Here is a 287,880-nt window from a genome sequence, read left to right as displayed (position 1 = left end):
TACCTTGACATGCAAAATGAGCTCAGAGGAAGATGAGAAGCCGCTCTCTGCGCTGTGCTGATGAATATGATTCGATGTGGACCCCACAGGGATATTTATGTTCACATCTTATTGGGGCATGTGCTGTTTATTGCTGATATACAACAGTCTTATGTTTAGATAAGATTAATTTCACCTATCAAGTGGGGCAGGGATGGGCAACTGTGGATGGTGTTGTAAATTAGAAGATGACACCTGTAGTTCCATTAATTTTGTTTGATGTTTTATATGCCAATATTAAACATTGAATACTGCATCAAATTGTAGTGCGTTCATTAAAACATACAGCCTGAAAAACAGGGCACAGGACAACATATGACACAATATAGCAGACCATGGAGAAAGTGTGAAGTGTGTTAAATAAATTAAAGTTTGGCCAAAGCCCTTGACTCATGTAGACTACAAACAGCAGGATAAGCGTGAGACACAGGTGGGCAGGTGGGTGTTGGAACCAGGTGACTGGGAAAGGTGTAAATGGCGAGTTGCATGGAAATGCAGAGGCCTGGAGAGTGTGTGAGAGTGTGGCTGAAGGCAGGGACAGAGGCAGGATGGGAAAAATAAAAACCACTGAGGCAGCTGTTGTGACAATAGCAGCCCATGGAGAAGTTTCCTTCTCATAATTAGGTATTATGGTCCCATTTGGAGAATTAGACCACCTTACTCTGTGCTGACTGTCTAGCTGGTGGACAAATTCAATTACGTTTATTTTGCAAACTGTAAACACACAAAGAAGAAACAAATGATGTTGTTCTTGCATCTGAATTGAGTCAGAGGCATCATTTCGTTGTAATTTTTCACCTTTTCGTCCATTATTGTTTCCCAAACCAAGCTGAAAGAAGAAGAGAATGCAGACTGAAAGGTTTTTTGACTGTCCACTGATGTTCTCTGGCAGCTTTCTGGTTTGTGTGCAGTTTGAAATGAGCCACATAAGTAACTCCAGTGCACCATTTGTTTTATGATCCTTTCATACCAGGGTGATATAACTGGACTTGATGAGGAAAAACGGTCTATAAATGACAAATAAGCCTTTATAAAGAAATATAATGCTGCTTAATACTAACTTTGTCTTTGATAACTGGCTGCTCTGCCAGGATACGTATTCACCACCTGCGTTCTATAAACACACCATCAGTGGCCTTGAATGGGCTGCGTGCCATGTATCCTGGTTGTTGTAGGATTTCCCCCTTTAGAGTGATAAGGGAAGTACTCCTTCCATGTACTCCTCATTAACCATCTTGCTCTTACATCTTTACATATCCCGTATTTGTGCTTTTTTTTCTTTTTTTTATATTTTAATGCATTCTGTGAAGCTCCTTGAATTCCCCTTGTGTATAAAATGTGATATGCAAATAAACTTGCCTAGTCTCACCATACAGGATCCAGGATCAGGTTTGGTGCCTGAGTGCAAAGGCACACAGCAATATTGGCAATCTGACAGAGGACAATAATAAGTGGGCAGGTATATTTACACAATGGAGTGATAATGAAGTGATCAGGAAAATTAATAGCATGTGTGCTGGCAGATGACAAACAGGTGATGACTGTTGCAGGTACAGGGTGATTGGAGAGGTGACTGGGAAAGATGGGAAAGTACAGGGTCATCTGGAGGTCAGGTAATTAATGGACAGGTGATGAATGGCAGGGAATGGTGAGTTCCATGGACATGCAGGGGACTGTGCATGTGAGGGTGTAGCTGAAGGCAGGACGGGAAAAATAAATACCCCAGAGACAGCTGTTGTGATAACAGCAGTCTATGGAGAAAGTGTGTATTAGATCCATTGAAAGTTTATCTAAAGCCCTCAACTCACGCAGACTGCAAACAGCAGTAACATATGTGCTATTCTTGAAGGGTCAATCCAGCATTGTTTGCTGGTTTAGAAAAGTCCTTTAAAAGGAGAAGGCTGGTCAAATTCTGTACTTTTCTTATGACTCCACTGTGTCAGAGAATAAAGTACTGCTTAACGGCCTTGAAGCAGTTTCAGCGTAATTCAGCATAATATGGGAATAAAAATGAATTGCCTGAGGCTTGGAAACATGCAAAAACACTGCCTACAACTGCAGCAACATTCAAATAACATGAATTTGGTTTAGGCTACACAAAATAATGTAATTCTGCACACCTGACATTTGGCATGAATTTGAGTAGTAGTTGCAACTTGACTGGACTTTTCATGGGGCACCAATTTCAAAAATACTTGTACATTTCTACTACATAGATGACGTTGTTTAAAGAAATCGTGATATTTGCAGCAGTGAAAGTCCCCTTCCACTCAAAAATGTGTTTTTCTTGTTCCATCAGTTGGATATTTGTGCGTCACTATGCAGAATGTCTCTCTTGCATCTGAATTGAGCCAGAAACAGCATTTCGTTGTAGTTTTTCACCCCTTCGTCCATGATTGTTTCCCAAACATCCACTGATGTCCTCTGGCAGCTTTCTGGCTTGTGCACAGCTCTCTGTAGGTATGCAATGAGCCACAGAAGTAACTCCAGTGCACCATTTGTTTTATGATCCTTTCATACCAGGATGATATAACTGGACTTGATGACGAAAAACGTTCTGTAAATGACAAATAAGCCTTTATAAAGAAATATAATGCTGCTCAATACTAACTTTGTCTTTGATAACTGGCTGCTCTGCTAGGAAACGTATTCACCACCTGTGTTCTATAAACACACCATCAGTGGCAGTGGTCTTAGACCAGCTGCATGCCATGTATCCTGGTTGTTGTAGGATTTCCCCCTTTAGAGCGATAAGGGAATCTACAGCCTTTTTCTCAGTTTTATCTAGTCATAGGGCACCAATTTTGAAAATAATTGCACATTTCTACTACATACTGTAGGTGACCTAGTTTTATAAATCATCATATTTACAGCAGTGAAATTCCTCTTTAAGTACTCCTCATTAACCATCTTGCTCTTACATCTTTACATATCCTGTATTTATGCTGTTTTTCTTTTTAAATATTGTAATGCATTATGTAAAGCACCTTGAATTCCTCTTGTATATAAAATGTGATATGAAAAAAAAACTAGTCTCGCTATACAGGATCCAGGATCCAGGATCAGGTTTGGTGCCTGAATGCAAAGGCACACAGCAACATTGGCAATCTGACAGAGGACAATAATAAGTGGGCAGGTATATTTACACAATAGAGTAATAATGAAGTGATCAGGGAAAAAAAGAGCATGTGTGCTGGCAGATGACAATCAGGTGATGACTGTTGCAGGTACAGGGTGATTGGAGAGGTGACTGGGAAAGATGGGAAAGTTCGGGGGCACCACGTCACTTTTTCTATGCTACATATTGTTGAAATGTTGAAATGATATGTATTGAAACATAGAGATTCAACGTATCCATGGTTCGCAGAAACGTACAATGTCAATATTTTATTCTGCCAACTGGGCTGATTTTGGAGCCAGTTGTGCTCCAGTATGTAACTTACACAAGTGTGATGTGGCAACTTGAGGCATCCAGTGCACATACACTGAGAATGGACTTTACAGTGAAGTAGGAGACATCTTGTGTCCAAAAGTTAAACTTTTGAAATGAACAACATTTGCATATTTATAGATTATGGAATTTTTAATGATGGAGATGCCATTTTAAGGATTTTAATGTAGTAATTATACTTTTTTTGGTGGAAATTTAATATCAAACATACATTATTGTTCCAAGTAGAGTATTTTTATATGTCTTTATAAATGTCTGATGGGGATCTTTAAACGTCTCAGAGGACATCTGGTCGGGGTTAGAGATAAGTTTGGGTTCAGGTTAAGACAAGAGGAAACTAATATCGAGAAACAGTCTTTGACAAAACACTGGGCCCATACCTCTGGTCTTTCACCAACCATACACTGACAGCTACAGTTCATTCAGGTTAACATATAAACAGAGTGGACAGAGATACTTCAGGGATGAGGGTTATTATTCATTGTCCTTTGCAGTCTTGACAAAGAGTTTCAACTCAGCATCACACCAGTGTTCTTGCACTGATGTTGCCTCTGTGTCTGACTTCTGACAGGCCCATATTAGATAAGACCTGCCTTCTTTACATTCAGCAACCAATCAGCACAGATTTCTTCTTTAATTCGGTGTCACAAATAATTGTGTTAAAGGATAGGTTCACAATTTTCAAGTTTGCCTTCAAAACAACAGTCAGGTGCCCATATGAACACTGAAACAGGTTTTGCTTGCTACATTCATTCCTCCTGTTCATACTGGCTATTAGAAGATCCCCCCAAATCTGGACAACATCCAGTCCTCAATCTATGCAAAATTGTATTTAAAAGTTTATCTAAAGGGGGAAATCCTACAACAACCAGGATGCATGGCATGCGGCCCGTCCAAGGCCATTTATGGTGTGTTTATAGAACGCAGGTGGTGAATACGTTTTCCAGCAGAGCAGCCAGTTATCAAAGACAAAGTTAGTATTAAGCAGCATTATATTTCTTTATAAAGGCTTATTGTCATTTATAGAACGTTTTTCATCATCAAGTCCGGTTATATCATACTGGTATGAAAGGATCATAAAACAAATGGTGCAATGGAGTTACTTATGTGGCTAATTGCAAACCTACAGAGAGCTGTGCACAAGCCAGAAAGCTGCCAGAGGACATCAGTGGAAAGTAAAAAAACTTTTAAGTCTGCATTCTCTATTTCTGCTTGGTTTGGGAAACAATCATGGACGAAGGGGTGAAAAACTACAACAAAATGCTGTTTCTGGCTCAATTCAGATGCAAGAGGGACATTCTGCACAGTGACGCACAAATATCCAACTGATGGAACAAGAAAAACACATTTTTGAGTGGAAGGGGACTTTAAAGAGGAATTTCCCCGCTGCAAATTTCATGATTTTTTTTAAACTAGGTCACCTATGTAGTAGAAATGTACAATTATTTTTGAAATTGGTGCCCCATGAAAAGTCCAGTCAAGTTGCAACTACTACTCAAATTCATGCCAAATGTCAGGTGTGCAGAATCACATTATTTTGTGTAACCTAAACCAAATTCATGTTATTCAAATGTTGCTGCAATTGTAGGCAGCATTTTTGCATGTTTCCAAGCCTCAGGCAATTTATTTTTATTCCCATATTATGCTGAAGTACGCTGAAACTGCTTCAAGGCCTTTAAGCAGTACTTTACTCTCTGACACACTGGAGTCATAAGAAAAGTATAGAATTTGACCAGCCTTCTCCTTTTAAAGGACTCTTCTAAACCAGAAAACAATGCTGGATTGAACCTTCAAGAATAGCACATATGTTACTGCTGTTTGCAGTCTGCATAAGTCGAGGGCTTTAGATAAACTTTCAATGGATCTAATACACCTCACACTTTCTCCATAGACTGCTATTATCACAACAGCTGTCTCTATGGTACTTATTTTTCCCATGCTGCCCTCAGCTACATCCTCACATGCACAGTCCCCTGCATGTCCATGGAACTCACCATTCCCTGCCATTCATCATCTGACCACCAGATGACACCAGACTTTCCCATATTTCCCAGTCACCTCTCCAATCACCCTGTACCTGCAACAGTCATCACCTGATTGTCATCTGCCAGCACACATGCTATTAATTTTCCTGATCACTTCATTATCACTCCATTGTGTAAATATACCTGCCCACTTATTATTGTCCTCTGCCAGATTGCCAATGTTGCTGTGTGCCTTTGCACTCAGGCACCAAACCTGTTCCTGGATCCTGGATCCTGTATAGTGAGACTAGACAAATTTATTTGCATATCACATTTTATACACAAGGGGAATTCAAGGTGCTTTACATAATGCATTAAAATATTAAAAAAGAAAAAAAAAGCATAAATACAGGATATGTAAAGATGTAAGAGCAAGATGGTTAATGAGGAGTACTTAAAGAGGAATTTCACTGCTGTAAATATGATGATTTATAAAACTAGGTCATCTACAGTATGTAGTAGAAATGTGCAATTATTTTCAAAATTGGTGCCCTATGACTAGATAAAACTGAGAAAAAGGCTGTAGATTCCCTTATCGCTCTAAAGGGGGAAATCCTACAACAACCAGGATACATGGCATGCAGCTGGTCTAAGACCACTTTATCAAAGACAAAGTTAGTATTGAGCAGCATTATATTTCTTTATAAAGGCTTATTTGTCATTTATAGACCGTTTTTCCTCATCAAGTCCAGTTATATCATACTGGTATGAAAGGATCATAAAACAAAGGGTGAGCTGGAGTTACTTATGTGGCTCATTTTAAACTTACAGAGAGCTGCACACAAGCCAGAAAGCTGCCAGAGGACATCAGTGGACAGTCAAAAAACCTGTGATCTGCATTCTCTATTTCAGCTTGGTTTGGGAAACAATTATGGACGAAAGGGTGAAAAATAACAACAAAATGCTGTTTCTGGCTCAATTCAGACGCAAGAGCGACAAAATTTGTTTCTTCTTTGTGTGTTTACAGATTGCAGATGTATTTTTGTGGTGGATGTGCTGGCACTGTAGTACTGTGCTTTAACTGATTTAAACTGAAACCCAAAATACACGTAATTGAATTTGTCCACCAGCTAGACAGTCAGCACAGAGTAAGGTGGTCTAATTCTCCAAATGGGACCATAATACCTAATTATGAGAAGGAAACTTCTCCATGGGCTGCTATTGTCACAACAGCTGCGTCAGTGGTTTTTATTTTACTCATCCTGCCTCTGTCCCTGCCTTCAGCAACACTCTCACACACTCTCCAGGCCTCTGCATTTCCATGCCACTCTCCATTCACACCTTTCCCAGTCACCTGGTTCCAACACCCACCTGCCCACCTGTGTCTCCTGCTTATGCTGCTGTTTGCAGTCTACATGAGTCAAGGGCTTTGGCCAAACTTTAATTTATTTAACACACTTCACACTTTCTCCATGGTCTGCTATATTGTGTCATACGTTGTCCTGTGCCCTGTTTTTCAGGCTGTATGTTTTAATGAATGCACTACAATTTGATGCAGTATTCAATGTTTAATATTGACATATAAAACGTCAAACAAAATTAATGGAACTACAAGTGTCATCTTCTAATTTACAACACCATCCACAGTTGCCGATCCCTGCCCCACTTGATAGGTGAAATTAATCTTATCTAAACATAAGACTGTTGTATATCAGCAATAAACAGCACATGCCCCAATAAGATGTGAACATAAATATCCCTGTGGGGTCCACATCAAATCATATTCATCAGCACAGCGCAGAGAGCGGCTTCTCATCTTCCTCTGAGCTCATTTTGCATGTCAAGGTATGTGGCAGTTTGGAGGGTTATTTCATTTTTATGTGTGTTGTTGGTTACATATAATTACTTAATAACCATTAGTCATCATTTCATTTTTATGCACTTTGAATATTCAGGTTCTGGAACAAAGCATGAGATTGTTGGTCAGGGATAAACTTCATGAAGATGACAATGTAAATTTCTTCAGTGTAATTCTATTATTGTCTCTGTAATCTGTCTCAACCAGAACAATGGAGCACGGTTCAGTTCTGCTGTTGTTGCTCCTCCTGGGGACGTGCTCGGCTTCTGCCCATCGTAAGTATGATCTGGCCATGTCTGTGATATAAAATTCTGCTGCCCTAAAATGGATAATTAGTAAATAATAAAGAGATGGTGGAGTGATATTGAAAGATTAATGTGATGTTGGATGTGTTTAGATTTGATTCCAAATTTTGTTAATAACAGTGTAATCTCTGGTCTAAAGCTTCAATTACAAACTAAACAAAAGTCTAGAAGTGATAATGTAGGGTCACCACACCTCACACAAGTTTTTTTTCAGAGAGAAGTGGTTATGTTCATGTCACTTATGGATGTTTAGTTTTATGTTGAATACATATCAAACAGAATGTTTTCTTTAGTTATTTGTGTAAAGCAGTGAAAGGTGACAAACCTTATGGCCAACAGTGATTTTTTCTAAATTAATGCATATGCTATGGAAAGAAAGTAACTATTAAGCAGCTTATTGACTGATACATTTATTTAAGCTTAAAGTTGCTATAATCAATATTTTTAACAATGTGACAATATGACAGAGGTCGCTTGTTGAGACTCTGCAGCTCCCCTCAGTTTAATGGAGCTGTATAGCAAATTTTAGCTCATTTTTCAGCTGTCCAGCTGCAACTTTACTCTTTTGGTTCACTGTCAGCGCTCACAGAACTTAATTTTCGGCAGCAGCAGGCAGCTGTTTTCAGAGAAAAAGCTCTAAAACCCCACTGTAGACTACCTGCTCAGCACCAAACGACAAAAAGACACAGTTAGCAACTAGCTGGTGAACATAGTAGAGCATTTAGCAGCTAAAGAGCCTGATATAACAGAGCTAAAAGAGTGAATATTGGCCTTACACCAGGTGGACAGAAACAAGACTCCAAATGAATGATAATGTAGCTCTGTACCTGCTGGATGTGGAAAAAAGCAACTGTTTGTAAACAAGTTTTCCATTTCAACTTAATGATGATGATAAGTCATTGTTGTGTTCACAACTTGTCACTGCTGCCTGCAAGATTTTATTTTTCGTCACAACGATTGCGAGGTAAACAGCATAATTACAACGGCAGTCTGGACCAAAATGGTGGACCAAATGTCCCTATGACCACACTGCTGACGTGGCTGAAGACAAGGCATTCCAATCACACTAACGCAGACCACATGATGGACACACAGAGTTTCTCGGGTGTGATGTAAATTCCTCCACAGGGATAACCAACATTAAGCAAAGAAAGAAAAAAATGTGTGTTTCTTTCACAGAAAATTTGGCCTTACGTGGCAAAGCAACTCAGTCACGCCGCGTCCAGGGAGCTCCTTACTATGCTTATGGGGCTGCTGACAACGCCATTGATGGAAACCGTGACGGTGATTTCACGTCCGGTTCATGCAGCCACACTGATCAACAGACCAACCCCTGGTGGAGGGTGGACCTGATGGACTCTTATGTGATCACCTCTGTCGTCGTCACCAACAGAGTAGACTGCTGTGTAGACAGGATCAATGGGGCAGAGATTCACATCGGCAACGTCAAGGACAATGTTACTGCAAACCAAGTGTAAGTGAACACACAGTAATTAGTCATTAGATACAGGACTTCTCCCTGGAAAGTGTTAAGCAGACATTGTAAACACCACAGATCCTGATGTAACCCGTCTACCCTCTATATATGTAGATGGCACCCTGAGTACTTTATCCCAATTAACTTTGATATGGTAACTCTGATTAACATAATGTTATTTATATTGGTTCACTCTTGAAACCTTATACCTCCCGGATATAACTAAATATTGTGAGACTACAATATAGCAAATAATTGAGTGTACTAGCCCTTTAACACAGCATCCAAGCACTGCAGTCTAATGTATGTAAATGTCCTTTAACCTCTGAAATAATAAACACACCCAGACACCATTTTAAAATTAAAAGAAGTAATTTCTAATAAATCTCCCACCGTACTTGTGAAACAATTTTCTGCCATCAGCTGTTTGTTGTTTTTGAGGGATAACATGTTGCTTAGTAATGCAGGCAGCAGAAATTCTACGACAAGTGAACTATATTTCATTTATAATAAAAAAAGATTAATAATCTTATAAAAGTAATTGAACGATTGAAGTTTTGTTAATACATAACATTAAAGTACTTAAGTTATAAAATGTATTCATGCATTTTATAACTCTGTTTCCTCTCTCTCTTTTAGGGTTGGTGTAATTCCTAGTATCCCAGCAGGAGTGTCTTATACAGTGAATGTTACAGAAAACGTGGAGGGACGTTATGTGACTGTGGTTTTACCTGGTCCAAAAAGGATGCTCACACTCTGTGAAGTGGAAGTCTACGGGTACCGTGCCCCAACTGGTGAGAATTGAATGTGTGGCTGAAGCCACACAAATTTAATTTGCTAGGTGATGCTGGCGTCTCAAATTCTGCTGTGACTACAGCTGTAAAAGCTGTAGTCACAGCAGAATTTGAACAGCATTCATTTAAATGAAGAAAATGAGCGAAATGCATTTACTTCCTGCTGCAAATAGATCTCTGCTTTGCAAGGTGGTATCAATTTGAACTGAGGCTCCATTTACACCTGGCTGAGATCTGATCACAATGCAAGCCCAGCCACCTCCGAATATTATCTGGCCAAATCAATCACATTACAATTACAATGTATTCTGAGTGCATGGACACCTGCATTAACATGCGTTTTTCTTTACCCAGATAACATCCAGATACAGATCACATGTTAATGCCAGGTGTAAATGGGGTATAAATGTGTCTTAACTCGAACATGCAGTTAAAACATTTACACCTGATATTAAAATGCCATCTGTATCTGGATAAGGAAAACTGTGGGCTCAAATTAGGGTCATAAGTATTGTCGCTGTCTATCACCGTATCTGAATGTGTGAAAACATTTTGTATGACTACATTCAAATGTGTAAATGTGTAAAAACGTCTTGATCAAATGAATTCAAATGTTACAACGTGTAAAAAATATCTGAACAAATAGATTTAAATTTTGAAGCTGTAAGGAGATCTGTAGCTGTGCACGACATTTTGTGAGCAAATGAAAAAGATTTACACAAAGGTTTGCTGTTCCAAAAAAACATTTACAGTTACACATCAGGTTTGCAGCTTGTGGGTGAAAAAAGTTCGGACAGAACTCAATTGTATGTGTGAATCCCAAGTTTACATCTAGGAGTGAAATCTCCGAGTACAAATCAAACCTACGAGTACAAATACTTTTGTCCTACCTTTGACGCTTCCTCTTGAATAGCTAGTGGGGATGCTCTGAAACACTGTTGGCATGTCCACTGAGGGCGCTGAAAGCACTCCCCCAACTGAACAGCCTCTGAGCCTCTGAACTTATAAACATGTATACCAAACTCCCTTATAAAAATACACAATTTAAAAGGGCTTGTTTGTTGGTGTAAAACAAGCAACATGGATGATATTTTAAAAATAAAGAAACGCTAGGAGCCACTGTTTAATTCGGCACCTATTTTGTAGGTAAATGTGATCCATCACAAATCATTATGTTAAATTGTTTTTTTTTTAGTGGAGTTCAATGTCAACGTTATTCACTTCTCTGCTGAAAAGTCGCAAGTTACCACCCTTACTTACAAGATAGTTTTATAAACTTTAATCAGAGACAATTAGGATTCACGGGTAATCCGCTGTTACTGGTGAACGTGGCCATTTTTGTCAACAGTAGCACTGAGGAAATTATTTCAAACCCAGCTGAAGCGTCCATCGTCGGGTAGAGTCAGAAAGCAGTGCTGGCCACCGCCTCCAGCTTCAGTTTCAGCAGTGGCTGTTCAGATGGGACGCCCCCAGGCAGAGGGAGAGCATTTGCTAGAAAGCACTTCACCAAAAAGCATGCCGTGAGAGGCTTTTACTCCAAGGGTTACAGTCAAAATGAAGCTACAAAGGACTCTTCAGCAGAGAAGTGAATAATGTTAACACCAAACTCCATTGAACTCCAAATACAAACCTTTGATATGTAACTGCAAACCTTTGTGCAAATCTTATTTATACACTCATACATTGGAAATTATTTGTGCAAAATTTCATTTGTTCACAAAATATCATGCATAGCTCCAGATCTTGAATTCATTTGATTAAAACGTTTTTACACATTCACACATTTGAATGTATTCATACAATATGGTTTCACACATTCAGATATGTATATGACACACAGCTACAATATTTATGAAGCTATTTTGATTCCATCGAAAAATGCTAAAGCAGAACACATTGTCATTGGAATGCAATTGGATTGGTAAGATAACATTTGGAGGTTGTCAGGCTCGCATTGTGATTGGATCTCAGCCAGGTGTAAATGTAATCTGTACATTATGAACAGTTATTTAGAAAAGAATGGCGTCTGTTCGTGGCCACAGTTACCTGGGATGCAGATGTTTGTTGACAAGTTTGCCAGACAGGCCTAGCTAATTTGCATATTGAAATCTGATCACAATGTGGGCACAACTGAGAGAATGATTCAGAACACCAGTTAATACCAGGTGTAAATGGGACCATGGTGACACTCAGCAGTACCTGGTCTGCTGGTTTATTTAGAAAAACAATGAACATCTTTTAAATTAGTCTTTAGTTTCTTAAATGTTACTGGGATTCTGGGTAGTTGCCGAAAAATCTTTTGCAAATGTGTTGAATATCAAATAGGAAAAATAAACACTTTAGATTCTGATACACAACATAAAATCTGGCACATTTTCTACTGCCAACTGCTGGTGCATCCTTCAAGTTTTGCAAGAATCTGCACAACTATACATAAACTCTCAATATTTCACTGCAGTTTCCCACTACTGGAAAGGACAACAATGTGAAAATAGTTGTGACTTTTAGATTCAAGACATCCGCAAATTGGAGCCACTTTGTTCTGCAGATAACAAGGAAAACTATGTATCAGTGCTGATGTTTGCAAATGTGTCCTTTCCTACAGGAGAGAACCTGGCACTCCAAGGAACAGCCACACAGTCATCACTGTTTACACATCTTGGCAATGCATATCATGCTATTGATGGGAATCGTGCCAGCAACTGGAACAGGGCCTCTTGCTCTAGCACTATCGATGAATACCGTCCTTGGTGGCGTCTGGACCTGCACAATACCTATAAAGTGTTTACTGTTAAGATAACCAACAGAGATGCACACGCATCACGACTCAATGGAGCTGAGATCCGCATTGGAGATTCTCTTGCAAGCAATGGCAACAACAATCCCAGGTAGTTTAAAGTTTGTCATTAATGGATATTCGTCATTAAGTTTGTTAGCAGTAACTCATATTTCTATCCATGCATTAAACTAATCATTCAATAAGTTAAGAAAGTAATTTCTTTTTCTCCTAGGTGTGCTGTGATCTCACGCATCCCTGCAGGTTCTACCCAATCGTTCCAGTGTAACGGGATGGACGGTCGCTATGTTAACATAGTCATTCCTCGAAGAAAGGAGCTCCTGTCCCTGTGTGAGGTGGAGGTGTATGGCTCTCGACAGGATTAGATCTGACAAGGTTCAAAATGTATTACAATGACAATTTACATAGCCCGTACTTAGCTGATGCTTTTTTTTTTTTTTTTATTCTGGTTAAAATCATAGTTTAAGTTTCACTTATGACATTGACATCATTAGAGACAACATATGGTTAGATCACATTAAAGTTGAATTAATAAATGTTTGACCACTTGGGGGCAGAATAATTCCAAAACAACCTGACAAACACAGACCTGACAACATCATCTAGCTGAATAAAATTGTTGTGGCTAATATGTTAGCAAACAGTTGCCCATTTACACATCCTGTCAACAAAAAAACAATATTAACATTCATTTGGAGTCATGTATCTGCCTGCAGGATGAATGTGAATCCAATATTCAGTCTCCTTTTAGCTCTAGTTTGGTGTCCATGACTCCTGAGAAAAATATCTGTTCTATAGCTACTAGATACTATATGAAGAGCTGAATTTGTCAATTTTTGTCAATGAATTCCTGTTCAACCTTCTACCCAATAAGAAACGTACATCTATCCTAAAGTGACTACATATGTGTGTTTTCCTTATGCCTTTGTCCTCTTTGATTCTGATGAAAACCCAGTACTGTTGAAACATTAGTCTGCTTGCATTATTAAAGGCTGCATATCAATCAGTGTGCTCCTGTCTTTTCTCTCTGAAGTGTGCTGTGGGTTTATCCGACCTGTACAAATGTGTAAAACCAAAACAAGAAGCAAAAGAGGCTAAAAGGCTCTTTTGGGGATAATTATGTGTTTGTCACTACGAGTGACACTTTTCACATTACGCATAATAATGTCATTCAGTGTATTATAAATATCAACATTGGAGCTGGCTGTACAGACTACAGAGTTGTAGGCAGAAGGTGAGGTGTGGACTGTTTTGACAAGATAAGATGCACTTTTTTGTCCCCATGGGCAACTTTGTTCTGGACAGGGAACTGCAATTTCACACCTGATTGTCACCTGCCAGCACACCTGCCCCTCATTCCGATGGTCAGTCAGTTGTGTATATATATACCTGCCCACTTACCTTTGTCTCTGGCCAGATCATCAACGTTGTTTCAAGCCTTTTCATTTGGCAACCTGGACCTGATCCTGCACATAAATATCCCTGTGTGGTCCACATCAAATCATATTCATCAGCTCAGCACAAACAGCGGCTGCTAATCTTTCTCTGAGTTTATTTTGCATGTCAAGGTATGTGGTTGAAGCTGAATAGCCATGTTCTCAAATACACAGTTTGGAGGGTTATTTCATTTTTGTGTGTATTGTCGGCTACACATAATTACTTAATTGTCATTAGTCATTCAATTTGCATTTACTTAATTTCATTTTCACAACCTTTGGATATCCAACTTCTGGAACAAATTTCTGGTCAGGAATAAACTTCATACAGTAATAATGATGACAATGTATATTTCTTCTTGTAATTCTATTATTGACTCTGTAATCTGTCTCAACCAGAATAATGAAACATGGTTCAGTTTTGCTTTTGCTGTTCTTCCTGGAGACGTGCTCGGCTTACATCTAGTGTAAATATGATCTGGCTATGTCTGTCATATCTGTGTTATAAAACATTAACCAGGTAAAATTGCAAAAAAAAAAAAGGTAAAAGTAAAATTGCAAAAAAAAAAAAAAAAAAATCCTAGTGCCCTAAAATAGATGATTACTTAGTGAGAATAATAAAAAGATGATGGAGTGATGATAAAGATTAATGTGGCTTGGATGTGTTAAGTAGATTTGATTCCCAATTTTGTTCTGAAGGAAATGAAAAAAAATGCACTTACTTCCTGCTGTAAGTAGATCTATGCTTTGTAAGGTCGTATCTACTTGAACTAATTGTCTTAACTCAAACATGCAATATAGTGAGACTTAGCAGGATTCAGCAGAAGGAGCTGGACTGTTTAGAAAAACAATGACCATCTTTTAAATTATACATAGGAGACAAGAACTGATAATTTGTTTGAAGAAACAATTTCTCCAAAGTTTGGACAGTTGTCAAAAAAGATTGCAAATTTACTTTGGATACTGACTCGCAGTAGTGGTGCATCCTTTAGGTTTTAATTAATAAACATCTGCAAAATTTCCCATGAATTCAGTTTTATCATTTAACCACTGCAAAGGGCAACAATGTACAGATAGTTGTGACACAAATGGGAGTCACCTTTTTCTGCAGAGAGCAAGGAAAAGCTATCAGTGCTGATGTCTGCAACTGTTTCCTTTCATACAGGAGACAACCTGGCACTCCAAGGAAAAGCATCACAGTCATCATTGCATTCATTTGGCAATGCATATAATGGTATAGATGGAACTGGGAAGAGGCCTCTCGTACTCACACAAAAACTACTTCAGTCCCTGGTCCCTGTGGAAAACCTATAAGGTGTTTTCAGTTAAGTTAACAAACAGAGATTCTCTCTCAGAATGACTCAATGGAGCTGAGATCCGATTCCTTACAGTAACAATATTATTAAAAGTAATTCAATTGGAATTTAGTCAGAGCTTAGCACATTTGTGCTACAGGAGGGAGATTAATTAGCTCTATCAAATGTTCCTGCCAGACTGGTGCTGAATACTAATTTATCATATTGGAATTAAATATTGTGATGCCTTGGTTATGACACCATATCTCCAATCTTTACAGTACAGCAGATTGTATGGAAATGAAGCTAAATGCAAATTTCCCTTCTATCATTAGCAAGCCCCTAATATTATAATTGTATGTCAAGTTAGACATGTTTGGTAACAAAGGATTTTACTACTTTTTCAGCAAACCTTTGCAGAGTTAATTATAATTATATGATTATAGTAATTTCTGCTTCCTCTGCCAGGTGTGCTGTGATGACAAACATCCCAGCAAGTGCTGTTGTTGAATTCCAGTGTAACAGGATAGATGATCGCTACGTTAACACAGTCGGCCCTGGAAGATAGGAGTACCCTGTGTGAGGTGGTGGTGTGTGACTCTAGAGTAAAAGTTTAAAATGTACTTCAATGCAGATACTGTTATATGTACTCCAACTAATCAGAACTATAGATTAAGTTTCAATTTGATTGTCAGCCTTATGATTTTAGACAGACAATAGCACTGCATCATTTACTCATTTTAATGAGACTTGTGGGAACAGAATTCAGGGTTGTTCCTTCATTTTAGAGTAAGTTTTGTTGGAGGGATCAGACAACAAGCAGGACCACAACAGTGTATGAATAATCTACAACAATCAAGTGTGAAATAGGCCTCACTATATTAACTGTAACCAAAGTGTGTTTTATATTCTATCTACAGTACATTTTGATTTCTAATGCCATTTTGAGCTGTTTTCTTAATACTATATTGCTGAATTATTGGAGAGCAGCCTGTTTCTAATTCACAGCTCAAGACTGAAGGGCACCGGGCTTTTGCAGTCAGGGCCCCTCAGCTCTGGAACTTCCTGCTTGGAGATTCGAGGCTGGCAGAAACAGTGACATCTTTCAAATGTTTTGAAAAGTGTTGTGTAAATAAAGTTTATTGTTGTTATTACTGACCTAAGAGATCCCCTCCAAATGTGTTTACAAAGCAAATGATGGGGAATAAAATCTTTATTTGAAGCTATTATGAGGCTTCAGCCATCCAAATTAGTCAAAACAATTCAATATCTTTCAAAGTTACTATAAAATTACTATACTACTATAAAAGTTACTATGTCTTTATTACGCTATATTTCCTCTTTCTGTTCCAAGAGTAACAAAATAACAACATAAAGTAACAACCTTTTCTAAATGACTGTAACTGTGGAAGATATCCACTTTATTTGACTATCTCAGATGGCTGAAGGCTCATGTTATCTTCAGATAAACTTTTAAATACGATTTTGCATAGATTGAGGACTAGGAAAAGGGAACATATTACACCAGTATTAGCGTCATTGCACTGGCTACCTGTAACGTTGAGGATAGATTTAAAAATTCCTTTACTTGTTTTTAAAGCCCAAAAAGGTCCAGCACCTTCATACCTCTCAGATTTCTTGTCAAAATATGTTCCAAACCGTTCATTTAGGTCGCTTAACGCTGGCTTGTTAAATGTGCCACAAACAAAATGCAAAAAATATAGTGAGGCAGCTTTTTGCAGCTACGCACCAAAGATCTGGAACAAACTCTCGCCATATATTAGACAAGCATCCTCTGTTATATTTTCAAGAAGCACCTCAAAACTTATATTTATGGTCTTGCTTTTAATTAACTCAACCTTTTTATTTGCCTTTTACTGTTATCAGCTTATTACTACTTGTTTTTATCTTTTTTATCTGATGATTTTACTTCCTTTTATCCTCTTATATCTTTTTATCAGTGTAGTTTTTTTATTGTTTATTGTATTTATCTTTCTCCTTTCTTTTAATATTTTAAAATATCTTTTTTTTGCTTGCTTGTTTGTTTGTACCTCTTTCTGTAAAGCACTTTGAGTGGCATGTTATGTTATGAAAGGTGCTATATAAATAAAGTTAATTATTATCATCATTATTATTATTATTATTATTATTATTAGTAGTAGTAGTAGTATTAAAACAACAGTCAGGTGCCCATATGAACACTGAAACGGGTTTGCTTGTTGCAGTCATTCCTCCTGTTCATACTGGCTATTAGAAGATTCTCCCAAATCTGGACAACATCTAGTCCTCAATCTATGCAAAATCGTATTTAAAAGTTTATCTAAAGGGGGAAATCCTACAACAACCAGGATGCATGGCATGCGGCCCGTCCAAGGCCATTTATGGTGTGTTTATAGAACGCAGGTGGTGAATACGTTTTCCAGCAGACCAGCCAGTTATCAAAGACAAAGTTAGTATTAAGCAGCATTATATTATATTTAAGTTTATCTGAGGCTTCAGCCATCTGAGATAGTCAAATAAAGTGGATATCTTCCACAGGTACAGTCTTTTAGAAAAAAGTTGTGACTTTATGTTGTTATTTTGTTACTCTTGGAACAGAAAGAGGAAATATAGAGTAATAAAGATATAGTAACTTTTATAGTAGTATAGTAATTTATTATTTTCACTAAGTAATCATCCATTTTAGGGCACCAGGATGCTGTTTTCTTTTTTTTGCATTTATACCTGTTAATGTTATAGCCACATCATACATACAATAGATGTAAGCCCAGCATGTCCCCAGAAATAACAGCAAAAGCAAAACTGAACCATGTTTCATTATTCTGGTTGAGACAGATTACAGAGTCAATAATAGAATTACACTGAAGAAATTTACATTGTCATTATTATGACTGTATGAAGTTTATTGCTGAAAAACAATCTAATTCTTTGTTCCTGAAGTTGGATATCCAAAGTGCAGAAAAATGAAATTACTTAAATGCAAAATTAATTATAAAAGTAATTATATGTAGTCGACAATACACAGAAAAATGAAATAACCCTCCAAACTGTGTATTTGAGAGCATGGCTATTCAGCTACAACCACATACCTTGACATGCAAAATAAACTTAGAGAAAGATTAGCAGCCACTATCTGTGCTGTGCTGATGAATATAATTTGATGTGGACCACACAGGAATATTTATGTTCAGTATCAGGTCCAGGTGGCTAAACGAAAAGGCTCGAAACAATGTTGATGATCTGGCCAAAGACAAAGGTAAGTGGGTAGGTATATATATGAACAACTGACTGACCATGGGAATGAGGGGCAGGTGTACTGGCAGATGACAATCAGGTGTGAAACTACAGTGCTGTATCCAGAACAAAGTTGCCCACGGGGACAAAAAAATGCATCTTATCTTATCAAAATAGTCCACACCTCACCTTCTGCCTACAACTCTACAGCCGGTGCAGCCAGCTCCAATGTTGATATTTACAGTACACTGAATGACATTATTATGCTTGATGTGAAAAGTGTTACTCGTAGTGACGGACACATAATTATCACCAACAGAGCCTTTTAGCCTGTTTTGCTATTTGTTTTGGTTTTACACATTTGTATGGTTTAGTCTCACTACTCAAAAGGCTCTGATAAACCCACAGCACACTTCAGAGAGAAAAGACAGGACCACACTGATTGATATGCAGCCTTTAATAATGCAAGCAGACTAATGTTTCAACATTACTGTGTCTACATCAGAATCAAAGAGGACAAAGGCATAAAGCAAACACATGTATGTAGTCAACTTAGGATAGATGTACATTTGTTGCTGGGTAGAAGGTTGAACAGGAATTCAAACACATTGGATAATAGATTAAAAGGTGGGAATTGCCAGAACCAATGTCCAGGTGCCAAACCCATACATTAAAAACAGAAAAACAAGAATTATGTGAAATCAAGTACAAAAGGTTCATGTTTTGCAGCAGACATAATATCATGAACTGGAGGAAGTATGATAAGTTCAGCTCTTCATATAGTATCTAGTAGCTATAGAACAGATATTTTTCTCAGGAGTCATGGACACCAAACTAGAGCTAAAAGGAGACTGAATATTGGATTCACATTCATCCTGCGGGCAACTGTTTGCTAACATGTTAGCCAGTTAAATGATGTTGTCAGGGCTGTTTGTCAGGTTATTTTGGAATTATTCTGCCCCCTAATGGTCAAACTTTATTAATGCAGCTTTAATATGATCTAATCATATGTTGTCTCTAATGATGTCAATGTCATAAGTGAAGCTTAAGCTATGATTGCAACCAGAATCTATAAAAGAACATCAGCTAAATAACAGCTATGTAAATTGTCATTTTGAACCTCGTGAGATCTAATCCAGTCTAGAGCCATACACCTCCACCTCACACAGGGTCAGGTACTCGGTTCTTCCAGGAATGACTATGTTAACATAGCGGCCGTCCATCCCATTACACTGGAACGTTTGGGTAGAACCTTCAGGGATGTGTGTGATCACAGCACACCTAGGAGAAAAAGAAATTATTTTCTTAACTTATTGAATGATCAATACATGGATACTCATATTTGCTTTTAAAGGTTAATATAAATATAAGTTACTGCTAACAAACCTAATGACAAATATCCATTAATGACAAAATGTTAGTCATAGTAGTATTTTATTTAATGGACTGTAAACTACCTGGGATTGTTGTTGCCATTGTTGGCAGCAGAATCTCCAATGCGGATCTCAGCTCCATTGAGTCGTTGTGCGTGTGTATCTCTGTTGGTTATCTTAACAGAAAACACTTTATGGGTTTTCTGTAGGTCCAGACGCCACCAGGGACTGAGGTTGTAGTTTGTGTGAGAGCAAGAAGCCTCATCCCAATTGTTGGCATGATTCCCATCTATAGCATTATATGCTATGCCAGATAGATACAGTGATGACTGTGTGGCTTTTCCTTGGAGTGCCAGGTTCTCTCCTGTACAAAAGGACACAGTTGCAAACATCAGCACTGATACCTAGTTTTCCTTGCTATCTGCAGAATAAGGTGTTTGTCAATTTGTGGATGTTTGAACTTAAAAGTCACAATTATTTGCACATTGTTGTCCTTTCCAGTAGTGAGAAGTAACTGCAGTGAAAGATGGAGAGTTTATGTATAGTTGTGCGGATGCTTGTTGTAAATCTTGAAGGATGCACAGCGGTTGGCAGTACAAAATGTGTCAGATTTCATGTTGTGTATTTAGGGGTGGCTGTGTCTCAGAGGTAGAGCGGGTCGTCCACTAATCAGAAGATCAGCGGTTCGATCCCCAGCTCTTCCAGTCCACATGTCAACATGTCCTTGGGCAAGATACTAAACCCCAAATTGCTCCCGAAAGCCATGCCATTGATGTGAGAGTGTGTGTGAATGCATTAGATACTCCTCCTGATGAGCACATTGGCACCTTGCATGGTAAACCTGCCATCAGTGTATGACTATGTCTGTGAATGGGTGAATGTTGGCATGCAGTGTAAAGCGCTTTGAGTGGTCGGAGGACTAGAAAGGCGCTATATATCTGCAGTCCATGTATCAGAATCCAAAGTGTTAATTTTTCTTATTATCATTCAAAACATTTTCAAATTATTTTTGTGGCAACTATCCAGAATCCCAGTAACTCTTGTGAAATTGTTTTTTTTCATACAATTAATCAATTCTTATCTCCTATGAATAATTTAAAAGATGTTCATTGTTTTTCTAAATAAACCAGCTGACCAGATACTTCTGAGTATCACTATGGTCCCATTTACACCTGGTATTAACATGTGTTCTGAATCTGGATCCATTATCTGAATAATGACATTCAATTCATGAGTCTTTGCATTTACACTTGGTATTAAAATGTGTTTTCTCAGTTGTGCCCACATTATGATCACATTTCAATATGCAAATTAGCTAGGCGCATCTGGCAGACTTGTCAACAATCATCTGCATCCCAGGTAAAGTAAACTGTGACCATGAACAGACGCCTTTCTTTTCTAAATCACTGTTCATAATGTACAGATTGCATTTACACCTGGCTGAGATCTGATCACAATGCGAGCCTGACAACCTCCAAATGTTATCTTGCTGATCCGATCACATTCCAATCACAATGCGTTGAGAGAACACAATGAGAACACATTTTAAAACCAGGTGTAAATGCAAAGACTGATTGATTGGATTTCAGTATCCAGATAATGTATCCAGATAGGGAACACATGTTAATACCAGGTGTAAATGGGGCCTCAAACGGAGTGTTGTAAAGAAAATGAGGCGCCAGCATCACCTAGCAAATTAAATTTGTGTGGCTTCAGTCACATATTCAATTCTCACCAGTTGGGGCACGGTACCCGTAGACTTCCACTTCACAGAGTGTGAGGATCCTTTCTTGACCGGGTAAAACCACAGCCACATAACGTCCCTCCACGTGTTTTGTAACAGTTACTGTATAAGACCTGCCTGCTGGGATACTAGGAATTACACCAACCCTAAAAGAGAGAGAGAGGAAACCATTTTATAACTAAAGTACTTTAAAGGTTATTTTATGTATTAAAAAAAAAAAACTTCTATTACTTTTATAAGATTATTAATATTTTTTTATTACATATTAAATATAGTTCATGTGTCTTAGAATTTCTGCTGCCTGCATTACTAAGCAACATGTTGTCCAGCTAAACAACAAACAGCTGATGGCAGAAAAGGGTTTCACAGGTACGGTGGGAGATTACATGACCTGAAATAAGGACTACTAAAAAGGTGTGATGTCATTTGAAATGAAAATAGAGAACACTCTTAAGGTTTAAGTTAATATTATTTTTTTTATTTATTTTTGCCTTACAATTAAAGTAAGATGTTACCTCTATACTGTGTTAAAGGGCTAGTACACTCAATTATTTGCTATATTGTGGTCTCACAATATTTAGTTATATCTGGGAGGTATACATTTGCTAGAGTGAACCAATATAAATAACATTAAGTTAATCAGAGTTACCATATCAAAGTTAATTGGGATGAAGAACTCAGGGCCCCATCTACATATATAGAGGGTAGATGGGCTACATCAGGATCTGTGTGGTTTACAACATCTGCTCAACACTTTCCAGGGAGAAGTCCTGAATCTAATGAGTAATTACTGGATGTTCACTTACTCTGGGTTTGCAGCACCATTGTCTTGTAAAGAGTTGCCGATGTGAATCTCTGCCCCATTAATCCTGTCTGCACAGCAGTCTTCCCTGTTGGTGATGATGACAGAGGTGACCACGTAGGACTCCAGCAGGTCCACCCTCCACCAGGGGTTGGTCTGTTCTATAGTGTGGCTGCATGAACCGGCAGGGAAATGAGATTCACGGTTTCCATCAATGGCATTGTAAGCAGCCCCAAAAACATCCCGCGATCCCTCGTAGCGGTATGACTGAGTTGCTTTGCCACGTAAGGCCACATTTTCTGTGAAAGAATACACACATTTTTTTCCCAAAGCTTAATGTTTATTATTACTGTGGAGGAATTTATATGACACCTGAGAGCCTCTGTATTCCCATCCTGTGATCTGCATTAGTGTGATTTGAATGCTTTGTTTTCAGCCATGTTAGCAGAGTGGCCATAGGGACATTTGGTCCACCGCTTTGGTCCAGACTGATGCTGTAATTCTGCTGTTTACCTTGCAATCGTGCGAAAAATAAAATTTTGCAGGCAGTGGTGACAAGTTGTGAACACAACAATGACTTATCATCACCTTTCAGTTGATATGGAGAACATTTAGCAAAAAGTTGCTTCTTGTTCAGTCTTGTTGCTGTTCACCTGGTGTAAGGCCAATATTTCCACTTTTACCTTTGTTATATCTGGCGCTTTAGCTGCTAAATGCTCCACTTTATTCACCAGCAAGTCACCAACTTTTTTTTTAGTTTGTAGTTGAAACTTTAGACCAGAGATCACAGTGATATTAAAAAAAATTGAATAAATCTACTTAACACATCCAATCTTTAATATCACTCCACCATCTTTTTATTATATATACAACTAATTATCCTTTTTTTTTTTTATTATACTTGTTAATGTCTTATAACACAGATATCACAGACATAGCCAGATCATACTTACGATAGGTGGAAGCTGAACACGTCCCCAGGAAGAGCAGCAACAGCAGAGCTGAACCGTGTTTCATTGTTCTGGTTGAGACAGATTACAGAGTCAATAATAGAATTACACTGAAGAAATTTACATTATATCATTATGAAGTTTATCCCTGACCAACAATCTAATGCTTTGTTCCAGAACCTGGATATTCAAAGGGCATAAAAATGAAATTACTTCTCTAAAATGAATGACTGATAGATATTAAGTAATTATATTAACCGACAATCCGCACTAAAATGAAATAACCCTCCAAATTGCATATTTGAGAGCATGGCTATTCAGCTACAACCACATACCTTGACATGCAAAATGGTTAGTGGTTAATTGTTGAGTCAAACAAATAAAACTCTGTTTTCCATTTATTCTGTAACACACTTACAGCAAGAAACAGCAAGGAACTTTTGCCCATGGTCTTAAATGAAAACAACATTTAAGATGTCCAATGTTTAAACAAAATAAAATAAAATATAGAAAATATTCAATGCTCAATTATTGCAATAGGAGGCATGATATCTTCCTCTTTTAAACACGATAGTGAATGAAACAGCCTCTGTCCACATCACCAAAACTTGATGATAACTTAGAAACATGAACACACGTCTTTTCCTGCAGCTTGTTGAACGAGCCACCAGACAAACATTGATTGCTAACGTCATTTAGCAGCTAGATGCTAATCAGCTGCAGCACATCAAACAGCGTGTAAACATACAGATGTCACTTCAGACCCGTTAGATGCTGGTTTGGTCGTTACCCTTCAAAATCCCTGTTAGCGACACGCTGTGTGCCCATGACTTGTGCTTACAGCAGTTTGTTGACTTTGTCTTGGATGAGACATTAAAGTTTGCAATTAAACCAAAGTCCATATACCAGCTGAACCGTGGGGGGGCGATCCGTACGGATCACGAATCAACTACAATCATTTACACCACTAGTTAATTAACACTTGTCAGGGACAAAAATATTTTAGCCTTAAACTTATTGGCATAAACTGTCACTCAGTTTGGTGTTTAAGAATAAGTTCTGAAGTTCTTAGAGAAGCACAGCTTCTGTATTTAACATTAACTGATGTCAACTGCCGGTGACTATATGAAAAATGCATTTGTCTTGTTATGTAATGTATATTTTCTTTAACAGCATTAAATAAAACCTAATGTGATGTAAGGTAAAGGTCTTTACTTGTATGTTAAAAAAACTTAACTCTGGAATTCTTTCACATAAACCGCTTGTTCTTTTAATAGTGTTTAATGCTACAGTAAATCAGAGGCATGCATACTGGAGTTAATAATCATATATCATTCTCAAATTAAAAATTACATTATGCTGAAATCACAATAGGCAGGATCTGATTTCCAGATATTTCCATGATATTTATACTCACTCTTGGCCTCTGTGGAGGATGTCAAGCCAGTCAATGATGGCATATTTCTTAAAACGAGGATAACAAAAATAAAACAAGGACTAACTATCCATTCAAATATATTAACTCTGTATGAGAAAAGCAGAGGTGTGTTGCATTGCTAACTACCAGCTGCTAACATATTGAATGTGTATGTGCTAACCAAACTAAAGCATAGACTGTATGAGATAAAGATAACTTAGATGATTTGGCCGTGATAGTTATGTATAATTTCAATAATAATGAAAATTATGTTACTTGCATTTTTAGAGATATAGTATGTCAAGATGTGTGACTTTTTAAATGTGACTACGTGGTTAATTATTGGATTCACCTTATTGTAACAAGCCTTCAGTCGTAGTATTTGGAAAGCAATCAAAAGTCCTTCTTTCGACTGAACACTAAAAACATTCACAGATCTAAAAGTGTAGGTTCACATCAGAAAGTATTAATACATGTTTCAAATACATGACTTACACACTCTTATCTTATGTGCACGACATACACAATATAGTCTACAAAGCTGACATGTTGACACTAGGGGTGCAACGGATCACAAAACTCACGGTTCGGATCGTATCACGGATTTGAGTCAAACAAATAAAACTCTGTTTTCCATTTATTCTGTAACACACTTACAGCAAGAAACAGCAAGGAACTTTTGACCATGGTCTTAAATGAAAACAACATTTAAGATGTCCAATGTTTAAACAAAATAAAATAAAATATAGAAAATATTCAATGCTCAATTATTGCAATAGGAGGCATGATACCTTCCTCTTTTAAACACGATAGTGAATGAAACAGCCTCTGTCCACATCACCAAAACTTGATGATAACTTAGAAACATGAACACACGTCTTTTCCTGCAGCTTGTTGAACGAGCCACCAGACAAACATTGATCGCTAACGTCATTTAGCAGCTAGATGCTAATCAGCTGCAGCACATCAAACAGCGTGTAAACATACAGATGTCACTTCAGACCCGTTAGATGCTGGTTTGGTCGTTACCCTTCAAAATCCCTGTTAGCGACACGCTGTGTGCCCATGACTTGTGCTTACAGCAGTTTGTTGACTTTGTCTTGGATGAGACATTAAAGTTTGCAATTAATCCAAAGTCCATATACCAGCTGAACCGTGGGGGGCGATCCGTACGGATCACGAATCAACTACAATCATTTACACCACTAGTTAATTAACACTTGTCAGGGACAAAAATATTTTAGCCTTAAACTTATTGGCATAAACTGTCACTCAGTTTGGTGTTTAAGAATAAGTTCTGAAGTTCTTAGAGAAGCACAGCTTCTGTATTTAACATTAACTGATGTCAACTGCCGATGACTATATGAAAATTGCATTTGTCTTGTTATGTAATGTATATTTTCTTTAACAGCATTAAATAAAACCTAATGTGATGTAAGGTAAAGGTCTTTACTTGTATGTTAACAAAAAAACTTAACTCTGGAATTCTTTCACATAAACCGCTTGTTCTTCTAATAGTGTTTAATGCTACAGTAAATCAGAGGCATGCATACTGGAGTTAATAATCATATATCATTCTCAAATTAAAAATTACATTATGCTGAAATCACAATAGGCAGGATCTGATTTCCAGATATTTCCATGATATTTAAACTCACTCTTGGCCTCTGTGGAGGATGTCAAGCCAGTCAATGATGGCATATTTCTTAAAACGAGGATAACAAAAATAAAACAAGGACTAACTATCCATTCAAATATATTAACTCTGTATGAGAAAAGCAGAGGTGTGTTGCATTGCTAACTACTAGCTGCTAACATATTGAATGTGCATGTGCTAACCAAACTAAAGCATAGACTGTATGAGCTAAAGATAACTTAGATGATTTGGCCGTGATAGTTATGTATAATTTCAATAATAATGAAAATTATGTTACTTGTATTTTTAGATATTTTATATTTTATATTTTTTTTCTGTAAAGCACTTTGAGTGGCATGTTATGTTATGAAAGGTGCTATATAAATAAAGTTAATTATTATCATTATTATTATTATTATTAGTAGTAGTAGTAGTAGTATTAAAACAACAGTCAGGTGCCCATATGAACACTGACTGCTTGTTGCAGTCATTCCTCCTGTTCATGCTGGCTATTAGAAGATTCTCCCAAATCTGGACAACATCCAGTCCTCAATCTATGCAAAATCACATTTAAAAGTTTATCTGAAGATAACATGAGGCTTCAGCCATCTGAGATAGTCAAATAAAGTGGATATCTTCCACAGGTACAGTCTTTTAGAAAAAAGTTGTTACTTTATGTTGTTATTTTGTTACTCTTGGAACAGAAAGAGGAAATATAGAGTAATAAAGATATAGTAACTTTTATAGTAGTATAGTAATTTATTATTTTCACTAAGTAATCATCCATTTTAGGGCACCAGGATGCTGTTTTCTTTTTTTTGCATTTATACCTGTTAATGTTATAGCCACATCATACATACAATAGATGTAAGCCCAGCATGTCCCCAGAAATAACAGCAAAAGCAAAACTGAACCATGTTTCATTATTCTGGTTGAGACAGATTACAGAGTCAATAATAGAATTACACTGAAGAAATTTACATTGTCATTATTATGACTGTATGAAGTTTATTGCTGAAAAACAATCTAATTCTTTGTTCCTGAAGTTGGATATCCAAAGTGCAGAAAAATGAAATTACTTAAATGCAAAATTAATTATAAAAGTAATTATATGTAGTCGACAATACACAGAAAAATGAAATAACCCTCCAAACTGTGTATTTGAGAGCATGGCTATTCAGCTACAACCACATACCTTGACATGCAAAATAAACTTAGAGAAAGATTAGCAGCCACTATCTGTGCTGTGCTGATGAATATAATTTGATGTGGACCACACAGGAATATTTATGTTCAGTAAAAGGTCCAGGTGGCTAAACGAAAAGGCTCGAAACAATGTTGATGATCTGGCCAAAGACAAAGGTAAGTGGGTAGGTATATATATGAACAACTGACTGACCATGGGAATGAGGGGCAGGTGTACTGGCAGATGACAATCAGGTGTGAAACTACAGTGCTGTATCCAGAACAAAGTTGCCCACGGGGACAAAAAAATGCATCTTATCTTATCAAAATAGTCCACACCTCACCTTCTGCCTACAACTCTACAGCCGGTGCAGCCAGCTCCAATGTTGATATTTACAGTACACTGAATGACATTATTATGCTTGATGTGAAAAGTGTTACTCGTAGTGACGGACACATAATTATCACCAACAGAGCCTTTTAGCCTGTTTTGCTTCTTGTTTTGGTTTTACACATTTGTATGGTTTAGTCTCACTACTCAAAAGGCTCTGATAAACCCACAGCACACTTCAGAGAGAAAAGACAGGACCACACTGATTGATATGCAGCCTTTAATAATGCAAGCAGACTAATGTTTCAACACTACTGGGTCTACATCAGAATCAAAGAGGACAAAGGCATAAAGCAAACACATGTATGTAGTCAACTTAGGATAGATGTACATTTGTTGCTGGGTAGAAGGTTGAACAGGAATTCAAACACATTGGATAATAGATTAAAAGGTGGGAATTGCCAGAACCAATGTCCAGGTGCCAAACCCATACATTAAAAACAGAAAAACAAGAATTATGTGAAATCAAGTACAAAAGGTTCATGTTTTGCAGCAGACATAATATCATGAACTGGAGGAAGTATGACAAATTCAGCTCTTCATCTAGTATCTAGTAGCTATAGAACATATATTTTTCTCAGGAGTCATGGACACCAAACTAGAGCTAAAAGGAGACTGAATATTGGATTCACATTCATCCTGCGGGCAACTGTTTGCTAACATGTTAGCCATAACAATTTTATTCAGCTAAATGATGTTGTCAGGGCTGTTTGTCAGGTTATTTTGGAATTATTCTGCCCCCTAGTGGTCAAACTTTATTAATGCAGCTTTAATATGATCTAACCATATGTTGTCTCTAATGATGTCAATGTCATAAGTGAAGCTTAAGCTATGATTGCAACCAGAATCTATAAAAGACCATCAGCTAAATAACAGCTATGTAAATTGTCATTTTGAACCTCATGAGATCTAATCCAGTCTAGAGCCATACACCTCCACCTCACACAGGGTCAGGTACTCGGCTCTTCCAGGAATGACTATGTTAACATAGCGGCCGTCCATCCCATTACACTGGAACGTTTGGGTAGAACCTTCAGGGATGTGTGTGATCACAGCACACCTAGGAGAAAAAGAAATTATTTTCTTAACTTATTGAGTGATCAATACATGGAAACTCATATTTGCTTTTAAAGGTTAATATAAATATAAGTTACTGCTAACAAACCTAATGACAAATATCCATTAATGACAAAATGTTAGTCATAGTAGTATTTTATTTAATGGACTGTAAACTACCTGGGATTGTTGTTGCCATTGTTTGCAGTAGAATCTCCAATGCGGATCTCAGCTCCATTGAGTCGTTGTGCTTGTGTATCTCTGTTGGTTATCTTAACAGAAAACACTTTATGGGTTTTCTGTAGGTCCAGACGCCACCAGGGACCGAAGTTGTAGTTTGTGTGAGAGCAAGAAGCCTCTTCCCAATTGTTGGCACGATTCCCATCTATAGCATTATATGCTATGCCAGATGGATACAGTGATGACTGTGTGGCTTTTCCTTGGAGTGCCAGGTTCTCTCCTGTACAAAAGGACACAGTTGCAAACATCACCACTGATACCTAGTTTTCCTTGCTATCTGCAGAATAAGGTGTTTGTCAATTTGTGGATGTTTGAACTTAAAAGTCACAATTATTTGCACATTGTTGTCCTTTCCAGTAGTGAGAAGTAACTGCAGTGAAAGATGGAGAGTTTATGTATAGTTGTGCGGATGCTTGTTGTAAATCTTGAAGGATGCACCAGCGGTTGGCAGTACAAAATGTGCCAGATTTCATGTTGTGTATTTAGGGGTGGCTGTGTCTCAGAGGTAGAGCGGGTCGTCCACTAATCAGAAGATCAGCGGTTCGATCCCCAGCTCTTCCAGTCCACATGTCAACATGTCCTTGGGCAAGATACTGAACCCCAAATTGCTCCCGAAAGCCATGCCATTGATGTGAGAGTGTGTGTGAATGCATTAGATACTCCTCCTGATGAGCACATTGGCACCTTGCATGGTAAACCTGCCATCAGTGTATGACTATGTCTGTGAATGGGTGAATGTTGGCATGCAGTGTAAAGCGCTTTGAGTGGTCGGAGGACTAGAAAGGCGCTATATATCTGCAGTCCATGTATCAGAATCCAAAGTGTTAATTTTTCTTATTATCATTCAAAACATTTTCAAATTATTTTTGTGGCAACTATCCAGAATCCCAGTAACTCTTGTGAAATTGTTTTTTTTCATACAATTAATCAATTCTTATCTCCTATGAATAATTTAAAAGATGTTCATTGTTTTTCTAAATAAACCAGCTGACCAGATACTTCTGAGTATCACTATGGTCCCATTTACACCTGGTATTAACATGTGTTCTGAATCTGGATCCATTATCTGAATAATGACATTCAATTCATGAGTCTTTGCATTTACACCTGGTATTAAAATGTGTTTTCTCAGTTGTGCCCACATTATGATCACATTTCAATATGCAAATTAGCTAGGCGCATCTGGCAGACTTGTCAACAATCATCTGCATCCCAGGTAAAGCAAACTGTGACCATGAACAGATGCCGTTCTTTTCTAAATCACTGTTCATAATGTACAGATTGCATTTACACCTGGCTGAGATCTGATCACAATGCGAGCCTAACAACCTCCAAATGTTATCTTGCTGATCCGATCACATTCCAATCACAATGCGTTGAGAGAACACAATGAGAACACATTTTAAAACCAGGTGTAAATGCAAAGACTGATTGATTGGATTTCAGTATCCAGATAATGTATCCAGATAGGGAACACATGTTAATACCAGGTGTAAATGGGGCCTCAAACGGAGAGTTGTGCTGTGACCACAGCTGTAAAGAAAATGAGGTGCCAGCATCACCTAGCAAATTAAATTTGTGTGGCTTCAGTCACATATTCAATTCTCACCAGTTGGGGCACGGTACCCGTAGACTTCCACTTCACAGAGTGTGAGGATCCTTCCTTGACCAGGTAAAACCACAGTCACATAACGTCCCTCCACGTGTTTTGTAACAGTTACTGTATAAGACCTGCCTGCTGGGATACTAGGAATTACACCAACCCTAAAAGAGAGAGAGAGGAAACCATTTTATAACTAAAGTACTTTAAAGGTTATTTTATGTATTTAAAAAAAAACTTCTATTACTTTTATTAGATTATTAATATTTTTTTATTACATATTAAATATAGTTCATGTGTCTTAGAATTTCTGCTGCCTGCATTACTAAGCAACATGTTGTCCAGCTAAACAACAAACACCTGATGGCAGAAAAGGGTTTCACAGGTACGGTGGGAGATTACATGACCTGAAATAAGGACTACTAAAAAGGTGTGATGTCATTTGAAATGAAAATAGAGAACACTCTTAAGGTTTAAGTTAATATTATTTTTTTAATTTATTTTTGCCTTACAATTAAAGTAAGATGTTACCTCTATACTGTGTTAAAGGGCTAGTACACTCAATTATTTGCTATATTGTGGTCTCACAATATTTAGTTATATCTGGGAGGTATACATTTGCTAGAGTGAACCAATATAAATAACATTAAGTTAATCAGAGTTACCATATCAAAGTTAATTGGGATGAAGAACTCAGGGCCCCATCTACATATATAGAGGGTAGATGGGCTACATCAGGATCTGTGTGGTTTACAACATCTGCTCAACACTTTCCAGGGAGAAGTCCTGAATCTAATGAGTAATTACTGGATATTCACTTACACTGGGTTTGCAGCACCATTGTCTTGTAAAGAGTTGCCGATGTGAATCACTGCCCCATTGATCCTGTCTGCACAGCAGTCTCCTCTGTTGGTTATGATGACAGAGGTGACCACGTAGGACTCCATCAGGTCCACCCTCCACCAGGGGTTGGTCTGTGGTATAGTGTGGCTGCATGAACCGGCCATGTAATCAGATTCACGGTTTCCATCAATGGCATTGGAAGCAGCTCCAAAAACATACCAAGGCGATCCCTGGTAGCGGTATGACTGAGTTGCTTTTCCACGCAAGGCCACATTTTCTGTGAAAGAAATACACACATTTTTTTCCAAAGTTTAATGTTGATTATCCCTGTGGAGGAATTTATATCACACCTGAGAGCCTCTGTATTCCCATCCTGTGATCTGCATTAGTGTGATTTGAATGCTTTGTTTTCAGCCATGTTAGCTGGACATCAGTCTGGACCACTTTGGTCCAGACTGATGCTGTAATTCTGCTGTTTACCTTGCAATCGTTGTGTGAAAAATAAAATTTTGCAGGCAGTGGTGACAAGTTGTGAACACAACAATGACTTATCATCACCTTTCAGTTGATATGGAGAACATTTAGCAAAAAGTTGCTTCTTGTTCAGTCTTGTTGCTGTTCACCTGGTGTAAGGCCAATATTTCCACCTTTACCTTTGTTATATCTGGCGCTTTAGCTGCTTAATGCTCCACTTTATTCACCAGCAAGTCACCAACTTTTTTTTTAGTTTGTAGTTGAGACTTTAGACCAGAGATCACAGTGATATTAAAAAAAAAATTGAATAAATCTACTTAACACATCCAATCTTTAATATCACTCCACCATCTTTTTATTATATATACAACTAATTATCCATTTTTATTTTTTTTTTATTATACTTGTTAATGTCTAACAACACAGATATCACAGACATGGCCAGATCATACTTACTATAGGTAGAAGCCGAGCACGTCCCCAGGAAGAGCAGCAACAGCAGAACTGAACGTCTCATTGTTCTGGAGACAGATTACAGAGTCAATAATAGAATTACACTGAAGAAATTTACATTATATCATTATGAAGTTTATCCCTGACCAACAATCTAATGCTTTGTTCCAGAACCTGGATATTCAAAGGGCATAAAAATGAAGTTACTTTTCTAAAATGAATGACTGATAGATATTAAGTAATTATATTAACCGACAATCCACACAAAAATGAAATAACCCTCCAAATTGCATATTTGAGAGCATGGCTATTCAGCTACAACCACATACCTTGACATGCAAAATAAACTCAGCGGAAGATGAGAAGCCGCTCTCTGCGCTGTGCCGATGAATATGATTTGATGTGGACTACACAGGGATATTTATGTGCACGTCTTATCATGGCATGTGCTGTTTATTGCTGATATACAACAGTCTTATGTTTAGATAAGACTAATTTCAACTGTCAAGTGGAGCGGGCATGGGCAACTGTAGATGGTGTTGTAAATTAAAAGATGACAACTGTAGTTCCATTGATTTTGTTTGAAGTTTTGTATGTCAATATTTAAACTGAATACTGCATTAAATTTTACAGTTACTAGGAAGATGTTATAGTGCGTTCATAAAGGCATGCAGCCATAAAAACAGGGCACTGGACAACATATGACACAATATAGCAGACCATGGAGAAAGTGTGAGGTGTGTTAAGTAAACTAAAGCTTGGCCAAAGCCCTTGACTCGTGTAAAGAAATATAATGCTGCTCAATGGTAACTTTGTCTTTGATAACTGGCTGCTGTGCTAGGAAACGTATTCACCACCTGCGTTCTATAAACACACCATCAGTGGCCTTGGACCGGCTACGTGCCATGTATCCTGGTTGTTGTAGGATTTCCCCCTTTAGAGCAATAAGGGAATCTACAGCCTTTTTCTCAGTTTTATCTAGTCATAGGACACCAATTTTGAAAATAATTGCACATTTCTATTACGTACTGTAGGTGACCTAGTTTTATAAATCATCATATTTACAGCAGTGAAATTCCTCTTTAAGTACTCCTCATCAACCATCTTGCTCTTCCATCTTTACATATCCTGTATTTATGCTGTTTTCCTTTTTTTAATATTTTATGCATTATGTAAAGCACCTTGAATTCCCCTTGTGTATAAAATGTGATATGCAAATAAACTTTTCTAGTCTATACAGGATCCAGGACCAGGTTTAGTGCCTGAGTGCAAAGGAACACAGCAACATTGGCAATCTGGCAGAGGACAATAATAAGTGGGCAGATATATTTACACAATGGAGTAATAATGAAGTGATCAGGAAAAAAAAGAGCATGTGTGCTGGCAGATAACAATCAGGTGATGACTGTTGCAGGTACAGGGTGATTGGAGAGGTGACTGGGAAAGAGGAGAAAGTACAGGGTCTTCTGGAGGTCAGGTAATTAATGGACAGGTGATGAATGGCAGGGAATGGTGAGTTCCATGGACATGCAGGGGACTGGGGAAGTGAGCGTGTAGCTGAAGGCAGGATGGGAAAAATAAATACCCCAGAGACAGCTGTTGTGATAACAGCAGTCTATAGAGAAAGTGTGTATTAGATCCATTGAAAGTTTATCTAAAGCCCTCGACTCACGCAGACTGCAAACAGCAGTAACATATGTGCTATTCTTAAAGGTTCAATCCAGCATTGTTTGCTGGTTTAAAAGAGTCCTTTAAAAGGAGAAGGCTGGTCAAATTCTGTACTTTTCATATGACACCAGTGTGTCAGAGAATAAAGTACTGCTTAAAGGCCTAGTAGCAGTTTCAGCCATAATTCAGCGTAATCTGAGAATAAAAATAAATTGCCTGAGGCTTGGAAACATGCAAAAATGCTGCCTGCAACTGCAGCAACATTTGAATAACATGAATTTGGTTTAGGCTACATAAAGATAATTATTAATCATTAAAATCAATAGAAATTAAAGCTGCAAGCAGCAACAAACGGGCCCTCGTGCCTCCACGCATGTTGAGCTGCGGTGCAATCGAAGGGCTTCTGTCACAGGCATGTAGATGTCGTCAGACCCGGGCTGTTTTCAGAGAGTGCAAGAAGGAGATAAACATCACGTCCTTTGTCCACTATTTTTCCTGCTGCTGGGGCTGCTTCGCTGAAATTTCGTAGGGAGCACTATTCAGCCAGTTTGCATCACTGATGGAATATTGGCATGTAGACGTGCTCAGGCCGGGAGTCTTATTAAACATGTAAAGTTTGGTGCAGACTAGAGCATTTACAATAAAGTTATAGCAACTTCCTCTGTCATAGCCAAATATCAAATCTCAACGGTGTAAGGATGAGAATTTTCTGCAGGGTGAGACATTTCTGTCTTGCTCACACCTGTGTCATCAAAATTATGTTTTGGGCCCATTCACTTGAATTTCAATTAATAAATTGAAAACTCTTGATGAGTTTGTGTGTAAGACAAATTAATTTCCTAATTTTCGTGAAGTCTATTTTTAGAAAAGTAAAGACTTTTAACCCACATGACCTGGTCAAAGTTTGATTGAAATATGCACTGTCAGGTGTGGAGAGACAATAAGTAACTGCACTGGACACAGAAAAACACTCATACATTTGAATGGAGAGTGTGAGCGAACTGCTAGGTTCTCAGGGCCTAATAAAGGAAAAACTGCAGTACAGAGCTACAAATTTTAGTTTTAATTGTATTTTTCTACTGCACTTTATCACTAAACTGACACCCTCACTCAATTTTTTCCCTTCCCCTCATAGGTCATCCCCACTACTGAATTATACATATAAGACCTATAATTATTGTAAAATAAATGATAATAACACTAAACTTCATACAAAGTTTGTATATAATCTACTGTATGTATACAGGCCTTTCTGCTGTATCCTACAAAAATGAGCTGCATTCAACCCCCACACCAGTGGCGGCTGGTGACTTAAAAAATTTGGGAGGACAGGAGGAAAACCAACATGGAATCTTACAACAAACCACATCAAACTATATCATTGTCCCCCACTTGATGAAATCGGAGGGGTGGGGGGCTATTTTATATGCCAATAAAACAATTTGCTTTTAAAAACAAAAACCCCTGAGTGGTGTAAAGGATGCTTCTTTAAAGACATTTAGCATATACATTTTGTTTCTAAAAGAAGAGCTCATTTTAGCCATGGAGTGGCTCAGATGTGTGATTTTACCAACAAAGTGAAATTCAAATTTATAGTATTGTTCTATTGTGACAACACATTTATGTTCTCATCAAAAACAGACAAGATATGACATGATTTACACATGTTTCCTATGTATTTTCTTAGTATACAGATGAATACGCTGAATGACATTATTATGCGTAATGTGAAAAGTGTCACTTGTAGTGACAAACATAATTATCACCAACAGAGCCCTTTAGCCTGTTTTGTTTATTGTTCTGGTTTTACACATTTGTATGGTTTAGTCTCACTACTCAAAAGGCTCTGATAAACCCACAGCACACTTCAGAGAGAAAAGACAGGACCACACTGATTGATATGCAGCCTTTAATAATTCAAGCAGACTAATGTTTCAACACTACTGGGTCTACATCAGAACCAAAGAGGACAAAGGCATAAGGCAAACACACATATGTAGTCTCCTTAGGATAGGTGTACAGTTGTTATTGGGTAGAAGGCTGTACAGAAATTCAAACATATTGGATAATAGATTAAAATGTGGGAATTGCCAGAACCAATGTCCAGGTGCCAAACCCATACATTAAAAACAGAAAAAAAGAATTATGTGAAATCAATAGCAAAAGGTTCATGTTTTGCAGCATACATAATATCATGAATTGGAGGAAGTATGACAAATTCAGCTCTTCATGTAGTATCTAGTAGCTATAGAACAAATGTGTTTTTTCAGGAGTCATGGACACCAAACTAGAGCTAAAAAGAGACTGAATATTGGATTCACATTCATCCTGCAGGCAGATACATGACTCCAAATGAATGCTTATGTTTTTTTGTTAACAGGATGTGTAAATGGGCAACTGTTCGCTAACATATTAGCCAAAACAATTTTATTCAGCTGGATGATGATGTCAGGTCTGTTTGTCAGGTTGTTTTGGAATTATTCTGCCCCCTAGTGGTCAAACATTTATTAATGCAGCTTTAATGTGATCTAACCATATGTTGTCTCTAATAATGTTAATGTCATAAGTGAAGCTTAAGCTATGATTGCAACCAGAATCTATAAAAGAGCATCAGGTAAATACCAGCTATGTAAATTGTCATTGTTGTACATTTTGAACCTCATCAGATCTAATCCAGTTCAGAGCCATACACCTCCACCTCACACACGTGCAGGTAATCGGCTCTTCCAGGAATGACTATGCTAACGTAGCGACCATCCATCCCCTTACAGTCGAATGTGTGGGTAAAACCTGCAGGGATGTGTGTGATCACAGCACACCTAGGAGAAAAAGAAATTACCTTGATAACTTATTGAATGATCAGTTTAATAAATGGATAGACCTATTCATTTTTGGTTTTAAATGTTAATATAAGTATAAGTTACTGTCAACAAACCTAATGACAAATATCCATTAATGACCAACTTTTATTCATAGTAGTATTTCAATTAATGGACTGTAAACTACCTGGGATTGCTGTTGCCGTTGTCCACAGCAGAATCTCCAATGCGGATCTCAGCTCCATCAAGTCGATGTTCGTATGCATTTCTGTTGGTTATCTTAACAGAAAATACTTTATGTGTTTTCCGCAGGTCCACTCGCCACCAGGGACTGGTCATGTATGTTGTGCAAGAGCAGCAGCCATAGTCATAGTTGCTGTCACGACTCCCATCTATAGCATGATATGCATCGCCAAGATATGAATACAATGATGACTGTGAGGCTTTTCCTTGGAGTGCCAGGTTCTCTCCTGTAGGAAAGGACACATTTGCAAACATCAGCACTGATACATAGTTTTCCTTGCTATCTGTAGAACAAAGTGGCCCCAATTTGTGGATATCTTGAACCTAAAAGTCACAACTATTTGCACATTGTTGTCCTTTCCAGTAATGGGAAACTGCAGGGAAAAATTGAGAGTTTATGTATAGTTGTGCAGATGCTTGTTGTAAAACTTGAAGGATGCACCAGCAGTTGGCAGTAGAAAATGTGCCAGATTTCATGTTGTGTAACAGAATCCAAAGTGTTTATGTTTCCTATTTGATATTCAACACATTTGGCAACTATCCAGAATCCCAGTAACATTTAAAAAACTAAAGACTAATTTAAAATATGTTCATTGTTTTTCTTAATAAACCAGCTGACCGCATTATGATCACATTTCAATATGCAAATTAGCTAAGTGTGTCTGGCAGACTTGTCAACAAACATCTGCATGTCAGGTAAGAGGAAACTGCTGCCAAGAACGGACACCATTTTTTTCTAAATAACTAAATATACAGATAATGTATCCAGACTCAGAACACACCAGGTGTAAATGGGGCCTCACTTCAAATGGATACCACTTTGCAAAGCAGAGATTTATTTGCAGCAGGAAGTAAATGCATTTTGCTCATTTTCTTCATTCAAATGAATGCTGTTCAACTTCTGCCGTGACTGCGGCTCTATGGGAAATGAGGCACCAGCATCACCCAGCAAATCAAATTTGTGTGGCTTCAGCCATATATTCAATTCTCACCAGTTGGGGCACGGTACCCGTAGATTTCGACTTCACAGAGTGTGAGGACCCTTCCTGAACCAGGTAAAAACACAGTCACATAACGTCCCTCCACGTGTTTTTCAAGAGCTATTATATGAGACCTGCCTGCTGCGATACTAGATATCACAGCGACCCTAAAAGAGAGAGAGGAAACAATGCATGAATGTATTTTATAACTAAAGTACTTCAAATGTTATTTTATGTATTTAATAAAACTTAATACAATTACTTTCATAAGATTATTAATGTTTTTTATTATAAATTAAATATAGTCTTAGAATTTGTACTGCCTGCATTACTAAGCAACATGTTGTCAAGCTAAACAATAAACAGCTGATGACAGAAAATGGTTTCACAGGTACGGTGGGAGATATTATATATATATATATATATATATATATATATATATATATATATATATATATATATATATATATATTTCTGACTGATTTTTACATTTGGTTTGACCACTCACATAGACAATCTGCATGGGGGTGAATCAGTGAGAATCGATTATTCTACACAGCCGTGGTATAAATTTAAAGTTAACAGGCTTGTGACTGGACTCAGGTTAAAGGATTGATTGCATTAATAGCAAACTTATGAATATTAAACAGATTTGAGCTGTAATTGGGGGGGTGGTTTAAAATGTCCGCTTATCACTTCCCAGGGAGAAGTCCTGTATCTAATGAGTAATTATCTGTAGGTTCACTTACACTGGGTCTCTGGCATCAGTGTGATGTAAAGTCTTTCCGACAAGAATCTCTGCCCCATTGATCATGTCTGCACAGCAGTCTCCTCTGTTGGTGATGACGATAGCGTTGACCACGTAGGACTCCAACAGGTCCACCCTCCACCAGGGGTTGGTCTGTTTTGTAGTGCTGCTGCATGAACCGGCTGGGAAATTAGAATCACGGTTTCCATCAATGGCGTTGTAAGCAGCCCCAAAAGCATCCCCCTTTCCGTCAGAGCGGTGTGACTGAGTTGCTTTGCCACGCAAGGCCACATTTTCTGTGAAAGAAATACACACATTATTTTCCAGAGCCTAATGTTGATTATCCCTGTGGAGGAATTTATATCACACCTGGAAACTTCTGTGCGCCCATCCTGTGGTCTGCGTTAGTATGATTTGAATCCTTTGTTCTCAGCCATGCTAGCGCTTTGGCCACAGGGACCAAATCATCCTCCTTTCCCTCAGAGTGGTGTGACTGAGTTGCTTTGCCATGCATGGCCACTTTTGCTGTGAAAGAAATACACACATTTTTTTCAAAAGCTTAATGTTGATTATCCCTGTGGAGGAATTTATATCACACGTGAAAACCTCTGTGTGTCCATCATGTGGTTTGCTTTAGTGTGATTTGAATGCTTTGTTTTTCAGCCACATTAGCAGCGTGGCCATAGAGACATTTGGTCCACCACTCTGGTCCAGACTGATGTTGTAATTTCATTAAGCTGAGGCGAGATACAGAGTTACATCAAGCAAGGTCATTCATATTGTCACGGGGGGGGGGGATTTGAATGTGAAAATAGAGAACACTCTCAAGGTTTAAGGTTCAATATTATTTTTTATTTATTTTTGCCTTACAAAGTACTTCTTTTAATTTTTTTAAAATGTTGATTATGTTGTAAGAATAATGATCATAGCAGCTTTAAGCTTAAATAAATGTATCAGCCAATAAGTTTTGTCATAATTAGCATATACATTAATTTAGAAAAAAGTCACTCAGTTTTTAAATAATGTTGCCAAAAATTTTGTAGATAACTCTGCAGATGTGCAAGGCCATATTTTCTGCAAATTAGACATTAAATGCATAAAAAAGTAGTAGAATCTACTGCATCAAATATATCAAGGGTCTTATGACCAACAACCTTTCACTGCACTACATAAATAACTAAATATAACATTTTTATTTGATTTGTATTCTACATAAAATTAACCATCTCTAAGTGACATAAACATGAACATGTGAATCTTTATTATCAGTCCACCATCTTTGTATTGTTTATATATAACTAATTAGCCATTTTAGGGCACCGGGATTTTTTGGCAATTATACTTGTTAATGTTTTATAACACAGATATCACAGACATAGCTAGATCATACTTACTAGTGGTGGAAGCTGAGCACGTCCCCACGAAGAGCAGCAACAGCAGAGCTAAACCGTGTTTCATTGTTCTGAGACAGATTACAGAGTCAATAATAGAATTACACTGAAGAAATTTATATTGTCTTCATTATTAATGTATGAAGTTTATCCCTGACCAACAATCTAATGCTTTGTTCCAGAACTTGGATATCCAAAGTGCATAAAAATGAAATTACTTCTCTAAAATGAAAGACTGATGGATATTAAGAAATTATATGTGACCAACAATACACACAAAAATGAAATAACCCTCCAAACTGTGTATTTGAGAGCATGGCTATTCAGCTACAACCACATACCTTGACATGCAAAATGAACTCTGAGGAAGATGAGAAGCCGCTCTCTGCGCTGTGCTGATGAATATGATTCAATGTGGACTACACAGGGATATTAATGTGCTCTTCTTATCATGGCATGTGGTGTTTATTGCTGATATACAACAGTCTTATATTTAGATAAGACTAATTCCAGCTATCAAGTGGAGCAGGGATGGGCAACTGTAGATGGTGTTGTAAAATAGAAGATGACAGCTGTAGTTCCATTGATCTTGTTTGAAGTTCTGTATGTCAATATTAAACATTGAATACTGCATCAAATTGTAGTGCGTTCATAAAAACATGCAGCCATAAAAACAGGGCACAGGACAACATATGACACAATATAGCAGACCATGGGGAAAGTGTGAGGTGTGTTCAGTAAATTAAAGCTTGGCCAAAGCCCTTGACTCGTGCAGGATAAGCAGGAGACACAGGTGGCAAGGTGGGTTTGGGAACCAGGTGACTGGGAAAGGTGTAAATGGAGAGTTGCATGGAAATGCAGAGGCCTGGAGAGTGTGTGAGAGTGTGGCTGAAGGCAGGGACAGAGGCATGATGGGAAAAATAAAAACCACTGAGGCAGATGTTGTGACAGTAGCAGCCCATGGAGAAGGTTCCTTCCCCTACTCTATTCAATTCAATTCAATTCAATTCAATACAATTCAATTCAATTCAGTTCAATTCAATTCAATTCAATTCAATTCAATTCAATTCAATTCAATTCAATTCAATTCAATTCAATTCAATCCAATCTTATTTATATAGCACCAAATCACAACAAAAGTCATCTCAGGGCACTTTTCACATAAAGCAGATCTAGACCCTACTCTTTAATTTACAGAGACCCAACAATTTCCCCCATGAGCAGCACTTGGCGACACCGGTAAGGAAAAACCCTTTAACGAGAAGAAACCTCAAGCAGAACTGGACTCTTGACTGGTTGGGTTGAGAGAGAAAGAAAGAGGGAGGGGGAGAGGGGGGAAAGAGAGACATAGAGAAGCATAATAACATTTAGAGAATTAGACCACCTTGCTCTATGCTGACTGTAATATTTTATCATTAAAGAGGAAAAATGGTGAAAAAACAGTGCCAGCACATCCACCACAAAAATACAGCTGCAGACTGTAAACACACAAACAAGAAACAAATGATGTCGCTCTTCGTTGTAGCATTTCGTTGTAGTGTTTCACCCCTTCATTCATGATTGTTTCCCAAACCAAGCTGAAATAGAGAATGCAGACTCAAAGGTTTTTTGATTGTTCACTGATGTCCTCTGGCAGCTTTCTGGCTTGTGTGCAGTTCTCTGTAAATTTGCAATGAGCCACATAAGTAACTCCAGCGCACCATTTGTTTTATGATTCTTTCATACCAGGATGATATGACTGGACTCGATGAGGCACAACCTTTTGTAAATGAAAATATGCCTTTATAAAGAGATATAATGCTCCTCAATGTTAACTTTGTCTCTGCCAACCAGCTGCTCTACTAAGAAACATATTCGCCACCTGCTTTCCTTAAAAACACCATCAGTGGCCTTGGACAAAACCACTTGCAATGCATTCTCCTTGTAGGATTTCCTCCTCTAGAGCGATAGGGGAATCCACAGTCTTTTTCTCAGTTTTATTTAGTCATAGCATTAATATTTTAATGCATTATGTAAAGCACCTTGACTAAACTTGCCTAGCCTCGCTATACAAGATCCAGGATCAGGTTTGATGGCTGAGTGCAAAGGCACACAGCAACATTGGCAATCTGGCAGAGGACAATAATAAGTGGGCAGATATATTTACACAATGGAGTGATAATGAAGTGATTGGGAAAATGAAGAGCATGTGTGCTGGCAGATGACAATCAGGTGATGACTGTTGCAGGTACAGGGTGATTGGAGAGGTGACTGGGAAAGATGGGGAAGTCCGGGGGCATCTGGAGTTCAGGTAATTAATGGCAGCGAACGAAGAGTTCCATGGAAGTGCAGGGGACTGGGGAAGTGAGAGTGTGGCTGAAGGCAGGATGGGAAAAAATGAATACCACAGAGACACCTGTTGTGATAATAGCAGTCTATGGAGAAAGTGTGAGGTGTATTAGATCCATTGAAAGTTTATCTAAAGCCCTCAACTCATGCAGACTGCAAACAGCAGTAACATATGTGCTATTCTGGAAGGTTCAATCCAGCATTGTTTGCTGGTTTAGAAGAGTCCTTTAAAGGGAGAAGGCTGGTCAAATTCTGTACTTTTCTTATGGCCCCAGTGTGTCAGAGAATAAAGACCTAGTAGGAGTTTCAGCTGTAATTCAGCGTAATCTGGGGATAAAAATAAATGGCCTGAGGCTTGGAAACATGCAAAAACACTGCCTACAACTGCAGCAACATTCGAATAACATGAATTTGGTTTAGGCTACACAAATGGCTAATGTGATTCTGCACACCTGACACTTGGCATGAATTTGGATAGTAGTTGCAACTAAACTGGACTTTTCATAGTGCATCAATTTTGAACATAATTGCACATTGCACAAGAAATAATCATTTTTACAGCAGTGAAAGTCCCCCTCCACTCAAAAATGTGTTTTTCTTGTTCCATTAGTTGGATGTTTGCGCTTCACTGTTTGTTTTCACATTCATCTACTGAAAGGGGAAAGTTTCTCTGTTGAAAACTGAAAATACAATTTTAAGTGGCAGGCCTACGAGCAGGATTTGTGACTTCACTACTAGTTTAGAGCCAATTATGCTCAAGTATGTAACAGTGCACATACACTGAGAATGGACTTTACAGTGAAGTAGGAGACATCTTGTTTCCAGAACTTAAACTTTTGAAATGAACAATATTTGCACATTTATAGATTATAGAAATATTTTCTTTATAGAATGTATCAGTTCTTATGTCCTATGAATAATTTAAAAGATGTTCATCATTTTTTCTAAATAAATCAGCTGACCAGATACTGCTGAGTCTCACTGCGTTCCCACTTACACTTGGTATTAACATGTGTTCTGAATCTGGATACATTATCTGAATTAAGACTTTCAATTTATGGGTTTTGCATTTATAGCTGGTATTAAAATGCATTCTCGTTTTATCAGTTGTGCACACATTATGATCAGATTTCAATATGCAAACTAATTCTAACTTTTTCAGAGATCATGTCATTAGGTTCAGCACCATGGACAGCGGTCTACACTGCTGATGGACTGATTTGGGCTTAACTGAAAATGTTTGTTGTCCTGTTTCCTCAATCATTTTTTTTGTAAATGTATGAAAAAATATATCACATGAACTGAAAGAACATCTTGGTCCTGAATCTGTAACAGGCTGTCTAGCCTACATGGTCCATAATAGCATACTGACTATTCATGCCTGTCCACATCCTTGGAAAATAAAATCCTTGCAATACTTAAATCTGCTGTGGGTCTTGTGAGACCTGCAGACTGGACAGCCCGATATCAACCACTGATCTGTGAGTATATAGCGACTGATTAGTTGAGAATAAATACCAGTCACATACACTTCATCTATACAAAATAGTATGGCTCAAGTTCTCACCAGTTGGGGCACGGTACCCATAAACCTCCACTTCGCAGAGTGTTAGAGTCCTTTGTGAACCAGGTAGAAGCACAGTCACATAACGTCCCTGCACACGATTACTGAAAGTCAGAGTGAATGAATCCACAGCAGAGATTTCACACCAGAGAAATTACACCAGCCCTAAAAGAGAAAGAGATACAGCGGCTCATTAATTATGTTCTGTATCTACTTGGTGGTCTGACTGTGTCACTTTTCCATGCAAGGCCACATTTTCTATGAATGAGACACATGTCCCCAGGATGAGGAGCAGAGGGAAAATGCTGAGTTTCATCATTCTGGTTGAGACAAGTGACAGTCCTTAATACACTATATTTAAGAAATGTACACTTCTTATTCTTTATTAATACTGTTAGTAATGTTGCAACAAGAGAGGCCAATTTCACAATTCGGTATTCAGGTTCTTATATTATTCAAATTATCATTTTTGCTTCCTTATGCTGCTGAGATATGTGTATACATGCAGTGTAAAATGTTTTGTAAAGTATTATTCTCAGGCAGTGAAAAGTGAGTCAAGAGAGCCTGGATACTTAGAACTTGGTCTACTAAGATGATCTGATGCAAAAAAGAAATTATAGGTGTTGCCTGGAGACGACAAAACAACACATTTTCTGTGCTCTCCATATGCATCTTTTTTTTCTCCTCTTCATCAGTTGAACCATATCCAATCAATCATCAGAAATCAGTTCATATTCATCTCAACAGTGTCCCATCATGTCCCACTGGTTTACTCCCATGTGCATGTATTTCACTTCCCTATTTGTGAATTAAATATGAGAGGTTATCCAAGTTGATGGCAACAAGTATGCCGAAGATCACACATTACAAACCAATTTTCTTACCAATAAAGAGTATATAACTTTGACAAAACCAAATTAATACAATAACTCTCACTCACTTAGTGGTGTTACTGGGTGCTGACCTCAACCGCTGCAGAATAGGGTTTGTTAAAAATTAATTATTTAAAAAAATTTTAATTTAAAAAAGTATTGATTTGATATGCACACAAAGACATTCACATATTAGAGAAACACTTACCCACATACACTCAGCTATACATTAATTTAAAGTGAACAAACACTTGATAATAGCTTCTACAAAACTCTTCTAAAAACTCAAGAAATGTCAGACATAATGACGGTTGGAAAGGCCACTACAAAACCAAAAAGAAGCATTCAGAAAATGCTTAGTGGCAAATTTTTACTTTGCACAATTTCCACACTTTCTGGTACTTCTTTGTTTTTTGCTAGTATCACTTGAATCTTTGGGTGTTTCAACATCTTAATGTTCTGCTATTTCCCTTTTTTATGATCTGAAAACATGCAAACTCATCAAATTCTCTAAAATGTATTTGTATCTGTAATTATGAATATTATGTCATTACTGTTAGGGCTATACCTTATTCAAATTATGGACCATATGATGATTAGTATTGATGTAAATGGAAAGGCTGTGAATGATTGGACAAAAAGTCTTTGCCAGTTATATTTGGCAAAACTCTGGTGTTCGGCTGTCACTTGTGCTATGCAAGACACAGCGGTTCTAAGTTTGACCTCTAAGATTACTTCTTTTTCTGAGTAGCTCTGCTTCAGTGAGCTAGATTTCACATCTCTCTGTAGCTAGAAAAGTCTAGAAAGGACAGAGATGAAGCTCCCTCCACAATATTTTGTTACATCTATTCTCAAAGCTCCAATCCTGATATTTACGCTACACTGAATTACATTATTATGTGTAATGTGAAAAGTGTCACTCGTAGTGACAAACATAATTATCACCAACAGAGCCTTTTAGTCTATTTTGCTCATTGTTTTGGTTTTACACATTTGTATGGTTTAGTCTCACTACTCAAAAGGCTCTGATAAACCCATAGTACACTTCAGAGAGAAAAGACGAGCACACTGATTGATATGCAGCCTTTAATAATGCAAGCAGACTAATGTTTCAACATAACTGGGTTTTCATCAAAATCAAAGAGGACAAAGGCATAAGGCAAACACACATGTGTAGTCAACCTAGGATAGATGTATATTTGTTATTGGGTAGAAGGCTGAACAGGAATTCATTGACAAAAATTGACAAATTCAGCTCTTCATCTAGTATCTAGAAGCTATAGAACAGATGTTTTTCTCGGGAGTCATGGACACCAAACTAGAGCTAAAAAGAGACTGGATATTGGATTCACATTCATCCTGCAGGTAGATACATGACTCCAAATGAATGCAACTGTTTGCTAACATATTAGCCATAACGAATTTATTTGGTAGATGATGATGTCAGGTCTGTGTTTGTCAGTTTATTTTGGAATTATTCTGCCCCCTAGTGGTCAAACTTTATTAATGCAGCTTTAATGTGATCTAACTATATGTTGTCTCTAATGATGTCAATGTCATAAGTAAAGCTTAAGCTATGATTGCAACCAGAATCTATAAAAGCGCATCAGCTAAATACTAGCTATGTAAATTGTCATTTTGAACCTTGTGAGATCTAATCCAGTCTAGAGCCATACACCTCCACCTCACACAGGGTCAGGTACTCGGTTCTTCCAGGAATGACTATGTTAATGTAGCGACCATCCATCCCGTTACACTGGAATGTTTGGGTAAAACCTGCAGAGATGTGTGAGATCACAGCACACCTAGGGGAAAAAGAAATTACTTTTACATGGATACTCATATTTGGTTTTAAAGGTTAATATAAATATAAGTTAATGCTAAATAACCTAATGACGAATATCCATAAATGACCAACTTTCAGTCATAGTAGTATTTTAATAATGGGCTTTAAACTACCTGGGATTGTTGTTGCCGTTGTTTGCAAGAGAATCTCCAATGCGGATCTCAGCTCCATTGAGTCGTTGTGCGTGTGCATCTCTGTTGGTTATCTTAACAGAAAACACTTTATGGGTTTTCTGCAGGTCCAGTCGCCACCAGGGATTGAATTCACAGAGAGTGCAAGCACAAGAGGCCTTGTTCCAGTTGCTGGCACGATTCCCATCTATAGCATAATATGCATTTCCAAGATATGAATACAATGATGACTGTGTGGCTTTTCCTTGGACCGCCAGGTTCTCTCCTGTACAAAAGGACACATTTGCAAACATCAGCACTGATACATAGTTTTCCTTGCTATCTGCAGAACAAGGTGGCCCCAATTTGTGGATGTTTGAACCTAAAAGTAAAACTGCATATTGTTGTCCTTTCCAGTGGTGAGAAGTAACTACAGTGACATCTGGAGAGTTTATGTATAGTTGTGCAGATGCTTGTTGCAAAACTTGGATGCACCAGCAGTTGACAGTAGAAAATGTACGAGATTTTATGTTGTGTATAATAAAATATAAAAATGATTTTTATTTATTATTATTATTCAAAACATTTGCAAATATTTTTTCGGCAACTATCCAGGATGCCAGTAACATTTGAGAAATTGTTTCCTCATAGGATTTATCAATTATTATCTCCTATGAAAGTTTAAAAGATGTTCAATGTTTTTCTAAATAAACCAGCTGACCAGATACTTCTGAGTCTCACCATGGTCCCATTTACACCAGGTATTAACATGTGCTCTGAATCTGGATACATTATCATTACTATTATTATTTTTTGGATTACTGCTATCGTTATTGCTAGTCATATCTCTATTATTGTATATTGTATTGTATAGAATTGAAAATTTAAATTTCAATATGCAAATTAGCTTTGCATATTATTTAAGCATGGCTGGCAGACTTTACAACAAACATCTGCATCCCCAGTAAAGGAAGCTGCTGCCACAAATAGACACCAATTTTTTCTAAATCACTGTTCATAATGTACAGATTGCATATACACCAGGCTGAGATCTGATCACAGTGCGAGCCTGACAACTTCCCAATATTATCTTGGCGTTCCGCTCGCATTCCAATCACAATTCGTTCTGAGTGCGTTGACACCCTTCTTTAACATGCGTTTTCCTTATCGAGATATAGATCGCATGTTAATGCGGTGTAAATGAGGTATAAATATGTCTGAACTCAAACATACAATTAATACATTTACACCTGGCATTAAATTAAATTAAAAATTCAAATGCCACCTGTACCTAGATAAGGAAAACATATGTTAAACGCGCTAAGAACGCATTGTGATTGGAATGTGATCGGATTGGCCAGGTAACATTTGGAGGTGGTCGGGCTCGCATTGTGATCAGATCTCAGCCAGGTGTAAATGCAATCCATACAGCATGACCAGATTCATAAGAAAAAAATCATACCAGTAAGTTTAAAGGTCATCTCGCTCTTCCTGCCTACTAAAGCAAGTTCTGTAAAAGCTACACGTAGCTGTAACTAGAAGTCCTCCTTCACAAAAAAGTGAATGACGACAGTTTCCTTGACCTGGTACGCAGTATGTTTACTGACAAGTCCACCAGCTCCGCCTAGAAAATTTACATATTAAGATCCAATCACAAGGAAAGAAAAGCTGAGAAAATGAGAACACATTTTAAAGCCAGGTGTAAATGCAAAGACCCATTGATTGGATGTCATTATCTAGATAATGCATCCAGATTCAGAACACATGTTAATACCAGGTGTAAATGGGGCCTCAGTTCAAATAGATACCACCAGAGATTTATTTGCAGCAGGAAGTACATGCATGTCACTCATTTTCTTCATTCAAATGAATTCAGTGTAACTCCTGCTGTGACCACAGCTGTAAAGAAAATGAGGCGCCAGCATCACCTAGCAAATCAAATTTGTGTGTCTTCAGCCACATATTCAATTCTCACCAGTTGGGGCACGGTACCCGTAGACTTCCACTTCACAGAGTGTGAGGATCCTTCCTTTACCAGGTAAAAACACAACCACATAACGTCCCTCCACATGTTTTGTAACAGTTACTGTATAAGACCTGCCTGCTGGGATACTAGGAATTACACCAACCCTAAGAGAGAGAGAGAGGAAACAGTGCATGAATGCATTTTATAACTGAAGTACTTTAAAGGTTATTTTATATATCTGAAAAAAAAACTTAACTTATATAAGATTATTAATATTATTATTATTAATATAGTTCACGAGTCCTAGAATTTCTGCTGCCTGCATTACTGAGCAACATGTTGTCCTGCTAAACAACAAACAGCTGATGGTGGAAAAGGGTTTCACAGGTACATTGCCTGTGTAAAAGGGCTAGTACACTCAATTGTTTACTATATTGTGGTTTCACAATTTTTAGTTATATCCGAGAGGTATAAGGTTTCTAGAGTGAACCAATATAAATAACATTAAGTTAATCAGCTTTACAATATCAAAGTTAATTGGGATAAAGAACTCAGGGCCCCATCTATATATATAGAGGGAAGATGGGCTACATCAGGATCTGGGTGGTTTATAATATCTGTTTAATGATTTCCAGGGAGAAGTCCTGAATCTAATGAGTAATTACTGGATGTTCACTTACACTGGGTTTCTGGCACCGTTGTCTCGTAAAGAGTTTCCGATGTGAATCTCTGCCCCATTGATCCTGTCTGGACAGCAGTCTCCTCTGTTGGTGATGATGACAGAGGTGACCACGTAGGACTCCAGCAGGTCCACCCTCCACCAGGGGTTTGTCTGTGCTACAGTGTGGGTGCATGAACCGGCTCTGTAATTAGATCCACGGTTTCCATCAATGGCGTTGTCAGCAGCCCCAAAAGCATCCCACGATCCCCTGTAGCGGTGTGACTGAGTTGCTTTGCCACGCAAGGCCACATTTTCTGTGAAAGAAATACACACTTGTTTTTTCTCCAAAGCTTAATGTTGATTATCCCTGTGGAGGAATTTATATCACACCTGAAAACCTCTGTGTGCCCATCCTGTGGTCTGCATGTGATTTGAATGCTTTGTCTTCAGCCACATTAGCAGAGTGCCCATAGGGACATTTGGTCCACCACTCTGGTCCAGACGGATGCTGTAATTCTGCTATTTACCTTGCAATCGTTGTGCCACAAAATTAAATCTTGCGGGCAGCGGTGACAAGTTGTGAATACAACAATGACATCTTTAAGTTGATATGTAGAACTTGTTTGCAAACTGTTGCTTTTTTCCACATCCAGCAGTTATGGAGCTACATAATCATTCATTTGGAGTCTTGTTTTTGTCCACCTGGTGTAAGGCCAATATTCTCTCTTTATGATCTGTTATATCTGGCTCTTTGGTTGCTAAAATTAGACATTAAATGCATAAACAAGTTGTAGAGTCTACTGTGACAAATACATTTAGGGTTGTATGTCACCTTTCACTGCATTAAACAAATAATGAAATATAATATATTCTGTTTTAATTTGTATTATACTTAAAACTAACCATCTATAAGTGATATAAGCATAACCATAAACACCCCACCCTAAAAAAAAAACAAAAAAAACCAAAACTTGTGCACGGTGCTAAAATCTATATAAAACATCCAAGCCACATGAATCTTAATTATCAGTCCACCATCTTTTTATTGTTTACACGTAACTAATGATCCATTTTAGGGCACCAGGATTATTTGGCAATAATACTTGTTAATATCTTATATAATATAACACAGATATCACAGACATACCCAGATCATACTTACTGTAGGTGGAAGCCGAGCACGTTCCCAGGAAGAGCAGCAACAGCAGAACTGAACCGTGTTTCATTGTTCTGGTTGAGACAGATTACAGTCAATAATAGAATTACACTGAAGAAATTTATATTGTCATCATTATTAATGTATGAAGTTTATCCCTGACCAACAATCTAATGCTTTGTTCCAGAACTTGGATATCCAAAGTGCATAAAAATGGAATTACTTTTGTAAAATGAATGACTGATGGCAATTAAGTAATTATATGTAGCCAAAAAATAACCCTCCAAACTGTATAGTTGAGAGCATGGCTATTCAGCTACAACCACATACCTTGATACGCAGTTTGTGCTGTAAAAGGGTAAAAGGATGTTCAGGATCAGGTTGAGGTGGCTGAATGAAAAGGCTCAAGCAACGTTGATGATCTGGCCAAGGGTAAGAGTACAGGTATATATATACAACAGAGTGATGTGCTGGCACATGACAATCAGGTGTGGAACTACAGTGTGATCCAAAACAAATTTGCCCATTGGGACAAATATGTATCTTACATAGGCTTACCAAAACAATCCACACCTCACCTTCTGCCAACAAATATACACCCTGCACTTGCAAATAAATAAGCTAGTAATAACTTTATTTCACCATCAGAGGCGAATACATGTATCTCCTTTGAGTTTAGAATAGAACAGAACAGAGTAGATCTTAATTGTCCACCAGGGTGGAAAATTGTCTTCAGCTCACCAAAACATGAAGATGCACTACACATGATTCTTACAACATAGAGACAGCGAAGCAGTCAGTAAAAGAAACACTTAGACAAAGTCACATTACGCATAAAACACAGTTCATGTCTGAGGCTTAGTTCTCATCAGTCACTTTGCAGAGTAAAGAACACTGATGGCACTTGAAATGAAGGACTTCTTAAATACACTTTTAGTTTTCAGAGGCACTCTTTAGTACCTCCGGGAGCTAAGAGGCTAAAACTGGCTGAATAGAGGATGGGAGTATGGAAGAGGATTAGAGAATATATAAAGAATTATATATAATATATAAAGAATTAGTCAGAATTCTGACTCAGAACTGAAATAAAATTTTCACATCTGGCCCTAATCCTCTTCCATATAGGAGCTATCTGCCAGGATACTCCTGGTTTTCTTTCTCGTCCTTTCCGTAAACAGTTGAATAAGGACTTTTGGCGTTTGCCAACTATTCTGCCGGCCAACACAAAGTTTCATCTGTGATCTGCCCCATCTCCAGTGCATTGAAATATCAAATTAGCAGGTAAATTATTACAGTATTAGGTTTGTTTTGGAATCTAGCAGCCAGTTTATAATTGGCCAAATTTAGTTTAAAGAAGATGCTTCTGAGTTTGAGTCACATGTTCATCGAAGAGAGAGCAGGCGACTCTCTAACAAATATTTTTTTCCCAGCCCAAGAGATCTGAAGCTTCCAACCCTCAACAACCTACAATTTTACCTTTCTGGTGAACCTTTTTTGATGATGGAGATGGTGTTGTCCACTTTTGAGAAGAGGAGACGGTATAAACCTGTTGCACCTCCTGGCCTTTGACAGCCAGTGGCAGAAACCCCCCCTCTGTAATGAGGCAAGCAGGTATAGGATTAAGGGAAATTTACTTAAAGCAGTGGCCAGGCTAACAATGGGATGGCAGTCTGGACAGTCAAACTAATCTAAAAGGGCACGACAAGAGAGCAGGTAAGGAATAGGCAGATCTCAAAGAACAGGAAGTGGGATGTTTTTCGGACTGTCAATCAGTCAAGAACCGTTTGGGCTTCTAAAGCTAAGCCAAAGGGTCTTTTGGGTGGGCATTTGAACATAAGAAGTATTAAATCTAAAAGTGATCAAGTCCATCATCTTTTATTGGACTTTAGTTTAGACTTCCTTTGTTTATCTGAGATTTGGCTTCACAAAAACACTACATCAGCAGCATTAAAAGTCCCTGGTTTTAACATTTACAGGAGAGATAGAGTGGGCTCAAAGAGAGGCAGAGATATGATGTGAAGGATAGTATCCACTGTAATGAAATCCATTGGTCAAACTGTAAGGAACTGGAATGTATTGGTATAAATATTATTTTGTCATCACAAATGTCCTTTGTTCTTATTTCAATTTATCATCCTCCCTCTTCCACTAGTAGTTTCTATGGGAAATTTGAGAAATTATTAAAAGAAATGTAATTTCAATAAAGAGGTAATGATTATGGGAGAGTTTAACATCAATTGTGAGGACAAATCCTTTAGAAAGAATCTCAAACAGATAACTGATAACTTGGGCTTAGAAAAATTAATCCATACTTTAATTTCCAACAGATTAGATTAACTAAACACATCACACAAGTTCTCAGGTCTCAGTGCTGGATCAAACTTCCAGAGGATAGTAGACTTGCTCTGACTTGACCATTTTTAAACCCAGGTTGAAAACTGCATGTTATATGTTCTGCACCTCCTTTAACTGAACCTTAATTATGAAGTTTTTGTATTTCTTTTAAGGTTTTTATTCTTTTAAATCTGCATTTTAGTGTTTTATGCTGTTTTATGAAATGTGATATGATATACACTGACTGAAGCAGGTGAAGAGTGATTGGAGAAAGAGACTTGGATGAGCAGGCAGGGAATCAAAATTCTGTACTTTTCTTATTGGCTCCTAGTGTGTTAGAGAATAAAGTACTGCTGCTTGTCTGTAGCCTAAACCTCTGCACTGTACTCCTGGTCAATATTTGTACATCTCATTCTTTTCAATTTGAAATTTAAACCTGTAGCAGCTCTTCTCACCTGGAATATATTTTCTTTCAAAAATTGTAAATTCTTTATTTATTTGTTTGTTATTTAGGACTACTGTACTTAATTTTGTTTATACAACACAACACCAAGGCAAATTCCTTGTAGCCTATATGTGCAAACCTACTTGATGACCTACATGATTTAATGCATTATGTAAAGTACCTTGAATTCCCCTTGTGTATGACATGTGATGTACAAATAAACTTGCCTCACGTAGCCTTACAGGATCCAGGATCAGGTTTGATGGCTGAATGCAAAGGCACACAGCAACTCCAGGATCAGATCTGATGGCTGAATGCAAAGGCATACAGCAACTCCAGGATCAGATCTGATGGCTGAATGCAAAGGCACACAGCAACAGTGGCAGTTTGGCAGAGGACTGTGATAAGTAGGCAGATATATTTTGCACAATACAGTGTTTTGGGAAATGAAGGGCATGTGTGCTGGCAGATGATGATCAGGTGATGATGACTGATGCAGATCTATTTTATTCTTCTGTGTCATTATCATTGTCATGTCATTGTCCAAAAAATGAAAAACATATCATTCATTACCATGAACACACACTGTAGTTCATTTTGAGTATAACTTGAGTAATACTGAAAATACTCACTAGTGCACCATAGAGTCCCCAACAAATGTACAATTTTGTGCAATTTGAGTAATGGTTTTAAAAGATTTACATCTTTAGTGGGAAGTAGGAACTCAAAGACTTGGGGCTACAGACATTGTAGGGGAGTCAGAAAGTACTGAGAGAGACTAATGGATTGGTTTTTTGGTGTGTGTTTGTTTATTTGTTTGTTTTTGGTCTTGCTGGTTCTATTTTTGATATGTTTTATGGTTGGTGGTTTTTATTTCTTTATTTATTGTGGACCTTCAGCGTGGAGTCCAAAACAAATGTGACACACATGGGAACAAATGGAGTGTACCTTATCTTACATTACCTTGTTGTCAGAAAACAGTCCACTACTCACCTTCTGCCTGCAACTCTACAGCCTGCACTCACCAAAATGCAACTAATTTTTTTGGATATATTTTTTCAAGTGATGTTAAAGTCACGATACATGCATACCAGTTCTGTTTTTATTGAAAATATGGTCAACTTCAAGTATGAAACAATATATTTTCTGGAGTGGAAAACTAAAAAGGGTTGCTACTTCTCAGTATATACACAAGGCGAATCTTTCCCAAATACATAGTGTCATAAATATTAAAGAAAAACACACAACATATTGAGAGAAATAAAGCTCCAGTGATGAGTTAAAACAGTTTTAGAAGCAGCAACAGATGGTGCAGAAGCAAATTACTGCTGTGACCACTTGTATTAACAGTCAACACATGAACTCTTTAGAATACAATCAGAGACTTTGCTAAGAGTAGAGCTCTATTGTCGACGAGACTGCTGTAATCACTGCAAACTGTTTTGTTTTGTTCCGTTTTGCTTTCCTGTGAAACTCCAGATGACAGTTTACATGGATTATAATAGTCCTATAGTCATTATAGCAAGACTGGGAGGGACCTCATCTTGTCAAAACAGTCCACACCTTCTGCCTACAACTCTACAGCCCATACGGCCAGCTCCACTGTTGATATTTATAATACACTGAATGACATTGATATGTGCAATGTGAAAGTGTCACTCTTAATTATCACCAACAGAGCCTTTTAGCCTCTTTTGCTTATTGTTTTGGTTTTACACATTTGTATGGTTTAGTCTCACTACTCAAAAGGCTCTGATAAACCCACAGCACACTTCAGAGAGAAAAGACAGGACCACACTGATTGATATGCAGCCTTTAATAATGCAAGCAGACTAATGTTTCAACACTACTGGGTCTACATCAGAATCAAAGAGGATTAAGGCATAAGGCAAACACATATGTAGTCAACTTAGGATAGATGTACATTTGTTATTAGGTAGAAGGCTGAACAGAAATTCAAACATATGACAAATTCAGCTCTTCATCTAGTATCTAGTAGCTATAGAACAAATACGTTTTCTCAGGAGTCATGGACACCAAACTAGAGCTAAAAAGGAGATTGAATATTGGATTCACATTCATTCTGCAGGCAGATACATGACTCCAAATGAATGCTAATGTTGGTTTTGTGTTGACAGGATGTGTAAATGGGCAACTGTTTGCTAACATATTAGCCATAACAGTTTTATTCAGCTAGATGATGTTGTCAGCTTGTTTGGTAATTACTCTGCCTCCTGGTGGTCAAACATTTATTAATGCAGTTTAATGTGCTCTAACTATATGTTGTCTCTAATAATGTTAATGTCATAAGTGAAGCTTAAGCTATGATTGCAACCAGAATCTATAAAAGAGCATCAGGTAAATACCAGCTATGTAAATTGTCATTGTTGTACATTTTGAACCTCGTCAGATCTAATCCAGTCTAGAGCCATACACCTCCACCTCACACACGTGCAGGTAATCGCTTCTTCCAGGAATGACTATGCTAACATAGCGGCCGTCCATCCCGTTACAGTCGAATGTGTGGGTAAAACCTGCAGGGATGTGTGTGATCACAGCACACCTAGGAGAAAAAGAAATTACTTTGATAACTTATTGAATGATCACTTTAATAAATGGATAGACCTATTCATTTTGGTTTTAAAGGTTAATATAAACATAAGTTACTGCTAACAAACGTAATGACAAATATCCATTAATGACCAACTTTTAGTCATAGTAGTATTTTAATTAATGGACTTTAAACTACCTGGGATTGTTGTTGCCATTGTTCACAGCAGAATCTCCAATGCGGATCTCAGCTCCATCAAGTCGATGTTCGTATGCATTTCTGTTGGTTATCTTAACAGAAAACACTTTATGTGTTTTCCGCAGGTCCACTCGCCACCAGGGACTGGCTATGTATGATGTACAAGAGCAGGAGCCGTAGTCATAGTTGCTGTCACGATTCCCATCTATAGCATTATATGCATCGCCAAGTTGTGAATACAATGTTGGCTGTGAGGCTTTTCCTTGAAGTGCCAGGTTCTCTCCTGTACAAAAGGACACATTTACAAACATCAGCACTGATACATAGTTTTCTTTGCTATCTGTAGAACAAAGTGGCCCCAATTTGTGGATGTCTTGAACCTGAAAGTCACAACTATTTGCACATTGGTGTCCTTTCCAGTAGCGGGAAACTACTGAAATATGGAGCGTTTATGTATAGTTGTGCAGATGCTTGTTGCAAAAATTGAAGGATGCACCAGCAGTTGGCAGTAGAAAATGTGCCAGATTTTATGTTGTGTATCATAAAGTGTCTATTTTTCTTATTATTATTCAACACATTTACAAATGTTTTTCGGCAACTATCAAGAATCTCAGTAACTCTTGAGAAATTGTTTCTTCACAGGATTTATCAATTCTTATCTCCTACAAATCTGTATAGATACTTCTGAGTCTCAATATGGTCCCATTTACACCCGGTATTAACATGTGTTCTGAATCTGGATCCATGGAGGGAATAATGACATTCAATTCATGGGTTTTTGCATTTACACCCGGTATTAAAATGCATTTTCATTTTCTCAGTGTGTTATGATCAGATTTCAATATGAAAATTAGCTAGGCATGTCTGGCAGACTTGTCAACAAACATCTGCATCCCAGGTAAAGCAAACTGTGGCCACAAACAGACGCCATTCTTTTCTAAATCACTGTTCATAATGTACAGATTGCATTTACACCTGGCTGAGATCTGATCACAATATGAGCTTGACAATCTCCAGATGTTATCTTGCTGATCCGTTCGCATTCCAATCACAATGCGCTCTGCTTAAACATGCGTTTTCCTTATCGAGATACAGATCGCATGTTAGTGGTAGCTGTGAATGTATTAATTGCATGTTCGAGTTGAGACACATTTATAATCCATTTACACCTGGTATTAACATGTGATCTGTATCTGGATATGTTATCTGAATAAAGAAAAACGCATGTTAATGCAGGTGTAAATGCACTCAGAATGAACGTATTGTGATTAGAATGCAATCAGATTGGCCAGATAACATTTGGAGGTGGTCGGGCTCCCACTGATCTCAGCCAGGTGTAAATGCAATCCATATCCGTACAGCGTGACCACATTCATGAAAAAAAAATTGTCCCCTTGATTTTAAAGGTCACCTAGCTCTTACTGCCAGCTAAAGCAAGCTCTGTAAAAGCTACAAGTAGCTGTAACTAGAAGTCCCTTGCAAAAAAGCAAATGATGTCTCTTTGTGGCAGCAGTTTCTTTGCTGACAAGTCCGCCAGCTCCACCTAGAAAATTTACATATTAAGATCCAATCACAAGGCAGGAAAAGCTGAAAAAACAGGAAGACATTTTAAAACCAGGTGTAAATGCAATGACCCACTGATTGGATGTCATCAATGCCAAATAATGAGATCTATTTGCATCAGGAAGTGAATACATTTTGCTCATTTTCTTCATTCAAATGAATGCTGTTCAACTTCTGCTGTGACTGCGGCTCTATAGAAAATGAGGCGCCAGCATCATCTAGCAAATCAAATTTGTGTGGCTTCAGCCACATATTCAATTCTCACCAGTTGGGGCACGGTACCCGTTGACTTCCACTTCACAGAGTGTGAGCATCTTTCCTGAACCAGGTAAAAACACAGTCACATAACGTCCCTCCACGTGTTTTTCAAGAGTTATTATATGAGACCTGCCTGCTGCGATACTAGATATCACAGCAACCCTAAAAGAGAGAGAGGAAACAGTGCATGAATTCATTTTATAGCTGAGGTAGTTTAACAGTTATTTAATGTATTAGAAAAAAATGAAGTCATTCATTCACTTTTATTATTAATGTTTTTTATTATAAGTTAAATATAGTTCACTTGTCTTAGAATTTCTGCTGCCTGCATTACTAAGCAACATGTTATCCCTCTAAACAACAAACAGCTGACTGATTTTTACATTTGGTTTGACCACACACACATAGACAATCTGCATGGGGGTGAATCAGTGAGAATCGATAATTCTACACAGCCATGGTATAAATTTAAAGGTAACAGGCTTGTGACTAGACTTGGTTAAAGGTTTGATTGCATTACTCGCAAATTTATGAATATTGAAAATGTTTAAGCTATAAATGAATATAATGCTCAGTCAAAACTACTGTTTGTAGAAAAATAAAAATGATAAGACTACCTCTTAAACACTATGGATCTCAGGGTTTCCTTAAACTTAAGGTTTAAGCTGATATTTTTTCTTAATTTTTGCATTACAATTAAAGTAAAAAATGACTTCTTTTAATTTTAAAACGGTGTCTGGGTGTGTTTATTATTTCAGAGGTTAAAGGACATATACATACATTAGACTGCAGTCCTTCTATACTGTGTTAAAGGGCTAGTACACTCCATTATTTGGTATATTGTGATCTCACAATATTTAGTTATATCTGGGAGGTATAAGGTTTCTAAAGTGAACCAATGTAAACAACATTAAGTTAATCAGAGTTACCATATCAAAGTTGTTTGGGATAAAGAACTCAGGGCCCCATCTACATATATAAAGGGTAGGAGGGCTACATACGGATATACATAAACATCTGTTTAATGATTTCCAGGGAGAAGTCCTGTATCTAAGGAGTAAGTACTGTATGTTCACTTACACTGGGTTTGCAATACCATTGTCTCGTAAAGAGTTTCCGATGTGAATCTCTGCCCCATTGATCCTGTCTGCACAGCAGTCTCCTCTGTTGGTGATGACGATAGCGGTGACCACATAGGACTCCATCAGGTCCAACCTCCACCAGGGGTTGGTCTGTGGGTTGGAGTGGCTGCATGAACCGGCCAAGAAATTAGATTCACGGTTTCCATCAATGGCGTTTTCAGCAGCCCCAAGATAAGCCTGAGATCCCTGGAGGCGGTATGACTGAGTTGCTTTGCCATTCAAGGCCACATTTTCTGTGAAAGAAATATCAGCCAATAAGTTGTCTAAGAGTTACATTCTTTCCATAGCATATGCATTAACTTAGAAAAAAAATCACTCAGTCGTTAAAAAATGTTGCTGAAAATTGTTGTAGACAACTCTTAAATTAAATACATAAAAAAGTAGTTGAGTCTACTGCAACAAATACAAAGAGGGTCATATGTCCAATATGGGTTTGTTACCTTTCACTGCATTACACAAATAACTAAACATAACATATTCTGTTTGATTTGTATTATACATGAAACTAACCATCTCTAAGTGACATAAACATAACCACTTTTCCACAAAAAAAATCAAACTTGTGCACAGTGTTATTAACAAAATTTTGAACAATTCTACTTAACACATCAATGAATCTTTATTATCAGTCCACCATCTTTTTATTGTTTACATATAACTAATTATCCATTTTAGGGCACTGGAATTTTTTGGCAATTGTACTTGATAATGTCTTATAACACAGATATCACTGACATAGCCAGATCATACTTACTGTAGGTAGAAGCCGAGCATGTCCCCACGAAGAGCAGCAACAGCAGAGCTAAACCGTGTTTCATTGTTCTGGCTGAGACAGATTACAGAGTCAATAATAGAATTACACTGAAGAAATTTATATTGTCTTCATTATTAATGTATGAAGTTTATCCTTGACCAACAATCTAATGCTTTGTTCCAGAACTTGGATATCCAAAGTGCATAAAAATGAGATGAATATTAAAATGAATATTAGGGATATTAAGTAATTATATGTAACCATCAATACACACAAAAATGAAATAACCCTCCAAACTGTGTATTTGAGAGCATGGCTATTCAGCTACAACCACATACCTTGACATGCAAAATGAACTCTGAGGAAGATGAGAAGCCGCTCTCTGCCTGTGCTGATGAATATGATTCAATGTGGACTACACAGGGATATTAATGTGCTCTTCTTATCATGGCATGTGGTGTTTATTGCTGATATACAACAGTCTTATATTTAGATAAGACTAATTCCAGCTATCAAGTGGAGCAGGGATGGGCAACTGTAGATGGTGTTGTAAAATAGAAGATGACAGCTGTAGTTCCATTGATCTTGTTTGAAGTTCTGTATGTCAATATTAAACATTGAATACTGCATCAAATTGTAGTGCGTTCATAAAAACATGCAGCCATAAAAACAGGGCACAGGACAACATATGACACAATATAGCAGACCATGGAGAAAGTGTGAGGTGCGTTCAGTAAATTAAAGCTTGGCCAAAGCCCTTGACTCGTGCAGGATAAGCAGGAGACACAGGTGGCAAGGTGGGTTTGGGAACCAGGTGACTGGGAAAGGTGTAAATGGAGAGTTCCATGGAAATGCAGAGGCCTGGAGAGTGTGTGAGTGTATGACTGAAGGCAGGGACAGAGGCAGGATGGACAAAATAAAAACCACTGACACAGCTGTTGTGACAATAGCAGCCCATGGAGAAGGTTCCTTCCCCTTATTAGGTATTCGGTCCCATTTATAGAATTAGACCACCTTGCTATATGCTGACTGTTATATTCTATGAAAGAGGAAAAATGGTGTCTAGCTTGTGGACAATTACGTGTATTTTGGGTTTCAGTTGAAATCAATAAAGCACTTTGCTAAATTGCCATCACATCTACCACAAAAATACAGCTGCAAACTTGTAAACACGCAAAGACGAAACAAATTATGTTGCTCTTGCATCTGAATTGAGCCAGAAACAGCATTTCGTTGTAGTGTTTCACCCCTTCGTTCATGATTGTTTCCCAAACCAAGCTGAAATAGAGAATGCAGACTCAAATGTTTTTTGACTATCCATCGATGTGCTCTGGCAGCTTTCTGGCTTGTGTGCAGCTCTCTGTAAATTTGCAATGAGCCACATAAGTAACCCCAGCACACCATTTGTTTTATGATCCTTGCATACCAGTATGATATTACGGGACTCGATGAGGCACAACCTTTCATAAATGGCAATAAGTCTTTGTAAAGAGATATAATGCTGTTCAATGTTAACTTTGTCTCTGCCAACCAGCTGCTCTACTAGGAAACATATTCGCCACCTGCTTTCCATAAACACACCATCAGTGGCCTTGGACAGAACGACTTGCAATGCATTTTCCTTGTTGTAGGATTTCCCCCTCTAGAGCGATAGGGGAATCTACAGCCTTTTTCTCAGTTTTATTCAGTCATAGCATTAATATTTTAATGCATTATGTAAAGCACCTTGAATAAACTTGCCTAGCCTTGATATACAGGATCTAGGCTCAGGTTTGGTGGCGGAATGCAAAGGCAGAGGACAATAATAAGTGGGTAGATATATTTACACAATAGAGTGATAATGAAATGATCGAAAAATAAAGAGCATGTGTGCTGGCAGATGACAATCAGGTGATGACTGTTTCAGGTACAGGGTGATTGGAGAGGTGACTGGGAAAGAGGAGAAAGTACAGGGTCTTCTGGAGGTCAGGTCATTAATGGACAGGTGATGAATGGCAGGGAATGGTGAGTTCCATGGACATGCAGGGGACTGGGGAAGTGAGCGTGTAGCTGAAGGCAGGATGGGAAAAATAAATACCACAGAGACAGCTGTTGTGATAACAGCAGTCTATGGGGAAAGTGTGAGGTGTATTAGATCCATTGAAAGTTTATCTAAAGCCCTCAACTCATGCAGACTGCAAACAGCAGTAACATATGTGCTGTTCTTGAAGGTTCAATCCAGCATTGTTTGCTGGTTTAGAGGAGTCCTTTTAAAGGAGAAGGCTGGTCAAATTCTGTACTTTTCTTATTGGCCCCAGTGTGTCAGAGAATAAAGTACTGCTTAAAGAGCAAGTAGGACTTTCAGCTGTAATTCAGCATAATCTTGGAATAAAAATAAATTACCTGAGGCTTGGAAACATGCAAAAATGCTGCCTACAACTGCATCAACATTTGAATAACATGACTTTGGTTTAGGCTACACAAAATAATGTAATTCTGCACACCTGACATTTGACATGAATTTGAGTAGTAGTTGCAACTTGACTGGACTTTTCATAGGGCACCAATTTCAAAAATAATTGCACATTTCTACTACATAGGGGACTTAGATTTAAGAAATTATCAAATGTACAGCAGTGAAATTCCTCTTTAAAGTCCCCCTCCAAAATCAAAAATGTGTTTTTCTTGTTCCATTAGTTGGATGTTTGCGTTTCACTGTTTGTTTTCACATTCATCTGCTGAGAGGGGAAAGTTTCTCTGTGCTCAACGAAAACTTTAACATGTGTAACAACAAATATGATTTGTGTTTCAACTAGTTTGGAGCTATTTGCAGGAGACATCTTGTGTCCTGCAGTTCAACTTTTGAAATGAAAGTATTTGAACATTCATAGATTATGGATTTTTCAAAAATGGAGAAAGAGATGTCTAATTTCTAATTAGGTAATTGAACTTCTTTGTGGAAAAGCCACATCAGACACATTATCATTCAAACCAGTCTTTTAATACATCTTAAAAGATGTATGGGGGGATCTTTAACCTTTTATACACTACATTTATCACCAACAGTCCTTAAGCATAAATTAACACTTGTTTGATCCACTGTATGCTATCAGCTTTAACATGAGACTACTTGCAGATAAAAGGTATGTTGACTGTTGACTGAGAGCTTAACTACTAACCAAAACCATGTTTCAAATTCTGTTCCACCTTTGAATAGTGATTTCCTCCTGTTAAAATATGTTTCCTGTAGCACCCCCCTCTGCAGTTGGGGTAAGGTTGGGGTTGGATTTTGGTTAGGCGTAGCAGAGATAACTGGTTGGTTTAGGGTAAGTTTGGGGTCAAGTTAAAGTCCCCCTCCATTCAAAAATGTGTTTTGTCTATTGTTACTTCACTTGGATGTTTGAGCTTATGTGAAGTGTCACTCATAGTGACAAACACATAATTATCGCTAACAGAGCCTTTTAGCCTGTTTTGCTTCTTGTTTTGGTTTTACACATTTGTATGGTTTAGTCTCACTACTCAAAAGGCTCTGATAAACCCACAGCACACTTCAGAGAGAAAAGACAGGACCACACTGATTGATATGCAGCCTTTAATAATGCAAGCAGACTAATGTTTCAACAGTACAGTGTCTACATCAGAATCAAAGAGGACAAAGGCATAAGGCAAACACACATATGTAGTCACCGTAGGATAGGTGTACAGTTGTTATTGGGTAGAAGTTGAACAGTTCAAATATATTGGATAATAGATTAAAAGGTGGGAATTGCCAGAGACAATGTCCAGGTGCCAAACCCATACATTAAAAACAGAAAAACAAGAAATGACATCAATAGCAAAAGGTTCATGTTTTGCAGCAGACATAATATCATGAATTGGAGGAAGTATGACAAATTCAGCTCTTCATCTAGTATCTAGTAGCTATAGAACAAATATGTTTTTTCAGGAGTCATGGACACCAAACTAGAGCTAAAAAGGAGATTGAATATTGGATTCACATTCATCCTGCAGGCAGATACATGACTCCAAATGAATGCTAATGTTGGTTTTGTGTTGACAGGATGTGTAAATGGGCAACTGTTTGCTAACATATTAGCCACAACAATTTTATTCAGCTAGATGATGTTGTCAGCTTGTTTTGGAATTATTCTGCCTCCTAGTGGTCAAACATTTATTAATGCAGCTTTAATGTGATCTAACTATATGTTGTCTCTAATGATGTTAATGTCATAAGTGAAGCTTAAGCTATGATTGCAACCAGAATCTATAAAAGAGCATCAGGTAAATACCAGCTATGTAAATTGTCATTGTTGTACATTTTGAACCTCGTCAGATCTAATCCAGTCTAGAGCCATACACCTCCACCTCACACAGGTGCAGGTAATCGCTTCTTCCAGGAATGACTATGCTAACATAGCGACCGTCCATCCCGTTACAGTCGAATGTGTGGGTAAAACCTGCAGGGATGTGTGTGATCACAGCACACCTAGGAGAAAAAGAAATTACTTTGATAACTTATTGAATGATCACTTTAATAAATGGATAGACCTATTCATTTTGGTTTTAAAGCTTAATATAAGTAAATATAAGTTACTGGTAAGTATAAGTTATATAAGTTAAAAACTTAATGACAAATATCCATTCATAACCAACTTTTAGTCATAGTAGTATTTTAATTAATGGACTGTAAACTACCTGGTATTGCTGTTGCCATTGTTCACAGTAGAATCTCCAACACGGATCTCAGCTCCATCAAGTCGATGTGGGTATATATTTTCGTTGGTTATCTTAACAGAAAACACTTTATGTGTTTTCTGCAGGTCCACTCGCCACCAGGGACTGGCTATGTATGATGTACAAGAGCAGGAGCCATCTGCATAGGTGCTGTCACGATTCCCATCTATAGCATTATATGCATCGCCAAGATATGAATACAATGATGACTGTGAGGCTTTTCCTTGAAGTGCCAGGTTCTCTCCTGTACAAAAGGACACATTTGCAAACATCAGCACTGATACATAGTTTTCCTTGCTATCTCTAGAACAAAGTGGTCCCAATTTGTGGATGTCTTGAACCTGAAAGTCACAATTATTTGCACATTGTTGTACTTTCCAGTGGTGAGAAACTGCACTGAAATATGGAGCATTTATGTATAGTTGTGCAGATGCTTGTCACAAAAATTGAAGGATGCACCAGCAGTTGGCAGTAGAAAATGTGCCAGATTTTATGTTGTGCATCAGAATACAAAGTATTTTTCTTATTATTATTCAACACATTTTCAAATCTTTTTCAGCAAATATCCAGTATCCCAGTAACTCTTCAGAAATTGTTTCTTCATAGGATATATCAGTTCTTGTCTCCTATGAATAATTTTAAAGATGTTAACTCTAAATAAACCAGTTAACCAGATACTTCTGAGTCTCACTATGGTCCCATTTACACCTGGTATTAACGTGTTCTGAATCTGGATGCATTATCTGAATAAAGACATTCAATTCATGGGTTTTTGCATTTACACTTGGTATTAAAATGTGTTCTTGTTTTCTTAGTTGTGCCAGCATTATGATCACATTTCAATATGCAAATTAGCTAGGCACATCTGGTGGACTTGTCAACAATCATCTGCATCCCAGGCAAAGGAAACTACTGTCATGAATGGACGCCATGTATTAATTGCATGTTTGAGTTAAGACACATTTATACCCCGTTTACACCTGGCATTAACATGCGATCTGTATCTGGATATGTTATCTGAATAAAGAATAATGCATGTTAATGCAGGTGTAAAAGCACTCACAATGCACTGTGATTGGAATGCGATCGGATTGGCCAGATAACATTTGGAGGTGGTCGGGCTCACATTGTTCTTGGATCTCAACCAGGTGTAAATGCAATCCATATCTGTATAGTGTGACCACATTCATGAAAAAAAAATCATCTCATTAAGTTTAAAGGCCACCTAACTCTTACTTCCAGCTAAAGCGGGCTTGTAAAAACTACAAGAAGCTGTAACTAGAAGTCCTCCCTTACAAAAAAGCAAATGATATCTCTTTTGCAGTTTGTTTGACCTGGGACGCGATATGTTTGCTGACGAGTCCATCAGCTCCACCTAGAAAATTTACATATTAAGATCCAATCACAAGGTAGGAACAGCTAAAAAAAGGAGAACACATTTTAAAGCCAGGTGTAAATGCAAAGACCCATTGATTGGATGTCATTATCCACATAATGTATCCAGATTCAGAACACATGCTAATACCAGGTGTAAATGGGGCCTCACTTCAAAAAGATACCACTTTACAAAGCAGAGATTTATTTTCAGCAGGAAGGAAATACATTTTGCTCATTTTCTTCATTCAAATGAATGCTGTTCAAATTCTGCTGTGACTGCGGCTCTATAGAAAATGAGGCGCCAGCATCACCTAGCAAATTAAATTTGTGTGGCTTTAGCCACATATTCAATTCTCACCAGTTGGGGCACGGTACCCGTAGACTTCCACTTCACAGAGTGTGAGGACCCTTCCTTGACCAGGTAAAACCACAGTCACATAACGTCCCTCCACGTGTTTTTCAAGAGTTATTATATGAGACCTGCCTGCTGCGATACTAGATATCACAGCGACCCTAAAAGAGAGAGAGGAAACAGTGAATGAATGCATTTTATAGCTGAAGTAGTTTAAATGATTTTTTATGCATTGAAAAAAAATTAAGTCATTCAATTATTTTTATAAGATTATTTTTTGTTATATGTTAAATATAGTTAACTTGTCTTAGAATTTCTGCTGCCTGCATTACTAAGCATTATGTTGTCCAGCTAAACAACAAACAGCTGATGGAAGAAAAGGGTTTCACAGGTACGGTGGGAGATTTAGTATTCTGACTGATTTTCCCGCCTTGAAATAAGGACTACTAACAAGAAAACAGTGTGATGTCCTTTGAAGCGAAAATATAGTTTTTTTTTTAAATTTATTTTTGCATTACAATTAAAGTAAGAAATTACTTCTTTTATTTTTAAAATGCTGTCTAGGTGTGTTTATTATTTCAGAGGTTGAAGGACATATACATACATTAGACTGCAGTCCTTCTATACTGTGTTAAAGGGCCAATACACTCAATTATTTGGTATATTGTGGTCTCACAATATTTAGTTATATCCTGGAGGTATAAGGTTTCTAAAGTGAACTAATATAAATAACATTAAGTTAATCAAAGTTACCATATCAAAGTTGTTTGGGATAAATAACTCAGGGCCCCATCTACGTATATAGAGGGTAGGAGGGCTACATAAGGATCTGGGTGGTTTAAAACATCTGTTTAATGATTTCCAGGGAGAAGTCCTGCATCTAATGAGTAATTACTGTATGTTCACTTACACTGTGTCTGTGGCACCATTGTAATGTAAATTCTTTCCGATACGAATCTCTGCCCCATTGATCCTGTCCTCACAGCAGTCTCCTCTGTTGGTGATGATGACAGAGGTGATCATGTAGGACTCCAGCAGGTCCAACCTCCACCAGGGGTTGTTCTGTTTTGCAGTGATGCTGCATGAACCGGCTGAGAATCTAGATTCACGGTTTCCATCAATGGCGTTGTAAGCAGCACCCAAAATACCCTCATTTCCATCAGCACGGTGTGACTGAGTTGCTTTGCCACGCAAGGCCACATTTTCTGTGAAAGAAATACACACTTGTTTTTTCCAAAGCTTAATGTTGATTATCCCTGTGGAGGGATTTATATCACACCTGAAAACCTATGTGTGCCCATCCTGTGATCTGCATTAGTGTGATTTGGATGCTTTGTTTTCAGCCACGTCAGCAGCGTGGTCATAGGGACATTTGGTCCACCACTTTGGGCCAGACTGATGCTGTAATTCTGCTGTTTACCTTGCAATCGTTGCAATGAAAAATGAAATTGTGTGGGCAGTGGTGACAAATTGTGAACACAACAATGACTTATCATCATCTTTAAGTTCATATGGAGAACTTGTTTGTGAAGAGCTGTTTTACAGAGCTACATTATCATTTATTTGGAGTCTTGTTTCTGTCCACCTGGTGTAAGGCCAATATTCATTCTTTTTGCTATGTTATATCTAGCTCTTTAGCTGCTAAATGCCCTACTATGTTCACCAGTCTTTTTGCCGTTTGGTGCTGAGCAGGTAGTGTACAGTGGGTTTTTCAAGTTTTTTCTGTGAAAACAGCTTCCTGCTGTGGCCGAAAATGACACTAATAGTTACTTTCTTTCCATAGAATATGCGTTGATTTAGAAAAAAGTCACTCAGTTTTTAAGAAATATTTCTGAAAATTTAGACAACTCTGCAGACGTGCAGGGCCATCATTTCTGCAAATTAGACATTAAATGCATAAAAAACAGTAGAGTCTACTCCTATGACCAACAAGGGTCACCTTTCACTGCATTACACAAATAACTAAATAAAACATATTCTGTTTGATTTGTATTAAACATAAAACTAATCATCTCTAAGTGACATAAACATAACCACTTCTCCATAAAAAAACAAAGAAAAGAAACTTGTGCACAGTGTTATTAACAAAATTTTGAAACAATTCCACTTAACACATCCAAGCCACATGAATCTTTATTACTACTCCACTACTATCTTTTTATTGTTTACATATAACTAATTATCCATTTTAGGGCACCAGGATTATTTGGCAATTATACTTGTTAATGTCTTATAACACAGATATCACAGACATAGCCAGATCATACTTACTGTAGGTGGAAGCCGAGCACGTCCCCAGGAAGAGCAGCAACAGCAGAACTGAACCGTGCTCCATTGTTCTGGTTGAGACGGATTACAGAGTCAATAATAGAATTACACTGAAGAAATTTATTTTGTCATCATTATTAATGTATGAAGTTTATCCCTGACCAACAATCTAATGCTTTGTTCCAGATATTGGATATCCAAAGTAAATAAAAATGAAATTACTTCTCTAAAATGAATGACTGATAGATATTAAGTAATTATATTAACTGACAGTACACATACACATGAAATAACCCTCGAAACTGTGTATTTGAGAGCATGGCTATTCAGCTACAACCACATACCTTGACATGAGGAAGATGAAAAGCCGCTCTCTGCGCTGTGCTGATGAATATGATTTGATGTGAACCACACAGGGATATTTATGTGCACGTCTTATGGTGGCATGTGCTGTTTATTGCTGATATACAACAGTCTTGTATCTAGATAAGAATAATTTCGGCTATCAAGTGGAGCAGGGATGGGCAACTGTAGATGATGTTGTAAAATAGAGGATGGCAGCTGCAGTTCCATTGATTTTGTTTGAAGTTTTGTATGTCAATATTAAAGATCAAATACTGCATCAAATTTTGCAGTTACAGGAGAAAGTGTGAGGTGTGTTAACTTTGTGTTCTATGAGAGACAGTGGCTGCACCAGAGTTGGGTTCTTGAATACATCTCAAACTTGGACCTAAAAAGTGGGGCAAATAATGTTCAGAAAAGACTCTAAAGAAAAGGTAACAGCATTAATCAGCAAAAACAGAAGAGGAACTATCATCTTTGGATATATTTTTTAAATCAACAACAAACAACTAGCTAGTTGTCAACTGCTAACTGCTACCTGCCACTGTTACCAACATTCAAAAGGAGAAACTGCACTGCAGAAGCTAAACTAAGAGTTATTTTGTAAAGACAAGAATAGAAATTAAGGGGTCCTTGTCAGTGGTATTCTCTCCCTCTCTATGAACTGGTGTGATGGCGGCACAACCGTCGTTGTTGGTGGCCTCTCCTAGTTCCAATTTTGCAGTGTCTTTGTCCATGTCTATGTCTATGTCTGTGTCATTGTGTGGAGTGCAAGGGACATATGTCAATGATCGTCAGTTTCTTTTGGACATTCATAACAAAGACTTTTGCTACAAGAAATACTGTCTGGGAGCTAAATCAGCTGAGTGTGCTTGGTCTGCTAAGCCCAGTGGACCCAAAGGAGACCACGGTCTCGCCTGGAGCTGCACCAGAGAGGAAACATTGAAAGCGATGTGACAGGATGTGGAAGCAGGGCAAGCACGGAGGGATGCAAGCTAGGCTAACTGTTAACTCATACAAACATACAGCAGTTCCAACAATCATGCTGCCTAATGTTCTCTGGACAGCAAAATGGATTATATAACTCCTCCATCATTGCTGGTTGCTCATTCACATGCAATAGCTGTCTACATCCAACTGAGATATGTACTTTTCTCTCTAAATGCACTTTGATGCACTGTGCTGCTAACTGCTTGTTCTTTTTTGTTTTGTTTTGGGTTTTTTTCTCTTGGGATTTATATGTTTTTATCATTTTTTAAAGGGAATTTTTAGATATACAGTATATCTTTATCCTTTCTGTTGTTGCACTGTTGTGAGCTGGGAGGAGCAGCATTTCATTTTTTTGTGTATGCAAATACAGCAGAAAATGACAAACTAAATCTTGAATCTTGAATCTTGAATGACTTTAAGCTTGACCAAAGCCCTTGACTCCTGTAGACTGTATACATCAGGATAAGCATGAGACTCAGTTGGGCAGGTGGGTGTTGGAACCAGGTGACTGGGAAAGGTGTAAATGGAGAGTTGCATGGAAATGCAGGGGCCTGGAGAGTGTGAGAGTGTGACTGAAGGCAGGAACAGAGGCAGGATGGGAAAAATAAAAACCACTGACGCAGCTGTTGTGACAATAGCAGCCCATGGAGAAGTTTCCTTCTCATAATTAGGTATTTTGGTCCCATTTATAGAATTAGACCACTTTACTCTGTGCTGACTGTTATATTCTATGAAAGAGGAAAAATAGCATCTAGCTGATGGACAAATTCAATTATGTGTATTTTGGGTTTCAGTTGAAATCAATTAAATCAATTTGCTAAATTACCAGCACATCCACCACAAAAATACAGCTGCAAACTGTAAACACACAAAGAAGACACAAATGACATCACTCTTGCGTCTGAATTGAGCCAGAAACATCATTTTGTTGTAGTTTTTCACCGTTTCATCCATGATTGTTTCCCAAACCAAGCTGAAATAGAGAATGCAGATCAAAGGTTTTTTGACCGTCCATCGATGTCCTCTGGCAGCTTTCTGGCTTGTCTGCAGCTCTCTGTAAGTTTGCAATGAGCCACATAAGTAACTCCAGCGCACCATTTGCTTTATGATCCTTGCATACCAGGATGATATAACTGGACTCAATGAGGTAAAACCTTTTGTAAATGAAAATAAGCCTTTGTAAAGAGATATAATGCTGTTCAATGTTAACTTTGTCTCTGCCAACCAGCTGCTCTAGTAGGAAACATATTCGCCACCTGCTTTCCATAAACACACCATCAGTGGCCTTGGACAGAACCACTTGCAATGCATTCTGGTTGTTGTAGGATTTCCCCCTCTAGAGCGATAGGGGAATCTACAGCCTTTTTCTCAGTTTTATTTAGTCATTGCATTAATATTTTAATGCATTATGTAAAGCACCTTGAATAAACTTGCCTAGCCTCGCTATACAGGATCCAGGTGGTTGGTGGCTGAGTGCAAGGGCACACAGCAACATTGGAAATCTGGCAGAGAACAATAATAAATGGGCAGGTATATTTACACAATGGAGTGATAATGGAGTGATCGGGAAAATGAAGAGCATCTGTGCTGGCAGATAATCAGGTGATGACTGTTGCAAGTACAGGGTGATTGAAGAGGTGACTGGGAAAGATGGGAATGTCAGGTGGTCAGGTGATGAATGGCAGGGAATAGAGCAGCCTAGTCGCCCGAATAAAACATTGGCATTGTACGTTTCTGCAAAATACGTTGAATCTCTATGTTTCAACACGTGTAATATGTAGTATATCAACGTTTCTAGAATATGTATCATATCAACATTTCTAAAGTGACCTAGTTCACATGAGATCTATATGAGTTGACTTTCTTATTAGGAGGAGGAGGGGGGGTCGGTGGATGGCAGGAAAGTTAGTTAGATGGAAGAAAGTTGGAGATCAGCAGAGAGCATGGTTAGAAACTTGACACCAATACCTGCTTCCTGTTTCAACCGATAAGACTGGGTGTTTTCAGTGAGATGTTGGGACATTTGCAGCTGTTTTTTTTTTTTTCTTTTTAACCTGAATCATGATCTTTAACAAGTCCCTAACAAGTGGTTTTTGTGCCTAAACCTAACCAGACCTTAACCACAGCGTTGTCACATCATAAAACATAATTATTTAACTGATAATGGCCAACATTGAAACATAGACATTAATAAATTAAACACTTGTAAATTAACACTTGTTTAATCCACTGTCTGGAGTTCAAATATATTGGACAAAAGATTAAAAGGTGGGAATTGCCAGAGCCAATGTCCAGGTGCCAAACCCATACATTAAAAACAGAAAAACAAGAATTATGTGAAATCAAGCATAAAAGTTTCATGTTTTGCAGCAGACATAATATCATGAATTGGAGGTAGTATGACAAATTCAGCTCTTCATGTAGTATCTAGTAGCTATAGAACAAATATTTTTCTCAGGAGTCATGGACACCAAACTAGAGCTAAAAGGAGATTGAATGTTGGATTCACATTCATCCTGCAGGATACATGACTTCAAATGAATGCTAATGTTGTTTTTTTGTTGACAGGATGTGTAAATGGGCTGTTTGCTAATGCACCTGAGGGGTGTGATATAAAACAAAGTAGCCAAGTGATTAATTTTTTTGTTTTTTATTGGTGAGATTGATGAACGGATGATACACCGACCCATAACACATCCAAGCTGCATTAATCATTATTATCAATCTGCTATCTTTTTATTCTATATACAACTAATCATCCGTTTTAGGGCACAAGAATGTTTTTTGCAATTACACTTGTTAATGTTTTATAACACAGATATCGCAGACATAGCCAGATTATACTTACGATAGGTGTAAACTGAACACGTCCCCAGGAAAAGCAGCAACAGCAGAACTGAACCATGTTTATTAAGGATATTAAGTAATTATATGTAACCAACAATACACACAAAAATGAAATAAACCTCTAAATTGTGTATTTGAGAGCATGGCTATTCAGCTACAACCACATACCTTGACATGCAAAATGAATTCAGAGGAAGATGAAAAGCCGCTCCCTGCGCTGTGCTGATGAATATGATTCGATGTGACCCACACAGGGCTATTTATGTACACGTCTTATTGGGGCACTTGCTGTTTACTGCTGATTAACAATAGGCTCATATTTAGATAAGACTAATTTCAGCTATCAAGTGGAGCAGGGATGGGCAACTGTAGATGGTGTTGTAAAATAGAAGATGACGGCTGTAGAGTTGCATGGAAATGCAGGGACCTGGAGAGTGTGTGAGGCAGGGACAGTATACAGTATATCTTTATCCTTTCTGTTGTTGCACTGTTGTGGGCTGGGAGGAGCAGCATTTGGTTTTTTTGTGTATGCAAATACAGCAGAAAATGACAAACTAAATCTTGACCAAAGCCCTTGACTCGTGTAGACTGCAAACAGCAGGATAAGCATGAGACTCAGGTGGGCAGGTGGGTTTGGGAACCAGGTGACTGGGAAAGGTGTAAATGGAGAGTTGCAAAATAAAAACCACTGACGCAGTTGTTGTGACAATAGCAGCCCATGGAGAAGTTTCCTTCTCATAATTAGGTATTTGGTTCCATTTAGAGAATTAGACCACCTTACTCTGTGCTGACTAATATGTGCTGTAATATTTTATCATTAAAGAGGAAAAATGGTGTCTAACTGGTGGACAAATTCAATTACGTGTATTTTGGGTTTCAGTTGAAATCAGTTAAAGCACAGTGCTACAGTGCCAGCACATCCACCACAAAAATACATCTGCAAACTGTAAACACACAAAGAAGAAACAAATGATGTCGCTCTTGCATCTGAATTGAGCCAGAAACATCATTTCATTGTAATTTTTCACCCCTTCGTCCATAATTGTTTTCCAAACCAGAAGAATGCAGATCAAAGGTTTTTTGACTGTCCACTGATGTCCTCTGGTAGCTTTCTGGCTTGTGTGCAGCTCTCTGTACGTTTAAAATGAGCAACATAAGTAACTCCAGCTCACCCTTTGTTTTATGATCCTTGCATACCAGTATGATATAACTGGACTCAATGAGGCAAAGCCTTTTGTAAATGACAAATAAGCCTTTGTAAAGAAATATAATGCAGCTCAATACTAACTTTGTCTTTGATAATTGGCTGTTCTGCTAGGAAACGTATTCACCACCTACGTTCTATAAACACACCATCAGTGGCCTTGGATGGGACCGCGTGCCATGTATCCTGGTTGTTGTAGGATTTCCCCCTTTAGAGCGATAAGGGAATCTACAGCCTTTTTCTCAGTTTTATCTAGTCATAGGACACCAATTTTGAAAATAATTGCACATTTCTACTACATACTGTAGGTGACCTAGTTTTATAAATCATCATATTTACAGCAGTGAAATTCCTCTTTAAGTACTCCTCATTAACCATCTTGCTCTTACATCTTTACATATCCTGTATTTATGCTGTTTTCCTTTTTTTTAATATTTTAATGCATTATGTAAAGCACCTTGAATTCCTCTTATATATAAAATGTGATATGAAAATAAACTTGCCTAGTCTCACCATACAGGATCCAGGATCTAGGATCAGGTTTGGTACCTGAATGCAAAGGAACACAGCAACATTGGCAATCTGGCAGAGGACAATAATAAGAGGGCAGGTATATTTACACAATGGAGTAATAATGAAATGATCAGGAAAAAAAAGAGCATGTGTGCTGGCAGATGACAATCAGGTGATGACTGTTGCAGGTACAGGGTGATTGGAGAGGTGACTGGGAAAGATGGGAAAGTCCGGGGGCCTCTGGTGGTCAGATGATGAATGGCAGGGAATGGAGACTTCCATGGAAATGCAGGGGACTGGGGAAGTGAGAGTGTGGCTGAAGGCAGGATGGGAAAAATAAATACTACTGAGACAGCTATTGTGATAATAGCAGTCTATGGAGAAAGTGTGAGGTGTATTAGATCCATTCAGAGTTTATCTAAAGCCCTCGACTTATGCAGACTGCAAACAGCGGTAACATATGTGCTATTCTGGAAGGTTCAATCCAGCATTGTTTGTTGGTTTAGAAGAGTCCTTTAAAAGGAGAAGGCTAGTGAAATTCTGTACTTTTCTTATTGGCCCCATTGTGTCAGAGAATAAAGTATATAAATAAAGTAATAAAGTAATAAATCGCCTGAGGCTTGGAAACATGCAGAAATGCTGCCTACAACTGCAGCAACATTTGTATCACATGGATTTGGTTTAGGCTTTTGGTTAGGTTTCGGAATCTACAGCCTTTTTCTCAGTTTTATCTAGTCATAGGGCACCAATTTCGAAAATAATTGCACATTTCTACTACATAGGTTACCTAATTTTAAGCATTCATCATATTTACAGTAGTGAAATTCCTCTTTAAAGTCCCCCTCCACTCAAAAATGTGTTTTTCTTGTTTCATCAGTTGGATTTTTGCTCTTCGCTGTGTGTCATCACACTATGTGTTTCCACATTCATCTGATGAAGAGGGAAAGTTTCTCTGCACTCACTGAAAAGTTAAAGACGTGTACCAACAAGCATGTTTTGTGACATAACAACTAGCAAGCAAAACAAAGTTTATTTATATAGCACCTTTCACAGACACCAATCACAAAGTTCTTTGCAGCCAAAGAAATAAAATCAAATACAATCAAATCAAATTAAATAAAACAAAGACACCAGATAATATACAGGGATAACAGGCAAGAGACAAATTAAAACAAAGAGTAGCCCATGCTACACAAATGCTACCCAAACTAGTTTGGAGCTATTTGCAGGAGACATCTTGTGTCCAGAAGTTCAACCTTTGAAATGAGAATATTTGCATATTCATAGATTATGGGTTTTTCAAAAAGGGAGGAGGAGAAGAGCCACATCAGACAGAAATTATCATTCAAACTAGTCATTTTATATGTTTTAAAACATGTATGGGGGATCTTTAACCTTTTATACAGCGCAATTTATCACCAACAGTCCTTAAGCGTAAATTAACACTTGTTTAATCTACTGTCTGTTATCAGCTTTAACATGAGACTACTTGCAAAGAAAAAGTATACTATTGACTGAGAGCTTAACAACTACCCAATCGCCAGAATAAAATGTTTACATTGTACGTTTCTGCAAACCATGGATGCATCGAATGTCTACGTTTCAATGTTGACTTTTCCCATTAAATGGCCATTACCAGTTGAATAATGATGTTTTATGATGTGATAACGCTGTGGTTAAGGTCTGGTTATGTTTAGGCACAAAAACCACTTGGTTAGAGTTAGGCAAAGATCATGGTTTGGGTTAAAATACCCGATTTTTGTTGCAAGAAAAATGGCTGCAAATGTCCCAACGTCTCGCTACAAACACCCCTTTTTGTCAATTGAAATGGGAAGCGGACTGTGGTCTCGAGGTGGTTTCCAACAGTGCTCTCTGCTGCTTTGATGCTTTTCCAACTTTCTTCCATCTAACTCTCTAACCAACCACCCAACCTTTCCTCCTCTTAATAAGATAGTCAGCACATGTAGATGTCATCTGAACTACGTCTCTTTCTCTATGCTACGTATTGTAGAAACGATGAAATGATACGTATTGAAACATAGAGGTTCAACGTATCCGTGGTTTGCAGAAACGTACAATGTCAAAATTTTATTCTGCCAACTGGGCTGAGTTTGGAGTCAATTGTGCTCCAGTATGTAACTTACACAGGTGTGACGTGGCAACTTGAAGCCACCAGGGCACATACACTGAGAATGGACTTTACAGTGAAGAGGGAGACATCTTGTGTCCAAAAGTTAAACTTTTGATGAGGGAGAAGGAGGAGATGCCATTTTAATGATTTTAATGTGGTAATTATACTTTTTTTGGTGGAAATTTAATATGAAACATACATTATTGTTCCAAGCAGAGTATTTTTATGTTTTTATACATGTCTGATGGGGATCTTTAAACATCTCAGAGGACGTCTAGTTGGGGTTAGAGGTAAGTTTGGATTCAGGTTGAGGCAAGAGGAAACTAATATTAACAGGGAAACAGTCTTTAACACAAATACAAACAATTTTTATTTATATAGCGCCGAATCACAACAAAAGTCATCTCAAGGCACTTTTCACATAGAGCAGGCGACCATCCATCCCATTACACTGGAATCGAATCTACTTGACACATCCAAGCCACATTAATCTTTGTCATCACTCCACCATTTTTTTATTATTTACACTCATTAATTATCCATTTTAGGGCACAAGAATTTTTTGGGTTTTTTTGCAATTATACTTGTTAATGTTTTATAACACAGATATCACAGACATAGCCAGATCATAGTTACAATAGATGTAAGACGAGCACGTCCCCTGGATTAACAGCAATAGCAAAATTGAACCATGTTTCATTATTCTGGTTGAGACAGATTACAGAGTCAATAATAGAATTACACTGAATACATTTACATTGTCATTATTATGAAGTTTATCCCAGACCAAAAATCTAATGCTTTGTTCCAGAAGTTGGATATCCGAAGTGCATTAAAATGAAATTACTTACTAAATGTAAAATGAATGACTAATGACAATCAAGTAATTATATGTAGCCAACAGAACACACAAAAATGAAATAACCCTCCAAACTGTGTATTTGAGAACATGGCTATTCAGCTACAACCACATACCTTGACATGCAAAATAAACTTAGAGAAAGATTAGCAGCCACTGTCTGTGCTGTGCTGATGAATATGATTTGATGTGGACCACACAGGAATATTTATGTTCAGTATCAGGTCCAGGTGGCTAAACGAAAAGGCTTTAAACAACGTTGATGATCTGGCCGAAGACAAAGGTAAGTAGGCAGGTATATATATACACAACTGAGTGACAGTACAGTACAAGAGTGAAGGGCAGGTGTGCTGGCAGGTGACAATCAGTCGTGAAACTACAGTGCTAAGTCCAGAACAAAATTGTCCATATGGACAAATAAAGTGCATCTTATCTTGTTAAAACAATAAACACTTCACCTTCTGCCTACAACTCTACAGCCCGTGCAGCCAGCTCCAATGTTGATATTTATATTACACTGAATGACATTATTATGCATAATGTGAAAAGTGTCACTCGTAGTGACGGACACATAATTATCACCAACAGAGCCTTTTAGCCTGTTTTGCTTCTTGTTTTGGTTTTACACATTTGTATGGTTTAGTCTCACTACTCAAAAGGCTCTGATAAACCCACAGCACACTTCAGAGAGAAAAGACAGGACCACACTGATTGATATGCAGCCTTTAATAATGCAAGCAGACTAATGTTTCAACACTACTGGGTCTACATCAGAATCAAAGAGGACAAAGGCATAAGGCAAACACACATATGTAGTCACCTTACGATAGATGTATGTTTGTTATTGGGCAGAAGGTTGAACAGTTCAAACATATTGGACAATAGATTAAAAGGTGGGAATTGCCAGAACCAATGTCCAGGTGCCAAACCCATACATTAAAAACAGAAAAACAAGAATTATGTGAAATCAAGTGCAAAAGGTTCATGTTTTGCAGCAGACATAATATTATGAATTGGAGGAAGTATGACAAGTTCAGCTCCTCATCTAGTATCTAGTAGCTATAGAACAGATATTTTTCTCAGGAGTCATGGACACCAAACTAGAGCTAAAAAGAGACTGAATATTGAATTCACATTCATCTTGTGGGCAGATACATGACTCCAAATGAATGCTAACGTTATGTTTGTGTTGACAGGATGTGTAAATGGGCAACTGTTTGCTAACATATTAGCCACAACAATTTTATTCAGCTAGATGATGTTGTCAGGGCTGTGTTTGTCAGCTTGTTTTAGAATTATTCTGCCTCCTAGTGGTCGAACTTTACTAATGCAGTTTTAATGTGCTCTAACTATATGTTGTCTCTAATAATGTCAATGTCATAAGTGAAGCTTAAGCTATGATTGCAACCAGAATCTATAAAAGAGCATCAGCTAAATATCGGCAATGTAAGTTGTTGTATATTTTGAACTTCGTCAGATCTAATCCAGTTCAGAGCCATACACCTCCACCTCACACAGGGTCAGGTACTGGGTTTTTCCAGGAATGACTATGCTGACGTAGCGACCCTCCATCCCCTTACAGTCAAACGTTTGGGTAAAACCTCCAGGGATGTGTGTGATCACAGCACACCTAGGAGAAAGAGAAATTACTTTGTTAACTTATTGAATGATCACTTTAATAAATGGATAGACCTATTCATTTTCAAAGGTTAATGTAAATATAAGTTACTGCTAACAAACCTAATGACAAATATCCATTAATGACCAACTTTTAGTCATAGTAGTATTTTAATTAATGGACTGTAAACTACCTGGGATTGCTGTTGCCATTGTTCACAGAAGAATCTCCGATGCGGATCTCAGCTCCATCAAGTCGTTTTGGGTATGTAGCTTCATTGGTTATCTTAACAGAAAACACTTTATGTGTTTTCTGCAGGTCCACTCGCCACCAGGGACTGGGCGTGTATTTTGTGTAAGTGCAGGAGCCGTCTGACAATTTACTGTCACGACTCCCATCTATAGCATTATATGGATTGCCAAGATATGAATACAATGATGACTGTGAGGCTTTTCCTTGAAGTGCCATGTTCTCTCCTGTACAAAAGGACACATTTACAACCATCAGCACTAATACCTAGTTTTCCTTGCTTTTGTAGAACAAAGTGGCTCCAATTTGTGGATGTCTTAAACCTAAAAGTCAAAATTATTTGCACATTGGTGTCCTTTCCAGTAGTGGGAAGCTGCACTGAAATATGGAGCATTTATGTATAGTTGTGCAAATGCTTGTCACAAAAATTGAAGGATGCACCAGCAGTTGGCCGTAGAAAATGTGCCAGATTTTATGTTGTGTAATAGAATCCAACGTGTTTATTATCTTATTGTTATTCAACACATTTGCAAATCTTTTTCAGACACTATCCAGTATCCCAGTAACTCTTGAGAAATTGTTTCTTCATTGGATTTATCAGTTCTTGTCTCCGATGAATAATTTAAGATGTTCATTGTTCTTCTAAATAAACCAGCTGACCAGATACTTCTGATTCTCACTATGGTCCCATTTACACCTGGTATTAACATGTGCTCTGAATCTAGATCCATTATCTGAATAATGACATTCAATTCATGGGTTTTTGCATTTACACCTGGTATTAAAGTGCGTTCTTGTTTTCTCAGTTGTGCCTGCATTATGATCACGTTTCAATATGCACATTAGCTAGGCGCATCTGGCAGACTTGTCAACAGTCATCTGCTTCCAAGGTAAAGGAAACTGCTGCCATGAATGGACTTCATTCTTTTCTAAATCACTGTTCATAATGTACAGATTGCATTTACACCTAGCTGAGATCTGATCACAATATGAGCCTGACAACCTCACAATGCATTCTGAGTGCATTTACACCCTGCTTTCACATGTATATCCAGATACAGATGGCATTTTAATGCCAGGTGTAAATGTACTGATTGCATGTTCGAGTTATGACGCATTTATACCCTATTTACACTTTGCATTAATATGCGATCTGTATCTGGATGTTATCTGGGTAAAGAAAAACACATGTTAATGCAGGTGTCCATGCACTCAGAATGAACGCATTGTGATCAGAATGCAATCAGATTAGGCAGATAACATTTGGAGGTGGTCGGGCTCCCACTGTGATTGGATCTCAGCCAGGTGTAAATGCTGTACGTATCTGTAAAGCGTGACCACATTCATAAGAATAAAGTCATCACAGTAAGTTTAAAGGTCACCTAGCTCTTCCTGCCAGCTAAAGCAAGCTTTGTAAAAGCTACAAATAGCTGTAACTAGAAGTCTTCCCTTGAAAAAAAGTGAATGACATCCATTCATGGCAGCAGTTTCCTTGACCTGGGACGCAATATGTTTGCTGACAAGTACGCCAGCTCTGCCTAGAAAATTTGCATATTCAGATCCAATCACAAGGCAGGAACAGCTGAAAAAATGAGAACACATTTTAAAACCAAGTGTAAATGCAAAGACTGATTGGATTTCATTATCCAGATAATGTATCCAGATTCAGAACACACCAGGTGTAAATGAGGCCTCAGTTCAAATAGATACCACCAGAGATTTATTTGTAGCAGGAAGTACATGCATTTCACTCATTTTCTTTATTCAAATGAATGCAGTTCAACTCCTGCTGTGACCACAGCTGTAAAGAAAATGAGGCGCCAGCATCACCTAGCAAATTAAATTTGTGTGGCTTCAGCTACATATTAAATTCTCACCAGTTGGGGCACGGTACCCGTAGACTTCCACTTCACAGAGTGTGAGCATCCTTCCTTTACCAGGTAAAACCACAGTCACATAACGTCCCTCCACGTGTTTTGTAACAGTTACTGTATAAGACCTGCCTGCTGGGATACGAGGAATTACACTAACCCTAAAAGAGAGAGAGAGGAAACAGTGCATGAATGCATTTTATAACTGAAGTACCTTAAAGGTTATTTTATGTATTTAAAAAAAAAACTTCAGTCATTCAATTTCTTTTATAAGATTATTAATGCTTGTATACTGTGTTAAAGGGCTAGTGCACACAATTATTTGCTATATTGTGGTCTCACAATTTTTAGTTATATCCGGGAGGTATAAGGTTTCCAAAGTGAGCCAATATAAATACCATTAAGTGAATCAGCTTTACCATATCAAAGTTAATTGGATAAAGAACTCAGGGCCCCAACTACATATATAGAGGGTAGATGGGCTACATCAGTATCTGGGTGGTTTATGTCTGCTTCCAGGGAGGAGTCCTGTATCTAATGAGAAATTACAGTATGTTCACTTACACTGGGTTTCTGGCACCATTGTCTCGTAAAGAGTTACCGATGTGAATCTCTGCCCCACTGATCCTGTCTGCACAGCAGTCTCCTCTGTTGGTGATGATGATAGAGGTGACCACGTAGGACTCCAACAGGTCCACCCTCCACCAGGGGTTGGTCTGTGCTGTAGTGTGGCTGCATGAACCGGCCTTGTAATTAGATTCACGGTTTCCATCAATGGCATTGGAAGCAGCTCCAAAAACAGACCAAGGCGATCCCTGGTTGCGGTATGACTGAGTTGCTTTTCCACGCAAGGCCACATTTTCTGTGAAAGAAATACACACATTTTTTTCCAAAGTTTAATGTTGATTATCCCTGTGGAGAAATTATATCACACCTGAGAACCTCTGCTTGCCCATCATGTGGTTTGCGTTGGTGTGATTTGAATGCTTTGTTTTAAGCCACGTTAGCGGCGTGGACATAGAGACATTTGGTCCACCACTTTGGTCCAGACTGATGTTGTAATTCTGCTGTTTACCTTGCGATGCAACAAAAAATAAAATCTTGCCGGCAAATGGTGACGAATTGTGAACACAACAATGACTTATCATCATCTTTAAGTTGATATGGGGAACTTGTTTGCAAACAGTTTATTTTTTCCACATCCCGCAGGTACGGAGCTACATTATCATTCATTTGGAGTCTTGTTTCTGTCCACCTGGTAAAAGGCCAATATTCACTCTTTCTGCTCTGTTATATCTGGCTCTTTATCTGCTCAATGCTCCACTATGTTCACCAGCTAGTCACTGGCTACTAGAATTTAAAAATACTTAATTACAAGTAAAAGTCCTGCATTCATTTTCCTACTTAAGTAAAACCATAGAAGTATTACCAGCTAAATATACTTAAAAGTACTTAAGTACAAGTATTCATTTTGCAGAAAATTGAGTTGTGACTGATATATTAAATACATTTAAGTTAATGTATGAGCAGCATTTTATTATTGTAGCTGGTCGAGGTGAAGCTAGTTTGAACTGCTGTAAGGGTCCCAAGATAAATCTGAGGGGTCTTAAGTTGATAGATTGGATAGAAGAGAAGAAAAAACATAGTTCTGCTACATAAATTTGAATTCATTTTTCAACCACAACATACACATAATCATTTCTCCACAAAAAAAACAAACTTGTGTACAGTGTTAACAAAATTCGGAAACAAATCTACTTAACACATCCAAGCCACATGAATCTTAATTGTCACTCCACCATCTTTTTATTGTTTACACAGAACTAATTAACCATTTTACGGCACCGGGATTTTTTGGCAATTATACTTGTTAATGTTTTATAACACAGATATCACAGACATAGCCAGATCATACTTACTGTAGGTGTAAGCCGAGCACGTCCCCAGGAAGAGCAGCAACAGCAGAACTGAACCGTGTTTCATTGTTCTGTTTGAGACAGATTACAGTCAATAATAGAATTAGAAGTGCATAAAGATGTAATAACTTTTGTAAAATGAATGACTAATGGCAATTAAATTATGTATTTGAGAGCATGGCTATTCAGCTACAACCACATACCTTGATACGCTGTTTGTGCTGTAAAAGGGTAAAACGATGTTCAGGTTCGGGTCCAGGTGGCTGAATGAAAAGGCTCAAAGCAACGTTGATGATCTGGCTAAGGGTAAGTGTACAGGCATATATATCCAACAGAGTGATGTGCTGGCACATGACAATCAGGTGTGGAACTGCAGTGTGATCCAAAACAAATTTGCCCATTGGGACAAATATGTATCTTACATTGGCTTACCAAAACAGTCCACACCTCACCTTCTGCCAACAAATATACACCCTGAACTTGCAAAATAAATAAGCTAGTAAAATAACTTTATTTCACCATCAGAGGCGAATACATGTATCTCCTTTGAGTTTAGAATAGAATAGAATAGAATAGATCTTTATTGTCCACCAGGGTGGAAAATTGTCTTCAGCTCACCAAAACATGAAGACACACTACACATGATTCTTACAACATAGAGACAGCGAAGCAGTCAGTAAAACAAACACTTAGACAAAGTCACATTACACATAAAACACAGTTCATGTCTGAGGCTTAGTTCTCATCAGTCACTTTGCAAAGTTAAGAATAATGATGGCACTTGGAATGAAGGACTTCTTAAATACGCTTTTAGTTTCCAGAGGCACTCTTTAGTACCTCCGGGAGCTAAGAGGCCAGGATACTACTTTCCTTCTTCCTCGTCCTTTCCTTAAACAGTTGAATCAAGGACTTCTGGGTTTTGCCAACTATTCTGCTGGCCATTAACACAATTCTGGAAAGTTTCATCTATGATCTGCCCCTTCTCCACTGCACTGAAATATCAAATTAGCAGGCAAAATATTACAGTATTTGGTTTGTTTTGGAATCTAGCAGCCACTAGCTCAAGACAGTCACCCTGGTATGATTTATAATTGGCCAAATTTAGTTTAAAGAATTTACTTCTGAGTTTGAGTCTTATGTTCATCAAAGAGAGAAAGAGTGGGAAATTCAGTAACAAATATTTTTTCCCAGCCCAAGAGATCTGAAGCTTCCAACCCTCAACAACCTACAATTCTACCTTTCTGGTGAACCTTTTTTGATGATGGAGATGGTGTTGTCCACTTTTTAGAGGAGGAGATGGTATAAACCTGTTGCACCTCCTGGCCTTTGACAGCCAGTGGCACAAACCCCCTCCCTGTAATGAGGCAAGCAGGTAGGATTAAGGGAAACTTACTTAAGGCAATGGCCAGTCTAACGAGGTTAGAAATGGGACGGCAGTCCGAACAGTCAAACTGATCTAAAAGGGCATTACAGAAGAGCAGGTCAGGAACAGGCAGTGAGTCACAACACAGGTAGCATAATACAGATTACCCAGAAAAATAAAACAGGATCAGGATTCAAGTAACAGGCAGGGACAGGACACAAGGTGCAGGGGGTTGGGCTTTCAGACACAGTACTAAAGTGGTTCAAGTCCCATCTTCAGGACAGGAACTATTTTGTCTCAATTGGTAATTATGCATCTGGGTGGACCAACATAAGGTGTGGAGTTCCCCAAGGCTCAATTATTGGTCCTATTTTATTTAACATTTACATGCTTCGTCAGCACTTATCTCGACTCAGAAAACCAAAAACCAAGTCAGAAATCTTCTTGACTCAGAGTTAAACTTTAACAGCCACATCAAATGCATTCTACCATCTTGAAAACAAAGCAAGAATCAGACGATCCACACAGGATGGATTAGAGTATAGATTAGAAAAACTAATCCATACCTTCATTTCCAACAGGTTAGATTAACTAAACACATCACACAAGTTCTCAGGTCTCAGTGCTGGGTCAAACTTCCAACTTTAAATCCAGGTTGAAAACGAAGGTTATAATATTGTAACTCTAGTTCTATAAGCACAGGCAGAGCCATCTACTGGACTCTATGGGTAATACTCCTCTCCAATCACACGCACGCAATCGCTCACTGAAATTTGCATGTACATGGCCGGCCAATAAGAATGCGCATACTGATTACGTGGGTCCCAAACCCTATATTAGCAGTGTCTCACTGCCGCTCACCAAAAGCACTTCAGTGGACGAGGTGGGAGCAGCAGGGTCCATCGGTAGAGGGCTCCCCTTGTGCTTATAGAACTAGGGTTACAATATTGTAACCTTCGTTCTATCTCACACAGGCTCTGCCCTCTACTGTACACTATGGTTACAGTAGGTGGAGCCCAATGAATGTACGCCCTGCCACGCCATATCATCAGACTGTCTCACTAGGCCCGGCCAGCCAGAGGTTAGTACTACTACCTTCTACCCACCTACTAAATGGTAAATGGTAAATGGACTGTACTTGTATAGCGCCTTTCTAGTCTTCCGACCACTCAAAGCACTTTTACACTACAAATCACATTCACCCATTCACACACATTCATACGCTGAATGGGTGCAGAGGTTACCATGCAAGGTCCCAACCTGCCCATCAGAGGAATCTTACCATTCACACACATTCATACACTGATGGTACAGCCATCAGGAGCAATTTGGGGTTAAGTATCTTGCCCAAGGACACATCGGCATGTGGACTGGAGGAGCCAGGAATCGAACTGCCCATCTTCCGATTAGTGGATGACCCGCTCTACCTCCTGAGCCACAGCCGCCCCATACTACCTACTACTTTATAATCCCAGCAGCTTAGCATGGCAGTAGGGGGCCCAACTCAGTCCAGTTAACATGGACCATAGCAGGGGGACAAAAATGGCCTAACCTCGCAGGGGTCATAGGTCATATACCAAACACCCTGCACACCCCATTTCCAGAGTCATCTTGGATCACAGGAGAATGCCAGTGTATAATTGCCCAGGAGGGTAAGGTGAACCACAGCTGACACACACACCACCCTTTTCAACGTCAAGACTGCAGCATATCATTCGCTGTGCTGAGAGGGTGCAAACTGCCATCCCTCCAGGACCTGCACACCTCCACTGAGGCAAGCAGGAAAGATTATGGCCCACCCCTTCCACACCAGACATAAACTTTTTGAAACACTCCCCTTCAGCAAGAGGCTGTGATCTGTCAAGACCAAAACCTCACGCCACAAGAACAGTTTCTTTACGGCTGCTGTCGGCCTCATCAACAAGGCTTTTTGAATACATTTTTTACACAAACTGTGGATTTAGTCCCCCATCACTTACATTGAAAGCACATTAAGAGGGTTATGAACAGGAGGAGTGATTACAGAAAGAAAAACCTGTATAAATGGTCATAGTGTCACCTGACTGTTTTTTTAAGACAGACTTGAAAATTTGTGAACCTATCCTTTAAATTCACTGTGTAAAGGCTGCTAGGAGTCCCGGAAGATGACCTGATGACCTTGCCAGCAAGTACGTAAAACTCACAATCTTATATTTGCACTGTGATGACCTTTGACGACGGCTGTGGCTCAGGAGGTAGAGCACGTCATCCACTCATCGGAAGATCAGCAGTTCAATCCCTGGCTCCTCTAGTCCACATGTCAAAGCGTCCTTGGGCAAGATACTGAAACCCAGATTGCTCCCAATGGCTGCGCCAGCCTGCGAGAGTGTGTGGGTGAATGTGCATTAGATTAGATCCTGATGAGCAGGTTGGTACCTTGCATGGCAGCCTCTGCCATCTTGAGTGGTCGGAAGACTAGAAAGGCTCTATATAAATGCAGTCCATTTACCATAAGATGGAGTGTTACATTAACGCAACTTGTATTATTATTGTTGTTATTATTATTATTATTATTATTATTAATTGCACACTGCATATACTGTTTACTCCTAGTCAATATTTTGTACATCTCATTCTCATTTCTCTTCAATATAAAATTTAAACCTGTAGCAGCTCTTCTCACCTGATATATATTTTACATATTTTTTATTATAAATTCTTTGTATTATTCAGGACTACTGTGCTTAATTTTGTGTATATTTTTGACTGATATGATATGATATGATATGATACACGATACCAAGGCAAATTCCTTGTAGCCTATGTGCAAACCTAATCCGCAATTTATCTGATTCTGATTTTGATGTTTTATGCTGTTTTTCTTCTTTAATGTTTTAATGCATTATGTACAGCACCTTGAATTTCCCTTTTGTATGATTTATGATGAACAAATAAACTTGCCTCATCTCACCTTACAGGATCCAGGATCAGGTTTGATGGCTGAATGCAAAGGCACACAGCAACTCCAGGATAAGGTTTGATGGCTGAATGCAAAAGCACACAGTGCAGTCTGGCAGAGGACAATAATAAGTGGGCAGGTATATGTACCCAGTGGGGTATTTCGGGAAATGAAGGGCATGTGTGCTGGCAGAAGATGATCAGGTGATGATGACTGATGCAGATCTATTTTATTCTTCTGTGCCATTATCATTGTCATGTCATTGTCCAAAAAATGAAAAACATATCATTATTACCATGAACACACACTGTAGTTTATTTTGAGTAATACTTGAGTAAAACTCAAAATACTCACTAGTCTACCATAGTGTTCATCCGTGGCTTAAAATAGTCCCCAACAAATGTACTCTTTTGTGGAATTTGATTAATTTGAGTAGTTTTAAAAGATTTACATCTTTAGTGGGAAGTAGGAGCAAAAGGCTTGGGGCTACAGACATTGTAGGTGAGTAAGAAAGTACTGAGAGAGACTAATGGATTGCTTTTTTTTTTTCTTTTTATCTTTTCACAGGATTTGCTGGTTGTATGTTCTCCATTTTTTATGCCACAGTATATCCACAGTGACACTTCTCTCATATCATACTAAATACTCTAGCTTACCATACAAATGTAGGTTACATTTGTTTAAAGCAGAGATGTTCTGCACTCAAATATATTGAAATTGTTTTACTCATTTTAAAGTAGGTTTACTGTTGCCTAAGTATGCAATGAGATGCTATGTTAGCAAAAAACAAACAAATATATATATATATATATATATATATATATATATATATATATATATATGTATACTAAAAAATAAATATTTGATCTGACTGGTGATGGTCATATGTCACAAGAATACAACAATAAATAAAAACAGCAATCAGTACAAAAGAATACACAAGAACACAGGTTAACACCAACATCACTGCTGTCATTGTCACCAAAATCATCAGAGAAAGCAACAGAAGAGAAGAAGGCAGAAACTAGGGCACAGCATGTAACACCCACAGCTAGTACGTAGCAGGTTGAACCACATTTTGTTTAAAAAGCTGATGAAACAAAAGACCTCATGTATCTGTTCATGTCACCTCTAGGGAGGTAAATCCTCTGTCCTGATGGAAGAATAGTAATGGATAGGTTCACAATTTTTCAAGTTTCTATCCCTCCACTGCAGATCAACAGGGAAACTCTGTCCACAGAAACAAAAAAGGGAAATTTTGTACTAAAAATACTTTAACTTTGGAAGATATCCACTTTATTTGACAGCTGAAGTCTCATATGAGCTTCAAATAAGCTTTTGAATACATTTATTGCACAAAGACTGTGGATTTTGTTCCCCATCACTTACATTTAAAGCACATTGGAAAGGGTATGCAAGTTTTTGTTTTTCACAATGAGATTGCTAACCATCAGATCACAGCAAATGTGAGAACTGACTCAGTGAAAGAAGTATTGAACATTTTCAACAGAGACTTGTCAACACTAAAGCTCTGGATTTGGGGCTCCTGGGCCTGTGTTCGTGGAGTAATACATCTATGTCCATGCATCCATGTTCATGAGGAGATGATGTGACTGCCAGTGGCACAAACTCTCTCCTGCCAGGAAGAATCTGACACCAGTTGTCGTGCTCTCTCTTATGTGCACAAGTTCAAGCCAGTCATAGCAGAACAAGCATGCAGCAGGAAAAATAAACATCATCAACAAACACAGCAGCAAAGGATGCTGCAAAAACGCATATAAAAGTTGATCTGAAGCTCATACGAGGCTTCAGCAGTCTGAGTTAGTCACATCAAGTGGATATCTGACATATTTACAGTCTTGTTAGCATCAAATTCCCTCTTTGTGTTTCCCTGTTGAGCTGCAGTGGAAGTATAGTAACAAAAAGAGGGACTTTGGCACCAAAAACACTGTAATATTGAAAGATATCTACTTGATTTGACTTAACAACGACTTCTTAGGATAAATGAAGACATTTATTAATAGCTAAATGTCTTGGGGATACATGATACGGCATAACGATAATAATGAAAAAGAATAACAAGGCCTTTAAATGATAATAAAAATAAAATAATAAAGAAATAGTTTGGAAATAGTGACTCATGGTTAACATATTGCAAAGGGTATGCTAAAGAAAAGCTAACTCAACTTCTCTAAAGAAATTATCTTTTAATTTTAAAGTTATTCAACATCAACCCTTGATCACAAAGCCACGCTATGCCCTACTGTTAACGAGTTTCGTTGCTGCAGAGATGTCGTCTCGGCAGATCCGGGGTTGTTTGGGTTCAGCTAGAGTCAGACTGTAGTTATACAGCGATGCGGTGCAGCCCGGCTTGGGCCGTGTTACAGATGAGTCCTTGTGATATAGCAGTGTTGAACCACTGATGAGGAGTCACGCCGTGTTTCAGGCTGCTCTGTGAAAGAGTTTTTCTGTCGGTTTAACTCCCAGTGGCCATACGCTCTCAACAAGCAGGCTGAGCTCCAGTTTAAGCGTCGCTGTCTTCTTCAAAGCGACGTTTTAGTTTGAGTTGAGGATTCAGGCTTTGGCCGGCTTCTTGTAATCTTAGTTGAGTGCCGAATAAAGTTTCCTGACTACATTATAATCTTTATTCAGTAGCGGTGTAAACTTCAAAGTGAAATACTATATGTGGAAGCACGAGACTTAATGTTACAAGTAAAATAGAAACAAATTGTTTCAATAAAAGATTAAAATACGCACACACTTGGTCAAAAAACAAAGAAAAGAGACGTCTTAATAGAGGAATTATGTCTTGGTTCATGAGTTTCTGGAAACCAGCTCAGAGAGAAATCCCCCTGAGGTTGTCTTATAAGTTTGGATATAACAGGCGGAGTTTTGGGTGTGTTTTAAATGTTTTCACACTCAATTGTTGATGAATATTCAATTTCCTTGTTTCAGGGGAACTCTTAAGGTGTGGCTGACTTTGACTTGACATGGCAAATAACTTTTCTTACACTGCTGGGGAATTAAGTTTTGAGTTTTAAATGCATATTCACACTTCAGAGTCACTATGTTTGAATACTTCATATCACCTTATACCATATATTGTAAAAACCAATTAGAAAAAACAGTCCAGCATTATACATTCATTTCATAATAAGTTAATCCTTCCTCATCAACATACCAAACATTAACATTCATAGTAATGCTTCTCCTGATGTTTAGACATTCAGCCTTCATTGATTCAACCTTCTCAAACTATCTACACTGATATAAAGTTTAATACTATGTGAATGAAACAATTATGTTACTAGATTAAACTTTCAGAAACATAATTTCAAATATGAATTCAACATAACTATTATTTCATAATATAAAAACATTCAATATGACTATTATTTCCTAATAAAAGAAAATGTTCAGCCTGAAATTCTTCACACATAATTTCTTTACATGCCTGTTACCTCAGAATATTCATTCTTTCAATACAGCTACCTATCTAATTTAACTATTAAAATATGGATGTCTATGAGGTTAATAGATCAAAAGTTAAAATTTTGTTTAATTTGGTTAGTATCATGTTGTCAGACCCCCATTCGGCAAAGAGGTCAGTTCAGGGGTCCAGGGATGGGGCGGTTTTCCATGTCTGTGGAATTCACTCACCTCCTCAATTTGAAATTAAAGAAAGGCTGTTTATCCCATGAAATTAAAGACAAGGTCCGAATGTGTCCTACAGTGCAAGTGGACTGAATGGGCCTCCAAAGACTGTTACAAAGTAGTGTGCGCAACCATCACACTAACTAGTGATAGAAGTTGGAAAATGTATACATGTGTATGTGTTTTAAATAAACACATAAATAAAGTAAAAAAAAATTTAAAAAGAAAGAAAAAGAAAACAATAGCCTTTAAAAACAAATAAATAAATAAACAAAAGCGATCCTAGTGATCCTCCAGCAAATACTTTCAGTTCTTATTATGTTATGAGGAGAGACTTTTAGTGCACTAAAAGTTGGAATATTATATATATTATTATTCATTGAGACAAATCTTCATCTGAAAAGTAATGAAAGCTGTCAAATAAATGCACAATATTTCCCTATGAAATGTAGTGGAGTGGAAATATAAATTAGCATAAAATGGAAATACTCAAGTAAAGTACAAGTACTTCAAAATTGTACTTGCTTACTTTCCACCGCTGGAGACTTGTTTTCGTTTTATTAGTCTCGATAAGGACAAGAACGTGTAATGTATAATGTATGTAAGTACTAACAGAACAAACTTCCTGTTGGCGCCTACATGTCCCATAAACCCTTTTTATATCGCGACTCGCGAGACTTGAAAAGTCTCGACACGTTTGCGGCTGCGCAATATCATTCGAAAACTTGCACGGTGGGCGACGCGGTGGAGGAGAAAGACAACGCAGCGAACAAAACACACAATGGCGACGGCGGCGACAACGGCAGGCGGAACGGGTTCGGGCGGACCGGCCACCGGCCCGGTCGGCGGTGGAACCGTAGTGGGACGAAAGAAGGACGGCGGACCGTCCACGAAATTCTGGGAGAGTTCAGAGACGATATCTCAACTGGAGACGGTGCGGCTGTGGGTCGGAAAGCACTACAAGAAGGTGAGCGAGCTGTGCGGCTCCATTGATTCCTATGAAGGCCCGCGTCCCGCTGGCACAATGGAGCGATGCTAACCGAGCTAACGTTAGCTGTAGCCAGACAAAACTAACTATTTTGAAGGTTGTGGCTGCTTTCTCAGACGTTTACTGTTGTTTGCGAGTATTAGGTGATACGCAGTTGTTCGTACTGGTGTTAAATGTGCTACAAAACAGACAGGCGCGAAATTTACTTGAGCCAAGCTGTTTATCTGATAGCTAGCTCACCGTTAGCTCACTAAGTGCCCATTCAGTAACGTTACTAATAACACACACGCACGGGGGGATGTTTACAAATGAGCGGCAGATTGCAGCTTCTGTTGGTTAGTTGTTCAGCTTAGATTTGCAACTTTTTTCATTTCACAAAATGTTAAGTGATTCTCCTTTTATCAGCATTGCAAAAGGCCCGAGAAGCTAACCAAAATGTTAGTCACGGGACACCATGCAGCTAAGCAACATACAGTATACTATTAAGAAGATAAGACCTAGCCTGCCTTTTTATTCCCACTCAAACGACTGTCTAGTCATAAAATAACCATCCGATCCCTCTGTGCACTTTGCAAGCGCAATTGTATTTTGTGCAGAAGAGTAAGCAGTGTTGAGTTTTGTCAACACAGCAGCATACCAGACTGTGCAGGCTCCACTCGCCCACAAAGTTAGCCAAACAAAGAATGGTCCTCCTGTCTCTTCACGCTCTCGCTCAAACCCACAGACACACATTGGGTTTGTTATGATGAAGAAAATAATGAATGAACAAACATAATTTATAAATGAATTAAATAAACATAGATGAGGGATTGTGAGTGCAGCTTTTGATACAAAGCGACGTTTTAAACACGGAAATACACTTTAAACTAAATATGTAAACTTGGCTTTTTTACAAAGACTAACCTAGGAGCTTGGCTTGAGTTTGTTTATATCTAACCACTGCAAAGATTACACCAACTTTAAGGCTAAAAGTAGGTCTCCCTGATATTGACCTTGTTATAAATATACCCGCTCTTTTGTTAGCTTTTCTCCTTTTTTGTGTGGATTGTCCTATTTCCTCATAACCAGACCTTGTGCCATTGTTTCCCCTTGCAACATTATAGCTCAATGCCATAGCAAGAGTGAAAATGTACCTGAGGCAAGGAAAAACTGTTATGTGTATGTGAGATTTGGTAGATTAACCTTTAGCTTGAAGCACCTCTGACCTCTTCTGTGAAGGGCAGCAAGTGAAAGCACACAGTTCAGTGGTTGCTTTAAATTAAGTCCACCACTTTCATACATGCACAGAAACATGTACTAATATGAGTCAATACATAGTTCTCCTATAAACATAAACAACTTAAAATCTGTGTCAACTCATAACATTTGTTTAAGTCTTACTGTTTTTGTATTGTTTATTGTGTTGTCTGTATATTTAGTTAAATCTTATGTCTGTCTAATTGGTCACCTTTTTGTACCATGTGTGCAATTGGACATGGTACAAAAAAGTGCACCTGTTTTGCCAATAATGGCAACACTAAATGTTCATTTATTGAAAACTCCAGCAACATTAAGTTTTGTCACTTGGAGTAAAATTTTTAAGCACAAATTTTAGGGCATTGTTTGGGTCCTTACTTGTAAATGATAGGGGTTGGGGGGGGGGGGGGGGGTTCTCAGATGTATCACGATGCAGGCGTGGACAATTCTGCATCGATTTTTGCAAATGTCAGAAATCGATTTTCTAAATGTTAGTTTATAACGTGATGTTGATGGAACGAAAAAGGCAGAACTCAACTGCAAGGGGAGTGCCGCACTCGGACAGTATACAGCTCGCAGGCTAGAGTTTATCTTCACAAAAGGCAGTGGTTGCAAGCATGTTTTGATTTAATGTCTAAATAATTACTTTTGCAAGACCAACATGAAGTATATTTTGAACACTCTACGCTGCTGCTGAGAGACTAACGTTAGCGGAGCGGCGAAATCCAGTAGCAACAAACAAGACCAGTTGACGAACACACACTGCAACATTAAACAACTTGAACCAACTATGAGGTGAAGAAAATAACTCGATGCTCAGACCGCTTCGCCTCAAAAACCCTGCGCCTGTTCAGGGTGTCGGACAGCGATGGCCTCCCTCAAATCTAACTGTGCAGCGGAGAGGCTGTTCACCACTGCTGGAGACATGACTTTAATAACACAGAGGAGGACTCTGCCTCACATACAGGCAGGAGACTGTAAGATGCTTTCAAATTAATTAATGTTTTAATTAATGCAGTTAACTTTTTAAAAGAAAAAGGCTGTGGACCATTTATCTTATCTGCCAGTTATGTTTCATATTGTACTTCAGTGGAACCAGTGAATGTTTGGCACACAGTATACTGGAGCAACAGACTGAAAATTGTGCCCCCTTTTCTATTCATTCAATCGATTCTGAATCAAATTGGACACCAAAGAATCGGAATTGAATCCAGTCATGAGATTCCCAAAGATTCCCACCCCTAGTAAATGGTATTTGTCTGTGTTTTTGATCAGATGGTTATTCGATGAATCAAAAAGTAACTGACTGAACTAATTTCGCAGCCTTACTCAAAGGTGAAATTTCCACTCTTGGTTGTCGAAACTAAAATTGTGACCCCGTGTGTACGTGAGAAATCGTGCGGCCCCAGATGTGTGTGTGTGTGTGTGTGTGTGTTTATAAGTTTTACTGATGCATGTTAACGAATGCATTTCTCTCTGTCTCTTCCTAGTATGTCCAGAACGACTCCCCTTCCAGTAAATCCTTGGCGGGCCTCGTGGTCCAGCTGCTGCAGTTCCAGGAGGACGCTTTTGGACGCAGGGTCAACAATCCTGCTCTCACCAAGCTGCCTGTAAGCACAACACAGACATTTTGTATTTCTATTAAAACCACATTCTGGCATGTCTCGGTTTGTGGTATTTGTCCTCATCGTTCCTCTTTTATCTTCAAGGCCAAGTGTTTCCTGGATTTCAAAGCTGGGGGCGCTCTCTGTCACATCCTGGGGTCGGTCTACAAGTTTAAGAGCGAGCAGGGCTGGTGAGTTTGTTTGTGGTTAACTTCAGTAGACCCTTATTTAAACCCGAATAGTCCTGACTTGTAAACCAGGTAGCTCCTTCTCTTGTGGCAGAGTAACCACTCCTACAAATGTACAAAGATATTTGTTTCCTTGAAAATTAAGAAATCTGCATCCGTTCTCTCCATGATTGCTGTAAGATAAAATAGGATCTGATACCTTAAATTCCATTTTTCACCCCAGAATGAACATCTTAACAGTTGTTGGAAGGTAACAGTCATAGAAATCACACTTCAAGTCACTGATTAATGACATAAAAGTCATTTGATTTGCATGAGTAGTGCGCTGGAACACTGCAACCACATCTCACTGAATGTCTTTCACCATCCCCAGGCGTCGGTTCGACCTGCAAAACCCCTCCCGGATGGACAGGAACGTGGAGATGTTCTTAAATGTAGAGAAGAACTTGGTCCAGGTATGACCCGTACTCTCTACACACAGGCCGCTGGTTGATGAACAGCTCACAGTATAACCTGACTGGTCTTAGTGGAAAAGTTCTGCACTTCTAAACTGGTTGTATCATTTGAACTAAGCTTCATTTTATCCAGTTATTAAAGCTAGAAGTTTACTGTTTTAGTTAACTGACATTAATCTGCTTTTTTGAGGTCTTTTGATCCTGATTTAGTAATGGTATTGATTAGAGCTACAGCAATTAGTCAATAGACAGAAAACTAATCCACAACTATTTTGATAATTAATCGTTCTGATTCATTTTTTAAAGAAAAAAAAGCTAAAATTCTCTGATTCCAGCTTCATAAATGTAATTTTTTAAGTCTACTCTGATGATAAACTGAATATCTTTGGGTTGTGACAGTTGCTCAGAACAAAACAAGATGTTTTATGTGGCATCTTGTGCTTTGGGGAACATTGAACGGCATTTTTCACCATTTTTGGACATTTTATATATGAAACAACTTATCAGTTAATTGAGACAATAGTCAACAGATTAATCAGTAATGAAAATAATCATTTGTTGCAACTTCTATGTTAACTGCTTGGACGGATAGATGAGCAGTCGTCGTAATCTGATTTTAACTTAACATTTCTGTACTTCCAGAACAACTGCCTGACTCGACCCACTGTCTTCCTGTCACCGGACATTGAGCAGAAACAAGCCAGTAAGCTCAAAGACACCATCAAAAGGCACCAGGTGAGGAGAAAAGGGATGCTGTCGGTTTGTTCCTCTTTTGTATCAATCTCTTTGATTGATAGATTTAATTGTTTTGTTCTTCTCTCCGTCTTCTTCAGGGCTCCATCACTGAGGATAAATCTAAGGCCACCCACCATATTTATCCTTCTCCATCTCAACAAGAAGAAGGTAACTGTTATTAGGTCAATTCATAATCATAAGACATAACATCTAGGGTTGATTTCACTGGTCCCACTTTCACTATCTCTAAGACTTAATATACCATAATTTGTTTTATTTCTTATTGCCATGAAAAAGATCAATTTTTGCACATGCTTGTCTTGTTATCTTGTTGTTAATGATTTTGTAATAATGTATATGTTTTTTTTTTGTTCATACAATACTCAATATTTCATAAAGATTATAAGTTAATGTGTGTGTGTGTGTGTGTGTTGCAGAGGAGTGGCTGCGTCCTGTCATGAGGAAAGACAAACAGGTGTTGGTGCACTGGGGTCTCTACCCGGACAGGTGAGCAGAGAAGACACAAACGGGCCTCCACCACAGCTTATACATTTCTGTTCATTCATCATTATCTTTGGTGAACTAGTTCTGAATTAACATCTTTGTTATGTCACCAAAAGCACATACCTTTGTTTTCGTTTTAAAGTGATTAAAGTTAGTTGGTAAAGGACACAAATGGATGCTCTGGGTCCAATATGTAAATTTCACGCAGTGTATAACTAACCTAAGAGAGATCAGCAAGAGCGCTTAGAAAGATCTTCACTTTTCTGTATCTTTATTTCCTTCTAAGTTGTCTTTTTTTGATTTTTAAACTGATTTTTAATCAAATTTCTCTAAGTAATTCAAAAGCAGTGCCGTACTAAGAGCGCTGTAGAATATTTTAGTGTATTTTTAAATAGTGAAATAATTATCCTTTTCATAATTTACAGTAAAATGTATCTCAGGTCTGTTTGAGTAACTGTTCTAGTCTGTTTATCAATGTTGTACTCATTACTGACCCGTGGCTGTTTGTTTTTATTGTGTTAGCTATGATACCTGGGTATCAGTCAGCGAGGTGGATGGTGACGTGGAGGAGCCGCCCAGCACTGACAGGCCGTGGAAGGTGAGCAGCGAGGAGTCAACACTCACAGCAGAGTTCAACATCTTTAAGCTAAAAATGGACCGTTTTCTTTTTTGAATACCAAAGAAACAATTAGCCGCTAGTGTCAAGTGAGGCCATCATTGTTATTTTTTTGTTTTATGATGGCTTTTAGCTCCAAAGAGAAGCATGCAGGAAGCAGCAGCAGCAGCTGTGGCAACTTAAGCTGCCATGACCAACAATCCATAACAGATATGTAGATGATGCCCTGATTACAGTTACTGTTATATGTCATTAAAGAAAACATTTAAAAGTGCAGCGCATCATTCTAATATCGACACGAAAAAGTTCTACTAATCATCAGGCTGCAACACTGAGTTCAGTCTGTTGGGAGACGACGAGGGAAAGCGTCTGTTAGAAGAACGGCGTGATTGCAGTCGCATGCAAGCAGGATAAGTTACACATAATATGTCATTGACTGTCCCCCCTCAGGTCCATGCTAAGTGGGTTTTAGACACTGATGCCTTCAACGAGTGGATGAATGAAGAAGACTACGAGGTGGACGAGAACAAGAAACCAGTCTGCTTCCGCCAGAGGATCTTCCCCAAGGAGGAGGAGGTAGATATTTTGTGTGTGTGTGTGTGTGTGTGTGTTTGTTTGTTTGTTTGTTTGTTTTTCTCCTAGTGTTCCCAAAAGTTTTCCAGACCTGGTTCATCAGTACAAATTGAAACTATTGTACAAGTCAAAACACTTTCCCATTCATTTGAATGAGAACTGACTGATGCTGTATGTTGTCAACAATGTCAACAACAAGTCTAGAGTGATACTTGTTAAAACTAACCAATAAAAGACACTGAATTTGTTCTGTACTGGATGGGAACTTGGATATGGAAAATTTTGAGTGATAAAATAAATGTGAATGCTGGTGTCTGAGTGTGTGTTTGTGTGTGAGAGAAGTCTTTGCTGCAGATTTGTGCTCGTTGCATGAGGTGGATTGTGTCCTCGTGGATCGTGCGTCGTCCTCCTTCCGTCTGCGTCTGTTTGTTGCCCATCCTTTCCAAACCTTTCCTCACACTTTCTCTCCTTCTGATGTATTTCAGGGTTTCTGTTCATGTTTGGAAAATTATTTTGAAGGATTAAAAAAAAAATCAGACAGAGAGAAGCTAAACTGAAAAAAAAAAAAGTTTACTAGCCACAAATTGCTTTACGGATCAAAAGTTTTCACATGATTGTGATTAGATACCATGTAAAAGCATGGAAACACCTTCAGTTTCTGCTTTAATATTAAGCTAACTGGCCATGTAGATGTTTCAATGCTGCCACTTAAATTTAGACGAGTAAAATTGGCAGCTAATTGAAAGTGTGTTTGATTCAGAGGTGTTTTTTTTACTTGTGTTTGGCACAGAGTGCATGAAAAAGAAACTATTAATGATTTGTTTGGAAGATAAAACTTTCTTCACAATGCACAAATCAAGAATTGGAAGTTTGGGTAAAAGAAGAGATATTTTAGAGAGGTCAGTATACAGGAACCCTGGTCGTCTCCTCCACCACCACAGCATCCCCCCTTCCCCCCCTCCCTCCCTCCCCGCCGTCGTTCTCCCACTGCTTCCCCTCCTTGTGTGTGCAACCGTTCCATCCTCTCATTCTGCGGCTCTTTCTCTCATCCTCCATCCCTCGCTCCCTGCGCTGCACGGGCTTTGTCTGATCAGTCTTCCCGTACACCCGATCGCAAGGAGCGCAAGGCCAACTCCGCCGGCAAGAAGAGGAGACGCTCGCCCTCACCGCCCAGCACTCCCGCCGAGTCCCGCAAGAAGGGAGGAAAGAAGGGGTAAGGAGGCCAATTTTTGTGTTTTTGAGTGTGTGCAAAACATTCAAAACATAAGGATGATGAAACAAGTATCTCAAATCTGCACCCTCATCTTTTTAAATGTCACAATGTTAAGTTCCATCCACAGTGACTCGACTTTTGTCAGGGTTTCCAGCTGCGGTTAACTGACTGTGACTCTGCCCTCTCTGTGTCAGGAACCCGGGGCCTCACTGGAAACGACGGGGCCACAGAGGCGAAGAGGAGGACACGGAGGAGGACATGACTAAGGACATGGACGACTCCTCGGCCGGCGCCAGTATGGAGGAGGGCAGCATGTCCAAGAATGGTATGTTTGCCACGGGTCGGGGCCGAGCTGGGAGGGACACTCCCCTTTTTTGATTATTTCATGATCTGATTAAACAATCAGATGAAGGCAGCGGTTTGGTTAAAATGTCGACCAAAGAAGAGCTGCGCTATTGATCGTGTTGTAATTGAGATCACTGTTGTGACTACCGAAACAAATTAAATTGATCAGATGCAATCATGTGTAGCTTAAGGCCAAAGTAGGAATGATTCCAATAGTTACTTTCAGGAATTGATTCATCTTTCTTTCACTAATCCTTTCGATTGATTGTGTCTAGAAAGTTCCAGAGCCCAAAGTAATGTTCTCACATCACTTATGTCTGACCAACAGTCCCAAACTTAATTCACAATAATAATAAAACTTAAATTATTTAAAGATCCCCTCCAGACATGTTGTCTGTCATGTCATGATGTATATAAAATACTCTGCTTTTAATAATTATTTATGACTGATATGGTTTTTCCACAAAAAAAGTTAAATTATCTTGTTAAAACCATTAAAATGACATCTAATCTTTCTGCCTCATTTAAAATTCCACCATCTATGAATATGCAAATATTTACGGTTGGATACAAGATTTCTCATGAACTCCATTTGTATTTGCACTGGAGGCTTCAAGTTTCCACATCACACTTGTGTGTGTTGAATACTGGACTACAATTGGCTTCCAAAGTATTTGTGATATCTTACAACTGGATTTTCAATGAGCTCCTCCAGCAGATTAATATGAAAACAACCATCCAGTGTCAAACTCTTCACTTCCGTCATTCTGCACTGTGAAGCTCAAACATCAAACTGAAGGAACAAGAAGAAGAAAACACATTTTTGAGCGGAGGAGGACTTTAATGATTCATTTATTATTGAACTTGTAGATCAGTTTTCTTTTCTGTCTATTAATTTGCCTTTCTATTGATTGTTTCAGCACTCGAGGTTTGTATGTCAGTGCGAATGATTGACAGAAAGTTGGCAGAACTGTGTTCTAAGTTTAGATTTCCCCAGTGCCGTTAACGCCTGGTGAGCCAGAAGCCCGGGGAAGAACAATTTGTCGTTGAACATTAGGAACACCAGAGACTTTCTTTTGTTCAGACTTGTCTGAACAGTTTGTCTTTAGTCAAAAAAATACTGAAAACGCTGGTGTAGCTTCTGTATCAGATTACTGAAGAACAGACATGGAGATGTAGAGGAGGGAAAGAAGAGGTCGTCTACACGCTGAGATGTTTAAGCTTCCAAAAAAATGTATTGATGCAACATTGAGACCTACAAGGTCGAGCAAGCATCATCCAAACACCTTCTTGTCTTCCATAGGCTGCTTTATGTTTTCACCTGTACTTAACGGAGGTTTGAGGTGTACATCATCCACCTTCTTCCCTTTTAGAAGTGAAGCAAACTACCATCTATAAGGCTTACCCATGAATGTAACATCATTAGTATTATTGTAAGCTTTTGAGTTTCTGTTTTGGCAAAAATTTTAGAGAGACAGAAAGATTCTTGCTGCCAGGTTGAAGGAATACAAAAAACTATATTTACAGGAGGTTGTTTGACTGCAGTCAGCTTCACACCAGACAGAGAAATGTCAAAAAGAGCATTTTAGCTCCTTCACCTGGTTCATCATGAAGGGTTTTATAGTTGTATGTTTGGCTTTGTTGTCTTTTCTTTCTCACTATTTTGACACAATGTTGTTTCAAATAAATGGAAAAAGAATCTGTTCATTTTATTTTTAGGCCAGTCATCACAAAGTCTTTACATTTACTGTCGTTCTGAATCCTGTTAGAAAGTTTGTCAACTTAAGTTGCTCATCAGTTGAAGTGGTGATTTCCTCACAGGAGACTTTTCCAATCTGTCTTATTAAGTATTTTATCACGCAAGAATTTCATACATTTGCTCTTTCTTACTTCTCAAATATGAATATTTGCAGGTTTTCTTTGCCTTCATTGTAAATTTGTATGTTTCGGACTGTTGGTCATACTCAAAAAGGTATTTGAAGATGTCGTAATATATGAGCGAGCGGTCTCTATTTTTGAAACCATAATTAACAGACCAGTTTAGATCTGTAGTGGGTTTTTATGACTCCCTGTGCGCTCGTTGCTAAATCCCCTCGGCGGCACTGAAGTCCTCTGACTCTTCCACAAACAGACGCACATCATGTTCCAGTCAGAAAGGTAGGAAAACAGCCTCAGGATGTGTTGTTGGGTTTTTTTGGGGGGTTTTTTTGGTTTTTTTTGAATAACCAATGATGAATTGAGCTTGATCTGTACTCTCCTTGAGGATTGTCTTTTAAAAATTAAACTCACAATCCTTACTAAAAAATGCTCTTTTTAGACCAAGTCCCATCTGCGATGTCCCACTTTTACAAAAATCTCTCTTCTCTCTAACACACACACACACACACACACACACACACACACTCGGTCTATTTTAGTGTCCTCTTTTGCAAACCAGAGTGCCGATTAATGCCTCCATGCCCAAGGCTGAGTTATAAACTGTCTTCCTTTTACTTCAGTGCTCAATTCCTCATCATATATCTTTTTTCTTTTTTTACTTTTTTTATTTATATACACAGCAAATTCAAAGAAAGACAGTGAGAATACTCCAGTGAAAGGAGGGAATGTGGCTGACTTGGGTATGTGTCTATGACTGAAATGATCTGTTTAGTTGTGTATGAATTTAAATTAATCAACCATTTAGAAAAAAAACAAAAACTTACTGTGATCAGTAAGTTCTCAGTATAGACCATGCCACAGTGTGATGTATCTCAATTAAAACGTTTGTTGTTGTTTTTTATTTATTCTTCCAGATGACATGGAGGATGACTCTGTGCTGTCTGGTGGAAAGGTAAGAAGATGACTCATTGTCTGCTTATGTCATCAAACCAAACACTGTAGGTGTGTGTGTGAGTGAGAGGGAAGTAAATAATATATATTTTTAGCTGTATAGAACGTCACACATCAACACTCTTAAGTTATTAGAGTGTAAGTCAAAGGTCGTGTAACAGTAGCTCAGTTTTCTAAAATAAATGCCACATAAACAAAAAATGTCTCTGCCTCAACCCACTGCATAAGATCACATAGGGGGGGATGTATTTTAGAATAAAAGGTATTTATTTTTCCATGAAATGAACCCCACAATATACAAGAAAAACCTCATGATAAACAAGGTATAAATGACTAATCATGACAAAAATGACCCTTAAATTCAATCACACCTTAAAGCCTTTTCTTCCTAACACATCAGCAAGTGAGATGAAGAAATTATTATGAATGAAGGGAATCCAGAAACATGTCTGAGGGATAAGAAAATGTTTAATTGATTTTAACTTTTCAGATAAATAAGGCGTCAGTGCCTATTTTTTACATGCCATTAATTAATATTAATTTGGGTTGAGTGTTGGAGCTGGACGTATTAAAATGTGAAACGATTTTTCTCCAAAATAATATATTACTCCAAGACCATCTCAGTTTCTTTGCAGGCAAAGGTTTTTGGAATATGGGGCCGTAAAAAGAAATCAAAGCATCTTATTTCCATTGCAAACACCTAGAAATGTATTATTATTTATTTATTTTTTCTACTATTTATTTGTTCTCTATGTAATGCTGCAATAAACACTTTATTGATCTCCATAGGGGGAAATTCAGGTGTTTTTAAATGTGTTCTCTAAATAAATCGACTGCAGGACGACGAGGATCAGGGCAAAGCTGAAATAAACAGACTGATAGACGCGAGCGAGGACAACGTGACCGAACAGACGCACCACATCATCATCCCCAGCTACGGCGCTTGGTTTGACTACAACTGGTAAGAGCTGGGTCAGGATGTACGGAAGCCCGGAGGTCACAGGAGAAGGCTTGTGTTAGAGTGTGTGTGTGTGTGTGTGTGTGTGTGTACATTTGGCTCAATCCAGATGCAGCAGCAGCAGCGCTCAACTATTAAATTTGTTTCTTTCTCTGCCAGCATTCATGAGATTGAGAGAAGAGCCCTGCCTGAGTTCTTCAACGGAAAGAACAAGTCCAAAACTCCAGAGATGTGAGTTTAGAGGCACACCCAGCATCTACACACACCTGCATATTACAGTAACGTCCCGCCCCGCTAACGCTGTTCTTCCCGACTCCTAAACAGATACCTGGCTTACCGTAACTTCATGATTGACACGTATCGGCTAAACCCTCAAGAGTACCTCACCTCCACCTCCTGCCGCAGGAACTTGACCGGGGACGTCTGCGCCATCATGAGGTGAATTAAGTTTCTCTTTTTCTGCCAATACAGAGTTTTCTAATTCCTCTTTGACAAGCTACTTGATCCAAATACTGAAAGTTCAAAAAAATTAAGTTTTAAAGCGAAAGTTCAATTGGGAGACAATTGAAAGGACATATTACTCTTGTTGGAGTAACACTCTTTGAAGAGTATAATTACAAACATAGGCTTGCAGAGAGCACACAAACCAGACAATGAGTTTAATTTTGGTCTGTCACAAAGTTACTCACAGAATTAACATTAATTAGTGACAGCTGATATGACCTTTTGACTGGCGAAAGCGTTGGTCAGTGCTACTTGAATGTTTTCTAAACTGCTTTGCTAATGATTATTAGCGTCTGAGCGTAGTGAATCCATGTATTTTTTTCAACCTCCGTGTCTGAACTGTCACTAAAGCAAAGCAGCACTTAAACGCTAGCAGGCCACGGTGCTCATCTTTATGATCGGGTTCGCTCTCTCTACTTTATTTTTATGAATGAATTTAAATAAACCATAAAAATGCTCAAACGACATATAATAAAATGTCATCTCTGTGTGTCTCCAGGGTTCATGCGTTCTTGGAGCAGTGGGGTTTGGTGAACTATCAGGTTGATTCAGACAGTCGCCCGTTGCCGATGGGTCCTCCGCCCACACCCCACTTCACCGTGCTGGCCGACACACCCTCGGGCCTCATGCCCCTGAACCACAGACCTCCTCCGGTAAGGATGACTAAAGTGAGCAAACTGGAGTGATGGATGGAAGGAGAAATGAGAATGTAACGTGTTGCTCTCTCTGGATTTCTGATGCCTTTTTCTGCTATTTCCAAGAAATGGATTATTTTAAAAACTCAATGACAAACTGATATATAGGTTGTCTGGTTGCTTAATGTGACATGTTTCATCCCTCCAGATTCCACCTCCGCAGCAGATGCCCAACTTCCCAGACAAAGGCAAAGACAAACCCATCGACCTGCAAAACTTCGGCCTTCGGACCGACCTCTACAACAAGAAAAAGGTCAGCACACAACACCAGACTTAATATGTTTTTTTTGCGTTTATGATTCCTGATTTTTAAAATAGTAAATTAAGAAGGGTAAACAGCAGTATCAACACATGTATAATAATTAGTTTTTTCACCTTGTGCTGGAGGTTATAATGAAAATGTGTCTGCTATCCCACTTTAAATACTCCTAATACACATTCCTATTATATGATCCCTATCTTAATGTGATTCTTAATGTGAATATATTGGTTTTGGTTGCCTGTAGGGTAAAGGGGTGAACTCCACCAGGGAATGGACCGAGCAGGAGACTCTACTGCTGCTGGAGGTGAGTCCCACAAGGACATAGGAGAGGACAAATCTGCAAAAAAAAAAATACTGTAAATTATATTTTAGCTGCTCGGTCTCTTCCTCTATCCAGATGTCATAAACACTGATGGACACATAATAAGGTTTTCGCACTTGTTGCATGTCCTCTATCTGTCTCTCTCTTCCCACTTGTTCCTCATTCTTCCAACTTTTCCTGTAAGCCCTGCACCTTTTTTTTTGATTTATCTGACTGAAATTTTCCTTCCTTGCTCACAGTGACCTTCTCTCTCTCCTCTTTCTATTTGCTTGTGAGTTAAACTCCTTTCCACTATGCAAAACCCTCTTTACCTCCACCTGTCATCTACCTTACACACCTTAAATCTGTAGCTCTGTCCTCCCTCGCTTCAGTTGCTTTCATATCTTCCTGCGTTTCTATATCAATATTGCTCACACTGACAAAGTGTTATGACCACTAAGACTCATATTATGAAGACAGTGTCTGGTTCCAGCTTCTTAAATGTGCAGATTTGGTGTTTTTCTTCTATCATATGACAGTGAATTGAAAAGCTGAAGGTTTTGGATTGTTAGTAGACAAAACAAGTAAATTAAACACATCACAGTGGCCTCTAATAAACAGTGAATGCAATTTTTTCACTATTTTTTTTTTCAAAGTCATAGACTATAAGATTCATCGCAAAATTAAGATTATTCTTCAGATTAATAGATATGGAAATAGTTGCTAGTTGCAGTCCTAATGTTATAACTCCCCTCACCTGCTAACAGGCCCTCGAGATGTTCAAAGACGACTGGAACAAAGTGTCGGAGCACGTCGGTTCACGCACCCAAGACGAGTGTATCCTGCACTTCCTGCGGCTGCCCATCGAGGATCCGTACCTGGAGAGCACCGAGGCCTCCCTGGGCCCTCTCGCCTACCAGCCCATACCCTTCAGCCAGTCTGGAAACCCCGTCATGAGTACTGTTGCCTTCCTTGCCTCTGTGGTTGATCCCAGAGTGGCCTCTGCTGCCGCCAGGGCAGCTCTAGGTAAGATTAAACTGTTTTGACTGTTAAATTGACTGATAATGACATCCAAAACGGTTCAGCAGTCGTTTTTTTGCAAATAATGCAAGGCAGTAGCATTTTTCACTCTGGACACACCTTGAGAGTATCATATTAATGTCGGTCATGAACTGAAAATGGAAAATGTCCTCCGTCCGCAGAGGAGTTCTCCCGTGTGCGTGAGGAGGTGCCCGCTGAACTGGTGGAGGCCCACGTGAAAAAGGTGCAGGAGGCGGCCAGGAGCACGGGCAAGGTGGACCCCGCCTTCGGCCTGGAGAGCAGCGGCATCGCTGGCACCGCCCCAGATGAGCCAGAAAAGACGGGTGAGTTACACCTAACGAGGGCTACAAACGGCAGCCGAGGTGTCAGAAACCCACGAATGAAAGTATAAAACTGTGTAAAACTCAGTTACAAAGTGCTTCACATTAAACAGCATCAATAAACAATAATAAAATTGTTACAAAACAGAAATAATAAAAAAACAAAACAACATCAGTTTAAAAAAGCGAGGGAATATATGTATAGCAGTTATAACCAGTAAAATTTGATCCACACAGGGTTCGGTAGTTTTGTGTGTTGTAATGTCTGCAGCCACTAGAGGGCAGCAGATAATCAGTTTCACTAGCAAGCCATCTAGCAGGAAGAGACATCTGTGGTGCAGAATACTGCTGTGTGTGTGTGTGTGTGTGTGTGTGTGTGTGTGTGTGTGTGTGTGAGAGGACATGTTAAGGCCAGAGGAAGAGTGGACAGTGTCATCACTCTGTCCTGTACTCTCATCCTTTATTTTTCCTCCAACTTTTAACACAAAAGATTGTTTTCACCTGAATATCAGACAGAGATAATCAGGTCTTGACATTTGAAGTCGGTGCACCTCTCAGTTTTTATCAGCAGAGGGATGAACAATGCATGAGTGTGTGTGTGTGTGTGTGTGTGTGTGTGTGTGTGTGTGTGTGTGTGTGTGTGTGTGTGTGTGTGTGTGTGTGTGTGTGTGTGTGTGTGTGTGTGTGTGTGTGTGTGTGCATACATCCGTAGTAACCAGTGGATTAAAACAACGGTGGCAGATGGGGCAGGGGGAGTGGGAGGAGGGGGAGCAGAAAACTGGGTCATCACACTCTACCATGTGCTTATCTCTTTCTCTCCTTCTCTATTTGCCTCTGTGCTTTCTTAAAAAAAATTCTCTCTCTCTCTTTCACTTTTGCTCACTTCTTCCTCTCCTCTACACACACACTCCCACACACGACGCCACAATAATCTGTTACACCTGAATAAACGCCCTCTAAGAGCCACAGTTGCAATCAGTAAACTTTAAATGCATTCGGTGCCTCGACCGGCCCGAAGCGCTCGACCGACACACGCGTCACACGATCAATATTCAGACCTTTAACACACGCTCAAGTGCACCCGACACACGGTTTAACACTCATTGTACACATGTGTTCACCCGGTCACGTGCGTGTTCACACTTATACTCACACTCCACACTCTTCCTGTTAGGCCTGTTCGCTAAAAATGTCCTTGGCCTTAATTTCCTCTCCTGATGTCTTTCTCTCAAACACTTGTTTATGATGGTGTTTACCCTCAGAGAGTCTTAAAATGCATTTAACATAAAACCTTTGGATTTGACACTGTTGCCTCATTCTGTTGCCAATATGTGGAAAATTAATCTCTAATCTGTGTGTGTGATTATGCATCCGTGAACAGAATCTCACCCTGATTTTTACTTGTTTTTAAAGGTGCAGTATGTAAGAATTGACCACCTGATCCAAACAAATAGGGGACAGCATCACCCCACCACCATTATCACTCACTGACTATAGCTTAATGTTTACAGTGAGTCTGTGCGGAGGCTTCTAGATATCAAAATGCTACAGAGACATCAGAGCCAGCGGTAAATTACAAAATAGTTGCACAGATCAGAAAGCGGTTTCACCACAGAGATGAGTTACAACGTAACTCTGAGTAACAACTGAATAGTTACACACTCGCCCCGAGGGCAGGTGTAAATCATAAAATGTCATAACAGCGCTTTTTCTACCACACAGCATCATTTTTTTTTAAATTAATTGCTGCCATTTTGCAACATGATAATCCAGCACCTAATTTATTCATGATGTTTCAATATCGATCTAACTTACTACAATGTGCTACGATGCCAAATGCCATCATGCCAGTTTACACATAGCTGGTGCAACCCGGTGCAGGTTCACTGGATCATGCAGCTGAGACGGCCAGCTGATGTCTCACCCGGCCAGCGTCTGCATCAGCAGACGTCGTCGGTGTTATTTGGATCTGGCCAAATCTTACATATTGTATCTTTTTTTTTAGACAATTCATTTGGGAAGGGATTGAAATGAAAATTTCGGCTACAACATAATAATCAGGATCAGTTTTAGTCTGTGACGTGATGTGACATTTCTCTGCCCTTCTGTCACTTACAGAAACCACAGAAGCAGAAAAGACTGACACGGACACAGACTCCCAGCAGGGTGATAAGGTAAGAATACTTCATAAAAGAAATAGCTCAAAGTTCAGGCTAAGTCACTTTATATGTGTATATATGAAGCACAATTAAGAACAGCACAGGTTGACCAAAATGTTAAACACTTTTCATTAGTTTTGTTGTTATCAGTGTGACGTCTCCAGCAGTGGAGAGCAGCTTCTCTGCTACAACGCTGATACCAGGGAAAACTATGGTTATCCAAAAGAAACCTGTACAGGAACAGGAGCTTCTGAAATGAAACGGACTGAGTTGTTTTCTTTGCTCAACCAGAGTTGGTTGAAGTTTTGTATTAAGTGCTGCAGAGTGTGTTGGTCAGCTGGTCTCGATTGTTAGTGCTGGACTTCTGTGCTTCTCTCTGCTAATGGTAGTCTCTGACAGTTCACAAAATACTGAACATCTGTCTCGATAAGCTAATTATTAAGTTATTAAATCCAAAATGCACCTGAACACTTGTCTTTTTTTTTTGAAGATGAAGCACAAGATAACTGTAGCGGTTGCTGCACTGCCCGTGCAGATGAGTTGCACCCCAAATATCAGTGCACATCTTGCAGAGTAGCACTGCAGTCGTTGATGTAATCTATAGTGTTCACTTTTCATGAGAGACTTTTTATTTTTTCCCCCCCGACTTTAACCTTTCAGGCAACGCCCCCTCTCAGGCAACATAAGTATCCCATAAAACTGCTCCCAGCCTGGAGAGAAGTGCTGTCTGAGGAACAAACACGGGGAACAAAAGTCTCTTCTCTCGCTGTATAACTCCATAACCTGCAAGCTTTACAGACACTATAACCCCACAACCCCAGCATGTACACCAGGGTTCAAAATTAACTTTTTTGTCCAGCAGCCAAATGACTAGTGAATGTTTAAATTTTACCAGCTTCTCAATAGATCACTATTGTTTTTTTCTGGCTAGTGAATGAGGTAAATCTACCAGCCACTTGCATATATCATCAGTATTTGGTTGGTGCTAATTTTGTGCCTTGATATACACACTGTGTGAATCAAAAAAGTTAAGCATATCCAAATGCAAAAGAATAGAAATGGCCTTAAAGCTTTCAGTATTTTACTATAAATAGCTACGTGCAATGACGGCAAGGCACGATCTCTTTAATTTTTAAATCAAATCAGGTCATCTGTTTGCATATCTCCAGGCATCATCCTACATGTCATGCATTTATGAATGAAAATGCATGTCAGGGTCTGTTCTTAGTATGAATCTGACCTCTCCGTGGATCCACAGAAGCACTCATTTGATTATATTTTAATATCAGTCGTTTTAAAAGTGACTAAATTGCCTGGCGCATGTCTGTTTTTTGTCAGCCGTCCCATTGCTGTTCTTCTGTATTCGTCCTCCCTCTGACACTTTTTCTCTCTCCCACCTTGTATTTGATTCCTCTACATTTAGACCATATAGTTTGGAAAAGGCCCAGCGGGTGAATGTAACGGCAGTTAACGTTGTCCACGCTCTGCTGGGCAGCTTTGTGCCTGATGGCTTCTTCATTAGCATCCATTATCCAGTGTCAGACACTCTGTCCAAATCACAGCGATTGTCCTCGGAAAGTGAATAGGGGTCATGATTCGACCCAGTATTCTGTTTCCCTTTAATACCCTGTGCATCACAGCGTTTACCAGCTGTTACTGGCCACATAGATTTAAATTAGAATGACCCCTCAAAATGATCGTATCCACATTTATTTTAGTTGATGATCTCCTTTGATACTGTATGTCAGTCATTTGTGTGCTTGTACTTACTTTATCATCTGTCCGTGTCCTCGTCGTTCAGGCGGAGTTGAAGGACGAGGCTGAGAAGCCCAGCGAGTCTGCGGAGAAGAGCGACAAGACAGAAACCACGGAGAAGGTGAAGAAGGAGGGAGCGGAGACGTCGGAGCGCGAGGAGGAGAGCGAAGAGGGAGGCGAGGCGAAGACCGCTCCAGCAGGTAACACTGAGATTCATGACAAAAATACTAAAATATGTCCCAACACACTTCTAGTTCATGAGCTCGCAACTAGAACCTGTTTTAATCCAGTAAGGATCTTTCTCAGGTCTACATATCAAAAGATTTGTTCCTCTTTATGTAAAATCAGAGATGTGTAGGATTTTATTTATTTATTTATTTGTTAGTAGTAGTAAAGTAGACCTGCAGCGATTTGTCAATTAATCGATAAGTCAATCAACAGAGAATTTATCTGCAACTATTTTGATAATCATTTTGATAATAAGCAAAAATGTGAAACTTTTGCTGGGTCCAGCTCGTCAAATATGAAGATTTGTTGCTTTTTTTCTGTTTTATCTAATTGTAAACTGAATTTCTTTGAGTTTTGGACTGTTGGTTGGACAAAACAAGACATTTGAAAACTTTATCCTGGGCTGCAGGAAATTATAATACACATTTTTCATTATTGGGCCTTTAAAATACAGACGGAACAGCACAAAACACAAACAATTGCAAACCATGATGGTTATCCTGTAATGCCACTTGTGGCCACAGGAGTCGCTGTTCAGCAAAAGTTAAAGCTTTGCTTTAAAACTTTTAGTGTTCAGAAGGACATTTTTATGTGATTGACACCGTCTGCTCTGCTTTCTGTCTTCGTCCCCGTCAGACAAGGACAAGGAGGAGGCTATGGAGACGTCGTCCTCGGAGCAGGAGAAAGATAAAGAGGAGAAGGCAGCTACGGAGGAGGGAGAGGACAAGAGGAAGAAGCTGGAGCACGACATCGGAGAGGGAAACATCGCAACCGCGGCCGCCGCTGCCCTGGCGTCTGCTGCCACAAAGGCCAAGGTGAGACTGTGGCGGTGCTGACTGAGTCATAGAAAACACACAAGTTTCATGTTTCCATTGTTCACCTGTTATTTGGCTACAATTTTACTCAAATATGTGTAATAAAGCCACAGTACTCAAGGATGTAGCGCCCTGTCAGGATTGGTTTAGACATAAAGCAACAACTTGTGCTTTTTCTTGACTAGAAACCTCTGAATCTGCTAATATTCATATGTTTGCCGCACACGTGGAATACTGAATATTTTCTGTGGTTTGTTCCTGTAAAACATAGGAAATGTATAAAGAAAGGGTTACACCACCAAGGTGAAATTCTTGTCACAGTTTAACTTCCAGAAGGAGCCAAACATCAAGTCAAGATATCATGATGATGTAACCGTCATGTCGTTGTTTGACATTGATCAGATATTTACGGTTTGTCTCGTCTTCTCCTTCCTCTCAGCACTTGGCAGCGGTGGAGGAGAGGAAGATCAAGTCCCTGGTTGCTCTGCTGGTGGAGACCCAGATGAAGAAGCTAGAGATCAAGCTGAGGCACTTCGAGGAGCTCGAGACCATCATGGATCGAGAGAAAGAAGCCGTAAGTTGTGCTGTGGGAAGGATGACGGCACAGTATTGATTATTGAGTTCCAGCTGGTGTATTTCACTTTCACTCCCTGTACGCTCAGTAAGAGCTCTCAGCTAGCTAGCTAGTCACTGATAACAGAAGCTCATCATGCAGTTTTAAGTCACAGCCACTCCCTTAAGTGTAAATGTAAATATTAAACATTCGACGAGAGCTGTAACAATTAGTCAATTAATCAAATAGTTGATCAACTCAAAAATGAATCGGCAACTCTTCTGAGTCATTTTCAACCTGCTTTTCTTTTTTTGTCATACGTGACAGTAAATTAAAAATTTTTAAGGTAACGATTAATCGATGATGAAAATAATCGTTAGTCAGCCCTATGTTGGACAACATGAAACACATTTACAATCTTCCCACATTCACATGTAACAGTCTGATGGTTCAGTATCATAACTGTCAGAAAGTGAAGGAAACACTGTGCAGCATATTTAGACCAAAATTGGAGTCTAAGTGTTTAATCTGAATCCTTTCAAACCGCTTATTGAATCTAATTATATTTAGCGTTTCAACAATTAGGAGAAAAAAGTATGCATTCAAAAAAAAAAAAAAACTTAAAACAGGTGTTCTGCTGAACAGGAGACATGTTTATTTTTGATCAGTCAGAAGAATTTCTGATTGATCTGAAATGTAATCACAACCCAGCTGAGGTAAAAAGGTACTTTGTTCAGTCTTCTTGGATTTAGATTGGTACCAAATCGCTCATAATAGTTAATATCTTCAGTGTTTATACAACTAAAACAGTTGTATAAAGCCTGTTTGTTTGTGGTTCCAGAGGGAAAACAAATAAACATCGGTTGAGGATTGAAAATGACAAAAATCTAAAATGATGGATAAATAATTTCAGAATGCCAGTGTATGTAAAAATGATGATGGTGATTCTGGATGATAAAGACGTTGGAACAAAGAAGTGTACATGGAAAGCACTGAATTAAAATACAGATTTTTGGAATTATTATCCAAAAATGACCAATATTACTCAGTTGTGTGGTTGCTGAATTGACATTAGTAGCCAGTAAATATTTGAAGTTCATCTGCCAGCGTTGGCCGCTGTACAAGTTGGCTTCCCACCTGGTCCAAGTCCTCCACCAAGACTGAAGAGGACACGCCGAATTACCTCTTTGTGAGGGGAGATGAATTGCAAATAAAACATTTTGAGAGTAAAGCGGTTGTATAGTCAGGCAAGTGAGACTGTTACCTGCTTCTACAGGGTAAATGAATAGCCCTCTGTGTGTGTGTGTGTGTGTGTGTGTGTGTGTGTGTGTGTGTGTGTGTGTGTGTGTGTGTGTGTGTGTGTGTGTGTGTGTGTGTGTGTGTGTGTGTGTGTGTGTGTGTGTCCTGCCGCTGGTCTATCCCCGGAGACGACCAGCGAGAGTGTAAAACTGTGTTCTCCTGTTGGAAGCATCCGGACCGTAGCCCAGTTTTCACAGCTGTAAATAGTGCATGAAAAGGACTGTGGTTTATATAAGCTTTCTCAAGACTGAAGAGAAACCAAACCTCTGCTGCTGCTGCCATCGGCTATAAAACACTTAGCTTCTAAAAAAAAAAAAAACAACAAAAAAAACAAAAACAAAGATCCACACAGTTCAGCTTAGAGACACAAACACTGAATCAGTCGGTGCACCGTCTCCCGTGCAGACGTGCAGGCAACCACAAACCGTAGCTGCAGGGACAACAGAGCTTTCATATGATGTAGTGTTTATTATTGTTTTTAGTGCTTGATTGCATTAAATGTTCTCTCTGACAAAACCTCAAACCGCACATCCCCCTCTGATGAGATTTAGTCAAACATTTGTTCAGAAGATTTTTGTTTTAAAGAACCAGAGTGTTTTTATTAATATTGAAGATAATAGTTCAGCAAAGAAACCCTCTAAACCTTCTTCCACATTCTCTTGTGCTAATATTTAAGGATGAAATGGGGACAGTTGTCAAATTTAAATCCAACTGCCCTCCACCGTGACCGTCACCCATCAGTCATTAGTGTGTCGCTGTCAGTTGTTCTCGCTGTTGGTCGTCTTCATTTAATCATCTTTCTTGGCGTTTCCTCCATCTCTCTCTCTCTGCAGTTGGAGCTTCAGAGGCAGCAGCTGCTCACCGAGCGTCAGGCGTTCCACATGGAGCAGCTCAAATACGCCGAGATGAAGGCGAGGCAGCAGATGGAGCAGCAAGCTGCCGCAGCCGCCGCCGCCGCCGCTCAGGCTCAAGGACAGGGACAGGCTTCAGGCCCTGGACCCCACTCCGGGCCACCTCCTTCAGGCATGCACCCTGGAGGGCCCCCGCCACACCACGGAGGACCTCCTCCTCACCATGGAGCACCACCACCCCACCACGGAGGGCCCCCGCCCGGTGCCGCCATGCACCCCGGCTACCCCCCGATGGGTCACCACCCCATGGCTCCTCACCATCCAGGACAGACAGGTGAGAGACACGAACGCAAAGCAGGTGTGCTGCTGGGTCATCTGTTGCCATGGTTACACATTGTTTTAAATTAAAACTCCACCAACCACAACCAATTCTTGATTACATTTAGTAAAACAAACAATACCTCCCAGTGTCTGAAGTTTTCCCTCCATACTTCCTGCACTACAGGACCAATGGGACCAGGCCAGCCCATGCCAGGCCGTATGATGCCCGGCCCGCCCTCCGCCGGCCCCCCTCCTGGCGGCATGCCTCCCATGATGCCTCCACGTCACCCCGGAGCTCCCAACGGCATGTGTGAGTACAAACCTCACTTCTGCAACATTCACTCATGATGTTTGAGCTGTGTGTGTGTGTGTGTTTACATGTATAAACTCGTATGTTTGTGTACATCAGATTTATTAAGGGGATTTATTTTTGGGTGCTGAGTACACCGTTCAATTCACCAGAGCCAGCGTACTTTAAACCAGTATTTACACCACAAACAACCGAAGAGAAAAATGTGTCTGGAAATCTAAATATGGCCGTGACCCAAGAGCAGACAGTTGGTGTTTAATATGAATATCTGCTGCAGCTAAACGCTTTATTAGCATCACATCACAGGCCAAACCAGAACCTTGTTGATCCTGCAGCTCATCAGCAACTGAAATCATGATGACATGTTTTTATAAGTAAAGCAAAGACTAACATTTAAAAAAAGTTAAATCAGTCTGTTAACTTACTTAAATATCACTATACAAATATCTAAAATAACTTAACACGATCAAAAAACAATAGGTCCGAATATATTTCATGTAAAATTCTGTCAACACATTTAACTGTAGCTTCAGTTTGATCATAGACACTTTAATAATGTAATGATTTTTCCAATTTTATGTTCTTGGATTACCATAAATAGACGTTTTCTGGCACTTTGATGATGAAAACAGTTTAGCAGACTGATGAGAGCTCGTCAGACAGGTGCTCTCTGTTTTCCCACAGGAATCAAAAGCCTCCTTCAGTCTTTGTAGTTTGTAGGTTTTAAATCCCAGAAAAGAAACAACATTGAATCTGGATTATTTGATTAGGAGCCAGTTTCTATACATGAAGTCTACTCCAGCTATTTTTAAACTTTTTAAAAATTTGTGAGCCATTAAATCAAAAATATGTACATTTGACTACCTTTGCCACAGTTGTACGTCTACGACCTGTAAGCAGTTAAACCAAAGTGTTTTTCCCTTTTTTTTATTTTTTTTTATTTTGCGTTTTCTTTCCTGACCTGTTAAACATCTCATAACCCCTGAGATTTACATAAGAACTCTTCCGGTGGATCCAGGAAAGATCAAACCTGTGGTGCATATGTGTTCTTTGTAAAAGAAAACGTTCGCTCTGGTCACTGGTTTCGACCTCACAGGGTCTTCATCAAACAGTGGAAACAGATTGCTTACACCTGGTACTCTAAACAGACAATACAGTAGAAATAAACAATATAACATCACATAATAAGATCAGCAAAAGATTCTTCTTCTAAACTGAGCATCTTTCCTCTCCTCAGACCCTGGCCCACCACCTGCACAGCCTGAAGCGATACCTGCAGCTCCTGTTGGTCCTCCAGCGCCCACGAGTGGACGTGTGGCTGACAACTAAGACCTACACACACACACACACTCACACACTCAGATACACACAAAAGCACACACACACACAAACAAACACAAACAAATCTAACTCTGTCTCTGAACCTCAGCCCCCCTTTTTTGATGGCCTTTGCAACTGGCTCGGTATTTTTTTCCCCCCACAACACCCAAAACAACCATAAATTTCATCTAAAGACACACAAACACACACTCAGGGTTCAGTGGCAAGGGTGACCCAATTTCTCACACACACACACACACACACACACACACACACACACACATCCAGACTTCCTCTCAGGGCACAGCGGCAAGGTTCGTCTAGTAATAAACACTGTTTTCTGCTCTGTTGGGCCAGATGGAGGCTGGAGAGAGAATGACTCTGTGTACAGAAAACAAAACAAGGAGACAGAACAGATGAAAAAGCTCCGTCTGTCTCACCTTTCTCTTCCCAATGCTGTTTTAAATGACACTGTAACCCCCCCCCCCCTCCCCTTCCCCTTCCCGTCTCTTAACACACAAAACCACACACACACACACACACATCTTCCTGTCTGGTGCCTCTTTCCTCTAAGCCAAACACTAGGGGGAGCTAGTGAGACCAGAGAGCCTTCAGACATGCAGGGGTGTGTTTGTGCGCTGATCAGCCTGAGCTGTAACACACAAGACGATGAATCAGACATTAATATGCTCACACACACACACACACACACACACACACACACACACACACACACACACACACACACACATAGAGAGAGCACCCAGCCTGCCCTCACTCTTGTCTTGTCGAGTATCTACCTCTCACTCCTCTTTAAATGATACACTGTAGTTCTGTGTGTGTGTGTGTGTGTGTGTGTGTGTGTGTGTGTGTGTGTTCAAGTCAGAGGGGTGTTTTGATGGCGGTTCACTCGTCTGCTTTGCCTCCTTTGACCGGTCTGTGCCTCTCATGTAACTGTCGCGTAAAAGTTTACATTTGAAATATTTTAAAAGAGGCGGGTAAAAGGACAAAAAGCAACGTTTGACAGGTTTTTTTTAAGACTCTTCTGTCTTGTCATGATTACAAAAAATCCACAGTGAAGAGCAACGCTACCTTACTCATCTAGTTGCCGTGTGTGGGTCAAGCAGTAGAGACGGACCTTGTGAAACAGCTTAAAACTAACTCATTGTACATAGAAGCAAATATTCGTCACTACAAGATGGAAGAGTTTGAAGACGACCTTTTAAAATGCTATAAAACCTGTAACATCATTCCCCAATATGACAAGAACTGTTTGTTTTTTTATGACTGAATCTAAAATATGAGGCTGGATTTTTATTTTCAACAAATCGCATGAAAAGACAAAACCCTCTGACTTTCTGACTACTCTGCTTTGACTGGCACTCTTAAAGGAGCTTTCGAAACACCTCACAAATGTATAATTTCATTTTTAAAAAAAAGGCTAAACAGTTGGCCTCTGTTGAGTTTAAGAAATGTTACTCAACAGGATTGATTAGTGAATTTGGACTATTTTCTGCTGTGAATTAATACACGTCAGCCAGTGCAGCAGTGTTGCTCATCGATGTGTTTATAATAACTTTGGACAACAACAGAGATCTACGACACAGAGGAGAATCAATACATTGATTCTAGTTGTTGACAATAAGAAAAAAAATATGAAATATAACCAGACTTTTAAACTTGAATGCACAAGATGTGAGAGATGTAAAATCTTAGTACATGACTGGCACAAACTGTTCAAGTTAAACTGTTGAGGAAGGACAGGAAGCTAAAACACCCGTCATTCCTCCTCCTGCTCCCACCACCCACACCACTGTAACACACACACACACACACACACACACACACAGAAACGTAAGCTAAGCTGAGGCTCACACTGGAGGCTGCATGCACACACCGACTTGGCCAGACCCTGCCACAAAGCACTGGACAACCACACACATACACACACACACATATACACACACACACACATACATATAATCTCCTGCTGACCTTCACACAGCCTTTTACAGAGAGGGAGACGCTGTGATGCGGCTCGACTGAAACATCAGAACATGAACGACGCTCTTCCTCAGCGCAGTGGGCTTCTAGATGTTTTTTAGGTGCTGATACTGTAGCCAATAAACCCGCCTCCCCCACCTCCCCCCCCCCCTCCTCTCTTCTGCTCGGTTTCCTAACGCCTAGTGCTGCCTACCTCGCTAACCCCTTCCTACTCCACTTCATAACCCGACCTCACACACACGCGCACACACACACACACACACCTTTGTGCATTGCTTTTTAGCCACTAGCCATGGTAACGGTTAGCAATATCCTCATTCCTGTGTGTTAACACACCTGAGGAACCACCTCAACGTCCTCAAGTGTTAACAAACAAGGAGAAGCAATCGTGATTTCAGAGTTTAGTCATCAGATCATTTTGTCCTGTGATGTTGCAGTAAATCTAAACAAGGGGAACAACCGCAAATATAGGGCTCCAATGAACATTTATTTTTTTCCATTATGGTTAAATCGATTAGATAATTAAGTGTCAAAATATGGAAAATCGCCCAGAAAATTTAGAAGAGTCCAAGGTGACATCTTCAGGTCGCTTATTTCATATAAACAGCTGTTTATTTAAAGAAAACATTAACAGCAAATACTGAGATTTAAAGCTGGAACCTGCAAATATTTTTTTTGATTGCTTATCAATTATCCAGATTTCCTGTTGATTCATCATTATTGATCTCAGAAGAAAAAGCAGTTAGCAAAGCGATCTCGCCACAAAGTCTCTATTAGCAGCAGCTCCAGAGCTTTTGATCATATCATAAAGGGCTGCAACTAACAATTATTTTCATTATCAAATAATCTGCTGATTATTTTTTTTATTTTATTCATTGTTTTGTCAATAAAATGTCAGTAAACAGGACAAACACACCTGCTATAATTTCCCAAAGTCAGTTGACATCTTTGAATGTCTTATTTTGTCCGAACAGTCCAAAACCCAAAAGATATTCAGTTCACTATCATGTTTGACGAAGAAAACCATTAAATCTCTATATTTGAGATTGAGCTGAAACCCTTCTTAAAAACTTACTAAAGTTGCTGGTTAAATTTTCTGTTGATCAACTAATTGTTAGCTGTTGTATCACATGATCTTCCTCAGCAGATGAAGTTCACCCAGTTGTCATGGAAATTGTAGAAATTGGGCGCTCTGAAATCTTCTCATCCAGTTTTGTCAGCTGCTTCTTCCAAGATCAAGAATGAAGTCGCAATCTCGACTTTAAAAGTTAAAAATCCTCTGAGGAAAAGAAACACCAGAACACCTACTAAAGTACTTTGTGACGAGATTGTTTTGCCAACTAATTGTTTTTAGCCTTTAAACAAATCTAAAATAAAGTCTATATTATATTTATAGTTAATTTCCCTTCAGCGTGACTTGCATTCGCTTGATACATTTAGTTTAACATGAATGTTGGCTTCAAATATAGAATTATTCTAACAAATAAAAGGGTTAGTAACCTTAATATACTAAAATATTTCGCGCTCGTCATCCTTCATCTCTCCACAGTCGACACACAGGTTAATAATAAGCTCAAATAAGGTCTTTTTTAATGTGAAGTCTTAACCCCAAACGACTCCCCCCTCCCCCCCCCCTTCGCTAGCACTGTTAGTATCTCTGCTACCTCTTCCTCGTTCATCTGCTAGCTACCTCTTCTAGAAATCTTCCTCTTGCTATCTGCTACCTCTCTGCGCACCCCTTCGCTACCTCTCGTCGCCATTTCCTTTCGTTTCCTCTTTTTTTTTAATCGTTTCTTTTCTTTCCCGCCCACACGACTGCTGCATCACTGACTGTTGCCCTCTTCTCCCAGCCTGTTGGAAGAAGACAAAAACACACATCTCGACTCACGCTCTCGTTCACCGCTCCCTCCTTTTCGATCCATTCGACATCTTACCAGGCTTGTTATGTAATGTCACTTAAATATGACGGGAATCCCCTTACATATATTATCTTTAATCGATACTTTTTTGTGTTAATGGTAATGTATTTTTAAGGAGAAGTTTTGTGTAGATGGAAGTTATCTCTGTTCTTTGGAAGTTTGTAGCATTTTGTTTTTCCTTTTTTTATTTTGTATGGGGTCTGTTGGTACTTGGACCTAGACACTGTCGAATAAACTGTGTTTTGTATGAGTTTGATGTCTCATTTCTTGGTTCGATTTTTCTTCACTGCTTCTTGACACACACACACAAAGACACAAAATTAGCTTTTCATAAGCCATGCTGAATCTCATAAGCTTCAGGTGTTACTGTGAAATACCAGTCTGGAAAATATCCACCGGTAATAAAATGAGCCCAGCAGGTGGAAGCTGGACTAGTCAATAACTACGGGATCATATGCTGTATTTGGTCATCAGCAAAGTAATTTTGGTTTAGACTCATACATGGCAAAAGGAGAAGTTCATAATCTTTCAAGTTTGTCTTAAAACAACAGTCAGGTGTCCGTATAAACCCTAAAGAAGGTTTTCCTCGCTGTAATCATTCCTCCTGTTCATACTGGTGATTAAAAGATCCCCTTCAAATGCACTTTTCAGTGAAACCCTTAAATGCATTTTGTGCAAAAATGCATTTAAAGGTTTATCTGAAGCTTATGTGAGGCTTCAGCAGTCTGAGTTAGTCATATCAAGTGGACATCTGACACATTTAGTCTTTTAAGCATCAAATTCCCTCTTTGTGTTTCCCCGTTGAGCTGCGGTGGAAGTATAGTAACAAAAAGAGGGACTTTGGCACTAAAAAGACTGTAACGTTGAAAGATATCTACTTGATTTGACTCATTTGGACAGCTGAAGCTTCATATTAGCTTCAGATGAACTTTTAAATATATTTTTGCAAAGAGGGACTCTGGATTTTGTCCCTCATCACTTACATTGTAAGTGCATTATGAAGAGATCCTCTAAGTATGAACAGGAGGAAATTATTGTTTAAAGACAGACTTGAAAAATTGTGAACCACGCCTTTTAGTGCATGACAGACCTTTCTAGACCAGTAAGTGAAGTAAAATTGGCCACAGTTAAAGGAGCAGTGTGTAGAATTAAGTGGCATCGAGCAGAACAGACTTGGCAGAGCTCGCCATGTTGCACTGCCATGTTTCTACAGTAGTCCAGAATGGACGAACCAAACACTAGAAAGGCTCTAGAGAGGGCCTTTCATGTTTTTCCTGAGTGTCGCGGCTTCCGTAGGTTCTCCTACATGCTTTGGAGGGGGAGGGGTATTCAATTGGTTGCAATCTGCAACCTCACTGCTAGATGCCACTAAATCCTACACACTAGTCCTTTAAGACCAACACATGGTTAACATCAACACATTGATATTAAGTAATAAGTGTGGTATATTATAATTTGAGGTACATTTTTATCCAGTTGTAGAAGTAGTTTTTAAGTAAAAGTTGCAACCACTGTGTATAAAGCTGCAATAATCAGTGGGTCAAATGACTGTAATGTGATTGATGGGTTGTTTATATTTCATATAGATGAACCCACAGAATGATCACCCAACTATGCTGTTCTCCTCAGCTCAATGTAACGTTTTACTGTCTTTCAGCTTTTTGTTTTCATCAACCTCGTTTCCAGCAGCAGCAGGAAGCTGTTTCACCAGAAAAACCTCCACTGTACACTACTCACTCACTACTGAGCAGAACACAGAAAAAGTTAGCCACTAGCTGGTGTACATAGTGGAGCATTTAGCAGCTGAAGAGCCAGATATTTTCCTTCAGGGTTGGTGGAAACCAAAGAAGGAGAGTGAATATTGGACTTATATTTGCCAGTTGGAAGGGAAAATGACTTCAAATGTTAATGCTGCTGATTGTCTCCTGGATGTGTACAAGCAACGCGTTGACCACATCAGCTTTATACAGTTATAATTTGTCAATGTTGTGTTTACAGCTTGTAACAGAAATCTATTAATGCTACTTTAACCTGTTGTAGAAGTTTTCTGATCATCAAGATTATTCCAGTGATTTAATACTGCACTTTAAAGACAGATTATAGATTTATAAGAATGGTCAAAATCGTTGCAGTGGCAGAGATATCCTGACTTTACACTTCCTATAATGCAACTCAAGCTGAAACACCTGGTTGAGCTACAGAAGTCATTATACAACTGTATTTACAGGCTGTGAAGTACTTCCAGTGACTCGTAAATTGACTGAGACATGGAAAATTGGTAGAGTGTCCCTTTAGATAAAAGAAAAAAAAGTATTGGCACCAAAACATACCAGAGCTTAAAATGTATCAGAGGATAACAGCTCCTTTAAGAGGTTTAAGTAATTGATGCATTAAACTCTGAACAGTATCTCATGGAAAGATCACTGAATCTGATGACTTCCTTATACTGTTGGACAATTAAAATAAAAACAATATTTGACAAACTTCTCATTTGACTGGAAAATCTTAATCTACAAAGTAACGACAGCTGACAGACAGAAGTCAAACGTTTCAAGTGCAATGTTTCAGAGATTTAGTGGAGAAAAATATAAAATCAAGCAAAATGGAAATCCTCAAAGTACAAGAACCTCATCAATTATACTGAAGTGCAGTACCTCAGTCCACATACTTCCACTTCATACATGTGGCCCATAAAGTAGTTATACTGATAAAACCAACGTTACAAAGTGCTTCACATGAATGAGACAAAACCAACAACATAAATAAAACACTAAACCAGATTATATATTCAATGAGCCAAATCTAGGATGCAGAACAAGATGAAAAATAAGGCATCAAACTTTAACTTTTTCTAAGGTCGACTGATAAAATTTAGTTTTAAGAAGTGGTAAAACTGGTATGAGTCCTGAGTATTTGAAAAAGGTTACCTAGTAAACTATACACTACTATACTATATACTATGATATTAATTAATAAAGAAGAAACACAGAAGGCAAGTAATCTCCCCAAAACCCAAAAGATATCACGTTTCCTTGTGAATAAAGGATTTGTAGACTAAAAAACGAGGTTTGTTACTGTATTTTCTGCCATTGTGTCCGTGTTTTTCACAAAGAGCAGCTCCAGGAGGAGAAACTGGATTATCTGTCGCCTTTGTGTCGGGATTAGGGACGTTGCTACAAAACATCTGCACATAATTCATTCACAGTGTGTAAACTGCACAGTTTGTAGTGACATCACAGGCTTATCGAGCTATTGTGGACGTGTGTGTTTCATTCTTATTTGGAAAAATAGTGACGTCTATACTCAAACTTCTTTCATCTTTTGTATTACAGAGATACTGTGTGACATCAGCTTCCACATATATTTATATATTTTTTTCTTTTCAGATTTGATTTATGATTGAAACAAACTGTAATAGATACGACAAAATGCTTTATTTCATCTCCAGAGGCACTAGTTAATTGTACACAGCAAATTTGCAGGATAGCACGGTTGCTTCACAGAATATATTAAATGAACCAATCACAACTTGTAATAAAAAATCAATACAAAAAATCTACAATTCAGGAATAAAGGCTTGCTTATTTGTTTACTTCTATTTTACATGTCAAATGTAATCACTGCAAAACGTTTTATACAAAATTGATAATTGAGAGAAACAAACTGAAGACTGGATTGGTTTAAAATTCAATTAAATAACTGATGAATAACACAACAATGTCACATTACTCAGTTATTTAATATATTTAATTGATGTAGTGGAAATACTGAATCATTTTTTTACTTTTGTAGATTGTTGTACATTTAGATTGAACCTGCAAATTTCATTCTAGGTCATTACATTACTTTCTGTATTTCTACATCCAATTTGCTACAAAAAGCCCTAAATCATGGTGTGGTTGTTTTGCTGCCTTAGCTGCTTAGCACTCTGTAGCATCTGTGTGTGTGTGTGTGTGTGTGTGTGTGTGTGTGTGTGTGTGTGTGTGTGTGTGTGTGTGTGTGTGTGTGTGTGCGTGTGCGCATGAAGGGGAAATGATAAGAATAACACGGTTCCCATCGCCATTTAAAACCTAATCCCAGCCGTCCAGCGCTGTAATCTGGCGGGAGGGGGGATTTCTCTGTCCGGCAGATTGACCATGAGGATGTTATTGAGAGGGATGAGGGGCCAGAGGGTGATTACTCCCTCAGTGGGAGGTGAAGAGGAGGGGGATGGTGGGAAAAGAGCTCTTAAATTTTTTGTGTCAGATGAGCAGAGTAAGAGCGTAAATACACATCAAGCATTGTGGGAACAATGATGGTGCATCTTCAGTTAAGACGTGAAGCATGAGGCTCTTTTATTTTAACAATACGATACAAACTTTTACTGTCAGTTTACACTCAAATTCATTTTGCATCCTTAGGCAGTTCCACTCAAGAGATTTACACACAGATTAAACATACAGCTCGGTGCAACCACAGTTGTTGTTGGCTGCAGTCTTGTCTTGTTCTTCTGATAGAAACATTTTATATCATTATTATGAATGTTTTAACAACCGTACCTGCACAGAAACAAACATTTAATATTTTTTAGCCATCTGTACAAATGGGGGAAGATGTCAATTTTAGAACATTGTTAATTTACTGAAAAGACACAAAGTGTTTGAATATGATTTCAGTTTGTTCAGTATCATCAGGCATAAGCCAACACGGTTAATGGGTAATATGTCGGTAGGGTATTAAATGTAGTTCTTGCAAATATAAAGAAAAAAGCTAAAGGTTATCTTACCCCACTGCTGGCGTAAGATGCCTCCACATGTAATTTTTGATGTTAGGTATCTACAGACTTTGTAATTAACATAATACATACTATCTCATCAAGAGCATTTGCTTTTATTGATTTCTCTTCTACTTTGAGTAGGATAACATCTTTTTTTAAAGGCCAAGTTCATTTAGATTGGTAATTTTAATGAGGTTTAGCTTTCAAATAGTTTTCCTATGTTTTATGCTAATGCTAATTGTAGTTAGCTTAGATTTTAACAGCAAAAAGAGTCGGTACAGGTTAAATAAGGAACTGTAAATCATGCAAAAATATTCTAATAGAGCCCCTGATTACAAATATAGATCTGGAAATGTGCATATGTTCACATCAAATCAAGTTTATTATTGTTATTACCATACATTTCTGTGGAAGGCAAAATGAGAACCACTAACATTTAACATGCTAACATTAGCATGAACAGAATTTTAGCTGAACACACTAATGTTAGCATGTTAACAATGTTGAATTCACATGTTAATGTGCTTACAATCAACACGGCAACATGCTGTTTAGCATTACATGTACATTATTGTATGACCATGCTAGCTAGTGTTGAATTCAAAGTACAGCTGAGGTTGAGGAGAAGCACTCAGGACTGACCTACAGATATTCTTAGAGTACAAGTGAGGCTCCAAAACAAACTAGTTTGTATGATGTATCAGGCAAATGTATTTATACCGGCACACTTTCATACAGTCTCTCCTCAAAAGCATTCATGGTGTTTCACTCGTTTGTATGTACGAAAAGCAAAGGAAGTGGTGGTATGAAATAAAAGGAGCTTGAGAAAGAAGTTCAAATCCTGCCTACTTTAAACTCCACACTCGATGTTGGAAAGGTGTGGAGGGACGGGGATTCAGACGCTGTTCGAAGATCAGACAAACACTTTGTTTGAGGCATAAAGACGCCTTAATGCTGCTAGCCTGGTTAAAATTAAGGGGATGTCGTCTTGCATTTTCACAGTCGGTCAGGCTTCTGGCACTTGGAGTAAATCTTGGGCTGTTTTTTTTTTAGAGACACAAAAGTCCAGCTGCTCAGCGTTAAAAGAAAATTAACCAAAAGCTTTTATCTATAGATAATGCCGATAATATATTTCCCTTTGAAGCAGCCAGCTGAAGGGTAATTCAGTAGCTGTTGGGGGGAGTGTTTGTCTGATTATTTTGCAGTCAGCCAGTTATTCAAACGGGCAACCATCCAGTCCCAAGTCAGACTCCCAAACCTCCAAGCTACTGCTGTCATGGACTGGTTTCCAGAGCAGAGAGAAAACAGTCTGAAGACAAACCAGCTGCCTGCGAAAGAAGCAAGAAAAACCGACCAATTTGCATTTTGCTGATGCTCCGCCTGAGAATATCTGACAGCGAGTGAGGACGAAGGAAGTGTTTTACACAAGGGCATTTTAAACTTGACACATGGGCTCAAACCAGTGACCCTTACAGTTACTTCACAATCTGCCGTGATACTGCTGATGTCTGATCTCTATATTTAGGTGCATATTTCTCATTCACCTCTCCCTTGATGTTCAGCGTGTACAGATATACAAAGAATATGAATGATACTGACAGCGGAGAGTAACATGATTGACATGTGTCTGTTGGAATTTGCTCTTGCGTCAGTAAAGCAAACAATAAGATGAAGTCTGGATGTTAAGTTTGTCCTTTTCCATTGACCTGCATCACATTTGAGAGGGGGGAAGAGTTCACTTTGAAACTTATGTGATGTATTTGATGTTTTCTTACCATTCTTGTTGACTGGATATGCTGATGGCTGAAAGCAGGGGTGTCACCTGGCCAAAACATGGGATTTCTAGCATCTAGGATTAAAAAAAAAATAGAATAAAACTCATGGAAAAGCCAAGAGACAAAAGGCTAATTTGTGAGTGGACAATTTTGTATAATTTAGCAGAAACCACACTGTTTGAATTCCCTCAGAAACAAAATAAAAACTAAATGAACCCCCAAAAAACAAAGAAAAGAAAATATCAGAAAACCATTAGCCATAAAACACCATAAAACCACAGAAAATTAGTATTTTTTACTAGCTATGATAAAAAAAAAACAGTATCATCATGAAGCCTCCCGCTGGTGAAGAGTGTAAATAAATTAGTGAAGCTTCAGTGGGTTTATACACATTTTTATAGATCATACAAATACATTCATTAGCACTCGTGGTCCTGTATGGTTCAGCAAAACACCAAAGCTACTTCACCTTGTGTGCACACTGAGCATGACTGTATAATATATGTGTGTGTGTGTGTGTGTGTGTGTGTGTATAAGTGAACACACTCCTTCCCCAGAGTGTTTCATAATTAACATGGCCGCTCCCTCCGGCATCCCACATCTGCACTGAATCTGCCACAACTGATGAGCTTTACACTTTACAGCTCAACCGTTCTCGCTGGTTCTCTCTCTGTATTTTATCTGTCAATCCCTCTGATTTACCATCTCTGACATCTCAGATTTCAACTTCCACTTGATGGTTTTTAGCCACATTAGCAGCTTGCGGGATAGAAAAGACCACCATACAGACGCTGTGATGAAACTTACACTCTCTTCAATCATTTACTACTCCCTTCATAACAGAGACCCTGAATTTTGCACTAAATCTATATTTCATACACGAATCAATCATCTTCATTTTGTGTCATCGCTGACAGCTGTAGCTTGCATTCTTAGCAGGAATTAGTGTACATGCCGTTACTTTTTCACTGTCCAAAAATAAAAAAAGAATAACTGGTGTGGTGTCGGTGCTGGAAGCTGAGGCGAGAGCGGCCAGCGCTGGAGGACGGTGCAAACCTCCAAAATATCCCAAAACTGCATTTCAAACGGCGGACCTTTGCAATCACTATCTATCTATCAATCCTGCAGAGCGCTCTGGCCGGCATGCAGCTCTTCGGTGCAGCACCAGCAGCAGTCCTGGGAAAAGATATCTGACGAGGAAGAAAGACGAGGGCAAAATGGGATCCCTGAGCTGCCAGACGGCCGCCTTGCTTCTAAAACCACCAACAGCTGCTTTCCGTTAATTTATCTCCAGCAGGAAGAGACGGTAAAGAAAAGAGCAAGTGAGAGAGACTCGGTGTGTTTTGCTAATTCTTGTCTCATTTGTGGTCTGATAAACAGTAAATTCATCAAATTCAGTGCCCCATATTGCTATATTTTCCAAGCTACACATAATACAGCCTCTATGCTTGACTCAAGCTGTTAACTCCCAGTTCTACAGAACATACAGATAGGAAGTAGCAGGCTAGCGGTACAAGCATGGACACCTGGCCAATCCTAGTGCTTGAATGCTATGCAGAGCGTCTTGCCAAGAAAAGCAGTGGGATCTATAATAACGTGTCTGTTGCATAGCCTTTGTTGCTAAGGTTGTTGCCAAGGTTTTTCCATGTTTGTTTGCATTGTCTACTCTTCTAATCTGGATCAGATTTGGGCTCGAACTATGGATATATTTGAGAAGTTCACATTTTGATTAAAGAGCAAGAAAAAGTAGTGAAATCCTACAAATATAGTTTGTTTTAATGGTTGATTCAGCTTCCGAGAGCTAGCCAATCAGAACAGAGTGGGCTCCTCGGGAGGACGGCCTTAAAGAGACAGGAGCTGAACTGATGGCTGAGTAAAGGGTAAATATAAGATAATTAAGTAGTTTATTGAACTGCAAATCATGCAAAGATATCCCAGTAGTGCCCCAGAATAAAAATATAGACCTGCAAATGTGCAGAATGTGTCCCCTTTAATTTAACACTCAGAATTCAGACACTCAAATAAAATGGCACACTATTTCATATATAGGGAGTGATTTCGGACACAACCTCACGCTTATTTGCTTATTTTTTGCTCCACTAGTTGTTGCTCTTATTGTTAAAGTCAGTCTACAAATATGCAGCTGCAAAATATGTAAATACTCTGTAGGGCTAAAAATATAATTCCAAACCAGGCTCATAAAGGCAATCTGTGTGTGTGTGTTTACGTGCTCTAAAACGTGCACACTTCTTCATTTGCTGTATTTCAGTGACTGTGTGTTTTTCATCATGTGGAAAATCGAATACATCCACCTGTGTGTATATGACTGCGTGTGCTTCTTAAACCCTGCAGCAGCTGTACCGCTGCAGGTCCTTGCCCTTTTGTTGGAGGAGCCTGTTGCTATAGCGATGGCTCCACAGTTACCGTTGATGAGCCTGTGACACCCAAGGTTCTGTCTGGCAGGTCGGTGCGCAACACCACTGGCTCAGTGATGATTGTGGATGCTTTGCCATCGTAACCTCAACCACCTGCACCACCAAATACATAATCTAATCAGAATTGTGTTGCTAGGAAACAGCCTGGATCCAAGTTTGTGTACAGTCAGCTGTTGACGTTTGCAAAACCTGAAACAGGATGGAAAAAAAAAAAAATCGAGGTAGTGTTTCTTGCTTTGGGAACCATTGCCCGACGTAATAGTGGTTACATAACAGACATTTCACTTATCACTTTTCACAGACTCACCAGGGAGGAGTCCTATGCTTTGTTTTATGTTTATTCAGACTGCTATAGCACTTGTTTAATGAGATAACATGACATGATGGACAAAATGTACGTCATCAAGATTGAATACCCCTGTTGCAGTAGACAGAAATAGCCTAAATTAGCTATTTTGGTTGTTGTTATATATTTGTAGCAGTTAATCAACATTGTGGCTCCTTTTTAATCAGCATATGTGTAGAGAGATAGCTAACACAAAAACTAAGCTAAGAGTTTATTTCCATGTTCCATTTCTAATTATTTAGTTTTAACCATTTTCTTCTTTTACAGGTTCCAGATGAAGTAACAGATAAATAAGTTTAAGTGTCTTGAACACAAAATGTAAAAAAAAAACAACATAAATTCACATGCGATGAGAAATCAGCATTGACTACCAAAGACATCCAGTTGATTAGTTTAGCAGCTATTTAACATGTCTCATAACACTATAAATCTCACATTCTTAACAAAATTAATCCTTTTTGTGACCATATGAAGTAAATTACTCAACAACACAGGTGAGTGACGGTACTCACAGACTGATTTACTACAAGACTCAAACTAGGAGAATTTTAAAGGTGCGATACCTCAAACCTGCCTGTAGCAGTTATGAATTTACAACGGAAACTGACTGGGATCAGAACAATATTTGATTTATTTCGAAATAACTACCACTGGAGGCTTTAGACATTTTACCACCAGTTTGTTGACACTAATGTAGTTATTTTTGCAAAGTCAAAAGATGTTGTAGCTGTCAGAAAGTCCCAATATCAGAGACTCAACTCGTTAGCTGATGTTAACATTACATTTTATATAAGCTAGGCAAGCTAACGGCATGCACAGAGATGAAATTGAACTTATCATCAAACTCTTGGTGATAAGTGCATTTCAGTGAGAGTAAGTGGGTGAACAAAGTACACTCTGTATGCAATATTTAATGCGTGCATGTACATCACATGTATAGTGCACCTGCACAAAAAGCTGATTCAGTGAAACACTCTGGTGGTGCACTGTGTTAATACTGCAAACCAGTCATTTTATATTTATATTTTCAGGTTGTGCGTCCCATTCTCATGAACGCGATATCTCAAGAATGCTTTGAGGGAATTTCTTCAAATTTGGCACAAACGTCCAGTTGGACTCAAGGATTAGATCTTGGTGGTCAAATTCAAGGTCACTGTGACCTCACAAAACACGTTTTTGGCCATAACTCAAGAATTCATTTGATAGTTATGACAAAGTTTCACACAAATGTCTAATAGGATAATAATATAATAAATAAAAATGATGAAGTGATGATATTTTATATCCAAAAGGTCAAAGGTCAGCTTCACTGTGACATCAAAATGTTCTGCAAAAACACTTCTAGCCGTTATTTAACGCCATAACTCAGGAACAGAAGGGGAGATTGTGAACATATTTCAAATTTGGTCGGATATTTAATCGATGACACTAATCTTGGTGCCCAAATTGAAACTGGTAGAGATCTTTTGATGTGTTTGAAGCATCCACATTTTAGAATTTGCAGCTTCTTTGCAGTAACATCCATATCTGAAGCATCGTCTACTGTCATGGCTACAACTTTGTGTTTTTATCAGAATCAGCTTTATTGGCCAAGTATGTGAACACACACAAGGAAAATACACTTAATACCTTTTATTAAATTCCTTCACTACAAATATTATGCGAGTCTGGGTAGCATACAACCGTGAGGCGGCATTTCTAGTTCGAGTTCTGTGTGGTCATGCATGTTTTCATAGTTGACATTTAACTGCTGTGTGTGCATGCTCATCAGTGTATAAATGTTGCTTGTTAGTGTGTGTGTGTGTGTGTGTGTATGTGTGTGTGTGTGCGTCATACTGTCTGACAGGTTGCTGTCTTACGCTCCAAACTGCAATGTGATGGCTGTGTATGTATGTCAGTGTAGCAGCATCATAGCGTTATGTGCCAATAAGCGTGTGTGTCATAAAAAATGGAGAAGGCTAAAGTAGGCCAGCGGTTCACAGCACCACAGGGGCTTGTGGGGTGAAGGAGCCATGCAAAGACACCTCCCTTCCCCTCCCGCTCTGCCTTCGTCTTTGTCCTTTCTCATCTCCTCTCCTCTCCCCACCTCCTCAGAGCCATTGTTTCTTCACTGTCCTTTGTCTGACTCATCCAGCGGTACAGTGAGTGACAAGGACCAAAAAACACACTACTGTCTATACAATCATAACATGATAACGATGGCTGTAATCATAAGTAGCATCACAATCACGACCATGCACCTGGATATCTGGTCCGTTTTTGATTTATTTTCTGCTCTGAGATGAAATGTAACAGCTGATGATGATAATGATGATAATAGTGACAGATGATGATGATGATGATGAATATATATAGTGATTTATGGTAATAATCATGGTAAAACAGAAAGCAACATGCACACAGGTGCTTTATCTTTTAAGGTGCAGGGATTTAGTAGATCCTTAAGAGTAGATTCACACAATTAGAGGATTCTGCATTCATTTTATTGGCGACACAATCATCATTACTATAATTCACCCTATTATCTGTTCATGTAAATAAGACATCAAGATTCATGAGTGCAGTGAAGGTTTGTGTATGTTTGATGTATTTAATTAAAAAACAGAAACATATTCCACTGTTTCTGAGGGAAACATGTCTCAGATGACTCTTATGTGCAGCAACAGTGCAGTGAAAAAAAGCCCTGCTTTGACCTACTTTGTTATGTCAAGCTGGTATCTGTATATATGAATATATATAGTATAAGCAACTATTTCTTTTATGAATTTTGAACTGTATTACTCAACTGTACGGTAGGGCTCTAGTGTGAGGGTCTTGGTCTTTTTATGTTTTGTCTGATGCTTTGACAGTTTTTATTCCCTGGTCCTGAGAGAAACAATATTTTATTTCAGCTGTATTTTTAGCCACAGCAGCAGTGGTGAGTCTCTAGGTATGGCTGGTCCACCTCTTTGGTCCAGACTGAAATATTTCAACGCCTATTTGATGGATTGCAATCACATTTTGTACAAACATTCAGGTTCACCAGAGGATGAATCAAACTGTCTTTGGTGATCCCCTGACATTTCCTGTAGCTCCAGCATGAAGTTGACTTCCTGCACCGACTAGCACACATTAAAGTCACAGCGAAACAGAGATTTGAGTGTTTTTAGTTTCTGTATTATAATGTATTTTCCAGTGAAACAGAATATGTGGGTGTAGTTTGAAGGACAAGTGAACTTGAACTTGTAGCTAGTCCTAAATGTTGCTGAAACAACAGTTAAGTGTAACCTGGACATTTAAAAGACTTTCATTTTTAGTCTGATTGTAAGCCAGACATCTAGAAACAGTTTTACCTGCAAATCACTGAATCAGTGCCTACTGTGAACTCTAATATATTGCCTTTTTGTTTTGTTAGCTAGAAAGTGGGTGTTGTTTTAAGTTTTTGTTGGTAAAAATTACTATGTCCAAGGTCAAGAGTGAACTTCCACACTCAGTACTTTTCATGGCAGTTGTGCATCAATTTTTCAATGACTGTGACCCATAGATTAGGAAGAAATTTGTAGTTTTTGCTGATTTTTCACTGAACATGAAACATACAGATCTGACTGAAATGTACATTTCTTGTGTTATTAACCTTTTCTGTCCAGACAAGTGTGTTAATTTAATAAGTGGTGCAATCACATATGTTTAATAAAGAAAAATAAATCTTATGTTCTTAAATGTTGTGCATCAATGGTGGTTGTTTTCCAGCTGAATATTAGGAAAACAAAAACAACAGGTTGCCCCGGGCAACGGTCATTTTCAGACATCTATAGTTCTGAACAAAGGCTCTACTTGCCCCTCCCACAAATGTGACATCATAATGACCTTTAGAATCAAAGTGATGCAACAAAGTACAGCAGGAGACTCAACTCACCACTTTTCATATAAACTGCACTTCAACTGATGCACATCAGTGAGAGGATCGACTTCGACGTTTCGATTTCAAGAGGACCATGTTTGGAACCAGAGAGAAATTGTCACAGCAATCGAGCGAAACCATGGTGAGTTGATCAAATCTGTTTGTTTGAGTGCAAAAAAAGTTCCAAGTTCCCTCTTAAAGACAAGTGATCTCAAACTGTATGTTACAATGTCAATACAAAGCACATTTTCACACAAATTATGTAATTTAGTCCCACTTTATTGACATATAATGTACAGTAGAGTCCATGGATCTGCTGATATTAGCAGATAAACAGATACAATATTTTTTAAGGTTCACAATTTTTCAAGTTTGTCATAAAACAATAGTCAGGTGCCCAAATGAACATTGAAATAGGTTTTTCTTGCTGTAATCATTCCTTCTATTCATATTGATCATCAGTAGATCCCTTCATAATGTACAATATACAATATAAATGATGGGGGACAAAATCCACAAGCCTCCTTCTGTGGAACAATGTATGTAAAAGAGTATGTGAAGCTAATATGAAGCTTCAGCAGTCTGAATTAGTCCAATCCAGTAGATATCTTTCAACGTTAAGTGTTTTTAGTGCCAAAGTGCCAAAGTTGGTACTTGTGTGTTTGGACACACTGTGGATTTTGGCCCCCATCACTTAAAGTGCATTTGAAGGGGATCTTTTAATAGCCAGTATGAACAGGAGGAATGATTACAGCGAGGAAAACCTTTCTCAGTGTTCATACGGACACCTGACTGTTGTTTTAAGACAGACTTCAAAAAATTGTGAACCTATCCTTTAAGTAACTATATAAGCTTAGGTAGTTGCAACCCATCTTTCACCACTTATATTTAAATATAAAATGTTATCAAGTCATGTTGTATGGATATGTAGAGTATATTGCTGGTGTCATGTTGTATGGGACAAGACATGACTTCATATTGTGTCTTTTCTCTCCTGCTCTCCTCCAGTCTATGAATTATCATCATCCTACACCATCTGAATGGGAGACCATCTCCTCTTCCACCTCTTCTTCCACCTCTTCTTCCACCTCCTCTTCCTCCTCCCAGGACATCCTAGACGTGCTCTCCTCTCCCTCCTCTGACTATTTGGTTCAGTCTTTTCTTGGGGAGGGCTGTTTTGGGGAAGTCACCAAGTGTCTGAAGACAGCGACCATGGAAACCGTGGCTGTGAAGATGGTCAAGGACTGCAACTTCACGGATCAGGCGAAGAATGAGGTAGAACAGACGTGATGTGTATCACAGTTTGATTTGCACAGAGCTTCAAAAGCACTATACACTGTACTGACCTCAAATCTAACATCTCATTTGTTCCCCAGGTGGAAATCCTTGAAGAACTGAGGGCTTTCGACTCCGACAAATTCAACTTTGTCAGATACAACGACGTCTTTATCGACAGAGAAAGCGTTTGTCTGGAGTTTGAAATGCTGGACATAAGTCTGCTGGATTTCGTGGAGAGGAGACCTTCCTGTTCTCTCCTCGTTCAGGAAATACGCCCAATTCTGCAACAGGTAGGTGTCACTTGTGATTGACATAGTAGAGCTGTAGTAGGGTAAAGCAATACATCATCCACCAGGTTTAGTAGTAACCTGTAAATTGTTGAGTATTTGTCAGAGATTAATTTTTGAGGGCATTTTTTTGTGGTGTTGGTCATATTAGTGTATTTTAGTGAAGGGAGTTCTTGTTATTTTATTCTCTACTTCTTTAGTAATCTTTACTATTGTATTGTACTCCACTGCATTACACTGTAGATCCTTCTATTTCTGTTCTACTGCATGATAATAATTTGACCTTAAGTGACACTGAGCTCAGCCTCAAATGTTTTTAAAACCTTTCTAGCAAAGCCCTTAAAAGCTATTCAAAAATATCAACTGTGCCAATGTACTGTAGTTCAACTCAAATGTGATTTCTTCATGACCTCAGGTGGCCACAGCCCTGCAACTCCTGAGGAGCCTAGGAGTTGCACATACCGATATCAAGCCCGACAACATCATGATGGTGGACCATATCAACCAGCCACTGAGGGTGAAGATAATCGATTTTGGCTTGGCCCGCCGTGTCTCACAGTCAGACTGGGCCACGGACATTCAGCCACTAAATTACAGGTAAGTGACTATGGCAGAGTTCTGGCTTTAGATTTCATAACCGATAAAGAAGCCAAAACTATAAAACCAAAATAATGTGTTATATTTCATTTTGTAGAGCCCCAGAGGTCATCCTGGGCTTTCCCTATACGGCGGCCATCGACATGTGGTCTCTGGGCTGCATGGCTGCAGAACTGTTCCTGGGCGATTTGCTGTACCCTGGTAACTGTGAATATGACATGGTAAGTGTACAATTTAAAAGTCAACAAAAATGTTCCATTCATTGTGTTTGAGGGACAAAAAAACCAAGAATAAGCTGTTTAAGTAGAATAAGTAGAATAACCACATAGTGGTGCACATGCTACTTTTTTAACATACTAAAACTTAAAATCAATTTGTATACAAACAATATCCTAAAAAAAATAGTTTAGCGTTTGGATAAATTTGCTTTATTTATGAGAATTAGATCAGATGATTGACACCAAAGGTAGATCTGTGCATTAAGTACAGAGCTGGAGCTGGAGGCAATTAGCTTAGCATAGCCTAAAGACTGATAGCAAGAGAAAACAGCTAGCCTGATTTTCTCACCAAAGAAAATGCGTGCGTACCTCCCCCAAAAACCATGACCTTGATGTTTTTACAAAATGCCTAGCAGCACCTATAAACCTCTAATTAACACGTAGTGTCTCATTTGTCCATTCACAAAGAGAAATGTAAAGCTACGTGGTGTAACTATTTCTTGGAGAAAATGCTACGCTAACTTTTTCACCTGCTTCCAGTCTTTATGCTAATCAACCGCCTCATGGCTCTAGATACATACTAAAACATAAATGGTATCAGTCTTCCCATTTAACTCTTGGCAATAAGGCAAATAAGAATATTTTCCTGTCACACTATTTCTTTAATTTAGTTAAGAACAGCGTAAAAACTAACTTCTCTTAGCAAGTGAGCTTTACTGAAGCAATTCTATAATAGTTGTTGAAAAAGCAAAAATTTACAAAATCTTAATATGTTTCTCATGTACCAACTGTAACTGACTTTTTAACTTTGTTGTGTCCACAGTTAAGACATATTATACAGACTCAGGGTCAGCTACCGGAGAAGCTTCTCAATAACGGAGTCAAGACCAGGTGCTTTTTCCGGCAGAAGAGTGACCGTCAGTGGAGATTAAAGGTACCAACACTCAGAGGCTTTCACCTCTTTAGCTCCGTCTTTCCATCAGTCTGTCTTTGTTTCTACCTTTAACACTCATTATGCTTTGGACAGATTAGCTAACTCTAATATGACCTCTCTTTAGACGCCATTTGAATACGGAATCATCAGCTGGTCCAAGACGTATTTCACCTCCCTGGATGATATTAAGACGGTAGGAAATTCATCGAACATCACACTTTTAGTACTTAAGAATGAAAGCATTTGACACAAAAGTACCACCAGTAAAATGTACAGTACCAGTTATGTTTGGACACACCTTTCTATTCACTTGAATGAGAAAGTGTGTTCAAACTTTCAACTGGTACTGGAAATGAGATTTTGCTGACATATGTGTTTTTTCTGATCCAGGTTCACCCAGTATGTCATCTGTCAGACGAGGACATCGCGGCTGAAATCGACGACCGGGAGAACTTCGTGGATTTACTGAAGCAGATGCTGGAGTTTGACGTTGCTAAACGGATAACACCCAGCCAGCTTCTTCAGGACCCGTTCATCAGCATGAGGGACATCGCAGCCAGATACCCCGACAGCCTCTAGTAAGTCTACATTTAGATGATATGTTTAATATCACCATTGTAATGTGGATGAATTAAGTTGTTTAATTTATTGATTTATTGTCTTTCAGTCTTCAGTCATGCGGTGAAATGATGGACGTCTGTCGGCATCAGAGTCTGAGCTCAGATAGCTCAGGCTCTGAAGTTCAGTCCATCCAGCAGCCGTGCCCGAACCCGCAGGCCTCCTTAAGCTTCACCAGCCAGGACCAGACCAACATCTGGATCACATCTGCCATCAAACCTGTGGAGAAAAGACTCAGGGACTCACAGAGCGATGACAGGTAAGTGTTGTAGATCTTTTTGCACTTATTTTACTGTATACTTACTATATGTGTATATTATTGGATATTTTACTATTAAAAATCAAGAGATTCACATAGTATTTGGTCTATGTAGATGCCCGGACTGCATTTCTCCAGAGAGAAAGAGGATTAAGATGGACATGGATCTCATCCAGAGACACACAAGTAGGTTAATCTTCAGCAACACACACTTGGGATCAACTGGTTTTAAATTTGTTAATCAGAAACTTTGTAAAATATGATATTATATTCTTCCTTCTGTCTTTTTTAGATTTGCCTCAGAAGTCCAAAGAGGCTCCATCTGAGGCTCCATCCAGGGAGGTCAAAGTTAAGCCTCAGAGAAAAAGGAAGTGGGACACTTTTATGGCTTCACACAGCAGCGACAGGTAGGTATTTTATTAAATCTGTACATACTGTTAACTTATGTTAAAATTCAACATATTCAAACAATATTTGGTCTTTGCAGAAGTCCAGACAGTGTCTCACCAGAGAGGAAGAGGAGGAAGATTAACCCTGATGATGTCCAGACACAAACAGGTAGGCCCATCTGAATGTCGGTTTGATCATGTGTTTGCATGTGAAGTCAACACTAACTGCCACTTTGTAACTAGAGTGTTTCACACTAAACTCACCACTTTCTTCAGTTGCACCATTTCTACTTACACTGCAACAACTTGCAATTTATTTTAAATAATTTCAGTGGATGATATCTTCAGGTCTGAAATTAAGTGATAATGTTTCATAAGTGTTAGCTTTTTCAGCGTAATAACTACCTGTTTGTTATTCTTTCTCCTTTTTTCCAGAGTTGCTTCAAAACACCAAAGAGGCCCCATCTGAGGCTGCGTCCAGCGAGGCCAAGGCTAAACCTCAGAGGAAAAGGACGTGGGACACCTTTATGGCCTCACACGACGGCAATAGGTAGGTATTATTTTACTTGTTTTCATTAAATTTTAGTTTCAAAATTCAAGAGATTAAAACAACAAATTTGGTTTTTAGCAGAAGTCCAGACAGCGCCTCCCCAGAGAGGAAGAGGAGGAAGATGAGCCAGCTTCAGGGCTCCAGAGAGGCTCCACCTGAAGCTCCGTCGAGTGAGGCCATGATGGAACCTCAGAGGTCCTGGGCCTCTTTTACAGCCCCATGCAGCGGCCAATGGGTATGTATTATTTATCTACTGTTAACATTTTACTGTTTTCTATGCTGTATTTCTGTCATTTGTCTTTCTTGTTCTATTCTGTACACAAATAAAATTGACTCGATTTGATTTGACTGCTGCCCAAATTCAAGAGATTCAAACAACGTTTTATCCTTACAGAAGTCCAAACACCACCTGACCAGAGAGGAAGATGAGCACGGATGAGCTGGAGCGACATGCAGATAAGATCACTTTTTAAGCCCTGTTATAAAGAAATAGCAGGTCAAGTCAGCCATTCAGCTAGATGTCCTGTATCAAGATGAGACATTTGTGGGTAATTTGGGGAAACTTTGTAAATTATGGTGAGATGTAGAACAAATGTTAACGAGCATATATAGAGGTATGCTCTAATATGTCAACATACTCACTTGGGATCAATTTACTTGAAATTATTTTGCCAGAAAATGTCTAGATATGATCTAGAGGTTTAGTTTAGTTTAGTTTATTAGGATCCCCATCAGCCATTACACTAGGCAACAGCTACTCTTCCTGGGGTCCACATTAACACAAAATACAATACAAGTCAAGATAAGATGAAGAGAAAAAAAACAATGGACAAAGTCATAAAGAAAGAAACACAAAACTTAGATGAAGTGAGGAAGATTAAGATGTTCTGCAAGTCTGACTCTCTATCTGCAAGCACAGGAGTCCACGAGAGGCTGAATGCTCCTGAACTCTGAAGAGGCTCCAGTGATGAGGACCCAGACCAAGTCTCCGAGGGAATAAACGGTGTCTGATGAGGATTCAGAGACTGACAACAAGCAGGTGTAGTATCACTTCCCTGTGAGTGTCACTTTTAAAATTAACAGTTGATGTCATTGTTTTTTTAGGCCATGGATGTAACTTCGGCCAGAAGGACCCAGAGCTGAAGAACGGTGCCAGAGTGAAGAAGTTTGAGGACTACAGATCAGGACAAGGATATAGATTTGGTTGTAAATAAATAATTGTGTGTGTGTACTTGCTTTCTATCACTCTTTTTTCTTTCATGGGCACATGTGCGCACGCACATACACACATAAAGAGCCTGAAAAAAAATAAAATGTTTTCTTTACTGAATATGCATTTGTTGACTTGCCTGAAACCAGACTGCATCATGATTTTTTCTCTGACTTTTACATTTTATTTTATTGATAGACTAACTAACTAAATGTTATAATAAGTGTATAGAAACCTGTAGGTAACGTGCTTCTCTGTAACTAGCTGCTGTAAGGTTTTCAAACCTCACTTGAGATTCTGTCCTTCATTCATTTTGTGTATTTGGGCAACACAACTCAAGCGTTTCATGACAGAGCCACAGTGATGCTCAAATCTATCTTTAAATGATCTCAAAAACTTCTATTTGTATTATTTTTCATTCAACTCTTGAACTTATGGCTGTTTGCACAGCTGTTAACGAGTCGCACACTGAAACTAATCAGAGTTTGACAAACATTTGCACTCTTCGATAAACAGCTTTACAGATATACTTGCCTTTACGAAACGGAAATCATGGCCACTCTTGAGAAAGTTTACAATATTGTTTATGTTGAGATCACGGCAGCAGCAGCATGAAGCATCGGCATATAGACATCATATACTGTAGATGAGGGTTGTTGCAGACAAGCTCTATGAGTTTCTATTTGAAACTTTCCACCATTGTTGTGACCGGACACTGCTGCTGACCTTATTTTGTGATACTGCCCCCACCGGTCATGCACTGAATTGCATCTCATGGATTTCTGAGGACGCGCACAAACAACTCTCCCGATGAACGCAGGACACACGAGGTAGCCATGATGCCTACGCAAACACAAACTCAACTAAGGTTTTAGGCGAAAAACTACTTCATGTGTTGATCTTATAATCTTAACAGCTCTCTATGCCGACGCATCACTTGGAAATCTGTTATTTGAACTGATTTGAATATTAAATCCGGGCTTTAAATTTGAAATAAACTGATTTATTGTATGTAAGATTTTATCCTTACACTTATTTATTGTCTCCCTACATTACGTGTCACAGTTAGCCTTCTGTTTTAGGGTTTGTGATCGATTGAATTGCATTGAAAAATGGTCAACCTCATGATGACACTAGAGGAAAAAGTCTGCTGATCACTAAAATCAGCAGGATTCATCCTCTGGGGACTATGAACATCTGTACAAAGTCCTATGGCAAACCATCCAATTATTGTTGAGATGTTTCATGCTGCTAGTGTGGCTAAAAACAGTCGTTACTGAGGAGATTAAAAATAGCAAACAGCTAAAGATGACTGAGGAACATATGACTCTGTATTACAACACAGCACCTCATAAGCTACATGAATTGATGTCTTGTTGGTAGGTGGCAGAAAACATCTAAACCAGCTGACAGATATGCAGCCATCATCTTATTACAGCCAAAATACGGCTAACACATTAGCAAACAGTTTCCTTCCTACACATGTGGCAAACAGAATTCATTCAGAGTCATGTTGCTGGCTGAATACAAGTGGTAAGTCCAGTATTCATACACCTTGTAGCTGTTAGCTCTCTTTTTGTCTCCAGCCATAGACTGTCTGTGTCTCCAACTGGTTTGTTAGCTTGCTAGCTGCTTAACATTTCTTAGAAGCTAGTCACAAACTGCCATGGGCAGCTAGCAAGCTTCTTTTATTGGAAACAGACTGAACTATACAATAAATGTGGTGTAAAACCAATAAATTCACTAAAAGAGGCTATAAAGCTCTATAGCTGCAGAGTTCAGTGTTAATTGTGCAGGATTTCGGCACTATCACACAGTCATTTGATTTAACGAATACAATAAATATAAAAATAATGATTAATGCAGGTCTAAAGCAGGCTGAATACACAATTGTGCAACCAGTCTTTTTGTATAAACTCAGTGGCACCCATGTTATTAAATTAATTCCAGCCTAAGTTTGTCTCTGAGAAACGTCAATTGGACTAGACAGAGACAAATATTAGAGAGCTGAAAGTATATTTTGGCTGACTTGGGGCAGTGGTGGTTATAGCAGCCTTGACGACAGGGAGAAAAAATGTTCAAATTAATGCCAACATGACAGAGTTCATCGTAGAGTCCACCCTTGATTGATGGTGCAGTATTAGACATCAACAAATATTAACATTCTCAAAGGTGGGCTGTATTTTGAACTGCAAACTCGAGAAGAAGTAATCTAGAAAATGTTTGCGCAGACGTTAGAAAGAGAGAAAGAAGCCTATGTGTGTATTTTTTTGAGAAACTTTCATTGCATTGGGAAAACAAAGAATAAATGGTGCATGTGTGTGTGTGTGCTAGTGTAAGACTGTATGTTTAGCAGGTTTTTGAGGGTGCAGGGGTTAATATTTTGGAGAGACCGATAATGAAGTCGGGGGACAAATAGTTTATTTCTGTTCTGGTTAGCAAACAGAACTGAAAGTGAAAAAGAGACAAGATGAGGCAAGGATGGATATTTAGTGAAAGAAGAGTGTCAAGGAATGGAAAAATGAGAGTAGAGGAATGAAGAGAAGGTAAATAGGTATAAATGGATGTAAAAGAAAAGAAGGGACTAGTTGATGTTTGAAAAAGATGCCTATGAGGCTGTAACGGTCATTATACAAACCAGAAATCAAAATGTGGATGGAAAGTGGGGAGAAAACCTTCCTATACTTTGTTCCTTGCCGCTGGGCAAAAATGTAAACATAACATTAATTTTTCATGTCACTTTCATGTCAGTATCTGTGTTGCCACGACTTAAACCACTTGAATGTCAAGCGTTCCCATGACGCCTCATGAGTTTCATTTGAAGACAACACATTTAGCACATTAGCATTGTTAGAGTGAGCTATGCTTTTTTTTTTACAGCCTCAGGCATTTAATGTAACATAACGCTGTGTTCATGTCATATAGGATGGACGACTTGTGTTCACATCACATCATCTGACAAGGTTGAAGATACTGTGCAATGTCAGTGTAGCACTGTATCCATGAAACTGAATTAGCTTGAACAAAGGACTTTAGCATCTGGTGTGTGTAGCATGCATAGCTGACACTAATGGGGAATTTAGTTAGTTTCAGTGGTTTCTTAGTAACTGTTGGACAAGTGAAGTTTTTAACTACTAATGTTGACAGTATATAAATAAAATAAATCAAGGAATAACCAAAGTCATTTGGGATTCATCCTCTTTCTGTAGAGTATAAAAAATGCTCCAATTTTGGAATATTTCCACTTGATATGGCTAATTCACGCTGCTGAAGCCTCTTATTAACTTTGGTGTAATTTGGAATGCATTTTTGCTTGAATCAAGGACTGGATTTTGTTGAGACTGTCCTCCCAAGAAAAAACTTGCAAATGCAAGTACCCCATAACATCGAGTGCCCTCTAGTGTTTGTGGTAATTATGACGAGAGCAAAGCAATCAAAAACAATTGTCACCTAACCCCTAACAAGGTGCTTATTTTAATCCAAACCATGCTCTTTTCCTAAACCTCGTCAAGTGGTTCTTGTGTCTAAACCTAACCAGATCTTAAGCATAGCATTGTCACATCAGCAGTGATTTCTAACGATCAGAAATATACATACATATACGACATATTTTGTCGTTAAATTTGGAGGACTTGTTGATTTTATCCCTCATCTCTTAATTTGGAAGAAAGGGAGGGCTGGTATGGAGAGGAGATAACAGTGACATATAACTCTCTCTTGTATGTATGTGCATGTGAGCTGTGCATAATGATTGACTTGAAGAGATCTGAACTTGTCCTTGAACAATAAACCAGGGCACACCATCTAATTCCCATATGTGCAGCAAACAGCCTCCTTATGAAACAAGCTCCAAGGCCAGATTCTGTTCTCATTACCACGCATTTGTTACAGAGTAAGCTAATGAGACTACGATTTAGTCTGCATGTATAGAGATATAGGTCATAAAATGACCCCAGGACTGCTATTACACACTTATCAAACTGACTTTATGATGTTTGTTCCAGGAAGCAGCAAAAGCACACACATATATAAGGATGGATGCTCTAAAATAACAATGAATCCACGCTAGCGAGCGATCCGTTCTGACAACATGAGAGACTTTAACTGCATCAATTTTGTGCCGCTGCATGAAGCGACGTGAAGTGCCAAATTATGTTGCTGTCGTAGTGTCGCCTGTCACACCTATAGGCCTTTTTCACAGCAGACATTGTGACTTGTCGTAGCAGGAAAAGCACAGGTGTTACTAATAACATTAACAATGGATCTGCTCAGTTCAAGTGTGACAGTGTGACAGAGAGCCGGCGTGCACAAGGACACTGAAACTGAAGCAGCTAAATGGAATTTAGCCGTCATTCATTTTATTATTTACACCTGGCTTTTCCTACTGTGATCTGTCAAAGTATCTTCCTGTAAAAAGGCCTTTTCTTTGTTTTGATGAATAGATACACTTGCAGAGAAATCTCGGGGTGCTTTAACTTTTTATTCTTTTTGCAACTGCACTTGAGAATAATGGAATTACAATGACATGGAAAAAAAAGAGAAATTTAATGACAATTTCAGCTTTACCAAAGTTTGGGTTTCTGTTTGTTCATCTCAACTGGAAATGAATTACAGTACTTGTGTTCCTTGCAGTGAGAAAACAAAGGAAATACAGGAGATAACATAGAGTAGCTGGTGATGAAGGATGGGATATTGTATTTATTATTCCTTCATAGATGCAGACGAGGGTGGGGGGGGGGGGGGGTCTTTATGTTTTAGGGGTGAACAAGAGGGATTAAATGTTCTTAATCCATGTGTTGATGAGCACTGTCCCCTATTTCATATTGCTAAAGCACTGTGTCAGGGATGTCACAACAACAGCACGTGACCCCGAAACAGACATGATAGCTCTAAGAGGCATTAACCCCAAAATACTGGAAAAAAAACGGCACGCCGCAAGACAGAATGAGGCTGAGTGTGTGTGTGTGTGTGCGTGTGTGTGTGTATTGTGTGTAGTGAACATCAAGGTTATTGTATTATAATAGAGGACCTCAAGCCTCAGCATCAATTCAAATCCTGTTTCCTGTCACCAACTGTGTGACTGTGTGCGCCTCTGATGTCTGCGAGGAAGATTCTTGTACATTTAGGCCACATTTACATCACTGCTTTGAACAGAAGCTCTAGTAAGAGTGATACTCTGTATACAGACAGTTTAAACCTGCATTAATTCATTTTTTGGTCAGTTACGGAGCAACATTATCATTCATTTGGAGTCGTGTTTCTGTCCAACTGGTGAAGTCCAATATTCACTCTGTTTTTACTCCCTACCAACTCCTGAGGGAAATATCTGGCTCTTTAGCTGCTAAATGCTCCACTATGTTCACCAACTAGTCTACAGCTAGCTGTACCTGGAAAAAAAGCTGCCTGCTGCGGCTGAAAACAACACTATGAGAGCACTGAGGGTGAACCAAAACAGTAAAGTTGCAGCCAGACAGATAAACAATGAGCTGAAACTCTCTACAACGCTCTGTGAAGCCAAGGGGAGCTGCAGAGTCGCCTCTCGCATTACTTATCATCATTTCATATGTTGTTACAATGAAAAATAACAGGGAGTTTTTTTTACCGTTTCTAAAATCAAAAACACAAGAAAACATTGTGAAGAATGGATTAAACAGTGAGTTGTCTGCTCAAACGTTAGCATGCCTTGCTAACTAGTTTACAACATATATTACTTCTTAGACCAACAAGTGTATTCTTAGATACATTAGTTTGCAGTGTTGAAGATTGAAACATTAACTGTGTAAGGGTCTTGAATGCTACGTTTCCATGCAAATATAGCACACATTTTAACCAAATTTCCTTAAAATCTGCTAAAGAAAATTCAGTTATTGCGTGGTTCCATTCATTATGCGAATATTTGGAGTTGGATCATCGAGATAAACAGCTGGTAATGCTAGTTTCCCAGTCGTTCCCATTAATCCATTGCAGAAGAAGAGAGTGCAACAGGACAACGTAATTAAAAGAGCGCCAGTCAAACCTCAAAAGGTGAAAACTATAAAATGCGATGCGATTCATTTGAAGAGTGTTACAGTCATCATTACACCACACAGATCTGTGTCTTTTCAGCAGTGGCCATTAAAATCACATGCTTCAAGTACGTCGTGATTTATTTATAATTTATATAGTCGGTTTTAGGGGTGTCACAATTTCAATTCTAAATGGACCAAAATGAGCTTTTGATTTCAACCCTCAAAATCACAAGCAGGTTCGCCATTCTCCCAGTGTTTTCTTTCTCTCCATCCCCGCCTACTTGCGCACGCTGGGGAAGCTTGTCGCCTTCAGGCCCAGCGGGCAGCGTTATCTCCTCGGCCAGGAGGATGCTACTAGCCTCTTGGTCGTCCAGATCCTCCAGCTCTTCAACCTGCTCCCCCAGATCCTCCAGGCCTGGAGGAGTGTAAAAGTTGTCAGGGCATGAAACCAATGATCTGTTGATCTTTACAAATCAAATCGTGACCATAAAATCGAAAATTAAATCAAATCTTGGATTTGGAGCATCGTGACACCCCCGGTCTGTTTCTATTGCACTTTGTCCCACTTTGCTTTTATTGATATACCAACTTTTCCTTCTCAGCAAAGAAAAAAACTTTTTTGTTATATTTTGTAATTTTTTTGAATTTCTGGCTTTCCACTTGGACTCAAGGATGAACTGATTAGAATTTGGTGGTCAAAGGTCAAGGTCAATGTGACCTCACAAAACATGTTTTTGGCATTATGACAAAGTTTCACAGAAATGTCTAATAGAATAAAATGAAGTGATGACATTTTATATCCAAAGGGTCAAAGGTCAACTTCACTGTGACACAATATTCTGCAAAAAGACTTTTCTGGCCATCATGCGACGCCATAACTCACTATCTGACTCACATTTGGTCAGAAACTGAATTGATGACACTGATCTTGGCGCCCACCTTGACACTGTTGTGATTGTGCAGACATGGATGTAAACTGCAACTTGACTGTTTGGCGGAGGCACACAACCGCGAGGCAGTATTTCTAGTTTAAAAACGTGTCAACAGAAATGTATATGGCATATTATTTAGACCTAATGTATTTATTTGATAATAAAGTCATTTTATGTGTGTGTTGTGTAATATATAAGTCAAAAACTGGATCTGTTAACAAGGCAGAAAGAGGAAGATGAACATTTTTTTAGCAGCATTTTTGGGGAGGACATGTTGTTCATATTCTGCTCCCAAAACATTTCTCTATCACAGAGAGGGAACCATATTTTATTATATTTAAACGGAAGCCACCAAAATGTCCTCTTGACCTACTTTTCACAATTCACCGAACACGTTTTCTATTCCGCTAAGCATTTCTTATTTTATTTCTGCCGTTGCTGCTGCTCTCACATGCGCACACACACATAAACATTGCAGATACAGGTGCACACACACACACACACACACACACACACATATACATATATACACACTAAACGCCTCCTGTTGCCCTGCCCCTCACTCTTCCTTTATGTTTTTTGTGTGGAAGAATGCCCACAACCCCCACCACCATCATTACCCCCGGGGCCCTTGGGCATTCATCACCGTGTGCACCCCCCCACCCCCCACCTCCCCATTTACCCCTCTAACCCCCGCTTTCACCCAGACACCCCACGCTTCCCCTCCTCCTCCCCCTCTTTGTTTGCTTCTCTGTTTGCTTCTCTGTGTCTCTTATCTTATTAACCAAAGCTGGTTGTTTTGACGGCATCAAACACCACATTTATTTTTTTTTTACATAATCTCAAATAGTCTCGTACTCTCTGACACACATACACACACACACACACACACACACACATAGACACACACTGAGTGATGAAGGGAAGTTAAGCTCCTTCAACATAGACCGATCTCCCATGGGAAACAAAAGAAGTGGCTAGAGTGTGAGCGCTCCCATTGAGATCCAACACTCTCAGTTGAATCGCAAAAAACTTCGGGAAAAGGAGGAAGGGAAGGGAGGAGGAGTGAAAAAGTTTTGGGAAATGAAGAGAAGAGTTGAGGAAAAGTGTCAGGAAATGTAGGAGGAGGAGTAAGAGGAAGTCTTATGATACAGACAGTGGATGGAGGAAGAGGAGAAAAGTGTGTACAGGAATGGTGGAAAGGTGGAACAGTTTTAGGAAAAAGAAAGGATGGATGGAAGAGCAGACGAAGGGGATGAGAGAGGGAAAGGAAGGGAATGGAAAATCATCAGCTATGTTGTGGAGGAGAGTGCGGAACATTTTTTGAAAAGAAAAGTGGAAAAGGAGGTAAAATATCTTGGAGGATGAAGAAAGTGAATTTTAGAAAAGGAAAGGATGGGAATAGAGGAGGGGTTGAGTGAGGGAGGAGGTAGGAAAGATGGAAGAGTAGATGGAGTGGATGAGAAAAGGAAAGGAGGAGTAAAAGGTGCTGAGGGTTTAGACAAAATGTTTTCTGGAAGGAAAAGGTCATCGAGGACAAAGAAGAGGAGGAGAAATGTCTCTAGAAAAGAGAGAGGGGGACAAAAATCTAAGGAATCTTTAGAAAGGTGCAAGGGTGAGGACAGGACATTTTTCTTGAAGGAAAAAAAAGAGGAAACGGAGGTTAAAAAAAGGTCTTGGAAAATGATGAGGAAAGTGAAAAAGAAGAGGACAAGAATGTATCCAGAAATGCGGGAAGAAGACAAAAAGTCTACAGAAGAAAAGAGATGTGGACAACTTTAAAGGACAAAAAAGTAGGGAAAAGTTTCAGGAAAGGAAAGGATGGAGGTGGATGTGTCTCGGTAAGAAAAGGGGAAAAGGAGGTCAAAAAGAATCGCAAGATGGAGGAAAAAATGAGGAAATGTCTGGAAAAGAGGGAGGAAGAAGGTGAAATGTTGACGGATTAAAAGGTTGGATAAAGTTTCTGGAAAAGGACAGGATGGAGAGAGAAGGAGAGAAGGGAAGGAGGAGGTAGACAAGGAACAGGTTTAAGGAGAGGACTGAGAGGGAGGAAGAGGAGCAGGAAGGGAGAAATATGTGAGATGATAAAAGGAAGGGAAATATATTTGGAAAGGTGCAGGGGTGATGACAAAATGTTATCTTGAAGGAAAAAAAGAGGGAAATTAGGTTAAAAAGGATGAAGAGACAAAAAGTCTGAGGAAGACAGAAAAGGTTGAAGTCTTGGAGGGTGAAAAAAGGTTTTAGGAAAGGGAAGGATGGAGAGAGAGGAGGAGAAAAGGAAGGGAAACATCTCCGTAAAGATACAAAAGGAGGTCTTGCAAGCTAGAGAAGAAAGTGAGGAGGAAGATGTCTCCGGAAAACAGGGAGGAGAACAAAAAGTTTGAGGAAGAGAAGTGTGGATGCTTTGAAGGGCATAAAAGTAGAGGGAAGTTTTAGGAAAGGGGAAGGATGGAGGGAGGAGGAGGAGGAGGAGGAAAGCCTCTTGGGAAAAAGGAGGGAGGGAGGAGGGATGAAAAGGAGGGGGAGGAGGAAGAGGGGGGCATCAACAATCCCCCCCCCCCCCCCCCCCCCCCCCCCCCCCCCCCCCCCCTGCCCCCCCTCCTCCCCTGATGATGAGAAGGCTGTCGAGCGCGCTGCACTCCGCCGTGCGTTTGTTCCCCTCTCTCAGCCGCCACGAAGTGCCCCAAAGCACCGATCCGTACCGAGCCAAACCAAGCCAAGCCGAGCCACGGCGTGCGTCTGCGCCCCCATACACGCCCCCCTCCTCCTCCTCCTCCACCAACACCACCGCCGCCGCCGCCGCCGCCACCACCACTACCACTACTACCCTCTCCATCTCCGACCGCTCTACTGTGGCAATGGAGCCGTAACCAACCTCACTGTGCTGAACTGAACCGAGCGTGTGAAACAGCAACGGATCCGAGGAGACAGCTGAGACCAAGCGGCTATGGAGGAGAAGCGCAGGGAGGCTGGAGTCTAGACTGCAACGCAAATCAACACACACACACTTGTCCGGATTACTTTTTTGTTTTTTTTTGGTTTGTTTTTGTGCAACATTTTTTTTGAACTACAAAACCAACAATTAGAGCAGGGATATTTTTTTTTCTTCTTCTTCTTGTATTTTATCTGATCATCTTAGTCTATCATTGCACAGCGAGGATGCAGGGGAAGGAGACGAGCTTTTGCACGGGATGCTGGAGACTAACGCTGCTGTCGTGCGTCCTGGCTCTGCACTTGATCCCGCTGTCTGTCCACGGTAAGAAACTGCCCTCTAAATGTGCACTTTAATCATGCAAAAAACGTCCAGATTTGTCACTTCATATATTTTTTTTGCTGCTGCAGCATGATCCTCTCTGTGGATTCAGGGTACCTAAACACACTCCCACAGGGCAGTCAGAAAGGAGGTCAGTGAGGCTCGGATTGTAGGTTAGGAAGCCCTGCACTTCACACTCAACCGGTATTAAAAGCTTATTGTTTTGGTTTTTTTTTCATGCTGGGCACAATATTGATCTTGACATTTTACAGTCACTGCAAACTGAAAATGAAATTTGGAGAACATGTCCCTAAAAACGTGTGTAATACACATGTTTAATCGATACTAGAGCAAAATATCGAATTAATATCATACTGTAAGAATATCATTTTCGAATTTATATCGGTGTCTTAGAGACATAAAAAATGTCACTAAAGGCTCATTATTGAACATTGTGTCCCTGTAGGATTATCATAGAGATGCCATAGGAGACATGCATTGCATAAAATCAAAATTAGGTCACAATAAAGACACTAGTAGACAATCTAGAGACACTGGAGGAGGTAATGAGGTCAATTTTAACCCACATAGGGGAGACATGTAGACACCACAAGACAGGATAAGAAATATAGGGCGAAATCTTGGATAAAACATCACATTGTAACGCTATTTAATATGATTGGAATATCATTATTTAAATGAATATTTAAAAAGCTCACTCTCAGCTTAATGTTGCAGAGATTTATAGTCTTTATGTAGCGTGGAGGGGTTAAAAAAATACCATTTAACTCACTCCAGACATTGAATGAATACGGATATTACAGTGGCATTTTAAGAGGCAAATCACAAAAACAAAAGCAGGTCACTAACATAACACCTGGAGTATTGCAGGCGCGCTGTAAACCACTGCAGGAATATTATTGGGGAAATTACAGAGATTTGTGACAGTGACAGCGTCCAGCCGATGCAGTAACCCCGGATCCCTGGAGGCGCACTGGCACTACAGCGACACAAAGGCGAGGATTAGGGCCGAGGGGACCTGATGAATAATTCATGAAGGGATCTGGACGGACATTCTGATACACAGAGAGGGGAGAAGAAAAAAAAAACACGGGAGTAAACAAAAAAAAAAAGACATGGAGGACTGTCTCTCTCTTTTCTCTTTGTCTGAGATTCATTGCGCACGGCGGGCTACATTACTGTCAGATTAATAATGCAGGAGCGTGCGCGAGATGAAATCAGTCTGGCGTTATAATCTAATATAATCTGGCTGATTCGTTTCACTGCACTGGATGAAATTCATGGAGTGTGATTATAAGGTGAAGTGTGTGTGTGTGTGTTTTATTTGGAGCACAACAATAAATGGAAGCTTTCTAAAGAGGGGGGGGGGGGGGGGGGGGGGGGGGGGGGGGGGGGGGGGGTTAAAAAAACTCACAATAGTGGAACATCCAAGAGCAATGTTCCCTGTCAGCTGCACATCTGAGCCAAATCTAATGATTTAACACATTGACTAACTATGTCCTTTCAGTTGTCTGCCTTTGCTCCAGTTTTCCTCACAAATTCAATGGATGTGAAGATTTTTTTTCTTCTCTTTTTTGTAAGTGGCAGGTGTATTTTGATGTAATTTCCCCCAGTTATGCAGCCATAATGCCTTACAGGAACGTAAGATGTGAAAGCATGAACAAAGCTTGTCCATGCAGTGTAATGCACATGAATATAAGGACATTGTGTGGAACATTTTGGCCTTTGCTTCCTTAGTAAGTATTGTTTGTGTATTCAAAGCCTGATATCTTATTCCTCTGTGCCGTAGACCTCCGTTGTTGTCCAAAAACGATTAAAAACATGTCAGTGAGTCATACTGTTGCACTGTGTGACATGTTCCTTCACCACAATAATTACAGACACATTAGTTTATGTAGAAATCGCTCCAAAGACTAACAACGGCAATCAAGAGGTTGTGAAATGTAGCACAGCAAGCTTTCTGTAAATGGAACCACGCATGCGCTGTGGCATCTGTCGTACACAGAACTACTCTCCGGAGACTGAAAACATGATCGCTGTTATTACTGTTTGGAGCCGTTTCTAAGCAAACTAACATGCCCATACTTTTCCATGATATAAGGATCATGTCACATGCAACAGTGTGGTTCATTGACATGTTCTTAATAGATTTTAGGAACAAAAATGCAGGTTCAGAGCACAGAAGAATAAGATGTATCAGGCTTTGGATACACACACACTACTTGTAAGAAGATCAGTTCATTGTTGGTTTGGCTCTGCACATTTGTTGACGATAAGAAAAACATAGAAAATCACCAGCCAAATCCTTTAAAGGCTTAGTTTGAGATTGTGGAAAATATGTTTACTTGCTTGCTCGGATGAGAAGATTGATACCGCTCTCGTGTCTGAGATTGGAATCGATCTTCTCATCTGACTCTCAGCAAAATTATGTGAACTATTTCTTAAAGGTTGTCAGTTGAAAGTCAAGTGGATATTTAACAAAAAGAGGTTGGCAGATCGAGTGCAGACGCCTTAAAACAACCTTGGGCTAACCCTCCTCCTCCTCCTCCTCCTCCTACCCACACACACACACACACACACACACACACACACACACACACACATCTTCTCGCTTCACCGGTGAAGTATGGAGGCGGCAGCTTGCCCCACATCTGTGAATGATGCGTAGACGAGCAGAGCCGCCTGCCCTCAACTGACAACCAGCCGACCAGAATACCGTCAGTCACTTCCTGTCGGCTTTCTCCTCCAGTGGCCATTTGCAATCCCTGTTTTTTTTTTTCATGTTAAATACAGATGATGTGCCGCCATCCCTCCCCTTCCCCTTCCCTTTCCCTCCCTTCCCCCCACGCACGGTTAAGGTGGTGGATGTTGGAGTAACGGTGTCCGACGTCGGTTTCTGCACGGCCTCTCCTTTCATCTCCCTCCTCCTCTTCTCCATCTCTTTTCTCCTCTGGCCTGCTGACACATATCTGCTTGCTGACAGATTATCTTTGATGTGCAGTGGGTTAATCTTCGAGCCAAATCCTCCCTCCATGACTCCAATAACGCTACACAGCCTTTTTTTTAATAGCAGTAAGCAAGAAAAACACACACACACTAAAAAAAAAATTAACAATCATAAAATGTACATGGGTTGTTGGTGAACAATGGCTCTCCCTTCCTCTCTCACCTGCCTCCTCTTCTCGGTGTCCATGGAAACCACACACATCCATTGACACCGGCTGGCAGAACAATGTGTTCGTATCGCCGTCGTAATGTGTTCCCACTTTAAATTTCATTAAGCTAAAAATGTCGGTTGGATTTTGGCACGTGCTGAAATTTTAAGCCCGGTGGCTCTCTGCCTGCCTATCCATCAGTGTGTGTGTGTGTGTGTGTGTGTGTGTGTGTGTGTGTGTATCCAGAGCCACTGGCATTGGGTGTAGTCCATCATTACCAGCTCTAATTTGTAGATGATATCATTATTTGCACTGGTGTATTCATTATTTCTGCATACTGATTTCATGAGCCGCGTACTGTGTTTGATTTTCAGCAGATGTACACGTTCTGCTGTCGGCAGTGCAAACATCAATGTTTTTGTGACTCAAATTTGAGGAGGAAGCCGCAGCAGTTTTAGTGTAAATTGGTCTTCAAAGTCGTGTGTCACCTCGGCGGATCTCGCGCAGTTTGCCTTGATATTATTCTGGGAACAGTCGTGTTCAGAGCCGGCGTTGATAGTCATGATTTCTTAAAATCTTGCTCGAAACGTTCAAGACGAAGTAGAAGAAGTGACGTTACTTTATATATATATATATATATATATGTAGCTCTTCATAGTCTGTGAGGTGTCTGATGTTTTTGACATGAGTGACGGACACTCACAGCAGCCGGGATGGCGGGCGACGGTTCATCAAATCACTGCAAAAGCACACATGTCAAAGTACGGAAGCCGTAATGAGCCCGGTTAGGAAAGTAATTAGCAGTAACATGCAATCATGTTAGCAGAGTGACAGCAAAAGGAAAGGACTGCAGTGATTCTTGAATCATTAGTTTCAGCTTGTCATCATTTTCTTGTGTGATGTGACACCCAGAGTCCCCTTTTTTTCACTTTTCTGTGTACGTACGTCAGTGTGTCTTGAATGTGCTTCAGACTCTCTTTTACTGCTGTGGCCACTGAAAGACTGAATCTCTTAATGTAATACAGAGACTTGCACACTTGCACTTTATCTTGCATTTATTTATCATTACTTTTAATCTTATCTTTCCATATTTTTTATGTACTGAATGGTAGTAGTGTTTCTATTTTTGCCTTGATGTGATGCTGGGTTTTAATTCTTTTTTTATAGCTATATTTATTTTTACTTAATAAGAAAATGTTTTTTTTCTTCATTGCGTTTTATGTCCTTGACTGTTGATGATTGCTGCTCATTGACATTGGTGTATTCCTGCAGAAACAGCCCTGTATTCATATATACTATACGTCTGATGCCAGTGTTCAGTACCAAAGCAGGAAGTGTGTCCTGTACGTTACGTAGTGAGGAGGAAGTAAGGATGTGGAAGTCGGAGTGGTGAATGGACATGTATATATAACACTTCACTTCACATTGTGGACTTGCAATTAACATTTGCTTTTTTATTAACTGAACCTCGATCTTTCCCAAATCTGAACCACATTGTAGCTGCTCACAGATGCACCTGCACAGATATTGTAGAATACAGGAATTTAAAACAAACGTTATCACTGAACATAATCCAGAGTTTTGCAGAATTGCTCGATATCGATGCTCTTGTTTGGCAATAGGGTTGGAAAAAACATGCTGGTAATTGAGAATTAATAGATTAGATTAGATTAATGGATCTAATCTAATTAATAGATTAGATTAATGAATTAGTAAATTTACAGACAACTAATTGTAATAATAAGTTATTGTAATAATCAGTGAATTTAAGTCATTTTTTGGGTAAAATATTTACAGATTCAACTGTGTAAAATGACCTTTGGGTTTTTGATCATTAGTCAGACAAAACAAGCAATTTGTCATTATTTTTGACACTTAATAGACTAAACTATAGATCAAACAATAAATCAAGTGTAAAGAGTTGCAGAGTTTTTTGTGGTTCAACGTGTTTTGGATTAAACCACTAAAAGCTTTAGTTACTACATGACAGATGGAGATTATTTTCTCCCCTAAAACTTTTCTCGTAGCACTAAATTGGGATTGTTGGTGGCTGTTATGAGCCTCATCCCAGATAAATCTGTTTGTTGTGAAGTTAAGTGATCCTAATTTCATTTGTAATATCCTCCCACCTGGATCTGCCCGCAGGCCGACGTTAGCGTACATAGGCGGCCACAGGCTTGACCCGACCAGCTGCTGGATTCTCTCTGTGTGTTTGTTTGTAATTTTAGCCTCTTCTAAGGTGCAAATGTCCTCATACAACATGTAACTACATTTTGTAAATCGAGCATAAAATCTGAAACACTGGTTATGTGTTGGAGGCGAAAATTATGTGAGATTTAAGTCTGTTTTTCACATTTTCTAATGTGTGATAACAGCATGTAACGATCATGATTTAATAACAGGGAAAGGTTAGTTAAACAGTTACATTTACACAAATAAAACAGTTTGGATTCAACTCAAACAGCTAGAATTTTGTTGACATTTTGGATAGAAGTTAAAAAAAACCTCAGTTAAATATGAAAACTTCACTCATAGTAGATATCAGTGAAAATGTCTCATTATTACATCAAAACAAGTGTTGTTCTTAATCGTCTCTGACAACAGAGACAGAAAACCTGCAATTAAATGTAACTTTCTCTGGATTTTTGTTCCTTAACTTTACCTCTTAATTTAAAGTTTCTAATAGACACGTACTAATATAGAGAGATACTTTATTTATCATGAGGGTAATTTCTAGGAGACAGCGTCACCAGTTAGCATCTTCAGGTCTCTAAAAACCAGGATTGGGGCTAATCCAGGTGTAAACACCACAATACAAGTTTCATACATGCAGACATACAAACAAGATAAACCAATAATCCATCACAGCCAGGGTACTAGTGTGCAGTCATGTGATCATGTTAAACATATTACATACAGAAAATACTGCTGAATGAACAGAGAGCACTTCAACAATTAATCAATCAATGGAAAATGAATGAAATAATCAGTCATTTGGTTCCAGCATCTCAAATGTGACAATTTTCTGTTTTTCTTTGTCATATATGACAATGAACTGAATATCTTAAGGTTTTGGGCTGTTAATCAGACAAAACAAGCTAATTGAAAACATTGCCAGTGCAATTTTGTGACTATTTTTTTAACATTTCCAAGAGTAAACGATTAATTGAGAAAATAATTAACAGATTATTTGATAATGAAAATAATCGTTAGTTGCAGCCCTGCACTGCACCCTGCAATAATTGTTATCCTTGTAAGTTTTAGCATGAAAATCTTTAAGATTTCTGCAGTGGCACAACCTGAAATGACAAATATCATACAAAAATAGTAGTTAAATCAGTAAAATCTTAAACGTAGTCTGGGTAAGTGTTTCTTTGTGCTGGAGTTTCTCCTCCATGTCGTCGTCCTTGTCAGCATCCAGGTGTTTTTTTTTTTTTTTTTGCTGCATTCCTGACTCTCAGGTGTGGCAGTAGTTCAGGGTGTCATTGCCGCTGTCCTTGGCTTCGGTCTGTCCAGAAGTTTTGACTGCAGGTGTGAGAAGGTCGTCCGACAAAGTTTCATGAACATCCGGACGGTGACGAGCTGCTTCTGTTCCTCCTGGTCAAAGACGAAACAATTAGGATATGTGTGCTTTTTTAAGCCGTGCTGAGTTGGCGTTGTTCTCAAACTCTGGGTGCCCTTCAACAGTAATTTACATGTTTGTGTGTGTGTGTGTGTTCATGTACCGTAGGCGGTGTGTGTGTGTGTGTGTGTGTGTGAGAGAGAGAGAGAGAGACAAGGGGTGAAAAAATGAAGTAAAATGGAAAAAGTGCACATTTTTTTGCTTATATGTAGGCTGGCACCTGTCTCTCTCTCTCTCTGTGTATGTATGTGTGCTACAGTACGTCTGCTTTCAACTGTGCCTTAAAATGTGTGTGTGTGCATCTCTGTGTGTGGTGGTGTGTTATGTAGGTGCTAGACTGTGTGTGTGTGTGTGTGTCCTTGGTGAAGCGAGTCATCGAGTTCATGCTCGTGCACGAGCTCTCCTCGTCTAGCAGTGAACGCTCCTCGTTCCTCATCTGCTGTCCTCTGCTGTAGACTGTCATATTAGCATTCAGCCGTGTGTTCCCACCCCTGTGTGAACACACACACACACACACGCACACACACGTGTTCACAAACACATACACCTGTCATGCCAACAAACCAGGTTCAGCAGATGCTGTTTATGTCACAGTTTATGTTCAGACTGGCGTAATAAAATAGAATCGTCCCACCAATTAAGACAATTAGAGCTGAAAGATTAGTCAATTAATCAAAAGTGTTTTTTTTAGCAAAATTTCAAAAGATTCGCTGGTTCAAGCTTCTCAGATGTGATCATTTTCTGCTTTTCTATGATAATACAGTCAACTGGCTGTTGGTGGACAAGTAAATTAATAATTGGGCTTCAGGAAATCATGATGAGCACTGTTATCTGTTATAGACTTAACGATTAATCAAGACAATAATCATCAGATTAATCGATAATGAGAATGATTGTTAGTTGCAATATGTGCAAAAGTTGATACAGTTTATCCAGAAATGTGCAGATAGCAGAAAGGTTTGTGCTGGTTAAGAATGTAACATTTGAAAATGTGCTAAAACACAATGTTAACATGTTAAAAACGATAAAGAACAGTGAGCGTTTCCCAACCTGAATCGAGTGGTTATTTTAATCTAAACCATCCTTCTCTAACCGAGTCCTTTTTTTGCACCTAAAGGCATCGGTACGCTCCAGCTCGAGTGCTTCTTGGATTGTCGAACAGAACTATAACTTTACGAAACAGACCATCTGACATTCATGTCTTTCAGGAAGGGTTGCCAGAAAGCGTGCGGCGTTTCCTCCGTAGTTTAAACATTCATCATGTCGACAGGTTTTCTCCACCTTCGAGCGCGTCTGTTGGGAAGAGCTATAAACCTTAAACCTAAAAAAAAAACCTTAACTACAGCAGAAAACTTGTTGTTTTTGTTTTAACAGTGATTTTGTACTGGCGTCGTCTCCATGATGGTGGCGTCAGATAAGAGAATGTTTATACGTGACGCTCTGGAGTGCAGTTACAAATGACGTATCTTGTTTAATTTGAATGACTTGTTGTATACAAGGCTTATCTTTTATGAAGATTTTTTGCAGATTCCACCAATTTTTGCTGGAAAAAACCCAGATTTTTTCTTAAAAGGGCAGAATGATTCAAACCGGGAGGATCCTGATCACAGTTCAAAACGTCTTCTAATAATTTAACTATACTGCACATAATTTCACTAAACATTTAAAAAAAATCAGGATGTTAGAAGGGAGATTAGAGGATTTTGTCTGTGTAAGAGTGGAAAAGTTAAGTGCACGGCCCTGCATACACACACACACACACGTACATGCTTACACACTTAAATCTTAATTGACTGACCGTTCGAAATCAGGCCACATGGGAGGAGAAAACAGGCCGTGTAAGTGGAGATGCTTGAATGCACACATACAGTATGCATGCACTCACATCTACACACACACACACACACACACACACACACCTGTCCATTTTAATTCGGTTAAACCGCTTTAACATCAAGATGTGAAGAGGCAGAGGGATATGTGTGTGTGTGTGTAGAGATGGAAATCTTGTATGCATGGCCTCATACATGTGCATGCATGCACACGTGTCCACACTCACTCCGTCACACTCACACACACACACACACACACACACACAGTATCATATTCTTCATCTTCATAAAACCCCCAGTTCCTCAAAGATAAACACATTATTATTAGCTATGTGCCTCTGTGTGTGTGTGCGCGCGTGTGTTTGTTTAACGCGTGCGGATGCGGATCTCGCCGGGTTGCGCAGCGCCGCATCGACTCTAAGCGAGGCCGAGAGCGTTTCCATGGCAACACGTCCTCCCTCCTCCATCCTCCTCCGCCACCTGTGGAGTCAGAAATGAAATGGGATTTATGCGATGGAAGGAGATGATGGAAAGGAGAAACAGAGACGGAGGGGATCGGAGACAGAGAGGAAAAAAGAAAGAAAGGATTTGAGAAATGAAAAAGATTTATTTGACGAGGATGAGCGAGCGAGGGGGGGGGAGAAAGAGGGAACAAAACGGTGACATTTATGAGACGAGGAGGAGGAGATGAAGTGGTGATGAGGAGATGGCGAGAGAAGGAGGAAAGATGAGTGAAAGAAGGAGAGAGAGTGAGGAAGAGAAAGACGGTGTCAAATCGATGCCGAGGTTTTCAATTAGAGCCGATTGCAGACCTGTGCATTTCCTCTTTATATCGATATTAATGAGCAGCGTTGGGTAAAGATAAAAAAGCCTCATGTCTTATTCATTAGAGTGAGCGAGTGAGTGAGTGTGGGAACGAGAGATGAGGAGAGGAATGTGTGTGTGTGTGTGTGTGTGTGTGAGGTATTTGAAGCTGAAATCAATGAGAATGAGTTAAAGAGGCTCTCACTCACTCTTCACTTCGCTCACGCTTCGTCTCCATCCCACAGCGGTATGTGGTCCGCTCTCTACGGCCATTTTCATGACATTAATAAGATGATTTCTCCTGTGTGTTAAATGTTCTCACACGACTCGAAAAATACAGAAACCAGTCGCAATCAAGAGAAAAACCAGAGCTGAACCAGAGCTGACCACAGCTGCCTCATTTTCTCATTTTTTGGACCAGATGAGCCCAAAAATTTTAGCTGAATTTCCAGGAAATCTGCAAAAGAAAAAAAAGAAAAATGAATTAATTTTAAAAAATGAATGTGTGTTTCCATTCACTGCAATGCAAATTTTAGGAGCTGTGATGTCGAGATGAACAGCTGGTAGCACTAATTTTCCAGTCGAGCCGTTAAACCAAGATGATGTAATTAAAAGAGGATGGAAAAATGACAGTTATGTTTGTTTCATGTATTCATTCTAGGAGCGTCTGAATAGTCACATACTTCCTGTACATCATGATTTATTCGCCAAGTCTGCTTCCATTGCACTTTGTCGCCTTTTGCTTTTATCGACTCACCAATTTTTTCCACTTCAGCCAAGCGTAAAAACACTTTGGGGATGTTTGGGAGATTATTTCAAATGTTTCCATTCAGGTTTTTTAATGCGCAAATTAAAAAATGTGAACAAAAACAGGTGGACGGTGCTACTGTTACACCAACGCATCAGTTTATGACCACTTAAGTGTTTTTTCAGTCCCTGTTTTTGCCACAAACAACCAATAGTTCACTAGTTCACAAGAATTGTTGTTTGACCAAATCTAAAGGAACGAGAAGCGATGAATCGTACAAACGGGGATAAAGGTGCAGACTCTCGTACCGTGTCTCGTACTCGTATCTCGTCGTTTCTACTTGTTTTCATCTCTGACCTTTCTCTCTCACACCTGGCAAGGCAGCAAAGCACTTTACAACCAATACGTGATTTAAGACTGGCCTTTACTTTGCCTTTTTTTCTTGGACAAATAAGTGACTACAAGGAAAATGTTGCATCTTGCACTTGCAGAACAAACCTGACATTAAGACATTAGTTTCAGTCAAACTTGTTTATAAAGAGCTGCTTTTTAAATAGTGGAAATGGAAACAAAACACTTGAACCACTATTTAAATGCTATATATTTCAATACATTTACCATTAATGGGATATGATATGTAATTAGAGACAATAAAGCTGATTTATGGTGATTACTCCACCAACCTCTTCAAGACTGAACCTCCTGATTGTTCCTACAGGAGACTGTAATCTTTTATTTTTTGCTTTTTCTCCCGACGACCCGCCATCTGAACCTTTTCACCTTTCCATCCAGTCTGGGTCAGCAAACAGGCCGGCGGGCCTTAACTGTCAAAACCAGTCAGGTTCCTCTTTACAGCCTGTCACAGCCAATCAGAGTCCTCCGGGTCTGTGGGTGGTCGAGAGGCTTCCCCTCTTCAAACTGATCTGGGTTAAACAAAAGGCGAAGCCTGAGGGTCGGCGGCTCGCCAGCACAGGCCAACAGCACTTGGCGTTGAGGCGCCATCACCCCCAAACAATCACTGTGACACAAACACACACAAATAGACATAGACACACACACACACACAACTCCTCTCATTATGACCATCCACACCCTTCACCAGAGGAGCTGGAAGCCACCCCAATTACCAGTGGGTTATACTGGCAGAGAGACAACTCACACACACACACACACACACACACACACACACATGCACGCACACTAAAACTCACACACACACACAAATTCACAGACATGCGGTGTGAGGACTCTTCTTATGTAATACTGTTTGATTATCAAATCTAAAGTGGGAACAGACAAAGACTCTTTTATTCCGACACTTTTGTCTCATTTGGTCCATTCTGTCCTGGACCCTGACTGAGTCTGAAACCCTGAACCAACTCGTCCTGACTTGACCCGAGCCGGACCTCGGTCCTGCCAGCTGACGTCTAGTCTGCCAGTTCTCTGCTTCTAATTGGGAAAAAGACACTGGTTATTGTTGGTTTAGCTAGGCTTGCACATTTAAAGTCCTAATTGCTGCAAAGAAACCTCCATCTTACCAAATAATTTGGTCTTCCATTGAGTCCTAGATTGTTATTTTCTTTAAGGGCGTTTCCAAACCTGCATTGTTTAGTCCAATTGAATCAGACTCTGGTTGGTTTTCCCCTTTCGTACAGTTTGTTTGGGTTGATCTGAACACAGCAATCGTACTCAAGTATGACAACAACCGCACGGAGACCCTTTAGAGGAGGTGATCTCGGTCCAGTCACAAACTAATTTGGTCCGTTTGTCGTGGGAACGAGAACCGACCTCGATCAACCCGACTATTAAAGAGTATTCTGCAAGTTTGAGCTAAATGGCAAATGGCAACTGTGGGTTTGAAAATAACCTAAAATAGTCAAAGAAGCTTCATGTTGGGTGAGATTAATTCAGCCCAAACAAAATACTGAAATGTAAATACAATTTTCAACCATCAGCAGCGCTTTAGAAGTGTGGTTCACCAATAAAATGTTGCTAAAATTGAAGTTAAGTGTAGTTTTTAACCCAAAGCTGCTCTAATAGCCTCTCTCGCTGCCACACAGCGGTATCCTCCACTCATGTTTCACCCTCTCACAGTGCTTTTTGCTGTGTTTTAACCACCTGGTACAATTAACAAAGGACCTGAATTGGATCAGGCTTTTTTATAGTCGATACTGATCCACTACCAAAACCAGTTTTAAGTGAGTCTACAGGCCTTTCTGCAAACCTAGATCTTAAGACAAAGCTGGGAACTTTTCAAAATGTGGAAACCAGTCATGCTTTATGTGCTGCAAAAGAAGTTTATTTTCATTATTTCAATTAATGAAGCGATCATTTGGTCTATAAAATATCAGATTATAGTGAAAAATGCTTCCCTGCCTGCCTAAAATATTCAGTTTATTATCAAATATGATGAAGAAAAGCATCAAATCCTTTCATTTTAGAAGCTGGAACCAGCAGTTGTTTTGCAATGTCTAAAACAATTAATCGATAATGTGACACTCAACTTTACGGTGCCAGTGTGATGCTGTGTTCAGTTGTCCGTCAATAAATCTGTCAATAAATCTGTCAATAAATCTGTCTCAAGTCAGTCTTGGATCTCTGCTGTTGAAACCGAGCACGACAGGAAATTCCTTCATTCAGCGACTGTGTAATTTCCATGCACTCTTTGCATTTATTGACACACTCACACACACACACACACTCACAAACACAGCTGTTTTTTTACAGCTCACAGGTGTACGATACGCGACGTAATATTCAAAAAGCCCACAGATTGTATTCGGACAAAATGGTACTAATGTTACAGTCCCTTTCCTGTTTTTGTTCCCGATGCTTTTATCTGTTCTCCAACATTGTAGTGTCGGTTGTAACCAGCAGTAAATCTTTCTGCAAAACAAGCCATCTGTGATGATTAAGTTTCATAACCCGTGGGACCTTGAATTTTTATGAAACCCTACTGTACAGTATAATTTCAAAAACACGGGGGCTTCAATGAGATGGAAAGCACGAGTCTTTGTTAATTACTTTAACCAATCTGAATTGGACAAATAGATTTTCCCAATGAAAAGCCCCATTTTTTCCTTTGAATGTTTACTGAAAGTGAGCTCTGTCATAACTGAAATCATGACTCAGTGGGTCTCTTATGGTCACATTAATTGTTCTCATGTGTAACATTAGAAAATCCGTGGAGGGTTTAGTAATCGTGTTATGCTAGTGATTCATCTCCTGTTCTGTTAATCGAACCAAGACAGATGATTTCATTTTAGAAGTCCAAAAAAATGTAGCTCACTTTGATGCAGTTTTGTGCATTTATTTGGAATGACTTGTCAAGATGTTGACATATTAAGTCAAAATTAATAAGACTTATTAAGATTTTGTGTACCGGTATGATGCTGCCACGCTGCTCCTAAATCAGCTGTCTGTCAAATGGTTCCCCCTCGTTAATCCAATTAGGTTAACAAGGTGCTGAAAGGGAGACAACTCCACTTAATTGGCGCTCAGTCCAGAGATGCACAGAGAGGATCTCTGGCAGACTGACACCACTCAGGTCTCCTACTGCAGACTGTATGTGTGTGTGTGTGTGTGTGTACCTGTCCATGTACATACAGTATGTGTACATACATGTCCAGTTTTATTACTGTTTTACCAGTAAAGCCAATACAGTGAAAGGCATCTGCAACTCATATCAAATAAATTGCAAAGCTTACTTTTTATTTGCTGCTGATGTGTGACTTTGGGAATGTTGGGTTATTAACGGTGTGAAGTAACCTCTGAAAAATAACCCAGATGAAAATCCAGGTTGAGCGCAAGATACAAATTAGATACAGATTAGTGGGATACGTTCAACATGTTTCGCATCTGGAGTCATTATATTATTTGCCAAATGATGAAGACTGAGGAAACGATTAGCTAATGTGTGCTAAATGTGATGTCCTATTGCAAATTACAAAAATATGTGTTTTAAAAATGTTTTGTTTCTGTTGTTGTTTGGACATTTTAAGAAAGCCAGAGGGACCACAGCGTAATGTTGAAACTAGAATGGAAGTTTATGTATTTATACATCTGTTTTTTTATACATTTAAACATTGTTATTGCAATGAAACATTATAATCTGTGTAGGGCATCAAGCTGAAGCCACTTTGCTGCCCCTGTTTATGCTTTTAAATCTGTGTTAAAACAGCCAAACTAATAAGTTGTTAAAACTGAATAAGGAAAAAAAAACAATAAAACAGACTGTGTACATCTGTATACTGTACGTATGTGTGTATGCATTTTAAATGAGCATGTATACGTAAGGCTAACGTTAGCTACTTTAGCTAGATTGTGCTAACAGGACATCGTAATCAATTAACATTAAATTTGCCATATATTGTGACAATAGTCTGACTCAGTGTGAGTCCCGTAGATGGGTAGAGCAGCAGTAGGGATGGGAATCGAGAACCAGTTCCAGTTGAGAACTGGTTTCAAATTGTCCGATCCATTGGAATCGTATGCCTCTGAGCATCAGTTCCTTTTATCGATGCCTGCATGTTTTTCTGACGTTTGTGCATTGCAAAACAATGACGTCAAACTCATGCGTCTACACTGCTAGAAACTTGCAACAGGAAGGAGTCATGGCGGTAGGACCGAGATAGCAAATAAAACATACTCAAAATAACCAAGAAAACCCGGTGTTGACCCGGTATTGTGAGTGGGCCGGGCTGCAGGGAGAGCTGCTGTTCTGTCGGTCTGGTGCTGGAGCTAACGAAGCTAACTAAAGAGCAGTGGACCCTCAGCTGTTACCAACCAGGGCTAACGGGCTAGCTAACAGGCCGCTGGCTCACCACACTGCAGTGCAGAACAGTAATACTGAGGGAACTTGGGGTTGATCTCCAAGCAATCCCTTCACTGAGTAGAATCACTTCCTCCAGCCCGCTGCAGCTGCTCTGTTTCTACACTGTGTTCAGACTCAGAGATAATAAAACAGCTGAAAACCTGTGTAGGCCTACGTTTTTTCCACACAGAAAATTGACCAGGGATCAATAAGGGAATTTATAAAGAATCGGGCCGATAAGTAGAATTGACAATGGCGTTGTTATTAATAAAATCTTATCAGTTCCCATCCCTAGGTGAGCAAATTGTCAATCATAGCCATCAATCAACAGCCACACGGCAGACATCAAAGCTTCAAATCTTATTAACGGAGCAATAATTTCCCAAACGACCACCAACAACCTTATTAGAGGGCCTGAATTTATTGATTAAGAGCATAATGACTCAGAAAAAATGGCTGACTTAGTATTTCCAGACAGAAGTTGATGCTTTTTGAAGGGGAGTTAGTTGGAGCATCTAGTGGCCGTCAGTGGCATTGCACTTTAAAGTACTTCCACACTGGCCTCAAGCCGTGGTAGTTGCCTCTTGATTGGAACATGCTAGCACGCTCAAAGCAGCTCAAGAGTTTTTGTAAGCATTGCCTCTTGGACCAGCATCATTCTGCGATAGCTGTGTGAGATTTGAGGCCGCTGAGAGAAGACAGTACAGTGTTGATTGAAAAGCTCTGCAGAGTGTTTTCTCCTTGACTACAGACAGACGGGCAGAGTGGGAGTAAAAGTCCAAGAGTCTTTGACACACCATGAAAGCATCTCACATCCACTCGCTCTGTCTTTGTCACCATCTCCCTCCATCTCTCACTACGTCGCCTCGTCCTCCTCCCTCGGTTTGTCGTTCCGGCTTTTTTCTCTTTCTTCTCTCTTGTCACGTCGTGTCATTTCTTTATGTCCCTCGTTACCATCTCTCCTCATCATCTCGTCACTCCCTCTGTTTGCGCAGCAGCCATTACTGTCTGTTTTCCAGACTGCACAGTGTGTGTGTGTTTATTCATCGGGTTTTTTCTTGCAGCAGTAGACGTTGGTCTTGTTGAAGGCTGACTGCTCTTCCCAGGAGATTCATCCAAACACAGCGCTCATCTGGACAAACTGTCACTTAATGAGTGTATTGCTGTCAGGTGTGTGTGTGTGGTAAAAGCAAAAGAAGATGAGTATGATTGTTTTTATGTGTGCATAAGAGAGCCAGACATTTATACTCTTTTTTATTCCTGGTGAGCATCAAGCGTTTAGTGTGTAAAATGCTTTTATGCAGTTATAGTAAAGCCTATTCCTTTATGTGTGTGTGTGTGTGTGTCAGCGTGGTTTTGGCATATTATCCCAGTCTGTTCAGTTGATGTGTTAAACAGCAGTGGATTGTGGGACTGCTGGAGGGATTAGCCCCAGAACGACCCCGACTTGAAAGAAGCAGCTCGCTGCTGCTGCGCCAGAAAACAAAACTTTCAACAAACTGGAGCCCTCCACCTGTCAGATGCCTCGTGGCTGAAGTAAAAAGCCTCATGCTTAATGATGACAGGAGGGTTTAGATGAGATCACAACAAGCATTGCACACGTGTACTCGTTTATTCTGTTAAAGTATATCTAATGATTGGTTTTAGTCAGGAAAGGTCATGTAATCACACACATTTACACAATTCAACAGCAGCTGGTAGTGAGATACAGAAGCAGAAATGTATCATTATATAAATTGTCATCACATTTAAAACCAGAACTCATTTTGTTAAAAGCTGATGAAATATCTGTGTCGATGTGGTCTCTCTGTGTCAGTTTATTACAATATTTGATTCGGAAATTTGAGTTTTGCACAGCGCTTCTTGCTGGAACTTGAGTTTCTTGGCTCATATTTTATTGGCAAACATCAGGTTTTGATGTCATTTTAGATGCCTTATGTCTTTTGAATAATCGTACTGGGAATAATCCATCAAATAACAAGTAGAGAAACCCAGTTTGTGTTTTGACTTACTCAACTGGAAAAAATCTCAGTCTGTTGCTCCTCAAACTATTGTTATCATCACTCCCAGTTCAAGCCTGTCTCCTAGAAATTATGCATAAATACACTGTGAAACAAACGTAACTCCACCTAAATTAGGGAATGTTGTTTATGAACATGTTTACCAAGTCACAAAATGTTCATATGGCAACTATCTTTTTTATTGTATTGTTTAAGTGCTCACAGCACTTGGTTCAGGTTATGGAAAGATCGTGGTTTAATACTGATAAAGTCAAAAGTGACTTGAAGGACGAGGTTATTAACATTTAAACAGTTTTTCCTTGACTTTTCACCAAAGTCCTTTTGTCGCCTGTACCTAAACACACGCAGGAATCAGGATGCAAACTACGATCTCAGGGGTCAAACTCCTTTGTTTTGTCCAGTACGTCCACTACCCACCTCGACCTCCTCCCTACGACCTGCACGAACAACCTGCTCTCCTAGAAATCACGTTCATATATACAGTATTACTTAACTGTAACAGCAAATAAGTTTTGGAGGTAATGTAATGGTGCCCAAATTCTGTTTTTTATCAATATGATTAGAAAATGTTGTTAGCATATTAGTTAAAATATTTGGCAAGTCTCAAAAATATTAATACTGCACCCATATTTCATTTTTTCTGCCAAAATATCCAATCTTGCAGTACAGCATCGGCTTGTGCCAACAAGCCTGCAGCATTATTCAACTTTTTATGGTTGTGTTTAGGCTCTCACAGTTCTTGGCTGAGGTTTGGGAAAGGTTGTAGTCTTAGTTTTATACAAAGAAGGTCAACAGTGACTTGAAGCAGAAGACACAACTTGATTATTAACATTTAACAGAGACCGTAGTCTTTCACTAACCTTAACCAAAGTGCCTTTATTGCCTAAACATAAACCCACATGGGACTCAGGGTGTAAACTTCGGTCTCTGATGTCAACGTCCTGCCTTTTACGCCCCCGACACCAAGTAAGATATCAACATAACTTCCAGCTCTCCCTCTGACCAAAGAAATTCTAGTGAACTGCTTGACTCACAGAAAAATCTGTGAAAAGGAGTGAAATTCTTTCCCCAGTTTGTTTGTTTGTCTTTAGATGACTGCAGTGACGCTGATTAATTCCCACCAGCATTGAGATGTCATGAGATCTGACTGTTTTCTAGTAAGAACTAATGTCTCACAGCTCAGTTTCTATATAAAGTTGTTGTTAGTTGGCAAAAGAAATCTCACAATTAGATTTTTCCCCTTTTGTTCAAAGGTTTTGTAGATTTTTTTCTTGTCTTTTTTTAAAGAACTGGCTGTTTTGAACTGCTGCTGTCATGTTTAGTTTACTATAAAGCTGACTTGATGTGACTTAAATGATTAAAGGTCAGGCATGTGATCTGTGGACTGTATAAAGACATTTTGTGAAATATAGGAGATCAGAGGCAGATTGTGGACAGTATACTCTGCTGTATTAGTTTCCTCCTTGTTTTTCTGCAGTTTTCAAGTGTTTTCAAGTTATTAGATTGTGTATCTGAGGGTGTGAGCCTTTTTTGGGTGTTTGTCCCAACACAGCATTACATCATCTGACTTGGGTGGAGATCATAATAAGTAAACTATTTTCCATGTAAATGGAGCCTCACTGAGCGTCGAGGAGATATTTAGAGATGAGCAGATTAAAAACGGAGAGGATCTCGATCTGAGCTTAACTTCTGTTAGAAAAGATCCTCGCAGATATCCTCGCATATGCCATTTGGTAGAGGCTGTTAACCAAAGCTCCTTACCAGACCAAGAGTGCACGCATTTATTCACTGTGAGTGTGCACTCTTGGTGGGAACAGAAACCATAACCTCTGTGACATTGATGTATATGGTCTGAGACTCTTTTCAAGAGTGCAAATGATGGTGATGATGATGATTAAGGCACTGGCTGGTGCTATATTTATCTTTTTTCATTATTAAAGATCAGTAGATAACTTTTTTCTGCAGATAATTGTGTCATGAAGAAGAACCTTTTAACCTTCTCCTTCTAGTGCTTATTAAAAACAGTTCCTGAATAATATTATCTAAGATATAAAATGTCTGAGACTAGAAAGACCATAAAAAAAAAAGATTTGTTGGTGAGTGAAGTTCAGGTGTTCACTGTGTGGGGCGTCTAATGCATCCTGGGAATTGTAGGAAATCAGCAACTGGAGTAGAGCTAGATTTCCTATATTAAGCCGGGCAGACACTTTGTGTTTTTATTGTACTGCGCATTGTGTTTACTCACACTGCATGTTTTAATCAGCCTTTCTGTGCGGCCAGAACCTGTGACTTTTATGTTCACACCCTGCAGGTTTTATTGAGTGACAATCCCCCGTAAAGTTTATTCAAACAAGATGACTGCATCCTCAAAAATGCTGTTAAAAAGACACAAGGGCAGCGTCGCTTTTTGCACTTGTACTAGAAAGGTGGAAAGTAGGAAGAAATAAAGTAAAACGTGGAGCCGCAGATGGCTGGAAGACAAAATGATCCGTCTGTTCTGCAGCGAAGTTCAGTTTTATATCACAGCAGTCTCAGTCAAGGCTACGGTTGCAGCCACAACATGTACCGGCCATTACTCCAATAATGTAAAAACAAGCTCACTACAGTTTGAAACACATCTTTTGACAGCAGCCACGTTGGGAAATTGGATAGTGGAGCTGCTCAAACTGCAGACAGCGGTCCAAAAATTTCCCAACCTGCCAGAAATCCACCTCGAAACTGCACGTCAAACACCAACTGATCTGATCTGTAGCCACAGCCTGATATGCTGTATACTTATCACTCTGTGCTGTAAAAACTCCACTGAAAAACACATGAAAGAGCCAAACTGTTGCATCAGTGTTGTTATTCCTTCACTGTGATCAAGATGGATTGTGTAGTTTATTTCCTGTCAACCATTCAGACTAACGAAGCAGTTTAAACAGTAGCGTCTGTCTGACAGTGTTGTCTGTCTGACAGGAAGCAATCGACGATGCAGTCATGGAGTTTTATAGAGAAAAACACACTTGCTGTGTTGATCACAATGCAGGAAACAAATCGACCGACTGTTAGCTCGGTAATCAGACTGAAGTGGTTGGTTTTCATTGTCACAAATGCTATTATTGGCCATTATGGATACTAATAATGGTGGGATGAAGATGATGATGGGATTATTATTATTAAACAATACTATATTAATATTGCACTATATTATTATATAGATTATTATTGGTAGGATGAGATTGGTGGTGATAATGATATGATGATTACTATTATGTTTAAAAGTTATTACACTGATGATCTCTAATAGTACGATGATGTTGATTTTCATACAGATGATTATTACTATTACACATATTAATAGGATGATGACAATGATATTGATGGGATTTAACCCCCGTTGATGTGAGGCTTCCCTATTTGCTACATTTTCAAGTACTTCTGTATTATGAAGTGCCGAGTCGGATACGTCGGCGCTCAGAGTTTGCTCATCGTAATTACAATTCAGAAGTTGGCGTGAACATCGAGCTCTTTAGGTGTGTCGATTTCATCCGCTCTTGTCGTCATGTTTGTGGCGATTTTGTGGCAATGCTATTTGTGTGGCTCTGTCACAGGAGTAAGTCACACCCACAAAGCTCTAATTGTTTTCCATCCAGGGGAAACATCTGTCAGTGAACACGAAACCAGACCTATTTAAATCGCTAATATAAAGGAATCAGAGGTCTTGAACCAGATTGGATTTTTGTGGCATGCAGGCTGCTGACAAAACATGATGAAACTTGAAGGATAGATACATTGGTGGATTAAATTAAAGATAATGAAAAGACTGTGAAGAACATGTCAGTTTAATTTGTTTACAGGAGATAAAAACACTAGTGTTATCAGAGTTTACTTCAGCTCAGTTTCATAGCTCCCTCAGAAAGATGGTTATTGTTTTTAGCTGTCACTCACGATGAAAAGCCTTTATTGTGTCATCTTCACATATTTACAGCATTCTTACAACCGTCGAGATGCTGTCTTGTCTGTGTCTCCTCAATATCATCAACCCCCCCCCTGCAGGGTACCCCCAAAGTCTCCCAAATCCCTCCCTCTCCAACCCCGTAATCCTTAATCCCAGTTCTTTACCATTCAAGTACATTAGTGAATTATTCCTTTAATCCAAAGGGGAGCGGCCGTAAAGCAGCTTTCTGCATGACTCAACGAGCCGCCCTAGGATGAAGTAATCGACCAGAGGATAAGTATCCAGCCAATCACATCTCGTTTTAATTTGTTTCAACCCGTCCGGTTCATTGCCAGACTTCTTGAGCACGCTTCGTCCATCTCATAATGCCAAAAAGACTTTAGCTTGTGATGTCAGTGTGTTGCTGGAAAATTTCTTAGGAAAGAGTGAACTGAACCAGTTTGTATTTGTTGTGTAAAATACAAACAACAGCAGATGTTACATCACACAGCTCAGTGCACTTTCTGCAGTTATTCTAATATTTACTTGTTTCCATTTGGGTAAGAAATTACATTTTTTTTTTGCCCCTGTGTGATTTCTTTAAATGTCTTTACTTCTGCCAGCAGACTTTACAGAAAAAAGATGATACTGTTTTCACTTCTGTACCCAACTGGTTTATTTTCAACCCCTTGATTGTTGAATTTTTCATAGTAATGGGTTCTGCCTTTCCTGATGTCATAGTGGTTTATGCGGGGTCAGTGTTTTCTTCCACTTCTAGCTGCCACGGTTTTATTTTCTACATGTGCATGTTTTTCAGTTTTATTAGTCGAATCATAAACCTCCACAAATCACCTGAAATAGTCCATTAAGGATATAGATGCATTCACAGATTGGACTGAGTAAAATGCACAAGCATCCACAAAATTCTCTCTGGTTTGCAACGTACTATATATACTCTCCCTGCTTTGCCCACACCTGATTGGCTCTGATTAATCAGGTGTGGGCAGAGCAGGGAAAGATGGAAAATAGGCAGCGTTTTGGGGTTTCAGGACCATGAGAGGGCGTCTCCCTAACGAGCTCTGCTGCACTTCAGTAACAGGCTCATTTGACGGCTTGAAGTTTTTCCTGAACTGATCGATACAAACTGTGGTTTGTTTTTAGAGTGAAACCATTTTCACTTCATTAAATTTGCAGCACTTTGTTTCTCTGCTTCTTTCTGTGGGGACTTGCAGACATACGTCTGTGCTCAGGGTCTCACGATCGATCCGTGAGCTTTAAACTGATAACACCTTCATGATTTAAAAATTCATAATCCACATTAATAACTGACCTTATTTCTGTCCCATAGGTATGAAGTGGATTATAAAATCATTGTTTGCCTTTAGAACCTTTAAAATAAACTTTTTCTGAGTTTATGTTTGTACTAAGAAACCTTTTCTGTGTGTGTTTGCAGGGAACGTTGTGGGGATCAATGCCACTGAGCCGGACAGCGCGGCCAATGTTACCTCCCTGCTTAACGAGGAGGAGGGGCCTGTCAAGGTCAACAAGGTCATCGCCGTGACCAGGATGAGCAGCTCAGCCAGTCCTGACACTGTCAATCCTGTGACCCAGAGGGCGGGCCGGATCCCCCGCGCTGGCGAGGAGGAGGACCAGAGCAGCGGCATGTTTGGTGAAACAATGGTTCCTGTGGTGGAGGAAGTGGGCGTGGCAGCCCCGCCTCAGCTCATCCCTGATTCGGCTGAGACGGAGCACCTGCTGCCTGGCACTCCGCCCAAACAGGAAGTCATGGAGGGCGAGGAGGAGGACGAAGAAGAGGAGGTGCGTCTGCCACGCACCGAGCCGCCTTGGATCCACGGCAAGGACACAGCCATGTTTGACCTGGATCACCTTTTCACCACCACCACCGCCCCACCCTCGCCCGCCACCAACCCCTCTAACCCTGATGTCCTTCATGTGGACTTCTTTGACCCCTCCTCTCGTGGACGCAGCCTTGACCTGGCCACGCCCTCCACTTCATCACTGGCCCACGAGCTTCAGGGTGGCGACCCGACCTCCTGGGCGATGCCAGACAACTACGACTACCTCACGCCCTACGAGGACGGCGTGTCCCCCACTGCTGATGAGTACACCTACAGCACCACAACCGACGCCTACGAGAGCGATGAAGACCTCAGGATGTCCGCTGGGTCTCCAGCTCGCTCCAGGCCCCGAGTCCCAGGATCAGGCTCCTTTCCTGGCGCGGGAGCTCCGGTACCAAACGTCCCTGCGGCGGTTCCTCCGGCGGCCTCACCTGTGGATGGGTCAGACGGGATGGGCGGATGCCGCGTGGGTTACCAGTTGGTGAACGGAAGTTGCCGCTCACCCTGCGACATGCTGCCCAACTACTGCTTCAACAGCGGACAGTGTTACCTGCTGGAGGGCATGGGAGTCTTCTGCAGGTATGACATAGACACAAACATTCAATATGTGACACAAGTATTTACTGCACACTGCATTCAAAAAACAAACCACGTCCGTGCAGCAGTATACAGGCTGTAACTTTGCATCAATCTTCAGACATTTTGCATAAAGACCGTATTCATTCTTCTCATAATAACTGTAATAATAATGCATGACAGATACAGATATAAGGACTTCCATGAGCCGTGACACTTAGCCCGCAAATGTCTAGGGCATGTAGGAAAAGGTGTTTGTTAAAGGCCACTAAAAAACATGAATATTGAATAAACAAAACTCCTAAAACTCTTAAACTCCTGTCTTTGTCTAAACATATGAAGCAAGCCATACAACATACTATTGAGAAAAGTTCTGTTCAAAGGATTTGAACAGATTTTGAAGTAGGTTTTCTTACTTTTGGAACAAAACCTGAAAGTTTAGCTCTCACTTCAGCTCTCTGTTGTGGTGCAGATTCTCCACAATGTAAAAATAAGTAAATAAATATAGGCTAAAAAAAACTCACGCCTACCTCCATACTAACTCCATGGCAACATTGCACATCCTGTTGCATCACCCATGATGCAAAGGTGATGGAGATATTTCAGTCTGTGGTGCAGCTAACTGTGCTGAAACCATTTAAAAACATTTAAAAACCAGAGCCTTGCAGCTGTGGCAGGCTTCATCAGGGTCTCTCATTTGCATGTTTAATCACCAACAAATACATTCTGCAGCACCCACAAAGTTCTACAGAGCAATCAGACACCAGCATGTTAAAAAAAGTTGTGTCACATGATGTATTAGGCTCCGTGAAACTGTCTGGTCAGCAACATGTGGAAAAGCTCAGTGCAGAATAGAAACCAGCACATTATTGTGTTTTTTAACAAGAGACTTTTATGAGCAAATGTCCCCTCGTCTGCCAGACTGCATTCTGAGATTTGGTTTTCCTCTGCAAGAGCTGGAGACATGAAAACTGTATACAGACACACACGTGCACTGAAACTGCAATACAAGCAACTCAAACACTCACTCATACACACACACTGGACTGTATATTGATATTATTTTCATCTTTTGCTTGCTACCCTGTCCCATTACTATATGACCTGCCTTCTGGGCATCTGCCACAAACTACAGTAATGACTTTCCTCAATACGCAACCCAATAGAGTTGGTGTAGTGATGAATCTAGGTGGAGGTCTAAAGTCAAATGGATTAGAGAATCATTTATGAAAATATGGTGTAAGCCACAGGATGGTTTCAGCTCAATACGAGTCCTCTGCCAATGCATCTGAAAGTCAACAATCACAGTGCGTCTGTGGATCAAAATGTCCCGATCTGTGATGAGAACAGCTACACAACATGCTGGGTTCAGGATTAGAGCTGCTGCGGATGGGGGGAGGGGGAGGATCTTTCATGGTGTGTTTTGAGCGATAGCTTTCCTGATTTCTAATACTGAGTGCTGTCGTTCACACTGTATATTTAAAGGGGACCTATTATGCTTTTCTTTATTTTCAGTCATATATATAATGTTACAATGTTGGATGTTCATATTAAACATGACCAATGTGTCAAATAATGAGGTAAATGTATGTAGAAGTAATCCCTGTGAGCAAAAACTCTTGTTTTTGGCATTTTTCCATTGTTTTGGGGGCAGTCACGCTGAGCTGTGACTCGCATCGAGCTGGCACGCTGTGAGTGTTTTTCCATTTCACAGCACAGCAAAGTAAAATAAGTAGTTTACCTGTTGGAGGTGCGCTGGTTGTCTGCAGCTCTTCATCAAACATCATCATCACTGTGGCTGTTTCTGCTTGTACTCCTCCTCCCTGCATTATTTCTAACTGATCCGCTGAACAAATAGCTTCAAATATCTTCAAATATGTTGTATCGACCATTTTTTAGGGCTGCTAACAAAGCTCTGCAGTGAGGAACGCATTTAATTTCCTGTAAAGTCTTCTTAATGAAAGTATCCCATTATTTAGTCATTTAAAAGCTTTTGATTTGAAGCAATAAAGCAGGAAATGTTGGGTTTGCATCAACGGTAACTTTACACAACTCTGATACGGCTGCCCTTTGGCAGGCTTCCAGAAAGCTGGCTGACAGATTGGGCTCATTGGGAGGGGGCCTTAAAGAGACAGAAGCTAAGACCACCTGTTAGAGACAGAGGCCAGTAGAAGATAAATAAGGAGTTTTTTGAACTGTGAATCATGCAAAGCTACTCTAGTGGAGTCGAAAAATAAAAATATAGAACTGTAAATGAGCATATTAGGTCCCCTTTAATGGAACCAAGGAAGGAATCAATGCAAACTTGTGCTTACTCTCCCCAGACTGAAAACGTGATCACTGTTATAAGTATTTGGAGCTGTTTCTAAACAAACTACTGTGCCCAAAGCTCTTCATGGTGAAGGAACATGCCACCCAGTGCAACAGTGTGGCTCACTGACATGTCTTTAAAACACTCTGGGGACATTACTCTATGTAAATAAGCCTGTACATGCACGAGCAGAAGTATGTAGCAGAGATGAGATTCATCATTGTCTGTTGCTTGAAGTTTTTTTTTTTTTTTGCATATTTTACCTTTATTGGACAGGGGATAGGGAGGAGGCAGACAAAATAAGGAGAAAGGGAGGGCATGATGTGCAACAACAGTCCCTGGCTGGAATTGAACCAGGGATGTTGTGGTTATGTGGCATACACAGTAACCATTCAGCTACCAGGATGCTCTGTATGTGTACATGTTCAATTAATACGTATTTTCTTGTTTGTACAGAGTGTTCTTAAACACATGTAGAAATTGTTCTATGCATGATTTGATAAATGAGGCCCCAGGTTTTTGGTGACAGTCCCTGAGAATAAAAAAAAGGCTTCTTTCTACAGCCACCAATTTTGTGCTGACGTTCAACATCCATACAGGAAGAAATGCATCATACACGAGGCCTAAAGATTGATTTACAGTATACACCCACTGTAGCCTCACACTGCTGTTTTAACATGTTTTCTTTTCAGTCCTATGCGACAAAACTTAAGCTCAAGGAATTCTTAAATGGTATTCTGGGAGATGTAGTTTTTAGTAGTAGTTTAGGGTAAATGGCTGCACCAAAAACATGGAAATAGCTATTTAATCACAAAGAAATATGTGATTAATATGTGAAAAAAATGATTAGATGTAACAGAGTCAGAGGTGAGGGTGATATTTTTTTTGTTAGTGTGTGTGTTTGTGCTATCAATCACATAAACATAGGCTTCACGGTTCCCAATGGTAAAGATTTTTGCACACATTTCCCCATAATTATGAAATGAATGAATCAACCAATCAGTGAGAAGAGAGTTCCAATTAGTGAACAGCTGCACCGGTTAACATGCAAATTTATGCACACCGGCCTCCTGACTGGAGCTGATGTGGAAAATATTAGACTGGCTGAGTCTGCCAACAGTCTCATCAACACACACACACACAAACACACTCATGCACACACACAAAAATACCAGACACATCTCAGTCTAAACCACAACAAAATATGAGACACTGAATGACTCAGGAGACGGTTAGAGAAGCCAAGATTTACCTGCTTTGAAATAACTAGGACAGAGATTTATGTCTCTAGTCAGCCCCCATCCCAGTTCAACACCCATGACCCCTGTGACTTCAGCTCAAGGTTATATTCAGCAGGTCACAGCATGTCTCCACCCCCTGCTCGCTCTAACCTCCACACTCCGATTACACTCACCGCATACTGTGATAATGACCCTGATCCTCCCTGACCTTTGACACCTTGACATATGAGGATTGCCATTTGATATGAACCATTTGAAATAACAAATGATCTACTGCGGCATTGAAAAATTTCAGGAAGGAAAGAAGGTGTTGCACGTGATGGTTTAATATCAACAGATCATTTGTGACACTTGAAGTTTGAGACATTAATCAGCATCAACCAAACAGCTGACATCAATGATGATTTCAACTTGATCAGATTTGGTAAAGATATCTGTTTGTTGTATCTGTTTCCTTTAATTAGCGACTTTCTTGCTAAGATTTGGCAACTTTTAAGACTGGACTTCTCTCCAAAAAAGCACCAAGTGACAACTCGTACTGACTGAGAGGGAAACAGAGCAAAGCTTGCACAGCTCTGTTGAAAAAAAAAACTCCAACATGATCCAGATATTTAGGGCAGATTTGGGACCTCAGTCAGCAGATAGTAGCAGTGATGAACCTCCTGAGAGTGAGTCAGTTGACGGCTAGAGAGGCGTTTTACTGCTGGGCAAAAGCGCAATATGGGTCAATGGAGTGCTGGCACAGATGAGGACCAATATGTTCCTCTATGTGTGTGTGCGTGTGTATTTTAGGCATGACTGTGTGTCAGATTACACACATGTGACTGAGTTTGTGTGTACATGTGAAACTGTGAGTTCATGTGTGTGTGTGTGTGTGATGGTGCGTGCAGCTGAACTGCAGCTGCTTCATACATCAGGCCAATTCAATTACAGCAGGATGAATGTTTGGACCTTTAGCCGTCTGCAGTAAAACATACGACCCTTTGAAGTAGTGTTTACTGACCTCAGACCAGCCTGTCATATCTCTTTCCTTCAGAAAGAAATACGGACCTGAAGCACTGGGACGCATACCTTCATATATGCTCAATAACTGTTACTGATAAACTGCTAAAGTTATGAATTTAGAAATGTAGTGATTATAGATATGTAGGTATCATTTCATTTTCATTCCCATATTGCACTCAAACAAGGTTTTGCATTAATTATTTTTACATAAATAGCAGACAATGGCATTAAGAGGAACAATATTTTAACTTTAATTAGATAAATTATTATTAATATATGTACATGGCAAATTTACATCATAATTAAAACAATGTCATGACTTAAAGGAAGAAAACCTTGCTTTATAAACGCACATACTTAACAGTTATAGATTAACAACACTCTGCAGGTCATGTACACTGTTAGCAGAGTGTGTTTAAAGAGGCACTCATTGATTTTACACTTAATTGGGCTTTGAGACAAACTGTTTGCCTGCAATTTGAAAGATATCTACCAGGCAGGGAGGGTCTAATGAAAAGATTCTACTGAATTGCATTATGGGAATTGTAGGATCCGTTGTTTTCGGAGCTTGACCCATACGAGGGAGTAAAAGTCAGGATGTTTTCTGTTGCTTTCAGCTTTCTTTATGAAAATTGTCTCTTGTGAGTCCAGCAACTTTATGGGAATACAAGAGCTAAATCACTGGGAGTGGACTTCTTAAGCCTCAGGATGAGATTTAATGAGTACAAACTGAGGTGAAAACACAAAAAAAAAATTTAATATGGGCAAAATATTCGCGCTTATCCTGAAGTTTGAGCATTCCGTGACTATATAGAGACGGCGAGAGCAAAAAAGGATCTGAAAGAAAGTAAAAGAAAATACTGGAGTTCCTGGCTCAGTCTGAGTCTAAGCTGTCACACACACTCACTGAGTCTGTGTGTGTTTCTAGTTTAGCTGCAGCACATGCCTGCACTGTCACTTTCACTGTGGCTTAAAAACACAGACTGCAGGCACACTCCAGTGGTCGAATACGCTTGAATAAAGCGAGGCCAAAACACACGTTTATGACTGCGTTCATTTTGTGAGATTTTAACTCTAAACCTCAGCCAGTCTGTGTAAACACAGACTGCTATCTTTTTTTTTTTTTTTCTGAAGCTATCTGTGGCATCTCCGGCACTGGCTCTCCTGTCCCTCCGACTGATGGGATCTGACAGCGTTAAGGTCGTAAATCGTTTCCTTCTCTGGAGCCGCGGGATTGAGGACCATATTCGGAGAAACAGATGAGAAAACAGAGGGAGGGAAGGAAAGGAACGTGGGTGAAAACGAGGGTGTGTGTGTGTGTGTGTGTGTGTGTGTCAGAGAAACAGAAAGAAAAGGACAAAAGGAGGAGAGCGGCGTTTATATATCCTGAGTGTTAGTGAAGGAAGATATTTAAAAAGTAAGAAAGTGGGGAGTGAAAGACAACAAAAGAGTGATCGGGAGAGCAAGAAACTATCAACAGGAAATGAAAGAGAGAGAAAAGAGTGGACAGAGAAACAGAGATGAGATGGAGGAGAAAATAAGTGCAAGAATGAGTCAGAATGTTGTAACGCTTGCCAGTATGGAAACGAGTGAGGAGAGCCAGGTCGAATTTACTGGTGTGTGTGTGTGTGTGTCCTGCAGCTTGATGTAATTAAGGGAAGCTTTGAGCACTAACAGCAGTTTGTATCCATTTTAGATTTCATGACCACATCATGGAAACACACTCACATACACACATATATAACCTACACACACACACACACACACACACACAGAGGATTATGTGTGTATTAGGGATCACTTCCAAGTCAAAGAGCGTAGGGTCGTGGAATCAGGCTAGAGGTCAAACACACACACGAGATTTATGATAGCTGAGAAGGACGGGACAAAAGACACACACACAGACACACACATACAAACACACACACACACAGACACACACACACACAGTTTGTTTTTGCCAAAAGTAATCTGGACTGACGTATTCAATTGTTGACTACACACACACACACACACACACACACACACACACACACAAATTTCTTTTTGGCTGTGGTTATTTTGCTGCAGGGTAACTAAGTTTTGACTATTAGGTTCATTGCACATGCACACGCACGCACACACACACACAAAGACAGAGTCATAAGATTTTAATTGATCTCTATGTGGGCGGGACTAACAGGCTCTATTGAAGAGTCTATCAGCTCTCTCATTCTCAATCTTTGGTCTCTTTGTCTGAAGAAATACATCATCACTAATGTTTCTCTCTCTAACTGAGACCACGCCAAGAACGTTAGATTTCAATAGTTTAATTGAGATAATGAAAGAGAGCTGATATGTTGATGGATGGGTTGGAGAACCTGATGAAGGGATTAGGGATGGAGGGATGGAGAGGGGTTGAGGTGTGAGAGTTGAGGAACATAGAATGGAGGGTTGAGGGTCGATGATGGATGTATGATGTGTCGACTGGATGACGACTGCCGACGGTGGGGAGGTAGGAGGGAACGGGGGGGGAGAAGGTTGAGACTCCAGTCCATCGCCTGGATAGAGCCCCCCTGTTCCTGTGTTAAAACAGAGGAGAGAGAACGGTTGATGAAAAGAGAGGGATGCAACTGAGACGAGGAGAGAAGAACGGATAAGGTGTGCCTAAAGTGGGATGTGTACTCGGTGTGGTCTCTGTTCCTGAACTTTGTTTATAAATCTATAAACTTTATTTCTTCAATATAGCCTTCCAGTGATTATGAGACATATTATTCAATATTATTCAAGTGCTAACCATACTAACCTCCGATAACAACCTACATCATATTTTACTAGTAAGAGTCATGTTTTAATGTGTTTGTACACAGCCAGAGAGAAATAAAAAGTTTGCGTCCTGGTCATAGTTCGGTTATAAAATCCTGCCGGCTGCTGACAGCACCATCAGCCGAGGAGGAGTTGATCACAACGGACAGTGAAGGAGGCTGTAGAGAACAAGTGTCTGCTTCAAAAGTTGTTAAGGCGACTTCGCTAAACATTCAACACCGGAGCTGAGAGCGTCAGAGATGGAGCAGCAGCTTGTCATGTTGTCACCCTGCGTTACTCTTTAAACAATGACACAGCTGTAAAAAAAAAAAAAAAGTCAGTGATTGGAATCAACTCAGGGGGCTTCTCGACTGATGGATCAGATCATCAACATTTGGGGCAGCCCTAATTATTACAATAAACATCCATTACAAGTGAACCAATCTCTGACTTTATGTCAGTGATAATACACAAGATCTGCTGATATAAGAAGACTGGCTCTCTCCAAAGTTCAAAAAGTTGTGATTTTATGTGGAGCTGCATGCTGTAGCTGTCAAGATGGTTTGCAACTGGTCAACAGTGCACATGTCAAAGTTTCCCAAAGCTGAATTCTCCCTGATTGCACTGAGCAAATTAACTTTTTTTCCTGCACGCAAATCCAAACATTGTGGTGATTCCATTGAAATTAATTGATTACAGGATGCAATTTGACAGCTATAAATGATGTTGGGACCAAGATCTAAAGCCAATCTGTCCACCAAACTTTGTAGAAATCAGTTCTGATCTACAAGCAAACTGGTTGTCTACTTTGTTTTCCATTATTTGAGTGGATCAAGATGAATCCACGTGTTCAGTTTAGGAAAGCTAAAACTGGAAACACTGAAGAAGTTTTAACTACATTCCCTTGATTGCTGATGGTTAAAGTAACTGTGAGCACGAGCCACATCTGTTTACCGGTAATTAGTTTGGAGTTTATGGTGTTTTGAGTGTTCTCCAGAGACTCAGGGGTTTATTTAAATAGGTTTTGGTTACGGTCGTATCCACAGATCCATGCTGAGTGAATGCACGAAGCTGACTCATTAACGTGTTCACCAGCCTCTCTTTATATACGATAGCACAAAGGTTAACACAGTCTGTTGGTAGCGGAGACCGACAGCTCCACAGCAGATGACATTTGATTACGACAAGCAAACAGAAATCTGCTAAATTCATATTTTTTGCTCACCGACGATTTAAAATAATTGTTTTGGATGGTGCAGCAGGAGGTAAGTAAATGTACCGAGAGTGTGTTTTTCCAGCTTAGCTTAGCTGTGCTGTAAATATACTTTTTTGGCTTTTATTGGACTGTACACATCTTCATGCTTCACCACTCTCCATGTCCAGAAATACTTCTCTTCTTGCTACTTGGCCTAAACACAGGAAAAAAGAACATCACCTGAAAAAATGGCTGCAAGTATCTTAATGTTATTACCATGGTTTAAAATCTAATGCCAAATGGAGAACACTGATTATGTCGTCATGTTTTCAGATCTCTTTTCAGATTTGAAATCGAGGGATTTAGCATTACTGATTGAATGGAGCAGCAGTTTTCTCCCCACTGTGGTTACTAATAAGGTTATAATGGTTCCATCTGCATAATGGAAGCTGATCCAGTGATATTTTATTTAAGCTGGTTTGTTTTCAATGTGGTGCAGTGGACCGGAGGCCTCAGGGAAATCTAGGGAGGATGGCTGATGAAAGACAAAAAGCATCTGACCTAAAAAAGAACATAATACGTGAGGCGGTCTGGATTTTATGATCAGTATCTTTTTGTTCGTTTTTATTGCTTTTTATTTATTGTTTTCTCAGTTTGTCTAAGTGCAGCTGCTGAATCTTACAGACATCAGGAATCTGTTGCAGCACAGAGCTCCTGTCCTCGTAATGGGTTTTTATTTTTCTCTCTTATCTGATGAACGTTTGTCACATGCACTCAATCAGTCGCCGGTGACTTACGGCAGCGAGCAGTCAGTATTCTGCTCAGTGAACAAGAAAAGAAATTTATACAATTTATAGAAGCAATGACAAGTTGAATCACACATTCATATCGTAAAGACACTCAATTATCCAGATAATTAACCCTCCTGTTGTCAATTTTGTCCTCCCGGGTCAAAATTGACCTGAGAAATTATGAATTATTTTAACTATAGTTGAGATCAGAGGAAAATATGTTGATGGATTATGGCAGACTGCTATATGTAAAAGTTTAGAACCTTTCAATTTTTACACATAACGACACCTCGGGTCAATTTTAACCCAGGAGGACAACAGGAGGGTTAAGTTGAGTTGAATTATCATAAACTGTTTGCTGGTGTAGTATAAGTATATATATATATATACCAGTGGTAGGAAATCCACATATAAGCAGTTAAAAATGAAGCACAAAATCATCTCATAAAGAGCAGAAAGTGATGCGTTTTCTTAAGATGAGCTTTACAAGGATGGAGAACCCTCCTTATCATCCCCAAACATAGAAGCAGAACTTCTATATCATTTGTTTTAGCAATGCAGTACCTACACACTATCCTTTGTAACTAAAAGGTTGCACATGTCTAGAGTTGATCTGTGAGCAGTTAGTGATGTTCTCTTATATGGTATCTCACAATGAAAAAGCAAAGATTAGTGAGAATAAAAGCAGAATTTTTTTGTTCTATTCTGTCCTATAAATCATCTCTCAACCCCTCAGAGTTACCTTTAAATAAACTTGCGCTCAGTGCAACATAGCAAATCCCAACTGGAGCATTTCATAAGACTACAAAACACTAATTTATTCATAACTTCTACTAATGTAGAGAGTAAAAGCGTCCAGTCCACCACTGATGCCTCTTAGATGGATGCTGTTGATGTCATACAGCTATTTTATATGAACTCCATCTCTTTCTTACCCAGCATCTTTTTCTCGTTAAAACAAAAAAAAATACACACATTCATCCTCTGTCTTCACTTAATTAACTTTCTCCATAAAGTCATTTAATCAGATGAGATCAGACTCTGAGCTCCACAGTCTCTCTCCATCTTTTCTCTGTCAGCATTTTAAAATAAAAAATCCTCTCGTCGGAGTGTTTTGCTCTCAACCTGACCCACGCTCGTCCTTCCCCTCCCACAGCCCCTCAGCGTGATGAGAAAGTTTGCTTTTATTCAACAAAGAAAACCAAATGAAGTTTTGTTTCAGAGCCAGTATTAAAGTTGATGTTTTATAGTCAGAGCTGAGGCACCAGGCTGAACGTTCTCCCGTCCTCTGCTGGCCTTTTATCATCAGATCCACCTCTCTCTCTCTCTCTCTCTCTCTCTCTGGGTGCTGCTCTCAAACGGTTGTTTCTTCTGCTTCGACTCGACTCAATTTTTCCTCCCTTTCCCGCTTTCTGCAGCTACTGCATCAATTTCTTCAAGGAGGAAACGTTGCTTTGATGCATGTATAGGATTTATGCTAAAATATTCAACAAACACCCTGTTGTGTCCTCTCCTGTCAGTCAGTGTTTTACCTCCACGTTAGCTTCGGCCTTCTGTTTGCTTGTTCTTCGTCTGACCTTCCAAACATCTTCCTAAAAAAGTTTCTCCTCTCTGGTTGCTCCATGTCGCAAAAGAAAATCATCTTTCCCTTCACAAAGAAACATGTACTGACCGTTAGAAAAGCTAGAAAATAATCCTTTAAATGTGTTATTACTTCTCCAAAACTCGTCCGCAGACTTGAATGAAATTTGCTGGAACATTAGAAGACGTTTTTAGTGCAGATCAAGGTTTTCAATTCTTATAAACAGTTCAATGTAGGGCAATTGAGAACACTTTTGCTTTTTTGCGCTTACTTACGTGAATCAAATGTGACACACGCATACCATAAATTTCTCTCCAATGCTTTTATGCAGATCCAGATGCAGATTAGTAAGATTTTCTGTCATGAAAATAACAAATTTAGAGGATTGTGAAGCCACAGCAGTGGTATTTGTTCTCTGAGTGGCTCTCTATAATAAATTATACAGAAAAAAATCCCAAACATTGTTGCTCACTTTGTAATGTTTTCATTTTATTTATGACATTTGAGTCCTCAGACGTTTTACCCTTACTTTCCCTTTAACCCGAAACATTGTAAATAAAATGAGTACAAGTGATCGACAGCGTTAGGGTTTATGGTTTGAAGCACCTTTTTGTAAGACTTTTGGGAGACTTCAGTGGTAAGCATTATTAACAATCCCTAAATTTCTGGATCCGCTCTTGACTCCAGATCCTAATCAGTTATTCCTTGATCCTTAAACTTTAAACCTAGTTTCATTAAAATCTTTCATTCTGCTAACAAACAGGCTGAACGTGGATAATTTTGGCTTATTGCAACTTGGGTCTTACTGCATTTTCATAGTTTTTACTACAGTAATTACAGAGATCACAATGTTAAAAAGAATTCAAATGGTGCAAAAAACACCAGCAGTCAGGTGATCAGATGGGTTTTAAACTCCTGTGTTAAACAAACTTCATTTGAAAGAGAAAATGAAGGTAAAATTATTAACCAAACTTATAATGTTTAGCAATCTGTCTAATCCTTCTGCTCATCTTTGTTTCTCTGCTTTGAAAAGCAATGTCACTGTGTTCCCAACTCTTAGCCGTGCAATGTCATCACCAAAACTATGAAAATAAAAGTTATAATAAAAATGAATTATAAGTTAAGCAGGAGTATGATGACTTCCTGGTTTGGAGCTGATATCAGTATTTTCAGTTTCAGCCTTTAGCCCCAAACCAACTGACCCGTCTGTCATGAATTGCCCTTGAACACTCTCCTCTCTTCCCCCCTGCCCTTCTCCTCATTAGCCTTCACATCTCGCCCCCCTTCTCATCCTCCATTACTCCTCATCAAAACCAGCAGGGGGTCTTATTAGAGCTCCACAGCCCCATCTGCACCATTGTCACCCTTTGCAAGTTAAATGAAAGGCTCTTTCTCCCTCTCTCACCCCAGCGGGCCGGCTTAATCAGGTAAATATTGAGAAGATTTGTTGCTCTTTGTAATGTTACCCAGACCGCCTTGATGCTAATACTGTTGTATTCCTGTCGGGCCGCAAAGACGCTTTAAACGTGGCAGCGGCGAGCCACGCTGATGGAAATAATAACGGGTCGGGAAAAGATTCTGCTGTGGGACACGTCGGGAAGGTCTGTGAGACGCATGGTGGGAGATTTTATAAGGGGGGAAAGAAAGAGATGCCGGTCGCACATCTTTAACGTTTAAAGAGTTCTGACATTAGAGGGTTTTTTCTCCCTGATGAGGAGTCGTTTCCAATTTGATTTCTGCTCTTTGCAGCTGTTCTGGATGTGAGACTTTTGGAGAAAGAAATCCAATCCTTAAAGTTGTCTTTGAAATTCAGCCAAGAGCTGTTTCCCCTCATGTCAGGTTGTTAAATTACATTCCAATAATCTTACAAGATAATAAAGCCAGTGTACAGTTTTTTTTTTTCTCATTGTCAACAAATCCCAAGAAAACATTTTGTCAGTACGTTTCTCAGCACTGTCTGACTTCCCTAACCTCCCAGTAGCACTCAGCCCCAAACCCCATTAGTTCCTACAGAAGACATAAATCTTTAAACATGGGTTCATTTTTTTAAAAGGCTGAGTAATACCATAAAATCCCCTAAAAGCTTGACACTGTAGTTTTTTATCAAATATTTCGCAGACAGGAGTAAATGGTACATTTGTTAGGGACTATTTTCAGCTGCGGATTAATACACATTTGGTGCTTCACTGAGAGTCACAAGGCCCTCATGATACCTTCACTCTCCGCTTAGGTAATGTAACTAAATGTCTGAATTTGTGAAAAAGTAAAATATGTAGTAGCATGTAGTTAAAATTAAAGAAGACGTAAACATTTCTTAAGGAAAACGGTCGGGATCCACTGCTCGATAGCCCCGACGGTACGGCTATCTCTGGGAAGTTGGATGTTTCAGTCACAGATGTGCTCATAAAACTGTAGGCAACCAATAAGCTGGAGGAAAAAAACCAACAACATGAGGCTGAGGAGGGAAGGAGTGTTGCACCATGTCTGATTTCACCTGGTTTGTATTAACTTGATTGGAATCAGAATAAATCGTGTTTTTGGTTACTTTACATCTGCCTGACAGGCCCCCCCCCCCCCCCTCCCCCCAGCTTATAAGTTGCTAAGAAGATTTCTTACCATTTTTTCAATGTTATTCCTGCAACAAATGTTATGAGCATCTCTGTGACTGAAATGTCCATATATTCCAAAAAGTCAGTCACTGGAACTGAAAAGCAGGGACATGATTCAGCTTGAGGCGCTAAGCAAAGTGCAGGAGGGAGGAGGGAGAGAGGAGGAGGCGGGGAGGGAAGATGGGGAGGTAAAGAGCCAGTGAACAAGAAAGGAGATTTTCAAGAAGACAAGCAGTGGGGGAGAAGAAGCAGGAGAGGAGGGAGAGGAGGGGAGGGAGGAGGGGGAGGAAGAGAGAAAAAGAAAACGGGAACTGGCTGCTAAAACACGACAATCCCTCTGGACAGCTGAGCGAGGACGCGTGCGTGTGATGGAATGACATGTCAAGCGCCGCATCTGCTTGGTTTGCCGCTCAGCTGGGTTGCCATGACGACCAGCACATCCTCTCTCTCTCTCTCACTCGCCGCTTTCCTTTATTCATCCCTCTCTCTCTCTCTCTCCATTTGCACCCTCCCCTCCTCCCCTTCCCTTCCATCTAACTCTGACTTACATAAACCTCTTCTTTGTACGAACACAGAAACGCTCGGAGGTTGAGTGCATTGAAGTCTCCTTGAAAATGTGTTATATGGTGCGTCAGTCCCCTCTCTCTCTCTCTCTTTTCTCACATATGCCGACACTCAAAATGCCTTCTGGCTCGTTGCCAGCGTTTCCCTTCAGCTGGCAAAATCAAAAAAAAAAAAAAAAAGCGTCAAGGATTCAGGAAGGATACAGGAAGTCAGCCTGTGAAAGGAACCTGCTTAGCATGTAGGGAGCGTAGCCGAGTGGCCGCACACACCCCGACACCTCCATTCAACCTATACTCCCTCGTCTGTGTGTGTGTGTGTGTGTGTGATGGTCTACTGGCCAATGTGTGACAGTGAGAAGGAGGAAACAGAACACAGTTAATTGCTTTGTCATCCGTTAATTAAAGCAGTTCTGTTTCTACAGTTTCACCTACTTTTGCAGTGATCAGTGCAGCATTTTAAACACTTGGTCTAAAATGTGACTTTTCATCAAGAAGAAGGTTTTAAATTATTGCACATAAGGGACTCGTTTAGGTTTTAAGAGAGCATCATGACCGTCGGAGTCCCAAAACGTTCTAAAATGTCCCTGATGCAAATACAAGATGAATATATAAGAAATATACTTCCTTCATGGTTGGAAAGTTACCTTCAGTAGTCTTGAATTTTCTTAAACTTAAACTGTCTTAAACTGGATGTTCTCTTTGACAAAATGACCACTAGCATGAAGATAATATTGAGAGAGTAACCACAACTAAGTGGAAATATTGAGGAATAATCTTTTTGTATTAAAGCTGCAACGATTAGTCGATTAATCAAGAGAGAGTATTAATCAATCGTTGACATTCTTTAAGCAAAAATGCCAAATATTTTCAGGTTGCAGCTTCTCAAATGTGACAATTTAAAGCTTCTCTGTGTTGTACATGATAGGAGGACTGTAGATCAGATACATTTGATGACAATAAAGACAATAATCATTCTTTACAGCCCGATTTTGGACTGTTGTTTGGACAAAGCAAGCGATTTGAAGACATCAGCATGGACTCTGAAGACTTTTGCTGGGCATTTTTCACTGTTTTCTGCCATTTTTAGACAAAACAATTCATCAATTAGTTGAAAAATGCCACCTGCATAGTTTTATGGACATGGTCTTTTCTCAATGAATTACGATTGAATTTTGTACAGACATTCAGGCCCCTCAGAGGATGAATCCTAATGAATTTGTTTTACTTTTCATCTAGCATGATACTAAATTACCTCAAACATATCTATTCTATCCTTCAGTTTATTGTTTACAGATTCCTCCAAAACATAAAATGTGTTTTAACAACATCTGTATTTGACAAGAGCCTGACAGGCTGAGTCTTTGTGTCCAAAAATGGCCACCATTAAGTTTTTGTCCGACTTGTAGAGAGATTCTAACAATAGGCTGTTTTCTTTCCATTTTATATCCATCTAGTTCTGCTTTTCTGGTGTATAATAAGCATTACAGCTACAACTCAGTAGCATGGCCATAAATTTCATTCTTGTTCAATCACTTCACATGTTTATTCTTTATGTGTACATTTTTCTAAAACATAAGAACACAATCTGTATTTAATTCACAAAGAACAGATGTTTATATAATCACTATATATCTCTTCAACTACATTAATCTTTAAAATCTGACATAAACCTTAAATGGAATATTTTTAATAGAAATAAGTCCTGCGGTCACATTGAAAGAATAATACGCTTTAATAATACGTCGCTCGCAGCGTCATGATGGTCTCGTTAAGCGATGAAATAGATTTGCTGTTTTACACGCCTAACAGTGTGTAGACAAAGCCATCTGCCTCCATCGTTTATGTCCCTGGGCAGACACCGTACTCTACCAAACGGCTACGGAGGGAGTCTGGGACTCAGATGGCAGCTGTGTGTGTGTGTGTGTGTGTTTTTGTGTGTGTGTGTGTGTGTGTGTCCACATATGTGCCCAGGATGTACACACGGATGTCCGTATGCATTGTGTTAGATCCTATGTGCAAATGTATTTTATGATTGTGTTTGTGTATGTTTGACAGGGTGTTTGTGTGTGTGTGACAGCGAGCGTGTTTACAGCTGAATAATTGCCCCCGGGGCTGTTTCACTTGTTCACATGCTATTTTCAAGACACACAAAGTGATGACATCATCCTTTTTGTATGAACCGTCACTCAAAACCTGCGGGCTTTTCCGTCACGCTCACACGTCTGCAGTCGATTACTTCACAATAACACAGGAAGACTTATGTAACATGCGACATGTTGTGAAACATTTGAGCTTTTTTCAGATTCCACACCAAAGCAGTTAAAGATAATCGGGAATAGAAATGAAATCCTGAATGTTCATAAGCAAACTGAATTTGAAAAGGGAGGCTTTAAAGCATGTTAAAGCTGTTAAATGATGCTTAGAAGCTAAATGTATGAACAATACCTCGCTATGAATGCAAAAACTCTCATGCTTACTCACTCTTTGTCTTTGTTTTCTTCCTGTCCACTCCTTTTATTTCACACCTTTCACCTTTTCATCCTCCCTCCTTCCTCTCTGCCCTGTCTCCATACTTCTCTTTCTTTCCTGTGACCCCCCGTTTTTCCTCTCCGTCTTTCCTTCCACCTGACTCCCTTTCAACTTGGACTCTCTGTCCTCTTGTCTTCTCCGCTCTCAGATGTAACGTCCAGGATTACATCTGGCACAAGGGAGCTCGCTGCGAGTCGGTGGTGACCGAGTTCCAGGTGATGTGTCTGGCCGTGGGCGCCTCGGCTCTGGTGGTTCTGCTGCTCTTCATGATCATCGTCTGCTTCGCCAAGAAGCTCCACGTGCTCAAGACGGAGAACAAGAAGCTGCGCAAGCGGAGGTGAGCGAAGTAGTTCATCCTCCTCTTTTTCTGCACGAACCACTCCAATTCATGAAGAGAAAACATGGAAATATATCTTTATAAACTCCATTTTTTGGGCTATTCCTGGAGTTTGTAGTCTTTAGATTCATTCACAACAAGGTAACAAGGGATTTTCAAGAAAGCGATGACATTTCTACCCCACAGAGTAGCAAGTTTCTGATAAAGAAACATACAAACCCAAGTGAAACTCTGTCTCCTGCAGGCTCCGCGCTTGTCTTTGATTCATTTCTCTGAGCTTAAAAGATCAATCAAACCAAATCACAAAGTCTTAAGTGCCTTGTTCAAAGGCATTCTGGCCACGCCGGCAGGTGCAGCAGATTTATTATTAGTTATCCAGCTCAGTCTTGAGTCTAGGCTGTGGTAGATTTCTCCCGTCAATGTTAAAGATTGAACGAGAAAGCTTTGTTTTCTTCGGCTGGCGCTGCCTCCGGGCCGAACCGCTGCCCCGCTTTGTATTTAGTGTGAAGTTTAGAGAATGACAGAGACAGATCGGTCGATAGAGAGAGCAGAGGGAGAGAGAAGTTTAGTAGAAATAAAATACAAAAGCTAAACACAGACGAGGCCTTGGAACCAACAACTTTAATCCATCATTGAAATTCAATCAATATGTCAGCGGGTAGAAATAAGTCTTAGAGATGGAAAATTATCTTGACGTTTACAAGTTTACACAGAGTAAACATGTGGTGGATATTTGTGTTGTGAGTTGTGTGAGACGAAAGCAACAAGCAGGAATGTATTGATCAGATCCGAATGATCAACAGGAAGCCATGTTTGAAATTCCAAAAAAGTCTCATACCGACAAAATCGACAAAAGGAAACTGACCAGCAGAAGCTTGAATACCTTCAGTAGGATGACAGGAGCTGACAGCAGAGTAAGTCATTTTTATAAACATGTGAATTAAACATTAAAAAAAAAGGGAAGGCAGAAGGAGTAAACAACAGCATCTGTTCACAGGAGCGCAGAAAGATGAAGCTTTTCTGCCCTGAGCACAGGAATTATTTTTCATAACAATAAATTCACGTCGTTGTTACATTTTCAGGCGAGAGCGACTCAAGAATGACTCAGACTTATTGAAGAGGTTGAGTGCATCGCTCAAGGACGTAGGACACAGATTGAACCTGTTACTTTTCAGTTGCAGCACAGTCTTGAAGCATCAGGTTGTGAAGAAGATGCTGCAATTCGAATCACCTCACATTTAAGTTAGTGACAGAGAAACAGAGATGAGAAGAGGAGACAGAGGTAGAGGATGGTGATTTGGGGGGGGGATGGGGCGACAGAGTAAGGCGACAGAGTGATAGACAGTCTGATGGAGGTGGGAGGGATTGGATGGATCCGCTGAATAGGAAGTGATGAAGACAATGAAGGAATGCAGTAGGAAGGAGGTGGGAGGGGCGGCGGAGAGAGCTGAAGGCGAACAGCCGGTGGAAAAACCAGATGACAAGACAGATGAGGGAGGTAACAAGAAGAGGGAGAAAAGCCGCTGTGCAATCTCAGGAGAAAAAAAAAAAAAAAAAGGCTCTGTGAAAAACCATAAAAGGGTTCTTTTACAGCATCATGAGGTATTTCTATGAATAAAAGATATACAGTGCAGCCAAAGAAAAAGAAGGGTTGCAAGATCAAATCTTACTGCAACCTGCATAAAATGCCTTTGTAGCAAATGGTTTTTTGCACATGATGTTAATGATGTTAAAAAGAATGATTCAAGGAAGTGTGATACTTTCATTTACATTTCCTGTGTTGTATAATGTACAATCTTCATATAGACCGAAATATAGATCAGTTCAGTTCAGTCTACCCGGGGATCAGGACTCTTGAGGAAGTCACATGATACGCTGCAAAAAATGTTCCGTCTTATCAAGTAATTTTTGATTTATTGAGGCCTTAAAGTCTTCTGGTTTCTCAGGACCGTTAGATTGTTTCAGTATGTTTCCAGTGTAAATCAAATTGTTTCAGGACACAATAACTTATTGAAAACAGGTTGGAATTATTATTAATGGCAGATTTTTCAAAACTTGCTTTTAAAAGAAAATCCCAGCAATTTATTTGTAAGCTTCTATGATGATAGCTGACTTGCAGCAGACAAACAAAAAATCTGTCAAAATCAATGCAGATATCCTGACTTTTTTTAGTCTCTAGCACGGACAAAGCTGCAAAAAATGCTTGATGACTTGTTAATCCGTGTTTAGTTTATGCCCACTGAAGAAAATAAGACTATTTTTAAATTAACGATGGACCAAATGACTCCATGTAATGTTAGAGGAGTCACTCATACTGACGAACCCACAGAGAAGTATTACCTGATTCTGAAATGTCCCTCAGCTCTACAGAGCTTTTTATTGTCTTTTAGCTCTTTGTTTTGGTTTTACAGCGTTCAGTTTCATCAGCGTCCTTTTCTAGCAGCAGCAGCAGGAAGTTAGCAACTAGCTGGTGAGCACAGTGTAGATATTTCCCACAAGGGTTGGTTGAGATCAAAACAGAGCTAAAAGAGAGTGAATATTGGACTTACATTCATGTGGTCAGAAAATACGAATCCATACGAATGCTAGTGATGATCTGCTTTATGTGTAAATAATCAACAGTTTGCTAATTAGGTGATGATGTGGCCAAAAAAATCAATTAATGCAGGTTTAAAGACTGAAAAATAGACAAACAGTACTTCATTAAAGTGAGACATTTTGGATTTGACATTTTGAAAATGATTATTATAAATTAATCACCATGTCTGTTTTCTTAGAGTTTTATTTTTTTATTTTCTTTATGCTATATTGAAATATTTTCATCCTTTAAGCCTCATCTTGTAATCAAATTAAACAACCTGAAAAAAAAAAAAAAAGCATGCATTAATCAAACTATTCATTCAGCAAAAAGGTTGAAAATATTGATTTACATTACTGTATAGCCTATAATATAATATTTTAATATTATCAAGCATTTCTTGGAGTCAAAAAGGTGCTACATAGGAACCTTAACCACAGAACCATTGAGGAACCTTCATTTTTGTGTGAAATATGGCAAGAGAAGAAGGCTATCAGAGGGAGGAGGACTGAATGTAAACTAAAGGAGAAAATGAGTGTGACAGAGATATTGAAGGGCTGGCTTGAATATAAAAAAGAAGGGGAGGAGGGGGGGGGGGATGGGGGCGGTTGCTTCAGCGCTGCTCTGACAGGAGCCGGTGTTTTAGTGGCCATCTCCCTAGCAACAGAACCGTCGAGGATGAGCAGCAGCAGCCCGGCGGATGCGACCAAGCGCCGTGGATGCAAATGTGAACCGAAGGACTGAATCCTCAACACCAGATCCTGCACTAACGGGTGTATTTTTAACTCTGCAGGGAAGGTTATCATGCTAGTCGTAGCGAAGGAGATTAAGATGAGGAAGATGATGGCGGAGGAGGAAAAGTGGTGCAGCTAGTAGTGGCTGTAACGCTAGCTAACGGAAGTGTATAAATAAAAAAAAAGAAAAGGATGATGTCATTGGTACTCTGGATCCAGCTGAAAGTAGGGCAGTCTGAGCAGGAGAAGGGGAGGGAGGGAGGAACGGGGCAGGCGGGGTTGACCTACATACAGCTGTGCGACCTGAGGGGTGTGTGTGTGTGTGTGTGTGTGTGTGTGTGTGTGTGTGTGTGTATGTGTGTAGAGGCAGGGTGCAGAATGAAAGAGACAACACAGCCTCATCAAGTGGTCAGCTAAAAGAAATCGAAGAGGAGCGAAGAGGAAGAGGAGGAGGTGGTAGAGGAGGAGGGTGACAGATAAGAGGAGTAAAAAGGAGGGCATGATGAAACGGGGGGAGGAGAGGGGAGTGAAGGAGGAACTGTTGCAGGAGGGAGAGGAGGAAAGAGAAAGTGAAAGAAAGAGGAATAAGAGAGAAGAAAGCTTAGCATGACACATTGAGAGGAGAGTGTGTGTGTGAGTGTGTGTGTGTGTGTGAGTGTGTGTGTGTGTGCACTGCTGACAAGGCTCATGAATACACGAGACTCCCACACTCCCCCATCTGCTGTGGGTAATTGCAGTCGCAGTGTTTCTCTGCCGCAGTCGAGATCAGACCCAACATCCTGGTCAAAGATGGAGAAAGAAAGAAAGACAGAGAGACTTTTTCCAGACATTGTCAGAATTTGTATCGTCATCGGCTTCATCTGTTCATTAAAGTAATGGCTTTTTGGCAATTAAACTTACAGTAGGTCAGTGTTACGTAAATGTTCTCTAATGGCTTTATTCAAACATGACAGTTACAGACAGAGCTGCTACAGTCGCACGATATTTGCTGTCTGTGACCAGAAGCAAACTGTGTGTACACACACAAATATTTGTACATGTTCTTTTCATCAGAATTATGAAGCCACATGATCCTGTTTTATACTGTAGACCTCAATCTAGAGCTGCAACAATTAATCGATTAGACGATTCTCAGATCAAGTCTCTGGTTCCAGCTTCTTAACTGTGAATATTTTCTGGTTTCTTTATAATTTTCTGGTGGTAAACTGAATGTCTTTGGGTTGAGGACTGTTGGTCGAGACAAACGAGACATTTGAGGTCGCAGCTTGAGGTTCAGGAAACAGTGATTGAATTTTTTCACCATTTTCTGACATTTTGTAGCTCAGACGACTAATCAATTATGAGAGAATGAGAAAATTATCGACGGATTAGTCAATAATGAAAATAATTGTGAGTCACAGCCCTATCTCAATCATTGTGGGGACTGCCTGGTATCCATGCCTACGGTTGGACATGAATGGATGTAAACATGAATTTAACCACCTGTTTGCATGTCACAATTTCTGTCTGCTCCACTTATCAGGCTTCAACCCTGTGTGAAAAAACGCAGCCAAACTGCCAACGCAGAGGCCTTATAATCCTGGATCTGTTACTAGAACTGAATCATAATACTCCCTGACCAACACAGCCCCATGCCTTGCAGCAAAAAATAACAGTTTTAGCATTTGTGTTGCATCAGTGAGGTTCTCTAGTCACTAATTCATTACATGTACCTGCAAAGCATCATTGGCAGTAATAACTCAATAATCGACAGTCATATCATCTGGATATGATCAAAAGTTACAGTCTTTCAGTCTCTCTTTATGTTACTAACCCTCCACTGCAGCTCAGCAATGAAATACTGTCCAGAGAGTGAATGTGGCCATAAAAAGACTGTAGCTGAAAAAGCAGAAAGAAACAGTGAGGGTGAGAAAAAAAAATTAATGAGAGGAAAGAAGGGATGTGAGCATGGATGAGTGGAAGGAAAGGATGCACCAATGGGGAAAGGAAGGTAATGAAGTAAGGAGATGTAGAGGCGCTATAAACTGAGGTAGGAAAAGAGGAAAGGAACGAAAGAATGACTTGTGACTGGCATTTTGTATCAGCAGAAGGAGAACAGAGTGAGAGGTCCGAACCTGGTTTCCGGTGACAGAATCTGAGCGCGAAAGATCATAAGCGACGATGGGAGAACAGGTTTCTCTCTCGTCATTACCACCTCTTTGATTGTCCTGTCACAGGGTTCATGAAATATAAATACGGAAGCTCGCATGCGGATCAGAAAGACGAGTGCTTTTTTTGAGGAAGTAGATCACGGCCTCTTTAACTATGAATATGACGGGGGAGTGAAGAGATGTGAGGGAGAAACACAATGATGAGACGTTTAAGGGCGGCTGATGCTTCTTCTTGGTATCTTAAAATGTTCAGAATGGAGGTTTTTTTTATCGGCGTCGTGCAAATGACAGCTGTTTCATATAAGAGAAGGAAGATTTGCGAGAGAGAGAGGAGACAAATCGGTGACACTCTTGTCAAAGTTACCTTTTCATTCAGTCCCCGAGACAAACGTCTCTTCCCCTTTGAGAAGTTGGGAGACGAAGAAGAAGAAAGACGATGGAATTCAAAGAGTTCAGTCAAAAGGGAACTCCCGAAGAAGTTTCCCCGACGAGATGAAAGTCTCCGTGTTTATCTGTTTTAAAGTAGCACACCAAGTTTTCAGGAGATCAGATAAGATGGTGAACGACAAGAGCACAGAAGTCATCCATGTGTGTCCCAAGTGTATTACTTTGCTGAGCAGCTATAGTTGCATAAATGATTAAAAAAAAAAAATGGGTATGACATGCAACAAAGGTCCTTGGCTGGAATCAAACCAGGGACATTTGCAGTTATGTGGCATTCAGCTACCGGGGCGCTCCATCTGCTCGGTGCTTATTTATCACTCACATCAGACTCACGACATCACATCCTTTTTCACGCTGACTGTTGTGTGCTAATGTAATTTACAGCTCTGACTGAACGTCCGTCAGTGAGCTTTTAAAAGATGGTAATTTGGCTTTTTTCAGTTGTCAAATCCTTTCGGATTAAAAATTGTTGTCACGTGTGCGTAGAGGGCTTCAATTTTTGCTGTCATTGCTCACCACTGACTGCAGGTTCATCCACTGTTTAAGTGCTTTATTAACATGTAGTCATCCATGATATTTAGCACTAAATGGCCTTGCATCTGCTGCCACCTTGAAAGCAAGGAAAGTAGTTGAAATTTCACATGATATATGTCTCATATTTCCCATAGATTTTACAGAATTTTCTATTTTTTCAGTTTATTTTCTAAGGACACATGAATAAACAGGCAGTTTTTCATCTTAAATACATGGAAAGACGTTATAAAGTAATCTACCCGACCTGACAGCATTTCATTATAGATTACAAGTGTCATCATTACAGCTTTTTCTCAGTTTTTGAACAAGTGTAAATGCAACTACCTACCAAGGACCTGAATTATGTTTTAGCTGAGTAGACAAAAAGAAAACCCTCTATAGTCTTTCTTCTCTCTGCTGAGTTCTCTCCGTGAGTCTCAGCAGGACAATAGCGTTTAAAATGTGAGTCAAAGTTTATCATCTTTGGGGAGTAAGAGCCAGCCGGGTACTGTAACCTGTATTTGATGAAAAATTAACCCCTTTTATTCTACAGTAGTTTGTTGCATCACAGATTATTTGTTTGTGTCTCTGTTTTTTTTTTCTGTTTGTATTTTCACAAACAGAAGACTGCTGTCAAACTAATCCTGCTTTCTTGCTTTTTTTTCTCCCCCTCTTTTTTTTCTGACTTTCTTTCTCTCTTTTCCCCCCAACAATGTAATCTTTTCCTAAATTTGTCCTTTTCTTGCCCCCTTTTTCTTCCTTTGTACCCATCTACGACTTTTTGTCCCATTTCCTTTCACCGTCTCTCCATTTGTCTTATTTCTTTTCTCCTTTTTGGATTTGCTCTTTTCTCCTTTCACCTTGTGGATCATTGCCTGCAAATGTCAATTCACTCCCGTCTCTCTTCCTCACACTTCATCATTCCTCCTCCTGGATCCTCCTCAAATCCTCAAACTGCCTTTCTATCTTTCCAACTGTCTTTCTCATCTTCCCAAATTTCCCTCTTTTACTCCTTCTTCTCTTTCCTTATCTTCTCTGTCTTCCCGTATGATCCTGTTTTCCATCCTTCTTGTCTCTTTCTCTTGAGTGTCCTATATACTCCTCAAACTTTCCTTTTTTTGTCTTCCACCACACTCCTCCTCCTCACACTATCTTGATTTCTTTCCATCGTTTTTCTCCTCTTTTCCACCTCTTCAACTCCTCCAAACTTTTCCTCCAAAATCCTCCTCTTCTTCTCTCCCCACTATCTCTCTTCTTTCACTCATCATCTTCCTCCCTACATCCTCTCCACCTCCCCCTCCTCCCCTCCGTCCTCCGACATCCAGCAGTAAGTACCGGCCTTCATCGGAGCAGCACAATGATAATTTCTCGCTGTCCACCATCGCTGAGGGCTCCCACCCAAATGTAAGGAAACTGTGCGACACCCCTCCTAACGTCCCTCATGCCCGTGCATTGGCTTACTATGATAACATTATCTGTCAGGTAACGTGGTTCTCGCCTCTCTCTCTCACCCCTTTTTCTGCATCTCCCAACCCAACCCTGCCCGGGACCCCCTGACCACCCCCAACCCCTTCCCCCTAATGCATGGGCATGAGTATTCTCCGATACTCCGAGGTGTGAAACGCTAAAGGAGTGGGGGGGTTGGGCGGGTCGAATTTCGAGGAAGGATGGTGGGAGTTTTCTCAAATGGGAGAAATCTGGATCCTTATGGTCTTTATCTGACTGTCATGCATTTAGATTGTGGTTTTTATACCATTTAACGAACTTTCTTAAGAACTAGAACGTTTTCAATCTAAAACTTATACATATATATATATATATACATGTACAGTATAACTGTCAGTCAGTTAGTTAGTGAGTTTCTAACTGACACATTGTGGAAAATTTGGCTTCACCCACTGTGATAAAAATGGAGGATACAGGACATTGATGAGAACAAACAGCAGGAACACAGTATTAACAGAAACTTGATTTAAAACACATAAATGCAATTAAAATAAAGGATAAAAACAAAAGTAAATGGGAGAAGGGCTAGATTTCACTTGCTTGATACAAAATACAACTGACATTAACATAGGAACAAACAAAAGAACATGAAACAGCACAAGTGAATATAATTTGATTGTACCTTTTCTGCTGTAACAGACAACCATTGGTTTCCATTCATTTCTGTGCAGAATGGCATTAATTTGTCATATTTGCATTAGTATTGTGAGGTATATGCAATGTAGGCATTTAAAATAAAGACATAAAAATGTGTGAAACATGCACACAGGTGGAAAGAGAAACATAACAACTGAAAATGCGCCCGTTTACACACTGATACTTCCTCCGCACCCTCAACGGTACCTGCGTTATACGTCAGCAGGGGGGTAAATATAACAGCTCATAGCAACAAGTATCCAAGGAGTGACTGAGCTCTTGCAGCCTGTAACCATGGCAACAAGACAGCTGTCAAGCCTTATAGTTTCATTGTGTTTATTGATTCAGTTTCCTGGTTTATTGCTTATTGATCCTGTGTTGAAGGTGATGGCGAGACACACACACATACAGGTACACACACACAAGAGATGACAAAAATATTGAAGTACTCTATGGAGCCACTGTAGAAAATCTCTTTATTTAAAACCATTTCAATGTGGAAATATCTATAAAAATAAAGCCTTAAGCATTAATTACATTAATTAGGGATGTCCCCTAATCAATTTTGACTGAACAATGTCCAGGAAACATGTAATTGCATGTTGAGAAAGGGGCAGATGCAGCATAAATCGCCTCAGTGGGTGAATTAGGACACAACACGGCCGGGGTTAGAGGTTAAATTCCCCCGGAAACCATGTAGACTGAGCGTTTATGGACTGTCCTTGTCACAGTGCAGCTACGCAGCCGCTCCGGCTTTAACCTGACCTTTTTTTTTTAAGAGAAAACTCCCAGAATCCTTCACTGCGACCCCTCCCCACCCTCATCTCTTTCTAACCTGCTTTCTCTCTTTTTTCACCTCTTGCATCGGTATGTCATGGTATGCCTGCTCTGTCGCTAACATGCGCCACCCGGTGGTCATGCCAGCCACCGCAGATCTGCTTCGCTATCTGTTTACAAGGCTGTACTTATAACAAAATGTCTGCTTTACTTGTTTATCCTGAGAACGGGTGGGGAAGGGGGAGGGACTGCTTTAAAAAAAATGGTTTATTCTGGTTTTCTGGGGGGGGGGGGGGGGGGGTGCATGGGGAAAAGGATTGACATCACAACCAGGTAAGCTAAAGGTGTGGGATATTTGTGAGAAATGGTCGGGATGATCAGGATAAACATCTGAGATGCAACGCCTCGCTGTCGCCTGCAGGTGGCAGCAGAGAGCCGACAGGTGCCTCACTAACTGAAGCATGGTAGCTAGTAGCAGCAACGCTAACGTTGTAGCAGCATGGGTAGAGCTAGTGCTACAACTGAGGTAGAGTTGTTTTTGTTATAATTTGTTTTTCTAAATTTTAGTCTTCTTAAGATGTGGTACCACCCTCTAACAGCTCCATCAGTAGTTTTGTTAACTTTTAAAGTTACAGCAACTAGTTGATCCTCTATAATTCTCATTTCTTTCATGCTATCTTTACAGTTTAAGACATTTCTTTAGCGGAAAAAGCATCACACCCTTCCCTTTAACCACAACCAAAATATCATTTTCACAACCCTAACAGACAAGAAATCCCAGCAAATCCCAGTAGCAAAAAACATCCATCGTTATCTCTTAACGACATCTCTGAAATTTCAACCTCCTAACTCAACACCACCTATATATCACAGCCCCCAAAATCCCTGCTCATCCACTGGATTGAATAGTATTTGTAAATGCTTAACATGTTTTTTTTTTTAGTTTGTTTGTTTATTGGACATTTAGGTAACGAACTGAGTTGGGTTCTGATACCTGGTTATATTTTTGATCTGGTTTCATTTTGGCAAAATGCCCGTATTTGCTATTCAGGTAGCTAGATTCTCAATTTTAGTCAACGCTGACCGTTGATTTCACTGGATATATATCCGCTGTAGTTAATTAATTAATGTTAATTCTGTAAATAACTTTCTCAAACGCCAAAATTAAACTTGCTTAACGTGTAAGCATCACATTCTGTTTGCTAAAGAAAGACAACTGGATGGTGAGTTGAGTGTGAAACAGTCTGATTTCACATCAATTTAAGTAATCTGATTCTCCAGTTTTTGCTTTGGTTTCAAGCATTTTAACATTTTAAGCTTAATGCAACTGAATCTGGACGTCCAGTATTTGGAGCAAGTAGATTGGGAAAAATAAAGTGTGCAAAGGTTTCAGGTTGTGAACTTTAATCAAGCTACCACTCAAAACTGTAATGTTTCTGTCTTTTAAGCCAAAAGACATATTTATTTGCTTTCTTGCCAAGTTTTAGATGAGAGGATCAGCTTCATGTCTGTATGGTAAATATGAAGCTAGAGCCCAGAAATAGTTAGCTTAGCTTAGCATTAAGACGAGAAACAGCTGCCCTGGATCTGGATCAATTAACATCTAATATCTTGTTTGTTTAATCTTTACAATGACAGAAGTTTGATATTTTTATCTATATTTATTTACTTATGTTGCAAGTGTTGAAAGCTAAACCTATTTGATAAATGGACTGGATACTGGATTCAGATCTGGTAAAATGCTATCGGACCCCAACTCTAGGGACAAATGAGTTCAGTCAGTCACAGCAAAGTGTCTGAATATCATTTTGGTGTAAACTCTCTTTCTCTGTATGGTCCAGATGTGGCACATTCTGCCCTTCTGTCTGTCAATTTAAAACCAAAAACAAACATAACACAAATATTTCCAACTACTATTCAACCCAGATTTATTTTCTAACACATTTTCCAACCACATACAAAACTCACCTTTGCCCAAGACTTCCCCAAACCAAAAACCATACAGTTTCCCCCCCAAAATAAACCCAAAATACACTCACTAATAAAGCAAATAACCTCAATTCCCTTCCAAACTAACAGCTCTTTGTCACGATGGTCGAGAGCCTCATCATAAATATCCAAACCTGTATTTACTGTGGTGATAAAGAATAACGACCAGGCAGCACCAGAGAGTCTGAGTCTACCTCAGAGATACTGTAGCCAGCTGGGAATATCAGCTGACGTCTGAAAGGAAGTCTCCTACTATTGGGTCTCTGTCTCCAACACTCGATCTCCAACACTCGATCTTTCTCTGTCTATTTTATCTGTCTGCTTCTATCTCTTCCCGTCTGCCTTCTCTTCCTTGCTACCTAATCTCTCTGTATCGTCTCTGAGCTGTCACTCCTCCCACTCGTCTTCTCTCTCTCTGTCCACTTCGATCAGTCTCTCCTCGTTCTGCCTCTCATCTTTCCATCTCTGTCTTTCTCTGAGGATGCCTTGTATGGTTTTGAGGAGTATAACCCTTTGCCCCATCCCCCTCCCCTCAGAAAACCATGAGCAGATACACCTGGGAGTGTAAGACCAAAGAGGAGTCCGACTGTGAGGTAAGACTGAATCCCCCCCCGTCCTGCCACGTTGTCAGATAGTCCTGCCCCCCTCCCCCCTTCTCACCTTCCCAAACAGCTCTCTCATTGTTACTGTGGCCCTGTCAGTCACCCTATATCTCAACTATCAGTGGATTGATCCAAGTTTTACCCCCCACCATTGAAAAATGACAAAAAATCATGATCAGTCGGTCAGAAAACAAAACAAAAGACAGATTTACACAAATAATATCACCTGTTAGAACTGAATAAACTTAAAGATTCCCTCCAGACATGTATTAAGATGTATATAAATATGCTACTTGGAACAATAATATGTGTCTGATACAGTTTTTCCACAAAAAAAGTATAATTATCACTTTAAAATCCTTTAAATGGCATCTACTCCTTCTCCCTTATTAAAAATTCAATAAATATGCAAATATATTTCATTTAAGAAGTTCAACTGTTGGACACAAGATGTCTCCTACTTCACTGAAAAGTCCATTCTCAGTGTATGTGCGCTGGAGGATAAAAGTTTCCACATCACATGTGTGTAAATTGCATACTGGACCACAATTGGCTCCAAACTTGTGATGTCACAAATCCTGCTCGTAGGCCCGCCCCTTAAAATCCGATTTTCAATCAGCACAAAGAAACTTTCCACTTTCAGCAGATGAATGTGAAAACAGCCTTCTAGTGTCAAACTTTACACAAACATCATTCTGCACGGTGAAGCTCAAACATCCAACTGTAGGAACAAGAAGAAAAACAGATTATTGAGTGGAAGGAGACTTTAACTTGACTTATGAAAGGTTTACAAACGTTTTTTGGCTGTAAATGTATAAAAAAAAAAGAGTGAACTATGAACTCCAGTTAATGCTCATAAGGATGCAAACAAACACCAATACTGATGAAGTATTAATGCATTCTTCCTCACATAAAACACATATTTTATGCAACTTAAGTTAGTTTGTTGGTAGTTTCTGTGATGTTTATACTGAATTTAGCATTAAAACTGATGTCAGGGTTAGTGTTGTAACCCAGCTCTCTAGGGGAAAGAAACAAAATAAAACCAGATTTATTACAAGGATTGGTTGTAATTAACTTAAGTATACAAATAACAGAAACAAGAGGCGAACTACAAAGGAAAAAAGAGCCTGAAATACAATAATTACAACCAGAAGAAGAGTCTGAGAGACTAAAACCTGTCATCAAACAAAAGAAACTAACCTGCTCTGCTCTTATCTGCTCAAAAACCCCCAAAACATTAGAAGCGACACCCCTGCTGCACTAGTCTCTAGACAAAACTGTATCTAAATGTGTGTCTGTGAATGTATTTGTTTGTAAAAACTAAACCTGGAACAGTCCCCTAATGAAGCTAGTGCCTCATTTTAACATTGAAATCAAGTCTATACAGAGAATTAACACGTATCTAATAAAAGGCTGCAGAGCCTGGAGGTAATATCCAAAAAAAATATAAACAGCAAAGAAAAAAAACCTGCATGGCTCCTGCAGTGGGAGCCTGTTGACCTTGTAAGGGCCTTGTCACACGTCCAGACAGCTGAGGTACCACTGCGGCCACACACACACACACACACACACACACACACACACACACACACACTGAGGCTTTTAATGGAAAAAGAAGAAGAAAACCCCTGCTGTTTGTCTAGAAAAGGCGGAATTTAGAGAAACTGAACCACACACAAACATACACAGCACGCAGACATTTTTGCATACAGTCAACACACACACACACACACACCAGTCATTTCTGAACAAAAGCACTTGTTTCCCTGTAGAAATTGAACGCTTTGTGTTTCATTCACTGTGGTAGATTGAACCTCCGCTTGGCCTCAATCTTCCCTCCAGTCTGGCCACACGGTTTCCTCTGCAGCAAGCGGTGAAATGGAATTGTTTTTTTGTTTTTTTTTTGTTGTTGTCAATACTAAATAAATTCAACACAGAAAATGAATTGACTGGGCAGAGCTGGTCGTAATTTCTAAGAGGATTTCATTTCCATCGACTGACTGATCAAAACTGAATTAACTTTTAAGTCTAAACACTGCAGGCATCCAGTAGAATGGATAAATAAAGACTTACAGTTAAATTTTATGGAGATGGTCCCGGAATTTTTTTAATGCTCAGTTATTGTTTGGAGACACACTTTCATGGCCAGTTAAGAGAACTTTACAGGCATATGATAAAACCGTCCCTGTTCGAAAGGCTGTGCTGAAACATCTTTTACCAGCCCTGTTTATATTCCACAGAGGCTCATATATGCATACAAACCTGACACAAACACACTCTTGAATGCAACTTAATATTGACACATATATATACTGGGAGACAAACAGCCTGTCAATAAACAAACAAGCCACAAACAAATTGTTTACACACATGCATGGAGTCATGAAGCGAGTAGCACAGGCAGGCTAACACACATCCCGCACCAATACAAATATTTTAATCTGAAGTGTATGTGCCCAAGCATAAAAACTGACTAATGAACAATAATGCTAACAAACACACAGGTGCATTGACTCTGAAACACTCTAAATGTAAAACACGTTTGAACAGCTGAAGAATACTGATCCCGATACAAACACAAACTCTCAGACCACCTGCCTGCACCTTGACGCCAAGCAGAGACAAATAAAAAAGGATATTGAGCTATACATTTCATTTTAAGCATAAAAATACATGTGTTATTACCAAATCAGTCAACACGTTAGCATAATATCTATGCATTCAAGACGATGGCTAGCTAAAATCACACAAATGTAGGACCACATTTCCCACAAACCCCATCACTTCCTGCAAAGAAGCTAATCGCTTCATCCGATAAAGATTTTCTCTTTTTACATTTCTTGAATTATATTTCTGACTTTGGTAACTACTAACGGTAGTTTAACAAGTCTGCAAGTCCACAGCCATGCTAGCAGCTCTGTAGCATGCTGTATTTTGACACTGCAGTAGCATGTTTGCACACTAACATTTGCTAAATTAGCAGTAAATACAAAGTACAGCTGAGCTGGTGGAAATGTCAGGCATTTGATTTGAAACCATAGTGGACAAATAAAAAAATTTGATCTGACAGCGCTGGATGAAGTCAGAGGATCACCAAAGTTGCGTGTAACAAAATTTCATCCAACCATTGTCAAGACATTTCACTCAAAACTATAAATGTCAGCCTCAATGTGGTTCTAGAGGAAAAGTGGTGGACTGACAAACCAACATTGCCGTCTCTAGAACCACCGCCATGGCTAAAACAGAATAAAAGGGACAATACAGACTGTTCCTATTTTCCTACAAGCAAAATGGCATGCTCTCACATGATTAAATATTAATAAAAAGTCTATATATAGGGGCTTTAAGAGGATAAACATGTTGGAAAGGATTTCTCCATCTGCTTTGACTTCTAAAAGCGTTTGTTGTGTCTCTGGACTCCGGAGTTCCCCCCTCACGTCAAGAAATGGAGCGGAGGCTGGTAGCAGATGTCTCATTAGTTTATAATAATCCTACCAATGTCTTAAAAGTTCCTGATGCTGTCATGTAGCACCGTTAAACAAACACCAGCCCACTAAAAGACAAAAGGACATCAGAAACTGTCCCTGTGCCTCTATCATCATCATCATCATCATCAGAACCCTGTTTATCTCTGTTCCCACTCCCCCTTCAAAATGACACCCAGTCTAAAGTCCTTGTGACTCTGTGCCTCCCACAACCCCCCTCCGCCGCCACCCCCCTTCCAACCATGCACAACAATGAAATCCAACAAACAAAAAACATTTTACAGTTTCACGCTGACGGGAGGACAGAGGGCCCCTATCCCGTAACCATGGAAGTGACGTATCCGCACGTCCTGCCTGAAGTTACTATCTAGGCCAACAGCCAGCGGGTAAATGCTCTCACTGCTCTTCCTTTTTCTAAAAGTGCCATTGAATTCAAACGCAAACATTCAATTAGGGTGTGTTTGTAAATGGCACAGCCCTCAGGGTCTGGAATTTGATGTTAGCGTGTGTGTGTGTGTGTGTGTGACGATCAGTGAGCCTGCCAACCTGTGTGTGTCTGAATGAATGTGTCTATCTCACCAGCATGTGTGTCTGTGAGTATGGATGTATGTGTGTGTGTCGCGAACTAAGAGGCGCAGACAGACGCCCCAGGATGCCTCGGCGCAGCACAGTCGATGATGCCATGCAATATTAATGGGGATAAAAGGCTGGAAAAACAGAGTCAAAATGGACCCTGCAATCAATTTTTCCCTGTGACCTTAATTAAATTCAGATGAATTGAAACCTCTTAAAAAAAAACACTGCTTTTTTTTTTTTCCCCTCCAGCAACTGTTTGGGTATGTATGACGGTGGTACCCACAGATAATCGGCCAGAGCGGACAGTCGGTTCATTTGTGGCTGATATTCTTTTTTTTTTGTTTTATTTTGTTCTGTTTTGGGATAATAAATGGACGGAGGAGGTGAAGCGGGAGGAGACGTGGCGTTCTGCATGAGCGATTATTAGATAGGACGTACTGTAAAGGGGGGTCTTGCATGTGGATGTGCATGTGCTTCCTGGATTGCCTGAAGGGGGGGGATTGGGAGGGGGGATTTTTTGGGATGTTGTCGCTCATGCAGCTCACCTCAACGTCTCCTCAACAAAAACACAACATGCCAGCTGAGCATGACGGCTGTCAAACAGAGGAGCCTCCAAACCAGAGCAGCTCAAATGGCTGCGACTAAAATTGCTTGAAGCAACGATAAAACAGCTACAATTTGATTTTGTTGAATATTTTTTTACGGCATTTTGCTGCATTCTTTTAGTATTTAAAGGACCGTACCAGTGATTTTGCATGTTTTAGACCATTTACTACCAATAAAACATATGTTGCCATGACTGTTTCTTTTATGAACATTTACCTTTTGGGTTTTTTTGTCGTCTTTTTGTAATCTCAGCTGCGTTGTTGAGATTTGTGAGGTGTTGCCGTTGCCTCTGCAGCATAATGACTTAACCATAAGGGGGCTTTCAGACCGACTCCAGCTCTGCATGAAAAAAATGCATCCCTACCGTTCATTTGAATGGAGGCAGTGTGTTTACGCAGCGGGGACTCCAACACAGAGAGCTCTGCAAAAAAACACAGCGGTCGTCTGGCAAAAACCTTAAAAAAAAATGAATGACTCGATGTTTGTAGTTATGGAGCTAAAACTTGCAAACACACTGGTGCGGTCCTTTAAAGCATGAAGGTGGAACATGAAATTCTGTTGCAGTGCATGATGAATAAAAGACGAATCCGAGATTTGAGATTCTTTCAAAGCATATTAAGCCTAAATTCATCTTTGTTTTCTTCAACTCTATCACCAGACAAGATTGTCGGATGATTCTGCAAAACCTTGGATTATGTCCAGTGCCAATGTTTTTAAAGTTCTTGTTTTCTACAATATCTGCTTGTAGCAACTACTGTAAATACAGTATGGCTGAGTTTAGGCAACTAAAGCACTTGGTTAAGATTGTAGTAAAGGTTAATAAAAGGACGGTCTATGATGGGACGTGAACTCTGGTCTCTTGCATGAAAATCAGATGTGCTAGACCACCCCCCCAACCTCTACACCCTCTATGCCTCGCTACATGTAGACATTACTTCATGAATTGAACATTGGCATTGGATGTAAATTGTAAGGTGCAGAAACATTAAAGGCCTGGTTGTCTTTGTTATTGACTTAAGCAAAGATGAATGTAGTCTTTAAAGAAATCCACTTCTGGTGGTTTAGTCAGAATTTGCTAAAGAGGATTTAAAAGGATTCAAAAGCAAAGTTTTCCACCAATCGACAGGCTCAGAGTTGCTGTAAAACACGACTGAGACAAACAGTTTATCTGTTGTTGTGGTTCTAACTGTGCTTTCTACCCCCTACCCCTCCACCTCTGCCCCTCCCTGGGTAGGATGATCCTAATTCCCAGAACAAGCTGGAGGACCCGGTGAAGGCACCGTCCAAGGAGGATGACTCCCTCAACATCCACAACTCTCTGACCCCCAAACACGAGAACCACAAGGTCCTGGGCGAGGAGAACTCCTCGGAGGTAAACTCACTGCAGAACAACATGATGTGAAAACAAAACAAAAAAACAAAACAACCCCAGCAACCTGACAACACGACACTGAAAACGACAAGGTGCGCCGGCAACGTGAGCCCCAAACCCCTCCCTGCTCTCCGTCCGTCCGTCCGTCCGCCCGTTGCCGAGTGCGCCTAACCGGTCAACCAACCAACCAACCAACCAACCAACCAGCCTGCCAACGTACCAGCCAACCAACCCAGTCTGCAACCGTCTCCGACACGGCAACACTGCCACCAAGCGGCCCAGGCCGCTGCAAAAAAAACGTACACCACCACCGCCGCCGACACCACCACTGCCCCCCCAGCTGAGAGTAACCCTGCCCCCCCCAAAAAACCGCACCCCTGCCGCCGTCTTGCAACTTCCCCCCTTACATCCACTCATGCCCCTGTTTCGCAGCCCCGCCCCCCCCCCCCCCCCCCCCCCCCCCTTGTTGCTGTCACTCTATCTCTCTTACCTGCACACACACACGCACACGCACACACACACACACACACACATAAGAAGCATACACATACAGTGAAAAGATGAAAACATAAAACACGCTTATATGTATACACACATACACACCTTCCCCTGCCTGCATTGGTGTATTTTGTAAAAAGAAAGAAATCATACAGAAGTTTAAAAAGTACGTAAAATGTCATTGTAAAGAAAAAAAAAGTTAAGATAAAGCTACTGAGAGGTTTTGATGTTTGTCTGACTAATCCAGTGAGTATGTATAAATATTGGAAAAAAAAAAAAAAATTTGCTTGGATTGATTTAAAAAGAAGCAACACAATGTGTCTTGGTTTTCATTGATGTGATTTCTAATCCTTTGATGTACTTGTTTTTTTTTTGTTTTTTTTTTTTTGTACTTTTTTGGGACTTCAACCAGAGAATAAACAAACGAGATTCAGACAGTTGTTGAAATAAACCTTTTTAACATGACCTCCGTGAATTCCTGTTTTTTCCTCGGCGTTGCTTTTCCCCCTTTTATTCCCCCCTGAACCCCCGACGCTCTCTGCATGGCTTTGAACGCAGCTTCTTAGGTCCATGTCATACATGTGCTGCCCTGCTTTACACACCAACATACACACAATGTCAGGCTCAGGTACATTTAGGACACAAAACATTTACAGATTGCACTTTTAGGTTTGTTACCAGACCATAGATCATATTACTGTTAACATCTTAAATGTTTCACTCACTCCAGGTTATCAGAATATACTTTCATATATGATTAAACCATATCAGAGATACAACTATCAGGCTGTTGTGCCAGTCACAAGAGGATGAATATTTTGAGTTTGAAGGTCCAGTACTGAGCTTGGAAATATTGGTTTGGGAAAAAAAAACTCATGGCCTTCTTCTTCTCCTGGCAGATGGATATGGCTCAGTTGTCACAGAGACCGGAAGTCTGTATTTATGTCACATGATAACGACTAAACCAAACCAACAAATGAGAAGTCCATCCGCTGATGAGGGTCAAGAGATGTGACTGAAAGCTCTAGAAAAAACATTTTAACATCCACCAGGTCGCCGGGGACCGGCTTAAGCCGGTTGTAAGCGGTAGCATCACACCGTAATGAGTAAAAGCAATCGGCACAATTTGGCCAATTGGAGATGATTGGACAGGTTCAGGGACACCAGTGACACCACAAACTAAAAACTCCAGAGCTCCCCTAAGGTTCGGCCTAGAGGTCTGGGATATTATACAGGTTGAAAAGATGTAAAAAGTTTATGGTGTTTTGCATAGTTCTGGCATAAAGCATGTCCTATTTATTGTTATTCAAATATGACTCATGATAGACGAGGACCAAAAACACTTTTTTGAGCCTTATTTGAACTGATGTAGTTTTGTTGGTGTTTTAGCCTCATGCTAAACAAACACATTTCCAGAAACTAGAAGATGTCACTTGTCAGATGAAGCCTAATATATGTATCATGACCTTACAGTTCTTCTGTTATGAGCTTTTCCATTTGGGTATGCCAAATAGGTGAAAATTCTATAAAAAAGGGTGGATGTTAAGGGGTTAAATTGTCAAAATGATGACTAAAAAATGATAGTTTAACCATCAGCCGTCAACTGAAATGTGAAGCTTTGTACATTTTTGTTGCACTTTGTTTCACACTTACATGTTGCACAACGCTAAATGAATTTATCTTCAATTGTGTTACAACACAGCGGACCAAAAGTCCAGTCGTGTTCCAGCATAGAAATGTGTACACATTACAGAGAGAGTTGCACAAATAGGAGGTTATAGAGGCCGCTAACATGGTGGGCTGAGAAAACTACATGAAACTTCTGAGTTTATAGACACAAAATACTGTAAAAACAAGACTTTATTACTGTATTCTGGAAAAGTTGGAATTTTAGAAATGTTGATCCAACAAGAGCAAGTTGATATTTTATGCCAGAAAGTTACACTTCTGTCACATTCATGCAAACTGTCATTATGAAAATAATTCTCATATCACATGGATGTTTACATTTTGGACATTTAGTTCAGAGCAAGCAAGGTTACATAGTTTTTTTTCTCACATAATCAACATTAAAGTATTGCATCTTTAGAAAAACAAAGTCAGAGAGTTCACAGGTTGATTATGTGACTTTGAGTTTTAACATCTCCGGAGTCGACAGTTGGTGTGCCGTTAGAAAAATTGTCTCCACAGCACATAAATCACGATGCCAAGAACAACTCTGCTGCTTCTGCATGTTTCCTGCCTCCAGAGACGCTTCCCTGTTTCCAGCTGGACACATACACACCTCTCTAAGCTAAACATATAATATACATACCTGCTGACATGCAAATAAATAACACTCACAGATGCAGAAGCACCATACCTGCAGCTGTAGAGAGACATATATTAGAAACATGCAAACACATTTGTGTGTGTGGACAAAGCATCGCACACACACAATTAGTTCCAGATTCTTCACTGTGTGAGAAAAGGCTGCGTATAAAGTGGTGCACGGCACAAACTGAAACTGTTACAGAATGTTTTTTAATGATTATATTACAACTTTCTTAAAGAACAACAGGTGGTAAAACTCTGGTTGACAGAACGGTTGGATAAGTTATTTCGACATGAACAAGTAGGAAAATGAAATCATGTTAACAAATGAGGTTGAATTCCCACATTCTGTCAGCGCTGAGTTTATTACAGATGCAACATTTCATGCGATGACTTTCATCATGCATCAAATTCACAGCAACCAATGAAAAGGGAAGAAAAAATTAAACATCTGGGACAAATTATACATCAATAATTGATAAAAATATCCTTAAAATGAGACAAATAATATATGTCAGAATCAATAGAATACAAATGAAATAGTTCAGGTTAGTGGCTCTCATGTTAATAAACTGTTTTGGAGTTTTTCTTTCAGATGGACATGTGGACATATAGAAATGAACTTCTCATATTCATCCATGCATGCCCACACACACACCTCCCACACATATTTTAGCTCTGCTTCATAGAACTTTTTGTTCTATTCAGGATGCTGAGTACACACACACACACACACACACACACACACACACAACCACACACATGCACACTTACATTGATATATGCACAAAGCATCTGTCAGCTTCACACGCTCACTCCCACTCACTTTCTCTTACACACATACACACATTTGTTACTTCTACACTTGTTGTTGGGACTCTTGTTGACATCCTGCATTAACCAGTGCCTTAACCTAACCTAAACCAGACCTGAGCTTAAGTGTTTTGGGATAAGACCCTGTCAAGTCTCAAATTATTCAAAGTCTCAAGTCAGGTCTGAAGTACAGTCATAGAGGGTAAAGTCGCGTCTGAAGTTATTTGACACGAGTCTAAAGTGTAAATGAAGGCATCTGAAATAAGTTCACATCAAGTCTCAAGTCAGACAAAACATGTGTCGAGTCATCGGAGACGAGTTCACATCAAGTCTCTAGTCATTTGAAACTTTCAAATTAAGTCTCGAGTCATTCAGACGAGTCTTAAGTCAACTTTCAAACCCTAGAGGGCAAGTGCAGGCTCTCATAAGCAAGCAAGCTGAAGTTAAGTTTCGAGTAAATGGACTGCACTTTTATAGCACCTTTCTAGTCTTCCAACCACTCAAAGTGTTTTTACACTACAAGCTACATTCACACATTGATGGCACAGCCATCAGGAGCAATTTGGGGTTCAGTATCTTGCTCAAGGACAGTTTGGATGTGGACTGGAGGAGCTGGGATTGGAACCACCGATCTCCTGATTAGTGGACAACCTGCTCTACCTCCTGAGCCACAGCCATCATTTGACACGAGTCTAAAGTGTAAGTGAAGGCATCTGAAATAAGTTCACATCAAGTCTCAAGTCAGACAAAACGTGTGTTGAGTCATCAGAGACGAGTTCACATCAAGTCTGAAGTCATTTGAAACATTCGAGTTAAGTCTCGAGTCATTCAGACGAGTCTCAAGTCAACTGTCAAACCTTAGAGGGCAAGTACAAGTAGTCAAAAAATCTCATAAGCAAGCAAGCTGAAGTTAAGTTTCTGCACTTTTATAGCACCTTTCTAGTCTTCCAACCACTCAAAGTGCTTTTACACTACAAGCCACATTCACACAGTGATGGCACAGCCATCAGGAGCAATTTGGGGTTCAATATCTTGTTCAAGGACAGTTCGAGATGTGGACTGGAGGAGCTGGGAACGGAGCCACCGATCTTCCGATTAGTGGACAACCTGCTCTACCTCCTGAGCCACAGCCTCCATCTGAAACAAGTTTAAGTTAAGTCTCACATCATTTGAGACAAGTCCAAGTTAAATCTCCAGTTATTAAAGACTAGTACAAGTAAAATTTCATGTCGTTTGAGACACGTCATGACTCAAGTCTAATTAAAAAGGAAAAGGGTTTCTCTTTTTTTTTTCTCCTTGTTTCAGGATTTTACTGCCTCAAAACAAAAGACTTGTTAGTGCTTTTAAATCTCATGTCAGGTCTTTGGGGAGTCAAGCCTCGAGCAGGTCAGCCATCATGTCCATGTGAAGTTTCGAGTCCTCATTTTTACGGCTTAAGTCTGCTCCAGTTCTAATCTCGACCCCGCAGCTACGTTTTATTTTAGTTTTTGAAGAAATGAGGGCTGAACAAAATATTTCTCTCTCTCTCTCTCTCTTTCAAAAATGTCTTCACTCTCAAAGTATAAAACTCCAATTGATTCCCACAAAGATAGAAGTTTAACAGCACACACACACACACACACAGACACACATACACACACACACAGACACACACACACACACACACACACACACTGACACACACACACACACACACACACACACTCTCAGCCAAGTAATAAACAACCCTGAATGTGTCTCAGATGAGGCCGCAGCGCTGCCAACCCTTTGTCGGGTTTCTCTTTTGGATCACTGAGAAAGCAACGGGTTAAACACAGTATTGTTGGGGATCCTTCCCAGGGTGGAGGGGTGCTGATAGGTGGTGGGAGTGGGGGGGGGGGGAAGGTCTGGGTGCCCTTCTCTTTCGTCAAATAAATAAAGAGTGGGGGTGGGGGTCGGGGGGTGTAAGGGAGCATTTCAGCCCCCAGAAGGTAGAAGAAAAGACTTTTTCTCTAGAATAGGAAACAGCAGTAGGCGAGCTGCAAAAACAGCAGCAACAGTGATTATCACCCTCTTTTATTCCTGTCAGCCTCTCTCTCTCTCTCTCTCTCTCTCTCTCTCTCTCTCTCTCTCTCTCTCTCTCTCACACACACACACACACACACACACACACTCTTGTGGAAGTTGGCACATGCAGTAGCACATGACTGCACACACACACACACACACATACACACACACACACACTAAAGGAGGGTCCTCTGAATTGAAACGAGTGAAGCCAGAAGTACCAGTGGACGCCATGGCAACAAGTGGGCATTACATTACCAACAGAGAAAGTGAAACGGGATGGGGGAGGTGCTGTCATTGCTCTGAGAGTAATGCTTTGGCAGAGTGACCCTTTATGAGCTTGTTTACAAGAGTAAAGCAACTTTCATCAGTTTACAGCCATTAAATATAGTAAAAAAATGATAATAAATTCAGAAAAATGCATTATGATCAACTGGAAAGTGTTGCTGCTAAGTGGTAATCCTCAAATCCGTCGTCAATTTATCTTTTTTTTGGTCCTTTTTTGTGATAAGTGCGAATTGCAGTGGTGTCTCTTCTTTCCAGGGATCAGCTGTCAATCAAACATTGTTGTCTCTCTCTCCTTAAATGTTCTGTCTTATTTTTGGCCCAATGAAAGCAGATCAATCTGGAAACACATCATTTTTATCCGTTTCTGAGCTTCATCTTCCTGCAGCTATTTTCCACTCTTGTCAAAAATACTTTTCTGAGAGGATAAATTAGGTAGGAGGATAAAAAACACCACTGACCTCTGACCTGACAGTAAGCAGGGATAATAAAGAAATTTATTACCGGTCTTACAATGGCAACAGGAAGACATGTCAGTGAAAATACCTTTATTGTGTGTGTGGCTATATTAAAACACTAAATAATTGATCTCAAAGAGGCTCTCAAAGGAGACTTAATGCAGCTTTACTCTGCTGAAAGTGCTGCTTTACCTGGAAATATGTCTTTAGTCTATCCGTACTCTGCATCGGATGGCAGCTTTATCGCACAATGCTCCCATTGGCCACCATAAAGAGAGGATGAAATGGGTTTTTAAACAGTTTTACCATTGCAGTGTTCACACTTGAACATCAATTTTTAATGAAGCCAAATGAGCGTGAACCTCACCAGAGTTTTTGTAGGTGGTGCTCCTGTTTTTGCTCGGTCATGAAGCTTATATACTGATGCCGCTTCTTCTTCTCTTTATTCTGAACAAATTAATGCTGCAGCCAGAAATGTCAGATGTAACGTATCACTTACTGTGTACTAAATGTTTCCCCTTGGAAGGAGACACTAATTATCCACAACAACAAAATCATAAAGCTCCATTTCAGTCACTCCAACTATCCAATAACATTTTTGGCATTGATTCAAGCCTGCACCAACACTTAAAATGCATGATAAATAATGTCTTAAAGTTCAGGTGACACTAATATTTTTTGTGAGTACACATGTATGTTTTGTAAAAGCATAAAACTGTATCTAAAGCTGTTTAATGTTAATCTTTACACCTAAAAATGATATAATATGTACAGTACATGCTGCATGCAGATATGTGTCTGATGCTCTCTAGGAATTAGATAACGAGGTCAAAGGTCAGAGCTGCAAAATAATCCACAAAACATTCTCGTGACCGTGTGAACGATGATAATAGGAGACAAGAAGAGTTTGAAAAGACTGATTTCAATGACACGGACGCCGACCTGATCACTCCTGATCCCTCTGACTACAGACAGAAACTGGTTGATCCGTATTTATTACAGCCGCAAAAGGACACATTATCCTCCTGTGTGTGTGTGTGTGTGTGTGTGTGTGCGTGTGTGTGTGTGTGCACCATAGCCACCGACCTTTTAAGCGCGTTCAGTACATCCCTCTCTTTCACTCTCACTTATCTGCTGCTGCTGCTGCTGGCGGCGATTTCATGCATCTTCAGACAGAGAGGGCGCCGTTTCCATGGAAACCGATTCTGATGCTACAGTCTAAGCAGGAGGAACCGTCCAAACTCGGTGACCTACGGGCTCCGCAACAGTATTGATGGGGCCAGATTAAGTGACTCTTATGCAGCTTTACTCTCATCTAGCCAAACTGTGGACTATCAGAGCATTAAAACTGCTCTCAGCTCCACATTAGGTTGAACATTGCACCCTGCGATCTCTTCAGACGACCCTAATCCCTTCTTACACAGCTGCCCAGCTGTCACTTACAGTTGTCTCAGGCGCACACACACACACACACAGCGCTGTCCTCATCATGACACTAGTCAGATTTTAGCTTTTAGTCTTCACATCAGCAAAGAATTTAAATATTATGAATTAAGAAAATGTTTCATTTCAATTAAAACGTCAGCTATAAATAATCATTATGGTGACAGTGTGCACGCAAACATCATATCAAATTATGATTTTTCTGTGAAATAATATTATTTAAGGAAAGGTAGAAATATTATAATGAAGTATTTTTATATTAACATAACGTAGCTAATATATATGTTGTTATATTATGATATTATGTGAAAGGGCTCACTCTGCAGTTCTTCTTATTTCAACTGAGCTTTAAAGCCTTTTTTCAGCTCATTGTTTTGGTTTTAAGTTCTACAACTATTACTGTTTTGCTTCAGTCTCACTGCTCTCATCAGAGCCGTTCACAGTGGAGCGTTTAGCAGCTAAAGAGCCAGATAATTTCCCTTAGTGGAGACCAAAACAGCAGCAGCCAGAGCTAAAAGGAGAATGAATATTGGACTTATATTCACCAGGTGGCCAGAGAATGACTCCAAATGACTGCTAATGTTGCTTATTTTTGCTAATAAGCTCATCACATCTACCTAAATGGTGCTAATATGTCAGTATTGTGTTTACAGCTTGTTTCTGTTGTACCCAGCTGGCCAAAAAAATCAGTTATTGCAGGTAAAAGTATAGAAGCATTAGCAGCAAAATGTTCCCAATACAAAAGTAACAGTGTTTATTATGCAGAATGATTCCATTGAGAGTGTTTTCAATAATAATAGTGTATATTTTCATAAAGGTTATTGTTTTTTAATGTGTTAACAAGTAAGCAGCATGTTAATGTTGTGTAATTGTTGTTTATTCCAGTGGTTGATCTTTATTTTGGTGAAGCAGCATCTGTTTCATCATCATCAGGTTGCATGTGTCTATAAGTTATGAGCAAATGATGGATTTTTCCGTCTAAACCTCCCAGTTTGTTTTATTTGAGTAACTGGTAGAGAGCAGAAGAGCTCAAGCTCTCCAGTATTTTATAAGAATAAAGCAACAATTTACAGCCAATTTACACATCACATCAGATTTGTCGATCATATGTCTTGTATGTAAAAATCTAAATCTGCAAAGTAACTACTAACTATAAATGTCATATAAATGTAGTGGAGTAGAAATATAAAGTAGCATAAAATGGAAATATTCAAGTAGAGTACACATATTAAATAGAAGTACCTCTACTTTCCATGATGACACAAAACCATCATTTTATCCGAAATCACACAGCAGAAAGAAGAAAGGGAAAGAGTGTTCTCAGGGGTGTAAAGTGTGTGTGTGGAGGGTATTGAGGGTATAAGAGGGGGTGCAGGAAAAGAAATGGAAAGAGAACATGGTGAAGGCGTGTCAAGATTTTCTTTTTTTTCTCTCTCTCTCTCTCTCTCTCTGCTGTTCCGAGTCATCCCTGCTGGGACTTGGGATACATCAGCAGCCTGTGATTGGCTGACGATGTGGTGGAATGATGGTGTTAGGATCCAGAAGGGGCTGTTAGGATTGGCTGGTGCAGACACACACACACATACACACACACACACACACACACACACACACACACACACACACGATGAAGGCATGCACAAGCAAACACAAGTCATACATGTATGCATGCAAAGACACACACACATCAAAGTCACACTTTTGGATTAACATGCATGCCTATAAACACACAAAAACAACAGATAGTGACACAAAGGTAAGCACACACACACACACACACATGCATTTAGAATGACATGCATGCACACACACAAGCACACAGTGTGCCTTACAAAGCCGTCTGAAAGGAGGGGATTGAAACCAAAAGGAAAGAGGAGAGAAGCAGGAGGGGGGGCGGAGGGGGGGGTTCAAGTCTAAATGAATCATTCTGGCACAGTCTAGTTTACTAATGAGGCTCTGAGGAATGCTGCTGATCAGAACAGGACACATTGGCTTCTTTTCTGATGGAAATGTAGCGAAAGCAGAGTAAACCCCCCCCCCCCCCCCACCCTCCAAGTTCCCCCGTACATGTGAATGAGTGACTGGTTTGGCAGCAGAGCAGTGTGATGGCAGCGACTTCAGGCGACTGAGTGAACGATGTGACCCAACTGTTCGCTTCAGCAGACTCTATAGTTAGACGATGATGATGATCATGATGAGGATGAGGATAATGAGGATGATGATAATGATGAGGCCTTGTGACTAAATAAAGTCTTGGCCTGTGACTTTTTTTTGTGTTGGTGTTGTTGTGGTCTATGATGTAGTGTTTTCTTCGTGTGAGCTCCATCTTTGGTTCCTTCTTCACCACATCCTAAAAATTATCACACATCAGTCAAAAAGTGTTTGTGGGAGTGTTGTGTTTGGATTTACTGTTGATAAAGTTTGAGTTTCTGTCGGGGGAATGCTTTTCTTTGCCAATTAAACCCTAGCAGCTATCATTGCTCAACAGGCAAAATAAATATATCACAAAAAACACAAAGAGAGCTTGAACACAAAGACAAACAGGCATCCAAGGATCCATTAAAGGAATAGTTTGACACAATGAAATGAGAAAAATGATACCGCTCTCATGTCTGTACAGTAAATATGAAGCTAGAGCCAGGAGATGGTTAGCATAGCCTAGCATAAAAACTGGAAGCAGGGGGAAACAGCTAGCCTGGCTCTGTCCAAAGTAACAAAATCCCCCTAATAGCACTTCTAAAGCTCATTAAATTACACCTTATTGTTCATTTGTTTAATCCGTACACACTGTATTATAAAAAAAACAAGTTAATCTCATGTTAATCTCGAACTATTACTTGAAAGTGAGCTTAAATGTGGACTCATAGGCTCCAAAGTGGCAATAAAAGAACAGGTGAAGGTTAAGTTTATTTTGTGCTGCATTCATGTAAAATGTTTACATAGATGTTGAACCCTGTGCAGCGCTCATACAGATCGATATATATAATATGTGCTGTACATGTATATATGTAAACTGTATATTGTGTGTCTTGTGAATTCGCATGTCAGTAACCTGTGTATTCCTGCATTATATAAGGTGACCATCGACTTGGAGCTCCACCTCGCCAAGAGGACTAAGTTGAAACCTTCCGGAAGTCCTCTCGCCCGCTACGACGTCTACCTCTACAGGGTGCCCAAAACCAAACCACGAGTCCGCAACGGGCCCCGTACCAAGACTATGAACGGCCCCAGCAGAGCTAAGGACCGAACCTTGCGTTGGGAGGACGACACATACCCGCCTTCTCCCCCTTGTTCTGTCTGCAGCCCCATCAGCACACACTCACTACCCACCTCCATGATCAACGAGCTTCACCGGTCGAGGCCGTGGACTCTCAACCCCTACACCCCTTGACGAACTCCTGCTCTAGCGTCTCGCTGTCCTGGCTCTCACCTTGAAAGTGTTTCTGTGAATGCACACATTTTTTAGGTGTTGTAGCTGAAGCTCTTATTCAGGGAAACTTAAAGTCACAATCATTTCTACGGGGTTTTGTTTCTATAGTTTGACGTATGTAAGGTGGAAATTAGTCTGGCTCGGCCCAGGACTCACATGGACTGTGAACTGGATGCTAGCTTGCATTTTGTTGAAGACGACTACCGGCCGTCTCTGGTGACTGCCACAAAATCTGGATTCCCAAAAATGAATCAGTTTCAGCAAATGGGATGCAACTATGGTGTCTTCAGGAAAGGAAATAGAGTTTTTTCAGGTAAAAAAAACCCACCCAATTATTGTTAAATTGCAGGTTTTATATGAATTTTCAAATGGTGTTAGTCTTTAGTTTGTCGACATAAACTGTTCTACTAGAGGTATAAGTTTAAGATACTAGAAAATATATATATTTATTTTATATTTATATATTATTAACTGATTAATAACTACTCATTTGACATGGAGAATTAGCTGACAATAACAATAATACATTTTATTTATATAGCATTTATGAAAACCGGTGATTGCAGAGTGATTTACAGAATGATACGAGAAATGAATAAACAACGAAAGGTAAAGATCAGATCACAAAAATAAAATGAGCAAACAGGACTAAGAGCAGTAATAATGAAGAAACTATTTATATAAAACAATATAAAAATTATGACAGTATTGAACCTCAGTGACTTGCCCAGGAACATCTCAGGGACTACAGGAATCAGACTTGTGATCTTTAGGTTACAGGAGAGTCTCAAACCAGAAATGTTGGTGAGAACTTTGGCAGAGGCCTTTATTTATACATTTGTGTATTTGTGCCAACAGTTATACCAGGACAAGCCAATGAAAGCACATTGGATTGTTCTATATTTCTCTTCTCAAGTGACACAGTGGCCGTACTCTGATACTGGTACATTCAACCCACTCACATCTGACTCAGCAGTACATAACTGATGTCTGTATACATGTGTAGAATATTAATTACTGTATGTGATACTTTATTGATCCTTAATGGAAGAGTTTTCTTGAAGACAGTGCTTGTGGCAGAAATCTGGTCCAACTTGAGTCTCAGGTTTGACGTCACATTACTTAGATATTTTTATTCTCAGAACTTGAACTCGATAACCTCAGACGTCTTTTCATATTGACCTTAATTTGCATGTAGCTGATTATGTAACTGATCCAGATTACGAGGCAGTATGTAGGCAGCGTCGGTGAAAACGTACATTAAGACACATCCATTTAAAGGATGATGCTTCAACTGCTAAACTGCTGACTGTTAAATGCAATAGCTTTATAATTTTCTTTGCACTTGTCAATATTTTTATATTAATATTTGATCAAATCACTGCATCATTGGCTCATAATGATGAGAATCTGGGTCTGCAGTTCTTCTCTCAGCTCTATGGAGCCTTTTAGCATCTTTCAGCTGCTTGTTTTGGATTTGCGGCTCACCACTTTACTGTTTTGGTTCAATCTCACCGCTTTCATCAACCTCGTTTCCAGCAGTTTTCAGCAGAATAGCGCCGATAAACCCACTGAGCGCTTCAGCACCAAACGGCTGACATGCAAAGGTATCATTTAACTGGTAAACATAGTGAAGCGTTTAACAGCTACATGAGAGGTGGCTGAGATCAAAGCGGAGCTAAAAGGAGAGTGAATATTTAACTCGCATACATCAGGTGGACACAAATACAACTCCAAATGAATGAACGATGATGTTGCCAGGTGTCTGCTGGATGTGTACATGTTGTGTTTACAGCTTGTTCCACTGCCCCCTAGTGGCAAAAATAAATAAATCAATCAATCAAAATGCAGCTTTAATGTCTCATTTTTGGATTTACAGTATTTTAGAGACAAATCAACAAAAAAATGACCAAAATTCACAAATGTCAACATTACATCTAATAAAACTAGATTTCCATGTGACAAATGTATATTTGCATGAGTTCTCCTCTTGGACTTGAGTTTGCAGAGTAAAGTGGAGTCAGTGTTGTGACTATTCCAACAGGAGTCCAGCTGCTCAGGGATGGTCTACTCTGTTTGAGACCCTTAAGGGTACTTACTGTGTTAGTGGTAAAGCACTATGAAACATATTTAAAGACTAAAATGCAGATTCATTGCATTTCTAGTCTTGATGACTGTGATATTGAGCTGGTTGAGAGTCACACACTGCCATCTGCTGATTCAAAAAACATGGTCAGTTGCTGATATTCTATCTCCCATCTTACTCGTAAATGTTTTATTCTGCTGTTCTGCAGAATCATGGATGCAAGATGGATGACCATACATTTAAGAAAAAGAAAATGAATGAGGATTTCTTACACAGACACACAGCTTTTGTTTGCATTAATCTTTAAGCACTGATGAGAAAAAGATTTTGGAGAAATTTTGGGTTATGTCACTCGTTCCACCTTGAAATAACCCGATAAGAGTTAGATTAAAACCATAATTTTTGTTTTGTTGTTGTTTTATTGAACAATGCTCCTCCATAAACAGCATCCTCTACTATGATTTGATGCTAATACCACTTGGGAAATAAAAACAATATCCTCATATTTGTATTCAGAGAAAAGAAATGAAGTGAGAGTGCTGGGTTGATGACCCAGAGGTTGATGTGTAAAACTACCTTCAACTAACAGGTATAACTACAGTGTAATATAAAGTACATACAGTATATGTCTTTATTCCACTCAGGTTAAAGAGCTGTGATGCTGAAAACATTAATCAGAGTTACGCTGATGCCTTAATGTCCCCCCTTTTAGTGTAGAATGGATGATGTCTGATTTATTAAGGTCATTTCCTCAAAGGTAACTCCACTTAAATATATAATGTTATGAGCGGGAAGCAGAGTGATAAAGACAGAGTATGCAGAGCCAAAAAAAGAGCGATTAAAGCCGTCCTCTGCTGAGTGTTTTTAAAATGTTCCCTGACATAAGATGATATTTCCTGTGTAAAAACCTCAACATACTTGACAATTAATGTTCCCATAATCCATCCTTATCTTTTTTTATTTCCTTATGGAAATATGAAATTTATTAAACATGAAATTTTTGATGGTTAACTAAGAATAAAAACACTTGGACAATCTCAATTTTATCAATTTGGGATGGTCGGAAACAAAAATAACTTTAAACAAATAAAAATAAATCTGATTCAGAGAGGAACACTGAAGAACAGAGTGCAGATTTGGTATCTCTGTGGCTGTGGCCGTTTGTCAATAATCAAAATCAAATTTCTTCCAAATGTAGAATCAGATCATGGCTCCTGCTGCCTCTCCTCACAGATGCATGCTGGTCCTATACCTGCCAACCTACCTATATAACGTGAGGTGCCCATAGTGATACCCAGTTCTCAAAAAATAACATAAAACAAAGCAAAATGGTAGTAAAGTAAAACTAAATATGCTAAACATGCAAATAATGAAACTAACAAATAACTAGCAAGATAAAAATCTAATCTAAATAAAGCAAATAAGAAGAGAAATCAACCACTCAAACCAAATACTATTTATTATTACTAAAACAAACAAACTAATAAATAGCTCCTACAGAGGCTGTCACCATTGTGATAGAAATCATGTCTTTACTGGCCTTTATTTAACCGTCTTGAATGTAACTGCTACTTGTACTGATACTACTAAAACTACTAATATTGCTTCTATCAGCACAGCTACACAACTGCTACCACATGTTGTTATACTACTGCTTCTACTGCTTCATTAACACAGTGTTACCAGCAGGCGGCTCTGTCTGCATCTCAACCAGGAAAGAAACACAACGAAGAAGTCGCCATGTGCTAGCAAAGATCGTCTATCGCGAAGCAGTCGCCTTCATCTGTTACCATGGAAACCATTCTGCTACAGACGTTGTGTTTACCAAAAATAACACAGTGCATGAAAATATATAATTTTGACATGAAAATTAAGGTTTTTGTTTTTTATGTGGTATAGACTGATTAAAATTCCCACGAATAGTTCTGAAACGCAAGATATATGCAGCAGTAAGATTTGTTAAGTGGTCGAAATTACTTTCCGCCACCAGAAATCAGTGCAGAGTGAGGCTTCCTGTTAAGCGCTTACTCCTCTTTGGTAGCATGCTAGTTGACGTTAGCGCCGCTGCTAGCAGGGAGAAAAGCTGTCTAACTAATTGATTAAAATAGAGTCTTTGACGTTACTTTTTAACCTGTGAATTTACAAGACAAAGTTTTTGAGTAACTCCTCCTCGCAGCACCTACTTTGTAACGTTATTTGAGCTCTCTTACAAACTGTCAAACTTGTGTTAATTACGTTACAGGTTAGCTAGTAAAGTTAGCCATGTTTACAGAGCTCAACAGCATCCTGAACACCACTCCCGACAGTTTCACACAGGTGATGATTTAACATTTTTAATTTATCTAGCACTGCGGTATGTACCGTAATACATTGCTTTATTAAGATATAACACACCCTCACACATAGTAACGTTACAACATGTGGGTTCCTGTTATGTGCAGCTATGTAGCCTGCAAATGATGCAAAATCCCTATTTTTTTCCTAATGTCATGTTTGTAACGTCGTCTTAAACCTACAGGGAGAATTTATCTTGGTCTCTGAGAGACAGAGTGATGCCTCTTTCCTCATTCACCACTTCCTGTCTTTTTACCTACGAGGTGAGTTGTAACAGCTGCCAGTGTGCTGTCAAAATCAGAGAAACATTTAATTCAGGTATTAAACCACTGCTGCTGTCTCTCTGTTATTTCAGCACGCTGCAAAGTGTGTTTTCTGGGCCTGGTGCAGTCCTTCAGTCACTACAGTGCAGTCAGCCAGAGACTGGTGAGTTTCTGCCGTGATGTATCATCATTTTAGGAGAAGGTTATTTTAAGATCTCGTGATATAAAAAATTGGCATTGCAGTCAACCAAAAATAATGACTATATTTAGCTGTCATTCACTTGAATCATTATCATTGTACCATATCCATTGTATGTGTTTCAACCTGCTTTAAAACACGCTTTTCTACTTCCATCCTGGATTATTCTGTATTACATAATTTTTTTGAACACAGGGATATTGCCAGAGTTTGTTATCAATGGCTGGTTGCTTCTAATGTAGATTGTTTAGAAAGGTCTGGAAATAGTTTGTGAACGTCAGTGATGCATTTGCAGTTTTGACACATCAACATCCTTTCGATAAAAGTCGTACGCATTTGTAACATGTATATGATCAGCTGCTTATGTACATGTTACAAATACTTGCTGACTGGCTGTATGTTCAATAAACAAGTCAGAATAAAAAAAACATTAAAAATCATCCTGCTGGAACAATCAAACTCACCATTACAAATCTCTTCTACTTCCATCCTTGATTATTCTGTATTACAAAAAAAAATGTCCAAATTCTCAGATCCCAGCTTCTAAAATGTGAATATGTTCTGGTTTCTATGATTGTAAACTAAATATCTTTAAGTTGTGAGCTGTCAAGACAAAACAAGACATTTGATGATGCCATCTTGGACTTTGGGAAACAGTGATCAACATTTTTCACCATTTTCTGACATTTTATAGACCAAACAACTAATCGAGTCATCGAGAAAATAATCGACAGATTAAATGATAATGAAAATAATTGTTAGTTGCAGCCTTATAGAAATGTAAGCATTTTCCATCATTGAACTCCAGATGACTGGATAAAATGATTGACATTGTCACATGAAGGTAATTACACCCTGAATGATGACGTTGAATCTTTGTAAATCTGTGCTGTGGATTGTGTGTCCTCAGGGTGTAAGTCTCGCACAGGCAAAGGAAAAAGGTCAACTAGTTTTCCTAGAAGGACTGAAGGAGTCGTTGTCTATTTTGGATCCTCAAGAAGCCAACACAGGAAGTCAAGCCATCGACTTCCTCAGGTACAAGCAAATCATTTATCATATGTTATATGATGTTTTTCTCATGTATTTTCACGAGTCACTTTGTTTCTGTGTTGCCTGCATATTTATATATTGTTATCATCATGCTATCAATTTATCATTTCCCTTGTATTCATTACCACTATGTGAATTACCTAAATAATAATCATGAATGTATCTCTGCCGTCAGGGATCCCGCTGTTGGCCTGCGGTGTCTGTACGAGTTCGTCCGCTCCAGTGTGAGCAGTCCTGGCGGTGGGGAAGAGGAGTGGGGACCCCTGGTGCTGCTGGTGGACGACCTCAGTGTGCTGCTGAGTCTGGGAGTGAGCGTCGGAGCCGTGCTGGACTTCAGCCACTACTGCCGAGCCACCGTCTGCTCCCAGCAACAGGTTGGATTCTTCTTGTCAAAGACTGTATAGCAGAGTGTGGATCGTGATGAATTAAAGCTATGACTTAAACGGCCAAATCTTTTCAACCAAATTTTTACATGTAATGTGTATGTGATGCGTTGCTAATATACATATCACAAAAACTTGCTGATTTGCTGCTGTAAAGTTAGAATAAAACTCACAGGGAAAAGTTTGTTCTCCTCACTATTGGAATTAATTACTTTATTCTTATAATCATTCTGCAAAAGCTCACATAAAAATTAAATCCCTTATCACCTTGACTTTGACTGTGACTACAGGGTAACGTGGTGATGCTGGTGCGCTGCGATGGCGAAGAAGACGAGGAGGACGACGGAGATGATGAAGGCTCAGAGAGACTCCTGAAGGGCCTGAGCCACCAGTGTAGCCTCGCTCTACAAGTACGGGGTCTCCCCACCGGCTACTGCAGGGACATCCACGGGCAGGTGTGTGTTTATGTGTTTGTACGGTGCATAAAGTCTCAGGCTGGGTTTTGTTACTACTACCTGTGTGTATATATATATATATAAGTATATTGACATATAAATTAAAAAATATACATTTCTCAACTGACCACAATTGACCAAACTGTGGGGAAACAATATGTGAACATCTGGATAACAGATTGTACCTTTTTAAGTATGTCTTGGTGTAATTGGTACACAGACATATCAGTAACTTTTAAAAGACAAATCAAATAGTGATACACATGGCATAAGATCTGCAATCTGTTTAGGACACATTATGAGATTAGGAAATCCTGCATTAATAAATATATGTTAACCTCCAGTATTCCTTGGTTTTCAGGTGGAAGTGTGTTGGAGGAGGAGACAAGCTGATGGGCAGCACACACAGAAGAAACTCTTTCAGTACAAGGTCCATGATAAAGGAGCGTCATTCTTTGCTCGTGGGACGTCCAGCGCCGTTCTCTAGTTCCACATCCAAGTGTCCTTGTTTGCCTTTTGCCTCTTCTACATGTGGCAACTGACCGGCCACTTTCACTGTTGTATGATAATATCACCAGACAATATAAACGATGGTTGATTAGTTGCCAAAGTGGTCGGTGAGTAAGACAAACTCACCAGCCGTAGCGAAGCTTTTGGCCGGTCGTGTCTGGACCTCACTCTGTCTGGACGGTGGGCACAGTGATCCTGCCGGTTAATAGTCTGCTCACAGACCTCTGAGTTGCTGCACACTTCTCACATTTCTTTTCAGCTATTCAGATAAGTGAAGTGAAAACAAAATGGTAATGCAGTCAGAATATCAGGCCAGTCTATCGTAGGTGTTACTAAAGGCTTGTGCTTTTGTCAGTATTCGGTCGTTTTCGTGTGTTGACTGTGTGCTTTGAATGCACACAGTTTATGTTTTTAATGGTTAGTGAACACTATGTGGCCAATGGACTGATAATTGTTTTTATTGGATTTTTGTCTACTGATTGGTTAGTTTTTCTGTTCATTTTTTCTGCTTCTTGTAATTTATTTTTTGTAGTTTTTTCCTAAATTATGTTAAAAATCTGCAATAAACAAAGTACATTGGTTGGTTTTGTGTTTGTTGAGAGACTACTTATGAAAAATTAAATGATTATTTCCACCCAGAGTCGTCTTACTCAGTGGTAGAGGAAGTAAAAGTAGCAATACCATGATGAAAAAATACTCAGTTACAAGTAAAAATCCTGCATTCAAAACCTTACTAAAGAAAAAGTATGTAAGTATTTTCATTTATGCAAAATGGCCCAATTTAGAGTGTTATATTTATCATACATGTATATATATGTTATTTGAATATTAAAACGAATTAATTGATGTGTACATATAGGCAGCATTTTAATGTTAAGGTAGAGAAAATGTTAACATACTATTGAATAGTCTGTAAACATGCATATTCTATGAATATGTTTTACATATAAAATAATGATCTGAAAAGTAACTAGCACCAGTGGTGGAAAGTAACTCAGTTCATTTACTCAAGTACTGTACTTAAGTATAATTTTGAGGTACTTGTACTTTACTTGAGTATTTCCATTTGATGCTACTTCATACTTCCACTCCACTACATTTTAGAGGGAAATATTGTACTTTCTACTCCACTACATTTATCTGACAGCTTTAGTTACTTCTCAGACGAATATTTGACACAATGGATAATATAACAAGCTATTAAAATACAACATATTGACATCTTACAAAAAGCAGTGTGTAGTCGGGGTCACACCAAATAGTGATTTTTCCCTCTAAACTTCTCACATGCTTTAATCTCAAAAAATGTTCAAATGATCCAATATTTCACCAAAAATAAAAGGTCAGAGAAAAAGTCCAAAAACTGAAAACAGACTTCTGTATCAGAACTTTTTCTTCTTTCCTCTCCCATTAATCATCTCTTGACCCCTCAGATCTATCTGGTGACCCTCTTGAGGGGCCCGACCCCTAGGTTGGGAACCACTGGACTAAACTGTATATAAAGTAGTTGAAACTAGCTCCACCTCCAGCAGCTACAACAGTAACATGCTGCTCTAACACTGATGCTTCAGTATTAATAATCTAATGATGTCATATATAATAATATATAAGTCAGAGGGACCAAACCACTACTTTAATGCAATACTTTAACTACATTTTGTTGTTAATACGTATGTACTTTTACTTAAAAGGATTTTTCATACAGGACTTGTAATGGAGAATTTATACATTGCTGTGTTGGTACTTTTACTTAAGTAAAGTAACTATAGCTGTGAAATAAATGCAGTGGAGTAGAAAGTACAGTATTTCCCTCTGAAATGTAGTGGAGTGGAAGTGTAAGGTAGCACAAAATGGAAATACTCAAGTGAAGTACAATTACCTCAAAATTCTAGGAAGTACAGCACTTGAGTAAATGTACTTAGATACATGACACAACTGGCCTTACTGCATGGATGCTGGTTGAATAAAAGGCTATTAAAACAGTGGAAAATGTTGTCGTAATGATGTCTGTGTCCACACTAGAGGTCGCTCTGTTCCTTCTCTCCTCGCCGCCGGGTGAGAGGTCGGAGTGGAGAGGTCTCTGTGGGATTTGACAACCAGTAGATTTGAAACGCTTCTCCTGCATGTCAGCATCCGATCCGAGGCATGCAAGTTAGCCTTTTGCTCATTTCCAAAACAAAGGAGTAACACGGCGGTTTTGTCAGTTTGCCCAGGAGGACCACAGCAACAACTCACATCGGGGATCTCTGAAGTGTGTCCAGGTACGTTAAGCAATAAACCCGCTAGCTTTAGCTGATGTTGCGAAAGTTAGCCCCGTGGTGGAGGAAAGCATGGGAGCTGTTGGATTGTATTATCACTCACAATAAAAACAGATACGGAGGCGGTGTTATGGCCGCAGCAGCAAGGTTGCACTCGCGGTGGCTCAATTTTGTTTTGCAAAAGCAGATATGTAAACCCTTGACATCCTAAATCACAGCAACTGACATCATCGTCACAGTGCTAACTAAACATGCTAACTTTAATTTAGCAAGGTAGCGTCGTTCGCTACAAGCTACTCTGTCACACTGACCATTGTTTTAATCCATTGTTGGTAACGCTAGACCCCACGACATATAGGATATGTGCCTATTTACGACAAGCCCATGTAAGTTAGTTAATTTGCAAAATAAATATAGATTGGGTGCGGGTTCACTGGGTTCATCGAGTGGCTAACAGAGTTAGCAGCTGCTAGCCAGCTAATGTAAATGTTAGCCTTTCACACGGTGCCACCCAATGTTGTCTGCAGAAACAAAACATGTACACAAATATGGTGTATCGTTTACTTAGCCAGCTGTGGCCGTGAATAGAAGAAATAGCAACATAAAGTGTGAAGTTGGTATTATGGCTTTTAAACTGCTTTGGTTGCTGGATAACTTAATTAACCGCTCGTTGGTTTGTCGGTAACAAACTTTTCAAGTTGAAAAAAAAATCCGATTTAACGTTATTTACGCTAATTTGAAAACTGGGGTCTTAACATCTATAGTAGCTAACTCTAACGGATGTTATAAAGGTCTTAAACTATTTGTTATGTAGTGTAAGTTGCAGACATACTGCATGATACTGGTCGGTAACGTTAGCTGGCTGTTTTTACTAACGCTAGCTAGCTTCAGCAGCAAGTTGACACTTGACAGCCGGTTCTCAAGAAGAGATTCGGTTATGGAAAAAAAGCATCAACGCTACAGGACAAACAGCGAAGTTAATTGGTGTGTTATCTTCGGAAAAAATGAGTCGCACATAGATGTAATAAGTTAGGTTATTATTTGCATGTGTTAGCTCAGTGGTTAATACGGCCTGCAGCCTGCCTGATGTCACACACACATACATGAGCACACATATTTGTACATGCTGATATAATATACACATAGATATTTATTCATATATTATAGGTAGGACACATGTACACGGCACTTAACATTCACACATACACTCATATGTTTCATCCTCTTTTTGTTGTTTATACTATTATCTATCACTATTGCTTTAACTATTTTAAAATAGCCTATTTCTTTTTTTCCATGCTGCATTGTAAAAGAGCTGAAACCTAAGATTTGTACTCTCTTACACTTGTGTGAAGAGATGTAACAATACAAAACTTGAAACTATACATCCTCTCATGTCAGACTATTTAACATATTGCTGGCTGTTTTGCTTGAGGTGTTTTTTTAAGACATCTACTGCCCTGATACATGCTTTGTGGTAACTGATGCACAGAATGTCTGCTGAAGGGGACATGGATGGATCAGTCAATCTTAGCTAAATCCTTCTGTTTTGTCTACACTATATGAAAAATGATTTATTTGGGCACCATATCAGGGACCCTTGGGCATCCTTGAGCCTGGCTTTGGGAACCACTGTGCTGGCTGGTTCTTGGCAGGTAATGTTGCGACAGGGTTGCATCAGCCCCATCATCCCAGCATGTGTTCACTGTCTTGTGATAGCTATTTCACCATTTTGTGTTAAGTTTAATGTGCTCTGTAGATGATAAAAGCAGTTACATGCACTAGAAAAAGATTATTTTTGGAGCTTTGCCAACTGTAACACTCTGTTGTTAAAGACATGTCCATTATAACCTCTTGGTATAATTCTCAAAAAAGCCAAGATTTAGTATCTATTTATTACACTTTATTTTGTTCTACCCACTCTAAACAATACATGAGAAAAAATAAACTCTTGTGCAGAAGCAGACTGCCTATTTGAAACACATCCGTTATTACAGTATGGTTACTGATTGACAGGACATTTCCCTCCTTTGTCATCGGCACTGGTTGTAAAAGGCTGTGTTGCAGTAATCTGCTCATCCATGTCGAGGTTGCCTCCACATTTACTACCGGACTAATGGGCTTCGAGAGGAGCATGCTGTCACATTACGCAACTATGGCACTGAATGTCGATGCAGTTATGTTACAGAATATGGACGCAGCGTAAAGCTCTCTGGAATGTTAATGGATATTTTTGTAGTTTTTTGGTTTACAGTAAAATTCACATGAAGACATTTAATATACATAAAGTTGCTGATTATGTCATTGGAAGCTTTAAGTCCTGGAGATGCCTTCAAGTTGGGCATTTTAGGAAGTGTTGAAAGGAGGTAAGCTGCTTTATTTGCATACTTTTTAAATCTCCCACTCCAGTGTTGAGTCTTTGCAAGTGTACTATCTTAGTTTTTAAAAAAAGCTTTCATACAGTTCATGCATAAGCTCAGTGCAGAGTTTTTGCTCACAGTAATATTGTAGGCATGTGGCTTTATAAATCTACCTTAATCTGCAAGCCACATAATTAAGCTGTAGAGAACCACAATGATCTCCCTAACTGAATTTGCACTTGCAATGTGAAACACTGCGTTTGTCATTTCACTGGGTATGTTTTTGTTTGCGGGTAAGTGCGCTAGCGTCTCACGTGACGAGGCGCATAGACCGCTCTTTGTCGGATTATTAGCTGTCTGGCACGTATGCGTAAAAGTACAGGGTTCTTGAACTGAGACGTTTTCCACGTTGTTGTCATAAAGATTTATTTGTGGCTGGCTGGCTTTGGATAGAAATGTTATTTTTATTTCATCAGCCATAGTAGCTGGTATATCCCACAAACACCATCCATCCAGACAGAAAAAAAAAAAGGATTTCCAAACAATCGCTGGTCACCTGCCAAAGTGGCTGAAGAGTACACAAACTAGCCAGCCTGAAACAACAATTACCCAGCTCTTGGCCCGCAGCCGGTCTGTTTTGCTTTTAAAGCCTCCCTCAAACTCTGTCATTCTTGAGACGTGAATGTCTTGGCATGCTATCACGTACAGGATAGACTGCCCCGCGAGCTGTGACCAGAGAAGGAGGGAAGCGGGTGGGGGGTGGCCATAGGGCCTGAGCGCTGCTCGCTCAATCCCGGATTAGTTCACTGACGGAGATGTTGCTGAGCCTTTGCCAAATCAGGCTTCGCCGCTACACCCACGTAACCCTCACAGAACACAGCGAACTGGAGAGACAGCTGAGAGATGGAGGCATTCATTGAAAGTTTTCTCTCGCAAGACAGCGAGCTGGACCAGAACCCGGCCGAGAGTCGACTTTCCTTCAGATCCGGAGAGCAGAAAGGCACTACTTCAAAGCCCTTCTCTGACCTTTGCAGAACCCATTGTGAAAGCTTACCGGGACGTTGCCGTGTTTACTGTATAGTGTATTTATAACAGCAGATCAAGAGACTCCTGGGCCGAATTCCTCCCAGGGAATGTTTCCGTTGCTCCCTGGGGGACGAGCCGAGCAGCCGCACACTTTGCCTGAATCGAGAAGGGAGCACTACGTAAACCACAAAGCACCTTTTAAGCTCAAAAAACCCAGCGCTGCTGCCTTCAGGGGACGTAAACGGCTGCGAGCCAGAGAGATAACCTGGTCTCCTATTAGCAGGTACGGTCTCAGAGACTCAAAACTGACATGACAGAGCTGTTGTTGTTGTTGTGTTTTGGTTGCCAAATAATACAATTCTGCTTTTTGGCACCGTGTGAGAAGCTGAGGCAGAGAGACTTGGAAAAGAGGCTAATGGTCTGTAGATTGTGATACTGTCCAGCTGCAGTATGTGTGCCAGGGCAGCCTGTTCAACATTGTAATAGAGGAGGGTGTAACTACAAACACTGATAGGAAATGCTGAACCTGTCTGTTGAGACAAGCTGAGATTGGGCACAGAAGATAAGAGAAACTGAAGACAGCTGATTCTGTTTGAATTGAGGTGAATCACCCAGAAGACAAAGATTTAATATATTACTGGACTCTGCTCTTTTTTATAAAAAATAAATCAGTGTTTTTGTATTGAGCACTATAATAATTTAATGCCTTTCAGTGGAATTATATTGTGTTATAATTAGCAACGATTAGTCGATAGAAAAACAATCAGCAACTATTTTGATATTTGATTAATTGTTTCAGTCATTTTGAAGTTCCAGCCAGTCATTTGTGAGCATTTGACTGCTGTTGTTAGTCTTATGCAATAGTAAATTGATTATCTTTGGACTTTTTTTGGACTGTTGGTCTAACAAACAAGGAAACTTGAACATGTCAATTTGGATTTTAGGAAACTGTGATGGACATTTTTCACTGTTTTCAAATGTTTTAAAGAACCAACGATTAACAGATTAATCAAGAAAATAGTCATCAGATTAATTGATAATGAAAAGAGTCGTTAGTTGCAGCCTTAGTTATAATTTTATAACGTTCTCCTGTCCTAATGAATGATTCTAAGCACATTGTAATTCAAAACTATGAAGTTTTTGTTTTACGTGTGTGATTTTGTGTACATTTGCCATATTGTAATATATATAATGATGCATTAAAGCCCTTTGAGGTCAATTTTAGGTGTGTTTTTAATTATAAATAGAATTGACTTGACTATACTTGAAACCAGAGAAAGATTCTTAACATAATGATATTGATTTCATCCATATTATCCAGCCCTTCCTTAGATTAAACTAATCACTAACGGTTGTTGCTGCTGTAGCCGGCTGGTTGGCTGTTGATGAGCAAAATCTCCTATTTTAACATCACTAATGAGGAAACAGGATAACTGTGGTGAACGTTGCTTCAGGGCTTCCTTGTTATGAAACTGATGGGCTCTAAATTAACTTCTTGTTTCTTGACTTCATGGCAGTGGCTGCAACTAATGATTATTAGGGATGTAGTCTGCTGGTCGACTGGTCGATTAGTTGGTCGATATGCTCTCGTCCGACTAATTTCTCATTGGTCGAATAATCTCCGTGTTATTTACATAAGGAGAAAAGTACTACATCAGTAGCTTTCGAGGATTAATCCATTATTTCCTGCGGCGGGAGGGACAGACTAACAAATTACCTGTGAAAAGGGGGGTGTATTCAAAACACCCCCGTTGTTTTCACAACTTTGAACTCGCCCAACCTAGCGGAGACTGCTGGGTCTAACTGTACTCAACGTTTACCGAACGTTTACTGAATCTGTGTTTCTCCATAATGACACAACGAGAACCCCCGCCAGGCCAAAAAATATATATTTTTTAATATTTGATTTTCCGAATGAACATCCATTCATCCGGAAATCGACAGCGTTTGGGAGTCTCTGTGCAGCGCTGTTCCGGTACGTGAGTCAACCTCTGTCGTTGCCTGGGAAACCACTGGTCGCGTGGTTCCGTTAAGGAGTATGTTTGCGTAGCGGATGGGAGAGAGCGAGGGGCAGAGAAGTGACGGTGGATGCGAGCGGGGCAGAGGAAAAGGTTAGTAGTAAGTTGTCAGTACAGTACAGACTACAGTGTTTAAGTTAATAAATGCTAAAAAGTCACGTCAATTGTTTCCCCAAATGCTGGAAAAGTGAAGGAGGTTGTTAGCTCCAAAGTTAGCAACAATGGGTTAGCATAACCTGAAGACACAAAACAGAGGAATACAGAACAGAGAAACGTGTGACTGCTGAGTTCACTGTGCACTCTGTCCCGTTAACCCCCCCCCCCCCTTTTTTTTTAATGGCTGATCAATTAATCATTTAGTCCATAAAATGTTAGAAAATGGTTTAAAAAAAAAAAAAAAAAGCCCAATGTGACGTCTTCAGTTTGTTTATTTTGTCCAACCAACAGCCAGAACTCACATGGCTGACAGTCACCGACCACTGAGCCCTCTGCCAATGTAACAGTGTGATTTGAAAGCCGCCGCCGCCGCCCCTCCGGTCCACACCAACACCAGGGCGCACCCTGCCACACACACACACACACACACACACACACACATATACACACACACCAATTTGGTATGGCCAGCCCAGATCAAATCTGCATGCCACACAGTAAACTACACCAAGCAGAGATTGACAATAGTGACAGACACTGCACTCACAAAAATACAAAAAAATGTTCTAATTCCAGTGTTATAACATATAAAAATGTATTTATTACTTTCTTACTTACTAAATGTTGCATAATCAATGGGATGGTGTACATGCAGATGGTGGTGAAGATCCGTCTCCCGTCCGTCTTTTGCGCGGATTACATTAGCACAAATCCTGCACACCACCTCACAAGTGAAGCGGTTAATTTTTTTTTTGTGAACAGGTTTGTTGTCGCCATAATGCGTGGTGATTTACCACCATCACTGATCGATATCTGCTCATATCTGCTGGGCTGACTGCTGTTTTTCTTTTTGTTTGTTTGTTTGTTTGTTTTTTAAATTCACTGGTATGTTCTGCAGTTACATCACTATGACAAGTATTTAAAATGTTTTTTTTTATAATCAGATGATCTGCTTAATGGAGTAGCTTAAGCAGAGGCTATAGGGAGGAAAAGTAAGGAAAGAGCAGATGAGTAGGTGAGGATGTGAATGGGTTCAAATGTGCAAAAAATAGAAATAGTAATTAATAGAGGAGTTTATATGATGATCGTCCATCGTGATGTTTCACTGCGGACATCGTCATATGCCAATCCAGTAAATATCACCCAACCCTACTTATAATTATATATATATAAAGAGAAAACCCTCACATTTGAGCAGCTGGAACCATGCATTGAATGTGAATTTTCATTATCAAAAGTGTTGTGAATTAGTCATTAATCAGCTAATTTTATTAATACAGGTCCTCCATTAAATGCCACCTCCTTGGCCAGCTTCTCCCTCTGTGTTTTCTACCTAAAGGGAAGTGGAAACGTTTTATAACAAAAGGCTGTTAACAGGCAACGTGGTGGCCGCGTTTTTACCCAGGTATGATTTATGAGACAGCTTCATCTGTTTGCTTCAGTCTAGTTGCTCAGCCAGAGTTGCATGCTTCTTACAGGGAGGGGGAGGTTTCTACACCTTTTTGGCTGCTGAATGAGGTGTCTGTTTAAGTGCCATCTAGCATGTGACCCCTGTATGAGCTGGTTCGAAGGAAAAACACACCCTGTCTGTTCTCAGCGGCATGTGTACCAACACAAGGAGTATGTATCTAATTAGGTGTTTAGGACAGAGCAGTCCTACAAGAGTTGGCCTGCGTGTGTGTGTGTGTGTTGCCTACTGCGTGTGTGGGGATATACAAAAGCATTAGTTCCGATGAAATGCAAGGTGATATTTATAAAAATGTACCCCTAGGCTATAGTTTCGTTTCACACATATATTTATTAACCCTGTGCTTTCACTCTAGAAGACTAGATCACACTTTGCCAAAGCTGCACAAAGCTCTAAATCTGTTGTTTTAATGATAGAAAATGTTTAAAAAATGTTTCAGCATTGGGATACAAATCTGCAAAAATACACCATGGGGTTGTCAGCTGTGCCTATATAAAAAGTATATTCACCATCTACTGGGTTCTACACAACTGTGGCTTTCCAGTGATGCATCTAAAAAAGTTGAAAGCACACTTATAACTCGGATGAATTTATTTTAACAGATGAAGATCAACGTTTCGGCAAAGTGCCCTCTTTGAATCATTCCTTAGTCAGTTCTCTGAATATTAACTGATGGTTAATGCTAAATATTCACTGGTTGCAGCTCCTCAAAAAAGAGGATTTTTGTTTTTCTCAGATTTTTAGAAATGTAAATTTAATATTTTTTGTTTTCTGTCGATTAGAAACACCTGATGGCGTAGACTTGTGATTATGAAAATAGTCTGTGTATGAAAAATGACACTTTAACTGTCTTTAAAACAGCAAGTATTAAATATTTTCTTAATTTAAGAAAATATAAATATCATTTTTCAACACACATCATCAGCACAGATAGACTTCACACTACACTACATTCCCCAACTGGGTAAAATTATGCTGTTTAGTATAAAATTTGAGAATTATATCAACTGTCCATGACTTAGATGTTCAGGTGAATGTGTGGGGAATACACACTATGAATATGGTGGCTTCTAGGACGTGAAATAAAACCTAATAACTGTGAGTTTTGCTGTGTGAACTCCACACGTATCCTCATATTTGTGACGCCTGGTTAAACCATCTGTTAAACTGTCGGCTCGCTTGCTCCTCCAGGTCCCTGGATGCCCCACGGTGCCTTGTCCTCGGCCGCCCAGTGCTTCCCAATGGCCGGGAGTTGACCCCGCCCACCAGGATGACGCTGCGCGAGCAGCTAAGGGAGAAGATCTCGGCGGCCTTTTACCGCCACGGGCTGCTGTGCGCCTCCTACCCAGTACCCATCATCCTCTTCACATCTGCTAGCATCCTCACCTGCTGGTAGGTATTCTGACTCGGATTAAGTGTTTGTTTTTTGTTTTTCTGTGCTCAAAATTTAGAGCAAATGCTATATGTTGTATGAGAAATAGACAACATCTTGTAGTACAATACAAAAGTGCCCTTATAGTACAATTTGGTTGTTTTTTTTAGACTAGTGTTTTTAAAGGAATACTTAACTGAAACTCTATCTGGAGTAATCTAAATATCCAAACAGTCATTCATTCAATCACCAATTGAATAGCTGTGGCTGAGATTGACACTAAAATGAGAATAGCTGGTCCACCTTAAAGGTCAGTCCACCTTAAGTGAGCCTGGTCAGGTTAGGCTAATCCCTCGTAGCTAACTTCAGGCTAACTCCCTTCACTTTTCCAGCAGTTGTGGAAACAATAGACGAGATTTTTCTTGGTCTTGAGAAGCTGCAGCATTTATTAAATGACACACTGTAGCCTGTACTGTACATTTACTGCCAGACTGACAACTTCTTCCTCTGCTGTGCTTGCATCTTTGCACTCGCTCAACCACACGCTCACTACGCACACACATTTCACACTGCCCTGTTCCTTAACAGAGCCACGCTACTCTTATAACAGTATCTTTTACATAGATGTCCTTTGAAGAATGAGGAGAGGGAAGATGACTCAAAACAATTCCATTCCCATGAATATAGTGCAAACACTGAAATATGCAACTTATGACCGAGCCTCCGAGCTATGAGGAGGTGATAGTGACAGAGGAGTGGTGAATGTAGTTCTGTTTGGCAAGATAGATTAGATAGAAAGATAGATTTAGTCTCTGTGAGGGACTGATAGTAGGGCTGGTGTTTGGATTGATGCATGACTCCAGACTTGTCTTTTTCATCCAGTGTAGACAGAGTGAAATGTAGAGAAAAGTGTTTTGACAGAGGAGACAAGTAGACTCATATGAACTGGCCATCTGCACACACATAACAGCCCTCCCCCCCCCTGACACCACGATACAAACATTCACTTAACACGTGCACACATCCACTCTTGCTAAACTGCTGGTCAAAAGAGAGGACATAGGTCAGAGAGTTTCATCAGTAAAGGCATTGTAAAACAATCCCCCCTGAAACGCACATGTGCACCTGCTGCATGCCGTCCTCCCAGCACCTTACAGCAGGGGCGCTGACCAAATGCTTGACTGACCCCCAGACGGTGGCGAAGCGAAAGAAAAGAGCTGAACGACGAGGATGTTAAAGGGAGTACTAGAGCGCGGGGCTGTGAGAAAATGGCTCTGTGAGAATGGGAGGCTTGTCCCTCCATCTGCCTGTCAGGAGGGGGGCCGGCGCCGCACAAAAGAGGCCTTTGTGGAGGTACAGTGACCTTGGAGAGTGGGGGGAGGCAGAGGGGAGTCAATGGAGGGAAGGAGGTGGGAGAAAAGCAGAGAGAGAGAGAGAAGAGAGCTTTCTATCCAACTCTAAAAGAGAAATTAGCAATATTTGTACTAATCCAACAGCTGAAATGACCATGCACTGTCTGCGTGGAAGTTGATAATGTCATTGGTCAATACCAGTGACTCAGCGATTCCATTATCAGCCGCCGAGATTCACAGCCACAGTGTCGCAACCGGTTTCATGACTCTTTCAATCCCCTACGTCCACACTAAGCCGTCTGTGTTTTACAAAAACAACAAAACTGTGCATCAAAAACCTGACATCTGGTAAGGAGTGGCTCAGAGACAGCCCAGTTACTCCTTTACTCCTCTGTGATCACCTATACTGTGTTTCTTCACAGCCAAACTCACAATTTAGTTGTTCTCATGTTTGTATTTTTCTGTTTCTGTTGTCAAACAACAGAACAAATATAAATATGTGGTTTGATCGTGGTTCATATAGACGACCTGTCAACCAGGCACTGGTAAATCTGTTTTTGAGTGAGAAAAAACTCAAGCATAGGATGGAAAGAGGGCTTAAATGGAAAGATAAATATGTGTTTTGAAATTCAAATGGCTTAATGTGAGCACACTCTTACTGTGCTGTCTTTGACTTGTCTCTTTCTTATGTGGCCTTAGCGACAGCCCTGTGATCAGCTGTGGTTGAGGTGTTGTGTCCCGTCTCCATCACCTACTGTTAGCTGATAATAACATAACTCTTGAATAATGTCAGTCTGACAGTCAGTGCTTTAGTGCTGCATGTTTTTCTCCCACAATTGTGATTTTTAGAAGGGTTATACACGATCAGCAAGCAGGAAGAAAGCGTACAGGCCAACAGAAACAAGCTCTTTTCTCCATCAGAAAGACAACAAAAGGCTGTGTAAAGCTTTGTCCTGTTATCTATCAATCTCCTCTGGCACCAGTGAAAGCTCAGCCCGTGATTCTGGGTTGCCCAACACTACCATTTCAAAATAAACTTACTAGCCCTACACACACACACACACACACACGTACAAACACACACACACACACACACACGTGGTGCGGTGCTCACAGGGAACTTGTTTCATAGGGACCCACCCATTTCCAGGAAAAAGAGGGAGTGGGTCGCTCCAGGTAGTATTTAATCTGGCAAAGAAAAGCAGGAGGCCCCGCTTCCATGTTGTCAGAAGTGTTGCGCAGTGAACACACATCACACTTCAAACTGAAGTGCTCACCTTTACCATGACAGCATCACCAAGGAGTGTGTTATTATACACACACGACACATTGGAAAAAAAAAACATCCTTGCAGCAGTAAATCTAATGTTGTTCTCTTTCCTTATATTTCTCAATTTTAATGTCGCAGATGCTTAAATATCAGCTGAATTTCCTCGTTGAAAACATTTCCAAACCGATCAAATCAGCTTTGAAGAGCTCAGTCATTCTCACACTTGTGCTCCATATCTAATATTTACCCAGTGACCCCCCCCCCCCCTCCTCTCTTTCCTTTCTCTCCCCCTCAGCTATCCGTTGTTGAGGCTTCCCCTGCCCGGGACAGGTCCTGTGGAGTTCACCACAGGGGTGCGAGACTACAGCGTCCCTTCCCATGAGCCACAGGGAGACCTCGGAGAAAGGCCCGACTGGGTAGGAGAAGAGAAAGCTTTTTAATTTCCTTACCTTAAAACCAAATCCTCATCCTAACATAGGATTAATTCTAATCTTTAACCACAATCCTCACCCTACCCTAAAGCACTTTCATGCAAACTAGTTTGACAGTAAAGATGGAGGCTCATAAATAATGTAAGAACACAAAGTGACGGCTCACTTGTCAGCAGTAGTAGTTGGGTTCGCTTGTAAGCCTTTGAGATCAGAGCACAAACAGCATTCCTAGAACACTTTCACTGTTTAAGGACCGCTTTTTTCCGTTTCCCGCGTCTCTGAACGTGTTTCTATACGTGTGTGTTGTGTGTTGTGTGTTGTGTGTTTGCTGTAGTATCGGGGCCCTCCGGTCGCCTACATCCAGCAGGTGTTGGTGAAGGCGGCGGTGTCTCCGTGGGACAGCAGCCTGGTGCCGGTGGACATGTTCCGATCGCCGCTGGGCCAAGTCTTCAGCCTGCTGGAGGAGATCCGCAACCACGTCCACTCTGACGGGTAAACGTCCACACATACACAACGTTAGACGACAAACCTGACGTCAAACTCCACCAACACCTGAACACAATTGTCCCAACTATAAATAAAACTGCAACTATTCTTCCATAAATACTTATTTCTGTTTCTCGAGGCGAAAGCGAAGTTCTTTTTTTTCCTCTCTTTCTTTTAGTGAAGTTAAAGATGAATGAATTATTGTATAAAGTCCCCCCCCCCCCATCTCTTAAAAAGTGTAATTTTTAAAAAAAAAAAAAACATTGATCTGTCCCTTCAACACGTTAGCCTGTTCAAAGTCAAGCCATGAACCCAAAACTAACCTTTAGAGAAAGAAAGAAAAACATCCATGACCTTGAGTGATGGAAAAAAAAAAAAAAAGCGCTCTATTGATTAAACTACAAGGTCTGACTTTGCCGGGCAGGTGCTGTATTGGAGCTCTTTGTTTGTTCGACAGCTGTACTGTACCAAACACTGATATGAGTGCTGATTGGTCAGACAGCTTCTTGTTTTGCTTGAAGCTTTTAAAGTGCAGCTGATCCTAATGAAGTCTGTTTAAAAATAAAACCTTTTCCCAAGAGTAAAATTATCGACATGGATCTTCCCTCGTCTAATTATCTTTACACAAATTGATATATTATCTCCTGTTGAAATGGTAATAAGGATAGAAGCTGTTGGTATCTACGATCTATATTTACATCAACTACTCCTCGCCTCTGCTCCTCTGTTCCTCACCTCCGTCTTCTCCTCGTTCGTCTCCTGTCAGCTCGGGGGTTCGGAGTCTGGAGACGCTGTGTCTCCAGGTGACAGACCTGTTTCCAGGATTACGGCGGATGCAGTCGGTGCTGCCGGAGCACGGCTGCCTGCTCGTTTCTCCTGGAAACTACTGGCAGAACCAGCGCGAGCTGTTCGACTCGGACTCGGACCTCCTCAAGACCATCCAGAAGCACGAACCTAAAGGCCTGCACACCTCTGCCACGCTGCGAGGTAGGGATGAGGAAGACTAATAGGCTGCCTGCACACATGCTAATAGAGAAATAAATGTCTTTGTCCCATTTTTCTCTTGCCTCCAGGATATTTAGTGCCTCCAGTATTTTTGTGTGAGCATTTCTTTCACTCCCCCCCGACCCTCGAGGTGTTTTGTGTGCATTTGTTCTGAAGAGTGTGAGGATGAGTCACGTGTATCTGTTACCTGTCACGCTCCCATGAACAGTATTTCTTACAGACTCGTGCCTCGTCCCAAAAATATCCCGACTCAATCAAAAATGACGAACCTGTTTGAACTTGTGACAAAGTGCTGTGAAACATCACCCATTTGTCACATTTGTCCAAACTTTTACAGACAGAGTTCGTCAACTCATCGACTCGTCTCTGAGTTATGTGGATGTCAGAAGTGTCATATTCAACCCACGAAATTCCATCTATTCTCAACTCCTCCCACCACTTTAGACTTATAGAAAATCTATTTTAGAAATGACGGTGCAAAGTAAAGGAGTGGAGGTTATCCAGGGTCCTTTTTCTACTCTGCTTTGTTGGAAGCAGTCCGCTATCATTCAGCAGGAGAATTGTAGGGAGGTAGTGAGCAAGGGGATTAGTGGTATCAGCTAAACTAAGAGGCTTTCATATTTACAGAGAACAAGCAGTTTCATTCCCTGGGAACTTATTTAATTCTCTTAAAACTTTGCCCACTGACATAGTGAACCAAATCACCCTCTCTGGCTGCCCAAAGCCAGCTCAGCATTCTGCCTCACCTTCCAGCTCAAGTGATTTAGAGGTGGGGAAGCTTATTCTAGAGCCGGAGTCAGGGACAGCTCGGCTGCCAGATACAGTCAGACTGATACTCTTGTTCACATCGAGGTAATGTAAGACCTGTCAGTCTGCTGGCAACCTGCAGCCTCCACTCCCTCCCAGCCCGCTCTACATCAATGCAAGTTCATAAAAAAAAAAGGCATCACACCCTTTATGAAGCTCATTAAAATTAAATGGCACACAAATTTTTTATTGAGCACACTTCAAGAGGCGATATAATACAACAGCCGTAGGAATCGGCTGTTATATAACTGCATAACTACTAGACAGGCGACTAATGAATGACTATTGATTTAGATTTTATTTACACTAATGTGCTCTGCTGTGTGCATGTGTGTGTTTCAGACCTGCTGTTCGGCGTTCCCGGGAAGTACACAGGTGTCAATCACTACAACAGGAAGAGGGTGGTGACATACACGATCACTGTAGTGCTGTCCAGCTACGATGCAAGGTCAGTTGAATGATGCAGAAGAGGAGCAATAAATAAGCAGTTTTTCTCATGAGCCAGAAACCAAATAAAGCTTGTTTCTTCTGTGATGAGTCATTCTTTAGTGTTGTGCATTTAAGTGTTTTTACCTATTATTTCAATCTGAAGTACAAGCTTAGTGATTATTCTGTTTTTCTGTCAGATGCAGAATAATTTGTTATGCAATTATCTTTACATATCCTCTATTAATCCTAAAGAAATACACCTTAGTGCTTTCTAAAAGGTGACTCGAAGCGTATTACCGCAGTATTTTTAATCTGTTATAAAGAATAACAAGGGTATTACTGAGAAGAGCAGTTCTTTACGGCCTCTAAAATCATCTGAGCTGCAAGAAACCATTTTTACCACATCGACAGAAACATTCATCAACATTCGGTCTTGACCAGCTGCATAAACAATCCACTGGCCTGAGATAGAGGCCAGTTCTCATCATCTCATACTTGGCAGTTATGGCAGTCAATCAGTTAGTTGGCTGCATTTGCGTTATGGATGATGATGATGATGATAATAATGATGATGATGATGATGATGGGTGTTTTCCAGGTTCCTTGGCAGCCTGCGGGCTCGTCTGAAGCAGCTCCACCCGTCAGCCAACTGCAGCCTGAGAGACGACCACATGGTTCACGTCCACTTCAAGGAGGAGATCGGCATCGCAGAGCTCATCCCCCTCGTCACCACATACATCATCCTTTTCGCCTACATCTACTTCTCCACACGTCAGTCCCAGACTTTCCTTCTCGCTTTATTTGTTTTGTTTTTTTTTCCTCCTTGTTCACACAACTTACTCACACCGCTTAATCTTTCAAATGTGCTAAAGATCTCCTAGCTCCAGTTTGCCTTTTTGTGTACGCACGTGCGTTTGTGTGCCAAGGTTGTTCCTGTCTGGTGCAGGGATAATCCTCACGCAGGAACATTGCACACCGCTGTTAAGAACGCACCCAGCTAACCCTCATTGACTCGCCAGTACAAACATTAGTTCAGAGGGGCAAACACGCACATACTCAAAGTACACAAAATTAATATGCACATCTTAAGCTGATTAGGTAACTAAACATTTGGCAACTTGTTAAGGACTTTAATTTCAAATGTCATGTGTAAAAGTTTAACAGTTTTGATCATTTTATTGTTTTTATTTCAGATTTTAAAGGTTCTTCTTCTTGTCCAGAAATTAATTTTATTCCCTATTTGCTGGCATAGATATCAAATACCATTTCCTTATGTTAATCAAACATAAAGAACATTTGACACACATGTGGAAACTGGATCTTTACAGTGAAGGGATTTTAAAAATATACTTAGGTGAGGTTTCTGAAGGATTTAAAAGGTTTTAAATGTTTTTGATTAAAAGAATTTGGATCAAAAGTCTGTGTTTTTAAAAGGTTGTTAATACTGTAACAATGTTGGATTGTAAAACCTAAATACCTCTGAGAGTTTCTCCACTGTTAGCTTAGCATTTATTATAGTCTACAGTTCATGTTTATTTTAATAGCAAAAATGCTGCCATATCTCAATAACTGGCATCTACTGTAAATATTTAAACTTAATTTCGTTGCACTTGCAGGAATTCTGTTTTGGAAATCCAGGCGCACGATTGTGGCAGATCCCCAACTGTCATTTGAAAGATTTGTTACGTTTTGTGAATTTGTTTATTAGTAAATAAACAGGACTGAGAGTGCATCTGTCTCCATGGTCGAGGTGTTAAACAGGCACAGTTGTCCTCAACATGTCTTCCTCTTCTCCTCTTCCTCTTGCAGGTAAGATCGACATGGTGAAGTCCAAGTGGGGTCTGGCTCTGGCTGCTGTGGTCACAGTTCTCAGCTCTCTGCTCATGTCTGTGGGATTGTGTACACTGTTTGGACTGACACCCACGCTCAATGGAGGGTAGGAATTTTTTTTCCCTGCATACTTCAGTTTTGGAAGATTACCAAAAAGAGGTCGTGTCCGCGTCCTCGTTAGACCGCTTTCAAATCAACTATTAACCCTGAGCGGTGATAACTTTCCAGAAAAATCTCATAGTGTTATCAACTGCTGAGAAGCCTTCGAATTCACTGATCCGTTACTGGATTTCCTGGTTTGTATTTCATGTCTTACCAGTACCTGAAGCAACACACCCCCCCCCCCGCACTATCAGAGCCCCTTTCATTGTTTCAACACAGGGCTGATTTTAGTCTGAACATCCGCTAAGTCAGTTTTCCTGTCTGTCAGTATATCTATTTATATATATTTTAGATGTTGGTGTCTGAGAGAATGCTTGTAGTTATAGTTTCAATGTTGGAACGATATCTGCAGCTCCTCATTATACTTTAGTTATTGACATTCAAATGAATCCTGTTAATATTTACAGCTCGAACACACCGTTTCAATTCATCTCTTATCTTTTTCTCAGAAAGACAAGGACAGATCCACACACACACACACACACACACACACCAGCTTATTGACGGTTTCCTACTTCCTCTGCTTTTACCTTCTGTGGTTTTGCGTTAATGTTTACAGCAGGGGGGCAAAAAGTCAGTGTGTTAGTGTGGACAAAGAAGAGAGGACGTGGGGCGGGACTTCGCGAAGGGGGGCGGAGATGTCATCATATTGACACGTAGCGTTCGTCCAATCGTTTGAGGGTTACTAGAAAGCAGACGTCGTGGCGTGACAACAGCAGCACACCGTCGTCCAACCGTAGACCACGAGCCATGGGTTGTGCTTTTGTATGAGTTTGCATAAACAGACATCGAGGTCGACATAACCACACTATACATACACACATCCTGCTTAGTCATAGCTGACTTCACAGAGCTGCTGAGATAGTGATAGCGATAAGTTGTGTGTGTGTGTTTTGTTGTGTACAGTGTTAGTGAGTGTGACTGATGTAACGTGCAGAGCTGTTGACTCTGTGACCCAGTTATGCTCTTACTTCTATAGCACCGGCTTATCTTTATTCTCAATCTAATCTGTCTCTACACTTCCTCAGAGTTGGAAGTTCCCAGCAGATACCTGACAACTATTGATAAATAATTTCCAGCGTATTTGATTATTTACTTTATTCTGTCAGCTGCTCTAGCAGGAAAATTACAGGAATTTTTTTTACGTCTCCGTGCTGGTGACGGCCGGCGATGTGAATGATTGTGAACGCGATATCTCAGGAACGCCTTGAGGGACTTTTTTCAAATTTGGCACAAACGTCCACATGGACTCAAGGATGAACTGATTAGATTTTGGTGTCGAAAGGTCAAAGACACTGTGGCCTCACGAAACACGTGTTTGGCCGTAACTCAAGAATTCATATGCTATAAATGCCTTATAGGATGAAGTGATGACATTTTATATCCAAAAGGTCAATATTCAACGCCATAACTCAGGAACAGACGGGGAGATTGAGACCATATTTCACATTTGGTCAGATACTGAATCAGTGACACTGATCTTGGTTCCCACCTTGAAACTGTGGTGATTTTATTAAATTCCTTCAAAGTCTTCACTACAAATGTTATGAGTCTGGAGAGACGTGGATGTAAACTGCAACTTGATTGGTTGGTGGAGGCAAACAACCGCAAGGTGGTATTTCTAGTTTAAATACTAAATGTTGCAGTTTTAGCTGTTGGCAATGAATTTTAAGATCCAGCCTTTAGTCACCAACAGATGACGTCACCTGATCTTAATCTTGTTGATCCTTATCTGATCATGAATGTGTGCACCAGATTTCATGGCAATCCATCCAGTAGACACATTTCACTCAAAACCATAAATGTGAACCTCATGGCACTAGAACAAAAGTCAGTGGATCAGCAAAGTTATGAGGATTCATCCTCTAAAGACCATGAATGTCTTGAACGTCATGGAAATCCATCCATCCAAGTGGTGGACTGACCAAAAGATGGAGTTCCTGGGTTTATTTTTGGATTCTCTAATGTGGGAAACAAGCAGAGAACAGAGATTCAATAACATGCTTATGTGGCGACGGAAAATTAACCCTAGTGATGATCATGACACTGTGAACACTGTATACAGACGCAGAAATGAATCCCGGTTTTGTTTTCCACTTTTAGTCTTGAGGTTATAGATTTTTCCTGTTTCCTCTCCGCAGTGAGATTTTTCCGTACCTCGTGGTGGTGATCGGCCTGGAGAACGTCTTGGTCCTCACCAAGTCTGTGGTGTCTACGCCCGTCGACCTCGAGGTCAAACTCCGCATCGCTCAGGGTAAGAGTGAGAGAGTCGGCGTGTTTTCGGATGCATTAGTACATTAACGGTTTTTCTAGTCATTAGTCATTAGGGTTTAAGTTTATCCAGTCAGGATTCTTGGAAGAAGGAAGATGTGTGTCATTTTTTGCATGTGTCATAATTTCCTATATTAATGAGAGAAAGGATCTGGACATTTAGCAGCTCGAGTACGTCTCGCTTATTTTTCAAAATGTCCTTTGTGTCCGCAGGCCTTAGTAATGAGAGCTGGTCTATCATGAAGAACATGGCCACTGAACTGTGCATCATCCTCATTGGATATTTCACTCTAGTGCCAGCTATCCAGGTAACAGAAATATTGTTGAAATGTTGCAAACAGTAAATGAATATGCAGACATGGGTTGTAGAAGGTGTTGGGAGGAGAGAGAGTGAGAGATGTTTCTTAATAAATAACATTTGAGAAGTGTAAACTTGTTCCAAGCCTGAAGCTTCATCCAACAAAACACAACGCTCAAGTTAGACTTAAGCTAGATTGAAGCGCTCCACTTCACACTAAGCATTTCTCATTGAAATTTCACAAAAGTTAGTGGTGCATACTTCTGTATCAAGCTAGCTAGTCACGGGCCGTACGCGTCGGTTCCAGTGAGACGTGCTAACATGTGATGTCTCTGTATGTTTGCAGGAGTTCTGTCTGTTTGCTGTGGTGGGGCTGGTGTCTGACTTCTTCTTGCAGATGTTCTTCTTCACCACAGTACTATCTATAGACATCCGCCGCATGGAGGTCAGAGTTCTCACACACACACACACACACACACACACACACATAAACCTCAGTTTGAGCCTCATAAAATCATCATTTTACATTTCAGACATAATAAAAGCCAAATGTTCCCTCACAAAGTAAATACAAGTAAAACTCTTAATATTTATTCATCATATCTGACATCTGTGAATCAGCAGTAATATCACAATTAGCAGAAGTAGGTCATACAGCAGGTCAGGTGGCGGTCACAGGCCCACATACATTCATCACATAGTTTTCAGATAACTCTTTCCACACGTGTGTGCACTTCTTACTTTAAAACCTCTTACTGCTCCACCGTTCGGCCTTTTTTCCTGTCACACACTTACTAGTCTTTATCTCAATGCCTTGCTAAATGAGCATTAGCACCATAAGCTGGCTATAAAGCCCATACATTTACATACACAAAGAAAATCTGCTTAAGTATCCATAAAACCTTAATCCTGAGAAGAATATGTGAAATACGTGATTAACAGGGCTGTGACGAACTAACAGTTATTTTCCTCATCGATCTGTTGGTTTTATTATTTATTTAATAAATCATTTTGTTTAAAAAATGGAAAACCATGAAACAGGTCCAACACAGTTTGGCAGAGCTAGTAGTGATTTCTTAAAATAGCTTGTTTTGTTCTGACCAACAGTGCAACGCTTGAAGATATTCTACGTAGAATAATATGAAACAGAAGAAAGCAACAAATGCACGAGAGTTGTACACTTAATTAATTAATGAAATCATCTAGCAGCGTCTAACTCTGCTTCTGGACTTTGAGTAAAAGAATTAGTGTTTGACTTTCTTAGAAGGCAGAAACCAATCAGTGTAAACAAACATCTAAACCACCTCGTCCCTCCAGCTGGCTGACCTGAACCGCCGCCTGCCAGCGGAAGCGGGTCTTCCTCCACCCAAGCCCGGCCCGCTGCGTCCACGTGAGGTCCCCCCTCCCCCGAGACCTTCCCCTCACACGATCACCCTGCAGACCCCGGCCTTCAGGAACCTGAGGCTTCCCAAGAGGCTGCGTGTGGTTTACTTCCTGGCCCGCACACGCCTGGCTCAGCGCATTATCATGGTGAGAAGACGGATCGGAAACCGTTTGCTGTCTGTCGTTTATCCCACGTTGTTGCATTGTGTGTCTGGATTTATTGTGTCGTTAATCAAATCCTTATAAATGTCAGAAAAACAAACAAAGACTGGCAGCGACGTTATCTGTCAACTATTTTGATAGTTCAGTGACGCATGAGCACGGCTGCACCCTCAAGCTGACGTCCATGTTTGCCTGCAGTTCAAACTTCTTCTCAGATGACTAATAATTTTGCATTGACAAGACTAAGACTAGAGAATTATGTTCTTTTATGAGATTAGGTTCTTTTGTGAGAGATTATTTAATGAGACAAGTTTATATGATAAAAGATACTCACAGTGTAACATGATATATGAGAGAAACTGCTTCACTTCCAGGTCGGCACGGTGATCTGGATCGGCATCCTCGTCTATACCGACCCGGCCGGGCTGCGCACCTACCTGGCCGCGCAGGTGTCTGAGCAAAGCCCTCTGGGAGACCCCGGGGGAGGCGGGCTGCCCCCTCACCTTGGGGTGGCCCCTGTCTTCCGCGGAGGAGATCCTACCAGCACCCTCAGCGTCCACCCCGCACCAGATCCGACCCCCTTACCCGAGAACCAATCGCAGGGTCACCACGGCTCAGGCAGGGCAGAGCCTCTCCCCCAGGCCCCGCCCACCGTGCCTCAGATCACCTGGGGGTCGGAGGATGAGGAGGGATGGAGGAGACTCTCCTTCAGGCACTGGCCATCGCTCTTCAGCTACTATAACATCACTTTAGCCAAGAGGTGAGAGGAGCAGGGAAACTCTGTTCTTTACCTGTTTACCCAAGTTAGTTTATTTTAGGCTGAGATGTTAAGATGTCAGACTTCCTTCTTAATTAACTCCTTTTTAATTTCCCTTGGGCTGACTGTGGCTCAGGAGGTAGATTGTCCTCGGGCAAGATCTTGAACCCTAAATTTCTCCCGATGGCTGCACCATTGGTGTGTGAATGTGTGTGTGAATGATGAGCAGGTTGGCACCTTGCATGGCAGCACCTGCCATCAGCGTATGAATGTGTGTGTGTGAATGTGGCTTGTTGTGTAAAAGTGCTTTGAGTGGTCGTAAGACTAGAAAGGTGCCACATAAGTGCAGTCCATTTACCATTTAAACAGCTTAAAGGTTGGGTAAATCATGTATTTTACAGTATCATGTATATTCTGTACTCTTCAAACTCTTAATTGAAGCTGTACTGTATGATATTTATACTGAGTGAAATATCCACAGGTTAAGTCAGTCCATTAAATGAAAAATGTTAGATGTCTTGTGCATAATTTTACACACATTTCTTCAAAAGTCAGCCCAACATATTTGATATCTTTGGAAACTTTGGGATCTCTGCTATAATTTAAAATAAAGATTTACAAGTCAAACAAGCAACTAAAGCAGGGAAATATTTAATTTCTTCCACTATTGATTTTTGTCTCGTTAGGAAAGTCAGACTGGTGCAGCAGAGAGACTTCGATATCAATAAAAAGATGGAATAAAGCAATAATTAAAATTACTGACTCTCAAATTATCAGCTAACTAACCTTCTAAGATGGTGTAAATCACATGATTTCATACTTCTGTGCTGGCAGATGTTTCTTTCTGATCTATCATATCCAAATAAACGATGAAAGAAAAGTCTGAAGACTCATAATAAAAGGGCATAAACATGACATTCTGAGGACTCTTCATCATATATCTATTGTAGGAAAAGCCAGTTCCTCCTCCCTCTGTATAATTTTTCTATATGAAAGGTGTTTTGTCCAGGTGCCCCGTCATGTTTCGTTACATCCTCTCTGTTGTTGTCTGTCCTGTTTCAGGTACATCAGCATCTTACCCGTCATTCCCGTCACCGTTCACCTGAGCCCGCAGGAGGCCATCGAGACGCGTCACCCTCAGGACACCAGGCACCCACCGCCACCCATTCCCAAGGTCTCTGCAGATCTACAGACGGACCTCACCCTCTACAAGTCAGTACTGACACACACACACACACACACATTCATCTACACTCCTGGCATGGTTCGTACCAGATGTGCATGACAAAACTTATTCAGTCCAAAGTCCGGCTGAAACTGAGCTAATAAGTCAGTTTCAACACCTCAACAGAAGGTTATTTGTAAAATCCAGACATGCTCAAAGTAAGGAAGAATGTTCACTACAGAGCTGTAGTGTCATGTTACTAAAAAACATCAAATATGGCGATAAGTAGGGGAGAGATTTCATAACTGACCAGCTGCATGTAAATGTGCTCCTCGGTTCTTTTCTGCATGTAAATTAAATGAAAAAGTGAATTACATCCTTTTAAAATGTAAAATAGAGCCACAAAATTTTAAAAAATATTGCACAGTGCAGTTATGATTGTCATATAAACGGATTGAGTGTTTATTGTTTGTACAGTGCCTATAAAAACCCTTCAACACACCTTGTACTCACTGTTTTATGACATCAAATCACACTGTATGTCAAAATGAAAGCATCTCTCTACAACCTGGTCTAACTGATGATAGAAGCTTTGTTTTCTTTTTGAGACTGCCATAAATTCATCAGTTAGGAAGAAAAGGTTTTTTGGAAATATGCAGCTGTTAAAGAAAAAGACATTGTATCAGTCATGTCGCCCTAATTCACAGTCACACACTAAGCCAGGGCCCTTACAGCACTTACAGGTCCTTGGCACCAGAGTGTCATTGAACTGATTGCACAGTGAACATTGAAACCTTTTATTTAAGCCTCCTCTAAAGCAGTCCTGCAGCTGGAGTCGGAGCAGTAAAGCTGAATAGAGTCCAAGGTGATCCAGGGCCAAGGTCATGTAGATCATACTCTGATATGTGTGGAATGATCAGAAAATAAATTACTGTGTTATACTGAAATTTTACCACAAGTCAAAACCTTGTAGGAACTGTTTACTTTTACTTCTAGAGGAAGCGAATACAGAAAAAGGAATAGATCTTTGACTTGGGTTTGCATAAAGTGCACTGTGCCAAGTGTCACTGGACTCATTGTTGCTTTATCTGAGACAAAAAATGAGACAAAGACAAAGAAAAGGGAGGCAACGCGTTCTTGACTCAAACTGACCGGACCAGCTTGGCTGACTGGTTGCTTTTAAAAGGAGGGAAAGATGTTTTTTCTTGTCTCAACTTGCAGGAGGTTTCTTCCCCACATGCTAACTGAGTTATGAGAGACAAACTCAAAGGTCACACGCATCAAAGTTATCCGGGTCAAAAGTCTGACATCAATCAACAACTTTCACCACTTATGATGTGAATGTTGCACAATACAGCAGTGATTTGAGACTTTGGTCCAAACTGAAATATTTCATCAACTAATAGTTTGATTGCTGTGAAACAGACATTCATGACGCTCAGAGGATGAATGCCCCTCTAGTGAAATATCTTCACAGCTATTGATTTGATTGCCTTAAAAATTCATGTTCCCATCAGGATGAACTGCAGTCACTTTGGTGTTAGCGTGCTAACACACTAAACTAAGACCTGCCTAGCATCAGCATGTTAGCACTGTGATTGTGATTGTCATGTTAGCATGCTGACGTTAGCATTTAGATCAAGTTGTTGCTAAGTACAGCCTCACAGAGCTGCTAGCATTGCTAATCAGGCAGCCATTCATGCAGTGACAGATTGTTTATCACTGCTCTGACATGTCATGTCATTATATCCAACTGTTGGGCACGTGGGAAAACGTGTGTGCCAGAAAGCATGTTGTGTCACTATGACAACTGGCGCCACCAGTCTTGGCTGCCTGGTGATTTAGATGTTTCTTCTTCTGTAGATACATTTGAAAATACAATATGAAGATGGAGTTATCTTAATTGTTGCCTTGTTTTTTGTATGTGATGAAACATTATAAAAAATGTTCTAGATGGTCAGATCAGACTACTTTTATCTTGGAGAGAAATTTAGTTGTCACATATCCTACTTTGTATACTTCCTTGTTGGGGTTTTGGCTTTCCATCTCTTTTTCTGTTACATTTTATGACACATTTATCACTTTACACTATCCCCCTCACCAACAATATCACAGTCTGCAGTTGAGCTTTCATAGTTGTGTAAGGCAGCGTGTTATCACCCAGACTGCTGAGTGGAAGGATCGCTTCTTCACTTCACCTTTTAGCCAGTAGATACGACGGCTATCAGCTGGAGATCGGGTCAGGGTCGTGACCGTCACAGCGGGGAAGCGGCAGCTGATTTCACAACCTGAGACGGAGAGCAGGCCAGGTGTGATAAAGGTGAACAAAACGTAACAGCGGGGATTCAGAGCAGGTTGCAACACAGGGAGTGACACAGAGGCGGGTTTAAAGGTGTGACAAGGACTCGTCTGCAATTACAAGGAAAGATCTAAACATGCAAGGAGATAAATCCTCAGTGGAGCCTCGCAGCAGTAGTGCTAGTACAGACAGGCATGTTCTGTAAAGATGAACCTGTGACAGGATGTTAAAGCAGCTCCTCTGTTTTTAAGCCTCTGCGCTGGAGACACAGCGCTGCATCATTCTTTTAGACTAACACCTGCCTCGCAACAAACCCAACCTCCTCCCGCATTAGCATTTAGATTAGTTAGAATTTACAATCTTTCTCTCAGTATGTGTTCATAACCTCGGGGACAGACCGTGTCAACAAATGTTTGCCTAAAGTCAAGAGAGAGAAGGAAGTAGGATTTCCTCTCATAAAGGTCTCCATTAAACAACGGGCTCAAAGTCTAAGAGGAGAAATAGTGGTTTATCTTGTTACCTGAGGAATAAAGAGTCCAGTTTGTTGACACTATTTAAACCACCAAACCTTGTTACTGATTAAAAAAACATTGTTCTGCCTCCCGATATCATCACACAATCCTCCAGCAGCTCTCAAAGACTCGTGCAGTCATCAGGTGCTATCAGCATATCATCATAATACGCACTATTTCTGTTTAGTGTGTAATTGCTCCCAAATACAACAATAAAAACACAATGCAACGAATCAGCAACTGTTTTTTTTATTGCTACATTTAAGATTGTTGATGAGGAGACTGTGCAAAGGTTGTCAGCTAATTGTAATGTTTTATGTCCTTTGGCCTGAATAAGTTTTAGGGTCCAGTTATTCTCACAGGTTGGAAAGTTTTTGCTTCAGATTCTGCCAAAAAAGCGCACCGGTTAAGATGTGTGCCACATATCTGCAACTCTCTCTCCCCTTGTTTCCTTTCATCTCTAATCTTTTGCTGTATAACAAAGGCATAAAAATATAAATACCGTATAAATAAAAAGATAAATCAAGTAATTCATTAATTGACTAATTGTTGTAGCTCTCATCTAAACTTTGTACTATAATAAAGGCAGAAGAAGCCAAACATTTACTTAAAAATTCAACTCTCTATCTTACGGCTTTTGTTGAATGACACAACATTCCTCACATGTGTAAAATAAGTACTTGTAGCCTTTTGTTTAAAAAAAACTCAGCCTTAGTTTCAGGGCAGCAGATGGATTTTAAGGAGCGGTGTTTCAGGCAGAGCAGGTCGCACCTCTGTGGCAGATTTCATCATCACAGCTCTGCTACATTCCACACAGCAGGTAGTAGAGCAGGTATACCGTACGTGCTATGTGGTGCTCCGCCAGGTCACCGCACGGTGCAAGAGGATTGGGTTTGTATGGTTGGACCTGCAAGGGGTGTAGTGTTTATTTATTTTTCTGTCATGGAAACTAAACTCCCGGTTGTCACGTTGAAGTGATTGAGAATTTGTCTTTGCTTTTTTTGTTAATCTAAAACACACAAAGTGTGTTTATTCATAAAATTAAATCAGAATCGTGTTTATTGTCACTTCCACAGTACATTCAGCATACATGGGAGCAAAATACCATCCTCCATATTTCAACATGTGCAACAAACAAGACATTACTGAAAGTCATTAAAAAGTTCACTCATTAAAAACAGATAATAAATAACAAATAATAATAAATAATAGAGAGATGGTGCACTAGGAAATCTTGCTGTGTTGTTTTGCTACTGAACTGTTTTGATGGGAACAGTTGCCTCCGTTTGTTGTGTTTTTCTTCTTTTATGCCAAGTTGTTTGTGTGTAATTACTTACAGACTGAAATAAATTTCATTTTGAGTGAATGCAGCAACCAAAGAGAGCAGATTACTGGGTTAGCAGGAAGAAAGTCGGCTTTGGATGCTGTGCAACGTTTTTACTTCATTCTTGAAATTTCTGTCATTTAGTTCCTGCTGCTGGTCAGTAAATGACCTGAACTGTAGCTTTTTTTGGTGCTATTATAACATGTAATTAAGATGACATCACTTGATAACTTTGCAGTGATACTTGACCATAAACATTGAGCTGAAGGTGACTGGTTTGACATCAGACATTAGACTGGAGAGGTTACCTGTATCTGGTCCAAACCTTCCTGCCACGACAGATCAAATCAGACTAAATATTACAGGACACAACGCAATAATGACAAAAACAAACATGCTTAAGTAAATACAACAAAAAAACTTTCCATATTTGACTCTTTTGTCCCTTCTTCACTCCAGGGTGGCAGCTCTGGGCCTGGCTGCGGGCGTCCTGCTGGTTCTGCTGCTCTTCTGTCTCTACCGGGTTCTGTGTCCAAGGAACTACGGACAGAACGGCGTCGCCCACGGGCGCCGGCGCCGAGGGGACCTGCCCTGTGACGATTACGGTTACTCGCCGCCCGTCAGCGAGATCTCACCGCTCCTGCTGAGGGGCCACAGTATGGTGAGGATGGACTCAGATAAAGAAAACACATAAACACCATTAAGTATTGCTTTAGAAAAACAATTCACTCGCTTCACTTATGTCTGTTAAATAGAAACAGTGACAGTGTTGATTTCAGTTGCCATGTTTCACAAGCTGTAATTATGAAAGTCTCGTGTGCGTTTCACCAGAAGAGTCCGGTTACAGTGTCAGTTTGGAGCAACAACAGGAGGTCACTGTGTCAGTCAGGGACACTTGAACAGGAATAGAAAATCGGTTGTGACTCAAAGATAATGTCATGTAAGCCAAGAATAAACTGACACCTGCTCTTAAAAACATTGTTACAAGGTTCAAAGGTCAAAGTGCTCGCAATAAATAAGACCTTTTTATTTGATTGGATGCAACTGTAGGCGGACAACTGTAGGTTAAAAAGATACAAACTGAGGAAATACGAGATGATGTGTTTGTTTTTATAAGAAACTGGCTCACGCTTTGCGTTTCCGTCTGGCAGGACATCGAGTGTTTGGCCAGCGACGGGATGCTGCTGGCTAGCTGCTGCCTGGCGGGACAGATTCGGGTTTGGGACGCCCAGACTGGTGACTGTCTGACTGTCATCCCAAACCACGGGTGAGAACGCTTTGTGCTTTGACAGTCATTGTGTCGGGACTTTTTCTGACATTTAACAGACATTTAGACAGATATTTAAATCTTGTCTGTATTCATTCTGGCAGTTAGAACGAGTATAAAGTGATTTTCGTTCGCTATTTTCCAGCCTTCATCTGTGACAGTCACTTCAACTGTAACCTAAAATGAAAATGAAATATTGAAACTGTGCACTCTGTGTCTCTTTGTCAGGCTGAGGCGGAGCAGCAGCAGCGGCTGCTGGGATCAGCGGGACGGCTGGGACAGCATGAGCGGCGCCGCCGAGTCGGAATGTTTAGGCTCCGAAGGTCGCGACACGTCCATCAGCGGCGACGGCCTATCAGAGGACGAGGGCTACCCGCTGAGACGCCGCACCGCGCCCGCCCGGCCCGTCCTCTTCACCGACCAGCCGGATCTCACCCCGCTCATCGACACCAACTTCACCTCTCAGCCACCCTGCCACCTCTCCACCCCTCCCAGAGGAGGCTTTGACTTTGGAGGCCTGGTGGAGCGTGCCTACATGGAGCACGAGCCCCCCTCGCCCTCCGCCTACCCTTCTCCCTCTTCAGCATCATCCTCACCGCCCTCAGGTGCTCAGCTCCATAGTTTAGGGGATGCAGGAGCCCCTCTGAACCAAGAGAGGGCCTCCGCAGCAGGGACACATGCAACCGCGGACTGGGACAGCTCAGTCTGGGCCATGGAGCTGAGAGGAAATCTGATAGCTGCCGGGAGGAGCAGCGGGAAACTGGAGGTGTGTAAAATGAGACCTGTTGTTGTAAAAAAGAAAAGATACCCTATCTATTATTTTCAAAAGCAAAAAATGGAAAAATGCAAGTTTTTATGAGGTCATGATGGTGAACAAAATGAGTTTTAATTCTTGTTTTGTGTCTTGTGTTTTCTGAATCTGTCCACTTCTAAAGATATTCACGATATCTGACAACCTTTTTAAATGAAATAACACCTCTCGTATTGAATCTTAAATTGTGACGTGCGATCACAAAAATTCATCAGCCGTCAAATGATCCTTCACATGCTTCTTCCTGTTTGGAAATATTTTCATTCTCAGTCACATTCAAATTAAAATCAGACGCAGGTGAAATATCGCGGAAGCCAAACGAACTCGTCATGTGTCTGAAAAACTTGTGAAGAAGATTACTGAACTCCTGTTTTCCTTCTTCTGTCATTCTGTGTAAAACATCAGCATAAATGAATAGAGTGCTACGTTTGGTTACAGTTGTGGGACGCGGTGGAAGGGTCGCTACGCTGCAGTAACGAAGACGGCGTCTCGGGGATCACAGCTCTAGCCTTCCTCAACAACAGGTGAAACAAAACACACAGACATGACATTTGTTTCAGGTTTTATTCAAGGGCAGGTTCCATCTTTACATTTTATTTCAGTGATTTGCTGTGATATAACCACTGTTTTTGAACAGTATGTGCATACTTGAGTTTTTCTCCAGTAGATTGGTTAGAGGAGTTGGGGAAGTGAAAGTGTGATGTGATTGGTCAGTCAGTCGCCTGCTGACTTGAATCAGACAGATTCTGTTATGTTTCATCTTGTGATGGATTTATTACTGGATGAATGTTGAAACAGTCGCCTTAGTCATTAAACACATGGCCTTTGCTCTGCTATGTAGCGCCGCTACTCATTTTCCCTGAAGCGTAATCGTCTAATATTACATTTCAGAAAATTTTTAATTTGGTGCTTTAATAAAGAGGAGCTCTTTATTTCAGGCAACTCCTCAATAAAACACTGCAGGAAACCCTGTACTAACTGTTGTAGAGCATTTCTATAAGGACATAATGTGTTTAAAGCAAAAGTAAAGGTCAACCCAGGATTTACCTTCACATGTCAAATGTAGGACACAATAAAAAAAAAAAAAAGGTGCATTGATTGATTGATTGATTGACTGGGACATTGTGCAGTTTGAAACATTGAAGATGCACCAGAGTTAGCTTGAAGCTAGTTTGCATCTGTAGTCCCCAACAAAAAAAACATACAACAGCACAACAACAAACAGTACAAAGCAAAAAAAAAAAACACCATACAAAATACAAAACTACACACATTCACCCACGATGTTGATGCATCCTCCAGCTTGTTACATCTAAATGAATATAAATCATACTGAGTCTCCGTGTTTCTCCTCAGAATCGTAGCGGCTCGGCTCAACGGGTCTCTAGATTTCTTCACCGTTGAGATAAACAAACCTCTGGGTCTGCTGCAGTACAGAGGTGAGGCTCACACTCAAACACCGTCACCAGTTTCATCACATCTGTGTAGTGACGTGTTTTTAATCTTGACCATTAAAATGTGTTGTTTTATTTATGAATTCTGTATATTCTTACAGCAGTGATTAATGTCTTTTTCAATGTTAAATTGTTCTGATGAGCCAGTTAAAGGTTTTAATGAGCTTAATGTGAAGTAAGTGATAACAAAATTGAACAAAAAGCATATATTTGTATATATATATATACTGACAGATTACAGTATCTAAATCGTATTAATTCTACTTAAATAAAGATGAAATAGGAGGCGTAAAGATTCCAGATAATTTAGGGGGGGAAAAAAAACACCCATCTGTTGTCCTCCTGCAGGTGCCCCCGGGCGAGGCAGCATGCCTCCCTCTCCCTGTTACAGCAGCGAGGACGTGATCAGCTGCCAGCTCACGCGCTCGGTGCAGTGCGCTCATCAGAAGCCGATCACGGTGCTGCGAGCGGCCGCCGGGAGGGTGGTCACCGGCAGCCAGGATCACACAGTCCGGGTAAACAAGACTGAACACTGACATGTCTGATGTTTATGAGAGGTTGTAAGAAGAATTATCAAGTGTACAGAAAGCACAGATATAAATAGACTAACAGTGTTATTAATGTCAGCGTCTGATCCTAATAAATTCTCTCTCTGTTGTTTATTTGTCAGGTTTATCGTCTGGAGGACTCGTGCTGCCTCTTCACCCTGCAGGGTCACTCTGGAGGGATCACAGCCATTTACATAGACCAGGTCAGTACTAAACCCTGACCCCAGTACTGCTCTATCTATTGTTTCCCTCCACTGCTGTTCACTGTTGACCTTATACACAAATCAGCTTTGTGCTTTTAGTTATTTTATGAGCAGAAAGTTTGTTTATAAACTGTTTCTGAACATTGAATCACCTGAAGTCCAGTCAGTGTTATTAATTATTGATTATTAATAGTGATTTTAGTGACGTTTTGATGTAGAAATGCTGCCTTAATGATCATCATATATAACTCTGGACTCCTGTGTTGACATATAAATGGTCAAATCTTCAGTCAAACCTTTATTATTTTGAGTCTCGGTCTCCTCAGACGATGGTTCTGGCGAGCGGCGGGCAGGACGGCGCCATCTGCCTGTGGGACGTCCTGACAGGGAGCCGCGTCAGCCATGTTTACGGTCACCGCGGCGACGTGACCTCGCTGGTCTGCACCACCTCTTGTGTCATCAGCTCAGGACTAGATGACCTCATCTGTATCTGGGACCGCAGCACGGGGATCAAGCTCTACTCCATACAGCAGGTACACCCGACACACCAATCACCAGCGAGCGTGCAGCTAAACCAGAACTTCCTTGTCTACCCCGTCCATCTCTCTCTGCACCAAATCTTAAAAGCTGGTTATAAATATATAGTTTCATATTTTTTAAAAAGGCACAGTGATGTCCTAAAGCAGCTGGGTACTGTAGTTTTTGGTTTTTTTTTTGCAAACAGGAGTAATTGGTGCATTTGTAAAGGACTATTTCCAGCTGCAGATTAACCCACATAGTGATTATTTACAGCAGCAGGATGTGTGCGTGTGTGTGTGTGTGTGTGTGTGTGTGTGTGTGTGTGTGTGTTGAATGACTCAAAATAAACTACAAAGTGTGTGTTCATGCTAATGAAGGAACACGTCATCCGGTGTAACAGTGCGGCTCATTGATGTGCTTTTAGTTTTTTTTTGGGAGGGAAAAAATGAAGCTGTACAGAGGAAAAAGACTTCATATATATATTTATATATATATAAAGACTTGTCAGAAGGATTAATTCACTGTTGTTCTTGGTCTTTTTATGGGACGTGTTGACAAAATGGAAAATATAGAATATAAGCAGCTTTATCCTTAAACGGTTTAACCCATTTCTGATTTTTTTTGGATTCTTGGTGGATTTCAGAGCGGGAACGTCTGGGAATATGATCAACTCTCAAGTCAGAGACCGTTTAGAAATTTTACTGACACAATAAGTTCATTCATTTATAAGTTGATCAGAAAAGGTATTTTGATTTTATTTGAGTAACAATTTAGTCTTTTATTGTGCAAAAATGCAAAACATTTGCTGATTCCAGCTTCTCAGAAAGGAGAGTTTTCTGCTTTTCTTCAGTTTATATCATTAAATTGAAATCTTGGGGTCTTAAGCTGTCAGAAGGAAAAAAACAAATGCATCACCTTGGACTTGAATGCATCACCTTGGACTTAGACTTTCCCAATTTTGTGACTTTGCAGATTCAAATAGTTGAATCTCTGACCTCTGACTCTCGTTTCTTCTGTTTTCTTTCCGGGTTGATCTAACGTCTCTCTCTCTCCTCACCAGGACGTGGGCTGTGGGGCCAGTCTGGGAGTGATCTCAGAGTCTCTCCTGGTGACGGGGGGTCAGGGCTGCGTCTCTTTCTGGGACCTGAACTTTGGGGACCTGCTGCAGACGGTCTACCTGGGCCAGAGCAGCGACGGCCAAGGAGTCCGGCAGCTGCTGGTGCTCGACAACGCCGCCATCGTCTGCGACTTCGGCAGCGAGCTCAGCCTGGTGTACGTACCCTCGGTGCTGGAGAAACTGGACTGAGAGAGACGGACGGTAAAGACGTGGCGGTTAATGTCGGTGGGAGCACTCGAAGAAACAAAAAAACAACATGCACTCAAAACATTCTTCTCCTGTTCATCATTTCGACTTTCCCACTGTTTTTTTTTTGCTCTTTTTGTTGTTTATTGATCATTAGATCATACACAAGGCTCTTTTTTTTTTTTATAGCAGTGAGTTTTAAATGCAAGCCCGGGACACAACCTGCTGCATTTTATCATCAGAGGGTGACAGACCCCCCCACGAGATCACATGACATTTAACGAGGGTCATGAGGTCCGTTCAAGAAAAAGCTGGATGTTTCTCTTCCCTAAAGAGGATCCACCAGTCACCAGTTTGTGCTTTTGTGTGTGTGTGTGTGTGTGTTTGTTTTTGTGGCTCTGCCCTCTATGCTGCTGATACGAGTGGGGCTTCTGAGGGAGGACCCCCCCCCTCCTCCTCCCCACCCGCCCAGAGAGGAAGATAAAAACGGTCTTCTTATTTTTTAAATATTCCCGCTGCCTCGTTCGCTCCACAGCGACGCGCAGCCACAGCTCGACGGGTCCACGGCCTGTTGGGATAAGCTAAGCAGTTATACAGAAATGTGTGTGTGTGTGTGTGTGTGTGTGTGAGAGAGAGAACGTGAGACTGAATGCATGAATGAATCTGCCCTTTTTATGACAAAACACTGCTGAGAACAAAAATCGATTGGTTACGTGTGTGTGTGTGTGTGTGTGTGTGAGAGAGAGAACTGATGATTACTGTATAAAGTAAACCTCCAGAGGGGGCTGTTTTTATATGTATAAATCTATTATTTATTAGCGATACATTTTTAATAACAGTTTGTTTATGAATGGCTAATCCTGGCTCTTATACAAGAATATAATGTGGAGATGGTGACATAACTGTAAGATGGTGATTTTTTTGGGGAGGGGAGGGGGAGCGGGGTGGGGCATTGGTTTTAAAATAATTATTTGTAATATTGAACTGGAAACACTGAAGTGTTTGTCGTTATGGAGTCGGGGGTTTAAGCCTCTGATTCTGGGGTTACTGATGCTGTTCGAGGGGCCCCCCCCGAGGCCCCCCACCCCTCAGGCCCCCTGTATGCTACACCTTCATCAGGCTACCTCCATTTTCCAAAACTGCTTGAATTTTGGATGAGAATACTGACGTCATCGCCGCGCACAGGCTGTCGACGGCTGACGTCATGTTTACATTGGCTACTGTATTTTTTTAAAAATTTGTGCCCTTTAGAGATTTTTTTTTTTTTTTTTTTAAATCGCTGTTTACTGTAACTGATTCATCTTAAACAGTTTTCAATCCCGGATTTTCCATTTTGGCCACAAGCAAAAATAAAACTTTACTGTACTTTGTCCGACGTCGGACCTCACATCACATTACAGTACGTTTTCTAGCCATCGCCATGTTGTTGATGCACACGGAAGTGGAGCCAGTCAGTGAAAATGTGAAGGCAACAAATAGCTATAAAAAAAAAAAAGAAGGCTATAAATCAAACGGCACCCAAAGACTTTGTGTCTCCTTTTAAAACGTTGCTCAATTTTATGCCCCTATTAGCTAAAAATACACATAATATATACACAGATGCTCAAAAGCGTCGCCCTTGCTGTTAGACAATGTTTCATACTTAAATTTGTTAATATATTTGACATTTAATTCTAAAAATCTGCAACTGAATCGGACTCCTGATGTATCCCAGGGCTGTGACACTTAAACTAACTGTTGTCTGCATTTCATTTCTTATAAACTTTGAGAGGTACGCACATCAAAAAAAATCTCCTGCTGGACCAAACGAGCAAAAATTTTGAATTCACACACTGTTCATTGGTTCCCATAATGTTCTTTTTTTTTTCACTGTTGTTGTGCAAAGTCTCAGTCAGTAATAGATCTTCATCAGGCACGAAACATTTCCTTAAGCTTCACATATCAACTCAAAGTGATGACGATAAACAACAAACGGCCATCGGTTACAACCTTAAACAAATGCGTTTTAAATGTGTACAGCTACAGAATTGGAAAGCAAAGCCATATGTTGCTTTTTGTCTTGTTTTTTTTTTATATGTATATATATGTTTTGTTGTGATGCTTTGTCTTCTATGAGTGTCAGAAACATTGCACAGCAGCAGTGAATTCAAAATGATTGTGGGAGCAAAGACGCTGTGTGCAGTTTTAATATTTATCGCTGAAAACCGTTATAAATCACATTGGTTGGTTTAAAAAACACACGATATATAAACAGTAATCTGCTGCGATGCTCTATAATTCAACACGACTAGTACAAATACTAAAAGTCTTTAACATGAAGCCCCTTTTTCATAATTTTACAAGATTTAGTTGATAACGCTGAAGTTCAACCATTAAACCCATAATTTCTCCAATTTTCTAATTATTTTTTTTGCTCTTCCTCTCACTGAATAGTCACATAGTAAGGGTTAAACAGCTTGCAGTGTTGATACGCTAACATAATCCTCTCAGTCAGATGTATGACTGGTAAGAGATGAATAAAGATTAGTTAGTATCTGCGAGATAAAAGTAACACTTTACCAGTGATGGAATAATTCAGGTGTGAAGAGTTTTTACTGTGAAAATCACATTCCTCTCCGCAAACGTGGAAATCCATCACTAGTCATTAACCAAACTGTTAAATTTGTTGTTTGTCTACTCACAGAGCCAACATTTGTTTTTGGCAGATTTTTATTTTATTTCAAAACATTTTATGTGATTTTTTAAAGTCTGAAAGTAGCCAGACAATTTTGGGACGTATTTGAACACCCATTAGCTTGTTGTTGTAGGTGGTGCCTGAACTTCACCTGTTTACTCTGGACTCCTGTTTGTAAGAATGTAGTCCTCCAGGTTTAAGACCTTTCCCTGACTGGCACCAACAACATAAAGAATGTATTTTCTCCAAATCATCCACCATCTACTGTATCAGTGTCTACTGAATGTAGTTCCAGGAGGCGTGACGAACAAATCCGCTTTAAAAAAAAAACAAAAACAACAACAACAAAAAAACCAGCAACTAAAATCCTTAACAGTATCGCATCGCAACACAATGCACTAACCCTCTCTGACAAACATGCTCACACACCTTAGGCACTTTTGTGAACATCAGCTCACATACAGGAAAAATGTGGACGTAACTAGTAATTTGCAAACACGCACACCGCAAACGTGTCATGGATTACGGTTCTGGTTCCTCAGGGATGCAGCGGCCGAGCGGCGGTCGCACACAAAAAAAACAAAAAAAAACAAACAAGCAGCTGAAAGTGATGTTTTATGACAACTGTTGACCTTCGGTGTCAGTATTCACATTTAATAAATTCTAACTTTTTAAAGACGAGCGCGGGACGCCTGTGGCACCTGCATCCCCACAGAAACCAGACATGTGACCTCCTTTTTTTTTTTAATTTATTAGCTTTGTGTTTTCTGTTGTAAACGGTAGGCGAGAAAGCTTTAGAAATGGGAAAATGTGTAGTTTTTAAATTTTGGTTGTTTTTTTTTTAACTTGTTTTCTAGCGATGTCAGTTTGATTTAAAGGATAAGGCTGGCGATTTTCTCTTTTTTTTTATTATTGTCAACAAATCTCATGTGCAGAGCCAAATGCACATGAGACCAGAACTGATCTACTTATAAGTATTTTGTGTGGATCTAAAGCCTGATATATCTTATTCCTCTCTGCCGTACACCTCCGTCGTTGTCCAAAAACTATTAAAAACACGTCAGTGTTGAACTTAGTTTGACTAGAAACAGCTCCAAACACGAACAACGATCACATTTTCAATCTCCAGAGAGTAGTTCCATGTAAGGAACATGCTTCAATTTACAGCTAACTTGTTGTACTACATATCACAACCTCTTAACTTAATACCAATTTTTTTTTTTTTTACAATGTAGTACAAAGTCAAGAGGTTGTGACATGTAGCACAACAAGCTAGCGATGAAGCTGTAAACAGACCTGCGTTCCTGAGCATGCTCAGTGGGGTCCGCCTTACACAGAACTACTCCACTGAGATTAAAAACGTGATCGCTGTTGTAACAAACTAACGCACCCAAACTCTTCATAATGAAGCAACGTGTCACCCGGTGCAGCGGTGTGGCTCATTGATGTGTTTTTAATGTTTTTTTGGACAACAATGGAGCTCATGGCATAGAGGAATATGATTTATGAGGCTTTGGATAAGAAAAATGTAGAAAATCGCCAGTCTTATCCTTTAAGGAGGGAGGGAGGGGTTGGTATGGCAATTTTAACTGAATCTTAGCTGAATTTTTAATGTTTTGCTTCGTCATAATAGATTTGGCCTTGTAACAATCCATATCCAACAATACTGTCAGTTAATGAATACGGTTCTGCCCAATTTATTTTAGCTGCTTCAAACATACCCGTCATCCAGCTGTCAGTGTATCATGTCAAGAGTTTTGAAGATGCAGCCTCGGATGTCCTTTTTATCCTATAACTTGTTAAAGAGAAAAAAAGGAACATTTCTTGCAGCTGCGTCCTTACAGTAACGTCAGATATGTGACTTTTAAAACACTGTGGTTTACATCTGATCCTCGCCGGCTGCGTAAATGAGGAGATATCATATTTTGTGTCATTTGTCACTGTATAGACAACTGTCAGGAAAAGCTGTGGCGAAAAAACAAATCATTAATAATTGCAAGTCTATTAAAAACTGTTCCCAGGTCTGCCCCCCCTCCCCTACCCCCCTCCTCCCTTCATTGGCTGGCTACAATCTACGCAGGCTGTAGTAGTGGAGGTAACTTATTTACCATTTTGTAACACAAAAAAAAGCACGAGACTTTGTACTAATTTTCAAATAAAGAGGCTTTGATACCACAACAGGCTGTCTACTGGTTTTATTTGATATTTTTTACAATAATGGATGATTAGTGAATGTTGGAATAAGTCTAACTTTATTCAAGATATTTACAGTGTTACAGACAAAGAAAAATAATCAACTTGTTAAGACGTGCTGATTTGTTTGCTGCTCTGTGTTACCATAACGACTGAGCTACACGCAATGATTGAGTTGGGGGTGGGGGTGTGTGTGTGTGTATTGTGTCTTTACAAAAGCTCCACCCAGCTCCTTCCATCTGCCTGCAACTCCATGCATCCATTATTCCAGTCATTAAAACCATCACATACCAGTGCAGACAGGAGCAGCCAAACGCAGTCACAACCTGGTGTTGCCTTGTCGACCACCTGCTAAAAGGTGCTATGATAGTGGAGTGCATGCTGGGATTTTTTTTTTTGGAGGGGTTGGGGGTGGGGGGGGGCCAGATCTGGTGCTGGAAGTGCAGAACAGGTTCCATCCATCACAGACATCGAAAGAAAAGCAGCAAAGAGCGACAGAAGGAATGAACGGATACAGACGAGTGCATAGTGATCTGGTCCCACAAGCCAGCAGTGATGGAAGGAGAAGCAAGTGTGTTTTTGTGTTTCAGGTATCACACCCCTAAAGCAGTGGAAATACACCCAACGTCAAACTGAACCCCCATACCGTCTGCCGCCACCAGGCACGTCTTGGTAATCAACACTACTACAATGTCTCCCAGGATTCAGCGTGTTCTTCATCTTCAAAGCAGGATTAGAAAGAGCTCCAGGCCTCCGATGACACCTGGTGGTGAAGAAGTGAGAAAGGCAGCGATCTGTGGTGGACTCGTCTCAGTGCTTGTTGAGGCTCCAGAGGGGGTCCAGGCTACTGAGCGGGTCGTCACCTTCTTCCCCCCGGGTCCCGTGGAGACCCTGACCCTCCGCCGGTTGCAGGAAGCTCTGCTTGGTCACACGCTGCTTCCCCTTGCCCCCGCCCTCCATGGAGAAGGCCTCGGGCGTCAGCGAGGCCAGTAGCTCCAAGGATGAAGGAGCTGGAGCAGAGGAAGCGGGAGGCGGGCTGACGCTGGGAGCAGCCTCTGGGACTGGTTGGTGGTTGTCTACGGGTGGCGTGGAGGGGGAGACGGCATCCAGGCCGTTGGGCGGTGGTGGCGAGTGGGCGGGGGAGGAGATAGGTGGGCTAAAGGAGGAGGGCGGGTGAGGATCTGTGGGGGGACAGATGTCCTGGAGGGGCTGGACGTCACACAGCGAGTCTAAGTCGGATAAGATGGGGACAGCTTGCTCTTCCAGGCCACAGGGGCCGCCGGCCTCCATGGCTGGGTCTGTGGCGCTGGGCGGCCGGATACTGAGCTTGGCGATGGTGGCTTGGATGGAGCTGATGGGCATGTCACCGCCGAGGACGATATCCTGCTGGGACTCCTGTCTGGGGTAAGGCTGCAGAGAGAAGGTTCAGAACAGGAAGAAAGGTTAAAATAACGAGAGACTTTCACAGAAGACTAAGTCCCTCAATCTGCTGCTAACAGCTCTACTGAAAATAAAAGGAGTACCTCGTCTGACCAGAGCTCGTAGAATCCCTTTGGAACAATCAGGAGTGCAAAACATAAGCAAATAGAACATTAAAGCCCAGCTGCAAATAACGGAACAGATTGGACCAACCAGGGACTGAGATTTAAAGACTACACCACTATTACAACTCTCCTAACAGCTTTGAATTATGGGACACACTGAGGGTCGGGTCGGGTTTCAAACTACATACTGAAAGCTGGTCACGTCTACTGACAACAGATGCTGGGAATCCAAAGCCAGTTTAACAATTTTTCCACCTAAATAAGAGTTTTGGACCAGATGAGTGTCAAACCTTTGTGGCTGCAGAGTTGGTGTTCTTGCTGCAGGTGGCGGTAGTGATACCGTGTCGCTGAAGGACCTGCTCCGCGTGCTTCAACACTGCCTCATAGCAGAACTTCAGGTGCAGCTGGAGACAAAACGCAGGAGGATGTTAACATGAAGCTTGACTTTTATGTGGCTACACTGTATTTACATCACATGGTCGGGTTCTTTATTTTTAATGTAAATTATATGTATCTTGATATTATATATAATAAGATATATAAGGTTTAGAGATTTTCAGTCTAAGGTTTCTGGGTGATGAAGGTTTTATCTGGAACAGTGCACCTATATTATCAGCATACATCTCAAAGTGGCACTAAAATAGACACTGCAGTCACCCCTATCCAGGACATCAAAATTAATATTCTTATCACATAGGAATCAGTATAGTCAAGAAAAGAGAAGAAAAACCATGTAGGAGGAAGTGCTAAGAAGTGCTAGAACCTCATCCACCGAATGTCTATTCAACTATCAGCCACTAAGAGGAAATTTATGTCACATTCAATTAAAATGGCCTCTTGCTGGCACCGGTGCAAACCTGCTTAGTGTAGCTTTAAACGTATGCTATAAATCAAATATGAGCCCCAAACACGACTCCAGATTCCTTTTGTGTATCTGACCTTCTCCTGTAGCATGTTCTTCCTCTGTTGTCTCATCTTCTTTACAAGCAGTGGAAGGTCTGGGATCCCGTTTCCTGCCTCCAGCTCCTGCAGCGCCGCATACAGCAGGCAGAAGGCGCCGGTGCGTCCGACACCCGAGCTGAGACGGAAGGTGTGCAGGTTAAATGTTGCTCAGACATACATTGTCTCTATCTCTATTTGAAAAACGTATGAATGCTGCTTCCTCTGCCTCAAATCTTGTGCAAGTAGATCTAAAACTGAAAAATATGGTCTCTATGAATTCAAATCATCGCTGCAAAAACTGCACTTCCTCTCCTGACTGAATGTTTTGGGGTATTTTTAAAATTGTGATGTGTTATAGTTTCATTATATTCTGACCACCTGAGGAGGCAAAAAAGTTTATAGTTGTTATGAACAGAAGCACTTGAGGGCAAGGTTAAAAACTGGCAGTCACAGTGTGGTGAGACGTGATAAACATTCAAATATGGGGATAACGGCGCACATTTTCAGACAGTCTCTCCTCGAAGGCATGCATAGTGTTACACTCTTCTGTACACAAGAAAAACTACAGAAATAGTTGTGAAAAGAACTAAATCAAGAGAGCTTTCTCACCTCCACACACACACACGTACAAATTACTTGGATTGTTGTTTTAGAAATTAAGAGAAATTGTCAGACACACACTCACCTGCAGTGCACCACAATGGGTGTATGTAAGGGCCTCTGGTGGAGGTAGTGTCCATGAACCTCCTGGATGAACCGCAGCAGGTTGCTCTTGCTGTCAGGAAGCCCCCTGATGAGAAATATGAAGAAATGATGAGTCCTCAGGCCTAAATGAGATTACCTGATTAGGTTATAATAATGTCTCCCTACAGGACAATCAACAAATGATCAGAGCTACTCGCTTGTCTACAGGAAGTAATAAAAAAAACAATTTACAGCTCTGGCCAGGAGGTGAACTGGAGATGGACGACCGTGCGTTTCAGGCTTTGGTCACGGTACTGCAGGCTGATCATGCGCTCCACATGGGTCGGTGTTGTCTTCTGCGTGGTTAGGCTGAGTGTGATTGGTCCCTGAGAGAGCTGCTGGCCGCGCTCCGTTGGGAAGTAGCGCAGAACCTTTCCCTGGGAGAGATTGAGAAAACGGGAGTTAAACCCACAAAAGGGAACAACAGAGCAGGTAAAGAATGAGAAAATTACATGTACAGTGAGTATCTATAGGATCTGTGTTGAAAGATTGAAAAAGAACTTAAAATGTAAAATATAATAATTAAAAACAGAACAGAAAATACAAAACATCCTTTCTATAGAGTCAAGCTTATAAATGTGTCAATCCCAATACAAAGAATTTTCAGTAATTATAAACCCAGTACCTTATCCAGCTCCTGCTCTGAAACCAGCATGACTACCAGTGACACCTTCTGCTCATACACCATCAGCCAGAAGTCTGCTGCTGTGCCGGTGAGTGGCGCTTGTGTGGCAATAAGGCGTGGGCAGTACGGTGACAGGTCTTCCACATAGCTAGCGTTGATGTAGTCATCTTTGCCTGATTGCAGCACCACACGGTTAAGGTCATAGGGCATGACATCCTGGTGACGGTTTTTCATGGTGTAGCAGCGGGCGATAGCGATAGAGAGCTGCCGGGCGTCCTTCTCCTGCTGGTCCTGGAGCTCTTTCCAGCGGGCGTCCAGCACCGACAGGCCACCCTCATGCTCTGAAGGGTGCTCAAGGGATTCTACTTGGGCTCTGTAACGTTCCAGTTCGCCGTAAAGATGGGCGACACGTTCTGGAGCTTGGTATGGGTCACCATGGATCAGGAGAAGTCCCTGGGAGCTCTTCTTTCGACGATCCCCATCCTGTGGGTCAGCTTTGGTAGGTTGGAGGACATTGGTGGGGGCCTTGGTGCCTCCAGGTTGGCTCTCTGGGCTAGAGGAGAGGAGATCATCTGTGCTTGAGTTCTGGCGCTGAAACAGTGACGTGGAGGGAGAGACAGCAGAGGGAGAGGGAAGAGTTGGTGGAACTGTGCTTCCAGGGGTGGGGGCTGGTGTGGGTCTCTGCTGGGGGTTCAGACCCAGAGAAGTAGGACCTGGAGAGGGAGATGGGGAGGGGGAAGGCGAAGGGGAAGGAGGAACAGGTGGTTGAGCCGGTGAAGGACCTCCAGGAGAGGGTTGGATCATATGCTGAGTGGGGGGAACGTGTGGACCATGTGGGCCCATGGCAGTGGGTTGCTGTGGGGCACTTGGGGGTACATTAGCTCCTGGAGCTGAAGGGTACATAGTAGAAGGCTGCGGATGGGTCATGGGAAGAGGAGCCTGAGGTTGTTGGGAAGCCGCAGGCTGTGGTGCCAGGGGCTGCTGAGGCATCATTGGAGCCCCTCCAGGGTAGCACACTCCCCCAGGGTAAGGGGGCTGAACCTGGGGTTGTCCGGGCATCCGTATGGGTTGCTGGGGCATGGTTTGTATAGGGGGTTGTCCAGGGTGGGGGTGATGCTGCGGGGGGAGTGTATTGGAGGGCATTTGAGGCATTGGGCCCCTTGGCAGGTGGACCTGAGGACCAGGAACCACATGAGGTTGTGAGGCAGGAGGCATCTGTGGGCGCATGTTAGGGTGAATGGGCTGGCTAGTGGGGGGCATGTAATTCTGTGAGGCTGGAGGCATTGGCTGACTTGTGGGGGGCATTTGTGCTCTGGGACCACCTGGTATCTGCATCTGTGGATGAGGTGGAATCTGCTGTGTATTGGGGGGCATTGAGATTTGTTGCTGTTGTGGCAACATGTGGTGAGGGAGTCCAGGGGGCATCTGTTGGTTGGGATGGGGAAGGTAGGCTTGAGATGCAGGGGGTGCTGGCTGAGAAGTTGTGGGTGGATGTGCTGTTTGAGGTGGCATCTGGCCCTGAGGTGGTCTTGGCATGGAGCCTGGCATCATCTGAGGGTGTTGCTGGGGTACATAGCCCTGTGGAGTCTGGTAGCCTTGGGGTATCTGAGGCCGGGGCTGATAGCCATTCTGTTGATGTGGATGCAGCTGACCTGGGAATGGCTGCTGGTACTGGGGAGGAACACCAGGCTGCGGGGGCATATATCCATGTGGGTATGTTTGCTGTGGGTGGAGAGAAGGGTGAGGGCCAGGAATAGCCCTCGGACCAGCCTGGTACCCCTGAGGCAATGGTTGTCCAACAGGCTGGGGGTACTGCTGTGGCTGCTTCTGTTGCTGTGGTTGGGGTGCAGGACTTTGGGCTGGGCCTTGCATGGGTATCCCTGGTTGGGGAATGAACTGGGGGTAGGCACCCATCTGTGGGGGTACAGTATAGCCAGTTGAGGCTGCTGGTGGGACAGGGTGGTGTGGTGTAGAGGCATAGCTGGGGATAGGGGCCTGGATACTATCTACAGTGGTGGTTGAGGGCCGGACTGGTGCAGGGGCAACAGGGCCAGGTTGTGGGGCGTGTGGCCTGTAACCTGACACTGCTGCCTGAGTTGGCATTTGTGGAGGCATCTGTGGAGTCATTTGAGGGAGGGGTCCACGTGGCATAGGTCCCTGTGATGCTAGAGCCCCAGAAGTAGGAAACTGAGCAATCCGGGCCAGGAGCTCTGGAGGTGGCAGGTTGGCAGGGAAGCGAGGAAGACCAGCAGCTGGAGCACCGGGCCAAGGCAGAGAACTGCTGCCGCCAAGGTTAGCACCAGGGGGAAGGAAGGCTTCAGGACCAGGCAGACGAGCTGCAGCGGTGGGGAGGGAAGGAATGTCAGGTGGGAGGCTGCGGAGATCTTCTGGTAGATCACCACCCAGGGCCAAGATGGCTGCACTAAGCTGGGCCAATTCTGGGTCCTCTAGGCTAGAACAGGCAGAGTCGACATCTGGAGCCTTTGGCTTCAAGGAGGGTTTAGCTGCTGTAGGCCTTGCCGGGGGCTTTTTCTGGGTGTCTCTGAAGAGCAGACAAACAACAGAGAGAGCAGGGGTACATCATGAAAAACAGGGATGTAAACAGAAGTTTCAACGTTAGCAGATGGAAGTCAGAGAACAAAAAAATGAAGCTGAACCGTCTTCCATGAGGTCATATTTGTCATTAACTTTTTCTTTAGAAAAATGACAAACTGTAGTCAACATACTGTTAATTTGATAGCAACTGCATGACAAAGCATGAGCGAAGGGTCTGACTGTGTGACATGGCAGAGCTCAAAGCCTCGTTGCCATGGTAACCACTCAAATTAGGTTTGTTGAATTCAGTTTTTTTTAACTTTTTTTAACTGAAATTCCTAATAATAAAACTTAATTTGTTTCAATGTCCTTACTTTTCTAGAATGGGCTTCCTCTCCTCCGCCCTGGTCTGGCAGAGGGTCTTCGCTCTCTCCAGCAGATGTGACGCTTTGGCCTCCAGGTCATCGTAGAACTCCTTCCCCTCCTGCGACTTCTTCATCAGGTCCTCGTAGGCTTCATATGACCCAACCAGTCCCTGGACGGTGCTGTTCCACTGCTGCTCAGTCTGGCTCAGGCCCTTGCGAACTGAGGCGTACTGGACGTTGGCTTCGGTCAGGGCCTTCAGGATGTTCTCCTGAGCTGCCAGGTTCTGGTCAATGTAGACTTTCACCTGCTCATACTTCTTCAGCTGCTCCTCAAAGATACGCTGGAAGAACACAGGATAGTTAGAGGTTTCATATATATTGCTAAATTTAATGCTACATAAAAACTATTGACAATGCAACTTGTTTTTCTTAACTTAAAAAATGTCCAGACAACATTTAGCAACTTCTATTTTTCAATTGGTGCATTTTAAGCATGCAGACTCATCCATGAATCATTCTAGCTTTCATTTTTCTTCTCAATCTGCATGTTTGTGTGGAGGGAACCGTGTGCAGCCACATACCTTCATGTCGGCCCTTTCTGTGGTGACGAGGATGGAAGTGATGTCGTCCTGCTGGATGAGGTCACGGAGCTGTTTCTCCAAAGAGCCTCGCTGTTCCCTCATCTCCTGAACTTTCCCCAGGATCCGCTTCATACACTGCAGCCCTGCTACCTCCTCTGCATATACACACACACACACAGGGTTACATTCACAAATCTTAATTATATTTTTTAAATTATACTGTTTCACCCATCAAACACACCCTCACCTTCGCTGAGTTGGGGTCGGGGCAAGGCATCTCTCAGACTTTCCAGTGGCCCACCCAGCAGACGCAGGTTGCTGATGTGCAGGTTCATGGCCCGGTGAAGCTCTGTGTTGGTGAAACTGGCCTTCTCGTGGGCCTCCATGTATTTCTCCAGGTCCCTGCGGATCTCAGCCAGAGCCTGGGCCTGCGCCGCTGGGTGCACCTCGCCAGCAGGAGGGCCACCAACTTCCTGGAGGGATTGCTCGCCGGTCTCGTCTGACTCGAGGACGTCTCTGATCTCTTTCAGTGAGGATTCCACATCAGTGAAGACACCTGAGAGCACTACAGAGGCGAGGAATGTGAGAGACATTAGTTACACAGAAGCGTTTATAAGTAAACTAACAGTAAAATGGCCCATTTTCGAATTTATTCATGCGTACTTGTGCAAAGAAGTGTAACGATATCAATGTGGACATGAGGGCACTCGTTAAGACATTTAAAATGCTGTTCATAAACTATGTTTGAAATAGTTTCAGTATTCTGACATGAAGATTTATTGCTATTTTATTCAATAATTTGCAATGAAAATGTAGAATAAACTTTGCATACATCATTGGACCTGTTCTTCTAAAGCTCAGACACATATTCTGAGAATTTACATCCCTCAATGTTAAAAACTCATAAAAATTTAAACATTCTCACTGTGAAAACTTAAGGTAATGATTCATGTAATTGGAAGATTAAAAGTACTGTTCAAGTAATTTTTCAAAACAGTCAGGGTTTTTCTCCGGTGGCTTATTGTATAATGAATCTCTTTTAGCTAGTTAGAAACAATTACAGTATGTCGTAAATCAAGATTTTTTCATCAAGTCAAAGCAAGTTTATTGACATGGCACCGCCTTAGTTGTCATGGCTCGGAAAACAATGACAAACAAACAGTGATCGGCTATTATTTCTTCACCATCTATCCTCTGCACTCTCACAGCAGAACACTACAAACTTTGTGTTGCTGTTGTCTGCTCTGTGTGTGTGCGACTGTGTGTGTGTGCATTGCTGCTGACCCTGCATGGACTGGATGAGGCTCTTGACAGTGTCGGGTCGGACGCTGAGAGCAGCACACTTCTCCATCAGGACCGGGGGGATGTGGCTGTACATGTCCAAGTTGTCTACAGACTCGGGCTCCAAACCCAGAGAGTCCATGAACTGTCTGCAAGAGGAGAAGAAAGAGAAGAAAAGAAAAACATCCTCATAAACATCTCCTGTTTGTTCTGGCAGTGAGATGTCCAATGTTCTTCTTGTTTATGGCCATGATGATTCAAAATATCAACTGCAGATGAGAACATATGAAGACACATTACACATGCAATAATTTACCCAATCGCACAATGAAATGTGTATTTTTGTGCCCATGTATTGCACATTTCCATCATTCAAAAAGGCAGGATTGTCAAAATTTGTCATTTTTTATCATAATGAATATATGGCTTTATGTCATCACTTAAGTTTATTTCTTCTGCAAGTAAAAAGTCCATAATTAACAGCTGAATTATTAATCTTCGTGCACAGTGAAACACAAACTCACTCTAGTGTTTCGTTCTTGCTTTCAATCTTGACCATGACGTCTCTCAGCAGCTTCGCCTTCTCCTCACTGGAAGAACACGAGACAGAACCGTCAACACAGACATGAATTCTCTTTCTATACACTGTATATATATGCTGGCGGACTGAACACACTCACACGTGTCTAACACCTAGTGAAGGTACATACCTGTACAGAGAAGAGGCTTCATGGGCTGCCATGGGCACCAGCTTGGAAAACAGGTCCGGTCCAGTGACACTGGGGTCAGTGGGATTGACTGGAAGAGCTTTCACCAGTGGGGCACCTGGAAGGGCAGAGTGTTTGCTTTTACTAGCAGAGTAACACATGTACTTTTATTAAAAATATAAGCATCAACAGAAGGTTCTGCTTTTTTTACCTGTTAAAGATCCAGAAACTACTTAACCTCAGATATCCCTCACATACCCACTCATCATTGAGGAACTGGTTTCAGGTACTGTGCACTTTTATATTGAAATCTTGGAGTGAACTGCAAACTGCCCTCAATCTAGAGTCTTTCATACCCCTTGGAGATTTAAAAAACTTTATTATCTGATATTTTTTATGACACTTGTAACTGTTTTTACTAATTCTTTGTTGATTGTGTGCTTGTCTGATTATAAATGTTGTTTGTTCTCATGTCTCTCTTGAAAGAGAGATCTCAATCTCAATGAGACTGATTAAATCAAGATTTTAAAAAAAAGGCTTTTCATGGAGTTTTTTGCCTTATTCTTAAAAGCATATTAGGGTTTTATACATTAAATTTATCTACACTGATTTTTTTTTTTAAACCTGCCACCAAAGAGATTATTTTACAAATTTGAGTTTGACTGTGCATGAAGTCTGGCTTCAAATACATAAATGTGGCTGCAATTACAGGCTGCACAGGTATGACCTGATGAAAACAAACTGTATCAGAGTCACTTAAATCACCAAAATACATGTAAAAGTTCAGGATGTTATGTTGGTGAAACCTGCTTAGTCACACACTTATAATCTACAGGATGTCACAGTAAACGCGAGTGTGCCAAGTTTGAGTCAAACAGGAACTTAAACTCAGAAGCTATTCATAGCCTTCTGCACACATACATTCAGCAAAATTCATCTATATGCAAAATCAGATTTGCATGAACAAAGTGATAAAGTGATAAAGTGTAAATACACTGAACACACTGAATCTTCCTGTTACCTTTGACGGAGGCCAGAGTTTCCAGAGATGGAACCGACTCGTGATAGATGAAGTCATTGTCCTTTTTAGCAGAATTAAACCTAAAAGTTCAAAAGGAAACATTTTTACTCATTTTCTTCAGGGTTTGATCACTAGTGAAACTATGAAAATGTCATAACTGGGACATAACATCAGACATCAGATGCTCACTTTCCACCGATAACATCCATGGTGAACCTCAAGGCGTCTTGCACACTGTCAGGTTGACCCTGTTTGTACCGAGACAAGCCAGAGGAGAGTTTAGTTTATACAACAACATGCACACCAAACAGTTTACAGTGATGCTAACATGATATTAAAACGTGTTGCTGAAGAGTATCTCCATTTCTACCTTGGCCAGTTTGATGGCTTCATTGAGTTTGTCCAAGGAGCTCTGGAGGTACGCCAACTGTTGGAAAAAGAGAATTTACATGAGCGAGAAGAAGAAATGCAGGAGAGTGGACAACAGTAAAAAAATATATGTTGTGTTTCAGGCATTTAGCTGATGGAGAAGCAACTTACAATTACAGTAAATACAGTAGCTAAACCAGTTTGTATGATTATTGTGGCCCAAAATTACTGAGCTAAAATTTACGAACATTTTTGTGTTTAATTTGACATAAATTGTGGTAATATTTAAAAACTGCAAACCTGCTTTGCAAAATTCAGACTGTTGAAAGAATTTGCTGATAATCATGATATTTAATATGTTTCTTTCTGGGATCTCAAGAAAGCCTGTTTGTGAGTGTTTGTGTCAGTAACCGTTCGCCTGTTCAGACTGAGAAGCTGAATGTGCTTCTGTGATTCTTCCCCCCTGAATTTAGTCTATAAGGTAACGTTAGAGCTTTCAACATGTCATGTGGCCCTGCTGACTAGTTAGGTTTAGGTCGACTGCAGAATCTTGTTGAGAGCGACACACAGCGTGTAGGAAAGAGCTGCTTTAGAAGACGAGTTCCAATGTAGTTACAGGGAAGATTGTTTGTTTATTTGGCTTTTAAAAGTAGTTCTGAATTGAACTATTTATATATTGAAAACAGCATTAAACTTGACAAGATATTTTTCCAGTTTTGCAGAAAAATTGGGTTTGAAAAAAGATTTCACAATTCTTGTGGGAACTATTGTTCACAAATTCATGGAAGGACTTAATTCCTGTCAGCAACAATGCAACAAACATTATATACACAAACAGTAATGACAGCACAGATTAAAGCCGCAGCACCCTGTGGAGGGAAAAAAATTCCTCCATGTGAAACTTTGGTCCTACCCGCTCTCCGTACTTCTGCTGCTCTTCAGCCTGTTTTCCCATATGGAGCTGTTGAGAGAGAGAAAAACTGAGACAAAGGACGAAGGTGTGTGTGTGTGTGTGTGTGTGTGTGTGTGCATCTATAAACACACAGACATGTTCATACACACATTAATACAACACACAACCGCTCTCTCTCTCCTTCCACTTGACTCACATGTGCAATAGAAGCAAAGTAGTAGATCTTCATCTGAACCAGTTTCTTCCAGTCCTTCTGGACCTTTCCCAGCATCGAGGCCGTCTCCGAGTTCTCCAGAGCCCTGCAGGCCTCTTTATAGTAATCCACCACCTGCAGCACCACAGCCAGAGTATTAACCCCTCACATTTTTAACAACTCATGTGATATAATTGAATGAAACTCATATTTAAAAGTAAGAAGTCAACCTGAGCACTGATGCGAGCGACCAGGAAACTTTTCCTGTTGTCCAACATGGACTTCTCCAGAAGACACTCCTGAGCCTGGCCCTGGGAGGCACACACAGGGTGATGAGACCTTTATTTTTTATGTGTGGTTATGTATGTGTGTGTATATGCATGTGTGTAACCTACCAGCATAAGGTTGATGTTGAGATTAAGGATCTGGTGGCTCATGTCCACACTGAAGTTGTGGCTAAAATGGTCCCTCAGGTAGGAGAAAGCCCCGGCTGAGCACTGGAAGTGTGTGCACGACACTTTCATCCCCTGGACGGAGAGCAGAGAGTCAGTGAGACTGTGTGTATGTACAGTACATGTGCATGTTTGTTGTGAGTGTGTGTTTGTGTGTCTTACCTCCTCAGATACCCTGTTATCCATGGCTCCCAACATAGAGTGCAGGGCCCCTACGGAGAATCCACAGATACATTCAGTGGGGTTTGGAGATTAAGATTTAAACTGTATCTCAATGCTTTTATGTATAATGAGAGAAAGAAGAGAAATATAGAAAATCTGAATCTGAAAGATCTCATTTGATCTTTCAGGCTTTTTACAGCTATCCTGCAAAGGTAATTTACACTAGAAAAATTAACTGCTTTAACAGCTCAAGTTGAAAACAAAACTATAAATCATCATATGACTTGACTCACCAAGATTATAGAGGATGCAGGCTTGCTCATAGCTGATGTCATCATGAGTGACGGTTTTTCCAGAGAAAATTTCAGTCCTGAACAGTAACAAAGAAAAAAGGAAATATTACAATTAAGACACAACGGAGTTCAGTGTGTTTACACATTGATATTGTAAACAGTAATCATTCATAAATGAGATATCCATTTGAAAAATTAGACTACAACTACAAAATAAGATACTAGTTAGAGGCTATTTTATAAATCATGCTATAAATTAAATGTCTCAGGTAAATATTAATATGCTAAATATCTTATTTTACAGGCTTTCATGCTGCTGTTAATTCACATTAGAGAAAGAAAATGTCACTGGGGGATTTTTAAAAAAATATTTACCAAAAAGGAAAATCAACAGGAAGTTATTATCCAATCTACTGCAACAAAAGCATAAATTAAAGACTAATGACACAGTCTCAACAGAGGACTGATCATTAGATATTTCACTGGATTACACTGGTTTGTACATAAACATTTAGGGCAGTGAGTGGACATTTGTAACCAGAGCAAACTATACAAAGCTAAAATAAACTCAAGCTACTCTCTATAAACAGATATCTGCATATGAAGGCAGAATCTGTAGGCAACGGGACAAGATTTTGGTATTGGAAGCGTTCTGGTTTCCGTTTGTAGTCCCAGTAGCATTGACCAATCATGTTTTAGCAGGCTTTGGTTTCATGCAGGTAAACAGTCCATGTGGAGAGCAAAAGAGGCAGAACGCATTGGCCGAAATGCAACTTTGGAACCCATTGGCTATCATTTAATAATGAACTCTTGGCCCAGATATCCGTTATTTGGATATCTGCTAGCTAAACCAGAACCCCCAAAGCCCCCAGAGGCTAAATCATTTTCAGGCAGATAGCCGATGGGTTCTGAGATTGAGCTCTTGAGTTCTGGCAAAGAAAAGTACTCTCTGCAGGACTGTATGGTACTGCTTCCATTTATTTCTGTGTGTGTGTGTGTGTGTGTTTCTACCATGAGATGGGCACGGCAGCCTCCTGGCCCGTTCCCATTGGTACTCGGCTCTGGAGGTAATGCAGCTGGCCAAAGTACTTCCTCAGTGTGCTGCATCCCTCGAAATCCCTCGTCACATTCACCGCGCCCTGCGGAACAACACACACAAACACTGTGTTTCAGCTGTTTGTTGCAACTGAATCTATGCAAACACGGTGAAATAACTCAGTTGTTCCTTCTTTAATAAAAAAAAAAAAAAAAAAAAAAAAACGTTTTGGCACTCGATGTCTAGAATCGATCGTTTTCTTCATGACATTTCTGGAGAGTTCATATTTAGGTGTGTCAGTGTTGACTTGAGCCATAACTGGGATGAGAGGAAGGATGGATGTGCAACGTGGCACCGAAACACCAGCACTGAGTGGAAAACACAACAGATATTATTCAGCTGTTAGCTGTTAGCATCTGACTCTACTCATCTACCATTAGGACGTCCCCCAGGACATATAAAGTCTCAAGAAAGACCGCACACACTCATGATTACATCCTCATCATTGATGAACTCAACGGCATCTTACTTCATGGCGGGTTCTGCAGTTATGAAGCACTAGATGCAGTTTTGAGTGGATGGGATTAAAAATGTGCAATTATTAGAGAGAAAGGAGATTTATTTTCAATATCAAGTAGCCAGTAGAAAATGGAGAAGTGGAAACAAACCAAGAGAAAGAGAAACCGGGCGCTGACGTTCTTAATAATACCTTGTTTTCACTGGCTGTGTGTGTTGCAAAAGCAGCACGTCTGCTTTGTGTTGGATCTGTTGAGCCCTGGTGTTGCTGTGCACTAGGACTGTTTTGGCAGTGTTCATAGCCCGATAAAAAAAAAAAAATCTACTTAGCTATGTGTGCGAAGAAAACAGACTTGATGCATCAGGTTGCAGCTATGTGCATAAAACACAAATGACCTGTAATGTAGTTTATGTTGTGCAGACTGACTGTTAGGATGGTTAAATGTGTTTGTTATGTATTTAATGTTGCTTTCTGTCTAAATTCAATAAAGTACGTACTATAAAAAATATGCATATCTGTTCCATCAGCAGACAAATTAAAAACATGTTTGTAGACAGCTCATTCTGACTTGTATTAGCAGAAATAATACAGGTATCAGTAATAACACTGAAACTGGTAAAACTGGATGAAATGCATCATTAATGTTTCTCCTGCTGCTGTCTTCGCTTTTTAGATCTTCAACTTTGGGGCAATGAATGCCTAGTACTAGAAAAATAAGCATAGTGTGTTAGTTTGATGCATTTTTTTATATTTATCAAAACTTTTTTTACACAGTATCGGGCTTTGAGGTGCTTTGATTTTTTATTTACCAATGTAACATCAGAAACTTTAAAGAGTACAGTCCAGAGTGTGAAAAGTGTGAAAAGTGCCCTGAGATAACATTTCTTATAGTTTGACGCCATATAAATAAATAAAATTGAAAATTAAGCAAATTAAATCTTAAAGCTCCTGAGCAGACTTTAAACTGCTAATACTATAACACAGGCACAGTATGATGTGTAATCATTCATTTTTAGGTTTAGTTTTAATATAAAACATATATAATGGATACATTATTTATTTCTTTTTCCTCATTGTGACTTTTCCTCTACACGACAAAATCAACTGCAGGTACAGGTAACATATATTCTACTATGTCTTCTGATCATTTTGATATTTACTGTTAGATTTTCGGGAACTGAACTGAGCCCTCAAAACACTTGCACGTCTTGTTTGTTGTATTAAAGTGATATATATAATCAAACAAGACTATACGGTACTTAACTTCACTTTTTTGTCATTTATCTGACACTCACCGATACATTTTAATTCATAAACTGCACAAAAACAAACCTACAGAACGGTAATCAGAGCCACAACAGATTAAGGAAATTATCCCCCGTCGTCACACTGCACCTACCTGCCGCAGCGTCTCCAGTTTCTTCAGCTGCTCGTTGTAATTATCCGGATTTTCTCCATAGTTCTTCAAGATAAACTAGAGAAGATACAGAAACAAGCAAGTAAACCTGTTGCATTTTAAACTGTATACATAATAATGCATCTATAATACGTGAGATCCAAAACAAACTATGACTCAACACTCTGTAAGGTATAAATATCTTATTTAATACTATCTGACAAGCAGGATAACAGTTTAGAAGACACACACACACTGGCTAATTATTCATTATGCTAATCTTTGGTCTTGAACAAATTAGATTAGAGTCTCTTGCAGGTTCTCAAAGTCTCCCATCATGCTTTGCCAAGACTTTCCCTGACCTCATGAGCCACCGTAATAAGCAGTAAGCGACTTAATGCCAGGTCAGGAGGTAAACAACCCTGAAGACATACTCAATCTTTTCCCCGATGCTTCTGTTTCTGTTTATAATGAAATCACGACAGCAGGAGAGGTCACATGGCTACCGGAAAGATGCACAATGACACAGCAACAAGACCGGCATTGTCCTGTTTCCACGTCCGCTTGGTAAATATGTACAATTGTGCCCTTCGCCCCCCTGCGCAAATGAAGGAAATTATAAGCTAATTTAGATATAGTCTTAAATGATAATCTAAGTAATATGTGTTTGCCAAAAAGACACGCAACATGAACCTGTATGACTCATTGTTCTGCATGCACGCACATGAATGAAACCATTGTCTAGAGTTTATTTAACAGCGTGAATGTCAGGTAGCAACATTCTTCACAGCAGGTTTTTGAATGACGATGCTCCGTTGCAAAACATCTTGCAGGATTATTATATTAAGGAATTCCAGTTAGAGAGGTCAAAGATCTGTTATTTTATCTGCTTCAGGGAGGAGCAAGAAAATGGGTCAGCAGATAAAGATGAAACTGAGTGAAACACACGCAGGATGTGAATGATTGATTGTACGTCTCAGTGTTGTAACAGCAAATCATGACGTCTCAAAATGAATAGTGAATTTGTGTTTTGAAAGCCAACAATCTGACTGTCAAACACCTTTTTGATATCGTCTTGCGTGATCATATCATGTTACTGTACTGAACTTCACACACACACACATGAAGTTTTCCCGGAGGACACACTGAATGAAGTCATCAAAACATCCACATCTCCTCTTGTGTTTTATGTTGTTTTTATTATCTTTCTCGGATATTTGTTATGCTATCGTCACATTTGGAACAGGAACTCCGAACACCGATTTGATTGGTTCAGGTCAGAGTCGTGACAGGTGCATTCTTTTTTTTTCTTGTGGATGTAACTGTAGAATGATTTGCAAATAAAATGTGTATCTCTGCTTGAGAACAAGTCGTGCTGTTGATTTGATCGGTTTTCTTTCCTTTGGCAGCCAGTGTTAGAAGAAAAGTATCAATACCACAATATAAACAAACAAGTTAAAGTCCTGCATTTAAAACCTACTTCAGTAAAAGTATAGCTGTTGGATGTGGAGCTAGTCTGAAGTGCTTTATAAGAGATCAATCTGAGGGGTGTTGAGATGATAGATTGGGTAGGAAAGAAAGAAAAAACATAGTTCTGCTACATACATTTGGATTAAGTTTTTGTGAGATATTGGAGAGTTTCGCCTCAAACATTTAGGCTATTTATTTGAAACCATGTGAGGGGAAATTTAGAGGGGAAATGTCTCTTTGGTGGAACTGGAAACAACTCATAGACATCTAAAACATGACGAAGAGACACAAATACACTCTGATTATTTTGTAAGCCACAAGCAAAAAAAAGTCTGGGAACCACTGGTTTAATCTTTAACAATGCAGTGTCATTTATACTTGTTATTATGTTATTTTATGTACAATTTGAACGTAAGAAGTAACTAAAGAAATAAACTAAGAAACAAATCAAGAAATATGCCAAAGTTAAACCAACGCTCCCTCATTTCCTCTCACTTACACTACTGCAGGTCATTATTTACTTGCCTAAACGATGCAGCAGTTGCATCATTGTCTGGCTCCGCTTTTACATTTTAGAAAACTTAACCCTTTATTCTGCAACGAGACCCCTCAGATCAGAGAACCAAATGTTGCGAAAAGTTCCACAGTTCAGACTTAAAACACAGGAGATCATCTGCTTTAACTCTATAAAAAGCTTTTAAAAACTCACCTGTACAGACTGGCATTTGTATAATATTTTTATATCGTTGACTCAAATGTTTTTATGTTGTTCTTCTTATGTTTTGTTTTAACTTTCTCTATGTTCACTATCTTTGCACCTAGGCTATATTTTATGATATTCTATTTTGAGAAGCACTTTGTAACTCTGGTTTTGAAAGGCGCTACAGAAATAAAGTTTATCATTATTATTAATGATATTAGTATTATTAAAGCTGTCAAATAATGTAGTGGAGTAAAAAGTACAATATTTCCCTCTGAAATGTAGTGGAGTGGAAGTATAAAGTAGCATAATATGAAAATACTCCTCCTTAAAATTGTACTTAGGCTAACTACAGTACTTACAGTAGTTACTCTCCACTACTGTTGGCAGCAGGTATACTAATTTTAGCTTCACTGAAACAAGTGTACAACAAGTTTACAGCTTATAACTTACATACAAACACGCCAGGTGGACTTGAGGTTGTAATAAAGAAATAAATAGTTTAATAATTATGTTGTAAAGGTTGTGGGAGTTAAATGAGAAATGTATTGTTTGATATAGACAGTCAGCTCTGAAAAGTTTTGGCTTTTGCTCAAGAATTATGATTTGTGAATATAAACTTTAATTTCCTGTCATATTCAGAGAGTCCAAACAATACGTTTTCCCAAAGTAAAGTAACAATTTACTCCACAGTTGTTTTGTATGTGGGCCAAAGACCAAAATAAATGTCCCAACGTTTCTCTGAGCTCCCTACAAACGGCAGAGTTTACACCAACGTCTTCTAGAGTTGGCATCATAACGGTTCATTTCTGGAGCACCTGGTGCATGTGACAATGAGCTCACTGTTTATTATTTACATGTCGGCAGTCAGACTGGGCCGTGAGGAGCCACGCTGGTTATTTTTATAGAGTTGTTTACCTCTGAATTCACTGAATTTCTAAGTTTAGTTCATGGCTAATTATGAACTTGAGCTTGTACCGTTTTATCATCTAACAAGAAGCTAACGTTAGCAAACAATAGGCGGTGGTCAGGAGGGATTTGCAGGCTTTAGCTAGCTGGCCAGCGACCAGTTCTGGGAAATTCTCGTATTCCCGACAAGCTGTCACAGCCAACGGTTAGTTAGTATCAGCGTCAGCTAGCGTTAGCTTCTTCATGGGGTTATACAGTCGTCCATAATCCTTGTTTGTTTGACTTTCGACTTCAGCCCTGTTGCTCCGTTCCCCACCCAGCTCACCTGCCTGACGGACGGGCTGAACTGGAACTCCCCAGCCTCCTTCAGATCCAGCCAGATCATGGGCATCCGCGGGACCGCCTCCATCGCGGCCGACTCTATACGGGACTGTCAGCCGTTACGATGTTAAAACCCGCGTCGGTAGTTTTGTGGACGTTCACGGTTTTCCAAAAGATAGCTTTCCCCCCAAACAACTGTGTCATGTATCCATTTAACACTTCAACCGGAAGCTGGACGCGCACGGGACGTAATCTTCCATTACGCGCCGCGGGGGTTTGTGGGAAATGTAGTCAAAAATGCAACTTGAAGTCTTTTTATTCTTTCTTTCGGTTTTATGGCGGGTGGAAACCACCGTTACGGTGCATTAGCGCCAACCACTATGTTGGCGTGTGAACCAGAGTTATCTGCCCCTTAAAAACCTCCTCCAGACATGTTTTAAGATGTATATAAATTACTCTACTTTCAATAAGAGTTTGTGTCTAATATAGCTTTTCCACAAAAAAGTTCAATACTCTCGTTAAAATCTTTAAAATGACATCTAGTGCTTTTCCCTCATTAAAATTCCAGAATCTATGAATAGGCCCACCCCTTAAAATCACATTTTCAATGAGCACAAAGAAACTTTCCACTTTAGCAGAAGAATGTGAAAACAGCCTTCCAGTCTGAAGGTATTATTGGGGCAAAAACAACTGAGCACCTGCAACAGTGGAATTTGTAGTTGTAAAATAGTCTCACATGTGTATCAGTAAATTTGAACTCAGGTTCTTCATTGCAGGTGCACAAATGCTTTTCTACGAATCACAAATTAACCCATAACACATTTTTGCTACAGTTGCTGTAGTGAATATGGTGCAAATAATGTGAAGTCATGGACAAAATTTGTACAATCCACAAATCAATATGTTGCACACCTGTAGAATATTTTCTCAGAAATACATTTTTTCTCTTGGATATTTGTCTAGAACAAACACAAGTCAGTAACTGCTTGAATCTGCTGCTACGAGTCTCAAATGCTGTTTTTTTGCTCACAAATAACAAGTTCCACACGCTCTCACTTTTGCACCACATATCCCAGTGAAATGTGGAGCAAAAGTGATTTGTGCAAAGCCAGGGGTGGGCACTGTTCAGAGATCAGAGAAACCTCTTGGCCAATCCAGGGAGTTTATTTGAGAAGGGTCTGGCAGTCAAACCTTATTGGTTCCTTTGGGCTCCTGCCCTGTCCCTTGGCACCCTAACAGAAAAAAACCTCCAACACTCAAGCCTTAAATCTCCAGCTTCTAACATTACCCAACTGTTCCAACTCAGCAGAGGAGCTGGCACCTTCACTTAAAAAAAAAATGCATTATGTTCAGAGTGACGGGAGCAAACACCCCACTGAATTTCTTAGAGAGAAGCAGAAAATCCTCACATTTGAGGAGCTTGTACTAGAGGATATAGTTGGTGTTTTTGCTTGATAAACAATGTGTGACAATGAAAGTCTTCTCATAAAACTGAAAGAAGATATTGTAACATTTGTGAAGATCATGATTTGATGTAGTGCAAAACAAAGCCTGAACCCAAGACCAAACCAGCATTAACACACTGTGTATAGATCTTCTAATTTACTACAATATCACCCATAGACTAATTTCAAACATCTTTCCTTGCCAGACTGTTTTGTCTCCTCTTCCGAGCATCACAGTGTTTCTCCTCCCTGTCAACAGATGTCAGTGGTGTATCTTGGGAAGTGGCTTCTGGAGGCGGTGCGAACTGGACAGGATGATGATGTCAGAGCCCTGATGACCAATTGGGTCTCCATTCAGCACAGACTGGGTGAGGCTGATATGGGTTAATTATGGAATAATCTACAGGCTAATCCGTAATAAGATGAGTGTCAACGCTCATCTGCTGCCAAGAAACAGAGATTGGCGGCTCTTATAGTCATGTTGGACTTTGTCGCGGCGCAGTGGCAGTGTGACAGTAGTGCTGAGGCTTCATATTGAGCTGGAGAGACAAGAAAAAGTCAAAGAAACACTAAACAGGCACTTACTGAAGGAAAAAACAACACTCAGACACTCTTGACACTCTGTCTGTATATCTACTGAATGTCTTAACTTCATGTTTATTGAAAAAAGACAAATTAAACTGAATT

At 40.1% G+C, this 287,880-nt stretch overlaps 13 protein-coding genes across 28 annotated transcripts; 6 read left to right on the top strand and 7 right to left on the bottom strand.

Moving 5' to 3' along the window:
* The first annotated feature begins 7,523 nt into the window (after window positions 1–7,523).
* LOC121905163 (fucolectin-4-like) lies at window positions 7,524–13,175 on the top strand. The gene is made up of 5 exons (XM_042423192.1): window positions 7,524–7,587; window positions 8,797–9,091; window positions 9,734–9,888; window positions 12,494–12,776; window positions 12,900–13,175. The coding sequence occupies exons 1-5, from the start codon at window positions 7,524–7,526 to the stop codon at window positions 13,048–13,050; spliced, it is 948 nt and encodes a 315-aa protein (XP_042279126.1). The 3' UTR covers window positions 13,051–13,175.
* A 5,917-nt stretch (window positions 13,176–19,092) lies between these two features.
* On the bottom strand, window positions 19,093–23,937 carry LOC121905161 (fucolectin-7-like). The gene is made up of 5 exons (XM_042423189.1): window positions 23,523–23,937; window positions 22,574–22,868; window positions 21,759–21,913; window positions 20,108–20,387; window positions 19,093–19,931 (listed from the first exon to the last, which is right to left on the bottom strand). Exons 1-5 carry the CDS (start codon window positions 23,584–23,586, stop codon window positions 19,781–19,783), a joined length of 945 nt encoding a protein of 314 aa, XP_042279123.1. The 5' UTR covers window positions 23,587–23,937; the 3' UTR covers window positions 19,093–19,780.
* A 5,102-nt stretch (window positions 23,938–29,039) lies between these two features.
* LOC121905162 (fucolectin-7-like) lies at window positions 29,040–32,882 on the bottom strand. Its single transcript, XM_042423191.1, has 5 exons — window positions 32,818–32,882; window positions 31,867–32,164; window positions 31,054–31,208; window positions 29,385–29,664; window positions 29,040–29,208 (listed from the first exon to the last, which is right to left on the bottom strand). Exons 1-5 carry the CDS (start codon window positions 32,876–32,878, stop codon window positions 29,058–29,060), a joined length of 945 nt encoding a protein of 314 aa, XP_042279125.1. The 5' UTR covers window positions 32,879–32,882; the 3' UTR covers window positions 29,040–29,057.
* A 4,268-nt stretch (window positions 32,883–37,150) lies between these two features.
* LOC121905166 lies at window positions 37,151–40,730 on the bottom strand. Its single transcript, XM_042423194.1, has 5 exons — window positions 40,667–40,730; window positions 39,274–39,568; window positions 38,537–38,691; window positions 37,489–37,771; window positions 37,151–37,301 (listed from the first exon to the last, which is right to left on the bottom strand). The coding sequence occupies exons 1-5, from the start codon at window positions 40,728–40,730 to the stop codon at window positions 37,151–37,153; spliced, it is 948 nt and encodes a 315-aa protein (XP_042279128.1).
* A 6,351-nt stretch (window positions 40,731–47,081) lies between these two features.
* Window positions 47,082–60,475, bottom strand: LOC121905390. Its single transcript, XM_042423605.1, has 11 exons — window positions 60,412–60,475; window positions 59,596–59,890; window positions 58,523–58,677; window positions 56,695–56,977; window positions 56,380–56,508; window positions 52,643–52,759; window positions 51,173–51,240; window positions 50,030–50,324; window positions 49,359–49,513; window positions 47,387–47,669; window positions 47,082–47,232 (listed from the first exon to the last, which is right to left on the bottom strand). Exons 1-11 carry the CDS (start codon window positions 60,473–60,475, stop codon window positions 47,082–47,084), a joined length of 1,995 nt encoding a protein of 664 aa, XP_042279539.1.
* Window positions 60,476–64,656: 4,181 nt separating this feature from the next.
* LOC121905164 lies at window positions 64,657–69,188 on the bottom strand. The gene is made up of 5 exons (XM_042423193.1): window positions 69,125–69,188; window positions 67,764–68,058; window positions 66,860–67,014; window positions 65,086–65,368; window positions 64,657–64,876 (listed from the first exon to the last, which is right to left on the bottom strand). Exons 1-5 carry the CDS (start codon window positions 69,186–69,188, stop codon window positions 64,726–64,728), a joined length of 948 nt encoding a protein of 315 aa, XP_042279127.1. The 3' UTR covers window positions 64,657–64,725.
* Window positions 69,189–78,592: 9,404 nt separating this feature from the next.
* On the bottom strand, window positions 78,593–85,438 carry LOC121905160. 2 transcript variants are annotated; one of them, XM_042423188.1, is made up of 7 exons: window positions 85,055–85,438; window positions 83,865–83,961; window positions 83,665–83,732; window positions 82,310–82,607; window positions 81,752–81,906; window positions 79,819–80,101; window positions 78,593–79,637 (listed from the first exon to the last, which is right to left on the bottom strand). In XM_042423188.1, exons 3-7 carry the CDS (start codon window positions 83,726–83,728, stop codon window positions 79,487–79,489), a joined length of 951 nt encoding a protein of 316 aa, XP_042279122.1. In that variant the 5' UTR covers window positions 83,729–83,732; window positions 83,865–83,961; window positions 85,055–85,438; the 3' UTR covers window positions 78,593–79,486. The 2 variants fall into 2 exon arrangements, with proteins under 2 accessions (XP_042279122.1, XP_042279121.1); XM_042423187.1 differs by having other exon boundaries at window positions 83,865–85,438.
* Window positions 85,439–92,332: 6,894 nt separating this feature from the next.
* LOC121905469 (SWI/SNF complex subunit SMARCC1-like) lies at window positions 92,333–120,767 on the top strand. Of its 4 annotated transcripts, none has more exons than XM_042423708.1 (28): window positions 92,333–92,583; window positions 95,331–95,450; window positions 95,550–95,635; window positions 96,006–96,087; window positions 96,730–96,822; window positions 96,921–96,990; window positions 97,260–97,329; window positions 97,849–97,924; window positions 98,393–98,518; window positions 99,610–99,728; window positions 99,923–100,053; window positions 102,632–102,691; window positions 102,866–102,903; window positions 103,742–103,863; window positions 104,020–104,091; window positions 104,185–104,298; window positions 104,864–105,017; window positions 105,208–105,312; window positions 105,566–105,625; window positions 106,390–106,648; window positions 106,825–106,986; window positions 109,102–109,157; window positions 110,944–111,097; window positions 111,762–111,940; window positions 112,380–112,514; window positions 114,626–114,977; window positions 115,149–115,274; window positions 116,512–120,767. In XM_042423708.1, exons 1-28 carry the CDS (start codon window positions 92,398–92,400, stop codon window positions 116,601–116,603), a joined length of 3,399 nt encoding a protein of 1,132 aa, XP_042279642.1. In that variant the 5' UTR covers window positions 92,333–92,397; the 3' UTR covers window positions 116,604–120,767. The 4 variants fall into 4 exon arrangements, with proteins under 4 accessions (XP_042279642.1, XP_042279641.1, XP_042279643.1 ...); XM_042423707.1 differs by having other exon boundaries at window positions 104,864–105,032; XM_042423709.1 differs by lacking the exon at window positions 102,632–102,691 and having other exon boundaries at window positions 104,864–105,032.
* Window positions 120,768–131,646: 10,879 nt separating this feature from the next.
* On the top strand, window positions 131,647–140,070 carry LOC121905517 (homeodomain-interacting protein kinase 3-like). Of its 2 annotated transcripts, XM_042423791.1 has the most exons (14): window positions 131,647–133,851; window positions 134,718–134,984; window positions 135,086–135,277; window positions 135,690–135,871; window positions 135,969–136,092; window positions 136,913–137,023; window positions 137,148–137,216; window positions 137,414–137,601; window positions 137,691–137,900; window positions 138,016–138,086; window positions 138,193–138,307; window positions 138,388–138,458; window positions 138,725–139,074; window positions 139,234–140,070. In XM_042423791.1, the coding sequence occupies exons 1-13, from the start codon at window positions 133,804–133,806 to the stop codon at window positions 138,841–138,843; spliced, it is 1,767 nt and encodes a 588-aa protein (XP_042279725.1). In that variant the 5' UTR covers window positions 131,647–133,803; the 3' UTR covers window positions 138,844–139,074; window positions 139,234–140,070. The 2 variants fall into 2 exon arrangements, with proteins under 2 accessions (XP_042279725.1, XP_042279724.1); XM_042423790.1 differs by lacking the exon at window positions 131,647–133,851 and having other exon boundaries at window positions 134,524–134,984.
* A 9,554-nt stretch (window positions 140,071–149,624) lies between these two features.
* Window positions 149,625–209,493, top strand: cspg5a (chondroitin sulfate proteoglycan 5a). Of its 8 annotated transcripts, none has more exons than XM_042423800.1 (7): window positions 149,625–150,245; window positions 150,332–150,393; window positions 172,631–173,615; window positions 190,371–190,559; window positions 198,307–198,382; window positions 202,423–202,479; window positions 208,393–209,493. In XM_042423800.1, exons 1-7 carry the CDS (start codon window positions 150,181–150,183, stop codon window positions 208,558–208,560), a joined length of 1,602 nt encoding a protein of 533 aa, XP_042279734.1. In that variant the 5' UTR covers window positions 149,625–150,180; the 3' UTR covers window positions 208,561–209,493. The 8 variants fall into 8 exon arrangements, with proteins under 8 accessions (XP_042279734.1, XP_042279727.1, XP_042279733.1 ...); XM_042423794.1 differs by having other exon boundaries at window positions 149,627–150,245; window positions 198,304–198,382; XM_042423793.1 differs by lacking the exon at window positions 202,423–202,479 and having other exon boundaries at window positions 198,307–198,460.
* A 14,438-nt stretch (window positions 209,494–223,931) lies between these two features.
* Window positions 223,932–227,680, top strand: elp6 (elongator acetyltransferase complex subunit 6). Its single transcript, XM_042424316.1, has 7 exons — window positions 223,932–224,221; window positions 224,424–224,502; window positions 224,595–224,665; window positions 225,612–225,736; window positions 225,927–226,125; window positions 226,425–226,589; window positions 226,951–227,680. Exons 1-7 carry the CDS (start codon window positions 224,168–224,170, stop codon window positions 227,074–227,076), a joined length of 819 nt encoding a protein of 272 aa, XP_042280250.1. The 5' UTR covers window positions 223,932–224,167; the 3' UTR covers window positions 227,077–227,680.
* A 1,457-nt stretch (window positions 227,681–229,137) lies between these two features.
* Window positions 229,138–265,073, top strand: LOC121906435 (SREBF chaperone). Of its 4 annotated transcripts, none has more exons than XM_042425317.1 (23): window positions 229,138–229,360; window positions 237,577–237,777; window positions 240,675–240,795; window positions 241,145–241,302; window positions 242,063–242,283; window positions 243,451–243,556; window positions 244,136–244,308; window positions 245,347–245,473; window positions 247,671–247,783; window positions 248,014–248,108; window positions 248,445–248,543; window positions 249,416–249,628; window positions 250,018–250,403; window positions 251,463–251,612; window positions 256,160–256,361; window positions 256,852–256,967; window positions 257,196–257,733; window positions 258,217–258,302; window positions 259,135–259,217; window positions 259,581–259,747; window positions 259,903–259,983; window positions 260,310–260,516; window positions 261,563–265,073. In XM_042425317.1, exons 2-23 carry the CDS (start codon window positions 237,656–237,658, stop codon window positions 261,806–261,808), a joined length of 3,810 nt encoding a protein of 1,269 aa, XP_042281251.1. In that variant the 5' UTR covers window positions 229,138–229,360; window positions 237,577–237,655; the 3' UTR covers window positions 261,809–265,073. The 4 variants fall into 4 exon arrangements, with proteins under 4 accessions (XP_042281251.1, XP_042281249.1, XP_042281250.1 ...); XM_042425315.1 differs by lacking the exon at window positions 229,138–229,360 and adding an exon at window positions 232,648–233,026; XM_042425316.1 differs by lacking the exon at window positions 229,138–229,360 and adding an exon at window positions 234,813–234,854.
* Window positions 265,074–266,013: 940 nt separating this feature from the next.
* ptpn23a (protein tyrosine phosphatase, non-receptor type 23, a) lies at window positions 266,014–286,092 on the bottom strand. The gene is made up of 24 exons (XM_042425314.1): window positions 285,753–286,092; window positions 282,352–282,426; window positions 280,411–280,538; window positions 279,400–279,476; window positions 279,107–279,156; window positions 278,888–279,019; window positions 278,723–278,803; window positions 278,496–278,627; window positions 278,300–278,347; window positions 277,388–277,444; window positions 277,207–277,265; window positions 277,018–277,097; window positions 276,000–276,114; window positions 275,814–275,879; window positions 275,293–275,438; window positions 274,256–274,573; window positions 274,009–274,163; window positions 273,437–273,768; window positions 270,528–273,069; window positions 270,095–270,279; window positions 269,844–269,948; window positions 269,156–269,294; window positions 268,507–268,620; window positions 266,014–268,082 (listed from the first exon to the last, which is right to left on the bottom strand). The coding sequence occupies exons 1-24, from the start codon at window positions 285,834–285,836 to the stop codon at window positions 267,483–267,485; spliced, it is 5,820 nt and encodes a 1,939-aa protein (XP_042281248.1). The 5' UTR covers window positions 285,837–286,092; the 3' UTR covers window positions 266,014–267,482.
* Window positions 286,093–287,880: the final 1,788 nt, after the last annotated feature.

Source organism: Thunnus maccoyii, chromosome 10 (assembly GCF_910596095.1).
Source record: "Thunnus maccoyii chromosome 10, fThuMac1.1, whole genome shotgun sequence".
Lineage (NCBI taxonomy): Eukaryota > Metazoa > Chordata > Actinopteri > Scombriformes > Scombridae > Thunnus > Thunnus maccoyii.
Note: the sequence above shows the minus strand (reverse complement) of the source record. Positions and strands in the feature narration are given on the sequence as shown.

Excerpts from the sequence above, each read along its gene's own strand:
- LOC121905161 (XM_042423189.1), bottom strand. The coding sequence starts at position 23,586 with ATGAAACACGGTTCAGCTCTGCTGTTGCTGCTCTTCCTGGGGACGTGT. Across the intron at positions 22,869-23,522 it reads GTGTTCAGCTTCCACCTATC|AAAATGTGGCCTTACGTGGC; the intron begins GTAAGTATGATC and ends ATTCTTTCACAG. Across the intron at positions 19,932-20,107 it reads AATGGCAACAACAATCCCAG|GTGTGCTGTGATCACACACA; the intron begins GTAGTTTACAGT and ends TTTTTCTCCTAG.
- LOC121905166 (XM_042423194.1), bottom strand. The coding sequence starts at position 40,730 with ATGAAACACGGTTTAGCTCTGCTGTTGCTGCTCTTCGTGGGGACGTGC. Across the intron at positions 39,569-40,666 it reads GTGCTCAGCTTCCACCACTA|AAAATGTGGCCTTGCGTGGC; the intron begins GTAAGTATGATC and ends TTTCTTTCACAG. Across the intron at positions 37,302-37,488 it reads AACGGCAACAGCAATCCCAG|GTGTGCTGTGATCACACACA; the intron begins GTAGTTTACAGT and ends TTTTTCTCCTAG.
- LOC121905162 (XM_042423191.1), bottom strand. The coding sequence starts at position 32,878 with ATGAGACGTTCAGTTCTGCTGTTGCTGCTCTTCCTGGGGACGTGCTCG. Across the intron at positions 32,165-32,817 it reads GTGCTCGGCTTCTACCTATA|AAAATGTGGCCTTGCGTGGA; the intron begins GTAAGTATGATC and ends TTTCTTTCACAG. Across the intron at positions 29,209-29,384 it reads AATGGCAACAACAATCCCAG|GTGTGCTGTGATCACACACA; the intron begins GTAGTTTACAGT and ends TTTTTCTCCTAG.
- LOC121905517 (XM_042423790.1), top strand. The coding sequence starts at position 134,622 with ATGTTGTATGGATATGTAGAGTATATTGCTGGTGTCATGTTGTATGGG. Across the intron at positions 138,087-138,192 it reads TCTCATCCAGAGACACACAA|ATTTGCCTCAGAAGTCCAAA; the intron begins GTAGGTTAATCT and ends TGTCTTTTTTAG. Across the intron at positions 138,308-138,387 it reads GCTTCACACAGCAGCGACAG|AAGTCCAGACAGTGTCTCAC; the intron begins GTAGGTATTTTA and ends TGGTCTTTGCAG.
- elp6 (XM_042424316.1), top strand. The coding sequence starts at position 224,168 with ATGTTTACAGAGCTCAACAGCATCCTGAACACCACTCCCGACAGTTTC. Across the intron at positions 225,737-225,926 it reads CAAGCCATCGACTTCCTCAG|GGATCCCGCTGTTGGCCTGC; the intron begins GTACAAGCAAAT and ends CTCTGCCGTCAG. Across the intron at positions 226,590-226,950 it reads GCAGGGACATCCACGGGCAG|GTGGAAGTGTGTTGGAGGAG; the intron begins GTGTGTGTTTAT and ends CTTGGTTTTCAG.
- cspg5a (XM_042423793.1), top strand. The coding sequence starts at position 150,181 with ATGCTGGAGACTAACGCTGCTGTCGTGCGTCCTGGCTCTGCACTTGAT. Across the intron at positions 150,246-150,331 it reads GATCCCGCTGTCTGTCCACG|CATGATCCTCTCTGTGGATT; the intron begins GTAAGAAACTGC and ends TTGCTGCTGCAG. Across the intron at positions 173,616-190,370 it reads GGCATGGGAGTCTTCTGCAG|ATGTAACGTCCAGGATTACA; the intron begins GTATGACATAGA and ends CTCCGCTCTCAG.
- LOC121905390 (XM_042423605.1), bottom strand. The coding sequence starts at position 60,475 with ATGAAACACGGTTTAGCTCTGCTGTTGCTGCTCTTCGTGGGGACATGC. Across the intron at positions 58,678-59,595 it reads AATGGTATTGCAAACCCAGT|GGTTGCTGTGATATCTAGTA; the intron begins GTAAGTGAACAT and ends TCTCTCTTTTAG. Across the intron at positions 56,509-56,694 it reads AATGGCAACAACAATCCCAG|GTGTGCTGTGATCACACACA; the intron begins GTAGTTTAAAGT and ends TTTTTCTCCTAG.
- LOC121905469 (XM_042423707.1), top strand. The coding sequence starts at position 92,398 with ATGGCGACGGCGGCGACAACGGCAGGCGGAACGGGTTCGGGCGGACCG. Across the intron at positions 98,519-99,609 it reads TCTTCCCCAAGGAGGAGGAG|TCTTCCCGTACACCCGATCG; the intron begins GTAGATATTTTG and ends TTGTCTGATCAG. Across the intron at positions 111,098-111,761 it reads GGCGAAGACCGCTCCAGCAG|ACAAGGACAAGGAGGAGGCT; the intron begins GTAACACTGAGA and ends CGTCCCCGTCAG.
- LOC121906435 (XM_042425315.1), top strand. The coding sequence starts at position 232,851 with ATGTTTCCGTTGCTCCCTGGGGGACGAGCCGAGCAGCCGCACACTTTG. Across the intron at positions 256,362-256,851 it reads TGCTGAGGGGCCACAGTATG|GACATCGAGTGTTTGGCCAG; the intron begins GTGAGGATGGAC and ends TCCGTCTGGCAG. Across the intron at positions 257,734-258,216 it reads GGAGCAGCGGGAAACTGGAG|TTGTGGGACGCGGTGGAAGG; the intron begins GTGTGTAAAATG and ends GTTTGGTTACAG.
- LOC121905160 (XM_042423187.1), bottom strand. The coding sequence starts at position 83,728 with ATGAAACACGGTTCAGTTCTGCTGTTGCTGCTCTTCCTGGGGACGTGC. Across the intron at positions 81,907-82,309 it reads AATGGTGCCAGAAACCCAGT|GGTTAGTGTAATTCCTCGTA; the intron begins GTAAGTGAACAT and ends TCTCTCTTTTAG. Across the intron at positions 79,638-79,818 it reads AATGGCAACAGCAATCCCAG|GTGTGCTGTGATCACACACA; the intron begins GTAGTTTACAGT and ends TCTTTCTCCTAG.
- LOC121905164 (XM_042423193.1), bottom strand. The coding sequence starts at position 69,188 with ATGGAGCACGGTTCAGTTCTGCTGTTGCTGCTCTTCCTGGGGACGTGC. Across the intron at positions 65,369-66,859 it reads CGGGTACCGTGCCCCAACTG|GAGAGAACCTGGCACTTCAA; the intron begins GTGAGAATTGAA and ends CCTTTTGTACAG. Across the intron at positions 64,877-65,085 it reads AATGGCAACAGCAATACCAG|GTGTGCTGTGATCACACACA; the intron begins GTAGTTTACAGT and ends TTTTTCTCCTAG.
- ptpn23a (XM_042425314.1), bottom strand. The coding sequence starts at position 285,836 with ATGGAGGCGGTCCCGCGGATGCCCATGATCTGGCTGGATCTGAAGGAG. Across the intron at positions 278,628-278,722 it reads TCGCTCGCATCAGTGCTCAG|GTGGTGGATTACTATAAAGA; the intron begins GTTGACTTCTTA and ends GTGGTGCTGCAG. Across the intron at positions 278,348-278,495 it reads ACTTTGCTTCTATTGCACAT|CTCCATATGGGAAAACAGGC; the intron begins GTGAGTCAAGTG and ends CTCTCTCAACAG.
- LOC121905163 (XM_042423192.1), top strand. The coding sequence starts at position 7,524 with ATGGAGCACGGTTCAGTTCTGCTGTTGTTGCTCCTCCTGGGGACGTGC. Across the intron at positions 7,588-8,796 it reads GTGCTCGGCTTCTGCCCATC|AAAATTTGGCCTTACGTGGC; the intron begins GTAAGTATGATC and ends TTTCTTTCACAG. Across the intron at positions 12,777-12,899 it reads AATGGCAACAACAATCCCAG|GTGTGCTGTGATCTCACGCA; the intron begins GTAGTTTAAAGT and ends TTTTTCTCCTAG.